At 39.3% G+C, this 288358-nt stretch overlaps 1 protein-coding gene across 1 annotated transcript; it reads right to left on the bottom strand.

The window, feature by feature from the left end:
* Window positions 1–13881: 13881 nt before the first annotated feature.
* On the bottom strand, window positions 13882–236627 carry NFIB (nuclear factor I B; the record flags this gene model as incomplete). Its single annotated transcript, NM_001267879.1, is given in 8 exon segments — window positions 13882–14066; window positions 17953–18087; window positions 43107–43225; window positions 46261–46381; window positions 52183–52251; window positions 96357–96410; window positions 230239–230545; window positions 236598–236627. Coding segments are annotated over 8 exon segments (1020 nt in total), but the record flags the coding sequence as incomplete, so codon positions are not given.
* Between the last annotated feature and the right edge of the window lie 51731 nt (window positions 236628–288358).

Raw genomic sequence — 288358 nt, forward strand, 5'->3', positions numbered from 1 at the left:
CTAGCTTCTTCAAAAAATTCCGCCTAAGGGGAAACACCTAAGATCTGGATCTTGTCCTAGCCTACAGAGCACTCAGATATTCATGTAGGTAGAATCAACATTGCCTGTGATTTCAGAATAAGAGTCTGTTTATTCACATGAAGGCACTCCATTGTTATTAACAGGGGCTTCTGTAAATGCCTCGCAATTAGCTTTGGGAACAAAAGAAAGAAGGTAAGAAAACGTTCTACTTTGCTGGACTCAGCAAATAGGCCCATGTACTAACAGTCCCTTATGATGACAACAGCTCTCAGTTGAACCAGTAAACCATTAAACTGTAAACAGAATAATCAACACAGGCAAATTTATCTTTTTGCTTTTTATTTTCCAACCTTACACGGACCCTCAAGGCAGAATCTTGAAAGGTGTATTATATGTTTTTTTAGGTTTCTTCATTTTTCCGGATAGCCCCGGAAAAAGAAAAAGAAATAGATTTTTGGTGTGTGGAGGTGCTTTTGGGGTGGGATGCTTAAAAATATTAATCCTTGAGGATTCATACTTTCCATACTTTCTTAACTCTTAGATTGATTTTTATTTTATTAATTATCTCCCAGAGAGTAGATAAAATGACTCTGAAGGAAAAGGGAATAGCCTTAGTCAACAAGCAAAATGGTCAAGATAAAACTGTGATATAGGTGGAACTTATAAATGACACATAAAAATGAAAAAGATATTCCAGGTCATCCTGGTACCTTAAAGTCACATCTAATATTACTTTCTGAAGCCTGTGCTTCTTGAATATTTAAAAACATGGTAGAATTAAGTTAAATGGGTATGCCTAGTTCAAGAGCTAAATAAACACTACTGATAATAAATTGTAAGAACTATAAAATGAAAAGTTTTTTTTATTTTTAAATGGAGGCTACTTTCACCTGTAAAATTTAAGGTTTCAGGGGAACTTGGAGATCCCATAGTTCAACCTCTTCATTTTCTCTTTCCAAGATAAGAACACAGGACAGAAGGTTTCCAGGCTTGTCCAAGCCTAGACATGTCCTGCCAAGTCAACACTAAAACCACGCCTTCTGAATCCTAATCCCTTTCTCACCCACCATACCAGTTTGCTTGTCATTGTTCTTTTCCTACCCTGTTTTTCATGTACAGCTCAAAAATATTTAAGGCTAAAATGTCTATAATTTTAACTCTTTATAATTTCCCTTTTCCCCCTGATTCTACTTAAAGGTTCTAAAGTTAAAATGATCAGAAAAGACAATTTTCCCTTTGTGAATGTGTTGATTGAAATTTAAAATTATAGTAAACATAATTTTATTTTTATGCTATCTAGAATAATTTATCTGGATATTAACATTTCATAACCAGTAAGTGAATGAATCAATGAATGATAAAGCAGACTTTGGAAGGTTTCTTTCTTTTTTTTTTTTTAAATTTAAGAACTAGCCAAAAAGCTAAACATTTGCATAGTCATTATTTTGAGTGAAACTTCCTCTAAATGTGTTTCCTTTCCAGCTAGCATATGTGAAAAGTGACCTCTTATCCATTTACATACCTACCCAGAAGTCATGTGATAGGGTTTTACGTCAAGCTGTCAATTATGATAACAGACACAATAAGAACAGCCCAAGTGTTGATAGCCTGCTTCCTGACTTTATTGAAAAGTTTGTTGATAGTCCACTTGTGGCCTTTCAATTGCTTGCCTTTAATAAAAGACTACCTTGCCAGAGGTTTTCATCTACCTAGCTTTGGCTATGCCATTTGTCAGGACAAATATTATAAAGAGATTTCAATGAATATCTTGGATAAATAAAAAAAATCTTACAGAGGCATTGTCTTAAAAAGGCCATTAGATAGAACAGAAATTTTCAGCATAACAAGAAGTCCTTTCAAATTCTAGTTTCACAGTTAGATCAAGAAAAGTATTGAAAATATTTTGATAGAAACTAGCCCAGTGATTGAAACTGAAATAAGAGCATCATACAGCCATGCAAGAGATGTAACATGCGGAAGCCAGGGCACCAAAAAAATCCATGCAACTAAGAAGTAATGCAAGGACTTGAGCTGATTAGGCCACTGACTCATTAATAAGTAGCATTATTAATAATCTCTAATAATAAGTAGCATATATAGTCAGGAGATTATAATTTTGAGATATGAAAATAAGCCCTGTATCTTATACACTAGAGCTCACTTGACTTTGTTGTTTCAGGGAGGTAAAAGTGACCTTCCATTTGCTCCATCTCAAATCTATATCAAAGGTTATTTTGTATTCTAGTAGCTGGTTCCAATAGCAATCTTTTATTTCCAAACAAGAAGCGTCTTAGCTACAAACTTTTATTTCTAACCTGCAATAAAGGTTTTTTAAATATGCTGTATTGATGTATGATAGTAAGGATTTAAACTTTTATAATGACCTCACACTCAAGTATAACAGTGACCACCAAATTAACTGATTCTTTTACATTACCAGACTTTCCAGGAGAAAAAAGACCTGCAAGATAGCAAGCTCATTATGAAGCTGATCAGATTAGAAAGCCGTGCTAATTCAAGGAAGTGGTCTCATACTCACTGTTTATACTAAATTTGTTAGACTAGATTTATACAATAATACAATAATTTCTGTATTTTCTAAGCAATACCCAACACTCTGCTATATAGTTACCATTTTCCTAGGGAGATGAAACTTGGGAAATGTAGTTTCTTCATTGCCTATCATAATGAATGTTCACAGTGTATTTAGGAAGTATAAGGCAGAAAGGAAACACTACATTTTACTAAACTTCTATGAAGTTAAGCCAGAGAAGAGGTCCCTGACACTTCTGAAAAGGTAAAAAGATATTTTTCAGCAAAGTCTAAAGAGTTCAGTTTGCCAGAGACCCATGAGTTCTTCAAGCCATGACACCATCTTCCAACAGAAAAGTCAAAGAAAAATGAAGTTCCAATTTGAAGTTCTGATTTTAAGATTTCCCCCATGCCAATAGTGAATGCATTAAATAAGTCAATCATCCCAAAGAGAGTCTGGTTCCAGACCTTGAACAACACTCAAGATTGAGTTAAGAAATAGAAGAAAATTTCAAAGTTCTGATCAGCTGGCACGAGCTAATGATTATAACTAACTTCAGGGCTGTTTTTAATTGAAAATACTCAAACGGTTTAAATAAATATTTTTGAAATATTCTTTATGACTGTGTGATTTTGTTTTTCACATTCAAATGAGATAACAAATTTATAATAGCAGTAAAATTCCTATGTCAGAAGAAACTATTTCAAGGCAGTTAGCAACCAGTATTGATCAGTAATAATCATTACAAAAAGGAGCACAGAGATGTATAATTACTAATAACAACTGCATGTTTACCAACTTAATGGTTATAAAAGCATATGTTTTTAGTATTCAGATCTGCCAAAATGAACATATTACTCTTACCAGTGGAGTACAGGGTTAATTTTTTCATTCAATTTAAGAAGTCAGTGTCCTTGTAGGTTAGAAATAACTACACTGAAAGCTCTGCTTTAGTGTCATTGTATGGAAAGATTATTTATAAGATAGTCAAAATTATTCAACAATTTTAAATTTATTGTTAACTCTAATTTATATAGGCTATATTAAAGTTCTTTTCTAAGGAAAAAATAGCACTCGACAATGCACATCAATACTTTTCATAACCTAAAAGGATAAATCTTTATAAAACAGTCGCCAATAAACTGAAGAATGTACCTGGGGACAATATTTATTCTTAAGGGGTCATGTATATTAAAAGCTAAGGGGTATGTTTAAAAGAACTCTCTCAGACTAAAACCATTGCCTTTCTAATTTTGAATTTCTCCTAGCTAATATAAAATGATTGATTACCTTTATTTCATGTACCCCTTGATTTTTCTTTTCATTCATCACTGAGTACTTTAAACCAAATGCATTTAAAACCTGCTGCTAGAAGAGTGGTCTCTTTTAAATCTTTGGAAAGTAATGAAAGGACACAGTAAATCAATCTCATTTCTGCTGTAGAAAAGAATAACCTTTACTCTACTGAAGTCATTTAAACCATTTCTGTCCCTCTGTTCCTAGACAGTAAACAAAATTTCATCTCTAGGATTCTTTTAAAATTTGAAAGGATTAAATTAAATGAAATCTTTTAACTACAGCCTTAGTTTAGTAATATACATGTACAGTAAGATATGCATATATATTCATTTTCTGCTTGTCTTAAATTGTAGCTTATTATGAATTAGTATATCACGCTCTTTCAATTCAAAAAAGTAGCACCAACTCTTTCATTATACAAAGGACAAATTATCTGTTTGTATGGTATTTAAGTTGAACACTGTATTTTTCATTATGAAACATATAATTTTTCTTCTAAAGATCAATACACATTATATATTCTATAAATATATATTGCATTTGATGAATCAAGTCATATTTATATTGTAAGATGTCTTCACTTGACATTGTCTAGTTAAATAACAAGTGGTGGCCTTTGATGAAAAAAGTTTGTAGTTCTGGATCTTATATATATATTTCAATTTATGTGCTCAGAACTCTATCTAGATTCACTAATATTCTCCTGATGCTCATAAAATTTTCTTGATTTATCCTTGGACATGTGAAAGAAGTAACTTTTATACAATCAACTGTTGTGATCATAATTACAAGAGGCTCTAATGACAGTCACAAGTGATAAATTAAAAAATTAAAGCTGCCTTAGGCGAGGACAGGAGGATGGGACGATTTCTTCTAAATACATGAAAGTGGTTATCATGTTCTAAATGTGTTTGGGGCTAAAGGTTTAAATAATAAAGGCATGATTCTATGAATTAAAAGTTAACTGAAAACTAGAGATGTGTCATAATGCAAATCCCATGATAAGAATATCTGAAAATATGTGGAATGATTTCTAAGAGAATAAGTTTCTAAATCTATAAATCCTGCATAGTTTTTTTTAAAAAACACAAGGAACATATACATTTTTCAAAGAGAACCATATTCTAGTAATTATAGCACATTTTATATTATAGCAATTTTAGAGGTGAAAAAAGGCAACATTTCAGAAAATTATGTTGAAAAGCCAATAGCTGGCAAAACCACTAATTATTATTTGGTATTTTCATAACTGTGTACAGATGTTTTTAGTTAGTTCTCACTCTTTTGTTTTGTTTTGCTTTTTTTAAACCTGGCAAAACGTCAAGTATCTTGAATAAGCTATCATTTTTATGATTTTCTCTGAACTCTGCATGTGGTGACCTTTAATATAAGCAGTCTGCCACCTTCGCCTGCAACTGGGCAGGATCTGAAAATTCCACGCGAGGCACAGATATGCATGATTAAACTAGGTGGACAGGTCTAGAACAAAAGAAGCTGACATGAGTACCTGTACAGGCTTGTTACATCTGTAAAAATTCAGATGCACATACAATGTATATTATAAATTAAGAGCAAGGTCATTAATACCAACTCTTTCTGATTCATTATAGACTATTTTTCCATATGTAATATTTTGCACACTGTTAATTTCAAACTGCTCTGCTATCAAAACTTGGGAGCAGCAAACATATGCATCATAAAATACATTTAAATTTGGAAGTGTTTAGAATTATTTCTGTCATCCTGTAACTGGAATCATGGGATATTTTTATTTGTATGGTCCATGCTTTTGACTATGGCTAATGTGTTTATAAGCTACCATTAATCCTGGCTGTATATTTTCACAGTTTGGATAAACACTTCATTTGCATTAAATTTACAGCATTAATGAGATGTGAAATTTAAAATGCTACTTGAAACATAAATGATGTACGAAAGCAGAACCAAAAAAAGTGTTTTATCACATCTGAAATCAGTAAACTATTTAACCCTATTAAAATAGGAAGGATGTGTTGCCTGAGATTTCACCTTCATAACTCATCTTCTTGAACCAAAAAAAAAAACAAAAAAAAACACAAAAAAACGAGGAGCAGAACAACTAGAAACATGAAAGTGTCAAAACCAGAAAAAGGAAACACAAACTGTGACTTGTGTTGTATTTCTACTCTAATGGCCTTTAAATAGTTGGCAATTTCCATCTTGGAAAATTATAGGCCGCTGTAAGTTCTCAACAGCCAATAAGACTGAGAAAAATATTCTAGCTGAAACACTGTTTTCATGGATGTTATGGATATATGCTACAGAGAGGGAAAAGGTCTTGAGCCAATTTGAGAAACCGTGCTTAGAGAAACAAGAAACAAAAGATAAATGAGAAAATAGTTTGGAAAATGAAATGATCAGTTTCTTTCTCAGAAGTCCCGTGAGCCCCATTCTGAGTCCAGATCTGAGAGACAGCATGGAGAAAAGCACCAATGCAAAAGCGTGGCTACACCATCACACCTGGGTGAAACTTGCCCACCTGTTGCTGATGTAGGAAGGATGGGTCTCTTGGGCTTAGTCCCACATATCGATTGGCTTGAGATGTGCCTGAGGCTGTGTAGGCTGATTAAGGAAGAACAAAAACAAAGATAAAAATTGTGAACTATCAAATGAACACCTTGTCCACGTAAAAGAAACCCAGAGAAGTGGGACTTGCAACCGAAAAAAAAAAAAAAGATGTATCTCTATTTCTCTTCTCTTTTGTGTGGGTGAATACCAAGTGATAGAAATGATAGTTGACCTCAAGTCACCTGGTTTATCCTTCTTCTCCACCAAATCTATCCAGGAACCATATCCTATCCTTTGCTGTGGTCATCTCATACAAGCTCTAGTTACAGTCTTGCAGGAGTACCAAAGACTTGCTAAGTAGTAGAGTCTTTTTCCCAGATATAACTTTTTACTAGATATTGGGTGTCTAGCAACAGAATAATCAATGATGGTCTGTGGTTCTAAATGTAAAATCAGACTGAAAGTCTGTTAGGAAAAAGTGAAAGCTTTAAATGATGGAATTTAAGCAGATGTACTTGATGATGCAGGATGAAAAATGTCTTACTGAAAAGTCTTACTAAAAAGAAAAGTTAATATTATTAACATGAAGCAGAATTTTTATTATATTTGAGAACATGTTTCTGAAAAAAAAAAAAAAAAAGTGATTTCTTTTCCAGAAGTACAAAAAGCCAATCTTTTGTGATTGATCCAGGGAGGGAGTTGACAGCCCCTTTTAAATACTTGGTCACCAGGTAGTAAGTGCATACGGTGAATACTTCTTAAATTATTATGGTCTCACCTTGCCAGTACTTTTCATTTAGGTACTTTTTGGTGCAGAGTGAATTTTCCACAGAAAATGTCTCCCTAGTCCTAAAGAGTTTTGCTTCTTTTCACAAAGAAAGGACTAATGCATCTTCCAAGCACTAAGCAACCCCATTGTTCCATGTCAGAATAAACAGGAAAACTAAATTGTCATCATTTATGTTACATTTCTAGGTCTGAAGAAAGCTAAAATATTTGGTTCAAAACCTCCAGACTGATGAGGAATCCAGACATTAACTTTTAAAAGACTTTTTAAAAACCAATAATTCTGCCATGTTCGTTTGATTCAGTGAAGCTTTTTTAAGTAAGCTTTTTAAAACAATGAAGATTTTCACAATTCACCTTTTATTTATTCCTGAATGAAGTACTCATGCAATGGCAGCCATAAACAGCCAGCGGCCCCCATTCAATCTCCAGATCTCTGGAATTCAATGCACAGCACTGAAGAGCCTCACCCTTACAGAGTGGGCACCAAGTGTGTGTTATTCTTTCTTTTCAACCATGAAAAAGAGGTTTCCTTGGCCTCTGTATTTAATTTTATTGACTTATGAATTAACTGGCCAATTTTTCATTATCAGTGGTGCCTGCGGAATTGTAGCTACAATTTTGTTTATAGGAAAGAAAAACAGCTCACTATATCACTTTTATGAAGGATGGAAAATGGACTGATGAAGCTATCTTTATATAACCAAGATACTCCTTTTGACTATTTTATGATTTTGTAAATCAAATCAGATCCCTTTTTGATCAACCTGTATGTGAGTATAAGAAACAGTTCATTAACAAACAGGCTGACAGTATTCCCATAAGTGAGCTGTGATCATTTCAGTTTGATTTTTCCTTGAATCTTATCTATTAATGACAATGTAGGAGTAGGTACCAGAAGTTTCTGGAAATTTTAGCTACTTAAAAAAAAAAAAACACCTTTGTTTTCTATTTGCTTTTATTTAAACTTCTGACTTTGTTTGCTTGAAGATGCCAAGGCATCCACTTTGAAATTTGGATGTAGTATTTTAGCCACTGTAATGTACATGGCTAACCTGTAGCACTAAAGGATCCTTAATCTTCCTTGACTGAGTCTGATCCATTTCTGTGCATTCAGGGAAGTATTCACTAGTGTAGGTCCCTCTATCAACAAACCAGTTACTAAGCATTAATGATTATTAATGGGAATTACAAGCTTATCTGGTTTTTATTAGCCTACGGGGCCTCATGAATTTTGAGAAAGAAATGCTGAATTCACTGTACACACCAAGTATTGTCCACTTTTCTTGTAAGGTTCTTGCCAAGTCTTTCAGGGGCCACACATACAAAAAAAGAGCATCTTTCCAATGGCCAATAAAGAAAGAGCCAGTGGCTCTGAATCTCTATAATTTCACACAGAATTTTCAGAACATCGGGATTTTCCTGCTCTAACAATGCAAATAGAAGCTCTGGATTTAAGAAATAAGAATAACTGAAGAGAAGCAAGCTAATTCCTCCTGACTAGAACTTTATCCATTCTACTTTATTACCAGTCTGTATACATCAACTCCAGTTTTAGAAAGCTGGCAGCTTGGATGATGAAGCCAATTAAAAAGCTTTGCAATAATTTCTTGTGTACTTCTGGGCACTCTGTACAAAGAAGCAAAGGAATCGTTTGGGTTACTGGTATGAGCTACTGCCAATTCACTGGCTAAATCTCTGACATTTCAGATGTTCTGGCCATGCTAAAAGGCATAATACCCGATGCACCATGATAGAGTAAATAATAAAAAAAAAAAAAGTTGCAGACAATGAAAGTGCAGGTGGTTGACATGTGCCTAAAACTAAGCTTTGAAATGCTTTCTGCTCTGAACATTGTGTGACTGTTTCTCCCAATGACATAAGTACCGTGATATAAACATGCAATTATCTTACAGAGGTACTCATCCAGTCTGCCTTGTGAAGGGGCTTGATTTCTATAGGAACGCTCCAATAACTAACATTTATCACATCTCTCTTTGGGTGATATAAAAACCTTGCACACTGTTATGTCATTAGGTGCATTTTCAATGTATACCTTGAACAAGCAGGCACGACTTACTATTTTTGTTATAGCTATTTACTCAAACAAATAAGCTTCTCCCTTTTCAAATACTGAGTGAAATTTGATAAGAGAGAGCGTGTGAGAGCCAGGCTACATCATGCCTGCTAGTTCCACATAAATGAGAAATCTCCATCTGGTTGAGTAGCTGGAAAAGGTGCTGGGTTTTCCACCTTGGATCAGATATCCAGAGGTGCCCTCGATGGACATTTCTCATTTCCTACAGAAATACTTACTGGTTGCTGTAGGTGAAGCTGCCTCACCTTCAGTGGATGTAGTGATGGGTTTAGTATCTGTCATGGGCAGAGTCACAGGCCGCACTGCACTGGGATGGGGAGAGGGTGCCAAGACAGGAGTGAAATGGCCAGGCACTTTCCCTACCACTTGACCACTGCTGTTAGGCTACAAAACAAAAACAGAATGCCGGGTGAAACAATCCCAAAGGCAGTCATCCCGTCCAGCACCTCCACTCAGCACACTCGACTGCGGGGGCCCCGCACGCTGTGTGTAACCACCACACAAGCCCCTCAGATCTGAGCTGAGAGGCTCCTCAATGGTTAGGAGTCCTAAGAAGCAGCAGCAGCATTTAAAAGAAAGTCTTCGGCTACAAGGCACTTGATATAGGTTTAGTCATTTCTACAACACCCTGAGAACCAGGGAGAACTGAGCCTTCCATAGAGTAGGACAGAAAACTCAAGTGGAGACTTTGATGCTGAGCCTGAGGCCAAAACAGAAGCCCTTAGTGATTTCCTGGAGGAGGAAATGGCAACCCACTTCAGTATTCTTGGCTGGAAAATTCCACTGACAGAGCAATCTGTCGGGATACAGTCCATGGGGTCTCAAGAGTCAGACATGACTTGGTGGCTACAGCACCAAGCTAGTAAGCTAGCTTGGGCTCACCACTGAGCTAGTAAGAATTAGAAGCAGTGTTTCCTTCTTTCCTGCTCTTCATGTGCTAAAATGAGTCAATTTTGGCTCTCAGAACACAATGTTTACCTGCATAATGATATCATTGAGACAACAAAGACAAGAATTTCTAGGAGACCAAACACACTGAACTTAACGATTATCATCATTTATAGTCTAGGCCCATTCTTCAGCACACAAAAATTTTAGCCCTTGCTCACACACAGGTCCACTCATACACACACATCAAGCAATTTCGATTCTAGGGTCTCCACTCAGCTTGGGATGGTGTACTTATATAAACAGGTAGAAAGATATTTAAAAACCTTTAAAATTTCAGGGTCTATATAATGATATAAAGGGCTGAACTAGGTCTGACCGTACATGTATAAATAAAAGATTTCCAATGTAAATTAAAATGTGCTGAAGTGAAGCAGAGGGCAATCAACTATACTCTGATCTTTGAATTCTTACTCTTCCATTGCCAGACCTGGAGAGTTGCATAAAACATTGATTGTTGACATTTGTGCGAGTTAACTGAGAAAATCCCTGGGCAATGATAGAAAAGATATTATTATCTGAGTTTTAACCCCAGTACAAAAATAGTGTCCATTCTAAAGGCACACTGTTTGAAAGAAATACTGGAATGTATTTTTCTAGACAGAATGCTATTCTTAATTACATTCATGTTGGAATTCTCCTCTACATAATGTACATAACAACTTGCTATGAGGGTATTCTCCACAAATATTTAGTCTTCATAATCCGTACCACTTTTAAAGGCAAAGGAAGCAATAAAGCAGAATATTTATCTAAACGCCTGCATATAAATTACAAGTCAATGATTCTTTAAAGAAAAAGATGAACAGCTGAGAACACCTAACTATCAGAACTTAGAGACATGAACTAAATCTTGGTTGGGTGCCTCAGAGGCCACATGACTTACTCTATAAAGAATGAACTTTTGAATATCCTGACTATTCCTCATGACTAAATTAAGTATTTAACTGAAGTCAGGAAAACTGACCAGATTTTCCCCTCTGTGAAAACCTAGGAAAGAATTATATATTTAGACTAATTTTATTTAAAATATTCCATTAAATAGCATGGCTGTCTCACTCTACCCAGAGCAGCAGCAGTGTAATTAATCTCCAAATTGCTGTGGGGACGACAAGGCTTCTGAGTTGCTTAACAAGCAAAATCAGGGCAGCCTTGGAGGATACTGGGAAGGAACAGTCAACAGTCAACTTGACTACAGGTCAACAAGTACTCATTTCCTGCCTGCTCCCCATTTTTAGAGCCAAAAGGATGAATATCAAGAGTCCTATTTGGAAGTGCAAATGAACTGGTTTTGAGTTGGAGTTAAACATCAAAGCAGGTATAATGTTGCTGCAAAAACAACTCCACCATTTATAATAAAGGCCTACTTTTTTCCTTTCAAACTGAAAAAGTAATTTGTTTCTAGAGCAGGTCATCAACTTCTGGTTATGTGATCATTGCTAAAAACTGCTTTGTGTATCTCCCCCTAGAAAGAAGAGTGACCTCATTTTATCGTTGGTGGTTCATTCGATGGTGAAGTCTTTCTCTATATTGTCGTCACCAAAACAGTTCGACAGTACCTACTTGAGAGCACAGAACAGAAAAGTGACAAAAATTGCCAAGAAAATGCTGCCATCGAACATGATATTACTTTTCCTACCCTGCATGCTTCATCTACTGGAACTGAACTGACATAAACCAACAAACAGATGTTTCTTTCATTTGAAAAAAATAAAAAAAGTGACAATGGAAGAATTCCCAAGCCAAAGCAGACAACTTTTCTGAAACTCAGGGTCAGAAGAATGAAAGGGTTATTTCTTTTTCAGTTTTCTACTGGTTCAAACAGATGAAGCCACATTATAAAGCTTCTCTTTTAAGGTTGTTAATAGATGAACTTTCATATTGTAGATATGAAAAGAGAGACAACTTATCTGCAGATGAACAGCATTAGGAAAGGATTATACTACTTAGTACATTGCTCCTATTATACAAAATCCTGAGAGGGATTTTTTTTTTTTAATTGAGATGAGAGTAAGATGCTTCTCAGAAGCTGGGTTTTTACCTTGAAAATATGAAGAAAAACTGAGAACAATATAGGCCGATTATCACCTAATATGCCCCCTTAACTTATAAAGAAAGTGAAATATACGTAAAACAAGCAATGAATAATTAAAGAAATGCAGAACACTAAAGGCCTGATTTTAATTTGCATAATTTTTCCCCTAACAGTGCCTAATTAAGACATCAGTTAAAAAAAAAATCCAATGGAACTCTAAGATTTTCCACACTGAATTAACGTTAAGGACTTTTAATGGATGTCTTAATTAGACTTTGTTATTCATGGAAATTCTACACAAATTAAAATCAGACCTTGTGTGCACTGTTCCCAGCTGAGTCTAGCAAAATGCTCTATGGAACTGAGACTTCTGCATCTATGCTCTGACAGCAAATTTTATTTCTAAATTGATATACCAAGGTCCTGTTTTACTTAATAATAATTATTTAAGCCATTAAAAGTGCTATACCATTTGAACATTTTCTTCTGAAACACAAATCATTTAACTTTAAATTCAAAATTCAAGAATGGTATACTTAGTATTACTAGTCAATGGAGGAACAAGTGCAAGTAATTTAATTTTAACTAACCAAAACAGTGCTGAATATGCTATTAAAAAAAATTCAGAAGGGACCATTTTGCTCCATTTTAACAATTAACACCAAAGGGATTTTTTTTTCAGATCTTTCTTTTTTAAGTCTCAATTAATATGCACATACTATTTGCTGGCATTTTAGTAAATGAAAAGCATAAATGACAGAACACTTATGAAAATCCCTCAGAGCACTAAAAATGGTGGTTGGAAGTAGACAGGAGTCTTGGAAGTAAAATAGCAAAGCCAAATACCAAACCCTAAGATTGAAATTTCATTGCAGACTTTGGATATTACGATGATTGATAGGCCAGGTTTGGTATACTGTCTACTTGATAATGAAAAATCCTCTTGCACCAAATCCCCATGATGTGACCTCTCCATAGAAGAAATCATATATTAAGGAAGTGAAGAAGGCACAGAGCTACACCATTTATACAAAGAATCCTTCAAGCCACTGCACAGTTTACCATTAAAAAAAAAAAAAGACACTTCTGGTAATGCCACTCATTATGAAACACAGTCATGTCTGAGCAAAGAATATTCAAGTAGTCATCAAACACTGAAAATGTTTACATTACCAAAGCTTATTTTAATACCTAATAGTTGGTCTATAAATACAACTGTAAGGTCTTTTGCCTGTGTTTATTTTAGCTCATACTTCGCTCCTGCCTGAAATGAGCACTTTGTGTCAAACCAGGTATTTCAGAGGTGTGAACTCCAGCTCAGGACATTTTTGTCAATGGACTTTCTGCCTTAATTTTCTCTTTATCCAATGGAAATCCTAAAACATCAAACCAAGAACATCTTCACAAATGTGCCCCTTTGGGGAAACAAACTTCCTACCTGTCATTCAGCCACCTTTCAATAAAAACTTAGTGAGTCACCGAGAAACTTTCTGAAGATGGATTTCAAAAGCTTGCTGTTCTGCCAGACACACTGTCTGAGTGAGCTTCATGGCTTGGGGTTAGACCTGTGCCATGGCCCTTAGGCTCTACTCATATGTTCTCTCTCATTTTTACCTGGCTGGTTTGCGGACTGGATGGATCGTAAGAAGGTACATAGTTCTTCAGAGTGTCCTGAGGATTCAGGTGGGGAGGATATCGGATTGTTGGATGAGAGAAGTAGCTCGATGGGGCTGGAGGAAGAATAGCTTGTGTTGGAAACGGCAACGGTGAGGGTGGAGGTGGAGTCCGGGTCGAGATGACTGTAAGAGACAGCAAGGCCAGATTAACTCGTCAGCTATTGTCCTTACAGCTCCAACCTGACCCTGCAGAATCTCAGGAAACTAAACAACCAACAGCTCCTCATTTTTTTTCTGATTTGACCAAACTCTCTTAAAATAAGCTAGTCTTTTATTTGTATTCTCCATGCCTGGACTGCTAAGTACACACAGACATAACGTCCAGTCTAGGAAATGAACGATCTCACTTTCTAGATCCATGCGTGGTTTTTAAAAAAGAAGTTTCTCTTTTATGAGAGTGGAAGTGTTAGTCGCTTAGTCGCGTCTGACTCTTTCAGACCCCACTGACTGTAGCCTGCCAGGCTCCTCTGTCCATGGAATTCTCCAGGCAAGATTCTCTTTTACAGGTTAAACTAACACTTCGTAAAACGTTTCTCTAAGCAAAGTTATCTCCCACAAGAACACATTTTTTGATTAAAAAGTCTTTGTGTCCTAAGTTGAGATCAAGTCATAGCAATAATTAGAGGTCACGAGACCCACACATTTTCTACCAAAACTTAAAACAGAAGTGTGCTTCAATTTTAAATAAATATTTTCCACTATTTAGAAAGGAAGCCAATAATTAGTAAATAATAACGTCCTGAACAGTTACCCAATAATTGTATAAATGCTTATGAATATTTGAATGGAAACCTGAGAACTCTTTTTTTTAATGAAAAAGTTCCTTTTAAAATCAAAAGAGTTCTATTTTCTTACTCTCAGAAATGCAAATTTTCATATAGGCATATTAACTTACCCATAAATCACATATTTTGTGAAGAGAAATAATGTACAAAACATATGTAATGTGGATAATGTTTAATATTACTGTAATTTTTCAACATTAGATCATAATTTATTATTCAATTTTTGAAATATAATTATTAAGTTTAAAAATGGGTAAAGAATGTAATTGCATAATCATTATCTCCTCAATGTTGAATTTGTACTTTATATAAGTACATTTGAAGAGTATCAATCAGTATATGCATAAGTAAAGATTAAAGATTCTATATATCCAAGTTATAGAACATTATATATGATAAATGTTTAGTTTTTTATAACACAATGTAATAATATGAAAAATAAATTCCTTCCATGACCTTTAAATGAAGATCATCTTGAATGACTTACCTAAACTCTGTAATCATATACAAAAAAAGTTACTTTTAAGGATATTGCTTATCTTCCCCAAAGAAAACTTTCAGAAGATACAAGAAATTTTAAATGTATATCATAGCAGAATCATAAATTCAGTTTTATGGTCACAACTTTGCTCCCTGAACAACTTTGCTCTCAGGGAACAAAGTTTTAGAAAGCACGTGAAATACTCTGAGTTGCTGCTATAGTACAGATTCCTGGGCCTAACCACAGACCTACTAGATCAAAGTGTCCCATGTAATCTTTGCACACACTGAAGTCTGAGCATCCTCCAAAGGGATGCAATTCAGAGAACAATTACATATTTCCTAAAGCAAAACTCCTTTTTGAAATACTACTTTAAGAGACATACACACTTGGAGGTATAATTTAAGAAAATGCAAACATATAAATTAAATTGCTCATCTTTTGACTTAGTGTCAAAGTGCTCTTAATTTCAGCTCAATTTAACCATGGTTTTTACTTACATCTGTACCCAAACCCTTGGAAGATATATAAATAGCTCCATTGGGTCTTCTGGGCTTTAAGATCATTTGGTATCAATAGTTTTGGAAGAGATCTCTTTTGATTTGAACTGACACATAGCAAATCAGAGCTCAAAACTCTGGGCTCCCAAGAACTTGTACTCAAATAAGCTCTAGTTGGCCTGATACAAACTAGGTAGAATGCAGAATTTCCATGAAGGTAAAAATGGCTACCTTATTAATAAAAGTCATTCTAGTCTTTTAAAGACAGAAAAGCCAACTACAAAGAAAAAACATTTCCCTTCATTATAAAAGAATCCATTCATACATACATGTACTTATATGTACTCTTTGCCTAGATATTGCAATGTCTTCCTTATTGCCTTCTTTTCTCCAGTCTTGCTCCTTCCTAATCCTGTATAGTCTCAAATGAATAATTTTAAAAAAATCATTTAAATCATGGAACTTCTCTGCTAAATCTTTCAATTGCTCCCTATTGCTTCAATAATAAAATTCTAACAACTTCACATGTTTGTATGGTCCTCAAGTGCTTTAAGTGGAGAAGGAAATGGCAACCCACTCCAGTATTCTTGCCTAGAGAATCCTGTGGATGGAGGAGCTTGGTGGGCTGTGTCCATAGGGTCGCACAGAGTTAGACATGACTGAAGCAACTTAGCATGTATGCATACATTGGAGATGGAAATGGCAATCCACTCCAGTATTCTTGCCTGGAGAATCTCAGGGACAGAGGAGCCTGGCGGGCTGCCATCTATGGGGTCATGCAGAGCCAGACATGACTGGAGCGGCTTAAGGGCAGCAGCAAGTGCTTTAAGACGCAATCTGGTCCCACTTCCTTGGCCTCATCTTTCCCCTGTGCAGGGCACATTTTGGTATTGTGTATTCCTCAATATACAGCATTTCCTTGCTGCAATGACCTGCACTTTATTGATACTCGCTGTGTGCTCTGCCTGAAATGTCCGTCTCCCTAGCTTGTTCCCTTTTGTTGGGAACCTACCTCTTCTAGGCATCTATCCTCCTCCATGTATTCAATCCTGTTTGTATTCAATGCCTAGCTGGTGTTGTGGTCTCTCTCTCTCCCCACTATACCATTACTCATTAAGGAGAGGAAATGTTGCTCCGGACAAGGGTACCACAGCTCCTAATGCATTACATACTGAACATACCATACACACGGTAAAAGACAAAGGTGCAGGGCTTGTCTGGATCTTCCAGGGTTTATTATGTAAAAACGTACTGCTGAATTTTTCCCAAATGTTAGAAATATAAATAATCAGATATCATAAGGGGTGATCTGACTTTGAAGTTCATTTTGCCCCACTCAATATTACAAATGTATGAAATAGTTACTGATTTTTTTTCACTTATCTTAGCAGTCCAATAAATAAATGTAAAAAAAATTATATACCAATTTGACTTGTATATTCTTCTCTTAATTTTATAATTGTCTTAATGATAGCATTGAAGGCTATGCATTTTTTAAGAACCGTGACAATACCTATCAATATATATTCATAGACCAAACTTAAGAATTTTATTATCAACAGTTGTTATATCCCTTGAATAAAGGTTTAAAACCTAGATTTATTTTTTGAAGAATAAGGAGTTGCCTCACTATATATTTAAAGCAATACGAGTATCACTATAAACATATTATTTTTTATATAAAAAATTTTTCTTCACCTTAAAGTCAGCCTACTCTTCTCTAGGGTTTAAGAGCAATAGGAAGAAAGTATGCAATATTGCTGATGAATTATATCTCAGTTTTAATTTTGAAAGAGCATTTGATGTGAATCATCCTTCAAAGTATAAATGTGAAATATTGGATTCTTCTTCCTATTTAAATTATGATATTAAACATAATATCAAGTGTACTAGCCCACAGGAAGGATTTATATATATAAAATAATTGTCAAAATGTCTCTTATTTTTCTGATTAACTTTGCTCCCAAACAAGTAGTTAAAATATTGATTTCTATAGAGAAAATAACATCTATGGAAATAGAATCTATACATCAATGCTGCTAGAAATATTTTAGACTCAGCAGTATACATGAAATTCTATCTTTCTCTTAGTAAAATATATAGAATTAGGACCAATATGGAAGCTACTGTTAAGATAACTATATATTTGCTTATTTTTTGTGATTATAGTCTTGATCCATCCCCAAGACTTTGGACTCTGCAAACAAGAGGGAGGTTTCTCCTCTATGCTTGAAACTCCTCACCACTGTGTGCAACTCCAGGTATTCCGGGATGGTGGTGCTGGGGGAAAGTGCTCAATCTTGGTGAGGAATCTTGTGGAGATGTAGAGCTGAACAATGGCTTTTCAGGCTTCTTCATAGTAGTCGGAGAAGACATATCTACAGAGAAAGAGAGGAAAGTCCAAGCTTTATGACATTCTCAAGCTACAAGTTTCATACCAACCTAGTAAGAGATCTCATTTGCCAGTGTCTTGTGATTTTTGTATGTCTGGCTCTTTTAATACATTCTGAGTCAAAGACCCAGCTATGTTGGAGTTTTAAAATATCTGTCAGAAACAATCTCTACTGAAGCTTCATTAAAAGTATCATCAGAATTATTTCAACTACTAAATGAATCTTGAACTTAGCATCCCATGGTACTTTGGTTCACATCTAGGTCTTTTCTAACCTCAGCATTTCATTCATAAGTGTATCAATTCAGGGGTTTGTCTTTTGATTAACTGACTATGTATGGAAGAAAATAGAAGAAAACCTGGTGCAAAAGTGAAAAATAACCTTTGAGTATGCTGGTAAGTATATCAGTAATTTAAATTTTTTTATGAAAAACTAAATTAACCCTGAATATTCACTGGAAGGACTGATGCTGAAGCTGAAGCTCCAATCCTTTGGCCACCTGATGGGAAGAACCAACTCACTGAGGGTAAGAGGAGAAGGGTGCGACAGAAGATGAGATGGTTAAATGGCATCACTGACTAAACAGACATGAGTTTGAGCAAATTCAGGTAGGTAATGAAGGACCAGGAGCCTGGCGTGCTGCAGTTCAAGAGGTTGCAAAGAGTCGAACATGGCTTAGCAACTGAAGAACGATAACATTTGTTGAGCAAAAAAGACATTCCCTAATTTGCTCATTCTGGAGATATTTAGAGTTCTTCTATTTGCTAGCTAAAGGGAGGATGTTACAAAAAATTAAAAAGCAATGGCTGCTGCAGGGATATTTACTCTTAGTGAAGAGAAAAATGATAAGAAGAAAATGTTTGCCAGTATCAAGGAGGAGGAAGCATGCTGACAGCAGAGGTACTGCAGTGTTGGATGCTACTTCTCCAGACTCACTGTACAGGGACATTGATTGCCTCAGCTTCCTCAGGTTAAGGAAGCGATGCCATGTTTAAAACATGGATGGCGGTGACATTTCCAGAAGAGGAAATGTTCAGAAGATGGGAGGCACAAAATCTGTTTAAGTAGTACATGTAGTCTCTACGTCAACAAGTACAAAGATGAGGGAGGAAGTGAACAGCTGGCAGGACCTGCACAATGAGTGGTCACAGACTTTGCATATAAACGTCTAAAAATTTACTCTAATAAGAAAACAGTACTGATGAGCAAAATAGGATCACATTTGCTGTGTAGAGCAATCTCCCTAAAAACTACAGGGAAGATGAATTAGTTGAAATAAAGACAGCCATCCTGGGTATTACTTGAGAAGATTAATTAATATAGTCATCCCATAGATATTTACTGAAGGTCTAATATAGGCTAACACTGTGCTAGTTGCTGGGGACATGATGTGACCTAGATTTGGCTTCAGCCTCTGTAAAACTTGATACCTAGAGAGGGAATATAGACAAGTTAAGAAGGAATCATAAAACAATGTAAAAAGTGCTGTGACAGAAGTATTCACGGCTTTATTCATTCATTCATCCCACAAATATTTTATACTGCCAAAATACTGAGACTTGGAAGAACAGTACAGACAGAGCTAATGTAATAATAGATACTTCAACAGAACTGACCCAGTTTAATGAATAACTAGTGTAGAAGGTCATTGTCTTGGGTGACTGTGAGGTTGTACCGTGCAGCTAGTTCGAATGGGGGATTCAGGAGGAAACCCCGGTTGGCAAGGATGTGTACCCTTTTTCTCAACATCTTAAGTAATGTTAATTCTTATAGAGTTTATAAATATAGAGTAAAATATTCCAAAAATCATATGAGCTATTAAGTTTAGATTTCCATTATCAAAAACTTTAAATATACACCAGGTAGACAGAATAGTAATTCTTCTCTGGCACTGATCACCCAGCTTCTTCGACAATTGAATTATTTCATTTTTATCCCATCTATACTTGCCCTCCTGTATTACTTTGAATCAAATCTCAGGCATCATATAATTCCACCTATAAATATTTCAGTTTGTATCTCTAAAAAAAGAGAAAATTTTATTTCAAAAAACCCTAACTTTATCACACATAAAATATATTTACAAGTTGCATTTTTAATTGGTAACTTTTTGACATGAGAAAAAAATTCATGGTGCTATTGATACAAGAAACTAGTTATCATTGTTTTACCATTTAAAAAATTACCTAAATTCTGGGAAAAGCATCTGATAAAATTAAATATATGCTTTCAGTTCACTAGCATGTAAAGAATAGATATGCTACTGTAACCATAGCAGACATCACAGTCTATGAAAAAATGACAGGAGTATTTGTAGCCTTAAGCTACAATTTGTGACTAACTGGTTGTCACTAACCTATGAGAACTTTGATGAGTCAGTGTACCATTTCCTTACACTCTCTCTCAAAAAGGAAAAACACATTTCACTAAAGAAATCACAAAATTAATAGTGTTACCAAAAAGAGAGAAATTTTTAAACTATTTTAAAAATATACAAAGGAAGTTCATTTCAGCTAAATTACCTTGAAAAATGCCAAAAATATTAGTTAATTTCACTTAAGAGCTATGTGATTTTGAAAGGCAACACCACAAATATACGTTTAGGCCTGCTGTAAGTTAATCACAAATATACAGATTATCAGAGGTAGAAAGAACTGCTTTTTCCATCCCTCACTTGATAGGTGATGTAATAAGTTTCCATTCCAAATTTTTAATTTAAAATTAACTCAGAAAAAGAAACACAAGTTTCTATTGACAGCTTACATTGTACTTCAATATAAATTTTGAATAAAATTAACCTGAGTAAATGAGTTTCTAAAGACTCCATACTACAAGCAATAAACCATATACTGTACATCATTTAAACGCAGTTAAATATGACCATAGTTTGGGAAGCAAAATATGAATGTCATTCTGGTTATGTCATTTCTGGAGAAGATCAACCAAGGCTATTGCAACTACCATAACTATTTCAGGATTTTCATTAAACCCATGTGAATTTATGTGAGCTTCTTTTCATAAAGGTCCCATAAATCAGAGCTGTTTGTACAGATAAGTTCAACAATATAGGTGATTATGTAATTTTTGAGAAATGAAGCCTTTGCAATTTCTTAGTCAAAATGATACACTTGCTTTACTGGGTAATTATTATAGATCTGTTTATTTTTCTAGTTTTCTTTAGGAATATACTGAATAATGATACCTTCATGTTCAAAACACACAGAGGAATTATAGATGCCAGCACTACAGAAATAATAAAATTCACTCGTCAAATTGTAAAAGGGACCACAAACTGCCATATTTTCTAAACAACAAAATTACCTTAAGCAAAAATAAGAATGTGAAGGCCCACTGTCTCTACCGAAACAATTTTTTTTTAGAAACAGATAAAGACTGGGGGTATTAGAAAATAGACTTAACTGCCTTTGTTTTGCCACTATGAAATCAACTGGGCTCATTAATCATCTTACATGCTAGTAAAGTATTGCTCAAAATTCTCCAAGCCAGGCTTCAGCAATATGTGAACCGTGAACTTCCAGATGTTCAAGCTGGTTTTAGAAAAGGCAGAGGAACCAGAGATCAAATTGCCAACATCCACTGGATCATCAAAAAAGCAAGAGAGTTCCAGAAAAATACCTATTTCTGCTTTACCGACTATGGCAAAGCCTTTGACTGCATGGATCACAATAAACTGTGGAAAATTCTGAAAGAGATGGGAATACCAGACCACCTGAACTGCCTCTTGAGAAATCTGTATGCAGGCCAGGAAGCAACAGTTAGAACTGGACATGGAACAACAGACTGGTTCCAAATAGGAAAAGGAGTGTGTCAAGGCTGTATATTGTCACCCTGCTTATTTAACTTATATGCAGAGTACATCATGAGAACTGCTGGACTGGAAGGAACACAAGCTGGAATCAAGATTGCCGGGAGAAATATCAATAACCTCAGATATGCAGATGACACCACCCTTATGGCAGAAAGTGAAGAACTAAAAAGCCTCTTGATGAAAGTGAAAGAGGAGAGTGAAAAAGTTGGCTTAAAGCTCAACGTTGAGAAAACTAAGATCAGGGAATCCGGTCCCATCACTTCATGGGAAATAGATAGGGAAACAGTAGAACAGTGTCAGACTTAATTTTTGGGGGGCTCCAAAATAACTGCAGATGGTGACTGCAGCCATGAAATTAAAAGACTCTTACTCCTTGGAAGGAAAGTTATGACCAACCTAGATAGCGTATTCAAAAGCAGAGACATTACTTTGCCAACAAAGGTCCATCTAGTCAAGGCTATAGTTTTTCCAGTGGTCATGTATGGATATGAGAGTTGGACTGTGAAGAAAGCTGAGCACCGAAGAATTGATGCTTTTGAACTGTGGTGTTGGAGAAGACTCTTCAGAGTCCCTTGGACTGCAAGGAGATTCAACCTGTCCTTCCTAAAGGAGACCAGTCCTGGATGTTCATTGGAAGGACTGATGCTAAAACTGAAACTCCAATACTTTGGCCACCTCATGTGAAGAGTTGACTCATTGGAAAAGACTCTGATGCTGGGAGGGATTGGGGGCAGGAGGAGCAGGGGACAACATCACCGACTCGATGGACATGAGTTTGGATGAACTCTGGGAGTTGGTGATGGACAGGGAGGCCTGGTGTGCTGCAATTCATGGGGTTGCAGAGTCAGACACGACTGAGAGACTTAACTGAACTGAACTGAGTCAATAAAAATATATTGGTGTACAGGATGTAGAATGCACTGTACTTAAGGTGACAAAAATGGGGCCCCCTCCTCTTTCACAAAGAAGAAAAAACCTCTCTGGCCTGAAGAGAGAATAAAAATAAAGGTCAATTATCTGGAAGAAGTAAAGACAGAGTCACTAGCTATTACATTTTAAGCATGAATCAAACTCAGATTATTTTAATTTTATTTTAATGTCTGCAGTCCAACAGACTTCATGCCAAACTGAAAAATGATATCATTTCTAAGTTTAGTGTTCTCATATTCTACAGAAAAAAAAAAGACTGAGGAATAGATACATAGGAAAGATGGTCCTTTCTGTGGAGAAAAACAAATGTCAAGTTTTTCACAATCTAATGTCCCTCAAGCAGGAAGAATCATACATAAAAAGATTATGTTGAAAATAAGCTGAATAATAATAAAACAATAATATATAATTATGTAATAAGTTGAATAATAATACATACATATTAATGCATACATTGAATAATACATGAAATAAAGAAGTTGAAGAGAGAGCAAGATGATGAAAAAGGTTTTTCTGGTTTTTCTTCTGGTGAGGAGGAGGCCGGAGCTGCTGGTGGCAGATGCAAGGGAAGCAAAGGACTATGAAGGCTTGAAAGCAGACAAAGAAATTTAAATGTGACCTGGAAAGCAGCAATATACAAATAAATTGATTTCAGAAGGAAAAACTTTCCAAACTCTATTTTTTTCCTCTTCCACAACATGGCCCATTTGATTTGTATTGGGTTAAACAAGAATTTCCTTTCTATACTCCTTAAATATTCCTCATTGTGGTTCAGCATAAAAAGAATAGTTGGAATCATCTTCTTCAAATGGTATCTTCTTCATTTTAAGATCTAGCATGGTACCACATTTTTACATAAATATTTCCTTATCATTCTATTAAACCTTAGCTAGTCTAATTTGTTTATGGTGTCTTGGGAGTGAAAAAGACCACAGGGGATGTATTTCTAACTCAGCGCCTTTCCTAGCATATGATGTTCCCTCAAGCTAGAAAATTAGGTCGTTCTGTCTTCTTATTCCATTTACAGAACAATATTTTATCCACTGAACCAAACTGACTTATTTTCTTTTTAAGTAATCCCTCCTAAAAAACTCTGGAGGTCTAGACTTCCTTAATGATCTTTTGATTGTTTCTTAAATGCACTGGTCATAGCAAACACCCTCTTCCAACAACACAAGAGAAGACTCTACACATGGACATCACCAGATGGTCAACACCGAAATCAGATTGATTATATTCTTTGCAGCCAGAGATGGAGAAGCTCTATACAGTCAACAAAAAGAAGACCAGGAGCTGACTGTGGCTCAGATCATGAACTCCTTATTGCCAAATTCAGACTTAAATTGAAGAAAGTAGGGAAAAGCGCTAGACCATTCAGGTATGACCTAAATCAAATCCCTTATGATTATACAGTGGAAAAGAGAAATAGATTTAAGGGCCTAGACATGATAGATAGAGTGCCTGATGAACTATGGAATGAGGTTTGTGACACTGTACAGGAGACAGGGATCAAGACCATCCCCATGGAAAAGAAATGCAAAAAAGAAAAATGGCTGTCTGGGGAGGACTTACAAATAGCTGTGAAAAGAAGAGAGGCGAAAATCAAAGAAGAAAAGGAAAGGTATAAGCATCTGAATGCAGAGTTCCAAAGAATAGACAAGAAAGCCTTCTTCAGCGATCAATACAAAGAAATAGAGGAAAAGAACAGAATGGGAAAGACTAGAGATATCTTCAAGAAAATTAGAGATACCAAGGGAACATTTCATGCAAAGATGGGCTCGATAAAGGACAGAAATGGTCTGGACCTAACAGAAGCAGAAGATATTAAGAAGAGGTGGCAAGAATACACGGAAGAACTGTACAAAAAAGATCTTCATGACCCAGATAATCATGATGATGTGATCACTAATCTAGAGCCAGACATCTTGGAAAGCGAAGTCAAGTGGGCCTTAGAAAGCATCACTACAAACAAAGCTAGTGGAGGTGATGGAATTCCAGTGGAGCTATTTCAAATTCTGAAAGATGATGCTGTGAAAGTGCTACACTCAATATGCCAGCAAATTTGGAAAACTCAGCAGTGACCACAGGACTGGAAAAGGTCAATTTTCATTCCAATTCCAAAGAAAGGCAATGTCAAAGAATGCTCAAACTACTGCACAATTGAACTCATCTCACATGCTAGTAAAGCAATGCTCAAAATTCTCCAAGCCAGGCTTCAGCGATACATGAAATGTGAACTCCCTGATGTTCAAGCTGGTTTTAGAAAAGGCAGAGGAACCAGAGATCAAATTGCCAACATCCGCTGCATTATCGAAAAAGCAAGAGAGTTCCAGAAAAACATCTATTTCTGCTTTATTGACTATGCCAAAGCCTTTGACTGCGTGGATCACAATAAACTGGAAAATTCTGAAAGAGATGGGAATACCAGACCACCTGACCTGCCTCTTGAGAAATCTGTATGCAGGCCAGGAAGCAACAGTTAGAACTGGACATGGAACAACAGACTGGTTTCAAATAGGAAAAGGAGTACGTCAAGGCTGTATATTGTCACCCTGCTTATTTAACTTCTATGCAGAGTACATCATGAGAAACGCTGGACTGGAAGAAACACAAGCTGGAATCAAGATTGCCAGGAGAAATATCAATAACCTCAGATATGCAGATGACACCACCCTTATGGCGGAAAGTGAAGAGGAACTAAAAGCCTCTTGATGAAAGTGAAAGAGGAGAGCGAAAAAGTTGGCTTAAAGCTCAGCATTCAGAAAAAGAAGATCATGGCATCTGGTCCCATCACTTCATGGGAAATAGATGGGAAACAGTGGAAAAAGTGTCAGACTTTATTTTTCTGGGCTCCAAAATCACTGCAGATGGTGACTGCAGCCATGAAATTAAAAGACTCTTACTCCTTGGAAGAAAAGTTATGACCAACCTAGATAGTATATTCAAAAGCAGAGACATTACTTTGCCGACTAAGGTCCATCTAGTCAAGGCTATTGTTTTTCCTGTGGTCACATATGGATGTGAGAATTGGACTGTGAAGAATGCTGAGCACCAAAGAATTGATGCTTTTGAACTGTGGCGTTGGAGAAGACTCTTGAGAGTCCCTTGGACTGCAAGGAGATCCAATCAGTCCATTCTGAAGGAGATCAGGCCTGGGATTTCTTTAGAAGGAACGATGCTAAAGCTGAAACTCCAGTACTTTGGCCACCTCATGCGAAGAGTTGACTCATTGGAAAAGCCTCTGATGCTGGGAGGGATTGGGGGCAGGAGGAGAAGGGGACGACCGAGGATGAGATGGCTGGATGGCATCACGGACTCGATGGATATGAGTATGGGTGAACTCCGGGAGATGGTGATGGACAGGGAGGCTGGGCGTGCTGCAATTCATGGGGTCGCAAAGAGTCGGACACAACTTGAGTGACTGAACTGAACTATATTACTTCATCATTATTTCATTATTATTTTGTTATTGTTATTATATTATTATTTTGTACTCGTTACATCCATAACATGCATCTGTATGCATCTGTGTGTGTATATATACACACACACACACACGCACACATGTACATTTTGTAAAAAGTTGACTAATGTCTTACTACGTATAGAAGATGATTTTATCAAGGGCACAAAAAACGTGGAGGATAGAAGATCATGCTACTCACAGAAAGAATTTTTTAAATCTAGAATTAAAAGAAGGAAGAAGAGGTAGAGCAGACGTTGCGTCTAGGCAGTTTATTTTAGAATCTCTTGCACATGAAAGAAGCTATCTGGTCGAGTGATAACCAGTAGTGTAGGATGAGTGAAATAAACACAGTCAGTCTTAAAATGTATCATGAGGGGACAGACACCGCCAGATGAGAAAGAACTGAATGTAAAATGAACAGAAAGAACCAAATAAGTCACTGAGCTTCTAAGAAGTGTTAAGAAAAGTGCAAGATGTTAAACAAGACCACTTGTTTCTTGTGCTGATGACACAGCTCAGCACAGAAGACAGACATCAACTATAAAAATCTATTAAACAATTGCAAGTGTGATAATATTGGGTCATAGAAAGGATTCTTCTAAATGGCAAAAAGCTAGGAGTCTGTTGCTTCTTAAAGGAGGTTCACATTGATGGTGTTCATCTTCAGTGTCCACACCCATGTTTACATTTATAATTGGACAATTAGCTATGGCTTTAGAAACCAATTGTGTAGTTAAATACATAATAAAAGGTTGCCATGTAAGGAAAGGTTCACGGAGAATACTCTAAGTTGGTTCATTTAGACTTAAGCATACCTTTAAATAAATATTTTGCAAAAGCATGTTATCACATAAATTTTACTAGCCATACTATAATATTGCTGGCACTCTGACATACATACATCCTAAACCCTGAAGTGTCATTCATTTCACAGTATCACTTCAAAGAGATAAAGGTATAAGCAAATAAAGCAGCTAGATCAACTCATTTCCCAACAAGGTATTTTCATCTACAAAGGAAGAGCGTTGCTGTGAAACACAGCGTATGTACTTGACTCGTCGGCAGCTTGCACAAATGGCGCCCCAGATGTATATCTGTTCAAGTCAGCCCAAGGCAACAATTTTGATCAATTCTAATGTGATAAAATGCTGCAGGGAAAGTGTGCAGAAACGTGTTTACGTCAGCCCTTAATTAAACTGTTGTTCACTTCCAAAGAACCTTAGGATTCACTAATGAGACATGAGTTTTGGCAATTTCTTCATCAAAGCAAAGACCCCTTCCTCAGTCTGTAGCAGCCTGTCATCCAAGTCGCTCCCGGGATAAATGTCACATGGCACTCCAATCAGTTAGCCACCTGTTAGCAGAACTTCACTGAAGTCAACTAGTGATCTAGGGCAAGCTCAAACAGCCACCTTAACACGTGCCCGTCTGGGACACCTGCTCCTTCACATACAGGAGAGCAATATGTTATCTTTCCCCATATGCTTCAGTAGATGAATGTTACAAATCTAATTTTTATCACCTACAAGAAACCGTATCATTTTCTTTTTTTTAAAAAAAATCCTATTCTTCTCTATATGACACGGTTTACAGGTTTACAACGATTTGAAGTCAATTGTGTAAGATCACACACAAATTCTTGAGTGCCTATGAAGCTGTTCTTTTCAAGCATAGTATAACACTAAATTAAAATATATTAACTGTGTCATTCCTATGATTTAGAAAAACCTATTTCATTTAATTAACAAAGAAGTAAATTGCCTCAAAATCTTTTAAAATTCCAATCCTTTTACATCTTAGTAAGTTGTCTTTCTCATTTATCTGCTACACTTGTAAACAAGTCTAAAAGAATCCTCTAGATACAAATCACCTTTTGCTAACATCTGTTATTTTCCAATATTTAATATTAAGGTATATTTTATTACTAGGTGCTTAAATAGCTATAATCATTGTTAAAAATGTCTCTATTTTACACATTATCAAGTTTCTGAGCAGATGTTACAGTATTCCTTTTTTTTCCTTTTGCAAAGGAAAGCTCAAGGTGCAATGAAACTTTGGCCCTTTGGAATAAGCATGACACAGATCAAAGAAGAAAAGTACATTTGTGGGAAAACTTAGCTTAGGGAGTCCAGCGACTGGGATTTGATAAAATTGTATTATACTGACAAGTCTTCCTAACTTAATACCTCTCATAGTTTCCCAGGTTCCTTTATTTATTTATTTTTTTACAGGTTTTAGACTTTTTAGAGTTTTAAGAAGCTTTAAAAATTTACACAAACTCTGGATATAGAATATCTCTTCAGAGATCGAACTCTTTGTTGGATGAAGGCAAAGGTGGTCAACACGTTCAACACTGAGAGTCTGTCAAACAACACAAAATGGGGTGAAATATAAATGTGAGCTAAACTGGGGAATTCCTGCTTTCCATTAAAATGGTGGGGTGAAAGCTGGGTGACAACATGAAAAAGAAATGACCCATCTGTATAAAATAATAACGCTATTTATAATACATGAGATAATAAATGAGAGGCCACTAAATCTGGTGTGTGGGACGAGTTCAGGAGCTGGAAATCTGATACTTTTACTTCAGGCCATAAATCTAGAGTCAGTCCCAAGACAAGGAAACTGCCTGGGCCCTGTGCCCAGAGGACGGGGAGAAGGTAGGAAAGATGACTCTGCCAACTAAGCTCTAAAAGAGACCAAGGTTTCTCTTTCTCCGTTTCTGCCTGGGGGTAAATCATGGGGAAGAGAGGAAAGTTTAGAGGAGAGGTTACTTATAACTGAAAAAACGTTATGTAAAACCCTGAAATTACCAAGCCCAGAGCTCTGATGTATTTATTTCTATTATTTCCCTGGGGGGAACCACACTGACCCTTACTTTCCTATTTTCCCTGCAGATAATGTAAAGATGCGGGGAAGTACCCAGAGCGGGCATGCCTGGAGGACAAGAAAGGAGAGCGAACACTTAGGCGTCTTTACTTGAAAGTTGTGTGCATTCCACTAGGTGCCCTCTACATTTCCCTGTTTCCTCCACAAAGAAATGGGATGGGGGCTCTCCTGGGTCCCAGGAAGAAAAGATGTAATTGGATGCCCAATGGCTTACATGAAAGATAAATGAGAAAAAAAGAGGTGCATGAGTAGACTCATAAGGCATTGATTCACTGTTCTTTAAATACATGTCAGAGGACTTGCTTCAAAATTGCTCATAGAGCCCTGTGCTCTGTCTAAATAGTATGGGTAGGACAGTGGAGTTAAACAAACCACTCAGGCACTGCTAGTGAGAATGTAAGTTGATAAGATCTTTCCAGACTCTGTGCCAGTATTTATCAAAAAGCCTTAGAAATGGACATAATATTTAACTCAGGAATTCTACAGTAAGAGTACAATTCATTGAGCATCTATCTATTATATTTGGTGACTTAATGCCAGGCAGTATACTAGGTACAGGGCTACAGAAGAGAGCTAGACAGGAACAAAATGATGAAACTTAAGTACAAAGATTTGTATGCAATGATTTTTACTGTATCTTTATTAATTATATAAAAAGTTGGAAACTATCTAAATATTCATGAGCAAAGTAGACCTTTAAAACTGTATAGTATAGCCAAAGAGTAACATACACTGTGGTCATTACGAAGTGGAAATTGAATGACATGGCGTGAGTGCATGCTCAGCTGCTTCAGTCATGTTTGACTTTTTGTGACCCCATGGACTGTAGCCCTCCAGGCTCCTCAGTCCATGGCATTCTCCAGGAGAGAATACTGGAGTGGGTTGCCATGCCCTCCTCCAGGGGATCTTCCCAACCCAGATTGAACCAAGGTCTCCTGAGTCTCCTGCATTGGAACTGGATTCTTTACTGCTGAGCCACTGGGGAAGCCTGAATGACATGGTAACATGCTATTATATTATAAATAAAAGACCAAAAAAAAAGAAAACAATTTACAAAACAGCATATACAAGCCCAATTTAGTGCAAAAAAATTACTTGAAATAGAATATATAGGATATCCATAAAAATATTTATATAGAAAATAGACTGGCATATGTCCAAATATTAACATGAGTTATCTATACATGATAGAATTATAGGTAATTTTTATTTTCTTGTTTATAATTGACAGTTTGGTTTTCAAATCTCCCACAAATAATTTTTCCTTTTATAATAAAACATGGTAAAATACATATTTGGAGAAAAATACTGCCTGTAGCTCCATAGAATATTTTAAATAGTTCTCAAGGATGGGTGAACAATATCAGATATTGATAGTGTGCCAAACACTACACTTTAAGAAGGAAATGCCTCATTGGTCTTAGGTATTAGATGCTGCAAAAATGCAAAATCAAATGCTTCAATATAACATTTGCAATCTAGTTGACTAAAGGCAAACTAATGAATTTGAGAATGCAAGTGAAAAGAAATATCTGAATATCTCTTTCTAAGGACTCTTCTAAATGTAAAATTTTGTGATTCTGTGGCAAATATGAAAAAGTCCTTCCCACACAATCCAAGTTAACAAAAGCTCTGAATGTTATGACAAAACCCAGGGACTTAATCTCCCTACAGCAGTTTGATGATGATGCCAGATGATTCAAAAAACAATTAACTGCCATGTTAAGTATCTCCATATATATGTATGTGTATATATATATATATATATATATATATATATATATATATATATTTGCCATACTCTAAAATGACTTTGGAAAATCAGCAAGCTACAGTAAGAGGTGATAAGATATATATCATCTTCAATTAGATTTGTCAATCTTTTCTTTTTTAAAGAAATATGTTCTTTTTCAAAGGGGAAAACAGAAAATATGGTAGTCTTCATGTTAAATATATGAAAATTCTTACTTTATAATATTTGAGTTATATAAACTTAACTACACTTGAGTATAATACTGTATCCTTAAGCAGTCTGAAAACTTTTGTGATAATTTAAGTCTCTCTATATAGTATATTCCAACCCAAGCCTGTAAGCAGCATGTTTCTACAAGTCTCTGTTTATCACAACTCTAGTAAAAAAAAAAGTCTCCAAGCTTCACCCACACCCAATGCCAAGTTAAAGCTCAAACCCCTTTGAAGCTCACAAACACCTTCCTGACACACAAAGAAAAAGTCTTGAATAATGAGGAACAATGCTAAAAGAGTGAATACTGAGTAAGTGAAAACTTCATTTTTAAAAGCACTTCTAAATACTTTTGTCCATTAAGCAATTTCATTTTAACAGACAGACAAGGATAAAGTGTCTTGAGTAATGCCAGAAAATCTAATTTTCAAGGAGGAAAAACACCAAACAATTATGCAAGATTTGGAGTATATTTTAGATGCTTATTAAATATTGGCATAGGTAAATAGCTGTTATTCACCATGCCTCTGGGGAGAACTGCTTGGCTATAGAGGCTTATTAGTGTTAAGCATCTGAGAGCCATGGACTATAAAATAAAATCAATACCGTAACCTTAACTGTAAAAGTCAGAGAGATACTGGAAGAGTTCTAATTTAACAAGATTACAGATGACTTTTTAGAGAACATTTGGGGAAAAGCCATGCATTTAGAAACATTTACGCTGTAAGACATCTCAAGGTTTAGGTTGTTACTAATGGTGTTATTATACACGCTGGTAATTGTTAGGGTTGACTTTACTGATGTGTTACTCTAGTGGATTTACAGGAAAGTCCTAGAAATGATTTGGAACTTATTTCAAATAAAATCATCAACCTGAGGTAGTAAACTAATTGCTTAGGAACAATTATGATTTGATGTGGTTTACTATAGAAGACAAAAAAAATATCATAAAAATTATAAAGTCGTCACTTTGGCAGTTCAATGTAAATACAATTGCTCTGCAAAATATTCCATTTCTCTTCAGGGAAAAGTAGTCAAAACTGTTATAAATTGTAGTGTTTAAGTTCAATCTAAATCTATATTTTTCCTTTAACAAATGTAAATGAAGAAAAAAAGAACATCCTGTCAATGAAATTACTATGATGGCAAATTTATTATCCTAATGGTTTTAGAAAGCACGTGAAATTGATCGGTAACAAAACCTCTATTTAGTAATGGACCAATTACATTTGTGAGATAATGTCAATGAAACAGAATATTGTCACAGGATAATGGTCTCCTATTGCTACATCCCTAGTCATTTAGAGAAAATAAATGTTGCCGTCTGGCTGAGTCATTTATTTTCAAAGTAGGAGACACTGATCCCATAACAAGGTTCTGTTATAATAGCTCAGTCTCTCTCAATCATCTGTTGTACCAGAATGGTGCAGGACAAGGCATGTATCTGTAAGAACTGCACATTCCTCAGGTATAAGGCAAAACATATGATGCCTCCAAGCACCTACAGAGCCAATTATCATGTTATTCAATGAGAGTATTTAAAACAAACATCTAAAAACTAATTTAGGAAATTGAAAACCTTCAGAATTTTAAAAAAGTTTCAGGTTAATGAAAGCTTAAAGACTCAAGTATTAAAGATCTATAAAATCTCTGACTTCAATTAATTTAAAATCCAGAACATTAGAACACAGTGTTACCTTAGTATCCAACTTTGCCATCACACAGATGAAAAAACTCAGTTTACTGACATTCAGTGATTTGTCTAAGGCCATACCACTGTTTACAATTTCCTGGTCAATTAAATGTAATTCTTAAATTTTGACACACCCAGCTCATTTCAAACTGAATGCATATCACACACCTCTACTAAAGACATTCTAGACTTTAGGATTATTTATTAACAACATCTTAGTATCAAAAGGAAAAGAGATGCTGAACTCAGCCCAAGGACTGTATTCATGAATCCCTGAAGTTTATTCTTCTGTCATCATGTGGGTTTGTAATGAAATTTCATTTGTGTAAGGAAAAGAAAAACTGTCATATAGGTTTGGTAACCAGTTTGCAAAACCATGAACAGAGCATGGCTGACTTCTTTGGAAGGCAGTATATATAGTAATAATGAGTATGGATTCAGTAACTAAAGAGACACGGGCTCCGTTCTACCTCTGCTATTTATGATCTGTGTTTCTATGTCAGATTTCTTAGCCACTAATGGGCTTAACAAGCTGTGGAAAAAAAAACGTTTGTTTCTAAAGAGGGTTGAAAATAAAAATATATCTAAAGCCTTAGCTCAATCCTGAAAGGGAGTAAGTGCTCAATAAATGGTAGTCACAAATGGCAAAAGGGTCTGGTTTTCCTCATTTACATGTATTTGTTGAACAGAAAAATTAAATTTATGTGGTTTCTTCAATAAATAAATGATATATAAAAGGGAATAAATATAAAAATAGTTAACAGAACAATTATAGGTTAAAGACTGGTTGAAAATACAAGTATAGTACATGGACTGTTTTGGATCTTCATTTAAACAAAAAACCTATAAGATATTCTGGGGAATTCGCACATGAGTTATACAGTACATATTAAGGAATTATTGTTGTATTTGTTAAGTTAATAATGATATGGGGGTTATATTAAAAACAAAATTCACTGTCTATTAGAAACTTAAGTATTCACAAGTAAAATGACACAAAGTCTGGGATTTACTTTAAGATACTAAAAAAAAACCTAGGAGATACTAAATGAAACAAGATGGGCAAAAAAAATATTGATGACAGTTAAAGCTGAAAAATGGTACATGGAAGTTCACTTTAAGATTCTTTCTGCTTTTTACATTCTCTATAACAAAAAGTTTTTTTAAAACTTTAAGTAGCATGCTTAAATATTCAAATCAGCTCTCCTCCACATTTATCCATTGAAAGCACTCATATATCCTTTTATTTTTTTTTCCTAGTTCAGAAACTTTATCATGGCACAAAGTGTAAGTGCAAGAGGTTTTTTAAAAAAATAAGATATAAATTTTACCATCTCAAAATTGTTTTGACAATTCTTCTAGAACCTAAAACCTCATAAATTCATCTCTACTTTTATTCTAGTTCTATAAGGTTTAACAGAACCTTCCATGAAGCTCCCTAACAAGAACTGTTCAACTGCCAAGACACTTTAAGCAACGTTCAGATTCTCCTAGTCCATTTCTCCCTACATAAGTAAGTTATATCGATTCCTTGGTGGGTGGCAGGATAACAGAAAAAAAAAAAAAAAAAAAAACTTAGCCTTTGAAAAAGAAGACTAAGGCTCTGGTCTTAATATCTAGACACTCTAAATGAGACAGCCTCTCATACTTAAATGGGGAGTGTGTGCTCAGTCACTAAGCTATGTCTGATTCTTCGTGACTCCAGTAGCCCACCAGGCTCCTCTGTCCACGGGACTTCCCAGGCAAGAATACTGGTATGGGTTACCATTTCCTTCTTCAAGGAGTCTTCCTGATCCAGGGATTGAACCCATGTCTCCTGCATTGACAGGTGGATTCTTTACCACTGAGCCACCCAGGAAGCCTGGGTTGCTTACCTGTGAAATAAGGAGTTTGAAGGTAAAGAATCATCCTGCAATGTGGGAGACTCGAGTTTGATCCATGGGTTGGGAAGATCCCCTGGAGAAGGGAAAGTCTACCCACTCCAGTATTCTGGTCTGGAAAATTCCATGGACTGTATAGGAGAAAAGGAAATTATACCCATTTGAATGAAGAGTTTCAAAGAATAGCAAGGAGAGATAAGAAAGCCTTCCTCAGTAATCAATGCAAAGAAATAGAGAAAAACAATAGAATTGGAAAGACCAAATATCTCTTCAGAAAATTAGAGATACCAAGGGAACATTTCATACAAAGATGGGCTCAATAAAGGACAGAAATGGTATGGACCTAATGGAAGCAGAAGACATTAAGAAGAGGTGGCAAGAATACAGAGAAGAACTATACAAAACAGATCTTAATGACCCAGATAACCACGACGGTGTGATCACTAACCTAGAGTCAGACATCTTGGAATGCAAAGTCAAGTGGGCCTTAGAAAGCATCACTATGAACAAAGCTAGTGGAGGGGATGGAATTCCAGTTAAGCTGTTTCAAATCCTAAAAGATGATGCTGTGAAAGTGCTGCACTCAATATGCCACCAAATTTGGAAAACTCAGCAGTGGCCAAAGGACTGGAAAAGCTCAGTTTTCATTCCAATCCCAAAGAAAGGCAATGCCAAAGAATAAGCCAACTACTGCCCAATTGTACTCATCTCACATGCTAGCAAAGAAATGCTCAAAATTCTCCAAGCCAGGCTTCAACAATACATGAACTGTGAACTTCCAGATGTTCAAGCAGGATTTACAAAAGGCAGAGGAATCAGAGATCAAATTGGCAATATCCACTGAATCATAGAAAAAGCAAGAGTGTTCCAGAAAAACATCTATTTCTGCTTTATTGAATATGCCAAAGCCTTTGACTGTGTGGATCACAAAAAACTGTGGAAAATTCTGAAAGAGATGGGAATACTGAACAATCTGGCTTGCCTCCTGAGAAATCTGTATGCAGGTCAGGAAGCAACAGTTAGAACTGGACATGGAGCAACAGACTGGTTCCAAATCGGGAAAGGAGTACGTCAAGGCTGTATATTGTCACCCTGCTTATTTAACTTATATGCAGAGCACATCATGAGAAACGCTGGGCTGGATGAAGCACAGGCTGGAATCAAGATTGCCAGGAGAAATATCAATAACCTCAGATATGCAGATGACACCACCCTTATGGCAGAAAGTGAAGAACTAAAAAGCCTCTTGATGAAAGTGAAAGAGGAGAGTGAAAGAGTTGGCTTAAAGCTCAACATTCAGAAAACGAAGATCATGGCATCCGGTCCCATCACTTCATGGCAAATAGATGGAGAAACAATGGAAAGAGTGTCAGACTTTATTATTTGGGGCTCCAAAATAACTGCAGATGGTGACTGGAGCCATAAAATTAAAAGATGCTTGCTCCTGAGAAGAAAAGTTATGACCAACCTAGATAGCGTATTCAAAAACAGAGACATTACTTTGCCAACAAAGGTCCATCTAGTCAAAGCTATGGTTTTTCCAGTAGTCACGTATGGATGTGAGAGTTGGACTAGAAAGAAAGCTGAGCAGCAAAGAATTGATGCTTTTGAACTGTGGTGCTGTAGAAGACTCTTGAGCCTCTCTTGGACTAAAGGAGATCAAACCAGCCAATCCTAAGGGAAATGAGTCCTGAATATTCATTGGAAGGACTAATGCTGAAGCTGAAACTCCAATACTTTGGCCATCTGATGTGAAGTACTGACACATTTGAAAAGACCCTGATGGTGGGAAAGATTGAAGGCAGGAGGAGAAAGGGATGACAAAAGATGAGATGGTTGGATGGCATCACTGATTCAATGGGTAAGCTCCTGGAGCTGGTGATGGACAGGGAGCCCTAGAGTGCTATAGTCCATGGGGTCTCAAAATCATGGACACAACTGAGTAACTGAACTGAACTGAACTGATACAGTCTATGGAGTCACAAAGAGTTGGACAGGATTGAGTGACTTTCACTAAGGCTTCTAATAATATGTGTTCTTATGTCTGAAAAATCAACTTCCTATTGTGTACGATATTGGTATCATAATAACCAAAGAAACTGGGTTTCCAAGCTACTTCAAAATAAACTTTAATAGGAAATCAGTGCATAATGGATTTGAAATAAAACCTTTTTCCATTTCAAGAAACTTTTTAGGGCACTCTGTGATAATGAAGCACACGGGGTCCCATGGGTTTTCCACTCCCCTAATTTAGGCTGTGTTCCCCCAATCTAGAAGCACAGCATCACACACAGCAAGTCATTTTTTTCAAACCAATTATCCATGGTGGTTTTTCTGCAAAATGCTGTATTTTCAAATTATTAAGGCTCCAGGGAACAGAAGTTGAGTATCACTTCCCATTTATAAGCAGTATTGTCTCTTCTAACATGTACACAGGTTGTGCTCCAACCAAAACACATGAAAAGAGCACACATATCTGTTATAGTAGTCAGGATAAGGATTCTGATGAAAGCCTCACCAACAATGTACTGTTTTCCTTTCTGTTTGAAAGATATTCATAATCTGATTTTTCATCTATAGCCATGTGGTTGAAGAAAATGAAAAAGACTGTGACGAAGGCATCAACAGGGTTTGCCCTCTGATAACAGGATGATATATGGAGATTCACTGTAAGTTCTGTAAGAACTGTAAGTTCTTGATTTTTGTTTTAATAATAAACTGAACCAAAAAAAAATTTTTAAATTGTGCTTAAACAACATGTATCCCTCAAGATCCTTTGTATCCTTCCAGATCACTTGTATCTTTGATTTTAATTCAAAATCTGATATTTGAACATTTCATATTTAATCCTTGTGATACAAACTCTAGGGATATAAGGAATTGTTGCTGTTCTATCTAGCCCCTAAAGCAAACTTAAACATTCAAGAGATTACTAAGCTGTTTCCTTGCATTTTTCTAGGACATCACTGAATGTTAGTAGTTATTCAACTATTTGTGAAAGCTGCTCATTCACCTACTTCTACTTAGAAAAACCTTGAGAGTTTATCATTTGTCAGACTGTAGTTTGGGCTAGGGTTGTTTTTTAAAGTTTGAATATATGATGGTTTCTCCCTATAGATTCTTAGATGGTGGGAAAAAGGGTTCTAAGGTCGCAAACTTAATAAACATATACTGCCAATATCCACTCAGAGATATTCATATTCATAGCAGACAGTAGCATGTTAAATATTCTACAAAATGATTTATGAATAAGAAAGTTTAAAGTTTTGTATAAATAAAATTTTCCAATCTTAGTTGAATGCTCTCATATCTAGCTCATCTATTAATACTCTTTGCCTGTTGGGCTGCTGTCTATGGAGTCGCACAGAGTCGGACACGACTGACGTGACTTAGCAGTAGCAGCAGCAAACTTGAATTATGAAAGGCTAGTCTCTGATTCTGGTTCTATTGGTGACTGTTATTTATTTCCTGTACTTGATTGAATGCATGATACTAAGCTGGCATTATTACTCTTTAGCCCCGAGTATTCCCTTGAGGCCGTTGGCTTAATTCATTAGATATTTAATACCATATCCTTATAGAACTCTATAAAGTGCAAATTGAAATTGAGCACAACATATAAGACTCTATTACTAAACAGAACCTTTGCAAATTCATCACAAATAAGTCTCTAGGGTTTGGAAATATATTACAACTTCAAAAAACCTAGCTAAAGAGACTTATTTGTATGACAGAACTGTAACTTTTTTAAACAGTGTTTTTCTCTAGTACCTACAATAAGCAGAACACTACTCCTAAAGACTGTTTTGAGAGTCCAGTATAAATTTTTAAACTGCTTTTAAAATTGTGATTACATAATACCAACACACCTCTAAGTAGTGCTAGTTTTTGCTAATATATCAATTTATTGATTTTTGTATAAGATTTATTTCTCATAATGCTCAAAAGTAAGATGGTCATGCAGACAGATTCTTCATAATCTGATTTACATTATTCTCTGTGAAGCACAGTTTTCATAAATAATAAAAATAAATAAATAATAAAAAAGTATTTATCTGCTTCTGCCATTCTAATAATCGCTGATTCATCTAAGCCTGAATATAAAACTCCTAAAACACTATTTAATAGACATTTAGTGATATAGTAAAAGTATTTGTAACATACAGCTGGGCTTTATAAATGGAAAATTTAACAGCTTCTCAGTCTGATAAGTATTTGAACAACTAGTAATCTTAGGTAAAATTTTTAGTTTGTTAAATTTCTGGCCTTGAAAATACTACAAGCTTGAGTCTCAAGAAAGCAACTTAAATTAGAGGAAAAACTCAGACCTATCTCTATTTTTCCTATTACATCATAAGTTACAAAGGACTAGTTTAATGATTTCAAGGGAATTATATCAACAAGGAATTTAGTCTATGAATTGGCTCAGGTGGAAGAAATTTCAGGTAGACAAGTTCTCAGATGGAATATTTTGTGAGGTTAACTATTAGAATAATAAAAGAAACTTTCAACAAGCAAATTGATAAGCTGACCCGGTTCAATTAATTTAACTATTAAAATCTAAAATGATGGAAAGCAGTATCCAAGAAACTAATTTGTCAAGAGCGGTAAAAGCAGTCACGCAGTTTAAGACTAGGAAATTCAAAACAGAAACCAAGCAAGAAAAAAGTATTCCAGAATCTAGGAAAACAATGTAATAGCAGCTGTACATCCCTTTGTTACTGCCTCAGTTTTCTTTTTTTCTTCCTTTATATATAAAAGAATACAAAGCTAAAACATGAATATTATATAATACAGACGCTAGCAAATTTAATTTCTGCACTATTTCTCAGAAGAAAATTAAGCAAATTATAAAGATTCCTACAAAATGTTTAACACTATTAAGCACTGTTCAGTTTTTAAATGTTCTATATTCTACAAAACTAAAAATTACAATGATTTTATGAAATGTAACTTTTTGCATTCTGGAAGACAAAAAATATAACTGTAATATGCTAAAACAAAAACACTTTTTGCATTAAATTTTTAAACTTACAGGAGCATTTCTCATTGCATGAATTTAGATCTTTTAAACTTTTACCTAATGTTTTAAAATGAAATTAGGATAATCATTTAGTTACACTATATCCTTTGTTTTTATCTACTTGGAATAAATCTGAAAGGTTTAGGTTCGTGGTTCAGATTATCAGGAAAGGTGGAATGACACATACTGTCCATAATTTTACTATCTTTGATTCACATAGTTCACTCGGTTTTAAGGACTATGGCAAGTGTAGATTTTAGTGCAAAATTGACATGAACAGAATAAGGCAGATGTAGGAAATAATTCACAGTAAATTTTAAACATTTCTGCCAATTGTAAACACAAGTATATTTTAAGCGACCAGTAAGTAGTCACTGAATACCAATTAGTGCAGGGGTTTTCAGACATGTACTAAAGCCATTACAATATCAAGTGGTACTCAATATGCCCTTTAGAATACTCCCTTCAAGACGACAGGCAAGTGTGACTAAAGAACTTGTGAAGATGGACAAGAACAGCCATGAGGCATTTTATTTTGAAAATCTGAAGAAAGCAATTTTCACCGAACAGAAGCACTGCATTTGGTTTAGGAAATTTATAAAGATAGTACTGTCCTGCCCTCATGTTTTCATTATAGTTGAAGTCTTCTTCCCACAGTGGCTTATTGTGCACATTACAAAACCTTCAGGGTCTCAGAATCAAAGTAACACACATTTTTTTTAAGCATGTGTGAAAACGAATCATTCTTCCTTACTCTTAATATAATATGCCTTTACAGACTTCTCCAATAATTCTAGTCATCTTGATAAAAGAAAATCACCAAGACAATACAATGATTTTACAAAGAGAAAGAATGACAGTTTCTCTTCTACTTTTCAAAAATGTTTTACAATATTATTTGAAATTGGCTTTATTCAGCAGGCTGAAAGAGGAATCAACTCTTACAGGGTGACACTCTCTATCATAAAGAACACCTACACTTCTGCACAACACATCCATTGCCACACATTCACGACGTTATTGTTATTACCATTAGAATCTTTTCCAGAACAATTTTCTGACGAGGAAAATATGGCTTTGTTTAGAAAAAGCTGACAACGTCAGTAAAACAAGCAATAAAATATAAAGGGTTGAGGGTTTAGCTTTTCTTCTTACTCCCACAAGTCTGATGAAGGCCCTGTTATTTCTGGCCTTCGCTAATGAGACTGGTGTTTCGCCTATCAGTGGTTCACGTAGCCAGCAAATATCAATTTGCCTCTGCTGAGCCCCACGTGTTGCACATGGTTCCTAGGCTCTGAATACACAGTAGCCAAAACAGATAAAGTCTCTGTCCTCACAATGCAGACAGACTCAGACAATTAATCCCATAAGCAAATATGGAACAACATACTATGAGTACAGAGAGGGAACAATACCAGGTGTCAAGAGGTTTCAGAATGAAATCCCTCAATTTAGGCTGGGACATGAAAAATGACCAAGAATTTGCCAGGTGAAGAGTCAGAAGAGGAGTGTTCCAGAGGGCATGGCTTATATGAAGGTCTTGGGTGTTACACTTTCAAATCTAAACAAAGCAGTCGGCTTAAGCACGAGAAGGAAGCAGACAGCCCCTGCTGAGACTGGAGCAGTGGTCAGAGGCCAGATTCACAGAAAGATCTGTGAATCATGTGAGGGAATCCTGATTCTCTCCGAGGAGAAGCAGGATGTAACTGAAGCAGGGGAATGATATGACGTTATGTTTTAAAAGATGGTTCTGTCTACAGAATAGATCGGGGAGGTAGGGTAGGATCTCAGAGCCCAAACTCTTCAGCTGATTTTCAAATCCTTTCTTAAAAGACCTCCCATTATTTCCACTCACACAAACAGCCGCCAGCCACAGGGCACACACACGGCCATTCGGAAACTTACTTCCCCACCTCAGTGCTTGACTCTGTTACTGTCTTCATCCACCCTGCCCCCTGCTTTACAGGTTAAAATCTCAGCATGCTAAAGGAGACCCACCCGACTCCACCCGACTCAATGTCAATTCCTCCATGAAGACTATTTCACCATTCTTTAAATCCTATGGCACTCAGTAGAAAAACATGGAGCAGCAGAAAGGGAATCCTGAATTTTGGCTTTAACTGCTAAGCTTCAGGACTATTTGGTTTCCTGAGATTACTGGACATGCAACTCCTCAACCCTCAGATATACTCACCCAAGTTATGGACTGAAAACCACTGATAATGAGCTTTTTTTTGTTTTTTTTTTACATTTTTAATTAAATGGAGAATTTTAAAGACAACTTTCAAATACACTTTGTTCTGCTCTATAAGTCATTTTTGCACACATACCAACAAAGATTGTTAGCTAATCTTTGCGTCCATGTTTAATAATCTCCCTCTAACTGTGGCAAAAAGGCATGAGTATATCTGATGAAATATATTTAACCCAGTAGACTTTAAGAAAGAAAAAGAGCAAAGTATGAATTTAGAGAGTCAATTTTGAAATTTTGAAATTTATATTTTTTCCTAGAGCTGCCCTAGAGTTAGGTTATAGTTTCATCTAGAAGAAATAACTAGATTGACTCAGACACCAAGTGTCTAATATCACACTTTTATTTATTGTTCACATTGTACCTAGTTCCAAAAGAAAGCATGGTTTCTTTTAAATGAGAACTTTCAGTAACTGGCACCTGAGAACTGCTTAAAGTTTGGCTCCACCTTAAAATTCCCCATTAAGAGGAACAAACTGATCTGACTGAATGAGAATTTATGCTCCTGCTATAATCCAACCAACTAATATGGCCAGACCATCATTAGTCACATACATACTGAGGTTTCTAAAAGATTACTCTGTCTAAAAAAAAAAAGTTCAATTTTAATAAACACATAAATATATGGGAATTTTGTAACTTCAATAACATTGGATCAGTTGCTGCTGCTACTAAGTCGCTTCAGTCATGTCCGACTCTGTGTGACCCCGTAGACAGCAGCCCACCAGGCTCCCCCGTCCCAGGGATTCTCCAGGCAAGAACACTGGAGTGGGTCGCCATTTCCTTCTCCAAAGCATGAAAGAGAAAGCTCAGTCGTGTCTGACTTTTCGAGACCCCATGGACTGTAGCCTACCAGGCTCCTCCATCCAAAGGAGTTTCCAGGCAAGAGTACTGGAGTGGGTTGCCATTGCCTTCTCCGATTTGATCAGTACATGACCTTAAAAAAAAACTGTACTGCAATCATTTCGTGAAGAAATATAATCCATATTGATTCAATTATGAAATTTTGACTAAATGAAACTTATGGAAGGAGCTGACATTTTCCTCCATTGTCCCTAGAGGCGACTCCTTATCACTCACCTTGATCTCTTTCGTGCCATGTTCGACTTCCAGCAGCTGGTGAATTCGGAGAGGGATAAAAGTCTCCTGTAGGACTTGGTTCCATATTTTCATCTATGGATATAGTTTTGGGTCTTTTGCTGTTAAAATATGACAACAGTTAATGTTAATGGGAATTCTAGGAAGATGTGTATCACCTAAAAGTTTATAATCTAAGAATATTCTTGCTGGAGAAATTTCCACAAACACAAGTAATAATATCCCAGAAATAATGGTGAGTATTCAAGACATCAACAGGAGTAGCAAGCATTTCCAGTTTTTTGTATCATTTATTATAACAGTAGAATTATATTTGTGTAATGAATAGGATGTCTCTTATATTTACCTTTTGAAATGTATTTCCAGTAGTAAAATACTATTTTTGGTAGTTAAAAAGTGAATTCTTAATGTGATATATATACTAACTTAAAAATTGTTATTAAGATTGCACCTAAATCATAATTATCAATATTAATAATGTTCATTTGTACAGTACTTGCCATTAACAATGTAATCCTCTCATATGAATTCATAGATAAGTAAGGTCCATAACCTTTCTAAACTCAATTTAATTATCTGTAAAATGGAAACAATAAAACATTGCTCAAAGGGGAATTGTAGGGAGGATTAAATGAGTTATTAAATATACAGCTCATACATTTAGTGGCGGCACTTATTAAATAGTAATTATTAGTAGTAACCCTATAATTAATAATATTAAAAATTTATAGTACTTCTCTGATTATAAACTGTTTCATATATTCTTATTTACCTTTTCCTAAAAAAAAATACAGTTGCTGATCCTTTACTCTTAAGGTCAACCATGAAAATCGTCATTGCCAAATTCAAACCCAATGGTATAATTCCAAAATAATATATTTTAATAAAGAAAACATGGTTTTATCACTATAACTAAGAAAAATGAATATTTAGAGCCACAATTAAAAAGCTATTCTATGCCACATGCAATATTGCTTAATATATGCCTTCATCTCTCCACCAATATTCTATTAAACAATTATGAATATGAAAATGGATATTGTTTCCTTAAAGTAAAAAAAAAATTCTTATTCACACTCATGCAGGTAAAAACTAAAAAAAGGAAATCTTCTGAATAAACTTGAGGTAGTGATAAAATCCCACGGACAGAGGAGCCTGGAGGCTGCAGTCCATGGGGTCACTAAAAGTCAGACACAACTGAGTGACTTCACTTTCACTTTTCACTTTCATGCATTGGAGAAGGAAACGGCAACCCACTCCAGTGTTCTTGCCTGGAGAATCCCAGGGACAGGGGAGCCTGGTGGGCTGCCGTCTATGGGGTCGCACAGAGTCGGACATGACTAAAGCGACTTAGCAGCAGCAGTGATAAAAAACCTAATATCATAGGATTTCAGAGTTGTAACTGACTTTAGAAGCCACACACATAATCCAATCCTCCATTTTATTACAAGTAGGGAGACAAATTTGAAGAAAATCAATTGTCCAGAGCATGTTAATTGTAGCAGCCTGACTTCCTAGACTGTACTCTTTCAAAATCCTGGAAACATGCGCATGTCTGGGTATACTCATAGATACATTTGTGATTAAGATTTAACTCACAACTCCCAAACTATTAAAATTATGTAGAAGATGGCAATTTCTATTAGTGTTAATTCACAGTGAGAATAAATAGTAGATACTTAGTTTCTTTCTAGGGTATCCAAAATTAGAATGTATTTTTAAACCCCTCCTTCAATCTAATTCTTTCATCTGTGAATCAACAGTAAATACAGGAAAACTTGAAATGAGGGAGAAAAGATTTTTACAAGGAAATAAAAGATAAATGTTTTTTAAAACTTTTTTATTCTAAATGACATAGTATTGTATTTAATACTGAATGATCATGAGGAAAGAGCTGGTGGACAAGATACCGATCCATCATATAAAATAAAAATATTACTATTCACATTTTAAATTTAGAAAAATCAAAGCATTTTAAACAAATTACCATATCACAGACAATTCTAATAATAAACCTAATACTTGCTATGAAATTTTCCTATAGGAAAACACAGTTTGACCATAAATGACACACAATTAAATTAGCTAATAAATGTACAAATGTGCACCACCCCATAATTAATCCAAATGCAATTAATTTTTGTTACTGAGACTAGCATAGGAAAATGGTTACCCAGATTTTTTTATTTTTTAAAGTTGATATTATAAAATACATGTTTTGCTCTGGAATTCATGTAGGATCTTTTATCTGATCATGGGTATTTTCAGTGCTCTGAAGATGAGATTGGTCTTTCTGTATTGAAGATTCGACCTCCAAAAACCCCAATAAAGCTACAATATCTGTTTATCTTGCCTTCTCTTTCACTCAGTCCTTTTCTATCATTCTACAATAAAGGAACATATCATGACATTCTAATGCACAATAACTTTCCAAGCTAATTTTCCCTCATTTAAATAGAAGATTTCCTTTTAAACTCCTGAAGGTTACAATTAGAAGGTTAAGAGAGAAAAATGAGAATGTCAGCAGAGAACTAACTAAAAGACAAAGTCACCTCACTGTAGCTCTTTCCCAACTGGCTCAGCCAAATCTCAGAGCAGGTAATACTTTCACTGGTAACTAAAAGTTAACTAAATTATTCAAAGAGCATCAACTAATTGAAGAACTTGGCAAACCTGTGGCCTAGAATAAGGCCTTTTAAAGTTAAATAAATGATACATTTTATTTTTCACTTCATTATCCCCAGTTTGGACATGCTATTAGGATAAAAGTTGGGTGGATCAATCCTAAACCAGGGCAACATCATTTTTAAGGTCACCCCAAAATAATTATATGACTTGTGAAATTACAATACTTCATAGAAGATAAAAATCATATTAATACATTTTCATAGTTCCCTTGTCCCCCCACCCCCGAAATGATTGTTTAAAATGCTCTGAACAACAATTACACTTAACTTTCAAATTTCAAAATACATTTAACCAAGAAAGATTAAAACTCTGTGAAAAATCAGCAAAAAATCTTGAACTGTTTGTTTTATTTCCCTGTGTTTACTGGCCAACGTATCTATGTGCATGTATCCCTACCTACTTATTTGCATATCAGACTGAGAAGAAAAGCAGTTCCTCTCTCAGTTACCTGCTTGGTGGAGAAGACAAAGACCTCTGAAGATTGACCCCCGAGTTCATGTCATGATAGTATGGTTGGCTTGGGATTTCTCCAATTGGAAAGTTGACTCCAGTTCCCTGGGTTATGGGCGCTGAGGAATAAGACAACAAAAAGAGCATTGGGAATGGCATTTCGTACTGTCATCTCTATTCAGGTATAATAATCTCATATTTTCCATGCCTCTGGGCGAGGATGAGAGGAATTCTCTTTCCCTTAAGACTCTAGTATCAACCATCCACTGGTTAAGACCTGCAAGCATCCTCACTATGCCAATGTTCAAGTGTGGAAACTCAAGGCACTAAAATAGTCACCACTGGTTATCCCTTCCTCTACTCGCACTGCCCAAGCTTCTTTATTCAGTCCTTACTGTTAGCCGTCACTACATCTGCCATCCCACTAGTCTATGGATGCACCACCGGGAACACACATGCTGATTATTGCTCAGGACAAAGCAAGCCCCTCTGTACTAACTCAGCTCTTAAAAATCAAATTATTGTTAAACAAATCAAATTAAAATATTTCCATAAAAATATTATTTTATAATAATATTAACATTAATATTAAAGTACATTAGATATCATATTTATAATTATTTGATATAAAAATAATTATTGTATTAGGCAAGTATATAAGTAAAATCAACAAATATGAAATAAAAGTCAAGATTTCTTTTTTCAAAATACATATTTGGTTTCATATATGAATGGGAAGTACAGTTTTACTCTATGTCTTGTTTTTAAAAAAGTTTATATGCCCAACTTCATAAGTCATTTAAAATATACTCTAGGAGTTTTATACTTTAAGGTATAAATCAAGAAGTCTTTTTAGTTTGCTGATATATTGTGAACTGAGATTTTTTATGTAAGTATTGGTTGTCATACCATGGATTACAGCTTTTTAAATTTTTAAAATTGGTTTCTAAACCTCCTGAATAAATCTTTCAGGCAGCACATTGTATTAGAATGAGAGTACTGGGAAATAGACAGACTTAATATTTTAACTCCCTCTGCCATTTACGTGCTATAAACCTCAGTTTCCTAAACTGTAAAATGAGAATTATAATAAGCTATCAAATATGACTATTTTGAGGATGAAATGAGGTAAGGAGTGATAAAAGTCTATCATGATGCCTAGTGGATAACAGATATTCAACAAGTGTGAGTTCCCTTTCCTTGCTTTCTCCCCCAAAACTCTTCCCTGGCAACCTACAGTGGTTAGCAAAGATGTAATGGTCCAAAAACCTATGAATAGCAGTAAATAGGTACAAATGAATCTATCCACTGAAGGTCTGTGCATTCAACAAGTTATTGTATCCATTACTGACAGGTGCCGAAAGGGACACAAAACTGTCTGAGATATAACATAGTTCCTGTCTGTAATAAGACACATTGGGCAACAAGTTGGGTAAACAAAACAGTCATGAAAAGCACGGAAATACAAGCATAATGCAGATTATAGTGAAACTTCCAAAAGAATGACATGATCAATAAATGCTATAGGATTTCAAGGGAAGAAGCATCCAATATAAGCTTGAATGGTCCAAGAAATCTGCAGAAAGCCACAGCTGGCCCAGGGCTCTAGAGGATGAGGTGGGTACTAAAGGGAAGTTACTCTAAATAGCAGTTGCTACAAGAGCAAGGTCATGGGCAGAGATGACATGCAAGGTGGAGATCAGCCAGGTTGGAGTCAAAGGACAATGATTAAGAATAAATTCTACTTCTTCACCTGTTTTCACCAGGCCTTCAAGATCATCAATGAGGGAAAGTCTATTCTAGCCCATGGCAACAAAACTCTAGAGCCTCTGAGATTCACACTACAACAGAGAGTCCACTTTATCTTCCCCTTTCTCCAAATTAACCTCATGTTGAGTATAAAATTCCAAAGGGACCACTGATTTTCAAGGAATTTTTCTTACGTAGAATTTTTAATAGACATCTGAAATGTGTTCACTATCAGTTGAACTGTATTTCAATATCAGGCAGGCCAAGACTAACAAAGCATCTTTTTAGAAAATGTGATTAGAAGGTACACGCTTTATGGCAGAGAAATAATCAAGGAATATACAATTGGATATAGCTCTATTAAAAATTAAGTCAAAATAAATTAATACATACAAGATTAGTCTCAGCTGTAAAGATCTGCAGTTTCTGCCTGCTGTTAGGTTGTTCATATTACATAATATGATTTAGCTTCATTTTATATAAACATGCTAGTTTTCAATGTATAACTATGCCTAATGGCTTCAGTTCTTTGGACAGTTAAAATGTAGTTGCTTGTTGTGGCTTGAGGTACACCAGAGGTTGAAAAAAATGCAAGGTAAGAAATCCCACAATAACCACATGCTTTAAAGTTTATTATTAGAACCATGTTCTACGTGACATTGGAAGGCAGAGTAGTGCTGGAAGGAGGCATTTGAGGGGCTCAGTGAAAGTAAAACAATCTGTTTGGCTTTCGACGGTAATAATGGATACAATTCAAAGAACTGAGTTACCAACAGGAAACTTACATGTTATATCTTATATCAATTAGCTGCAATTTATTAAGCTCATGCAATATTTAGACAAAGATTTGTAGTTCCTATTTAATAAACATATGGCATGACAGTCAACACAGATTGCTTGACCATAAGCATACTAGGTATAATTTATAGGAAAATGACAATTACAGATCTTTGGAAATATTATTTTTTTTTCTAAATTTTGTACCAGAAGGATTATTTCAAAATATCAAGGAAGCAACACAAATAATTTATTTACAAGTATTGTATGATCTCACTTATATGTGGAATCTAAACAAACAAAAAACAAGCTCATAGAAAAGTTTACTAGAAGTGGGTATTAGTGGGGAGGGAGAATTGGAGGAAGTCAGCAAAATGTACAAACTTCTAGTTATAAAATAAATAGATGCTGGGGATGTAATGTACAAAACAATGACTATAGCTAATGTAGCATATATATATATATATATATATATATATATATATATATATAAAGATGTTGAGAGAGTAGATCCTAAGAGTTCTCATCACAAGGAAATACCATTTTCTCTTTCTCTCTCTGACAGCTGCATGACTGCATGAGATGATAGACATTAACTAAACTTACTATGGTATTTCACAGTGTATGTCAGTCAAGTCATTATGCTATATACCTTAAAATTATATAGTGCTACATGTCAACTAAGTCTCATTAAAACTGGGGCAGGGGTGTGAGGACAAGACGGAGAGTAAAGCTTTAGTCATGGCTTAAGAAAAAACAAAAGCATTTTGTATACAGATTTACACACAAGCAATATAAAATGTAGTGTAGATTTTGACACTAAATGGGAGATTACAGAAATTAAAGTAGATTAATAATGAACATGGCCAAATTCTAAAACAGCACATGCACAAAAATTATCTAATGACAAAGTCTGTAAGAACAGCAAGTCCCGGCAGATAGGCCTATTTAAAAGCCTCAGGAAAAACTTCTATCAGATGCAAAGATCATTGTTAGCACCTCTCCCAGAGAGCAGCAAGGGGCCTTAAGGCTGCAAATCATGTTTAAGAGGCTGCCAATACCCTCTTAGAAACCAAGCTCAGAAAAACCTCAGATTCTAAGGGTTAGAGGGCAACCCTTAATCTCTCTTATTGTTCTCCTCACTCCAAAAGCTGATCCTAAATCAACTTTTAAGATGGAGATAATATCGTTCACCAGAAAGATCACTATCCTAAAATTGAACAGCTTCATTAGCTAAAGTCAACATGCACATTAGAGGGTCATACCAGAGTAAAACCCCACAGGACAGAAACCATTAACATATCGTAAACCCTCAAGTCAGAATTTGTGATGTACAGCAAAAGGGTTGTGCTGAAGTTGATGTTTACTTAGCAAACCCTATTTCATAAACAATGAAGTTCAATTGTATAAATAAGGTTATAATGTAGATATATTAAACACTTAGGAGAATAACTTCTCAAGCATTTCAGAGACACCTATTTACATATGGGATAGAAAATGTTTGCTGAATTAATTAGCTAATGAATGAATATAGATAATTAACATACTAATTACAAATCAGTAATGCTTGTTATAACAGATAACTTAAAAATCTCTAAGAGAGGAGAGTGTGATTTAAGAAAGAATGAATGATGTATGTTAAATTTACCTCACTTCTGAACTGTTACAGAAATACATTTTTTAAGTTTCAAATTCAGATTTCTCACAGTATCAATATGGGTTTTTATAAGTTTTTATATGGCTCTCCCATAGCATCTAACATAATGTTACCTCTAATGAGGAACTAATAATATTTTCTGACAGATAACACTATTATCCTTATAAGAAGGATAGAAACATAAAACTGAGAAAATTACAAATTTAAACAAATAATTTCATAAAGTCTCATAACTGTAGCAGCATAGCCTCTCTGCTAAAGAGCAACACACACACACACACACACACACACACACACACACACACACACCTTCAAATACTCCCTTTCTTACACAATGCTATTAAGTGGTAGTAAGTCACTCAGGCACGTTCCTTTACAAATTAAAAATAAACATAAAAAGTTCAAATACTGCAGTCTTAGCACAACACATATTGATCAGGAAAAACACAGAAGTCTCATGGCCTTGGTCAGTGAAATAGACCACCAAAATCCTCTTGCCTAGCAAACATGAATGCAATAGACACAGGGATACAGGATATGAAGTTCTGGTCACTTATACTACTCCTTAGTCAACAGACAAAGCCAGAAGTATTTGGGGCATAATATTTATCCACTGCAGAATTATGTCAGAAAGGATGCTACTAAAGTCTTAAATGTTTATTTACAGAACTCTCTGAAACACAGGCTAGGTGCACTAGTCACTTCAGAAATCTGAATTTGAGAAACTACAGTTCCAAAGACAAAGTCACCTATGGCATTGGAGACTACTTCACTGAATGCCATGCTGAAGTACTACCTATACTTAGCCTCAGCAACTCTTTTTTTTTTTTTCTTTTTGGATCATCATAATTCTTGTTCATGACCTCTGAATTTGACCCAAGTGAAAAACACAGCTTAAACAGGGACCAGAGTGGCCCTACATCATCTGAATAAACCATTTCAAACTGTGACACTCCCTATCAAAATGCCAGGTGAAAATACAGCTATCAAAGGTACATACATAAGCTAAATCAAAGAAGAGAGCAAGTAGAAATGAGTCACTCCCTTCAGCATAATCAATGAGATCAGAACTGCCTCTTACCTATATCTGCAGACACCATCATAATAACTAAAAGAGGTGATCAAGAAAACTTCCTCCTTGCTTAGTTAGCTGACCAGGTAAACTTACTCGAGAAAATTCTCCTCCCAGCTGCCAAGAATGGTGTCTCAGGTGAGGTGGCCAGTGAAAACAATTTGGCATTGTTTTGGATAACAATGCTTTCTATCTATATCCAACCACAATCTGCAAAGTTAATTTCTGCATCCCTCTACACTCTGCCTGTTAGCGTGTATATCCTGTACATCTCCAAGCCCCCACCAAAATGTTAGCAAAATGAAAAAGCACTTATCTACAGGAAACTTATGTGGGTTATCATAACAACACCGAGTACATTTAATTAATCACACTTCCTTTGATATAAATGACCATCTATGGTCACAGAGTGAACAGTGAATTAAATGAACACCAACAACACAGCAAGCAGAACAAACTCCAAATTATTTTTGTACTACAAAAAGTACTGATTTAAATGCAAATATTTCAGAAAGCCAGACAAATTCACTTGTGAAATCAAAAAGTTAGAGATTTTAGAAGTTCAAATTCTCCTAATACATAGTTCCCTTCATACTGTATTTCACTTTCAAAATATAAAACATTTTAAGTCATACTGTATAATTAAATAATAAGAGTTTACTTACTTCTGGATACCCTCACAAGTTCTGATACATTGAAGACTCCAGATTTTACAAAACTATCCTCAAGGTATCCTGAAAATAGACATCAAGAGGAAAGCGATCAACATAAGCAGGAAGCAAATAAATGATTTAACACTAGAATTCACTCAAGTGTTTCAAACCGAAGGTTCGACTAAAAACCAAGTATGCGTACAACAAAGACACGTTAAAAACAAAATGCTGGTGAAATGCAAACTGGGTCTTTTAAAACAGAAGTTTACAGTTTAGAAGCTAAATAATCTCTCAGAAAAAAATTGTAACTTTCCAAGTGTACATGGCAATTGGTCTGGTTTTATTTGCCTGGCTCATGCATAGGGAATGAAGGTTTAGGGGCCCTTGGTCAGTAGCACCTGGTAGACTAAAGTCCAACCATTTGAAAAAAAAAAAAAAAAGAAAGAAAGAAAAAGGAAAACCACAACCACAATTAGCACCTTGTTGGAATTACTTCAAAGATCTCTGGAAACCACTGTTCTTTAACAAATCCTTCCCTGAGTAAAGAAAAGTGAGTTGCTGTTACCAGCCCTCCCACCTTTGTTCCCTTCCTGAATCACACAAAAGCAGAACCGGCACACAGAGCAAATACTTCACACGGGCCTATTTCCGTGCACCTTTAATATACCTCACACAATTTCACTGCTTTCTCACCCTGCTGCCACTCCCTGGTACTCCATTTCAAAAACAGGATCCTTTTTCTGGCAAACAGTGGTGAGGCCAGACCTCCAGGAATGCCTCCTGACCCTTCAGGGACCTCCACCGGTCAGGAGCCAGAGTTAAGTCAAACAGGCTTTCTGGCTGGCCTAGCTCTGCCCAGGACTGGAGATGGGACTCTCACCGACTGTCCTGTCGCCAGGTTCTAGCCATCGAGAAGAAAGTTTAGGGGAAGAACACCTCAGGTAGATGGAATGTGGATACTCTCCGCTGCCCCAGGGAGAGAATAAGTGTGAAAATCCTCAGTATTCGAATGCTTCCAGGGAAAAACTCTAAATTCCAAGAAATGGCAATTTGATCCAATGCTGCAGAGCACTTTGGGGCTGACTGAGAGATTGGATTTAGTGTAGGAAAGACAGGCACAAGTGGTTTAGCAACATGGTACACTCACGTCAAAGAGCTGGGCTTTGACTCCTGACTACACTTTGCCACCATGGCATCCTGGAATAATTAATCATAGTAATTAATAGTGAACTTATAGGAATTAATAATAATAATTGTCCTGGAACATTAGACTCTTTGTGCCTCAGAGTTTTCATTCATATATTAAAGATAATATCAATAAAATTAGCTACTTTACAGAGTTATGAATAAGTGAGATAAAACTATAAATGCAGAGTAGGCACAATTAAACATTACCAATAAATTAGGACTGGCTCATGGAGGTAACAATCACGCACACACTGAAATATACACACTGAATTCCAGTCTCAAGATAACTATAAATAACCATTTAGAAACTTAACCAGAATGAGAGTCACCTCCCTACTTTTTAACCATACATAGCATGAAAAGACAGAAAATCATTTAATTAGTACATATACTTCACTGTTGGGAATAAACAGAGGAGCTGTATATGTCTGAAGGCTGTCTGAACACTGTTTTATATCCATCCATTCACCTTCTTTAGAAAAAAGAATGAAAGAATGAGAAGAAATTATGAGATCTCAGCTGGTGATAAAACTCAGGTCTCATATTAAATCATTACTTTAGAAAAGATATACATTTTTAAGAGGATAAGAACTAAATGTCCCCACTTAATGCAGCTCTATTTTAAGAAACGCCTACTTCTTGAGCAATTAATTTTCTGTCAGGCTGAATTCATTTCAGTGATTACTGAGAAACTTTCAGATAGATACCACTGTACCAAGCGCTAAAAGCCACTGAGACAGAAAAGGACATCAACTCCCGCTCTGTAGCTGGAGACAAGACAGTTTTAATTTCCTGATTGGTTATCATTATTGTTTTTGTTGTTCTAAAGTATAATAGCTTACACTGTACTTTATGTATAGTCAACATTTCACATATGACAAGTACATTAAATATAGAGACTTTACTTATCATGATGACAGCTCGAGTGCTTAACCAACCAGACAAGGTTATTCGCTCTGTAAAGGCCCACGCTCATGCCGTTCTCACATAGCTGCCTCTGATCAGAAGGCCCTCTATCCACACTCAACTCTCAGCCTTCCGTGTCCAGCTCAGCCACCACCTGCTCCATAAACTGCTTCTCCACCCTCCTCTCCCAACCCCTACGCCAGCTAAAATTGATCTCTTTTTCTATATTCACATAGCACCGGGTTTGTACTTACTTTACATCACTTTGTACATTCAAGTTTTCTAAGATAACTGTTTTCAAGTCTTGTGTTTTTTCTTCTTTGGGGCAGTAACTGGGTTTTGTTCATCTCTGTTTCTCCCCTAACAAGTAACTCAGAGCCCACATATACACTAACCAGCAAACACTTGCAGAAAAAAACTGTAAAATTCAACTTTTTGAAACATGGTCACAAATGCATACCTTAATAATTTTATAACAATGAAGATAAAGATAGCTCAAGACTGAAGGATACTTTTACTGATTCTTGTTATTCCCTGGAATTTGTTTGCTTAGGAGTTTATTTAAGTTATTGGGCAGAAAGGGAAAGTGTAATGATTACAGTCAGATTATATCTCTAACTTTGTTGTGTAACTAATGTACAGCTCTAGGCATTTAGTATAAAATAACTACCAAGGCACTAGCAGTGTTCAAACAGTTCACAAATATTTATAAATTGACAAATGAGTGAATAAATGGTAAATATTTCAATTTATTTATACAAATTATACCACGTGTACCCTGATGCTGGGAAAGATGGAGGGCAGGAGAAGAAAGGCGTGACAGATTACGAGATGGTTGGATGGCATCACTGACTCAAGGGACGTGAATGTGAGCAAACTCTGGGAGATAGGGAAGGACAGGGAAGCCCGGGGTACTGCAATCTATGGGGTCACAAAGAGGCAGATATGACTTAGTGACTGAACAATACAGGCTAACATTTCACTATATGGATATTATCTGAAGTTCATTTCCTTATTACTCCAGAGTAGTCAGGACTCTATTTGCTTCACGCTCAAGATGGAGTGATGAGTGGTCCATGAGGAACCAAATCCTAAGGTAGCAAATAGTCACCTCAAGGTAATCCTACCAGGAAGAAGAAAGTAAGACAGTCACACACAGACAGACACAATGGCTATCACATGGAAAAGGAAAGGCAATTCAGAATGTTGCAGGATGCTTCTCCACTCCCTATCCCCAATTCCCCGAGTTCCAAGGAATTTGGATCTACAAGGAAAACTGAAAGAGCTATTTTACTAAAACTGTGAAAGGCATTAGAAGTAGGTCCAAACTGCTTTGGCACCCACAAGCAAAATTGCAACATCATAGGTCCCACTGGGCTCCACTCCTGCATGGGGCATAGCAAGATAACAATGACACCATGACCTTATGTGGGGCAGGGACGGGGGTTGGTGGGAATCAGCCAACTGGAAGCCTGGGAGAGACACCCGAAGCAGACAGCTGCCCCCTTCATGCATCTCTGCATGCAACACAGCCTTTACAGTGGACAGGCATTACCCAAGATGAGGCAGCCTAAAGAAAAGAATCAGGGGGTGATACGGTACTTGGACAGCTAATTGTGCTTGCTCACAAGCATACAAGAGATAGTACTTAAGGACTCTGGGAAAATAACTGGAGAGGATCACGCAGCGAGTCATGAGCCCTGCTATACAGTATAGAAGGTAAGACTCAGCACAACGCAGGTTCTTGCTGTTAACACAACCCCATCTGTAACCTCCAGGCTGTTGGGGCCTTCTAAAAACATGGTTTGCATGTGTTATATAGACCACTGCGAATCTAGAATAGCTGACACAAAGGCCAAAGATCTTAAAGCAATTTGGAGACATTCATTTAGCAAACTCCCTTTATCTACCAAAGGAAATATGAGCATCTCTGAGACAGAGCAGCTGCTTAATGGTTACAGAGCAATATTACACAACAGCTTATGCCAGGAAGCAAAGAACAACTTAGCATTTATGTGATGCTGTATTTACACTACATGTATGCTTTTTAAAAAATAAAATTGAGTAGGAAATAAAGACCTTTGCAAACTGAAAATTCTCAAAGGCAATATCAAATTATATTATTTTACACTTTTTATTTTTCTCTAACAAAAGCAACAATAAATCACTGCTCAGAAGTTAATATAGTGTTTAACCTCCTTTACAAACAATAACAGAGTGACACAATGGCATATCTAACTGCTAATATCTCAAATTATAATCAGCACCATTTAAATGTTAAACAACATTCACACAGAAAATCCAAAGGAAGACTGATAATGGCTCATTTTTATGGTCTACTGTGTTCTATTCTTGAAATTAAAAAAAAAAAAAAACCACAGAAAGCAGTTATTAAATTCATGAAAGCTGTCTTCGAGTATTTGAAGGACTGTTAATGTAGATGGTGGATTAGACTTATTCTGCATAGTCCAGGAACTGTTTTTTGGCTCAGTAAACAGGTTTGTCACCCAATAAGAAAAGTCCTAGAAAGGAATGTGAAACCTTGCAAAGGTAATAATAACCAAGACACGCCAAGCTACGAAAATCTTAGAAAGCGTGAGTTCGTGCCAAGTTCGTAGTTAGCCTCAAGTTGTTACCATTTTACAGATGAGAAAACTTGTATCTGCAAACATAGGGGGTTTCCCAGTGGATATCAAGACCCCTCCCCCCGCTACTGCATTTACGAATTCTCATTATGGATCGGAAATTGGATAAGAGTGTCTCAAAAGCCCACTGAAACACTTAGAGTCCTCTCTTTCTTACATGGTGGTTTTCCTGTTTCCTTGCGTTGTGCATTTGGAAAAAGAAGAGGACACTGGATATCACACAGGCATGCTCCAGCTGTGGGATTCCAAGTATTCACTTCCTTCAACCGAGTGTAAAGATGCCTAAATCCTTTTGCTAATGGATGCAAAGGGCAAGAACACTAGATTATTTCATACTAACTCTTTGCTGATCTTCATAAAACTTCAGCTACAAAACCTAACAAACTGGTGATTTTCTAAGACAGGGCTCTCTTCAGTTTCCTAACCGGTCTGAACTGTCCATGGTTAAGGATGGAAACTATGATTATAAAATAGATACACTAATTATTGCAAAGGCAATGATTCTCTGCACAGAGACTGAACCTCAGCCTACAGCTAAGGACAATATTTTAGTATTAGTTTAGAATGAAGTTTGTGCTTCAATATGAAATGTAAATCCCTGATGGTTATTTACATGATCTGGCAGAGAGAACTTTTCTGACTTTAACACACTCTGATAGTACTACATTAATATATGTTTTTATGTTTGTTTAGTTTTTCCTTACAGTCCATTAAAATTTTCCTACATAACATATAAACATGTATTTTTATAAAATTGATATCAAATTTAAATAAATGCATATCCTGACTTTTTCTAATTAACATTATATCTTTCCTTTAAATTAAATAGCATGATTTTAATGCCTGTATCATATTATACTGCATGGCTGTATCATACTTTATTTGACCACTCTCCTAATGTTTGGCATTTTAGGTTATTTCCCATTTTAAAAAATATTATAAACAGCACTGCCATTAACATCCTTGTACACAAATCTTTGTCAGCAATTCTTGTGATTTTCTTAGGCTGGAGTTCCCAGAAGTGGAATTACTGGGTCAAAGGACATAAACTCTTTTAAAGCTCTTGGTAAAAACTGTCAAGCTACTTTCCATAAAGGTTTTTGCCAATTTATATTCCCTCGGGCAGATCGTGAGTGTTTCATGTCACTTCCCCATTGCCAGAATTACATATTAGACATATTAATGGGATTTGTTTTTAATTGTGGATAGTTGATAGAGAAAAGATATCATTACATTAATGCTATAATTTTCACTAATTATAATAAGGTAGGATTTTTTCAGAGACATTCTCATTTCTTTGAAGAGAACATTCAAATACATGTAAATAATAAGAGTGATAGCAGGAATATTTACTCATAATATTAATGAGAATACTTTTAGTAATAATTTGGCTATTCATTGATGATTGATTTCTTTCTCAGTATTTGACATATTCACTTGTTTCTAGTTTTCTCAGAGTTTTTTAAAGTTTTCTGATCAGAATAGTTATTATTATTAAATGCCTTTTTGGTCTTGTAGAGATTATCCTTTTTATCCCTTACAGCATTTTTTGTTGTTACATATTACAGACTTCTTATATTATCTTTGTTGGTTCATGGTACATACCTCTTTAATTTACTGTTGAACTGGTTTATTGACAGTTTCTTCCAAATTCCCTATATGTAGGTGGGATACTTTTGTAGGAATTTTTGTATTTTATTTTCTAAGTTTTTACATCAGGGTTATATGTGTGCTTCATAAAATGGACTGGATGAGTCACTATCCTTTATGAAAATAAAATACAAAAAGTTGAAAGTCTAGAAAAACTCACTAGTAAAATCATCTTCCCAGAATCTGTTTCAGCAAAGATTCTTAGACAACTATTAGTCTTTCAAGAAATTTATTCCTATTGTCTGGCCTTGAAATAGTATTATTACAAATTACTGAAGAAAATCAATTTTTGCAGGTTTTAAAATTTCTTAGCACATATACTTTATGGTTTACTAAGTGGACTATGTTTATTTTTACTGTATGGACGTTATAGTGAAATAAATATTATATATTGTTATAATATACTATAATTAATATAATTATATTAAACCACATTAAAGTATACTAATAAATTAACTCTGTCACTTACTATGTAAACTTAAGGAAAGCTAAGCAATTGTTCTATGCCCCCTATTTCTCTTCTTTAAAATACAGATGATAATCATAGTACCACTAAGTCAATATGTATTACTGTAAATCAGGCTGTATTATTATCTTCAAATAATAACAAAAGAGGTGTTTAATTCTAAGAGTAAGAAAGGGAAGGTAGAATTTTACAGTGAGGAAACAAAATGTAATAGGAGCTAATCAAGACAGCCAAAATAAGGATATAAGATGTGAAAATAAATGATTAGTATAAAGTAAAATAGGAAGAATAAAATCAAGTATATCAATCATTACAACAAGATTGAACTGAATTATCCAATAGAGAGCATTAGATTAATGAAAGCATACAAAATCTAGCTATTTTTAAGGAACATACTTAAAACAAAATGAGAATAAGAACAAAACGTTGAAAATAAAATAGTAAGCAAAGAATTTCGGCAAATTAAAAAAAAAAATCAGTGTCTATTAGCAACGGTTAAGATGCAATTTAAGGTGAATTACAATAAACAGGATAAAGAACATTATTAATGAAGTACATAATCAATGAAGACGATAAATCACATATCTCACATTCACCAAAAATATTCTGGAAAATGCATAAAATGAAAGCCAATAAAATACAAGAAACTTGATAAAAGTATAATTATAGTGAGAATTCAGAATACATTTCTCTTAGATGTGAACATGACTGCTAGATAAAGACTCACTTTCTATCATTCAAATACAACTTATACTTTGTTGGTATATCCACAGACATTTTATAAAAATTGATCATGTCCTTTACCAAAAAGAAAACGTTAACAAATTCTTAAAAGCAGAGAACTGTTTCTGGCCATCAGGCCACTCTGTCTCATCTTTGGCAAATAAAACTAAAAGCGAAAAAAAAGTGACCATATCTTCTAACCACATGAAAATTAAGAAAATTAGTAATGAATCAAACAGAAAGTCAAAAGAAAAACTGTCAACTATCTAGGAACCAATGACGAAAAAAAGACCAAAAAAAAGGAAAATTATTCGCCATAGAAAAACAACAGAACAATCCAAGAAAAATTAAAAAGGGAATTAAAGACAAAAGCTGAAATTAATAATATGGAAAAAAGAGGAATATTTAAAGCAAAAAAGGAAATATGATTCTCCAAAAGTCAAACAAAACAAAAAAATTATTTACAAGCTTCAAGTACAAGAATAGAAGGGAGACATAACCATAGAAACCAAATACATTAAAAGAATTATGAGAGATTAAAACATGAAACTTACTGACTTTGAAACTTAAATGGGCAAGTAACCAAAATTCAGCAAAGTGGAACCTGAACAAAACAAATTGCACAGTAGTTCCCAAAATTCGCTGATCATTTGAAGCCCATGGGGTTCTTGAAAAACACTTTATGCTTGGTTTCCACTCCCAGCTATTCTGATTTAACTGGTATGGATGTGTCCCAGACATGCAAATGTTCTAAAAGTTCCCTAGGTGATTTCAATGTGCAACAAAATTTGGGGACCACCATGCTAGTCTTTTTTTATTCAAAATGTGATTCCAGAACCAAATGCTTTGGCATAACCTGAGAGCTTATTAGAAATGCAGAAGCTCAGGTTCCACTGAGATGCTTAGAATCGGCAGCTTAATGAGCTCAGGTGTACTTTAAAATTTGAAAATCCTAGGACAACATAAATAAGTATTTTTAAAACCACCTTTAAAAATGGCATCAGGTACAGACGGGTGCACAGCTAGATTTGAGCTATCCTTTACTTTGCCTTCAAATCTCAATGCTATTTACATGTTCCCAGGCTGTAGAGAATGATGACAAGCTACCTTATGAAGAAGGCTCTCTCATAACTCTTCATTAGGACAGCAAAGTTTAAATAACTAAACGTGCAATGTCCCTTATCAAAACAAAGCAAGCAAACAACCAACCCAAAGTCATGCAAACATAAACGCATGTAATGCATTTATGCAAACATAAGTTGCAGTTAAATGCAACTTTGAGAATCCTAGATAAAACTGAATGCATTCAATTCATATATTTAAATTGAATATAATACTGTTATCAAAAGAATGATATGCTATATTATCATTAGAGTTTATTTCAGAAATGAGGGTAGTTCACTGTCAGGAAATTTATCCATATAATAGAGAAAAAAATTAAAAAACAAGCAAATGACAACAAAGAACAACACATGATTATGTCAATTGTGGCTGAGAATGTACTTGACTCCACGAAGAGAAGGCTTCCCTGATAACAAATCTAAGCAGAAAAAGAGATAAAAGCAAACAATAGAGACTCTTCAGCAAAAGCCAAACTAAATTATCCTGAAAGGACAAAATCAGTCTGCCATTCTTAGTTATCCAATCTCTTTAAATCTCTTCCTCTTTTCAGTCCTTAAAAATGTAGTCTGCAATAAACCAGTAACAAAAAGGCAAATATTGTATGATTTCACTTAGGTGAGGTATCTAGAGCAGAAAAACTCCTAGAAACAAAGAAGAATGGAGGAAGAGAGAAGAGAGAGTTGTTATTTAATGGGTACAGAGCTTCAGTTTGCAAGATGAAGTTCTAGAGACCAGCTGTCCAACAAAATGAATAAACGTTACACTACTGAACTTTACATCTAAAATGGTAATTTTTAGTTATATGTATTTTACAACAATTAAAAAAAGTGATCTGCAAATTGAGACCCAGATAATTGTTATTGTTATTGATATTGATATTCAGGAACTGCATTTTACATAGGAAATTATGTCTATAATCTTATTTTCAATACTTGGCTTGCATGCTAAGTTGCTTCAGTCGTGTCCAACTCTTTGCAACCCTATAGACTGTAGCCTGCCAGGCTCCTCTGTCCATTACTTAGACATAAATTTCTATTTATTATTTTTATTATTAGTCTATTGGGCTTCCCTCGTGGTTCAGATGGTAGAAAATCCACCTGCAATTCTTTAGTTACAGTAGTTACAGGATATATATAACTATCAGTATATATCTAAGGATTTTCTCTATTTTTTTTTTTTTTTTTGGTGCATCACTTTGTCAATTGCAAGAAGTTTTCAAGCAAAATTTTTACAAAGAAAATAAGGGACTATTTTTGACACAACAAATAATAAAGACTATATTTATATCCTCTTTGACTAGAAATAAAACACCTCGAACATTAAAAGAAACTCAGGTAACTGTTTTTCTCTAATCTCTACAAGATTCTCCTTTCTACTTATGAAATACAAAAACTGCAACAGCATAATATTTCGATATTATTACTATTGGCTAGGAATATCAGCCTTTTTAATCGGCATATTTAGATCATTTTTAGCTCATAAAAGTTCTCTTCATTTGTCCTTGATTCTATTTCTTTCCTAAAATTTCTGATTTCCTAACATGAAAACCTAAATTAATGTTTGATTTTCTATTCTTCCATCATAAACCTTTTTCCCAATTTTAACCTCTCTGCTCTTTTCCTTTGCTTTTGGAACAAATATCTCAAGTTTGTCCTCTGTATCAGTGATTATTTACACAACATCAGCTATCTTTTTTATTTTTCCAATCCATATTTTAACTGTATGAAACCAGTTTTAGTTTTCCTGCTAATTTTTTTTAAATTTAAATTTATTTATTTTAATTGGAGGCTAATTACTTTACAATATTGTATTGGTTTTGCCATATATCAAGATGAATCCGCCACGGGTGTACACGTGTTCCCCATCCTGAACCCCTCTCCCACCTCCCTCCCCATAGCACACCTCTGAGTCACCCCAGTGCACCAGCCCCAAGAATCCTGTATCCTGCATCGAACCTGGACTGGCGATTCATTTCTTATATAATATTATACATGTTTCAATGCCATTCTCCCAAATCATCCCACCCTTTCCCTCTCCCACAAAGTCCAAAAGCCTGTTCTATACATCAGTGTCTCTTTTGCTGTCTCACATACAGGGTATCGTTACCATCTTTCTACCATATATATGCGTTAGTATACTGTATTGGTGTTTTCCTTTCTGGCTTACTTTACTCTGTATAATCGGCTCCAGTTTCATCCACCTCATTAGAACAGATTCAAATGTATTATTTTTAATGGCTGAGTTAATACTCCATTGTGTATATGTACCACTGCTTTCTTATCCATTCATCTCCTGATGGACATCGAGGTTGCCTCCATGTCCTGGCTAATATAAACAGTGCTGTGATGAACATTGGGGTACACGTGTCTCTTTCAATTCTGGTTTCCTCGGTGTGTATGACCAGCAGTGGGATTGCTGGGTCATAAGGCAGTTCAATTTCTAGTTTTTTAAGGAATCTCCACACTGTTCTCTATAGTGACTGTACTAGTTTACATTCCCACCAACACTGCAAGAGGGTTCCCTTTTCTCCACACCCTCTCCAGCATTTATTGCTTGTAGAATTTTGGATCGCAGCCATTCTGACTGGCGTGAAATGGTACCTCATTGTGGTTTTGATTTGCATTTCTCTGATAATGAGTGATGTTGAGCATCTTTTCATGTGTTTGTTAGCCATCCGTATGTCTTCTTTGGAGAAATGTCTATTTAGTGCTTTGGCCCATTTTTTGATTGGGTCGTTTATTTTTCTGGAATTGAGCTGCAGGAGTTGTCTGTATGTTTTTGAGATTAGTTGTTTGTCAGTTGCTTCATTTGCTATTATTTTCTCCCATTCTGAAGGCTGTCTTTTCAGTTTTCTTCTAGTTTCCTTTGTTGTGCAGAAGCATTTAATTTTAATTAGGTCCCATTTGTTTATTTTTGCTTTTATTTCCAATATTCTGGGAGGTGGGTCATAGAGGATCCTGCTGTGATTTATGTCGGAGAGGGTTTTGCCTCTGTTCTCCTCTAGGAGTTTTATAGTTTCTGGTCTTATGTTTATATCTTCAATTCATTTTGAGTATATTTTTGTGTATGGTGTTAGAAAGTGTTCCAGTTTCATTCTTTTACAAGTGGTTGACCAGTTTTCCCAGCACCACTTGTTAAAGAGATTTGTCCTTAATCCATTGTATATTCTTTCCTCCTCTGTCAAAGATAAGGTGTCCATAGGTGAGTGCGCTTATCTCTGGGCTTTCTATTTTGTTCCATTGATCTATATTTCTGTCTTTGTGCCGGTACCATACTGTCTTGATGATTGTGGCTTTGTAGTAGAGCTGGAAGTCAGGCAGGTTGATTCCTCCAGTTCCATTCTTCTTTCTCAAGATTGCTTTGGCTATTCGAGGTTTTTTATATTTCCATACAAATTGTGAAATTATTTGTTCTAGCACTGTGAAAAATACCGTTGGTAACTTGATAGGGATTGCATTGAATCTATAGTTTGCTTTGGGTATTATACTCATTTTCACTATATTGATTCTTCCAATCCATGAACATGGTATATGTCTCCATCTATTAGTGTCCTCTTTGATTACTTTCATCAGTGTTTTATAGTTTTCTATATATAGGTCTTTAGTTTCTTTAGGTAGATATATTCCTAAGTATTTTATTCTTTTCATTGCAATGGTGAATGAACTCATATGATGTTCTATTCATTGAAGCTCTTCTCTCATCTGTTCATTTTACGTAAGCCCCTTTTCTAAGAAAATAAAATGTTTCTCTGAAATTTGCTTTTAGTTCTTCATTTTTAAAGACATGTTCTTCTGGATCTTAATGATAAATCCTTTCCCTTGTTCTTTAGTATTTTCTCCAAGGACATAGTTGGTTGTTTACTTTTTATTTACCGGGTACTCAAATTTAGGGTTGTGCTTCAAAAAATGCATACAGTTTTTAGACTGAGATGGAGGGCTGTAGAATTAACATAACTGGATGTGGATTCCTTTGTTATCATTTCAGTTCAATTCAGTCGCTCAGTCGTGTCCGACTCTTTGCGACCCCATGAATCGCAGCACACCAGGCCTCCCTGTCCATCACCATCTCCCGAAGTTCACTCAGATTCACGTCCATTGAGTCCGTGATGCCATCCAGCCATCTCATCCTTGGTCGTCCCTTCTCCTCCTGCCCCCAAACCCTCCCAGCATTAGAGGCTTTTCCAATGAGTCAACTCTTCGCATGAGGTGGCCAAAGTACTGGAGTTTCAGCTTTAGCATCATTCCTTCCAAAGAAATCCCAGGGTTGATCTCCTTCAGAATGAACTGGTTGGATCTCCTTGCAGTCCAAAGGACTCTCAAGAGTCTTCTCCAACACCACAGTTCAAAAGCATCAATTCTTCGGCACTCAGCCTTCTTCACAGTCCAACTCTCACATCCATACATGACCACAGGAAAAACCATAGCCTTGACTAGATGGACCTTAGTCAGCAAAGTAATGTCTCTGCTTTTGAATATGCTATCTAGGTTGGTCATAACTTTTCTCCCAAGGAGTAAGTGTCTTTTAATTTCATGGCTGCAGTCACCATCTGCAGTAATTTTGGCACCCCCCAAAATAAAGTTTGACACTGTTTCCACTGTTTCCCCATCTATTTCCCATGAAGTGATGGGACCAGATGCCATGATCTTCGTTTTCTGAATGTTGAGCTTTAAGCCAACTTTTTCGCTCTCCTCTTTCACTTTCATCAAGAGGCTTTTTAGTTCCTCTTCACTTTCTGCCATAAGGGTGGTGTCATCTGCATATCTGAGGTTATTGATATTTCTCCTGGCAATCTTGATTCCAGCCTGTGTTTCTTCCAGTCCAGCAGTTCTCATGATGTACTCTGCATATAAGTTAAATAAGCAGGGTGACAATATACAGCCTTGACATACTCCTTTTCCTATTTGGAACCAGTCTGTGGTTCCATGTCCAGTTCTAACTGTTGCTTCCTGACCTGCATACAGATTTCTCAAGAGTCAGGTTAGGTGGTCTGGTATTCCCATGTTATCATTTGTTATCATTTACTAGCTGGATAAATTTGATTATTTAATATAAATAAGGAATAATAATAATGATAATAATGATGATAATACAACAGTGGCTACCATTTTTTGTTATATGCCAGGCTCTGGCACTTTAAACTCTATTTCAGTTCAATTTTCAGGCTTTTTCTGTTTTATTAATGACTGAATAAATACTTAAATTCTCTACTCCCCACTCCCCACCTCCAATTCTCATTTGTGAAATGGGAATAATGATAGTAATGCTGAACTCACAGATTTGAAGCAACTATTAAATAATAACGTATATATGAAGTGTTTAGGGTTTAATACACAATTATTTGTAATGGCAGTAGTAGTATGAGTAACAGTAGAATTTCCAAATCTAATCAATTTCTAGTGACTGCTGGTCCTTCATCTAATGAACCTTTACCTAAAGCGACCCCATAGACAGCAGCCCACCAGGCTCCCCCGTCCCTGGGATTCTCCAGGCAAGAACACTGGAGTGGGTTGCCATTTCCTTCTCCAATGCATGAAAGTGAAAAGTGAAAGGGAAATCGCTCAGTCGTGTCTGACTCTTAGCAACCCCATGGACTGCAGCCTACCAGGCTCCTCTATCCATGGGATTTTCCAGACAAGAGTACTGGGGTGGGGTGCCACTGCCTTCTCTAGAGAACATAAAGATAATTTTAAAATCTTATAAATTTATAGAAATCAAGAAAACATTTGGTATTAGCAAAAGATAGATCAATGAAATAGAGCAGAAACACACACATAAATATGTGGCTTTGTATATTTGATAAGTATTCTCTTCATTTTTATATACATAGATATATATTTATATAATAGGTAGATATGCAATATATTATCTGTCAATTATACCTTAATAAAACATAAATAAAGTACCTCTTTAATCTATAAACAATGGGGTTGAAATTTTTAGAAAGTAATATTTCCAAAAGAATCACAAATGAATAAAGAATAGTCAATGTAGTCAGGAAAATTTTTGAAGATAATGACTCTCATTAGTCCTGCAATTTTCACAACTTCTAGAAAGCTACCTTACCTGCTTACACATTCATGATCATATAAACTCTAGGAATATTTTGATATTTATACCAAACAAAAGCATGAAATAGCAAATAGACCTTCTCTACAGTTCATTAGTTTGGGAGAAGAGAAAAACTGGATGCATCTGAGACTGGTATCCTGAATCAGTAATGATATTAGAGCACTACAATTCTCTGTCTGATGCATCCCTACCAAATTTACCATTGGACATGCTACACAAGTTAGAAGTTCAGAACATCTCTCAGTCAGTCTGTCATGTCTAGCACGTAGATTATCTTCAGGGCAGAAGAAGCTCACCATGACTGTCTCTATGAAACACTCTGCTTCTGCTGACTTAGGTCAGATTTTGGAGAATGCAACCTCAAGAACAGGTTAAAATGTACTTAACCTATTGTTGGTCTAAGCCTCTATTGCCTAAATCTTGAACACTGCTGAACACTGTCTCTGGCCAGGCACTGCCTTAGATACTGGGTTGACAAATACAAATAGTCTTCACTTGAAGGTGTTCAGAATCTACTAAGTGAAAAAGACAAGTACAATGTGATGAAGGTGTCGTTATTGTAAACTGTACTGCAGAGAGTGTCTGGAGAAGTTTCACTGGTGAAGCATCAAGGGAGTACAGGCAGAAAAACACAACAAAGACAAAGCAGAGGCACATGGTGAACGCAAAGGCTGGGTGCAAGCTCCACGTGGGCAATGGAAAGGCGAGCAGAGGACACACCATTATGGGCTGCATCAGATGCCGTGGAAAGATTAGGTTTAGCCTAGAGTGGGAACCTTTAACACAGACAGGGGAGGAGAAAGAAATAATTAGATGCTCACATTCTGGAGAACACCAGGGCTCATTACAGAATGTATCACAGGGACTAAGACCTAAGGCAAAAATACCAGTTACAGAGAGTAAGAAAATTAGTTTAAAAATCTAGGTGCTCTAGTTAAAAGGACAGAGTGTCAATATTTTCTAAAATAACACATTAAGATTCAGAACTTAAAAAATATTTTGCCTTCCTCATCTGTTCTAAGAGTAACCCCATCAATAGTCTTTCCTCGTCTCTCTGCTTCTCTTTCTACATGCTCTCTCAGAAATTCATGGATAATCCACTATTCACCAGTCAACACTAGGTAAAGCAATGGGTTATTTCCAGATGTCAACTAGGGGCATATTAAATATAAAATAGCAGAATGCTATCTGCTAATATGTCAGCAAATTTGGAAAACTCAGCAGTGGCCACAGGACTGGTAAAGGTCAATCTTCATCTCAATTTCCAAGAAGGGCAGTACTGGAGAATGTTCAAACCACCCAGACAACTGCACTCATTTCCCATGCTGGTAAGGTTATGGTCAAAATCCTGCATGCTAGGCTTCAGCATTACATGAACTGAGAACTGACAGATGTCCAAGCTGGGTTTAGAAAAGGCAGAGGAACCAGAGATCAAATTACCAACATTTGCTGGATCATAGAGAAAGCAAGGGAATTCCAGAAAAACATCTACCTTTGTTTCACTGACTATGCTAAAGCCTTTGACTATGTGGATCATAACAAACTGTGGAAAACTCTTAAAGAGATGGAAATACCAGGCCATCTTACCTGTTTCCTGAGAAACTTGTATGCAGGTCAAGAAGCAACAGTTAGAAGTTTGTACGGAACAATTGACTGCTTCAGGACTGAGAAAGGAGCATGACAAGGCTGTTTATTGTCACCCTGTTTATTTAACTTCCATGCAGAGTATATCATGAGAATCGCTGGGCTGGATGAATTACAAGCTGAAATCAAGATTGCCAGGAGAAACAGCGACAACCTCAGATATACAAATGATATTGCTCTAATGGCAGAAAGCAAAGAGGAATTAAAGAACTTCTTGATAAGGGTGAAGGAGGGGAGTGAAAAAGTCGGCTCAAAACTCAGTATTAAAAAAACTAACATCATGGCACCTGGCCCTATTACTTCATGGCAAATAGAAGGGGAAATGGTGGAAGCAGTGACAGATTTCCTCTTCTTGGACTCTAAACTCACTGTGGATGGTGACTGCAACCATGAAACCAGAAGATGTTGGCAGGAAAGCTATGACAAACTTAGATAGTGTGTTTAAAAAAAACAAAGACATCACTTTGCCGACAAAGGTCTGTATAGTCAAGCCTATGACCTTTTTAGTATTCACATACACTTGAGAGAGCTGGACCATAAAAAAGGCAGAGTGCCAAAGAATTGATGCTTTCAAACTATGGTGCTGGAGAAAACTCTTGAGAGTTCCTTTGACAGCAAGGAGATCAAACAAGTCAATCTTAAGGGAAATCAACCCTGAACACTCATTGGAAGGACTGATGCTGAAGCTGAAGCTCCAATACTTTGGCCACCTGATGCAAACAACTGACTCATTGGAAAAGACCCTGATGCTGGAAAAGACTGAAGGCTGAAGGAAAAGACAGTAACAGAGGATGCCATGTCAACGGCATCACCAATGCAATGGACATGAACTTGGGCAAACTCCAGGAGAGGGTGAGGGACAGGGAAGCCTAGCATGCTGCAGTCCTTGGGGTCGTAAAGAGCTGGACACAACTTGGCGAGTGACCAACAACGAGCAGAATACTTTATTATGTTCTAATAAAGACGATCATTTATTCCTTGCTTACTTATTTAGGAAACATTGTTCAGTTTGAAAGAATTCATTTCAGAAAATGACTGCAACCCAAAATACTAAACTTTGAAACTAAAATCTACTATACCTACAAGAGTGCCACAGAATAAACAATGGAGCCAGTACATCATGTCACTCATCACTGGCACGTGCCGGTGACCTCTGTACCTCACCTGAGTAAGGGGCTCTACTGAGACAGAACAAAGCTCAGAGAAATGCATATCTCATACCATTTGCCATGTGACTTCCTTGTGCTAGACTTCCCTGGGGCCTCTCTTCCTGGATTTCCTGAGATCCCTAACCCCCAGATTACAACACAACCCCCTACCAAAGTCTCTATCATAGCTTTGAGTTCCAGACCTTTTTTTCCTAATGGCTCATAAATACTTAAAAAAGACATGAAAATCACAGATTTACTGAGATATAATTCACATACCCTTTTAAAGTATACAATTTAGTAGTTTGCCATATCTTCAGAGTCTATCTATCTAATTACAAATCATTTTCATCACCTTAAAAGGAAACATGATACCCATTATTAGTTATGTGCCCATTTCCCTCAATACCTCTAAACTCCTGTCTTTATGGATTTGTCTATTCCAGACACGTCATATCTGTGGAACCTATGATGTATATATTTTTAAATATATATCATATCAATGCTTATTTCATGTCATTAACAAGTATATGTGATGATTTTAATGATGATAAGATCAAATCTGAAAGTCAAGTGGTTTTTCTGTGTTCTTCCTCCTAAATGCATTGGGGAAATGCATGTGCTCAGGTAAAGAGTACAGGTGAGGAAGGGGCTATATCTATTAGAATCAAGAGTTGGAAATATCTCAGTGCAGACAGGAATGTGTCCCTAATTCTACATAAAAGAAAATGAAAGAGGGCAAGGTCCCCAAAGGCCAGCACACAAGTTAAAAGACCCCAAAAGATTAATAACAGCTTTGAAAAACAAAACCTAATTTTTCCGTTAAATTTGTCAACCACTAATGATATTATGTATTGGGTTAGCCAAAAAGTTTGCTCAAGTTTTTCTGTGACACCATATGGAAAAGCCCGAACGAATTTTTTGGACAACACAATAAAAGCCAAGAGTCAAATTACCATACAAAAGTATTTGCTTAAGTTACTTGATACCTTGATACTTTTTGATAGTTACAGAAAAAGAAATGAGGTTTTAATTGATTTGCCTAATAACTTGAAAACACATTCTTCGATCTTATGAGGTAGAAACAGATTAAAATCTAGAGGGAGGTGTATGTGTATGTTGCTGCTGCTGTAAAGTCACTTCAGTCGTGTCTGACTCTGTGCGACCCCATAGATGGCAGCCCACCAGGCTCCCCCGTCCCTGGGATTCTCCAGGCAAGAACACTGGAGTGGGTTGCCATTTCCTTCTTCAATGCATGAAAGTGAAAAGTGAAAGTGAAGTCACTCAGTCGTGTCTGACTCTTCACAACCCCATGGACTGCCACCTACCAGGCTCCTCTATCCATGGGATTTTCCAGGCAAGAGTGCTGGAGTGGGTGCCATCACCTTCTCTGGTGTATGTGTATATACATACATATATATGTATATACATATATACCTATACACATACACACATACACACACTTAGTATTTTATTCTGCTTGCAATATACAGAATTGATCCCTTTTCCAAGCATGATGCTCTTATATGCAACCTGGGGTCCCCTGGGTGCCTTTGTATAGGACGATCCATGCAGCAAGCTTAGCTTCTGCAGAGTTCAGTGATTTTAACTAGCCTGGAGCAAGTCCACTCTCTCTGTGATACCAAACAATCGCAGCTTTCCAGCTGTGAGGAGGAAAATGCTTTGCATTATTAAATTGTAGCCATATGCTGTAAAAGCCAACCTTGTAAATACAGAGAGGGGAAAGAATTTAAATTGAGAGGAAACTTCAGACGCAGGCAGTCACTGTATAATAAAAGGAACCTGAGATTCCTGAGTGAAAGGTCCATCACCAAACTGCTAGGGGCAGAAGGCTGAGCCACAGCCTAACCTAGGTGAGTCACGAGGGAGACTGCTTTTCACACAGAGACTCCAGCCCTGCCTATGGGGAACCTAGACACTCAGCAAAGAAAGTGAGACTTGCTCTCCAAAATTTGACAAACTGCAACTTATTTAGGTGCAAAGCCTCTTCAAAGTTTTCTGGAAATAGGTGCAGTATAAAGTAAGCACATGCATGCAAGCTAAGTCACTTTAGTCGTGCCCAACTCTTTGCAACCCTATGCACCATAGGCACCAGGCTCCTCTGTCCATGGGATTCTCCAGGCAAGAATTCTGCAGTGGGTTGCCATGTCCTCCTCCAACAGATCTTCCCAACCCAGGAACTGAACCTGCATCTCTTATGGTCTCTTGCACTGGCAGCCATGTTCTTTACCACGAATGCCACCCAGGAAGTACATAAATTAAGTGCCTACATCAGTATATTTTCACTTGGACTCTATGTTACCTTATGATGATATTGTTTCATATACCACAAGATCAATCTATGCAATTATAAAGTGAGGAGCTGGGAAAAAAACGAAAGCTTGAATAATTAACCATAGCCCAAGAACTAGTTCTTTCTGTCACAGCTTTGTGAAAGGAAAGTAGTTTTTAGGTTTAAATTACAGTTGTGAATGTGTACCAAGTGGGTCTCCGACCTATACAAACAAAGGTAAAGCACGTGAACTTCAAAAGAGGGACGCAAAAACACAACGGAGGCACTGAGGTCCAGCAGCTGTACTAACCTCGCAATGAAGCCTCCTCCTTCACCAATGCTCCGATCCCACATCTCAGAAACTCAGCTGACATCTCTCCCCAAGTTCACCCCACTGAGGCAAGGATTACTCAGGAGTGCCCTCCATCATTTCCTTACCACCTGCCCACTGCTCTTTGTCTTGGCAGCTACAGCTGTTGAAACTGCCACCAGGGACTCAAGAGTGGTTCTCTCTGTGAATGCCAGGGGACCCAGACTGTCCTGCCAAGTCATCTCAATACAAAGATTTTTCCTTTCTTTCTCTTCATGGCACACTCACCAATACTTAGACCAAGCCTAGTCAAGGCCAAACTGTTCTCATCATTCACAAAGCAATGCACCACAATAAAGTGTATCATCCATCGGGGGTAAGGAATGAGAAGCAAGGACAAAGGTGCCAATAATGCAGTGGAATTACTACGAATTAAAGGTTCTGACCTACGGAAAAAATGAGTTAGTTTAATTTGCCAATAACTAATTGGGACCTTGGGAAAATCACTTAACTTTTCCGCACTGTTTTCATACATAGAGAATTGGACTAGCCATGGATAAGCACCAACAACCTGTTTTTTGGAGTCATGTTTCCAAGCATGTGTCAAACAAATAAATATACTGAATTATTAATGAGTCTTAAATTACTCATTTAAAAATGTTAGCAGTTTCATGGGGGTATAAACAAATATAGGTAAAACATAAAGCAACAATCATAACACAGGTAGAGAAGCCCCACTCTGCCTGGGACAATCCAAGAAGACATAGGGAATGGTGTGGACGTAAAGGATGAACAAGAATTCCTAGGGTGGATATGGCAGTCCTGGAAGAGAAAGGGCAAAACACCTGGGTGAAAGGGAAAGGAAAGGAATCTGATATACTTGCATTTACAGCATTTAAAGTCATGACCTGGAATATGAGTATATAAGGAGCAAATGGATACGTAGAGGATGAGAAAGGATCCTGAGAGAGAACTTAGGGACGAGTCTAGCCAAGGGTGTCTGTGGAGATTCCAGTGGCCCTTGTGGAGATAAAGTCTGGCAGGAAAAAAAAAGGAATTGAACTTTGGAGTTGTTACCCAAGGGACACAGGGTCCGAAAAGTCCGAAATGTCCAACAAGAAGTTGGGCACTTAAAACATTGGGAAAGAGACCTGTTCCAAAGGCATGTATCTAAGAATAATGAAAGGTGAAGGAACTTAAAAGTCACAGGGGGATTGAAAACAGAGAACTAAAGACAGAAATGTGTTAATCAGTAACTAAAAGAAAACATTATGGTTCCTGGATTACCAGGAAAAGGCCCTGTTTTCAGGAGCACAGGCAACAAAAGCAAAAACAAACAAATGAGACTGTATCAAACTAAAAGACTTCTGCACAGGAAAGGAAACCACAGTGAAAAGGCAGCCTACAGAATGAGAGAAAACCATTACAAACCATAGATCTGACAAAGGGTTAATCTCCAAAATATATAAGGAACTCCTACAGCATAACAGCAAAACAAAACAAAGACTAGGGCTTCCCTGATGGCTCAGACAGTAAAGAATCTGTCTGCAATGAAGGAGACCTGGGCTCAATCCCTGGGTAGGGAAGATCCCCAGAAGGGAACGGCTATCCACTCCAGTATTCTTAACTGAAGAATCGCATGAACAGGTATGGCAGGTATACTCCACAGGGTCGCAAAAGAGTCAGACACAACTGAACAACTAACTCATGCACAGCATAATAGCAAAACAAAGAAAAAAGACAACTAATAACCTTATTTAAAATGGGCTAAGGACTTTAATAGCCTTTTATTCAAAGAAGATATACAAATGCCCAACAGGCATACGAAAAAAGGCTCAATATCACTAACTGTTGTTAATTCCAAATCCAAATCAAAATAAGATCTCACTTCACATTCATCAGGACGGTGGCTCAGATGGTAAAGAATCTGCAGTGCAGGAGACCTGGGTTCAATCCCTGGGTTGGGAAGATCCCTTGGAGGAAGGCATGACAACCCACTCCAGTATTCTTGCCTGGAGAATCCCATGGACAGAGGAGCCTGGCGGACCACATTCCATGGGGTTGCAAAGAGTGGGACACAACTGAGCAACTAAGCACACACATTATCAAAAAATAAAAATGATAGTAAGTGCAGTGGAGAACGTGAAAAACTGGAATCCTTGCACACTGGTGAACGCAAGCGTGCATGCAAAACGGTACAGCCATTATGAAACACAATATGAGGAGTATTCCTCAAAAAATTCAAAGCAGAACTACCATATAATCTAGCAACCCCAGGTCTAGGTATGTATTGAAAGGATTGAAATCAGGATCTCAAAGAGATACCCACTCTCATGCTTATAATAGCCAAGATGTGGAAACAGCTTACATGCCCATCAACAGATGAATGGACAAAAATATATGGTATATGCATGGCTAGTCACTCAGTCATGTCCCACTCTTGAGACCCCATAGACTATAGACTGCCAGGCTCCTCTGTCCATGGGATTCTCCAGGCAAGAATACTGGAGTGGGTTGCCATTTCCCTCTTCAAGGGATCTTCCCAATCCAGGAATCAAACCCAGGTCTCCCGCATTGCAGGCAGACTCTTTACCAACTTAGCTACAAGGGAAGTCCATATGTTATATACATACAGCAAATACTGTTTAACCTTTTAAAACAACAACAACAACAAAAAAAAAAAACCCACGAAATTTTGCAGTATGCAACAACATGAATGAACCCTGAAGATGTGATGCTAAGTAAAATAAACTAGTCATAGAAAAACACCTACATGAGGAATCTACAATAGTCAGTGTCATAGAATCAGAGTGAAATGGTGGTTGCTAGGGGCTGGGGCAAAGAGGAAATAGGGAGTTACTAGTCAACAGGCAAAAAGTTTCAGTTAAGATGAACACACTCTAGAAAAGTGTTTTACAATACTGTTTCTAGAATCACTTAAAATTTCTTAAGAGGGCAGACCACATGTTCAGTGTTCTTGGTGAACTAAAGCTTTTTAAAAAATTAAACCAAGGGAAAAATTTTTCAGTAGCATATCATCAATTAAATCAAATGTTCAATAATACCAAAACAGGAATAGAATGGAAAGGAACCATATTGGATTCAGGTCATAAAAAGTGAATTTAATGAGAATCATTTCAAGTAGGGACAGAAGTCCAATTGTAGGAGAAGGTAAGTAGAAATTTTAATCTTTTATATTATGTCATGAAAAAGAAGAGCAAGATGAGTCACTTGGTTGAAAGGGGTTGTCTAAATGAGGGCCAAAAGGCCTAATTTTTTTAAAGAAATAGGTTTCCAGAAAGGAGTTAACAGAATAAGGGAGTTATACTGAGAGGACCAGGAAGAGTAAGGGATAGAGAAAATCTTCAATGGAGAGAGCTGGTAGCTTGTATGTAAAGGCAAGTAGGAAAATATTTATACAAGTGAATATAACAGACTAAGATACAAAGTGTTGCCAGTGGGAGAGTAATCTCAAAAGATACATTTGTACCCTTTCTCACCTCACTATGGAAAACTATGCAACAAAATTTCGTTCCACATTTCTTGTCATGCCAAAAGGCTTGAGGAAAAAACTGACTACCATAAAACCATACTTCTATTCTACCTTGAGACTTTAAAATATGTTTCCTTTGTCTCTTTGATATAATCTCTAATATTCTATTCTTATGCACCTTATCTTGATCTGTAACGTTATCTCATCTGAAGTCTTTAGGGGAGTACAGTGTAACAATTTAACAGATTTTTATTGGGATTCACATCAAATGATACTTCCTGCAGAAAGTCTTCTTGATAAACCTAGCTGGAGAGAAAGGAGGATGAAAAAGTCCTCCCTTTTACCTTTCACCAAGAACCTGCATGAGTGTGACTGTGCTGAGTTACAGAGAAGGGGGCTGATGTGGTCATGCTCCTCATGGCCCTTGTGACCACTGTAAAACTTGGAGCCTTGATCCAGGGGAAATTTGTAATTCCATTAATTGTTACTAATCACTTTTCACTTCAGACACACTTCAGAAAAGTGTCTGACTCTGCGACTGCATGGACTGTAGTCTGCCAGGCTCCTCTGACCATGGAATTTGCCAGACAAGAATACTTGAGGTAGCCATTCCCTTCTACAGGAGATCTTTCCAACCCAGGGATCCGACCAGGGTCTCCTGTATTGCAGTTGGATTCTTTAACATCTGAGCTACCAGGGAATACACTCCTTATAATGGCTGGAAATAGTAACTCACAACTTCAAACTCCATAACACATGAGTTGTAGCACTAAGTGATACTATCTTTTCACAACATGTGTAAAATATTGTATGTACTTATGGACAGAAACTTTTTTTCTTTTATTTATTTATTTTTACTTTACAATACTGCATTGGTTTTGCCATGCATTGACATGAATCCGCCACGGGTGTACGTGAGTTCCCAATCCTGAACCCCCCTCCCACCTCTCTACCCATATCATCTCTCTGGGTCATCCCAGTGCACCAGCCCCAAGCATCCTGTATCCTGTATCGAACATAGACTGGCGATTTGTTTCTTACATGATAGTATACATATTTCAATGCCATTCTTCCAAATCATCCCACCCTCTCCCTCTCCCACAGAGTCTGTTCTATACATCTGTGTCTCTTTTGCTGTCTTGCATACAGGGTTATCATTACCATCTTTCTAAATTCCATATATATGCATTAATATACTGTATTGGTGTTTTTCTTTCTGGCTTACTTCACTCTGTAGAATTGGCTCAGTTTCATCCACCTCATTAGAACTGATCAAATGTATTCTTTTTAATGTCTGAGTAATACTCCATTGTGTATATGTACCACTGCTTTCTTATCCATTCATCTCCTGATGGACATCAAGCTTGCTTCCATGTCCTGGCTATTATAAACAGTGCTGCGATGAACATTGGGGTACACGTGTCTCTTTCAATTCTGGTTTCCTCGGTGTGTATGCCTAGCAGTGGGATTGCTGGGTCATAAGGCAGTTCAATTTCTAGTTTTTAAGGAATCTCCACACTGTCCTCCATAGTGGCTGTACTAGTTTGCATTCCCACCAACAGTGCAAGAGGGTTCCCTTTTCTCCACACCCTCTCCAGCATTTATTGCTTGTAGACTTTTGGATCGCAGACATACTGACTGGTGTGAAATGGTACCTCATTGTGGTTTTGATTTGCATTTCTCTGATAACGAGTGATATTGAGCATCTTTTCATGTGTTTGTTAGCCATCTGTATGTCTTCTTTGGAGAAATGTCTATTTACTGCTTTGGCCCATTTTTTGATTGGGTCATTTATTTTTCTGGACTTGAGCTGCATACATTGCTTGTATATTTTTGAGATTAGTTGTTGGTCAGTTGCTTCATTTGCTATTATTTTTTTTCCCATTCTGAAGGCTGTCTTTTCACCTTGCTTATAGTTTCCTTTGTTGTGCAGAAGCTTTTAATTTTAATTAGATCCCATTTGTTTATTTTTGCTTTTATTTCCAGTATTCTGGGAGGTGGATCATAGAGGATCCTGCTGTGATTTATGTCGGAGAGGGTTTTGCCTCTGTTCTCTTCTAGGAGTTTTACAGTTTCTGGTCTTATGTTTACATCTTTAATCCATTTTGAGTTTATTTTCGTGTGTGGTGTTAGAAAGTGTTCCAGTTTCATTCTTTTACAAGTGGTTGACCAGTTTTCCCAGCACCACTTGTTAAAGAGATTGTCTTTAATCCATTCTATATTCTTGCCTCCTTTGTCAAAGATAAGGCATCCATAGGTGCGTGCGTTTATCTCTGGGCTTTCTATTTTGTTCCATTGATCTATATTTCTGTCTTTGTGCCGGTACCATACTGTCTTGATGACTGCGGCTTTGCAGTAGAGCCTGAAGTCAGGCAGGTTGATTCCTCCAGTTCCATTCTTCTTTCTCAAGATTGCTTTGGCTATTCGAGGTTTTTGTATTTCCATACAAATTGTGAAATTATTTGTTCTAGCTCTGTGAAAAATACCGCTGGTAGCTTGATAGGGATTGAACTGAATCTGTAGATTGCTTTGGGTAGTATACTCATTTTCACTATATTGATTCTTCCGATCCATGAACATGGTATATTTCTCCATCTATTAGTGTCCTCTTTGATTACTTTCACCAGTGCTTTACAGTTTTCTATATATAGGTCTTTAGTTTCTTTAGGTAGATATATACCTAAGTACTTTATTCTTTTCGTTGCAATGGTGAATGGAATTGTTTCCTTAATTTCTTTTTCTACTTTCTCATTATTAGTGCATAGGAATGCAAGCAATTTTTTGTGTTGATTTTATATCCTGCAACTTTACTATATTCATTGATTAGCTCTAGTAATTTTCTGGTGGAGTCTTTAGGGTTTTCTAGCAATCAGAATCCAACAACACAATAAAAAGATTATACACCATGACCAAGTGGGCTTTATCCCAGGGATGCAAGGATTCTTTAGTATCCACAAATCAATCAATGTAATTCACCACATTAACTAATTGAAAAATAAAAGCCATATGATTATCTCAATAGATGCAGAGAAAGCCTTTGAGAAAATTCAACATCCATTTATGATAAAACCCTCCAGAAAGCAGGAATAGAAGGAACATACCTCAACATAATAAAAGCTATATATGACAAACCCACAGCAAACATTTTCCTCAATGGTGAGAAATTGAAAGCATTTCCCCTAAAGTCAGGAACAAGATAAGGGTGACCACTTTCACCGCTACTATTCAACACAGTTCTGGAGTTTTGGCCACAGCAATCAGAGCAGAAAAAGAAATAAAAGGAATCCAAATTGGAAAAGAAGAAGTAAAACTCTCACTGTTTGCAGATGACATGATCCTCTACATAGAAAACCCTAAAGACTGGACAGAATCTTTTGAGAGAGCAAGGTTCATTATGTAAATCACTTCTGACTCTTCCACAGCATCAAGTCTAGTGCCACGTACCAAACAGACGTCCATTAAATATCTGAGGCTAAAAATCTACCTATAAACAGCTCTTTCAAGGCTGTTTATTGTTCTTGCTGTGGAATGGTGCAGGACAAATGGCTGTCTCTACTCATATAGAGCTTAATCCATCCACACCCTGTCTCCTGGAATGTAATAATTAAATCTTAAATCAGCAACCAGGTAGCACTCAAGTAGTAGTATCTGTAGCCTAACAGGGCAGATAATTGGGACAATATAAATAAATCTGATTTCATGTCCTCATAAAATATTTCTAAATTGTCTTTCTCCTCCAAAATTAATATTACAAGTAATCAGACTGGACCTATTGAAGAGGCTAGGAATGGGGCCAAGTGCTATGTGGATCAACTTTTGAGGAGTGGGTGATACAAGAGTACCCATAATGCTTGGGCTTCCCAGGTGGCACCAGAGGTAAGGAACACACCTGCCAATATAAGAGACATGGGTTCGAACAGTGGGTTGGGAAGATCCCCTGGAGGAGGGCATGGCAACCCATCCCAGTATTCTTGCCTGGAGAATCCCATGGACAGAAGACCCTGGCAGGCTACAGTCCATAGCGCTGCACAGAGTCAGACATGACTGAAGTGACTGGGCAAGCATGCACACACCCATAATGCAAACTGTCAAAATCAGTAGCTAAGGACTATGTGCCCTTCCAGACCTTCTAAAATTAATCTGCTAACAAAACACATTTCCCATCCACCCCTCCTCTGCTCTTGAGTTCTGTCCTCAGTTTGAACATTTAAGAAATATACTGAATGTGATGCCTTCAAAGAGTTAAAGGATAAAGAAGAAAAACTCCTCGGAAACAAAACCTGTTAGGAAAAAAATCCTTTGATTTTCACACTGACTCCCATGTACCTCATTCTCAAATTACTTAAAAGCTGGTTTACCTATAATGTGAGGTCTTACTATAGTTAACCAACCCTTTTACTTTCTTTCTACTTATACTTTTATGAATAGAAAGGCTGTTTATAGTCTGTTGCATATTGTCAAGAGCTGAAGTTTGGAATTATATCTATGCTACCCCACATCCGAAGTCAAGGGAGGCGGCCGAGAGAAGCTACCCCACACCCAAGGTCAGGGGAGGCGGCTGAGAGGAGCAACCCCACATCCAAGGAGTGGTGGCTGTGCAGGCGCAAGAGGGCCGAGAGGAGCTACTCCATGTTCAAGGTCAGGAGGGGCAGCCAAGAGGGGATAACCCTAGTCCAGCAGCTGTGCTTTGCTAGAACAGCCGTGAAGAGCTACCTCACATCCAAGGTAAGAGAAATCCAAGTAAAACTGTAGGCGTTGCGAGAGGGTACCAGAGGGCAGACACACTGAAACCATAATCACAGAAAACTACCCAATGTGATCACACGGACCACAGACTTGTCTAATTCAATGAAACTAAGCCATGCCCTGTGGGGCCACCCAAGATGGACGGGTCATGGTGGAGAGGTCTGACAGAATGTGGTCCACTGGAAAAGGGAATGGCAAACCACTTCAGTATTCTTGCCTTGAGAACCCCATGAACAGTATGAAAAGGCAAAATGATAGGATACTGAAAGGGGAACTCCCTAGGGCGGTAGGTGCCCAATATGCTACTGGAGATCAGTGGAGAAATAACTCCAGAAAGAATGAAGGGATGGAGCCAAAGTAAAAACAATACCCAGTTGTGGATGTGACTGGTGATAGAAAAAAGGTCCGATGCTGTAAAGAGCAATATTGCATAGGAACCAAGAATGTTAGGTCCATGAATCAAGGCAAATTGAAAGTGGTCAAGCAGGAAATGGCAAGAGTGAACATCGACATTCTACGAATCAGTGAACTAAAAGGGACTGAAATGGGTGAATTTAACTCAGATGACCATTATATCTACTACTGTGGCAAGGAATCCCTTAGAAGAAATGGAGTAGCCATCATGGTCAACAAAAGAGTCCGAAATGCAGTACTTGGATGCAATCTCAAAAACAGGAGAATGATCTCTATTCATTTCCAAGGCAAACCATTCAATATCACCGTTATCCAAGTCTATGCCCCAACCAGTAACACTGAAGAAGCTGAAGTTGAGCAGTTCTATGAAGACCTACAAGACCTTCTAGAACTAACACCTAAAAAAGATGTCCTTTTCATTATAGGGGACTGGAATGCAAAAGTAGGAAGTCAAGAAACACCTGGAGTAACAGGCAAATTCAGCCTTGGAGTACGGAATGAAGCAGGGCAAAGGCTAATAATAGAGTTGTGCCAAGAGAACGCACTGGTTATAGCAAAACCCTCTTCCAACAACACAAGAGAAGACTCTACACATGGACATTACCAGATGATCAACACCGAAATCAGACTGATTATATTTTTTACAGTAAAGATGGAGAAGCTCTACACAGTCAGCAAAAACAAGACTGGGAGCTGACTGTGGTTCAGATCATGAACCTCTTATTGTCAAATTCAGACTTAAATTGAAGAAAGTAGAGAAAACCACTAGACCATTCAGGTATGACCTAAATCAAATCCCTTATGATTATACAGTGGAAGTGAGTAATAGATTTAAGGGCCTAGATCTGATAGAGTGCCTGATGAACTATGTACAGAGCTTCGTGACATTGTACAGGAGACAGGGATCAAGACCATCCCCATGGAAAAGAAATGCAAACAAGCAAAAATGGCTGTCTGGGGAAGCCTTACAAATAGCTGTGAAAAGAAGAGAAGCAAAAAGCAAAGGAGAAAAGGAAAGATATTCCCATTTGAATGCAGAGTTCCAAAGAATAGCAAGGAGAGATAGAAAGCCTTCCTCAGTGATCAATGCAAAGAAATAGTGGAAAACAACAGAATGGGAAAGACTAGAGATCTCTTTAAGAAAATTAGAGATACCAAGGGAACATTTCATGCAAAGATGGGCTCAATAAAGGACAGAAATGGTATGGACCTAACAGAAGCAGAAGATATTAAGATGAGGTGGCAGGAATACACAGAAGAACTGTACAAAAAAGATCTCCATGATCAAGATAATCGCAATGGTGTGATCACTCACCTAGAGCCAGACATCTTGGAATGTGGAGTCAAGTGGGCCTTAGAAAGCACCACTAGGAACAAAGCTAGTGTAGGTGATGGAATTCCAGTTGACCTATTTCAAATACTGAAAGATGATACTGTGAAAGTGCTGCACTCAATATGCCAGCAAATTTGGAAAACTCAGCAGGGGCCATAGGACTGGAAAAGGTCAGTTTTCATTCTGATCCCAAAGAAAGGCAATGTCAAAGAAGGCTCAAACTACCACACAACTGCACTCATCTCACACGCTAGTAAAGTAACATTCAAAATTCTCCAAGCCAGGCTTCAGCAATACATGCATTGTGTATTCCAGATGTTCAAGCTGGTTTTAGAAAAGGTAGAGGAACCAGAGATCAAATTGCCAACATCCGCTGGATCATCAAAAAAGCAAGAGTTCTAGAAAAACATCTATTTCTCTTTATTGACTATGCCAAAGCCTTTGACTATGTGGATCACAGTACACTGTGGAAAATTCTGAAAGAGATGGGAATACCAGACCACCTGAACTGCCTCTTGAGAAACCTATATGCAGGTCAGGAAGCAACAGTTAGAACTGGACATGGAACAACAGACTGGTTCCAAATAGGAAAAGGAGTACGTCAAGGCTGCATATTGTCACCCTGCTTACATAACTTATATGCAGAGTACATCATGATAAATGCTGGGCTGGATGAAGCACAAGCTGAAATCAAGATTGCTGGGAGAAATATCAATAACCTCAGATATGCAGATGACACCACCCTTATGGCAGAAAGTGAACAGGAACTAAAAAGCCTCTTGATGAAAGTGAAAGAGGAGAGTGAAAAAGTTGGCTTAAAGCTCAACATTCAGAAAGCTAAGATCATGGCATCTGGTCCCATCACTTCATGGGAAGTAGATGGGAAACAGTGGAAACAGTGTCAGGCTTTATTTTGGGGGCTCCTAAATCACTGCAGATGGTAGTTGCAGCCATGAAATTAAAATACACTTACTCCTTGGAAGAAAAGTTATGACCAACCTAGATAGCATATTCAAAAGCAGAGACATTATTTTGCCAACAAAAGTCCATCTAGTCAAGGCTATGGTTTTTCCAATGGTCATGTACGGATGTGAGAGCTGGACTGTGAAGAAAGCTGAATGCCAAAGAATTGATGCTTTCGAACTGTGGTATTGGAGAAGACTCTTGAGAGTCCCTTGGACTGCAAGGAGGTCTAACCAGTCCATTCTAAAGGAGATCAGTCCAGGGTGTTCAATTGAAGGAATGATGCTAAAGCTGAAACTCAAATACTTTGGCCACCTCATGTGAGCGTTGACTCATTGGAAAAGACCCTGATGCTGGGAGGGATTCGGGGCAGGAGGAGAAGGGGATGACAGAGGATGAGATGGCTGGATGGCATCACTGACTCGATGGACATGAGTTTGACTAAACTCCAGGAGTTGGTGATGGACAGGGAGGCCTGGCGTGCTACAATTCATGGGGTCACAAAGAATCAGACTCAACTGAGCGACTGAACTGAACTCAACTGATTCTTCCCTAGCAAATCCCATGGATGGAAAAGCCTGGTAGGCTGCAGTCCATGGGGTCTCGAAGAGTTAGACACGACTGAGCAACTTCACTGTCACTTTTCACTTTCATGCATTGGAGAAGGAAATGGCAACCCACTCCATTATTCTTGCCTGGAGATTCGCAGGGACGGGGGAGCCTGGTGGGCTGCCGTCTATGGGTTGCACAGAGTCGGACACGACTGAAATAAGTTAGCAGCAGCAGCAGCTATGTATCATGAAATGGTGCATTTCCCATCCCCATTAAAAAACAACAACAACAACAACTTGATTCTGGTGGATACGATAAATGAGGATACAAGAATGAGTGGGTATGAACTTATAAACTAAGGAGTGAATGGACTATTGTTAAAAAGTCAGACTTGGGGCTGGTGCATGGGGATGATCCGGAGGGATGATGTAGGGTGGGAGGTAGGAGGAGGGTTCATGTTTGGGAGCTCATGTACACCCGTGGTGGATTCATGTCAATGTATGCCAAAACCAATATAGTATTGTAAAGCAAAATAAAGTAAAAATAAAAATTTAAATAAAAAAATAAATAAGTAAAATAAAATGCTTTCCATGAAGAATAAAACAAACAAATAAATAAATTTTGTATTTAAAAAAAAAGTCAGAGTAAATATTTCCCTTTCTTTGATCTTAAACATGAATGATATTCTAAAATAAAACATGCCCTAAGGTTATTTAGGATCTATGGTAAATTTCTGCCATCATATGCAAACAGCAAAGATAAATGTGGCTTTATTTCTGTAACTATTAAGAGAGTAATGTTTGTTCCAAATGCTAAATTTCGACAAAAACATTGTGAGAAGTCAAATATAGGCCCTAGGGATCCCTGTAGATGATAAGTACAATTGCAGATGCTAGTTTTCTTCATAATTATTTGGTTGGTTTCATTAGATTCATGACAACCCTTTGGCAACTTCAATCTCAGTATCAATAAAGTTGAGTAGGGGAGAGATGAACCTCAAAAATTGTTTGATTTAAAAAAAATTTTTAATGCAAAACTAGCATATTATTATAGTCAATAGTTACTACTATGGACCAAAGGAAAAATCAAACAAGAAAAAATACCTTGAGACAAATGAGACACACCAAACTTTATGGGCTGCAACAAAAGCAATTCTAAGAGGAAAGTTAGTGTGACAAAGATCTAACTCAAGAAATAAGGAAAATCTAAAATAAACAACCTAAATACATACCTCAAGGGACTAGAAAAAACAACAAATGAAGCCCAAAGTTAGTAGAAGGAGGAAAAAAAATAAAGACTAGAACAGGTATAAATGAATATAAGGTAAAATGACTATAGAAAATACCAGTGAAATTAAGAGCTAGTTCTTTAAAAGATCAACAAAACTGACAAACCTTTATCTAGACTGACCAAGGAAAAAAAGATACATGCCTTAAATAAATAAAGTCAGAAATGAAAGAAGAGATATTACAACTGATACCACACAAATACAAAGTATCATAGGAGATTACAATGAACAATTATACTCTATGGAATGAACAACTTAGAAGAAATGGATAAATTCCTAGAAACATACAACCTACCAAGAGTGAATCATGATGAAACAGAAATCCTGAACAGACCAGTTACTAGTAAGGATATTTAATCAGTAATCCAAAACCTCTCAAAAAATAAAAGTTCAGGACTAGACCACTTCAGTGAAATTTTTTTGGATATGTATTTTATTGTTTAGAAAGTTCCAACAGAGCAATTATTAAGTACCTTTGTCAGGAGATGTCTACAAGAATCTAGATTGGAAAATAAGGACAGGTAGAACTGCCCTGCTCTTCCTGCAAATCCACACTGCTGCTGCTGCTAAGTCGCCTCAGTCATGTCCGACTCTGCGCAACCCCATAGACTGCAGCCCACCAGGCTCCCCCATCCCTGGGATTCTCCAGGCAAGAGCACTGGAGTGGGCTGCCATTTCCTTCTCCAAATCCACACTACATTGGAACAAACAGCCAGCGTTGAGGTACAGGTGATGAGGTGCAAGACACAAGGTCTACCTAGCATCTGCCATGTGCGTGCAGACCTAGATGAACAGTAGAAAACTTTATAGATGTAGATTTCAAGTGCAACCCCAAATCACAAATGACTTTCTTTGGCAGTGCCCAACCAAGACACCAGAATAGAATCTGTAGAAAACCAAATCTATCATGATCAGCTATTCCCACCTGAATACAGTTAACCTACCAAGATTTCAAAAAAGAATCAATACAATCCTTCTCCAAATCTACCCAAAAATTAAAAGTATGTACAAACTCATGAGGTTAGTAATACCATGGTAACAAAAGTAGAAGATGTCATTACAACAAAAAAAAATTATACACCAATATCCCTAATGTACATAGATTAAAAAAACCCTTAACAAAATATTAGAAAAAAACTCAATATCACATTAAAATTATACACCATGATCAAGTCAGATTAATTCAGGTGATACAAGGATCATTCAATAACCACAAATCAGTCAATGTGATATACTACATCACAAAAGGAAGGATAAAAATTATTCTGTCATCTCTATAGATGCAAAAAAAGTATGACAAAATTCAACATCAATTCATGATAAAAATTATCAACAAAGTGCATACAGAGAAAATGTACCTCAACATAATAAAGGCCATATATGATAATCCTGCAGCTAATATCACACTCAGTGGAAAAGCTGAAATTTTTTTCCTCTAAGATTATGAACTAGACAAGGATCCCCACTGGCTCCAGTTTTATTCATCATAGTATGGGAAGTCCTTGCCAGAGCAATTAGAAAAAGAAGAAGAAAAAAGAAATAAAAGGCATCTAAATTGGAAAGGAAGAAGCAAAACTGGTACTATTTACAGATAGCATAAGATTTTATACTGAAAACCCTAAAACCCAATCAGAAAACTATAAGAACTAATAAATGGATTCAGTAAAGTTACAGAACATAAAACTAATACTCAAAAAATTGTTGCATTTCTATATATATTAATAATGACCAGAAAAATAAATTAAAAAATAAGAAAACAATCACATTTATAAATACATCAAAAAGAATAAAATATCTAGGAATAGATTTAACAGAAGAATTGAAAGAACTCTATACTGAAAACTAAAAACATTAATTAAACTGAAGAAGACACACATTAATGACAAGATGCTCTGTGCTCAGGGATAATAATTAATGTAGTTAAAATGTCCACAACACCCAGAGTAACATATACATTCAATGCCATCCCTAGCAAAATTTCAATGGCATTTTTCACAAAAATAGAACAAGCAGTTATAAAATTTCAGTGGAAGAAAAGAAATCCCAAATAGTCAAAGCAGTCTAGAGAACAAAGAACAAACCAAGAGGCATCTTACCCTGATTTAAAACTGTATTACAAAGCTATAGTAATTAAAAGAGTGTGGTATTGGCATAACACAGACATAAGATCACTGGAACAGAATAGAGAGCCCAGAAATAAACCTAAACATATATGATCAATTAATTTTTAACAGTATGAAAGGCAAAAAGATAGGACACTGAAAGATGAATTCCCTAGGTTGCTAGGTGCACAATATGCTACTGGAAATAATTCCAGTAAGAACGAAGAGATGGAGCCAAAGCAACAAAAACACACAATTGTAGATGTGACTGATGATGGAAGCAAAGCCCAAGGCTGTCAAGAACAATACAGCATAGGAACCTGGAACGTTATGTCCATGAATCAAGGCAAATTGGAAGCGGTCAAACAGGAGATGGCAAGAGTGAACATTGACATTCTAGGAATCAGCAAACTAAAATGGACTGGAATGGGTGAATTTAACTCAGATGACCATTATATCTACTACTGCAGGCAGGAATCCCTTAGAAGAAATGGAGTAGCCATCACAGTCAACAAAAGGAGTCCAAAACCCAGTAGTTGGATGCAATCTCAAAAACAACAGAATGATCTCTGTTCGTTTCCAAGGCAAACCATTCCATATCACAGTGATCCAAGGCATTGCCCCAACCAGTAATGCTGAAATAAGCTGAAGTTGAACAGTTCTATGAAGACTTACAAGACCTTTTAGAACTAACACCCCAAAAAGATATCCTTTTCACTATAGGGGACTGGAATGCAAAAGTAGGAAGTCAAAAAATATCTGGAGTAATAGGAAAATGTGGCCTTGGGTATTCCAATGAAGCAGGATGAAGCAGGTCAAAGGCTAATAGAGTTTTGCCAAATGAACGCACTGGTCATAGCACACACCCTCTTCCAACAACACAAGAGAAGACTCTACACATGGACATCATGAGATGATCAACACCGAAATCACACTGATTATATTCTTTACAGTAAAGATGGAGAAGCTCTACACAGTCAGTAAAAACAAGACCAGGAACTGATTGTGGCTCAGATCATGAACTCCTCACTGACAAATTCAGACTGAAATGGAAGAAAGCAGGGAAAACAACTAGACCATTCATATATGACCTAAATTAAATCCCTTATGATTATAGAGTAGAAGTAACAAATAGATTCAAGGAATTAGATCTGATAGAGTGCCTGAAGAAATGTGGACAGAGGTTCATGACATTGTACAGGAGACAAGGATCAAGACCATACCCATGGAAAAGAAACACAGAAAAGTGAAATGGCTGTCTGGGGAGGCCTTGCAAACAGCTGTGAAAAGAAGAGAGGCAAAAAGTAAAGGAGAAAAGGAAAGATATAAGCATCTGAATGCAGAGTTCCAAAGAATAGCAAGGAGAGATAAGAAAGCCTTCCTCAGCGATCAATGAAAAGAAATAGAGGGAAACAACAGAATGGGAAAGATTAGAGATCTCTTCAAGAAAATTAGAGATACCAAGGGAACATTTCACGCAAAGATGGGCTTGATAAAGGATAGAAATGGTATGGACCTAACAGAAGCAGAAGATATTAAGATGAGGTGGCAAGAATATACAGAAGATCTTCATGACCAAGATAATCACGATGGTGTGATCACTCACCTAGAGCCAGACATCCTGGAATGATGTGAAGTCAAGAAGGCCTTAGAAAGCATCACTATGAACAAAGCTAGTGGAGGAGATGGAATTCCAGTTGAGCTTTTTCAAATACTGAAAGATGATGCTGTGAAAGTGCTGCACTCAATATGCCAGCAAATTTGGAAAACTCAGCAGTGGCCACAGGACTGGAAAAGGTCAGTTTTCATTCTGATCCCAATGAAAGGCAATGCCAAAGAAGGCTCAAACTACCGCACAATTGCGCTCATCTCACACACTAGTAAAGTAATGCTCAAAATTCTCCAAGCCAGGCTTCAGCAATACATGAACCGTGTATTCCAGAACCGTGAATTTCCAGATTTTCAATCTGATTTTAGAAAAGGCAATGGAACCAGAGTTCAAATTGCCAGCATCCGACGGATCATCGAAAATGTGAGAGAGTTCCAGAAAAACATCTACTTCTGCTTTGTTGACTAGGCCAAAGCCTTTGATTGTGTGGATCACAACAAACTGTAGAAAATTCTGAAAGAGATGGGAATGCTGGACCACCTGACTTGACACCTGAGAAATCTGTATGCAGGTCAGGAAGCAACAGTTAGAACTGGACATGGAACAACAGACTGGTTCCAAATAGGAAAAGGAGTACGTCAAGGCTGTATATTGTCACCCTGCTTATTTAACTTCTATGTAGAGCACATCATGAGAAACGCTGGGCTGGATGAAGCACAAGCTGGAATCAAGATTGCTAGGAGAAATATCAATAACCTCAGATATGCAGATGACACCACCCTTATGGCAAAAAGGGAAGAAGAACTAAAAAGCCTCTTGACGAAAGTGAAAGAGAGTGAAAAATTTGGCTTGAAGCTCAACATTCAGAAAGCTAAGATCATGGCATCCGGTCCCATCAGTTCAGTTCAGTTCAGTCGCTCAGTCATGTCTGACTTCTTGCGACCCCATGAATCACAGTACACCAGGCTTCCCTGTCTATCATCTACTCCCAGAGTTTAGTCAAACTCATGTCCATTGAGTTGGTGACGCCATCCAGCCATCTCATCCTCTGTCTTCCCCTTCTCCTCCTGCTCCCAATCCCTCCCATCATCAGGGTCTTTTCCAATGAGTCAACTCTCGCATGAGATGGCCAAAGTATTGGAGTTTCAGCTTCAGCATCAGTCCTTCCAATGAACACCCAGGACTGATCTCCTTTAGAATGGACTGGTTAGGTCTCCTTGCAGTCCAAGGGACGCTCAAGAGTCTTCTCCAACACCACAGTTCAAAAGCATCAATTCTTCGGTGCTCAGCCTTCTTCACAGTCCAACTCTCACATCCATACATGACCACTGGAAAAACCATAGCCTTGACTAGATGGACCTTTGTCGGCAAAGTAATATCTCTGCTTTTGAATACGCTATCTAGGTTGGTCGTGACTTTCCTTCCAAGGAGTAAGCATCCGGTCCCATCACTTCATAGCAAATAGATGGGGAAGCAATGGAAACAGTGACAGATTTTATTTTGGGGTTTCCAAAATCACTGCAGATGGTGACTGCAGCCATGAAATTAAAAGATGTTTGCTTCTTGCAAGAAAAGTTATGACCAACCTAGACAGCATATTAAAAAGAAGAGACATTACTCTGCCACCAAACGTCCATCTAGTCAAAGGTATGGTTTCTCCAGTAGTCACATATGGATGTGAGAGTTGGACCATAAAGAAAGCTGAGCACCGAAGAATTGATGCTTTTGAACTGTGGTGTTGGAAAAGATTCTTGAGCATCTTTTGGACTAAAGGAGATCAAACCAGTCAATCCTAAAGGAAATGAGTCTTGAATATTCACTGGAAGGACTGATGCTGAAGCTCAAACTCCAATGCTTTGGCCACCTCATGCAAAGAACTGACTCATTTGAAAAGACTCTAATGCTCGGAAAGATTGAAAGTGGGAGAAGGGGATGAAAGAGGATGATATGGTTAAAGGGCATCACCAACTCAATGGATATCAGTTTGAGTAAACTCCGGGAGCTGGTGATGGATAGAGAGGCCTGGCATGCTGCAGTCCATGGAGTCACAAAGAGTCGGACACAACTGAGCTACTGAACTGAACGGAACTGAGTTTTTAACAGAGGAGCCAAGAATATACAATGGGTAAAGGACAGTCTCTTTAATAAACGGTACTGGAAAATTTGGACAGCCAGATGCTAAAGAATGAAACTATCTGATTGTACTCAAAAACTAACTCAATGGATTAAAGTTCTGAATGTAAAACCTGAAACCATGAGACTTCTAGAATAAACATAGTAAACTCCTTGATGTTGACCCTGGTAGTGATTTTAAAATCTGACACCCAAAACAACAACAACAAAAGAAGAATAAACAAATGGGATGACATCAAACTAAAAAGCTCTGCAAACAAAGGAAACCATCAACAGAATGAAAAGCAACCTACTGATGGGGAAAACTATTGATAAAGAATATATCAGATAAGGGTGTAATATCTAAAATATATAAAGAGATCATACAACTCAATAGCAAAAGAATCAAAAAAGCTGACTTAAAAATGGGCAAAAATCCTCAATAGATGTTTTCCAAAGGAGATATACACAGATACATAAAAATATGCTCTATATCATTAGTCACCAGGGAAGTGCAAAGCAAAACCACAATGAGATATCACCTTGAACTTGTTAGAAGGGCTATTATCAAAAAGAGAAGACAAGTGTTGGAGAGGATATGGAGAAAAGGGTGGGAATGTAAATTGGGGCAGCCACTAAGAAAAAAGAATGGAAGTCACTTAAAAAATTAAAAACAGAACTATGATATGATCCACTGATTCTACGTCTGAGAAAATGAAAATACAAATTAAAAAACCACACACTCCCATGTTCATTGCAGCGTTATTTACAATAGACAAGATACAAAAACAACCTAAGTGTCCATTGATGGGTAAATGAATAAAGAAATTGTGATATGTATGTGGTACACACATAGAATAGCATATTATTCAGCCACAAAAAGAACAAAATCCTGCCATTTGGGACAACATGGATGGACTTGAGGGCGTTATGATAAAATGAAATATGTTAGAGAAAGGCAACTACTGTATGATCTCTCAAATATAGAATTTATATAAACGGAAAATAATGTCTTAAACGCAAGATAAGCACATTGCTAGTTAATAGATACACTTTATTTAACTTATTCAATTATTTATTTAGTTCCATTTTTATTCCAGAAAGGATATAAAATGACAAACTATTTGACATTTACCCAATATATGATCTTAATAGTTGCCAGAGATTTTGCCAAACTACATGCAAAAGCACCTCAGAAAACAATACAAGCATCTGACAAATTTTGCAAAAAAGAAAAGCAGGATAAGTCCATATCATTCTAGGTAAGAAAGCTCTGGTTAGTGATACTTAGAATGCTTCATAAGCTCTCAGTATAGAATTTGCAAAAAGTGTCCTAGGATTCAATGTTTCCTTGTTATATTTCCAAGAGACAACTCCCCACAAACCTACACTCTTCCTGAACTCCAAAATGAGGCATCCACTTTTAGCTGACTGAGGGGCAAAATCCAACTTTGAGACTGTCTTGTTTTTCTTGGAAAGCAACTACCCCAGGACTGGGCAAGAGACTGAGACTGGGAACTCTAAAAGTTCATAGCCCAGGGAATATAGAGACACAAAATAATATAGCCCATCAAAGCTCATTTCAAAAGATTATAATCCAATCACACACCTTCTCAAAGTGAAAGTGGGGGTTTTAATCATTCAAAATAAAGTTAGGTCTGTGTCTAAGTTCCTTACTTAATGGTTTATTCTCTTTTGGTCCACAACAGTTGTTTCCTATAGTTGAGACAGGACTCTTGCAGTTCTATTGCTAAGAAGGGATTAATTTACTGTTCAAAAAGAAGCATCTAGATATACACATATAACCTTTGACCCCAAAATAAATAAGAAAAACGTGAATCATACAAAAAATGAAGTAGTCTACTGTTTCTTAACCAAAATAATACTGTCATGTCCTTGGACAAAGTCAGACTTTTGGGGCACCTTATCCCAGAAAAGATTATGGTGCCCATCTCCACTAGGTAACAAAGGATGAAGACAAAACATTAAATCACAGAATATTAATAGTATAAGGAAATAGTACTAAGACTACTTAACTTATTTGAGTATTTCTTTAGCTCCATTTTTATCCAGAAAGGATATAAGGTGACAAATTATTTGACATAAATAACATTGAATAACATATTATTTGTACTTTTAAATAATAAAAAATATTATTTTATTATTTAAAAAGAAACAGAAACAAGATAAAACATCTCTATTTTTTCTCAATAAAAAACTATTTAAATGCATTTAAAAATAGTGAGTAACAAATATTCTTCCTTCCCCAAAATGTATAGCTTTTGTTCAAATACCTGTGACTAGTCTGCTTACTAAATATGAATCTCAAGAAGGCAACACTAAACACTAGTTTTAGTTTTAAAAACTAAAAGCCTATCTGTAGACTCCATACTACAGTATAAAGAGCTTCAAGGTCATGTTTCAGAAGTTCTTCTGAATCAGCAAGGAAATGTCTCCATGTCAGATAGTCATGTCTGATGCTGGAGAAAATCCAAGCCAGAGGGATGCCCCATTTGTGGGAGATTCATGCACCTGTACTTATAGGAGGATTGGATGTGATTTCCACCTTCATGTCAACAGAGGAAAACAGATTTCAAAGAGACGTTGCCTTGAAAAGATCTTGAATTTTTGTCTCTTCCCAACTTGTTATGCAATAAACACAGAAGAAGAAGGTGGCAATGTCCAGAGGTTGCTCACTCCTAGTGGAAAACTAGCAGTGACAAGACAGTGCTCCCACTCAAGGCAATCTTTTTCAAAAGTTTACTTTCTCTTTGTTACAGCAATACAAACAGCAAAGGGATCTGACCGTTTCATTGCATATGGTAGTAAGTTGAACTTGTCCATAAAGATATGGACCCTTCTTCTTATACTAAATGTGAACTTTGGAGATTTCACACTTCAGCCAACGCCAGAAAGCAGCTGAACAGAGGCTCCTAGAGATAAATTATGCTCTAAAAATACCGAACAGGCTTATATTTATGAAAAGAGCTTATAATAATAAGTATAATTTATCCCTATTGACTGCAAAACAATAATCTTAATAAGTTATGATTTTTTCACATTTCCAATTAGAAACTTTAATATTCCTAATGGCTTGATTTATTTCAAGGTATTACAGAACAAACTCTTGCTTTTATCAAACAGAATTCCTTCATAATCTCCACTATTAGACCAAAATATAATGATACACAAAGCAAGTTAAAACGATGGAATGCTTCTGAATCATCAAAGAAAATTCTAATTTTATTCCACTTAATTTTGATATTTTATGTTTTATTATATTCTATCTCTGAAAAAACTGGTAACCAATGTACAATTTACATGTACACAGTATTCAACTAATCATAGTATGCAGTTACCTACAACACTCCAGTCTTAAGACATAGTTCTCAAAAGGTTGATTTCTAAGGAAAATTTAATAGGAAAAAAAAAATAGAGACGTTTCATCTTGATTGTTTCTGTCATATTATATGGAAACAGATACGTTAATAACTGTTACATTGAATGTAGTAAAGGAAAAATTTAAGCACAAATACTTTTCAACAAATACTGAAAAATCTAATTCTGTCATTGCATAACTATTCTGAGATTATTCATTCAGCTCAAGCACAGAACATTTTTAAGCGAGCATGATTCTTTCTGTACATGTTCAGAAATGCATTTCAAACAATAACAGCTTTATTAATTTCAAACGAAGCTGTCATTCAAATGCAAAGAACATATCCTTTGTTTAGTCTGACTTACAATACTTATCAACTCTTTTTCTAGTAAAGGTTTCCCTCCTTCCCCGTTCTTTGTAAAATGAGTAACGACGGTTTTAAAAAATGTTTGGATACAATTCACTTTTGGTTATCATGCTACACAGAGGAAATGTTAGTCAACTAAAAAGAAGAAATTTTAATAAAGTTGAAGACACTGCAAGCTGATAAGTTTTCTCAACTTTAGAAAATTTGTGACAAAGTTTAGTATATTCTAAATAATTCACCTTTGTGGTTTCATCCACACAGAAAATAAAACAATCAATTTAACTGGAAATTACATTTAGATCCTTTCAGTTTTTGAATGTTTCATTAGCAATTTGTAGTCATATTAAGTGATTTTGATGAAAGTAAAGAAAAATCAATTTAGTATACATTTTAATCTATAACTAGAGATTTTTAATCTTTGAAGGATATTCTACTTTTGTCATATAATATGATCCTGTACAATATAGAAGAAGTTAATATGTTGGTGAAAAAATTTTTCCTAAGATAAAAATAAAGAACAAAATATAGGCAAGGAAGAATCCTGCCTTCAGTCTTTCAGGAAGAAAAAGTGTATTGACTTTGCATCTTTACTTATGTATTTACTTGCTATATCTTTCTAATATCATTTTAAAGCAAGACTGTTCTGACATATTTTCTTGTAGTTTTGAGGATTTTTCAGGTATTTCAACTTCACATTAGCAAAGTATTATTATAGAAAGATCAAGCAATTAAGGACCTAAAACTGGGTCGACCTGTGGAAACTTTTATCATTACCTTTTATAAATCTGGGGTTTATTTTCAATGAAAAGACACATGAGATCCTTTTGGGACGTGGAGGGTATATGTGATTGATTTGATTTTTTTTTTTTTTTTGCTTTTGTTTTTATTACGTTATTCTTAGAGCATTCTTTTACTAAAGTCAGAGGTACAATTAAAAATCTTCTAAGATTAAAACTTTAGAAATTCTTCTTTGCACTAGTTTTTACTTCATCAGAAAAGATACTACTCTTAAATCAACATCAAAATTCTATGTCTTCAAACTTAGGAAAAACAAAATCATAAAGACAGTATGATTTCTTATAAAAGCCAGTTTTAGAGCTGAAACAACTTCTGAAAACCAAGAAAGTATTGGGCATACATTACATGAAAGGAAAAGCCTGATTTTCATTATTTCCTGACTCTGGGAATTCTATTAAGAACCTTACGGAATAAAAATTTATTTGTAAAAATCCCTCATGAAGACATAATCATCTACCACCAGACCCCACCTTTTAAAGTAATGAGATTTGATAAATTATAATAAGAGTATGAAAATTTTTAATTTTTCTTGTGCATTTTAAAAGAAAGAAAACTTTTTGGCTTTTCAAACAGCAGTGCCTTTTAGCACCTGAAGGATACACAACTAACTATAAAATACATGCATATTCATTTTCAAAGAAACACCAACAAAAAGTAAAACATTAGTGATTAGGTACATACTGATGACGCCAATGTGGAGGTATTTGCCACTGTGAAGGGTCTGAATAGAATCACATCTTGTCCCGATCATACCTGCCCTCCAGAACAAAATAGGCAGCTGACCAATTAAGGGGTGTTTATCTATACAGTGGTACCTTTGTTCTCCAACAATGTCAGATTGCAAACGTCCTGGAACACATATTTACCTGGAGGATTCTTGGCAGGATCATTGTGGCTTGGACTTCCTGATTGTCCAGAATCTGTAAAGAAATCACAGAAAATGTTTTCTTTTTAATTTGTTTTGAAAGAATTTCACAATACTCAGAAGGACTTAAAAAATTTTTTAAGGTAGAACAATGAAGTCAAGTGTTTAAATAAAGTATACTTTCCTAAGCCTTTCAGCAGCAATATTTTATTTATTAAACTACATGAAAATCTGTAGATACGTATACATATATATATTTCTTTGTCGAGAGGAAAAAAATGTAGAGATCTATAATATTCATGGGGTAAGGAAAGGCTTTTTTAAAACAAAAGGTCTGGCGACAATGCCACTGAAGGGGATTTGAAGGCTGGGCCTGTCAGGAGCAATATGAAACAAGACATATTCCCTAAAAATGCAATTTGAGTGCAGTTAAACATGCTTTTTTAAAAAACCTGAAAGTGTTTTTATCCAATGAGTAAAAATACACAGAAACTAGAGTCCATTTTTCCAGGATTTCACATGCATACATACATATCCAATCCAATAATCCCCCAACCTACTGGATCCAGGCCCAGATTTGACTGCATCCCATAATAGCGATCGATTCGCAAACACCAAGAAAAGCATAAATTACTAGGTAGAAACCAACATGGCTTTGTGGAGAGTAAATTGTTGGATCAATTTAATTTCCATCTGTGATAGACAGACTCGGCAGATAAGGAGAAAGAGATCAATGCGGAACATCTGAATTTCCTATCCCACGTTATTCCTCATCAATGATACAGAAAGGAACATAGAAGCTACAGTACTGTTAGGAAACATGCCTTCCTAACTAATCTGACACTGTTGTGTTTGGCTCACTCCTCTTTCCTCTATGTCCCCTCTGCATTTATCTGTGTCATTTGTGCCATATTATTATACACTTACTTGTAAGTTGCTTTGTAATCTTCTTTTATTGGTTCCAGCATTTAGTTTTGTCTCCCCAACTAAATTGCATGCTCCTAAGCAGAGGCAGAGATTCTGTCTACTTCTTTTGTGTCTTCCTCAATGTGCTGTTCACGGCTGTGAATGCACTGGGCTGGATGGCTCAGATTCAGCAAGCTTTCTTTGCTTGCCTAGGAAAGGCAATTTTGAACTTGATAGTGAATTTCAGCAAATGTGAAGGTGGCCACAGACAAAAGTCTCTTTCCCCAAACCTAGCCATTACACCTAAGACAGGGATCCAGTCTTATTTAAGCAGAAACATCTTATGCTGGTGTTTTTCAGCAGGGCTACTCTGCTCTTCCATTGAAGTTATTAACATACTGCAATTGCTGCTTCTACTATTAATTGCAAGGACATTCTTTTGACTTCCTTTGGTATAAAACTTGGTTATTTATTTCTGCCCTTTGCCTCATGCCTGCTAACTAGATTTAATGCTGAAATCAGAACTGTTCCCCTTCTTCCCATATCCTTGTGCCTTTTTTCTTTTTCTTCTCCCTCCTTTTTTTTTCTTTTCTTTTTTTTTTTTTTTTGGCCCTAGAACACTTTTTATAAAATCTTCGTAAATATATTTAATGATTCCCACATTATCTTCCAATTTATTTCTAATTTTTCCAAATGGAAACGAAACCAGTTAAGGACTACTCCTGCAATCTGAGTTCTGGCTAGAGTCATCTCCAGACAATCAAAAAGAATAAGATTCTCTTCAAAAGGTTTGTCTCATCTCCCATGAATTCTATTAGTTTTTCTGGTTTTAAGGCAAGACTCAGTGACTTCTAACTTAGGAGATCAATCTTTCTCTTTCTTTCTGCCCATAAAAGATGGCACAATATTGGCTACTTTTCAGGCATGGAGTATGACAGCTACATTTAAAAAAAAAAAAAAAAGATAAATTACATGATGTTGCTATAGCCTCAGCTATTTCTGCCTCGAGTTGCTCTGACAAATGTCCCTCAGAATTGATACTACGTTCCAGCTTAATTTCTCAAGTGACTCTAACATTTTGAGAAGTTTCTACTTACACGGTGAACCCACTGACCAGGGACTCCCCATGTTTTATGTTTAATAAAGCTACTTCACATTTATGGAAGTCTACTTCATAAAGTAGACTCTTCACATTTATGAAAGTCTAGGTATTCATCCCTCAAGGAGGTTAATGCCATCTTCGTGACAACACAGTGGGAGGCAGATTAAGGCTGTCCATCTGCAGGGTACAGGAGCTGTATACTCCAGGTGAGCCTCAGCAGGTTTAGTTAAACCAGTTTCAAAACAGAGCACAAAATTCTTTCCCAACATCTTGTTGCTGAAGTTTGGACCAGTAAGGAATTAAGGTCTCTTCCATTCCTAAGAAAGTATTCCATCAGAACAATGACACACCCTGTTACCATAATAGCCCTTTGGAAAACTCTATTTCTTTCTGCTGTATATTACCCTTTTCCCCCATTTGCAACAACTGCAGATAACAGCTTCTTCAACTGAAAAAAAAAAAATGAAATTTCTTAAAAAAAACCACAAACATTTGAGGGAAAGCTGAAGTAGACCCTAAATTTGAATCGTATATTTGCTTTTAACAATGCCACTTTCTAAAATAACCTGGCATTTACTGACACACAATGACAGATTTTTCCCTCATATTCCAATGTCTGTGCCTTCTCATGAAGTAAAATAGCATAAGTGGGATCCCCAAAACACAGAAGAGGCCCCCTCAAAGCAGGAGAACACTTACTTCTCCAACAGTAAATTCTAACTCTAATCTATTCTTAACTCTTATGTCACCTCATATCGGTGGTCACTTAATTCCAACTGCTGGAAAAGGAAGTAACCAGGGAGTTGCAGTTGGCAGAGAAACCAACAATGAACTGTTATTGTGGTTAACTTCAGAGAAAGAATTACTCAGACCACATCTAAAACCCTTCCAATCCACCACCTAGGTCAAATTACTCTATACCCAAAGGTTTTCTTTAACTGCTTCCAACATTTGTTCAAGTTGTGTGTGCAAATGTGTGTGTTGTGTGTGCAAATGTGTGTGTACCCACACATCACGTATTATAGTGAATCCCAGCTCTGTCGCTCAGTAGCAGTGTGATCTTATTCCTTAACTCATAGGGTCTTCATCTTTAACTATATTACTACCTAATTTACAGAATCACTGCTAAGATTTTATTATATAAGCATTAAGTACTGGTCAGACACCTCTTATACAATTAATTATGTAAAAGATATTATTAAACATAAAAAGGACACATTCAAAAAATGACTAATATTTTTTAATGGACTTTCAGGAAGAAAGGGAGAAAAGGGATATGACTAAATCTGTCCATCCCAGTGTAAGCATCTAACATTGTCTGTGTTGAATTAACTGAAGATGGGCAAGTGTGTGCCTCTTGAATTCCTCTGTAAATACGTTGGTCCCACTCTCCCCAGAAGGGAGGAAGGCACTGCTGCCATTTCGAGGCTCTCAGGGAGCTGTCGTGCTCAAAAGTCAGGAGTGAAAATTACCTTCTGGAAGACCGAAGTCTTTGAAGAAGGAGGGCAGTCAGAATGGGAACTGTGAACTGACCAGCACCATGAGTCTTGAGATACTGATGCCATGAAGAAAAAGAGAGGGAAATGGCTCTTGAAGGCAGCAGACCCAAACCAGTCCCATCATTCCTTTCACATTTTGTTTTCTCTTCCTTGATCTCAATCTATATCTTTTACACTTCTTTGTCTCTTTCTGACTTGACAGAATGTAGGACTGAAATATATTTTGTATTACATATAAAACTTATACTACTCAATCTTTGTGTCTTAAAAGTATGAATTAAACACAATGTATTTCTTCTAGCAAAAAGAACAGTTAATGAAGCCATTTCTAAATTAGTGCTTTTTAAACAATCAATTTCTCTTCCCCCAGATTAAAGATTTCAGGACTAAGAAACATTCTCATCTACACACGACACTTACTAACTTTCCTTCAATCCTTGTATCCACTCCTTTTTAAAAAGCAGCCAATCTTTCATGTTCTTCTACTATTTAAGCCTCACCTAAGAAGTAACCAAGTTTCTCTAATGACTCAATTTTGTGGCAAATCCTGGGATACTTAAGTGATCTAAATGACTTGTCCAGAGTTACATGGCAACTATTAAAACATGAGTTCTCTACGTGGGCCACCCATTAAGACACCCTGCCTCTTGAGTGGTTATGAAGCAATCTCATAATCAGGCAAAGCCAAATGACATTTCACTCAATTAAAGATTTCTGGGAACTTTACATTCTCCTAATCTCCCTCCTCCCCCATCATTTACCAATATATTCACAACCTTCTTCAGAAATTTAAAAATCCTTAAAATTCCTACACATTTTTTCTAACTGAAATTGTAAATAATTATTACTCTCACTGATGTCCATAGACTAACTGATGCTTTAGAAAGAAGCCAGCTTTAAATATATTTAGCTTGGATTCTCATTGCTAAACAAAGGAAATTCTAGTGTTCTACTGATAATCTGGTGGAAGTCCAATAAAATGTTTGTTAAATATACAAGATAAATAAATAATAACCTGTTAAACGTTTGTTACTGAGTACTAACTTTCTTGGGGTAGGCGGGCAGTGGGCAGAGGTGGAAGGGGATGAACTCAGTTATCTGATGTGCTTGGATCATCTCAACTGTGAAAGATATTTTTGAAGGTCATTCACGTAAGCATCAATTAAATGAGAATCAATAAGGTTTATGGAGTACCTTCTGTATTCCAGTTACTAATGTTTGGAACATAATGAGTTCTCCATAATATATATTAAATTTCCATTTAATTTTCATTATTGACCCTTAAAATATTGTTTCAAAAAGAAGATTATACACTCTACACATTCTAGAAGTTCAGAGGTTGCTAAGACAGAAATGCACAATTTTTTTTTAATGCACACTATGATAAAGAGCTATGTGCTGTGCTGTGCTCAGCTGCTCAGTCGTGTCTGACTCTTTGTAGCCCGCCAGGCTCGTATGTCCATGGGGATTTTCCAGGCAAGAACACTAGAGTGGGTTGCCATGTCCTCCAGGATAGGAGCTATAAGTGAGTGTATATCAAGAGGAAATAATTGGTTCTTCCTATTTGCAGCCATGAAATTAAAAGACGCTTACTCCTTGGAAGAAAAGTTATGACCAACCTGGATAGCATATTCAAAAGCAGAGACATTACTTTGGCAACTAAGGTCCGTCTAGTCAAGGCTATGGTTTTTCCAGTGGTCATGTATGGATGTGAGAATTGGATTGTGAAGAAGGCTGAGCGCTGAAGAATTGATGCATTTGAACTGTAGTGTTGGAGAAGACTCTTGAGAGTCCCTTGGACTGCAAGGAGATCCAACCAGTCCGTTCTGAAGGAGATCAATGCTGGGATTTCTTTGGAAGGAATGATGCTAAAGCTGAAACTCCAGTACTTTGGCCACCTCATGCGAAGAGTTGACTCATTGGAAAAGACTCTGATGCTGGGAGGGATTGGGTGCAGGAGGAGAAGGGGAAGACCGAGGATGAGATGGCTGGATGGCATCATTGACGCAATGGATGTGAGTCTGAGTGAACTCCAGGAATTGGTGATGGACAAGGAGGCCTGGAGTGCTGCAATTCATGGGGTCACAAAGAGTCGGACACAACTGAGCGACTGAACTGAACTGAACTGATGACGGATAGGTAAGGACATGTTATAAAATATATCAGAGGGAGGGGACCTCAGGAACAGGGTCTTGAAAAATGAACAGATCTCACATCTTCCTAATACATATTCCTCTTTACTACCAAGGTAATCTCTTTAAAACCTAAAACTGCTTAAGCTTCTTCCCTGCTAAAATTCGTACATGTATTCGCAATACATAAGAGAGAAAAACTTCAAAAACTTTAGGATGCCATTCAAGGCACTCTGATCTGGCCCCTACTGACACCTGGGTCACACATCAGCCTCTCAGTTCCACGTGTACCACACCTCCACTTGATGCCCCTGAGTCTTTGCACACGCTGTCTGTCTTTTTCCCCCTGAATTCCTCCATGTTGAGGTCATTCCTTTCAGATTCTGAACTATATGAAGGCAGGGCTACTGCCTGCTTAGCTTCATGGCCCTAATCTTTGCTATACTGTCTCACAGATGTGTTTGTCAAATGAACAGAAAACAATCTGTCTATAAACTACAGAGGTGCACAAAGAAGAAAGACTAGAATAAAAGAAAAACTAGGCCTGCTTCCTCAATGCAGAAACATCTAAAAATAAATGCTGAAAATGAAATTATTTACAAAACAGAAATAGACTCACAGACACAGAAAACAAACTTATGATTACCAAAGGGAGAAAGAGTAGAGGAGAGATAAATTAGGAGTTGGAATTAACAAATACACATTTCTATATATTAAATACAGAACCAACAAGGACCTACTATATAGCACAGAGAACTATATTCAACATATTATAATAATCTACAGTGGAAAAGAATCTCAGAAAGAATATGTATATGTATAACTGAGTCACTTTGCTGTATACCTGAAAAGTTGTAAATCAATTATACTTCAATTTAGAATAATGTCTTTAGAAATTATTCACAATAAAAAAAGAGAAGAATCAAGCAGGCAAACCTTTTGTAACAAGAAAAGGGGTGGGTCTCCCAGCCTATTGTAAGTCTTAGTTCTCCCTTTAATTTTTGAAGAAATATTTGGAAATGGAAGGGAGTAGATAAGAGGAAGTATTTTGAGACAGAAATTCATATTTGGCTTTCTCCTACAAAAAGGAGATGTTTGTGGGGGCGGTTCCAGGAAGCAAGAAGGAAGCCAAGAAGCTTTTGATGATCTTTCTATACAGGCTGTCTTTCTAACCCAAGGTGACGCTTGTTTTAGGAATTCATTTTACTCTCTGACACCATGACTTGAGTATCAACAGAAAACCACATTTGAGAGGCATTAATTTTATATATAATTATTCTGGTGCAAAGAAGCAGTTGAACAAGGTACCCTGTCAGGTCCCTTCTGGCTCTAAAATTCTGTGACTGGCTAACAATATAGCTTTTATATCAAGGGATATCAGAAGAGTAAATGAAATCCACACTGTAACCTGTTAACCTACAGATAGCCTCCTGCTAGAACTAAAATTAGTCATCATGTGATAAAGGGCCCCTTTGTCATATTCCTCTGCTTTAAGCAGGTAAAGAAACAGCCCATTGTCAACTAAAGAATACCACAAGAGTTTTCTAAAGGCTTAGAATAGTCCCCTTCTTTTTCTCCAAAACATTATTAACTACCAACATACTAAAATAGAACATTTTTATAAATTACATATATAGTATGCCAGGAAGAGCTTAAGAAAGAGAAAAGCCAGTGTAAGAAACAAACAAAAACCTGAAGGAAGGGATACAAATCCGTGCACTTTATAACAAGAAAACACAAAGTAAGACAAAAGACATCCATCTTTTACAAGGAGAGAGGAGAAAACTTTGCTTCTCCTACACACCTCCCTATCCCTGTGTAAACTGTCCTGCCTCCTTCTCAGGAGTTTACCTTCTATGAGCACTAATTTCCCTGGCATTTGTTGTTAGCTTGTGTAATCAAAATTCCAAGAACGTATTCTGCTGTATTTTTTTCAGCAGCACAGTAAAAAATCTATATAGCTTCAGTTTTCATGGAGGGCTCTTTCATCAACTGGGATGGCACAACACTAGAGTTTGGCAATATTTCCTTTTTCTGCTCTTAAATGGTTATTAGAATACCATAAAGAACCTGGGAAAACTAAGTGCTTCCTTATCTCTCATAAGCATGGAAACACTCGGCAAAACGCTCATACTCTCCCTCTGTGCTTCAGTCTGTCCATTCTCAATAGGACATTCCATGATACGGCATCAAGTTCCCTGCAAAACTCGCGTAACCAGCCATCCACGGGAAGTGGTCGTTAACTCTGTCACTTTGTTAATGGAGCCATCGACATATTTTTGCTGTCTGTATCCATTCCCCTAAACTCAGTACTGAGCAGACAGAGAAATGAAATCTCTCCCAATACTTTTGGCAGATTCAAAATAATACTTGGAATACAAGGCTTTTTACATATTTTCAATCATGCATTTTAATCTATATTATTTTCCATCTGAAGACCCATACCTTCAGATCTCATTTTGTATTGGTTAACATGGATTTTAAAATGTATCTTCAACATAGCAAAACACAGAGATTTTAAAAAGGTTGCTATTAAAAAAAAAATTGTTATGCTGAGGCTCCTTACAGATAAAGTAACTTATTTAACCAAAGAAAAATATACAACAAGAGAGTAGATAGGTACTATCCCCTCTATTTCTTATCCTACACATTCCACTAGTTCTATTATTAAACTTTCTTTTACAGAGCTACTTTCTCTTTCTGCTTAACAGGAGGATTAGAGGATCTGTTTGAGCTCACGACCAAAATTTGTTCACAAGTGATTAGCCAGGAAATATAGGGCACTGAAATTCAAGGGGGTAAAAAAAATCACCTCCCCATTTGAGAGGGTATCTATTCATGCCAGGAGACTCTTCACCAATGCAGTGGGACAACCCTGCCCAAGAAGTATGAAACCTGCCAACATGTCAGACCAGAAGTTTGCACTGCTTCATTAACTAGCACCAAACTCTCCCAAATGAAAGCAGGGATAATTGTATCTGACCTTTCTGGCCTAAGATTAAGTTCAGTGACTCTCTACTGATCCAGGGATTGAGTGAACCAAAGGTCACAACCAGGATCATCTAAACTTCTTGATTGCAAAGACTTTAGTTTATAGAATGTAAAGATACTATACTGGTCATTGTCAAGACTGCTAACTTTCTACAGTGTGTTTTCAATTAAGTAAATAAAATGCGGTAATTAAATCAAGATTGTGTAATATGTTTTTGATTTGTAATCTCATTTAAATTAATTAACTGACTCAATCCTTGTTTCGGTTTTAAACCATCCTAGTTAGGGAAAGAGTCCCTGGGAGAAATCCAGTTTTCTATCTTTAAAAACAAGGAAAAGCAATCTGGCATACTTTAAAACTGAAAAAAAAAAAAAAAAGATGCACCAGCAAAATATAAATACAGAGGCAAGGGTGTTAGTGTAGAAGAAGGAGGAGTTTTATGGCATGGTTTTGACTAAAAAAAACAGATCTCACACTAGAGAGAAATAAACCAAAACATTATTTATTCAAAACATTTCTTTTCCAATTTTATGAAGATTGCATGTTTGTTGGAAGCAAAACATTTCCAGCTGTATTTTAAGTTTCTGAGGAGAGTTGTAAGATTTATAATCTTTCATAAATGCTGCCCATATCTCATAATATTAGAAGAACACGCCACTGCGTACTTTAGAAAACAATTTGCCAATGCACTCTGCCACATGAAAACAATGAAGCCCTTTCCAAAACCCCACCAGATCCAGGAGGAAAAGATGAGATGAATGTTCTGTCTTTCCCATCTGGGAAACATTGTGGATTTCAGCTATACTATGTAATATACTTTTTTTTTCCCCTTGGAAACCACGAAACCTGCATTTTATAGCAAGGTATGTAGTGCAAAGAGAATGCTGGTGAAATATGAATCTGAAAATGAAAACCAGAATGTCATCAGACTCAAGAGCATAATTGTGGAGGCAAATTGAAAAATCAATGCAGAATTTCAACATAAACCAAATGCAACATTTGTGATCCTACTGGTCTGAAATGTTCTCTTAAAAGGAAACCAGGGCAAAAAACAAATACTCTTACCATCAGTGTCCTGAACAGCACTGGTTACTCTGCCTGGCACAGTAATTCATTATATGCTTTATTTTTTCCTGGGGTCTTTATGCGCTATTCTAAGTCCTACGCATAGCACACTCCAGGTACACATGGCCCGTCCCTGCTATATCATTTCTTGTTGTTGTTATTGTTGAGTTGCTAAGTCGTGTCTGACTCTGCGACCTCATGGACTGTAGCCCGCCAGGCTCCTCTGTCTGTAGGATTTCCCAGACAAGAATTCTGTATTGGGTGGCCATTTCTTCCTCCGGGGGATCTTCCCAACCCAGGGATCGAATCCCCCTCTCCTGCGTCTCCTGCACTGGCAGGGGGATTCTTTACTACTGAGCCACCTGGGAAGCCCTATATCATTTCTTATATTTCTCTCAAACTTAATACAGTATTGTTTATCTAGATTAAAACCAGACATAAGACTTTCTAATATTTTGCTGGCAATCTTTCTTCTCAGGGAACAGGACATGTTTTCTCACAACTGTTTGGAGAGTCAGACTCCTGGGTTCTACTCAGTAACCACCAATACCTGTGCTTTGACCCTAAGCAAACCACTTCATGCCTGAATCACTTTGCATCTTGCCCAATCACTTAAAACTGAATTTTAAAAAGGTAAGAGCTTTTAGCTTTAGTCACAGTGAAAATATGCATAAATATTTGTGCAGAAATGCATTTTTTAAAAATATACTTTAAGGTTTAATTTCCCACACTCACCCCTCCCACCCCAAAATAGCACCTAGCTAGCTGTCCTCTGTTTTCACTCTATACTTCACCTTGGAAACCCTAACAACACAGGTAAAGTTCTGTGTTAGTGTTCAGGTCTCCTGCTGGAGTATAACATTCATGGGGCCAAGATCCATATTAGCCTTACTCACTGCCTGGCATACAGTAGACGTCCAATCAATATGTGATGAAAAAAGGACCACTCTTTACAATGAACCGGACCTTGATGGCTGATAGCTCTTAAAATACTTTTCATCTTTTTCAAACTATAATTGGCAGTCATCAATCATAATTTTTACTTGTTTGGTTATTATCTACATATAGTGTATTTTTTAGTGTCTGCAAGTGAAAAGTGAAAAAAGTTAAGTCGCTCAGTCGTGTCTGACTCTTTGCGACCCCATGGACTGTAGCCTACCATGGGATTCTCCAGGCAAGAGTACTGGAGTGGGTTGCCATTTCCTTCTCCAGGAGATCTTCCTGACCCAGGTATCGAACCCTGGTCTCCTGCATTCCAGGCAGACACTTTAACCTCTGAGCCACCAGGGAAGTGCAAACTCCCCACAAATACAAGCAAATGATGCGGTCAGTGACCAAAGAGTCATATTCTTACTTCTTCCCGTGCTCATTTTACCACTGGCATATGTTCTTAAGAAGAAATGTTTCACTTCGACAGATTTCTCCATTGTTGAAGGTAAAATATATAATTTGCCCAATTATTAAAATGTTTATATTTAAATCATTACACGAGTTTAGAGAAAAGAAATTACTGGGTTTTTTTTAACATACCCTACTAGTTGTGTGTCATCAACAAGTCAGCCTTGCTTTATTATTAAATCATGGCTCTTAAGTCTATGATGATGTATTTGTAAAAAAATAAACTTATGTTTAATCAAAAGTACATAATCATTAGCAGAGAAACAGAGTAAGACAAAGAGGATATACATTCTACCAAGGTACAGCAGATTTGTCCATCAGACATTCATACTACTTTTGTTTATAAAATAACTGTATCATAATATTGGAGGAAGAAAAACCAGAAAAGTCACTTGATGAAACAGGAAGCTTGCTGATGTGGCAGATAATGGTATTAAATGTCCTAACAGTTCCTTGATAAGTAGTTCAAAGAACTTACGTCCCCTTCTTTTCAGACAAAAGTTAATTTACCAGGAATAAAACTGCTTGAATAATACCATCATGTGAACTAACATTTTTCTTAAAGGATAAAATGAGGAAACAGATGAGGAGTACTTCCTCCAAATGAAAACTGTGCATGAGAGGAAAGTAAATTTTTTTGATAAAATAAAAGCCAAAAAATACCCAATGAATATGATTTTAATTCTTTTTTTCATGACAAGGTCAGAACTATTCTAATAAGTGGAATAATATGTTTGAAAGAACTCTGAAAAGTTTATAACCCAACAGAAATATGATGTGTTATAATTTTATGGGGCAATATTACTTCAAATGATCTTTTTAAGAGGAAAGCTAAAAATGCAGGTAAATTTAACCAAGAATAATAAAAAGCCTATTACAGCAGCCTACCATGGAATCCAATATTCATTACTATGGTTACTTAGAAAATGAGAAAAAATGATGACCATGCCCACGTGCTTAATCAATTTAAAGAAGGGAATCAGGAGTGTAAGGACACAGAGCTGTTGACCATGTGCTCAAAATTCCTTCCATTTTGTCATTTTACTCAGTTTATCTTCAATGGAGATTCAAATGGACTCCTTATGATTCAAAAATCTCTAACCTAAAGAATATGGAAAAGAACAAGTTTCTGCATAATGTCCCATCCATATGTCTTAGGCCTACATGGTATCAAACCGATGTAATTTTATACATCAAATGCCTTCCAGATGCGACAAAATTTTAACACAGACCAACATCAAGTTTTCACTGCAGCCTCATCTCCCATGCTAACAAAGATTACTTTCACTGCACATAGCACAGGGCTAATGTTCAATTTTCCAAATTGATTATTACGCTGCCATTTCAAACCTGACATTGCCATCCAATCAAGAAACAAATTACAAACTCTGCCACAGACCCAAACCTCCAAGAAGCAAAAATCACAAAAGAACCAAGAAACCACATCATTATCTTCAAGTTGTAGACACTGCTTGATTCCAGGAGGAGTTGAACTTTTCCTAGTCCATTCTTAAAATCTCCAAAAGATGGAAAGGGAGAAGGTGCCTATAATTTTTTTGTGAGAGCTACTAACTGGCATCGGAACAACTGAGCCTGTCACCTGTTGTTTTGGGTTTTAAAGACTGGCTCTAATTAGAAAAGATCAAATACTTCCTGACATTTACAGTATGTTAACATTTGAAAATTAACCAACAAGATCATTCGTAGAGAATTTTCAAAAGCATCTAACAGTAACACTATGATGAAAAGATACAAGCTAAATTTTCCAGTAGGATTAAAAAAAAATTTAGTTAACTCAATGCCAGTAAGAAAACCTAGTATGATAAGGCTTTGGATAATATCCTGCAAACTTAATCCCTCTCACAAGATCAATGCTTTGAACTCACCTCAATTCTATCCCCCGACCCCACCTCCAAAATCAGAATTGCCATGTAACGGTAATGTGTCCTTGGAGACAACCCTCCCTCTGTTCCTGCAAATTACATTTCCCAGCTCTGTCAGCAACTGGCTTCAAGTTAGAGGCACTGGTGGGAGCTGGGAAATGCAGAATGGGAAGAAAGAAGGGGAGGTATCTCTTTCCTTCTGTCTGTTTTAACAAGTAACTCCAAGCAATGGCTGTCTCACTTGTTTTCTAGCTTTCACAGTGTGGGTTGCTCTCTCTGTGGCCTCCAAGGCAATACCACACCTTCCCTTTATCCCTCAAGTCTCAGTTGCAATAGTGGGTTCCTACAGATGCTAATGTCTGGGTTGCCTCTGCCATCTGGCTTTTCACCTCTTCTAACATCATTATAACTGGTCTCCCCTATCTTATTCTTTCTAGTAGACTCTGGTAGGAGCCGTATTATTCTGGATCCTGACTGTATTTTTTGACATATTCATTACTTTAAAATAGATGTCAGGTAATGGAGTCATCAGTATTGGATTAAATATAATATCATTTAGAATATTAATACATTTCAGGTATTTGTTAGGATTCTCATTTTAAAAGTGACAAAGTACCGTCACCATTCAGTACTACGTATGAAATGCTATACTCCAGTCTTTTATAATGCACGATATTAACACATAAAGATAATCAACATTAAAACAGATTAACTAATTAGACTTTCAACGCCAAGCTCTAAATCCATCTCTTCCAGGAGATCTGATATTCCCACCCACCCATCCAGGTCCCATCCAGGTATACGATCTCAGAGTTAGTCTTCCTCTTACCATCTCAGAGTTAGTCTTTCTATCTAACTTTTAACACATAACATGATAACTGGGTTTTTCCTTGTGTATGTGACTTTCCTATAAACATGACTGTTCCTTGACTACTAGATCAGTTTATGAGCCTGATTATTTTTATAGAACATTGTATATTTATTTCTGTCTCATGACACAAACAACTCTGACTTGCTTATCAACTATCTGAATAACAAACAGTATCATGTGGAGATAATGAAAAAGCTGTCTTACCTACAGACTGACATATATCAACATAAGAAATATATACTTGAATGGTGGCTCAGAAGGTAAAGAATCCACCTGCAATGCAGGAGACCCAAGTCCGATCCCTTTGTTGGGAAGATCCCCTGGAGAAAGAAATGGCAACCCACTCTAGTATTCTTGCCTGGAGAATTCCATGGGCAGAGGAGCGTGATGGGCTACAGTTCATGGGGTTGCAAAGAGTTGAACATAACTGAGCAACTAACACTTTCACTCTCACACTTAAAAAGAGAAATAATTTCAACATTACTTTCTCCCTCACTTGACATCCAGCATTTTCACATCAGTCATAAAATGAGAACATGCACAAGTATTTTCTTCAGCCAGGACTGCATAATCTACGAGGCTTTACCGGAACACTCCGCAAATAGGAGAAAACAAAGTTGGCTATGTTTGTATGCACAGGGAAGTATATGCATACTTCTCACAATATCAAAATATCAAAACTTTGCAATCATAAAGGCAAACAGTATGAATATGCTTGATATACTACATAACACCCCACTGCTGCTGCTGCTGCTGCTGCTGTTGCTAAGTTGCTTCAGTCGTGTCCGACTCTGTGCGACCCCACAGATGGCAGCCCACCAGGCTCCCCCGTCCCTGGGATTCTCCAGGCAAGAACACTGGAGTGGGTTGCCACTTCCTTCTCCAGTGCATGAACATGAAAAGTGAAAGTGAAGTCTTTCAGTCGTGTCCAACTCTTGGCGACCCCATAGACACTACCAGGCTCCTCTGCCCATGGGATTTTCCAGGCAAGAGTACTGGAGTGGGGTGCCATTGCCTTCTCCGTAACACCCCACTAGAGGGACATTATTATGGAAAACATAAAGCATTCATCCACATTAATGTTGTTGCCGACTTACAATCCATGTTGCCGACTTCTGATGAAACTATTGACAGGATGACACTGGTACCTGGGAGGTACACTCAGCTGCCAGCACTGCACTGTAATGCCATGCCCTTCTATTTCCTCTCAGTCATCTGGAACTCTCCCACTCCTCCCCACCAAAGTTTTACTTTCATGCTTCTCTTGTTTTAATGAACTCTTTTGTTTAATTAATTGGAATATACTTGCTTTACAATGTTACGTTAGTTCCTGCTGTACAGCAAAGTGAGTCAGCTATACGAATCCATATACCCCTGTTTTTTGGATTTCCTTTCCATTTAGGTCACCACAGAGCAGTGAGCAGAGTTACCTGTGCTATACAGTAGGTGCTCATTTATTTTTCCTGTTTCTTAAACATTATTGTCCTGGTTTGTGACAGCGACCACCAAACATCATATGGAGAGTTCATCAACTGAAAATCATTGTTTATTACATTTTTCTAAACCGGAGCCTGCAATCTATTTAGTCAATCATTGTCATTTGAGGTGAAATTTGTAAATTTAATTCAATAAATTTTATTGAAAAAAAGAAAATGAGTTATAGTCTGAATAGGCATAAAATGAGCATGAAATAAGCTGGATAATAAATTCTACTTTTTCATTTTCCTATCCCTTCCCTTTATTTCAAATGATAAAATTCTAGTACAATGAATAAGCCAAAAGACGACCTCCATAACATGACAGTTGACACAGTGCACAGACATTGAAAACTACAAGAATAATGTTGAGACCAGAAGCTAGAAACAGTCCTTGAAATTCTCTGGAAACATGGATGAGGGGCAGGAAGCCTAATGCCAAATATAAATGAATCTAAATGTTAAACAGTTTTTTTTAATTTATTTTTTCTTGAAGGATAACTGCTTTACAGAATTTTGCTGTTTTCTATCAAACCTCAACATGAATCAGCCATAGGTATATATATATATATATCCCCTCCCTTTTGAAATTCCCTCCCACCTCCCTCCCAATCTCACCCGTCTAGGTTGATACAGAGCCCCTGCTTGAGTTTCCTGAGCCATACGGCAAATTCCCATTGGCTATTTATTTTACATATGGTAATGTAAACTCCATGTTACTCTCTCCATACATTTCATTCTCTCCTCCCCTCTCCCATGTCCATCAGTCTTTTCTCTATGTCTGTTTCTCCACTGTTGCCCTGTAAATAAATTTTTCTTTTTTTTTTACTACATAGATCATATTTTGTAGTTACACTTTCATTGTTAAGTTGCAATCCAAAAAAAGAAAAAATTATCGCCAATTTTTCCAATATACTCTATATGCGGATTCTGTGATTTAAGAATCATCACACAGGAATCTATAACTCAGAGCCAAGATAAAACAAATGAAATTGAACTGACTACATTATGCCAAGCAGATAACTGAAATTATGACAGAGGTATTAATAATTGGCCCAGAAATAGGTGTAAAGAGGTACCCTCCTACCAATGGGCTGATAGAGCAAGAAGAACTAATCTCCACTTTCAAACAATGTATCTTAAGATCTGATTGGAAGCCAATAAACAGAAAATCTCCATCCACTTACAAATGTCACAGCAGATATAATGGAACAGAATAACACTGAAATGGTTTATAAGGAAACAATTTTTTAATACTGGAAGGGGGCTGTGTCCCCTCAATCCAGCATGTGTGTGTTCTTTCTCTCTCCCTCATGGAAAGAGTAAATCTCTTAGCGTGACATCCTCTAAGTTCCTTTATAATGTGCTACACCTGACCAGGATGGAAATCTTCAGGCTTAGCATGTCAGTTGGGAATAATACTGCAGGAACCAGAGTGCTAACTGTGGGGTCTCTCTACCCAAGACGTGAACTGAAACCACTCATTTACTTTACTGGACCATTCAACTCCCAGAAGAAGAGGACTTTTGCTACAACTAACCTAAGCAGAACTAAAACCAACTAACGAAGACAGACAGCAAGGTGGAAACCAACTTACCAAGACAAGACAGCAAAGCTCTGTTGTCTGCCTGAGAGGAGCACAGCCCCTCTCCCTCCCGTGACACCGGTAAAGAAATGAAAGAAAGAAAGGGGGCTTAAAAGAAAATGATGCCTGTCATTTTACATCTTGTTGACAAAATATCCAATTTCTTACCAAACTGTATATTTAAGGAATACTTTAATAAAGTAAAAATAGGATTTAAAAGAAGTCTAGCTAATTTTGCAAGGATGTGAAATAGAGAAATAATCTCTAAGAAAATGATAATTTCTGGACTTTGCTTGACAATATAAACTATAAAAATGAGAAGACTTTCATTGGGCTGCGGCCTCATTGGTTGAACTTTATTTTTTATTCCCCTGTTCACATGGATTCATTTTCAGCTTAACATTCATTAAGCATTAAGACACAACAAGAAGTGTAATGATGATGAGATAGTCTCAAGGCCATTATTCTTCCCATGAGATGCACAGGGAGGATCTATGATAAGGGAAAGATGACTTCATTTATGTGGGTTAGAGGGAAAAACTCGGAACTTACTCTAGAACTTTGAAAATCAAAAGAGAGCTTCAAAATATCACACATTTGTATTATGCCTAACTTCTCATTTTTCCCATTAGACGGCAAGGTCTGATAACTGGGGGATGTTTCTGAGTTTTCAGCTCCTGGTTGGGAAAAGAGATTCCTGTTCACAGGAGGAAATCCTACCACTCCTGACCCTCCCCAATACCAGTACAGGTATAGGGCTACACCAAAATATGCCACTTTAACCACTAAGCAAACAATAATAATTAAGAACATCACATTAATTGTGTCTCTTTCCCAGAGGGTGTAACCGCCAAGGCTCTTTGAAATCAGATTGAAAGATGAGTAGCAATTTGAAATTAGATTAGAAGATAAGTAGCAATTTTACAGAGAAGGCAAAGGCAATCCACTCCAGTACTCTTGCCTGGAAAACCCCATAAGATGGAGGAGCCTGGTAGGCTGCAGTTCATGGGGTCGCTAGGAGTCAGACACGACTGAGTGACTTCACTTTCACGTTTCACCTTCATGCATTGGAGAAGGAAATGGCAACCCACTCCAGTGTTCTTGACTGGAGAATCCCAGGGACGGGGGAGCCTGGTGGGCTTCCATCTATGGGGTCGCACAGAGTCAGACACGACTAAAGCGACTTAGCAGCAGCAGCAGCAGCAATTTTACTCCCAAATCTCCAATTCCCATTAAAAAATAGGGCTGAAATTCCTTAGACCCACCCTCAGAACTATAGAATCTATGAGTAAAAACTCTAAGTCAGAACACTTAGATTGGCTCTTCGTTAAGTAGTTATTTAACCATAGAAATTTTGACCATTGGCTTCTTAACTGAGTCAAAGTTTGCTATCAATCCCATGGAACTTAGGCAATTTAAGAATTTGTAAAGAGCTATAAAATGTTTAAGTGCATTATTTAATTCAGAATTACAGATGTAAGTTTTCATTAGTCTTTCACTGATGATAGAGATGAATGGTAATTTGGGCCCCGTCAACCAAGAATTTGTAGAAATCCATGTCACATAAGTTGGAACAACTAGCTATTGACAGTGAGGCTCTTTCTTACCTTGCATTTGTACTAAGTGATAAAGACAGCAACAATGCCTTACAATTTTCAAAGCACTTTCACCTACATTGTTATGCAATCTGAAAAGAGGTTTTCTTTATTCTCAATCTTTCCAATGGCCAGGAAAGAATGTAGCTTGATAACCTGCAGAGTAACAGGAAACCTGAATTCTTCTTTGCAGTTGCACTGCTGACTTTTTTTGTGACCTATAGGATGTTACTTACCCTCTCTTTGCCTCAATCACTTATTCCAAACAAGCTATAATAAAACTTTTTTATCCTAGTCCACTGGGTATTACAACAATGAATTTGATAGAATGTCTCCAAAGTACTTTGATCTCTATGGGGAAAGCTACCACAAAAATAAAGACATTGTTGTGATTATTCTAATTGGGTTATTTGCAAATGGAGCTTCTTGATGGAGCCCAGCCTTCAGATATAGAAAAGAAAATTCTGCCAGTCCTCTGGGGTGCAATTGCCTCTTGGCAATTATACCCATAACCACATTTCCTTATTACTGTTATAAAAGACTATGGTTTAAGGGGAAGCAACGGGGAAGTTTAAGAAAAAATATGCTGTTTCTTTTCAATGGAAGATGCTGATGTTGCAAATTTGGAACCCAAGACTATCGGCAAACTCTCACAGAACATGTGTTCCATATTATTGGAGATATTGTCAGTCATGTCAGAAAAGCAGAGGTGTCCCTGAGGCTGCAGCTTTTCAGCAAATTTTGGAAATAGTTTAGGGGGAAGAAAAAGGCAAAATTACAAAGGTAACCTGGGCATAACTCTAGGAATGCTACAAATAAATGACCAAAAAAAAAAAAAAAAAAAAAGGTTCAAGACTATCCTTACCAAAAGAGATAGCATATCAAAAGATACAGGAAAATTAAACAGAGCTTACTTAGTAAGGAAATGCTAAGGACAATTTTACATGAAAAGCCAAAAGAGAATACTGGGGTTCCGTTGACCATCCCTTGAATCTATAGGCAGAACACACGGTGTTCTCTTGATTAAATGACAACAGCCGTGAGAATCAGTAGGTACCTCAGTTTTAGGCACTTTAAGAGCTCCATATTCCCCCAATAGAATCTTTTCAAATTAAAGAAAACCGCTTGGAATTTTGAAATGTTAGCAACATGAACTTTCTTTCAGTGAAGGGTGTTTCTAGGCTCATCACACTGTAACTCTGCAGAACATTACAGGTGGGCTACAGGTGGTAAGATAGCCAGGGTTGTTCCATATACAACCTGTGGTGGCCCTGTGTGTCATGGGAAAAAACTTTAAAAACCTTAAAACTGAGGGTTCAAACAAGAGATATTTATTTAGATAACATTTCTTATTAGTATTTTTTAAAACTTCAGTCTTCCGAAAAGCATTTGTTTTTGTTGGTTTGCACACAACCTGAAGATTCAAATTAAGATCTCGGTCTTCCAAAAGATCAACTGAAGGAAACAGGTGGGACAATTTGCTGTTTGGTGACAATAAATGCTACCTGCCTTATCTTCATTTCATAATCAGTGACACCTTCAGTCCACAAGTTAGTGAGCATCAGAATCATTAACGATGCTTGTTAAAAATTCAAATTCCCAGACCTCACTCCCAATGGCTGTGATTCATACAGCAGTGCTGGGGCCAAGGAAGCGGCACTTTCAACAGGCCCCCCAGGTAAACACTCCTGTGCACTGTTCTCAGACTGCTTACCAGGATGTTTCCTTGCAAACTGGAAAGCAAAAGTAGCATGTGACTATATAGAGTCCTAAAAACACAAACAGAATTGCAGACCTCAAGCCAAGACCAATTTCCATTTTACTCTCTCTCTCTCCCTGCCACGAGATGCACCAGGAGACAGCTACAGCCAACAATCACATGTGTATAGTGAATCCTAAAAAGCAAACTACATCCAAATCCACATTGAACCATTCTGAACTCTATCACACTTCACAGAGCTTTAAATAGAACTCTACCAGAAACATCATACCCTGACTGGCCAAGGGATTCTTTGGGTTCTGTTGCTTTATCCAAGTGATCCAAGGTGACCCCAGGCTCCACTCTCGGCATGTTCAGTTGTACACTCTTCTCCAAGCTGAGCACCGAAACAGAAGGATTTAAAAGAAAACACAAATATTGGCATAGGTGACTTGAGGTTGCTTGACCTTTCCGAAGGAAGATTTTTGGCAGTGGTGTCTTGGCAGCTCCCTGGAAGGCAAGGCCAGGACACAAAGAGGAAGACAGGAAGCCGGGAACTGGCCATGTGTCCTTGGCAGGCAGCAGTGCAGCAGGGTGAACCACCTCGTCCCTGCCAAACCAGAAACAGTGGGGAAAGCCCAGCTAATTGGCAAGTCACAGACGGCCACAGTGTACATCCTTCACTTTAAATGCCTGATAAAATTAAATGGTATGCCAGACCCTAATCTACTTAAACAGGATCCAACTTTACTTTCGGAAACTTAATTTGCTCCTGCTTGTGCTTCCTCAAGGAAGTGGTGAAGCAGTATCTTAGGATGGTTAAAGGGCTGGAGAGATAAAACCAAGTAAAAATGTACTGGAGTTTAGTACATTTGGCTTTTTGAAAGGGCCATATATATTTGCGCTTTCAATTTTAACTAACAAGCATTCTACTTGCTCATTTATTTTTATTCAGAGGCAACTGTGAAGTTGACATTGCATGTTGAAGATGGACCTCAGCACATTTGAAGGCAACAGGTATTTTTAAAAAGGACTTAACAAAACCTGCTAAGATATCCCAGGAGACGGCAGAGCTGCACCCAGTTTGCAGCAGGCTATTGTTTTAACTTACATATAAGTTGGCACTTATTTTCTAATATAATCTGTATGTTCTAGCATAATATCACCATTTTCTGAGTCTTTTACTGCTCAGCTGGGGAGTCACACAGAGAGAACAGGTACAGAGGGGACTGTACAAATAAACCTCACTGCTGCAGTTAACAGGGTGAATTCTGGGACCTGGAGCTAGATGCGTAATCTCCCCCCAAGGGAATGTCTGAAGGCTTCGTAAGAGCAATTAAAGGGGTATGCTCAGAGGTTAGGCACCTTTCCTTTTCTGTGAAATTGTTCATAACGTCTCCAAAATCCACACAAAACTTTCAAAGTCGCTTCTACTATTTTCAGTACAAGTAGCCAGTGGTGAAGTGAGATGGGAAAAAAAAAAAAACCCAAAAACTATTTCCAACAGAACTAGGAGAGAAGAGAGATTACAAATAAACATAATCCATTGTTTTCTACCAGATATTTCTTAAGGTCTATAGAAAATTAATCTGTTAAGCAACCCAGGACCACAGTCTGACAATCTGTTTCACCGAAGTTACATGCTGAGGTGTAAAAGGCAAGGGCAAAACTTAACACTGCCTGACTACCATTTAAATTAAGCAAATAATAATCTTATACACAATACCAAGCTCTCAGAATCAATAAGTACAGATGTGTCCTAACTCTAAAATCACTGTTTCTATAAATCACAATTTGCCTTCACCTTCTCAAACTCTACCTAATTGACTTTGGACACTAAGCATCCGCAACTTCTAAAACCTCTCCTTCCCTTTTTCTCCAGGGAACTGATCCTTCCTCGTTCTAAGACTGTCTTTTGGGTGTATCTTTTCAATTGCTATGGCCGTCTCCTCATTTGTAGGGTCCTTGCACGTTGCTGATCTGTAAGACAACCAAGCAAGTGGCCTTCCATCTTGTCTTTACTGGTTCCCCCTGAACAAACTCAACAAGCTCCATGTTTACAAATATTGCCCATTTGTGAGGGATTCTAAACCTCTGTTTCTAGGCCTAACCTCTCTATTCAACTGCAAAATCCCCCCTGATGTTGCCTAGTGCAAAACTCATGCACACTCAGCAACCCCTCTTCCACACCTCAATTAACGGCTTCCATACCCACTCAGTGTTCCAAGCTGAAAACTCAGACATCTGGAAACCCCATCTCCCTAAAGCCTTACATTCAATCATTGGGCTAGACTCTATCTCTTAAGTCTACCCCGTTGTTTCCTCTGGAAACACTGCTAAAATCCCTCACTGAGCCTTCGTGTCTCATCTGACAATAGCCTCAGCCTCCTCAAACCATTAGGATTTATTATTCACAATGAAAGCAGACTCTATCCTCTGCACTGCCAGCCAGGAGTCACAACACTTCAAACTTTAAAACGTTTGAATGATTCCTTATTACCCTGAACAATCAATAATGATGCTCTTCATCATCACCTGGCCCCAACCTAGCCTCATCGCCCACTGCAATCAAAAGACAACCTTCTCTCACCCCTTTTCTCATCTATGCCCAATTTCCCAATATGTCAACTCCAGCACACTCTGGAAATTCCTAGAATATGTTGTGCAATTTCAGGCCTTTATGCTTCTGCCCACATGGTTTCTCTTTCTAAAATATCCCTTCTTCAAAGCTATGAACTCCTAATTCATTCTTCAAAGCCCTTGAATTCTATCTTTTCTTAAACTTACTTTCTCCCTGCTAAGAAGGCCACCCCCAAGGCCCACCACTCCTTGCTCTTATCTGTAATACATGACTTGAATACTGCATTACAGCTGATGGCACATATGCTGCTTCACTGCAGAAGACTGTGACCTCTTTGACTGTAACAAGATTCCCACGTACCAACCCTCGAGCTCAATCTACAATAGAGACCAAAACACCATTTGCTCCTCTCTTCATGCAGCTTATAATTTAATCCACATTGTGCTGACTTCATCAGCACTTACTGATGGATAAAAAGTTCTTTTTGAAATTGATAAATAAACAGTATCCCCAATTATTATACTTTGAAAATAAAATTGACATAATACACACATATCTTTCACTGTGACACATTTTTTTTGTTTGATTTCTGCTTTTAATGAATAAAACACCTGACAGAAGAAAAGCCATTATAAATGCCTTGTTGAGCTGTGATAAGCAGAATGCACAAAGGTGATATGATAACAAAACAGCTATGGAAGCATGACACAAAACTATAAAATAATGATACCACAGCTCTATAATTCTCTGACTTCCACCATCTCTCAGAATAGTAGAAAGGGATCTGTTGAGCTTTGGAAGCCAAACAGTCAAACACGACTTCAGATTGAACATTAGTTTATGGTCACATCCATAGATTGAATGGTGATGGAGCCAGACTGAATGAGGGATTCAAAAGGAGTCCTGAGGCGAAAACATTATAAGAATGGTTTTCTATTAAGAAAATCCATCATTAAGAGGAAAAGCTAATTTTTAAAAACCATAACCAAGGCAAAGTTTCTAAGCGGTAAAACAGGAAAATACAACTTGAAAATCTTTTGTCTTAAAAAAAAAAAAAAACTATTCATGTGTATGGCATTTATATGGTACTCTCTAATCTATTTGAGAAACATATAAGCAAATCTATGCAAAGAGATATCCTGAAATGTGATGTCATATTCCTTATGAAAAAAAAAATACCTTCCTTTTTCGCAATGTCAATTAAAACCAAATTTAGCTTTAAAACTCCATGACCTCTACCATTTTTTTAGGGTAGCTGAAAAGGATCTATTGACTGGCTTTGTGAGCTGAACAGTTGAATGCTACTTTAGATAGAAAATTATTTCTTTCACTCTATAAGAATAATTATCACGGCGATTACACAATTATTATAATTATATCTGTAAGAACTGTTATTGGGAATTTATCTCTTGAAACAGTCTCATGCCTTGCAGGGGACATTTATCTTTTTTAATGATCACCAACACAAGTGTCTTTTCTTGTAGCTATATAAGTGATTTTACCTCTTTCTATTAATATCCTCTCCCAGGCTTTAGAAGCCAAAGGAGACAGCCCCCACATTTTTCTCCTTAAAGACACTGTTTCAGTTAAGCCAGGCCTGTGGCAGTTTTTGAGACAGAAAGCTTACACTTCCCCTTCATGGCAACACAACCTTCACCATGTGCTTTCCTAAATGGATGGAAAACCCCCCAAAAAAGCCCCTCCAATCTGTGTTTCATAAACTGTACTCCAAGAGAAGTAGCAATAAAGTTTATTACAGACCTAAAGTATCTGCATAAACCCGGTTAATTGAAAAGTGGGTGGAGAAGGCTGCCAAATTAAATGTTTACATTAGCACAGCTGTATTGTAAAAACATTCTGCCCCCTGTGCTTTGTAATTATAAGATATTTCTGGACTGTGTATCTCTACAAAGTTTATCTCCACTGCCAAGAGTGTCTTGGCACGGAGCGGCGGCAGCTCTTGGCAGCCAGGAGCCCTGCGCGCGGGCAGGATCTAAAATGGCTGCCAAGCGGCCTCCTGAAATGTCGCCGGCCTGGCCCGCCTCACCAAGGGCAGAGGGCAGCCGGCGGCCGGGCAGACCCACGACGGCCTCGCAGGAAGCCAAGACGCACATTCCCACAGAAAGACGGCCTGCGATCACAACTTTTTTTTTTTTTAAGTTGCTTGAAAAACTACAAAGCAATATTGCAATGTTCCAAGTTATAAAGTGGTGACAGGGGTCTTTTCTGAATCCCACTCACCTCCACATGTTAGTGACGCCTATGCCCACAACGTTTGCTACTCATGAGAGGAACTCATGTAATTTTCTCGGGAAAAAAGTCAAGTCGGAACTCCCCACTACAGGAAAATACACAACAGGAAAGCTTGAGCAAAGACCACATTTTCCCATTTTCAATCCACGATTCTGACCGGATTTAGAGTCTGTGGCAAAGCATGTATATATGCAAAATGAAAACCAAAAAACTATTTAATTTGCTTCCTTCTCTTTCGTTAAGGAGCGATGCTTCTTTTACATCGTTAAAGTAACAAATTTGAAGGGGGAAAAAGTTTTCTATGGCAAATATCCATAGCACAAAACCTACTTAACTGTAAACATTGAGACCAAATCCATAGCGACTCCAAGTTCCAAGAGCTGACCAAAAGGAGGGAGGGCTGGAGACCGAGGGACTGCATGGAACTCCAGCCGTCCAGTTTACTCCTGGGGGGAGGAGGGAGACTGTGTGTGGGGTGTGTGTGTGTGTGTGTGTGTGTCCAGTTTACTCGTGTGTGTGTTCAGTCCTATCGGACTCTTTGTGACCCCATCCAGTTTACTCCTGGGTGTGTGTGTGTGTGTCCAGTTTACTTGTGTGTGTGTCCAGTTTACTCGTGTGTGTGTGTGTGTGTGTTCAGTCATATCGGACTCTTTGTGACCCCATCCACTTTACTCCTGGGTGTGTGTGTGTCTGTGTGTGTGTGTGTGTCTATGTGTTCAGTTTATTCATATGTGTGTGTGTGTGTTCAGTCCTATCGGACTCTTTGTGACCCCATCCAGTTTACTCCTGGTGTGTGTGTGTTTGTGTTTTCAGTCATATCTGACTTAGCAACCCCATAGACTGTAGCCTTCCAGGCTCCACTGTCCATTGGATTTTTTCAGGCAAGAATACTGGAGTGGGTTGCCATTTCCTCTTCCAAGGGATTCTGACCCAGGGATCAAACTCACATCTCCTGGGTCTCCTGCATTGGCAGGTGGATTCTTTACCACTCAGCCACCTGGGAAGCCCTACTCCTGGCAGGAATGTACACAACACTTGAATTACAAACGTACAGCTAGATCTTGCCAGATGTGTACTGTCTCTGTCTTATTTTTTCTCTCTTAGACTTAAGTCCCAGCTAAAATGCTATGTTCACAGCTGCCAAATATTGCATAATGAGGTCACTGGATTCTTCTCTTTTAGGGTGTTCCACAATTATAAACCCAGGTTGAGAGACACAGTAGGCCTGGTATACTATCCTATAATCATTATTGGCAGTGATTATGGTTCCGTAATTCTAAGCTTCAACTGAATCCAACATTGCCTCTGCCGAGAGATAATTCAGAGGTGAAAGATGAATTCCATGATGCTGACAGAGACCGGTGGCACTCATTATACTCACGGTGCTTATTCCCTAAATGCCCAGGCTTTCTAGCTTTAATTATAAGTCCACACACTCAGCAGAGCCACACCAATAATTTCTACTTTATTTTTTAAAATCCCCATCATAAAAGAAGAAATGCCAATGTCTCTTTAACAGTGTATTCTGAATACTGTTCTTTCTCCCGTACTCATCTGAAATATATATAAAGGTGCCTATGTACACATACTTCTCGAGTGGTTTTAAGGTAGAAAATTTTCTCACCATTATTATAATCCTGCACAAAAAAACATATGGGAATTTTCAGCCATTGTTCAATTAGTTATCAAGAGAGTCAGTCACACGGCTGTACAATAGCAGGCCACTCTTTAGTGACTGGTGAACCAAAGTTGGTGTGTTCAGAAAATATTCACTATTGACTTACTAATACTTTTCAAACTTGAGCTTCGTTTTTTTCACTTTCAAGTAAGTTTATGGTTTGATACCATTAACTTCTTTTTTCCCTTGAGAGTTCCCAAATTCTAAAATGACAAACTATTGGACAAACAGAGGAATTTAACAAATGTTGATCTATCACCTACTACATGTAGAGACTCTGCTATAACATACAGAAATAGGAGACTGACATGTTTTACACAAAACACTAAAAAATAGTTTCAGATTTTTTCTTATGTGAGTCATTTCAGGTACATATTGCCAAGTAGATATATTCTGTATCCCCAGCTAAAGTACAAATGTCTAAAACTCATACACTTTATGTCTCACTGAGTACACAAGACAGTGAAATACATACAAAATAGATCCCTACACTGGAAAGGAACCTAGTGAGGATAGATGCAATCAGTTACACAAAGCACCAGTGCCTCATATGTTCTATGTGTTTAAATGTTCTATACCCTCTCTTTCATCAGCAGATATCTTCTGGATAAAGAACAATAAATAATGGCAAGGCTAATAGTCAGTGGGCATTTGTTTACTCGTCCAAGAGTGTTCTCAGTACTCTAGGTGGCTTTCTTCCTTGCAATAAACACTGTGTGATAGGTATTAATATTGTTAGCCCCATTTTTCAGGTAAGAAAACTTGCCTCAGGCTATTCCACAAACAACTAAAACAGCCAGGAATTAAACTCAATCAAATCTGACTGCAGAATCCCATATAAATCTGCTAGTTTCTCAAATTAGAAGTGTCACCATCAGACTGAAAGAGAGAGGCCACATAGAGGTTACTCTTCTACAATTACAAGGTTTTTTGGGCAACCTTCCTAATTTTTGACACATAATGTCCCAATTTTCCTGGCGGAAGCCTCACTTGAATGAAGGCTGCTGACTGTAGTGAGTTTATGTTGTGGTTTGGTAATGTGCACAGGCTGGGAGAAGGATGAGACCAGAAAACCCCTTTTGCCCGTGGCAGGCCACAAATTGAGGACTAAGTCGCTGCATGCAGTTGAATGGCGAAGGGCCAGTTCAGCGTGAGCAGCTCAGTGCCGTAATAACACGTGACCACCAGACACCCTTTTCAAAGTCACTGCCCTCTTCACTCCCCACAAACCACCTAATCGCCCACCAAAGTTCTGAGACTTCACCACAGGCTCAAGTAATTCCCCCTCTAAGCCACATCTTGCAAATGACAGCCTGATTTCTCCCCGTGTGCCGTTTTTCCCTTGAATGTTACTTCAGGCTTAGCTGTACTTAACCAGGGTTTGGGGTCTGATCTATCTGTCTACTGATACAACATGGCTGCAGGGAAGAGCCAGCTTCCATTGCCACCTGAAGGAGATCCACCAACCCCACTCTCACCATATCCTCCTCCTCAGATGAATGAGATTCAAAGAAAAAGTGCAAGGGCAAAATGCTCCTTTGCTTCAGTTTAGGTGGTTAGTTTCAACACAGAGCACAGAATCATCAAACTCACAAGGTCAAGCAACACAGGATGATGTCTCCACTTGAAAATACAGCTAGCCACACCCAGGATACGAAATCTAAAATGAAAGATTATTTCCCACCCCCCAAATAGTTTTATTTCCCCCCCAAATACACTTTGAATCATCTTTCACATTTTATTCTCTTATTTGTAATCTTATTTTATTTATCCATTTTTTATTTGTAATCATTTTAATAACCTCAAGATAGATCATTTTTAGAACTCAAGGCAAAGTTCTGGCTCATCTTTAAGAGAATAAACTGCTGCTGCTGCTGCTAAGTCGCTTCAGTTGTGTCCGACTCTGTGTGACCTCATAGAGGGTAGCCCACCAGGCTCCCCCATCCCTGGGATTCTCCAAGCAAGAACCCTGGAGTGAGTTGCCATTTCCTTCTTCAATGCATGAAAGTGAAAAGTGAAAATGCTACTAGGTGTTAAATTCAATGGCTGTTTGAATTTTCATTGCAATTGGCACCCATTCTAACATCAAGGTTAAACTGTCAAAGAGAAATAAATTAAGCATATTTCTAAATTTGTTAATTCAAGAAAATTGACTTACTCTCACTTCCACTCCAGACAAAATCATAGATGAATTTATGTCTCAGAAACTTTAGTATGAATTAAGATCAGACTTATTCATACTAACTTACTCAAATCCATAAAAACAAACATGGCCTAAACTTATTCTACTGCCTTGCAAGGGTAATATACTAACATTCTCTGGGTAGTTTTACTCACCAAAGATTTTTTTAAATAACTGTTCAGAACTACTTTTTATAAAATAGTATAAAATTTCCCCATATTCCCCATATTATGGTCACTCCAATGACCATAATATAAAAATCATTTTGCCAAAAAAATTTCCTGGAAATTTTCCTCATTTGAGGTGCCTGTGATTACTTTCACAAACTGAAAAAGACTACTCAACATTCTTTGAAGGTGCACAGTATTCTATTTAGGGGAGAAAGTACATATTTCAAAACATGCAAAAATATTCATTATTTTTCAAATAGCTGCAGCATGAAATTTACCTAGACCTGATTCAGCCTATTTTTGTATTTATTTTCAATATGATATGATTTCTGCCCTCATTCCCTACTTGAAACACTCCACCTTTAGGGTGGTAGGGAGAAAATGTCAAAAGTGGAAGAAGAATGAAACTATATGAAAATAAAAATGCTTTCTGATTTAAAAATATAAGTTTTCTGATAACTTACATGTCAGAACAGACAGGAAAGAAACATTTAATGCTTACTCATAGATTTCTTTCCCACATAATCTGTACAAAATTATGTTATCTCTGCCTTTTGAAGAATTAGTAGATCATAGATGAATTTTTTTTTACATAAATAATGAGAAAATGCTGCAGATTATGCTTCAGGCTGTTTTTCACCGAGTTTTGGTTTCTTTTTTTAATAGTCATTCTTACCACTTACTTAAGAATGTCCCTTTCATCATTAAATAATTGTTCCTCTCAAATACTAAGCTGGTATTTCTTTAAACAAAAGCCATGTTATTACACTGCTGATAACTTTAGGTTTAGAAGAAAAAAAGAATCAAAATTGATCAGCAAATGCAATGACGAGTCCTGACAAAGACTCAACATTTATTAGAAGGCGATTGCTAGAGAACGTGGCCTTAATTGTGCATACGTATTTTTACTCATTAAGATGAATAACCAATAAAATCCCACACTATGGTGTCCCAGCCTTATAACACATTAATAAAGTTTCTTAAAGGTTCTGGCAGGGGGCCAGCACAGTCCATTAACTCTTTGCAAGTTGTAAAAAGAAGGAAAGTCATTTCAGTCTGTTTTGTGGTTATGAATGAAACAGCAGGCAGCCTGTATGGAAACGTCACTTTGGATATGGTACTGGTAATGGATGCTTTGCTGCTCAATCAGAATAGTGTGGGGAGAAGTTAATGCACCCCACACATCCCAAGCCCTGATGCACTGCAAAGCTAATCTAGTTAAAGGTGGAGGGAAAACAGCAGAGGACTTCAGGTTCAGAAGATCTGTTTATTCCGCTAGTACACACTGCATCTGGATAATCGTGCCCACTGTGAAACACAAAATTATAGAATACATTTGAAGTGACGAGGACTGCTTTTCCCTGATTATTCTTTTTCCTAACAAAACGTGCCTTCTGGGGCATCCACTTAGTCAAGTCTGGGCTGTAAATTAGTAAAACAACTTTAAGTTAATGTAAGAGGCAAAATTCTACCTTGTAACTCTCTGTTTGGCACACTTGAATTAAGTCATACAAATCACTGCAATGATTGGTAGCTTGTGTTTGTCTCTGACTTTGCCTAACAATTTGAATTGGAGAGCGATATTCTCCCCAAAGCTTTGCAGGGCCATCTGTTCTCATTTTTCGTGACACTACAAACATTTTCCTTTGGAAAATGGATTCAGTATTTTGCTTCCTTTTCAGAATGAAGAGTGGAAAACTTGAATGAAACTAAATATATAAAAAGGCATCCAAGTTGTACAACTAAAGTTGTAAATGTGGAGGGCATTTAAAACATTTTTCTTCTGGTTAAGATCTCTACCCTTTCATCTGCTCCAGGATCAGGAGTAAAGTTCCTAATTTTTCTTAAAAAAATGTTTTTACAAAAAATAATTTGAAGTATTTACAAGGTCGGAAAAAAAAAAAAACTAAGAAAAGATTAACAACCTTGAGTTTGAGAACATCAAAAATTTAGAATAGCTTTACAAATTGTTTTTGGCATTTCGATGGTAAAGGAAATACTAAAATATAAGCATACACAAAAATGCACACACACAGTCTTCTTAAACTCCCAACCCAAATATGAATAGCATCATTAGTCAGTTACTTCTGATTGTTAAAACCACAAATTGGCTGTAATGATCTGTCACTTCATATGAGGCCAAAATATAAAATTTCAAGCAGAAGAGGTAATACAGTAAAGTACAATAGAAAACACCTTCATTATTTTAATTTTGTTCTGTTTAAAATTTTGCTAGGAAAAAGAAGAAAGAATATTTTAAACTATCACATGTAAATGTTCTTGAATGAGTCCTAAAAACTTCCCATTTCAAATTTCATTTATTCAGAGTCACTTTTAATATGTATCAAGATAGCTGTATCTCTTGTACACTGCAGATTTTCCAGGAAGTTAGTATGTAATGTATTTCTGACTCAGTAAAACTAAAGAAATCCTAGTTAACAGGTTGAAATTGTACTGAAATCATACATCTGCATGTACATGATTATTTTGTCTCTGTTTAGACTAAAAGTAAAATACTTAATAATCATTCCCTAAAGCTTAGAATATTTATAGCATACCTATATGTCTACCATGTGAGGAATCACTCCAACCTGGGAAAAACCCAAAATAAAAACGCAATCTTTCATTTAAAAAAATACTGCACTTAACTTCATGTCCATGATACTGTATTTTTAAAATATGTATTGTCTCTGTTTAATGGCAATATTACCTGTGTTAATTTTTTCAATCTGGAATTAGAATTAATTTTAAAAACTGCATTCGAAAAACAACGTGAATTCAGGTATTAATGGATTTGGGAGATTTCTTAAAAACAATATACTTCATTCCCTAGAATACTAGCATGGAACTAAATAGAAATGTACAGAAACACAATATATGGGCTATAAAGATTTATCTACATTAGTTAATTTAAAAAATAAAATAAAATAATCTTAGTAACTTTAAAATGACATTACTATAAAAAGTAGTGCAAATGGAGAAAAGCTTTGACCACTCCACTGTCTACTTCTAAAAATATTAGGATAATCCCTTAAGGCAAGGGACCAACAAACTGTAAATCAACAGAAGACACAGAGTCCAGAGGCAGGAGCAAAACAGGGTAAAGGGAGTAGGTGGTGAGCGTGAGGTCAGAGGTTTGTTCATTTATAACAGAGATGCTAACCCCCCAGCACAGCCGTACTGATGATCTCTCTACCTCTCCTACCAGCCCAGCTTGGGGGCACCCTTCAGGTCAGGCCTCTCCTGGACCCTACAATGAAGTGTGAGTTGAACCATACGGTGGCATGTTATTCAAATAACTAACTTTTTTTTATGACAATGATATTGCCCTTAAAGGAAAGGAAGTGTGTACTTTGGAAAGATCTTCAACATCAAATAATGAACAAAAGATTAAAATATTTAAAGAACTGTCTGTCAGTTCCCATCAAAGGAATATATCCCTGGGCTTCATAGATAACTGCATTTTAGCTCGTATTAATTAACACTACCGCTGCTGCGTCGCTTCAGTCGTGTCTGACTCTGTGTGACCCCATAAACGGCAGCCCACTAGGCTCCTCTGTCCCTGGGATTCTCCAGGCAAGAAAACTGGAGTGGGTTGCCATTTCCTTACTACTGCCTAGTGTAAATGCAAATAAAGTACCACTTTATAAAGAAGCGCCTCCACCTCTAGAGGTAGGCGTGTGTGTGCGTGCGCACGCTCAATCGTGTCGGGCTTTTTGAGACCCCATGGACTGTAGCCTGCCGCAGTCCTCTGTCCATGGAATTTTCCAAGGATGCTGGAATGGGTTGCCATTTCCTACTCTAAGGGATCTTCCCTACCCAGGGATCGAACCCTCATCCCTTATGTCTCCTACATTGGCAGACGGATTATTTACCGCTAATGCCACCTAGGAAGCCCAGAGGTAGGTAGGTGGGCATTCCTAAGAAATGAACTGTTTCCATGCTGCTGCTGCTAAGTCGCTTCAGTCGTGTCCGACTCCCTGCGACCCCATAGACGACAGCCCACCAGGCTCCTCCATCCCTGGGACTCTCCACCCAAGAACACTGGAGTGGGTGTTTCCATGCTAAAGAGACATAAGTATATAACATTTCAGAGAGATCCTAGCATACATCTACAGAGAACTTCTAGAACCTGCTTAAATGAACAAATCAAAAGATTCATATTAATAACCACTATACTTCAATTTAATTGATGAAAGCAAAACTACTCCAATTCATTTTAAGGTGTGATGAGTCACATAAACCACTCATTGACTTAAATTACTCACACGCTTTTGCTGCTGTTCTGTAAGGTTATATAAATAATTATACCTTCATTTAATTTTTAAGCTGAATCACCTCTTAAAGGACAAAATTAAAAATATTAAAGTAGAGTGCACCTCACAATGTGTTGGTTAAGTGTCTCTAGAAAATAAGAATTAAGAAAAAGTCAGAAGGAAACTAACAACATAAGATGAGTCAATACAAAACATAGGATTTGAAGTTTCAAAGCAAAAATTTCCTTATTAAAACTAAGTGGGGTTCCTACTGATTAATTATGTGAATAATTTAGGAAATCACCTTAAAATATTGTAATTCTTCCAAACAAAAACACATTTCTAAAATGTCTATTCTTATAATATTGCCTACAACACTTGTTTAATAAATGTTTGCTAGATAAATGGACTTAAACTCTGCAATAAAAACAATATCACTCACATTTATAAAGCTTTACAACCTACAAAACACTTTCACATAAGCTTCCTTATCCTAACAACAGTGTTGGTAGTTATTATTAACCCCATTTCATAGATAAGGAAATTAAGGCTCAAAGAGATTGAATGTTTTACCCAAGGTCATAGACCTGATAAATTCACTGCTTAGAGAATAATTAGCTTAAGTTTAGAGAAGTCACTTCCTTCTTCCCTATTCTGTTCTGAGACACACAAACATAACATTCATTGCATGTGAAATATACAAGCAAATATTATTTATCAGTCACTGCATACTTAAATTATTTGCCTATTTCCATTTATACTTTTGTAGACACTGTTTTGAAAAGGTAATATAACATAATTATATCTTCCTTTCAAAAATTTTCTGATAATCCTCTCATTGCCTAGGAAGTTTACACAGCCTAAAGACAGAGCAGAGTCAGGAGACTCATGTCTTAATTATCAACCACCATTAAGTTCATCTTTGATAAGTTAGTTATTCACCCCAGTTCTCAGGTTCATCGTAAGTCAAATAAGGGATTTATAACAAACACTTTCTAAATTCCTTCTGTCATCCATGCTCCACAGCAGTGGTTCTCAAGCTTTAACACGCCTACAAATCATCTGAAGAGTGTGTTCTAACCCAGCTTCAGGCTTATCTTCAGAGATCTGATTATTAAATCAAATCAGAATGGGTCCCATGACTCTGCCCTGCTAAGAAGCCCATGACAGACTGGATGCTGCTGGTTTGGGAACCACACTTTATAAACTATAAATTTGTATCCTTTTTCACATTTTGATTTCCCATCTCTATTTTCTTGGCCCTACTTCTGTTTACACATTTGAAATGTATTCTATGTTACTGAATATAAAAGTCCTGCTGAGACCTGCTTATTCAGAAGTGCAGTGAGCATAGAAGGAGGCATGCACTGTAAAGACGGTCATCATCCTGGATAATTTAAACTTGAAAAGATGCTATTACTTAAAATATGTACATACATTGTGCCTATGCTTGTATGTCCATTAAGAAAATCTGGAAAGAGAAGAAATTTAGGAATGCGTGAAGGACTAAGAAAGAAACAAGGGGAAGAAGGACATTTGCTTTTCATTTTTACCTATATGTGGTATATAATGATTTTCTGTAAATGTATTACTTATTAATTTTTAAAGTAAATAGGTGTGTAAAAATAACTCATGTCAAGCTCATTAATGGGGTTCTTAGTAAAGCAAGAAAAGAAAAATAATGGCTGGCACAATCTTTATTTATAATCTCCAAAGACACCAACTAGAACATGTTTCTATAGACTCTGTAGTATATTTGTAATTGGGAAAAAAAAAAACAGGAAGTAAAACAAGCAGCTTAAAAAATTTTGTCTCCGGGGTACATTTAATGGTGGTCAATGAAAAATAGAAGTGATAGCACTGAACATCTGCAAATACTAGTTGAAGGCAATTTTATGAATAAATGATTGTTAAAAGTTAACTAACAAGGAAAGATTTGGGTATTTGAGAATTTTAAAATGTCAGAAAACAAATGTGTGAAAAGTTATACAGAAGTGAGAATTTTGCCTATTCTAAATTTATAATGCATTCAGATCCAACTGTAAAAAAAGTAAAAAGTACATCAACAAAAAGTCATAAGAAAAAGAATTAGAAACTGTTACTTTAAAAACTATCAGATAAACTTCAAGGATTACTTTCAAGAGTCAGATAAAGATGGACCATTTGTTAATGGAGATTTTCTCTGAATGATGTACTGAGATGGAGTCTAACTTCTTACCTTATATACTTCTACAATACAGCAATATTACTACAAAAGCAATTATTACTCTTGTTATCTAAGCAAAATTTAATAAAGAATTCTCAACCTGCTTGTCCACTTATTTGCATTATAACTTGGATGAATGGCCCAATATCTCAGAGCTCCTTTAATCAACTTGTAAAAGATAAAAATGTAATCTCTTCCAAGCAGGCCTGAGGTGAGAATTGAGACACTACATGTAAATTCCCAACATAGTGCCTTGTTTGCGGTGAGTGTGCAATAAATAATAGGTATTATCATTGCTCTTAGTAATGACGATAAAGCTGGTACATTTCCAATTCGATCTGACACAGCAGAATTTCAAGTTAGTCACATATAATATTCAATATAAAGAAAAACACAGATGCTCCCCTGGTGGTTCAGAAGGTAAAGAATCTGTCTGTAATGCAGGAGACCTGGGTTTGATCCCTGGGCTGGGAAGATCCCCTGGAGGAGGGCATGGCCACCCACTCCAGTTTTCTTGCCTGGAGAATCCCCAAGAATAGAGGAGCCTGGCAGTAGGAGACGCCTACAGTCCATGGCGTCACAACGAGTTGAACACGACTGAGCAACTAAGTACAGCATAGCAGCGTGTGTTTAGAAAAGATAGGGTGCCAAAGGTGAGCTGAGAAGCTAATGGTCAGTGGTCAGGAATTTTTGTTTTTTCATTTTTCTGAAATGAATTTACATAAAAAATAAAACACCTAAACCATTTTAAACTAATGGTCATCTGCAAAAAAATGTGTATATATATATATATATATAAATTAACAAGCAGGCTGGGGTGATGCCACAGGGAAGGTCTGTATTAACATGGAGGCATCTATTAGTTTATCCACTCTGCTGACCCCTCAAAAAGTCCTGTGAATATGGGGCAGACACAAAAGAACTTCAGAAAAAGGCCAGAAGCAGGATTCAGGTGGGTGCCACCAAGGTTTATCTGTATCCACTGGTAGGAATGAAGATTCTGTGTATGTGTGTGTAGAAAGTTGAGTTTAGGAAGTAAAATTCCACAAACATAAGAAAATCCCAGAAGAAAGATACTGTATGCTCCAAAGGGTTTACATTACCCTTGCTACAACAGCAAGGTCAAGGCCACATTAACAGCCACTTCAATTCCATCACACTCACGTGACACTACGAACTATGCTGTATTTGCCAAAACTGCTTTTAGAGTCATGCTAAAGAAAGGAAAATAAGTATACTTTCCAGTAAAAAATCTGCGTCCAGCAGCCCAGCAACTAAAAGTCATTTATTTCACAAGGAATACTCTGGCCTGTTTGTATAGGACATGATGCTTTACACTACAAACTAAAATAGCTATCCCCATCCATCTTCTAAAATATTGCCATAGCAGCATAAGTAAGTTATGAATAATTTTTGGAAAGTACTGTTGGGCAGAACTCAATAAAATTAAGTGGAAAATATGTGAAATGATTTAATATCTGAATTCTTAAGTATGCTATACTCAAAAGTCATATTCCATGTACTGAGCTGACCATTTTGATCAACTGCCTTATAATGCCCAAAGGAAAAATAGTATGAATAGTAATTTTCAAACCTTCTGGGCAATAACTTGGCACAGGTTACGTCTTTTACATATATTATATGCAACCCACACTAATTCCTATTCAAAGTAGACAGAATCTAAATTAGATTGCCTTACAAATTATTTCTGGAGGGTGCATGAACAACCAAAAGATTAAGATATAAATTATCTAATTATTTAATAACATTGGGAGATAGAAGAAAAATACAAACTAAGCAAACTCTAAATTTACATTATTTTGGAAGACTCATAAAATCCTGCTGTGAGTGGTCATATTGCTAATTATTTTATTTGAGATAGATAAAACAAATAGGAGGGTCATTCTGAGGGGAGAGAAAATCAGAGTAAGAAAATAAAATATTTATGGGCAATGAGGGGTACAACAATGTAAGTCATTAGATTCTGCTGTGAGTGAGTGAGTGAGTGAGTGAGTCCAAGTCGCTCAGTCCTGTCTGACTCTTTGAGACTACTTTGCCAATAAACTCTATTTTCTTTTTCTTTTTTAATTTTTGGGCCACACCACGATGTATGCAGGTTCTTAGTTCCTGGACCAGGGATCGAACCCATGCCTCATGAATGAGAAGTGTGGAGCCTTAATCACTGGATCACCCTAAACTGTACTTTCTGCAGCAGACGTAGTCTCCTCTGTAATTGCTGAGAGTTCTATTACTGTGTGGCACTAACAGCATTTTTAAGAAGAAAACAAAGATTGCTGAACCTAACAAGGGAATAAGAATAATGAGGTGTGAACGACAAGGCAGCATTTGGAAGGAATACATTTTCCCGAAGGAAAAATACCAAAGGAACAGGCCAGTTGTCCAGGAAATACAGACAAACATGATCACCATATTCAAGCCAAATATAAAATGAAATATTTTTTAAAATTTACAATTGTTTTGTTTCCATGATACATTCAAGAATTTGATTCCAAATTACAAACTCCAAACTGTGTTTCTGATTTCACTGCTTTTCTTAAACTACCATAAATGTTTTTCCTCAAGCAGCACCTGATAAAACCCAGACTCTACCCACTGGCATTTTATCCAAGCCAACAGATCTTCGAAAAGGCTCCTGAAAAAGATTTTTCATACATTAATCCGAGACTCTGAAGGTCCTGGGCAAGCACAAGTGAAGTATTATAGAACTCTGAGTTGGACTCCTGGCCACCAGAGAGACCAATGACTATCCATGTCACTCAGCTAGTCCACAGAGATCCCTTCATTTCTATATTTGATTTTGGTATTTAGTTTATTGGAGATTTTACCAAGGGCCACAAGAGGCTATTACTACTGCCCAGAGTTGGTCAAGTGTTTGGCATCGGAAGTGCATGGTCCCTTTTTCCCCATGAGTCCGAAGTAGAAAAGTATTTCTTTCAATACATTGATCTTATCACAGCTGATGATATATTTCTATTAGCCTGTAGTCTCATAAGTTCAGGCACTTTCAGCTATTGATCTACCAGCCACTGCCATCATCAAAAGACACTTATTAAGTACTTGTTTGTTTACATTGCTCTTGGAGGCACAACACCAAGTGACTGTTTTTTAAAGAAACACTTTCTATCCTCTAAGGAACCTAAAACCATTCCTCTCTTAGTCTATTACTAGCTCTAACTGGAGACCACTTACTTACCGCCTCAGTCTCCAACTACAAAAACATTTCTCAAGTGCTCAGTTCAGTTCAGTCGCTCAGTCGTGTCCCACTCTTTGTGACCCCATGAACCGCAGCACGCCAGGCCTCCCTGTCTATCACCAGCCCCCTAAGTCCACCCAAACCCACGTGCATCGAGTCGATGATGCCATCCAACCATCTCATCCTCTGTCATCCCCTTCTCCTCCTGTTTTCAATCCTTCCCAGCATCAGGGTCTTTTCCAATGAGTCAACTCTTTGCATGAGGTGGCCAAAGTATTGGAGTTTCAGCTTCAACATCAGTCCTTCAAATGAACACCCAGACTGATCTCCTTTAGGATGGACTGGTTGGATCTCCTCGCAGTCCAAGGGACTCTCAAGAGTCTTCTCCAACACCACAGTTCAAAAGTATCAATTCTTTGGCACTCAGCTTTCTTTACAGTCCAACTCTCACATTCATACATGACCACAGGAAAAACCATAGCATCTTAAGTGCTAGTTCTTCATTAAAAGGTGGCTAATGAAAGAGGAGAGTGAAAAAGTTGGCTTAAAGCTCAACATTCAGAAAATGAAGATAATGGAATCTGGTCCCATCACTTCATGGGAAATAGAAGGGGAAACAGTGGAAACAGTGGCAGACTTTATTTTGGGGGGCTCCAAAATCACTGAAGATGGTGATCGCAACCATGAAATTCAAAGATACTTACTCCTTGGAAGGAAAGTTATGACCAAACTAGATAGCATATTCTAAAGCAGAGACATTACTTTGCCAACAAAGGTCCGTTTAGGCGAGGCTATGGTTTTTCCAGTGGTCACGTATGGATGTGAGAGTTGGACTGTGAAGAAGGCTGAGCGCCGAAGAATTGATGCTATTGAACTGTGGTGTTGGAGAAAACTCTTGAGAGTCCCTTGGACTGCAAGGAGATCCAACTAGTCCATCCTAAAGGAGATCAGTCCTGGGTGTTCATTTGAAGGACTGATGCTAAAGCTGAAACTCCAATACTTTGGCCACCTCATGCAAAGAGTTGACTCATTGGAAAAGACTCTGATGCTGAGAGGGATTGGGGGCAGGAGGAGAAGGGGACGACAGAGGATGAGATGGCTGGATGGCATCACCAACTCGATGGACGTGAGTCTGAGTGAACTCCGGGAGTTGGTGATGGACAGGGAGGTCTGGCATGCTGCGATTCATGGGGTCGCAAAGAGTTGGACACGACTGAGTGACTGAACTGAACTGAACTGAATAAAACTCATGTAGATAAGCCAGTTTGGAAGAAATCTTGATTTTTAGCCTTTTTTCATCCCTAAGATGTTGCATCTGATGGAGTTTTATACAACCTATTATCTCCTCTCTGCCACATTTAAAGGCTTTTTCATTTTTTAAAATGTTTTATATTTAGGACTACCAACATTTTCAATAAGAATAGCAAATCTAAGGGGCAAATAATGATATCATTTATCACCTTGATATAAACATTACTATTTATTATCTATATATAAATTTAGATGGTTGGACAGATGGGCAGAGCTATACTGTGTCCTGAGAAATTTTAATATAGAGTCATCTTGTGGCACTCGGTTAAAGAAAAGTTTGAGTTGAAAAGACTTTTCCAAATAAGATGTAATTTAGGGTTACAATGTCAAAACTATAAACCTCAAATTAAACTTACTAACTATTTTGGTTTGCAGACTCATTTACTCAAAATCACAGACAACTCTACATTTGTTGCAAGAGAATGAACTCAAGGCGGGATCTTATTCATTCACATGTTATTCCCGTTTTATGTCTTATGGAGGAGGCATGTTTGCTGGGGTTTGTTTTGTTTTGTTTCTTTTACTAAATGGTGAGTAATGTTACAGAGATAAATGTAACTGCCTACCAACACCCCAGGGCAGAATTCAGGAAGAAAGCTTGAGTAAATCACACTACATTTGACAACATTTAAATGACAACCCACTCCAGTATTCTTGCCTGGAGAACTCCATGGACAGAGGAGCTGGTGGGCTTCAGTCCATGGAGTCACAGAGGGTGGGACACGACTGAGTGACTTTCACTCTTTGATGAGATTTAAGAAATTCAGGGTTCTTCAGATGACAAGAAAATGGCATGTTCTTGTTTATATGGTGGAATTAAAGCTATGGTGAATAAAACAACACATCAAACATTCTCCTAGAAGCCAATATTTTGACTTGCTATGTCAGCATCTACCCTGTGACTCCAAAGGCCAAGCTTCCATGCCTGGCACTGGAGCAACTTCCCCATGAGAGGATGGATCTGCACATCAGCTACTTCATCTCCAGTCCTGAGAGAGCATCAGAGCAGCCGCCCTCCTCTGTGGTAAACACTAATATCAGCATGCCATGCCTTCTTTACAGTGAGCCCAGGAATACCCGCTTCGCCCCCAGCTGGGGTCTGCTGGGCTCATAAGCCTCCTTTCCAGGTGGCGAGAAGGCAGAGTCAGGGAACAAGATCCCCTGACATCTCTCCACCCAGGATTATCAAACACATGTTCTAAACTTTTCTCATTAATTATTACTGATAATAATGACCATGTAGGTCCATTGCAAAGTCTTACACCACAAAGAGAACAGTCCTTTCTAATTAATACGTGCATCAAGGTAAATGCACCTCTCTGAAGCTGTCGTAAAGCCCTTGGTGTGGTTCTCAGGCTCAGAGAGAGATGCTCTGATTCTGTTTCATGCACTGGAGTAGTGGAACGACTTAGCATTTCCAAGTACTAAGAATCTGTGGCGGGGGGACAATTAAGAGGTAGATTATTCTGCATAAGGGGTCTTCCTTCCTACCAAACCTAGAGTTCTAGGGAAATCGGAAACCCTGCTTCCGGGAGCCTTGGTTTCTTCTTGCTGTCACTCTGGATGGTAGGCTCACGGTGTCCTGGCCGGTGGACCACAGCTGACAGGCCTCACATCTCAGTGTGCCCGTTACCCCCACACCCTCAACACTAACAAATCTCAGCCCTCCCCTTACTTCCTCCTCTTCTTCTGGCCCCTCTCCCAGCTCTTCACTCTTCCCTAAGAAACCCTCATTTCCTTTCCAGAAAACTTCCTTCATCAAAGTGTCACTTCCTTGTTTTTGCCCTATCTCATTATTAAAACTCAGGCAGGTCCAGACGATTTTCCACCACTTAGAGCTTCTGCTCTTCAACCAGTGAGACCTAGCTCTGCTCTTTCCCCCATCTCCCCAACACAAACACACACCCCATCCCTGTCTTCCTTCCTGGACCTCTCTGCCCCTCCCAGGGACAGTTTTCTGCTCTGAACTAGATTTTATCCTGCCTATAGCCTATCTAGCTTCCTCCCAAGTCTGTGAGCTTTTCTATGACCATAATTCACAGCAAGTGGCTAAACTTTGTGTTCCCAGGTCAAGTCAAATATTGACACAATCAGAAATCCTTCTGCCCTCCTGAGTCAAGCTTCTGATTGATATCCGCAACATTTCACTTGAAATCCAGAATCTTCTCCCTTGTAACCTGGCTACTATCCTATATCTCAAAGTGAAAGGCTTCTCTTGGCTTGAAAGGTTAACCCCTCCACCTAAATCCCAAAGTTTGAAATCTCCTATTCCTTGAATAATATTTCAAACCAGTGTTATACACTCAGTACTGATCATATGCTAAAGTGTGTTAGTTGCTCAGTCGTGTCCAACTCTTTGCAATCCCATAGACTGTAGCCCGCCAGGCTCCTCTGTCCATGGAGTTCTCCAGGCAGGAATACTGGAGTGGATGGCCATTTCCTTCTCTAGGGGATCTTCCCAACCCAGGGATTGAACTTGAGTCCCCTGCATTGACAGCAGATTCTTTATCATCTGAGCCAGGAGGGAAGCCCAATTATAAGCTAGGTACTATGTAAAGATGCATTATCATACCCAGGCCTCACAATAACCCGATCAGATATTAATAGATTAGACTGAAACATTTAAGATTTCAGATATTCAACTGGTTTCACCTAGAGAACTGTTATTAGGTATTTATATGTGCAAAATTATCGGCCTCATTTCACAGTAGGAAAAACTGAGGCTCAAGGAGACAAAATAATTTCCCCAATGTCACACAACTAAGACCTCAGAGCTCAGGTCTCACTACCACACTGTCTCTGGAGCATGTCTCACACCCAGCTTTGCAGACCTGGCCTTATCTGCAGATCTTTTCTTAGGCAAAGCTGATTTTTCCCTCCATTAGTTCCCTTAACAGACAGACAAAGACCCATTTCCCTCCTTGAAGTTTTCCTAACAAATCTGGAGCCAAGCTAATCCCAGTCTCCCTTGAATCCATGAGACAGTAACATGAACTCACCCACTTACGCCCTCTACCCCTCTCCTCATTCTTTACCAATGGGCTGTTTCTTCTCAAACTAAACATCACAGTTGTCAAGGACAAGAAACCCTAAAAGGGATGCCCTTTCCCCTCCCGTGCCACTATCTGCTCGCGCATAAAGTGAAGCTGTTAGCCTCAAACTGGCTTCTAGATGAAACAATGAAAATGAAAAAATTGAATTTAATTTACAAGTGAAGTGCCAGTATATAAAGTAGATCAAGGTGAACCTGATTTAGAGGGGGAGGCATAAATAGACCACCTACTTAGCATCACCCACTATCTTTTCCTCCATAAACACAAATGACTACAAGCTTGGCTTGAAACTGGAGGTAGCAAGTTGTCAAGTCTCTTTGACTGTTGGATCCCTCTTTCCAATGCTCTGAAGAAGCCCTTCTCAAGCTGAGCTGTACTAAATCAGTACAAAACAGGGCATGCACGCGTGCTCAGTGTCTAAGCCATATCCTATTCTTTTTGCGACCCCCTGGACTGTAGCTTACTGGGCTCCTTTGTCCACTCCCAAGAACACTGGGAATGCATTGCCATTTCCTTCTCCAGGGATCTTCCCAACCTAGGATCAAACCTGTATCTTCTGCACTGGCAGGCAGGTTCTTTACCACTGAGTCACCAGAGAAGCCCAAACAGGACATAAGAAGTACTAAAGCCCTTTGGATATTGCAAAGACTTCCTCCCATGTCAAATGCTTCCAGTCTCTCGTTTTTCCCAAACATTTTCTACATTCCACTATTGTTAACTTTCTAGAACACTGCTTGGAGCCCATAACTCTCTTGTTCAGACAACTGCAGTAGATCCCTATTACCTGCCGTGAAGGCAGAATTCTAAGTTGGTCCCTTAAATGTCCTGCCTCTTGGTCTACACACTCTGCGTAGTCTCAGGACTGTGAATGTGAGAGGGTTTAATTCCAAGATTAGATTATGTTACATGACACAACTGACCTTAAATTAGGGAAGTAATTCAGGTGAACCTGATCTAGTCACATGAGCTCTTTAAAAGTAGAACATTTTCTCTAGTCTGTCTCAGAAGGTAAAGTCAGAGAGACTCAAAGCAGAAGACGGCATTAATGTGCCGTTGGTGGCTTAAACATGGAGACAGCCACATGGTAAGGACAGGGGACAGACCCCTGAGAGCCCACAAAGAAATTCAGACCTCAGTCCTCCACCCATAAGCAGCTCAATTCTGCCAATCGTAAGAATGAACTTGAAAACGGATTTTTCCTCTGAACCTCCAAAGCAGACCTCACCCCAGTGGACTCCTTGACTTCAGTCTTACAATAAGCAGCATAGAGAATGCAGCCACACTGCGCTGGACTTCGGACCAACAAAAGTGCATACTAATAAACGCGTGTTGCTGTAAATCGGTGGTAATCTGTTACACAGCACAAGAATCACCTACACCTACTGAATAAAGTCACTTCATGCAGTGTTCAGGGTCCTCAGTGGCCACTCCCCGAATTCTAGCTTCAGCTCCCCTGACACAAAGTCAGACACCTCAAGACCCAGGGAGCTGAACCACTGTGCTTTTGCCCATGCTACTGCCCCAGGTCTGTCCTTCTCTTTTTCCACAGCACTTGGGAACCAGTATGCCATGCAGACCAGATCAAATGCCATTTTCCTCCTAGAACTTTTCCTAGTCTTTGGACTCAGCGTTAATCCTGAATTTCTGCTGCCCCCTCAGAATATTACCTATAGCTCTATCTTGTCAGTTACACAGCTATCCAGAGGCTCAGAGGATTATTAACTCTCAGAGGAGTTAGGCACTATGCCTGGATCATAGAGCCGCAGAGTAGGGACTTGACCACAAAACTCTTCTCTTCCTAACAGAAGCCAGGCTGCACTTTGGGTACTTTGAGCAGCAGAGTGGATCTCGGACCTAACTACTTTAACTGGGCCCTCCACTTTCTAATAAGTGATTACACTAGATGCCAGTTCAAACTTGTGATACTAATTAATTTTTATGTTGCATTACTTTTCTGAATGGCAGTCTATTTGCAATAATTCTAGAATGCATAACTCCCACCCACAGTTCCCAGAAGAAACACAGTTAGATACGAACACTGTTAAAAATTAGCGTTCCAGAATTTTCTTTTTAATTTTAGGACGTTTATTTACAAAAATATAACCACTCATTATTTAATAATTACACTGGCTTCTTTTGTACTCTGAGTACTTTCCCTGTTGTACAATTCCATGGGAGAGAGAAATCAAAAAGGAAAATTTTGAAAAATTATGTTGGACCTCACTGTTTAAAGAAAAGAAAAAAATGAAGCTGTTAAAGGTATAGGTTAGAGCCAATCTAACTTCAGTGAAATGGAAAAACAGAGAAACTTTCCTATCAGTTCTAGCTCAATTCCTCTACACCTCCACCTGATAAGGAGATGGCGGTGCCTGTGATTGATAGGGGCTTCCCTGGAGGCTAAGAGGGCAACTGAAGCAGTAGGAACCTACCGGGTCCTGCAGGCTCTAGCTGTGGCTTCCTTCCCAGGCACCTCGCATTCTATCAGCCCCTCAACTACACTCCAGTTTGCCAAGAAGCCACCAGTGAGTGTTCTGTATATCTTCTAGGATTTTGTCCTTCTAGTAAATAGGCTTCTACCTAACCCATCAACAATTTAAAAAATACTCAAAGACATAAGCTCATAATAAAATGAAACCAAAAAAGTCCCTCATTAAATTCAACCTCATCCCTTGTAAACAACTTTTTATTGAGTAGATCTTTCTGACATACTCAGAAGGCCATATTCAAAAAGCATAAAGTGGAAAACAAGCTATAAAAACTACACCACACTGAACAATTATATGCCAACAAACTGGACAGCCTAGAGAAAATGGATAATTATTAGAAACATACAGCTTACCAAGACTAAATCAGGAAGAAGGAGAAAATCTGAACAGAGCAAGGAGATTGAATCAGCAAAGAATCTCCCAGTGAAGAAAGGACTAGGACTAGATGGCTTCCTTGGTGAATTTTACCAAACATTTAAAGAAGAAGGAACAACAATTATTCTCAAACTCTTCCAAAAAACTGAAGAGTCAAGAACACTCTTAAACTTCTTTTATGAAGCCAGCATTATCTCAATACTAAAATTATCCCAATACTAAAATACTATAGGCCACTATTCCTGATGAATATAGATGCAAAAATTCTAAATAGCAAACCAAATACAGCAGCATGTTAAAAGCATCATTCACCATGTGCAAGTGAGATATATTCTTGGAATGCAAGGATGATTCAATATATGCAAATAAATCAATGTTATTCATCACATTAATAAAATGAAAGAAGCATATGATCATCTCAACCGATGCAGAAAAAGTATTTGACAAATTTCAACATCCATTTATGTCAAAAGCTCTTAATAAATTAGGTACAGCAAGAACATGTCTCAACATAAAAAAGGCCATACATGACAGTCTTGAAGCTAATATCATACTCATTGAGGAAAGATAGAAAGTTTTTCCTCCAAGATCAGGAGCAAGACAAGGAGGCCCACTCTCACCACACATATTCAACATATTAATAATACTAGAAGTCCTAGCTAAACAGGCAAGAAAAAAAAAGGTATCAAAATTGGAAAGAAAGAAGTAAAACTGTCTCTATTTGCAGATGACATGATTTTATATTAATACACAGAAAATCCTAAGTCAATAAACAAACAAAAAGCTGTTAGATCTAACCAGTGAATTCAGCAGAATTGCAAGATACAAAATTGGTAGCATTTCTATGCACTAATAATGAATTTTCTAAAAAAGAAATTAAGAAATCAATACCATTTACAATACCATCAAAAATAATAAAATACTTATGAATAAATGTAACTAAGGAGTTGAAAGATTTCTATTCCAAAAACTATAAGACACTGAGGAAATGAATCATAGTAGACATAAATACATGGAAAGGTATCTCATGTTCATGGACAGGAAAAAATAATATTGTTAAGAAGTCAATACCACCAAAATCATCTAGAGGATTAATGCAATCCTAATCAAGCTTCCAAAGGTATTTTATTTTACAGAAGTAGCAAAAACACCAGTAAAATTTATAAGGAACCACAAAAGACCCTAAATAGCAAAAGAATCCTGAGAAAGAAGATCAAAGCAGGAAGCATCACACATCCTGATTTCAAGCTATACTATAAAACTGTAGTCATCAAAACAGGAAGTTACTGGCATAAAAAAAAGACAAATAGATCAGTGGAAGAAAATCGAGAACCCAGAAATAACCCCAAGCATATGCAGTTAACTAATATTTGACAAGAAGGCCAAGAACACTCAATAGAAAAAAAAAATAGTCTTTTCAATGAGTCGTTCTAAGGGGTAGTAGGGGAGGAAAGGATTGGGAGATTGGGGTTAGCAGATACCAATATTATATACAGAATGAATAAACAGGGTCCTACTGCATAGCACAGAGAACTATATTCGATATCCTATGATAAGCTATAATGGAAAAGCATACAAAAAAGGGTGTACACATATGTATAACCAAATCATTTTCCTGTACAGCAGAAACCAACACAACATTGTAACTGTACATCAATAAAAAAATTTTTTAAAGTTAAGTGGTACTGGGATAATTAGCTCTTCACATGTAAAAAAAAGTCTCATTTTTTAAAACTATTTTATACTACCCCATATTTTATACTACTCTCCAAAATCAACTTGACTTAAAGACTTAAATGTAAGGCCTGAAACCATGAAACTCCTAGAAGAAAACATAGAAACAAAGCTCCCTGACATGGCTCTTGGTAATGATTTTTGGATGGATATGATATTTAAAACACAAACAACAAAATCAAAAATAAACAAATGGGACTATATCAAACTAAAAAGTTGCATAACAAAAGAAATCATCAACAAAGTAAAAATCACATACGTGATAAGGGGTTAATACCTAAAACATATAAAGAACTCAGGTTTTAGATTAATATACAAAACAATTCAGCAGCAAAAACAAAAAACAATTTAAAAATGGACAAAGGAACTGAATAGATATTTCTTCAAAGAAGATGCATGAAAGGCCAACAGGTATATAAAAATATACTTATCACTAGTTGTTAGGAAAATGAAAATTAAAACCACAATGAAGTATCAACTACCTCATCACTGTAAAAAAGACCATCATCAAAAAGACAAGAGATAACAAATGTTGGTGTGGAAGTGGAAAAAAGGGAATACATCCAAAGGTAACGAAAACACTAGATAGAGAAGAACAAATATTGTATGACCTCACTTGTATGTAGGAGCTAAACAAACTTACAGAAAAAGAAATCACACTTGTGGTTACCAGAGGCTAAAGGTGGAGAGTGGGAGAACTGGAGGCTGGTGGTCAAAAGATACGAACTTCCAGTTACAAGGTAAGTAAGTACCAGGGATGTGACTACAGCTAACACATATAGGGAAGTTGTTAGGAGAGGAAATCCTAAGAGTTCTTAATCACAGGGAAAATATTTCTTTTCTTTTTTCTTTATCTATATAAGAAGACAGGTGTTAGCTGAAACTATTGTGGTAATCATTTCACAATATACATCAAACCATCATGCAGTATGCCTTAAATGTATACAGCAATGTATGTCAATTATTTTTCAAAACTGGGGCTGGGGGGGAAAGCCACACTAGCATTTTCTGAGACCTCTGCTCCACGGATAGCACAGTTGTTTTCTGGTCGCCACATCATACCTCCATGCGGAGACCCTATTTCGCTAATCATGGAACACTATGACCTCACCACTAAAAATAAACAGCTAAGAACCAAGGAAAGTAACTGGAATTGAAAGAGTCCTGAACAAAAATCAGCTTTATATGACCTCAGTTTAATCATCTGCCCTGTCTTGCTCTTTTCCAGAATTACATATTTTCCATTACCATATTTTCTTTACCACTAATATAGGTATATAGTTGCTTCCCTTCAAGGATATTAAGTGGTTTTTTAATTGTATAAATTCTCCTCTGAGAGCACTTTTTATATATGACCTGTAGGGTTTGTTTATTTGAATGCATTTGATTTGGATATTAAGAATTCAAATCCTAAGGAATTCTATGAGAAAATGAATAAATATAAATTCTGTTCTCAAGAGGCCAGAGATTCTTCAGTACTGGATTCATCCTTATACTATATTCTTCCTCAAGTAAAGGGCACTTTATATGATGTATTTGAAAGCAATAAACTGAACTTGGGATGGAACAATGTGATGGATTGTGTCTGGGGGTTTTGTGGTTTAATGGCTTTGGGTTTATGAGGAAATTTTGTTTTATGAAAACAACATGAAAAGGCTGTCATTGTTTATGATATTAAAGTCTAATGTAAAAAAAAAGTAATGTTTTCCAGCTTAATAAGCAGGCATTATGCTCAGAAGCAGATCTGGCTCTATCGAATTCTCAGACTTCAGTCCCAAAGTTTCTGTAATCCTCTACGAAAAGATCCAAAAAGTATTCAGAAACACGGAACAAAATAGTTAAAGGTCCAAGACAATACATTTGTTTCTATTGAGTTTTTCTTTTACATTAGTTGTACGTAACATTTGGTCATTGTGATGAAATACATGCTATTTCCTTTTGAATATAACTAATTTTAACAAAATTGATTAAAATATGACTTAGAACATTGAGTGGGTAAATTTTTAACACTAGTTCATAAGATTCAATTATTGTAATCTTAAATTGGCTCTCATTGTTCAATAAACATCATCAAAATAATTAATTGAGAAGGTATGGACTCCACATTTTAAAGAACGGGTTTTATTTTTCTAAAATCATTTAATGATGACAATTTGGCTTTGTAACAAGAGCTGAAAACATAATTCATTGAGAGATGAATCATCCCTCTACCAGTAAGCCAATAAGAAATATTTTAAGAACATTTTTCATCAAAATCTATTCAGTAAAACCACCTTTTAAAAAAGCAATGAATATAAAATCAAAGTCTCAAAGAACAGAAAACAAAAAAAGTTGATATAACTTTTGTTAATTGAAGTATATGTTTTAAAAATTATTCCAGATAATTGCTAATCACATTTTAAAAATAAACATTAGATTAAGACAGCCAAGCACACCTTAAAAATGAACATTCAGCTAATTATATCTTTGCCATGGACTAAAAATTTAATTGGACTTTTTGGTTAATATTTTAAATGGCTTTCTAACATCATAAACTCAAGGTGTGTGTGTGCATTCCTAAAGATGCCCAAAAAACTACTACAATTTTAAAAAATTATTTATCCATTCAAAACTTTCTGCCACTTACCATTGACTAATGAATTACCATTCCTTGGTAAAATTTTATTCCTAGACTGTGACATCCCTGTGGAAAGAGCCTATGCTCTTTATTCCTGCTGCTGCTGCTGCTAAGTCACTCCAGTTATGTCTGACTCTGTGCCACCCCATAGACGGCAGCCCACCAGGCTCTCCCGTCCCTGGGATTCTCCAGGCAAGAACACTGGAGTGGGTTGCCATTTCCTTCTCCAATGCATGAAAGGGAAAAGTGAAAGTGAAGTCACTCAGTCGTGTCTGACTCTTAGTGACCCCATGGACTGCAGCCCACCAGGTTACTCCGTCCATGGGATTTTCCAGGCAAGAGTACTGGAGTAGGGTGCCATTGCCTTTTCCGGCTTTTTATTCCTAGAGGTTATTATAAAACATAGAATATCACTGGGTACTCAGAAACTGTTTATTGAATGAATGAAAAATTGATGAATTTTTTAAATCAATGAACATTGTTCTGAAATGTTTCTCTTATCTATTTATTAAAGTCTTTATTGAATTTGTTACAGTATTGCTTCTACTTTCTGTTTTTGGGTTTTGGCTGTAGGATCTTAGCTCCCTGACTAGGGATTGAACCTGCACCCCCTGCACTGGAAGGCGAAATCTTAACCACTGGACCACCAGGGAAGTCCCTGAAATGTCCCTCTTTAAACTTGAAGTGTATTATATCATGTATTATGGGGGGGGGGGGGCCGAAGCAGAGATCCTTTGGATTTTCATGAATTGGATATTCTTCCCTGAACTTAAGTAACAGGAATAGTATCATGAGAACAGTATGATAATTTAACAATGCACCATGACTTACTGGTAATCATTTCTTAGAAATAACTTTCCTCTATTGCTACATAATGGTTGATGGGAAGATCCACTGTGTGAGACATCTTAGATAAGCAGGCATTTGATAATAAGCCTCATAAAAGTTGGTTTAATTCTCAATACAAACTGTCAAGGTAGATACTATTATTACTAGCCCTATCTTAAAAATAAACCTTAAAGAGAGGCCTCAAGAGGTTAAGTAATTTGCCCAAGTTAATGCTGCTGTTGAACTGCAGAGAAGAGCCTTCTAGGTTTCCAAGCCTGTGTTCCATCCACTGAACTACAGGGTCTCTCAGTACTTGGGAATAATCCATATCTATGAATTTAATTTTACATAATTTATTTTTCCAAGTTTACTTTAATGCTGGGCTGGAGGAAGCACAAGCTGGAATCAAGATTGCTGGGAGAAACATCAATAAACTCAGATATGCAGATGACACCACCCTTATGGCAGAAAGTGAAGAGGACCTAAAAAGCCTCTTGATGAAAGTGAAAGAGGAGAGTGAAAAAGTTGGCTTAAAGCTCAACATTCAGAAAACGAAGATCATGGCATCTAGTCCCATCACTTCATGGGAAATAGATGAGGAAACAGTGGAAACAGTGTCAGACTTTATTTTTGGGGGGCTCCAAAATCACTGCAGATGGTGGCTGCAGCCATGAAATTAGAAGACGCTTACTCCTTGGAAGAAAAGTTATGATCAATCTAGACAGCATATTCAAAAGCAGAGACATTACTTTGCCAACAAAGGTCCGTTTAGCCAAGGCTAAGGTTTTTCCAGTGGTCATGTATGGATGCCAGAGTTGGACTGTGAAGAAGGCTGAGTGCCAAAGAATTGATGCTTTTGAACTGTGGTGTTGGAGAAGACTCTTGAGAGTCCCTTGGACTGCAAGGAGATCCAACCAGTCCATTCTGAAGATGATCAGCCCTGGGATTTCTTTGGAAGGAATGATGCTAAAGCTGAAACTCCAGTACTTTGGCCACCTCATGCGAAGAGTTGACTCATTGGAAAAGACTCTGATGCTGGGAGGGATTGGAGGCAGGAGGAGAAAGGGACAACAGATGATGAGATGGCTGGATGGCATCACTGACTCAATGGATGTGAATCTGAGTGCACTCCGGGAGTTGGTGATGGACAGGGAGGCCTGGCTTGCTGCATTCATGGGGTCGCAAAGAATCAGACATGACTGAGCAACTGAACTGAGCTGACACACTTTTTCAAGAAAAACTATATTCTAATTCATTCTGAATCACTCAAGTTCTCTTCTTTTAATCAGGTTTCTTATCTAACTTTTCATTTCCATGTATCTTTTAAAAATATATATAGGAACAGTAGAAGCAACTGTAAATATACTGTGTTGAAACTGACTTAAAAATAAGCATACAACAATGGAAACATATACATCAAAGACATTAGACTCTTCATATGACCCTTATTTTTACTAATAGTAATTCCCACGTCTTAATGAAATAATCTACTTGAGCCCATGTATGAAAGCCTACTTATTCTCACTACCCACTCAAATTTAGTAGTCAAATAGCAAACATTTCATTGTTTAATATTTTTGAGATATGTCAATTACATACAAATTGTAAACTGGGGTCATGCTTAGTTTTGGAAATATTCCAGTGAAAAAGATTCCTTTCTGGACAGGCTTTACCATTATGTAAGAAAGGACCTCACAGTTTGCCTCTCTCAGTCCATCTGGGGTCTCCCTTTTGACCGTGTTTCAGTTTTATTAGAGTTCATCACTAATGTGGTTTCTCTTCCACTTGAACCCAAACTCAAATCAGTTTAATGTCATGTTCCTAGTGATTCAATATGAAACAGGGGCATATCAAAAGATCTTATATTTGTGGGATCTTAGAAATTATTTTTTCCTTTCACTTTTTTAAAATCTTTTTAGGTGATATCTTTTATTACTATCTTTATTAGGTATACTGTGTACTCAGTTGCTCAGTCATATCTGACTCTTTGTGACCCCATGGACTATAGCCCTCCAGGCTCCTTTGTGCATGGGATTTCCCAGGCAAGAATACTGGAGTGGATTGCCATTTCCTCCTCCAGGGGATTTTCCTAACCCAGGGACTGAACCCGCCCCTCAGCAGGCAAATTCTTGACCACTGAGCCACCTGGCAAGCCCATTAGGTATACTGCTGCTGCTACTGCTACTGCTGCTAAGTCGCGTCAGTTGTGTCCGACTCTGTGCGACTCCATAGATAGCAGCCCACCAGGCTCCGCCGTCCCTGGGATTCTCTAGGCAAGAACACTGGAGTGGGTTGCCATTTCCTTCTCCAATGCATGAAAGTGAAAAGTGAAAGTGAAGTCGCTCAGTCGTGTCCAACTCGTAGCGACCTCATGGACTGCAGCCTACCAGGCTCCTCCACACATGGGATTTTCCAGGCAGAGTACTGGAGTGGGGTGCCATTGCCTTACAAAAAGGCTTTAGGAAGATTCGTGGGGGGAAAAAAAAAAAACACAGGAAAAGACAGAATCACTTAAACTCAATTAGAAAAGAAGCATCCTAAGTATTACAAGGAAACAGAACAGATGAGATTTAATTTCATATAATTTCTGCATTCACATGTAGATAATCCCCAACTTACTAAGGAACAGAGCTCCAAAAGCTCATAGGTGAGTCAGTGGTCTGGAACCCACACTGAAATCTCCTATCAAAAGAGTATCATACAAAGTAACTAGGTTTCCATACCAGTTGAAGCCCAATTCAACCCTGAATGCACTTCAACTGTGATACCAATAAGAAATCTGAGTCGAGGGAAGCTGGCCTGAAGACGCATGCCAAAATGGAGAACATGTTTTTATACAATAAAGTCATTCATTCATAAGACATTAATTGAGAACCAAGAAGCTACAGAGTGTCAGTTTACATGTTCTAATTCTAGAATTAAAGAGACTTACTTTTTAGATATAAACTGGAGATAAAATAATCCCTTAAAAGAAATAACATATGGAAAGTTCTTGGCACATAAAAGATTAACTAATTTTAGTCTTTCCTTTGTTTCCCAAGGGACAAAATAGAAAAGGGAGGACTTAGCTTTTTCTCTTTAAATTCCTGAAATAAACCCAAGTTTGATTTCTAAACTTTCTTCTCTTTCTGTGGGCACTCCCATCACCCAGACACCCATCCTCCCAGGTCCTATGCCCCATGCCCTTCGACCTCCCACTGTGCCAAACATTAAAAGTATCACCTCTCAACCCAACCTCATCCCCATTCCTGCAGCCAGTAATGTCCACCAGGTGCTAAAAGAAGAGCAAATGATATCAATTAAAGCAACTGCTTCCAGTAATTGACATTTATTTTTTAAGAAAAAGTCTATCAATCCCAATAAATTTCTAATTAGTGTAACGTTTCAGAGAGTAGAAGAATGATGTAAAAGAATTCAGAAAGGTGTTTGGGAACAGAGAGATAAAGGAATAAAGCCATTCCTTTATTCCTTCGGTATGAGGAAATAAAATGAAGAACCATAGAGTTCTATGGAAGTGCAGCCTCAAGTGGGCCCACATGGATTGGAATGTCCACGAAGACTTCTTTGTGGAAAGCTTCTCCCAGGATATAAGCCCAATCAGAGTAGGAATGTCATCTGTTCAAATTAACCCTGAATCTCAAGGACCTAGAATAACTTCTGGCACATCATTGGCCCTGCATTGCAGAAAATGTGTAAAAATGAAAGGACATTGGCTTAAATATAGACCTGAAGAGTGAGTCGAAACTAGCTGGGAGACATAGAGATAGCAGAAGTGATGGCCTTGGGTAGAAAGGAGCAGGGGTCTTCGGCCAGCTTAGCAAGGAGATTATCAAAATGATGAGTCAGAAGCTCTAGGGAAAAAAGTGAGAAATGAATTTGGAGAGGTGGGCAAAGGCCAGATATGTCCGAGCCTTTCAGGATGTTTAAGAATTTGACCTGTCTCATCGCAAAGCCCCAACTTGGACTGAACATTCCACAAGCAGAACAGCTCTGGCAGGGGGCACGGGGCACGGGGCAGGGGGCAGGGGAGACTCTGGGGTGGGGGGCATGGAGGAGGAGTGGCAGCAGCCTCTGTCTGTTAGGAAGATGAGTCCCGGGAGTGTACCTTCCGAGCTCCCATATCTGCATCAGGACTCACCACAGATGAATAAACACACCAGGGATACTTGAGTCCTTCGCCTGAGGTGCTTTCATGAAGGAAAATCATACTTGGAGTCATTGTTTAGAAGTTCAGACAGTTAGCTAAGCATGCTGGGATCATTCACCTAAAGAAGGACATGAAAAATGAAAACATTTTGCTCCTGAATCTGTGTGTGTGTGAGAGAGAGAGAGACAGAGAGAGAAAGAGGGAGAGAGAGGACATTCTGTCGGGGGACTGACTTTAAAAGAAAGGAGGATTACACACTTCACTGTTCAAGGGTGACAGAGAGAAAACGAGGCTGGCACCAAGCAGGAAGCCCAATCCCGTCTGAATAAAACACTGCACGTTTATGCAATCCCTGGTACCCGATCTTTTATCACAAAGTATTTTGATTGCAAAGAGAGAGAAGTGCTAAGTAAAAATTATTTACTCTGGGTCTATTATGAAAAGAAAAGATTAACTCTCTAACACTTCGTTCATTTTGAAGGTGTATTTTCTACCTTCCCAGTATGATTTATATTAATGAGAGGTTTAAAACAGGTTTTAACTTAAGAATGATTGCTGATGGTGAAGTGAGTAATTATACACCTTCTGACAGGACACGTGAATGGCTCATACAAGGGAACTGCATAACATGCCAGGCTAATCCTCCCTGCATAAAAAGGGAGAATGCTTTGCAAGCTGGCCGATTTTAAGCTCCAGTTAACAAAAACCCTTTTTGTTGGAGCCTAAAACAAGAATGGGTTAACAAAAGCAAGGAGGGAAAAAAATCTTATTTTTTTTCCCTTCTTCACAAAATATAGTATTACAGGACTTAAAGGTTTTGAAAGGCCACGATGCGGCTGGAAGACTTGAGAAAGGGGCAAGGTCTGGGCCAGCAACAACAAACTGAAAAGATCCCAAGGAAAATCAGAACCTCTTATCAGTAGGGAACATTATGATGTGATTCCAGTTCATGGCTGTTTTTTTTTTTTTTTTTTTAATGAGTTAAAGGTGTAGAGACCAGGAAGGTGCCAATGCTCCTTGCCTAGGTAGAGACGAAATCTAGGGTTCATGGATGTGAAAAAGAAAAACTGTAAGCCATGGTGGGCGAGTCAACAGTGTGTGTGCCGTTTCTGCATGGCTGCGTTTTCTCATACAAGAGCCACTTCTGGACAATAACAAGACCCCGGAAAGCATCTGCTTAGGGATTACGACCCGGCTACACTGAGAAATGTTCTGTTAACATAGAGCGACGGTGGGCTTAACTCTGTGCGTGCCTGGCCTGCCCACTGACAAACACACAATACACACAGTGGTCCTAGATGCTTTCTGAAGACGACACTCGGCTGTGGGCACCACTCACCTGCTCGAGGGAAGGAAAGGAAGAAATGAAAGCCGCCACATTTATTCCACATGATGAGCACTGAGAAATGGAAGACCAAGGTTGGCAGGTGCCAAGAAGGAAGCCCGGAGAAGCAGATCATGTCTTGGAGGATGAGGGAACAAGCCTCAGTACTGAATTATTTCTTAAGAAGGACATCACCTTAGAGAATCTCAGATTAGAAATTTAAGGAACAGAATCCTTATATTCGTCTTCTATGTCTCTTAAATGATTCAGAGAATCCTAAATTTTGACAAGTTTCTAACATGATGTGAACTATTCGTCTTACTTTAGATATTAACATGGATTCATTGGCCTGCATGGTAAATTCTGCCCCTACAGTGGGCTATGATCACAGAAGTCAGGAATGCCCTCACCTACTCGCAGGGTGCCCTGATGCAGTGCCCAGGACGGCCAGGTCTCATAGAGCAAACCAACACACCCAGCGGGACAGGTCAAGAGGACAGGCCTGCCTCTGGCTCCTTCCTTCTGCTGACACACTCTGTATTTGCTCTTGACAGGATGGAGCAGAAAGTCTTCACTTTTTAAGAAGGCCAAGGCAAAGAACAGGAAGCTGAAGCTGTGGCATTTCCTAAACTAACTGTATTACGACTGCTCTTCAAAAGATCCTTTACAGACATGTAGTTAAGCCCTAAAGATAATAAATTATGCTGCAACTGTGATATCCACACAAATGTAGTTTTAAAATACTCTCTTTCCAACTGAAAATAATAGGTAAACCTTTTCTGTTCCTTCATGGGTATCTGGAAGCTGGAATTTCTAGGTGTGGAAAAATTTCTTTGAAAGTGATCCCAAAATTTTTCATGAAAAATATCTAACAATTTATCATAAAGAGGGTTGTAAAGTTTGAGGTTCAGCATTTGGTTCTTTTGCAGTTATTCTTTAATATCTGCTTGCAAAACTACATAGATTGCAAAATAAGCCTATATTCAAGGCAGAATAAATTAAGTAGTACTGTAAACTTAAATATCTGTTTCATTCAAGTCTATCAATTTTGATCTGAAATCAAACCAGAGGACACTTCTGTCATCATTAGCACTCTTCCCAAATATGCAAAAGGAAAACTGTTCTGAATTTTATATATCATCTAACATATATGAAGCACCTATCAATTATAATTACCAAAACAAGAATCAAAAGCAATGCTTTATTATTCTATTACTTGTCAAGGAAAGATACCTCGAGAATTTCTGTGACTCTTGGAAACATAAGTTTGGAGCCTAGAGACCTCTGTCTCACTGAACTATCAAATGCAGGAGAAATTATCCCACAGAAAATGTCAGAGGATTACTCCCTAGATTGGATGGCAAAGAGATTCAAGTTATTAGCATCAAACACATTACAAAATGCCCAGGCAAGGAAAGTCCTGGGAACAAGAACCCAATACACTTAGACTTATCCTGGTGTAACAGGATAAGAAGGAATAAGATGGGGAGAAGAGGCGTGCAGGGATTTTATTAATCTAATTTCAAATTTTTATTTCTTTATTCACACATATATTTAAACTTTTCATTATCTTAAATTTTATTCAAATAAATTTAAACAAAATTTTAAACTGGCTGGTGCATGCATGAGTTTGTAGAAATATTTATCTATTTTTGTATGTCTTAAATATTTAAAAATACATTTTTAAGAAATTGAACCAAGGAAATTAGGAAAGGAATAATGAGGTGAAATCACCAGATCTAAGAATTATAGGGGAAAAAACAGCTTCAAGGACGTACACTTGGTCTTTTTGAACAGACCAAAACAACCTAATCTTTTCAAATTTAAATCCTTTACTATAATCAGGGTTCAAATGTGGCAGTCTTACTACACAGGTCTTCACAACTGATAGGTACTTAATAAAGATATGTCTGTTGATGACAATGATAATTTTACTCAAGCAGGACATTACAGAGAATGTCAGATGATTGAAAAACAATATAAAGAATAAACACTATGCCAGAAAAAAATTTCTCATGTAGTTTAAGAACCTCCAATGGAAACTTAGAAAGAAGACTGTCAGACTGATTCATTTGTGGGATTCCTAAAACCACCTTTACTAACCATTTCCAATCCTGAGCTCTCTGAGGCTTCACACATGCTGTTCCATCTTTCTGGAACACCACCACCTCCCTTCCCCTGGTTAACTTTCATTCCAGCTGCCTTCACAGATCTGGTACTTGGGTCTGTCTCATTTTTGTCCCCATGAGATTCTATGTTACAATATCCTAACTTCTCCCATATTTCCATCAAACTTGGTTGGCTATCTCCCTATCCATACCTTACAGTTACTTTGCTGCTGTTGTTCAGTTGCTCAGTCATGTCCGACTCTTTGCAACCCCACGGACTGCAGCACACCAGGCTTCCCTCCATCTCCCAGAGCTTGCTCAAATTCATGCCCACTGAGCCAGGAAAACCATCCAACCATCTCATCCTCTGTTGTCCCCTTCTCCTCCTGCCTTCAATCTTTCCCAGTATCAGGGTCTTTCTAATGAATCGGCTCTTCACATCAAGTGGCCAAAGTATTGGAGTTTCAGCTTCAGCATCAGTCCTTCCAATGAATATTCAGGGTTGATTTCCTTTAGGATTGACTGGTTTGATTGCCTTGCAGTCCAAGGGACAGTTACTTGAGGTTCATTAATTCCCATAAAGTCAAGAACAGAATCCATTCTTCTGACCTTTGCATTCCCACTATCCATACATCTACTGCGTCAGTCACTCAGTCATGTCTGACTCTTTGCCACCCCACGGACTGTAGCCCCACCAGCGCCTCTGTCCAGGAAATTCTCCGGGCACGAATATTGGAGTCGATTGCTATTCCGTTCTCAAGGGGATCTTCCCAGCCCAGGGACTGAATCCAGACCTCCTGCATTCTAGACAGATTCTTTACTGTGTGAGCCACCAGGGAAGCCCATACTTCTACTGAGTGATTGGCTAAATGAACACTATGACTATTCTAAAATCTTTCCACTTTCTTCTTCAATTTAAAACATACACAGAATAGTCCCACATATATCCATTCTCTTACATCCAGGAAGATATAGGTATGCAAATCTATGTACATATCAAATATATGCGGTTGTCAGATGAAAAAGTGACACAGAACAAATAACTTTCTTATGCAGCTTGATAATATATGTGTTGAATGTTGAAAGCAGCTGTTGACACCAGATTTTTAGGAAATAATCACTAACTTTCTACATTTTATTCCTTTGAATTCAAGCTCAGGAAACTTAAAGAAAAAGATCTGGGTGGCAGCCTGTTGGAGTAGAATGAGTCCTGTATAAATCCTAAAGGAACTGGGTTCTTCGAGACTGCTTCCTCCCTAGCCTAGGTGAGACATTTAGCTGTAAAGGCCTCAGGTTCCTTATCTATAAACGATTAGATTAGATAACAAGGACAACAACCAATATTTATAGAGCTTTCAGTTGACGACTCTGACATAGGCTTTCTTATCCTAAAAGACCCCTTTGGGTTTTCATGTGCTGTTAGCTTTACTCAAAATTTTTATTTGGTTACATACCATTTACCTAAGTAAATCCAAGAAGTAAATTTGTACAGATAATTAATTTCTTATTAAAAAAAGAAAGCACTGTTGTCCTGAAGTATCTAGAATGACTGGAAATGTAATCCTGAATAACAATTAGCTGCTAAATTGCCTTCAAAGAACCCACCACCTTTTGTTCTGCTGTTCCCAGAAGCAACACTGGGACCTGCCTATTAGTAAAGATCAGGGGCTGGCTTTACTTGTCCAGAGAGGAAAAAAAAAAAAAAAAAGAGTCACTTCTGCCAGAAAAGACCCATCAGAAAGGATGCCTCTTCCTACTAGATCACACCATTTCTCCCCAAGGCTTGAACTTGAACTGCTTAACTCTACAATACTCATGAGATTTTTAACGTGATTCCTACTGAAGTTCAGTTCAGTTCAGTCGCTCAGTCATGTCCAATTCTTTGCGACCCCATGGACTGCAGCACACCAGGCTTCCCTGTCCATCACCAACTCCCAGAGTTTACTCAAACTCATGTCCATTGAGTCAGTGATGCCATCCAACCATCTCATCCTCTGTCATCCCCTTCTCCTCCTGCCTTCAATCTTTCCCAGCATCAGGGTCTTTTCCCAGAGAAGGCAATGGCACCACACTCCAGTACTCTTGCCTGGAAACTCCTATGGACGGAAGAACCTGGTAGACTGCAGTCCATGGGGTCGCTAAGTTGGACATGACTGAGCGACTTCACTCACTTTTCACTTTCATGCATTGGAGAAGGAAATGGCAACCCACTCCAGTGTTCTTGCCTAGAGAATCCCAGGGACAGTGGAGCCTGATGGGCTGCCGTCTATGGGGTCGCAGAGAGTTGGACACGACTGAAGTGACTTAGCAGCAGCAGCAGGGTCTTTTCCAGTGAGTCAGTTCTTCACATCAGGTGCCCAAAGTACTTAAGTTTCAGCTTCAGCATCAGTCTTTCCAATGAATAGTCAGGACTGATCTCCTTCAGAATGGACTGGTTGGATCTCTTTGCAGTCCAAGGGACTCTCAACAGTCTTCTCCAACACCACAATTTCAAAAGCATTAATTCTTCAGCATTCAGCTTTCTTTATAGTCCAACTCTCACATCCATACTTGACTACTGGAAAAACTGAAAGCTCAATGCATTTATTCAAACTCACATTTAAGAGCAAATGACTAATATCATATGATTTCCTGAAAGCAGGTTTAGATAGAAGATAGGAGTCAGCTCCAGGGGTATCTGGGCTCTAGTATGAAGAGTACACTGGGTACTTTCAAATGCAAATTTAAACCATAAAAATAATACCACAGTAATCAGTCTACCTCCATCTAACATTTCTATAGCAAAGCTTCTTCACAAAGATACACATATACAGTATAGATAATGACTGAATATGGGACTGCTCACTAACAGCTAAAGTAAACTGATATACTTATGAACATAAGGTTCTCCGTACTGTTGATTATAGCTACTGCTTTTGGATTTATTTTTCAAAGTTGAATGACCACAAAATAAAAGCATCTCTTTACAACTTCTCTTTCTCCTTATGTTTGCCATCTCCCAAAGAAGACTCTTTAATTTCATCTTGAGAACTTCCTTGTCAGTAATTGTCAGTGATGGAGATAGAAATTAAAATTATTTGAATTCTACAAGCTGCTTATGCTCATAACTGTCATAAAACAATGTTATACCCCGAATGCTCTAGTCCTCTGGGAATGTGGGTGAGGGGTTCACATGAAATAATCCATTTATGTCTCTCCAGGTTTAGGCCAACGCATGGAGAGTAGTATGGGAATTGAGAAACATATCCTTTCATGCTGGACTAACCAAGGCAGGAAGTCACTATCCTCTCTTAGTAGACCAAACAATTCTCACTTCATTGCTAGAATTAAATTCCAGAGAATTTTTTGGATTCTATTTAATGAATGAGGATATATTTTTCATGTGGTGTCATTGTTTTACTACTTCCCATGTTTATTTGGACAGATTCATAGCACTGGGTAGGAAATGTATTGGTTGGCAACTTCAGTTTTGGAAGAGAAAGTAAACACATGCTGATTAGCAAACAGTAAACTCTACTGTGTTTAATTTTGGCTTCTCTTTAAAACACACACACACACACAAAACCACTATTTGGTGTTGTGTTCCAAGTAGGAGCATTTGTCCCTAAGTTCCTTCCTAACCCCTTACTGGAGGGCTTCCAGAATTACTCTCATTTTTTTTTTTCCCTTCTCCCCCAACACCAGTGGCAAACGCCAACATTATTTAAGAAAATACTTGTGCATATGGTATCCTCCTAGCACAGATTTGCCATCCAGTTGAACAGTAGGGCCACTAACCCACACAAACTAAACTGCAAAATTCTGAACTGCATAAACATAAACAATTGTTTTCAGCTCTGATACATTCAAGGTAAAAATCACACTTCAGAAAATCCCAGAAAGGTTACTGACTGAAAACTATCATGTCTGAGAACGGAAGGTGGTAAATATGACAACAAGCTAGAATTTCAAATGCTCTCTTTAGAGCCAACTTCTTTCATCGTCCTCATTCGCTTGCTCTACTATGGCCCCCAAATTATCTTTCAATTTTAAGTTTGTACTTAAGCTTATCCTTAGCTTTCTCCTCATCCATCCTTAGAGGCTTATCACAAGCATTATCACCAAAAAAGTGTCCAGGGACAGCACATACATACACAGAAAATCCTGAGCATCTTAGATATACCCCTTCCCATCTGGCACAGACCCTTTCATTATTTCAGTGCTCCATTTCATAAAAACTCTGTTTGAGCTTTCATTCTTCATGACTAAAGCTCACTTGCCATTATTCAGCTTCCCATGAAGCTTTGTGAGGTGCACAGAATGTAGTCCCTGCTCATTGAATGGGAAAGCAAGGCATCCAGAACTACAGAACTTGCCAAATGGCCCAACAGCAGAGGTGAGCACCATCTCTGGCAGGTCTGCATTGCCTGTTCCACAGACGTCACTATGAATCTGCCAGGTTCTGTACTGTGGTAGGTACTATACCTCTATCTAGTATGTTCTAGGCCCAGGCAGAAAGCTGTTAAATAATCAATGTTCCAACCCACAAGAGGTTCACAGTCTACTGGAGGTGAGAAGCAGTACACCAGGAAACAGGTGAATATAAAATATGTCAGGGAGCCAAATGGGAAACAGTCGAACAGAGGAAGGGCAAAGAGGCTTGCGGCGGGGTAGAAATGGGTGGAGTAGCGGGAGAAGGCCTTTCTGAGCCCACCTCTGGGTGACAATGGCAACCCATGCCAGTATTCTTGCCTGGAGATTTCCATGGACAGAGGAGCCTGGGGACACCAAGAGTCAGACACAACTGAGTGCCTAACTTTAACTGTCTGGATGACGGGAAGGGACAAGTCCTGCAAGGACCTGGGAAGAAAGGCTTCTCAGCAGCAAGAACAGCAAAAGCAAAGTGCCTGAGGCTCAGCTATGCTGGAGGAGTGGTGAGATGGCCGGCGCTGCGGGTGCTAACAGAGCAGGTGGAGTGTGACCTGGACAGGAGAGGGAGGCAGGGGCCAGGGTTATAGCCCTCGGAAGTCACCATGAGATGGGGAGACTGCAAACACAAATGAGACCAAGCTAGAGAGAGGGAAACCAGCGTGACGTGCTTGATGCACAAGCTTACAATGAAAAAGCCCTGCATGAAAAGGAGCGGGTGCCATCGGGGAGAGGCTACATGGGCACAAACACACAGAAGGACCCCGCTCTGAATTTTCTACACACTAGGAAAACATTTTCACACTGGCTGACCCTATCAAATATAAAGAAGTGGCTCAACAGCATCCAGTACCTAAGAGAGACCAAAAGCATTTCCTTCTGTAAAGCTCTGCAGCTGAGGGCTTACATCCGCCTGGTCCAATCAGTTCATTTCCAAACAAAGGTAGGAAATGGCTGCATCCTAGGATTTCATTGTGGGCTCATGAGTCAGTGCTTTGGAACTTGGTATCTTTGGAAGTGAGTGTCTATTCTTCACGTCTCTTGCCACAGGGGGAAAATGATATAGATAAACAGTAATACAACTTCACCCTACTGAGATACGAATCTGTGGGCTTTTCCACCCCTTCTCAAAAATAAATGAATGAATGACTGAAATTCAGTTCCCACTAATTTTTTTCTTTCCCTCTCTCTTTTGTTTCCTAATTCCCAGTCTCCCATGTGTTTCCTAAACAACATAAAGTCAACTGATGGTGAAAGTATGCTATAAGATAACTATTCAAAGGCTGTTATCTTATACTATGTAGTTTATAAGAAATTTGTATTCTATAAAAGTGCCCAATAATGTATCCCATAACATAGAGAGCTAAGAAAACTAAGAAATTTGTTGTAAAGAATAAAATGATTTCCCATAAGGTAACTCAAAAGATATGTGGAATTTTATTTTCAAAATGTTTGAACAGTAATTTAACTTTGAAAACTATTTTTATAAAACAGTCACAAAGACAATAATATACAAATTACAATTATATTTTTGTAAGGTGTTCCCTTTCTGCACGCACAGTGTACAGTGAGCAAAAGAGAACGGAGCGTGTATGTGTGTATAGATGTGTATATGTATATATAATCACACACACACACACATATTTAAATATATACACACATATACCCAGTATACACGTTTTCTGCTTTATTTTACTAACTCTATCATGCACCTGTGTGTGTGAGCAGTTGAAAGCCTATGGGCGAAGCGTGTGTATGGAACTTTGCTTTCTCGGTCAGCTTTTCCTGGTCTCTGACCATTCTGTAACTGCCTGGCACTTAGAACTACTGTTATTAAATTACTATTAAGTTTGAACTACTAACTATTACCGTTAAACTAGAACTACTAACCTAATCTGTCGGATTAGACTTTTGAGGAACTTGTGATCCACGCCTTTAATGTGTACTTTTATTTAGACCTCCCCAAGCTTGGGCTTCCCTGGTGGCTCAGAGGGTAAAGAAACTGCCTGCAGTGCCAAAGACCTGAATTCAATTCCTGGGTCAGGAAGATCCCCTGGAGAAGGAAATGGCAACCCAATCCAGTATTCTTGCCTGGAGAATCCCATGGACAGAGAAACCTGATGGGCTACAGTCCGTGTGGTCACAAAGCCTGGCGGGGTACAGAAAATGGGGTCACAAAGAGCTGGACATGACTGAACAACTAACTAACTAACTAACTAACTAACTATATATATATATTCTAGGAATATTATCCTAAATAAAAAATGCTTCAGAGATATACTTAACCTACAGGATATTTTCTTCAGGAAAAAGTATAGAAACACCTGGATTGACACAGCACTCTCATTTCCAATGAAAGTTATAGAAGAAATTATGTATTATATCTGAACTAATATTAGAATCTTATTATCATATTATTACCTATGATGGAAAAGGGAAAAAAAATAAGGTAGACAAGTTTAAATGAGAATGGGAAAGGGGTCCCTGACATAATGTAAATATACATAAATATATCAACCAAACATCAACCCAATTAATTGATAACAATATTCTTTGTGAGCAATGTGGCATAACCACAAGAAACTTACATGGTTATAGTGAGAAACTTCAGAAGCAGGGTATTTTCATTTAAGCAAAGTAAAAATTATTTTCAGAATACTGGAGAAATCTGGTGTTTTTTACCCAGGCAGAATGGATTATGAAAACAGTAAAAAGAATCTCCAGAGAGACAGAGTGAGTTTATGTGCTAAGGAGAATATTATACTTCATTTTTCCAATGTAGAAATAAACTGAGAAAAAACTGAAGGGCAAAGCAAGAATGGAAAAAAATAAAATCACCCCCAAAATGATATAAAATGTAATAATAAAACGAGGCTATAGTTATAGCTTATATTAGTTTTTGTCCTTCCATTAAAAATACCTTAAAGTGCATTCCTCTTGGCTATATTATCAATTTCTCAAATAATACACTGGTAAATTTCCAAAATCTCATTAGGCATATAAATTACATGTATAAAGGTTCTTGTATAGCCTGTGGAAACACTTTAAACTTCTTCTGTAATATTATTTCTTCAGCAAAACTGGGCCTAAACTTTGGAAAAATTCCTAGAGAGTGAAACATCCCCTTCTTCTTTCTTTCTCCCTCCCTTCCTCCCTCCCTCTCTCTCTCACTCTCCCCGCCCCTACCTCTCTCTCTGGATAGTATTACCCTACTACATACCCAGCCATATATCTTTACACTCCAATTTCCTACCTATTCCCCTATCCATACATGTATAATGCTTCCATTTTGAAGCATATGGCTGGGGAGCCAAAAGAATTTAAATTGCCTTCAAAATGTGCATCGCATTATAAATGGTGTGAAAAAAGATCTCACTATTCAGCTCTCAACTTGGAGCAGAAAGCAAAGAGGAAGCAACACAAGACTGCTTCAAACTTTATCCAAAAACTCAACAGCTTCACTTGTTTATAGAGGTACAAAAAGTATGCGACACAGTTTATAAAACAAGAACGGCGTACTGTACGCAAAAGTAAAGTTAAAAGCAAAGTATAGTAACAGCCCTATCTCGTTACAAACACTTGGCAGAGTGTCTAAAGTACCATGGTCAAAAACACGATACTGTCTGAGCTGAACTTCTGCCAGAAAGCACTCCCTAAGTCCAAGTCTCTTTAGCCATCATCACCACCTCATTTGGCAATCTCTCCCACGCCTCAGTTCATCTCCTCAAAATGACTCCACAGAAACACGGAAAGCAGACAATCTCCCTAGCTATACAGGCTGCAAGTATCACAAAGTGGTAGCCCTGGCAAGCCACGGTGTAAGAAGCAGTTCTAAGGTTAGAAAGCCAGGACCAACTGCACATCCTTAAAGCTGATTTGCATATCAAGTTGGGCAGGGCTGTCTTCATTTTTCGTAATCCAGGGCTTCTTCCCTACTCTCACAGTAATTCCAAAGGGTCTTTCTGAATCAGCAGCAGCTGAGAAAGAAGGCACATGGTAAGAATACAGTCAGGCACCAAACATAATACATTTTAGGCAAATGAGGGGCAAATGTATTCAGAAATAACCTGCCATTTAACCGCTCTAGGCAGAGCCTTTGAATAATTCCAGATCATCAAAAGACTGCACCCCTAGCTAGATATGCATGGCATACTAGGCAATACCAAGGCTGGAGAAACATCGAGACTTAGGTAGTGAGCAGATAGATAAACAGAATATGTCAATGTGGACATCTATATCTACATTTGGCACTTACAACGAAAAAAATGGCAATGTGTAAGACAAAAGCACAAACATGGCAATGAAAAGATAAGTGATGGAGAGAAGGAGCTGCATGAATTATTAATATTCTTTGGGCATGGAAGAACTGGCTTCCAAATTTTTCTTTAATTCACTTTTCTCTTAGCATATTACCTAATTCAAAAACACAGATATTCTGATCTCAAGTTTACAGCTTGCCATATTTTCTAGAAAATAAACCATAATTAACAAATCTCATAGTTGTCCACCCCCCCACTTCTCTTCAAGAAACTTTATACTTTGATATGTAGATACATAAGCTACTTCTGGATCAGGGCCCACAAACATATGTTTCCAAAGGAATAATATGTACAGGTTAATCTGGTGTGTACCAGATGTAAGAAAAAGCAAATTCAAAACCAGAAATATCAGTATGCAACAGAAAAATAAATTTCTAATTAAATCTCATTCTTCCCCTCCTTATAGGTATAGGATCTAGGAAAACTAATCACAGGTATAACTTTTTTAACTTTCATCTGAAAAAGAAAAATTCAATTTGACCATGAATCTCAGTTTCTTATATACCTACGGTTGCAAAAATAAGATGATCATTTATAAATGGGGTTCTCTGAGTGGACTTCCTACCATATGCTGATATTAACAAAAAGCATTTGAATGAAATAAGACCAGAAAACTGCAAATACAGAGTTTACAAGGTAAACTAGGCAGAAAAAAGGCTGCAAAGCCCAGGCCTCCATCAGACCTTTAACATATTAAGCTTCAATTACAAAAACTTCAGCCTTCTCAGTAAGTGCAGTAGTGAGTCTCCATTTATCAAACCATTCTGAATGCAAAGTCCACACACTACCTGCACACTGGAATAATTTATGCGTTCTTTTCTTAGATATTAGAACATGCTGCTGCTGCTAAGTCGCTTCAGTCATGTCCAACTCTGTGCAACCCCATAGACGGCAGCCCACCAGGCTCCCCCGTCTCTGGGATTCTCTAGGCAAGAATACTGGAGTGGGTTGCCATTTCCTTCTTAGAACATGCATGAGAGTATTAAAAACCAACAAAAAATTCCCCCTCTCTCTAGAAGTCTGAAGAGTCTAAAGTTAAGTTTGTATTTACTTTTTTCCTGTGCAAGCCTACAAGGATTTGGTCAGACTTACGAAAGTTATTAGGAAAACTTCTGCAGGAAGAACTAGATCAAGGATTCATATCACCCATGTCTAACCTTTTCGGGGCACCATGCTCTCTCCCCTTGTTCTATACATCAGAGATGTCACTGTAGTGAAAGCCAAGTTTTAATTTAGAATTTAATAAAAATTGATTAAGCATCATGGAACACAAACAAAGCTGCTCCATAAATCTTTCAGCCCTTTTTGTGCTAGGGAGAAAGCAAGCACTGTCTGCTGAAGCAGATGACAGATGCTGGCTTAAAGATAAGTATTATTTATACTTCTGTACCAGATTTCTTCTTACGCATATCTTATCATGTATGGGTATATGATCAACAAAGCAATTTTGTATCAGTTCAAGACATTCGAATGTACCCTGGCTCCATGGGAATGCGTTTAAAAGTTCCGGTCTAGGGTTCAATTAAACCAAGATGGAGAGAGAAGAAAGCTTTGAAAGGAAAACAAATATCAAGATGGTTGTTATTTGAATGTTCTTTCACACACAGGCTAATGAATATATATGCACTGAAAATAACTTTGTTCTGAACATATGCCTATGCATTTTAAATAAAAGATGCATGTCGGAAAGATAAGAGGGTTTACCAAATCTAACCACATCAAGATATCTCTATATTAAACTGCAGTTATTTGCACAGTATGTTGGTAAAAAGACAGCACCTTGAAAGAAATCCAATACTTATGTAAAGAGATCATAGATTTCACCAAGTCTGCGAATATTTTAGTCATCTTCAGTTTAAAAACTTCGATCTCATTCTTTCCCTCTTTATAGACACAGAAACTATGAAAACCAATCACTTGATGAAAATTCCAAGAGGTTTTCTGACTTCTAACAGGGTGGGGACAGCCATGATTGGAAGAAGTAGAAGCAAATTTATATAACTGTTTCAAAAAGCACCATATTCTGCATCACAAGGCGTTTGAAGGTGGAGAACCTGGCATGTGACTCTGAAACAAACATTAACTCAGAAAAATAAGCCACCAGGTAGATAAGAAACAGCAAGCATACCAGTCTTGACCCACACCCCATCTCAACCCCAATTCCTCATCCCTTCCAGGATCCAGAATAAGGGCAGACTTTCATTTTTTGCTTTTGGGGGTTCTTTTGTTTTGTTTGAAGGAAAATAAACTGGGCATAAATGAGTCTTCAAGTCCAGCCTGAAAACTAATCTGTGGTTAGATTCACCTAATTAAAGTTCAAAAATCAAATGAACAAATTTGTGTTCGTCCATTTCTCTATACAGTATCATGTTGTCCTTCACTTCCCTTACTGTTTTCCTTATAACAGTTCTTCCTGAGAATTCTCAATCTCATTTCTGATGGCCTGAAAGCTGGAGATATTCACTACTCAAAACATAGGAAACCACAAGTGGTGAGGCTGGGGTAAGAGTAAACTGTCTGGGTGAGCCCGGACCATAATCCTTGCTGCTCAAAGGTGTCTTGCACAAGGATGAGATGGAGCCACAGCTACAGCTGCAAACATATGCCAATGCTTTAACCTGACACCAGTAGCAAAATTAAACTGTCTGGCTTCTTAGAAATTACTGTATTGCTATCTCTTGAGAATTAGCAATGCACTAAAATAGGATACACAAATCAGTAGTTTTATGTGGTAATACTAATCTATCATATGTAATAATTTTTCTTTCCTGAATTATATATGAAAATACATCCATAAGAGTGCAGCAGTTATGAGCCAATATTTTCAGGAATTGCTACTGTGTATGTGTCTTATGTATACAACTTTACATAAAAGCACTAAACCACATAATTGCTAAAAAAATATCCAGGTTTCTCTTTCCAATTAAATGATGCCCTTTATTATATAAAAAGTCAGGCTGTAGAGAAAATGATAAATAAGGGCTATTTTTAAATGAACTTATAATAGAAAACAAAGTTAGGGACTTCTCTGGTGGTCCAGTAGCTAAGATTCTGTACTCCCAAGGCAGGAGGGCCAGGGTTCAATCCCTGGTCAGGGAATCAGATTCCACAAGAAGCAACAAAGAATTCACACATTGCATCAAAGACAGAAGAAACCCTGTGCTGCAACTAAGATCCGGCACAGCCAAATAAATAAGAAAACACAGGTAAAATAAATACCACATATATATATAACTGAATATACACCTGAAACTGATATAACATTTAAATCAACTGTACTTCAAAAAATGTGTATATATACACATATATGCAACTGGATTGATATATTTTCAATCAGCTGATTTAACATGAGAAGTTCAAAAAATGTTACTAAACAACTTACCCTCTCACCCAAGAAAGAAAGAATTATATCTCTTCTGAGTTAACGAGAATGGCTAAAGTTTTTCAGATAACTTTCATCCCCATACTATCTGCAGACTTGCTTCCACCAAAGAGTAAAATAAAATTAACTGCTTAGCATGTTTTGCAATATTTCTAAGTTTGCAAAGCATGCCCAGCTCCGGTACTTAGCTGTTTGACCTCAGATAAATTATCTGACCTATCAGTTTGGTTTTGCAAGTCTACTTAAGGATAACAGGCATAAGGTGTGAATTAAATAAGATGCAGGAAAAGCATTTAGCAAAATGCCTGGAATACAGCAAGTACTGAGGAGACGATGAGTACTATTACTTTCAATTCTTGCTGCTGTTGCTTTTCTTACTAGTAAAGGATTCATGATAAAAAATCTCTGGCCAGAGACAGATCTAGCTTGTGCCCCATTTCTCATCTCTTTAATTCTATGACACTGAGCTGTCCTGATTCTCCTCCTACTTCTGGGACTTCTCACTTCCATTCTCCTTTGTTCATCCCAAAGTTTCTTCCATTTCCTTAAAAGTCAACGTTCTGCAAAGCCACATTCTTGGCCCACTTTCTCACTGTCTGCAATATCAAACCCTTGGCTTCAAAGGTTTGAGATAACGACCAAGCTAAATTCAGACCTGTATTTTCATTTGTCTACCAGACATCACCACTTAGAATGTTCCTAAGTAACAAAAAGAAAAAACCAAACTCATTCTCTCACCTCCAAACTTTTTTCATGCTCTTTAATCCCATGGACAGAAGAGCCTCGAGGGTTACAGTCCATAAGGTCTCAAAGAGTCAGACACTTACTAAAGCGACTTAGCACACACATCTCCATTGGAACTGACATTTACCCAGATGACCAAGTTAGAAACGTCCAGAATCATCCCCAGCTCGTCTTCTGACCCTCAGTATGTCTCTGCTTCCTATTCCTAACAATGCAGCCTTTTTCATTTTCTTGCTACTCTCCTGATTTTCACAGCAGCCTTAGTGCAGCTTCGTCGTGTTCAACAAATATGATGTGGAAGACAGTCAAGCACATCTACGGTGTGCCAAGCCCTGTCCACTCTGAATGCAAAACAAAACAGATGCAAGTCCTTCTCTCAAGGTCCTTCATCTCAAGAAGTGGGAGAGATCTGTAAACACACAATGATACAGTATTATGTGTTATACAAGCCTGTTATAATAGGCCCCCATAACCTATAGGAGAAGGACACAGGACAGAGAGACTATCCTGTTTGGACAGGTCAGGAATACCTTTACTGTGGACACTGCTCCAGAACAATGTTTTGAAGGCAAATGGTAGTTTGGTGGGAAGACAAACAGTAGGAAAGGCATTCTACACAGCAAAAATAGCACATGCTAGACCTCCACCTATAGCCTCTAAATCAAGCTATATATTTTCAAAATATGCCTGGCCGAAGCTAAGGTCTAACTATGATACTTCCCCTTTTCCATAAGACCTTCCACAGCCTTCCATGGTTTCTAAAATAAAATCCAGATGAGCAGGCAGTTGAAGGACTCCAAATTCTGACTCAATTAGCTGGGAGACAGCATCCACTGGTCTCCATACACCATTCCTTGGGTTCAGCAGGTTTTGTCATACAGGACTGTGTCCCAGCCATTAGAAAGCCTCTCTGCCCTACACCCTTTGAAATCCCATTTATCCTGTGATACCAAGATTCACTTTTCTGAAGCCCCCGCCCAGCCCCCGCACCTACCAGGGACCCTGGATTTTTTTAACCCTGAGTTTTCAGACTCTTTAACACTTCTATTTCTATATATCGCACATCTGGATTTGTAGAGTGAATGCCCACATGTTTGTCATTTTCTAAAACCTGTTACTCTAACTGGGAATGTCAATGAGCAATGTGTAAATCCCTTTACCCAAAAGAAACAAATAAGTATTAGAACACAAAGTCTAGGTAGTACGGTGGTGAAAAATCCTCCTGCCAATGCAGGAGACACTGGTTCAATCCTGGGTCAGGAAGATTCCCTGGAAAAAGAAATGGCTACCCACTCTGGTGTTTTTGCCTGGGAAATTCCATAAACAGAGGAAACTGGTGGGCTACAATCCATGGGCTTACAAAAGAGTCAAACACATCTGAGCACGTGTGCATGCCCACACGTTAGGAAACACTCTAGGGACTTCTCTGGCAGTCCAGTGGTTAAGGCCTCATGCTTCTACTGCAGGAGGCCCTGCATGCCATGCGGCGCAGCCAGAAAAAAAGGAAATACCCTCTACCAAGCCCTCTTATTCAGTGCCATTAATAGACATAAAGGGTTAGAGGGAAACAGCAATGCAGAAGTGTGGTTCATACAAAACCACTAATATCTAATTTCCTACTGACTGAATGGGTCCCCCCAAAATGCATACACTGAAACCCTAAACTCCAAAGTGACTGTACACAAAGACAGGGCCTTTATGGAGGTGAAATGAAAGTCGCTCAGTCGTGTCTGACTCTTTGCGACTTCATGCACTATACAGTCCATGGAATTCTCTGGGCCAGAATACTGGAGCGGGTAGCTGTTTCCTTCTCCAGGAAATTTATGGAGGTATTTGAGGTTAAATGCGGTCACGGGGTGGGGCCCTTATATGATAGGATTAGCGTTCTCATAAGAAGAGACCCCAGGGAGCTGCTTCTCACTCTCACTGACACAGGAGGACACAGCAAGAAGGTGGCCTCCTGCAAGCCAGGCATAGTGCCATGTGGGCACTATGATTTCTGATTTCCAGCCCCATAAACGGTGAGAAAATAAATGTCTGTTGTTGAAGGCAATCTCTAGTATTTTGTTACAGCAGTAGGAGCTAAGTCACTTACCCTAGCCAAAATAACTGGAGCAGTCCAGGATTGAGTGTTGAGACCGATTTTTCAAATCTCTGATGACACTCAGTACATGTAATTTTGCAAATCAATTAATTTCCCAACACTGTAAGAGTTCTGTCACCAATTTACAGAGAACACCGAGAATGTGTGGCCTTCCATGAGTCATCCAGGGAGAGACGGTGCCCGAACCCGCAACACAATTCTAAAGTCCTGGCTTTCAAAACCTTGTCCTAGAAAAGAGTATTCTATATCCACAGGAAAATATGCCAGTCATCTAGGTATGACTGGCTCGGCTCTGTGCTGCCTTGGGCCTGAAGGGCTACCTAGCATGTCCCGGGCACCACTGCAGGGCAACAAGAAGATCAGAGATCTTATGCCTCTGAAACATGGGCTCTGAAGTAGGAAGCTGGGGGCTAATGTCTACATCCACCACTGACTACCTATTCAGTTCTGAACCAGTTACACAATTTCACTGGATGTCAGTTTCTTCATCTATTGAAGGAGGATTTTAACACTTACCTTATAGGGTTACTGTGAATATCAGAAGTAAGATACAGAAGGGCACAGCCTGCTGCCTGGCATACAGTCAAGACTTAGCAGGTACTAAGCCTGGATGTCATCTCATCAACAATTCCACTCCCACCCACATCAAAAGCAGGAATGTAAAAAGGGAAAGTTGTTCAGTCATGTCTGACTCTTTGTGACCCCATGAACTGCAGCCCACCAGGCTCCTCTGTCCACGGAATTCTCCAGGCAAGAATACTGGGGTGGGTTGCCATTTCCTTCTCCAGAGGATCTTCCCGCCCCAGGGGCTGAACCCAGGTCTCCTTCATTGGAGGCAGCTTCTTTACTGTCAGAGTCACCAGGGAAGCTCCAAAAGTAGGAATAAGGGGTGGTTTAAACTTTCTTTTTATCCATAAGTGGATTTCTGCCTCTGTTTGTTTGATCTGGGTGTTTTCTGTACATTTACTACTTCCTGGTAGTAATATCACTAATCTTCCTCTGGGAGCCATTCACCCCCCTCTCTGAGATCACAGCCCTTGGATGTCCTGCCTTCATCCACTAGCCCCAACAGCAGGCAGGTGAGTTGGGCTTTGCTGATAACAACAGGGTGCAAATTCAGTGACTGGCATGGGGATCCAACGAGAGCCAGCCCAGGAACTTTTCCTGGAACCACTGAGAAGGGACCACGTTCCTCCCCACTGAAGATGCTCAGCTGATGGAAGGTAAACCTGCAGCTCAGCCACTGTGAAAGGGAACCCTGCCCAAGAGGGAAAGTAACCAAGAGGAGAGCGGAGGAAGGCAGAGAACCTTCCTTGTTACATCATCAGAGCACCTGAATCAAGCTACGCCTGAGGATGCTGAACTTTTCAGTTATATCAGCCAATAACTCCCCTTTCTCTCTTCGGTCTGCATGACTTCAGTTCCTGACACTTGCAATTAATATACAGCCTGAATGCCAGCAAGAATTTGACACTTTTCAATGACCAAAAGGATCCCTGGAAGTAAACAGAAAGAAAGGTTAGGAAAGAGAGACAAAAGTATGGGCAGCATTTTTCAGGGACTATGCCTGAAAATGTCAACGGGTTATTACACACCTCAAAAGCATTAGCTACATTAGTGAACGAAACCACGGCAATGTCCATATTAGTGCGAAGACAGCTGGAGACACTGGTTCACTTCTTACATTTCCGTAGCAGGCTGTGGGAACAATGGGGATGCGCTAAACTAGGCTGTCAGTGGTATTTTAATGACAGGGAAAAATAAACCCACAGGGTATCTTTAATTTAGTTCATTGAACTACAGCATTAATAATAACAGATAATTTTGTTAAATTCCGTGTCAACTAAATGCTTCAAAATTAGTATTTCCAACCACATATAAACTCTGGGGAGTGGATATTATTATCCTCATTTTACTGATATGGAAATTAGGACTGAAAGAGCTTAAGTCCATTGATCAAGTTGAAATAGTAAATTGTGGAGCTGAGATTCAACCTCAGATCTGATTTCTTGATTTTCTTAAGTATTACCACGAAATGGTCTTACCCAGAAGTTTTCCTGGTATATAGGAAGATCCCCTTGCTTTACGTTTTCCTGCTGTCACCTGCCTCTTCATCAAACTACTGACTATAATTCTTCATTCCGTGCTTATTTTTATGATCATTTGATTAGAGGCATCTTTGTCGCCCATGAGACCAGGAACTCCCTGAGTGCTAGACTAGCACTGTTTTTGCTCATCACTGTGTACCGCCTGGTGAAAGCAGATGCTCCAGTAAGTAATGCTGAGAAAACAAAGGAGAGGAAGAAGGGATGGAGGGAGGGAACAGAATGGAGGGAGAAGGGAGGAGACAAGAAGAAAGCGAGAGAAACAAGGAAGGAGGGAGGGTAACCCACGACTCTTGGATCGTGCCGTCACCACTCCCAAGTCCATTCTTGGATAAAAGAAGGCCTGGCGACAGTGGTGACTCTGCCCCACACAAAGCGCTAGACAGATGCGTCCCTGAACCATGCAGGAACAGCACCAGGAATGCCAAAGTCTTGTGTGTGTTTTCACTGGCTGGTCCCCCAAACCACACCTGGTAGGAACAAAGAGACTCAGAAGTTTCACCTATTTGTAAATTCAAAACCCCTGAATCACTTGCATCTTCTCTTGGTAATTCTTAGGGTGACGAGCCAAATTAAAAACTCCTGAAAATGTTCCTTTAACCTGACCGGTTGTCACTCTCAGTGTTTAGCTGTACTGTGGGGGAATGGTTCTTTTGAAGTGATGGCCTGTGGAGCATTCCTGGGCTGGGGGAAGGGAGACAGGAAGTGCTGGGACCAGAAAAAGCTCATTAAACAATATCTGTACCTATGTTATCTTTCTGCTCCCTTCCTATAAATTCTCTTGTGGACAATAATGTCCCCAGGTTGCTGATGTCACAAATCTCTTAAACATGAGAGGCACTGTACTATTCCTCAAACATGGCTTTTTGGGAGAAAAGATCAGAGAGGCGTCGGAGTGAAAGACTTGACCCGGAAGGAAGAAAGAAGTCCAGAACGCCAGTTTTTGCCACTAAAACTCCCGCTGTGGACCAAGATATACAACACATCACTGGAACAGCACTCCCTCGGCAGCACCGCCACAAATGCCATCTGACTGTTGAAAGATGTGGTAAAGGCCGGACTTGTGGTCGCCAGCTGAGACTGTCACAGCTACTCGTGGAAAACGGAGTGCCTCTTAGGAAAAATTACCAGCACGAAGCATTTAGTCCGTAAGTTGTGTCCAACGCTGTTGCAACCCCACGGACTGCAATCCACCAGGGTCCTCTGTCCATGGGATTTCCCAGGCAAAAATTCTGGAGTGGGTCACCATTTCCTTCTCCAGGGTATCTTCCCAACACAGGGATCAAACCCATGTCTTCTACACTGGCAGGTGGATTCTTTACCACTGAGCCACCAGGGAGGCCCCAAGCAAGCTTAAACACACCAAACTCGTCACCAGGAGCACAGCATGTAGAATTATTTGATCAAACTGTTTAACGCTACCAACTGTATTTTAATTTAACAGGAATAAAAGATAAGAAGCCATCACCTTTTCCAGAGAAAGATGCGCAGATAAGCACCCTTGAGAAGTCAGGTTTATCCCCCAAAACGGGTCTCTCTGGCCTAGGACACACTGACTGCAACTAGTCCCTTTCTTCTCGAAAACTCCGAATTATCAAGTTTTATTAGAAAGACTATGTATGGATAGATCAATCATAATAAATAAATATATTAAATGTTCATAGTTTTTCAAAGGCTTCTCTTAGGTAATATCCATTCCCAAGGGATGGCTAGCATGCAAATCTGACTTTTTGCATAATTAAAAATGATAGTATTTTGTTTGAAAAATAAACCAGACTAGAAACTTCAAGGAAAACTCATCCACTTGGCATTCCTTTGGAACATACACATAAAGGGCTTTACAGTAGTCCTCCCTGCCTATGGGTATTTGGTGTGCAAGACAGGAATTCCGTGTGTGAGACCTGAATGAGGAATTGAACTTTCCCTCTAAAGTTGTACCTAACTGCATGCCATGATATATGGACAGTAGCTAAAGAGTTAATCTTTAGCAACTCTGCTCAAAAATCCTAATGGCAGACTGCCCATCATTCTTTTAGACAGAGCTTGTCAGGAAAACTAGGGCAGCTTGTCCAGCTCAGCAGTCAACTGATTACTAGTGAACTCAATGGGGCTCCCAGCCAACCCCTGAGATCGCTGCCAGCCCCTTGGGTATTCAAAGGCCAAGTTCCAATGTGGTTTACTTTGCCAGAATCACATGATGTCAGTGCTATTTTCTTCTGACCAGACTAACCAGTCATTCAGGTTCCTGCGAATGGTATCAGTGAGCTAGGCCGGCACTTTACTGCTAGAGGTCACAGAGACACGGAGGTGCTGGGCCTGTCACCAGGGCCCAGGGGCCTCTGGAGTCTCTTGTGCAAAAGCAGCTGATTCCAGTTTGTCAGCCCCAGCGACCCAGATCCTGCACTCTGTCCCATGCCCCAGAGTCCACTCCATGACCAGCAATGACTCAGGCTCCCTGCACGGGGACACTTAGAGCCTAAAACCGACAGGTGCGACTTTCATAAATAAACAGCCAGGTAGGAAAACAACAGAAAATGGGCCTTGGCTTTCACTCCTATGACATTATTTGAGGTTTCACAGGCGAGCCTCACACACTCTGTGGGATTTAGTCAGCTTTATCCACATGTGCCCACATTCCCTGCACGGTGCTGTGCTGTGCTGTGCTTAGTCGCTCAGTCGTGCCCACCTCTGTGTCCCCATGGGCGGTAGCCCGCCAGGCTCCTCTGTCCATGGGGATTCTCCAGGGAAGAATACTGGAGCGGGTTGTCATGCCCTCTTCCAGGGGAGTCCTTCCAACCTAGGGATCAAACCCAGGTCAGCTACACTGCAGGCGGATTCTGTACCACCTGAGCCATCATGCATGCTAAGCTGCTTCAGTCGTGTCCGACTCTGTGCGACCCCATGGACTGTAGCCCGCCAGGCTCCTCTGTCCATGGGATTCTCCAGGCAAGAATAGCAGAGTGGGTTGCCATTTCCTTCTCCAGAGGAGCTTCCCAATCCAGGAATCGAACTGGGGTCTCCTGCATTACAGGCAGATTCTTTACCAGCTGAGCTACCAGGAAAGCCCTCCCTGCATGTCAGTAAGACATTAATTCGTTTTTACACCTACCTGGAGGTTTTTCAGCTGTTGCAAGATTTGCAAGAGTGCTTGCATCTAAGGGGTAGCCAGTTTTAAAAACTGTGGCAACTCTTAGCTCTCAGTAAAAGAACACTTCACTCCCCAAAACACAAGGTAGAAAATTAAAAATGAGACCCACTTTTTAACCTTTCCTTTCTTCAGGAGAAAGTGTCAGGAAGGGCAACTGTAGCCTATGGACTGCACTTTCAAATTCTGGAACTTATTTCCCAATGCTTTAAGTACCTTAAATTATTTCTAATTTTCCTCTTTATGATTTCCTTCTTAGGGTAGCATGAGACCTATTTATGATGAATTCACTTTAAAAAAAACTTATTTTTAAACAGGCTAAGTCTTACAAAATATTTTAAAGGCTAAAAATATTATACATAGAATTTCTACTTTATCATAATATTTAGCTTTTTCCATCCTTTCTTTTCCCTGCTGGTAAATAAAGTCATAAAACTGTTAAGAAAAAATATGCACTAATTAAGAATTATGGCCAGTTTTAAACATTTACAATTTTAAAAGAAAACAGGAACTGGTTTGGTTTTAACAGGCAAAAGAAAAACAAAGATAATAATTCTACTAACTCTACTATAAGCATAAAAGACAATACATGTTTGATATATGAATGAATATTATTCACTGCTGGGTACATTCTTAGTTAAGTATTACCTTGGGGAAGCCTCTGAGCAAAGTGACTGAGAAGATGATTATGAGGACAAGGTATCTTAAGGTTTACTAGTGGAATTTTCCATGTTCCTTTCTGCCACAGCTTTGTTGAGGGGATGGATGGCCTTTCCTTTTCCCTGCAGCAAAAGACTGCACCCATGACAATCACCTGTATTAAATCCAGATAAACGTTTACAATCAGAAGTCAATCTGTCAAGGAAGTTGCTCGATAAGAAAAGACTGGAGAGGGAGGGAGGAAGGGAGACTGGAAGGAAAAGGAAAGTTGATTCTTAGGACAGAAAGAAGAAAAATAGACCCCACCCCCCAAAAAAATTATTTTACATCAATGCTTCATAATTTTCATTCATTCCATCCATGAAAAAGTTTAAGCAGACTGGAAACAACTTCAAAGCCAATGTGATCACCAGTTATTCAATCAAAATCAGGTGCTATAGTTAGCTTTCCCTGATGGTTACAGCTCATCTTTGACTATTCAACTTGTCTTTTGTCCTGGTCTTTTATTTCTTTCTCAGATGCATCATCATAGCATACCTCTAACATAACATCTTTAATGAATGAACAAATGTTTGAAAAAGAGAATCTTGCTAGATACAAGTTCTTTGGTGCAAAGGGACTAAGCAGTCACCACCAATTAGATTATAGCTGGATAATTTGACAGTTCTCAAGATGACTATTTCAAGGAAGGCTGGAAACGCACAAAGAGAGAACAGCCCGTTTGCGCGTCACGTGTGCTCTTCTCTGCTAGGACAATAAAACCAAAAGTCCCAGGAGGAAAAAAGAAAGAGAAATTCTGATCCTTTTAACAGTGAAGAAATAACACATAAATAAGATGTTTTAAGTCAAGTTGGTTGAAATTCTCTTTTGAGAATAAGTAATATCCTGGAGGCTGCCTCCAGATATTTTTGAGGAATTGGTACAGTAAGTACACATTGCTCAGGCCAAAGTTCAAGGCTCCCCAGGAGGGAACCACACTGCATTTTCCCCATAGGCTCCTGCTGCACCATGCATGGGTTCTTTATTCTAGCCACACTACAAAACTGCTCCTGCATTTTCCTGCCCTTTGACTTTTGTTTATGCACAAAAGGTAACTTTGGTTCACCTGATCCGAATGCCTCCCACACATTTGACAAAATCTGTGTCTTGCTGCTGCTACCAAGTCACTTCAGTCGTGTCCAACTCTGTGCGACCCTATAGACAGCAGCCCACAAGGCTCCCTCGTCCCTGGGATTCTCCAGGCAAGAACACTGGAGTGGGTTGCCATTTCCTTCTCCAATGCATGAAAGTGAAAAGTGAAAGTGAAGTCGCTCAGTCGTGTCCATGTCTTGAGATCAATTAAAAACACCACCCCTCTGGGTGCAGAGACAAGAGAATCTTCCTACACTGTTGGTGGGAAATTGGTGCATCCACTTCCTTAAGTACAGAAGATCCTTTAAACACTAAAAACAGAGCTACCATATGATCCAGCATTCCCACTCTGGAGCATATATCTGGAGAAAACCCTAATTCAAAAAGATCCATGCACCCCAATTTCATAGCAGCATTACTTACAACAGCCAAGACACAGAAGCAACTTAACCGCCCATCAACAGATGTATGAATACAGAAGATGCGGCATGTGTACACACACACACACACACACACACACACACACACACACACAGAAACAGTGGATACTACTCAGCCATAAAAAAGAACGAAATAATGCCATCTGAAGCTACATGGATGGGGCTAGAGCTTATCATAAAGTCAGAGAAAGATAAGTATCATATGGTATCACTTATTGTGGAATCTAAAAAAGTGACAGAGATGAATGCATTTACAAAAGAGAAACAGACTCGTAGACACAGACAACAAACTTATGGTTAAGAAAGGGGAAAGGGGCAAGGGAAGGATAAATTAGGAGTTTGGGACTAGCGGTACAAACTACTACAGATAAAACAGATAAACAACAAGGACCTACAATACAACACAGGGAACTAGATTCAATATCCTGTAAAACTATAATCTCTAAACACAACCTCTCCATAAGATGCTTCCTCCTCCCCAACCACCAGCTGAGCCCCTCCTCCACACCTCAGTAGCTCCACACCTATTTACCAACATGAGGGGTTCTCACATACTTGCCAATCTATCTCCTCCACCCAACATAAACCTATAAGAATGGAGACTTGACCTTCAGGGACTTGCACACTAATGACTGCTGATTGGAAGCAAACAGATGAGGTACATTGATTTTACTGGGCCCCAGTGCCTCAGTTTTCTAACAGCCACTCAAAAGCTTTTCATTCATCCAAAAGCTTAGCTGCTAAAATGCCCGTGTTCATAACAACACACAGGTATCTGAGCTAAACAAGTGAACCATCACAGTGTCTGTGATTATTAAACACAGATTAATATTATTAGATTATGAGGTAAGATTATTAATGTCTTACCAAGAATAGAATTATCTCTTCATCGGAATAAGGTTTGTTTTGCCTTTTTTTTTTTTTAATGTTTGGTTGGCATTCTGTGTACATGTGTGTGTAAATATGTATATGTGTTTTAACAGGCAGGGACTAGAGGAGTAAGTGGTAACAATGACTTTTACCCCTCTTCAGTGAACTTCAGACCAAACTATTAAGTTATAACCCTCAAAATATTAGCATATGAAAGGACCAATCTTGTTCCCAAATTAGAATGTGAAATAAACTTGGCTGAACGAGGAGGGGTCAACTCTTGGGTACTTTTTGTTCTGCAGGTGCACAAGAGTCTTACCTAATGTGGCGGCCATTCTGCCCCTAACATATACAGGGTACATCCTTAGTGCAGAACCACATGCAGACTGAATCTCAGTGATATTACATATCAGGGACTTTGAGCAACTAACTGCCTTGTTTAACTCTTCCCACTAAATGAGCATGTACTCAGTGACTGGGGGTGGGGACTGATAACCTCCATGTTAACCAAGCATGATCTAAAAGTGTAGGTCATACTAATGCCCAGGTAGGAGTGGTAAGATTTGGATCTAATATAATTAATATAGACAGAAACGTACTTCAATTTCTATAAACTATTTCAAGGGTAGGAACAGATTAACCTTCCTAACATCCTTTAAAAGGTAACAAAAATTAGGATTCACTTTTATTGATGAAGCAGCGGAGCATAGAGAAGTTATACAAGGTCATGAAAAATTAACTTTAAACAATTCAGTTCGTTGATCAGTCTTGGTGTGCTTTATAGAGCACTTAACTGACCATAAGGATGTCACACATGACAAATGAGCAAATGATGCTCTGATTGCCATTCCAAAACTTCAGACTCAACTCTACCTGTTCAAGATATCGCTAGATTCCTTTAGCCTCTGTGCCGCAGTTATGCCGATACGGAAGTGGTGAACTACACAGATTCTGAAATCAAAGCACCTCATCTAAACCCACCACTCATTAGCTGTGTGATTTTGAAAAGTTCCTTGATGTCTCTCTTATATGTAAAATGAAGCTAATAATGGTACCTGCTGCCATATGGCTGTTGTGAGAATTAAGAAGAAAACATACTCTGTAGCTTCTGTTTTACCAAAGGCAGTCATTTTGACCTACATTTTCCAGAAGCCTCAAACCAACAAAAGTACGGATCAAACTCCAAAGAGGTTGGGTTTGAAGGTAACAGAGTTCTTCTTGAATTTCTTGTCTTAACAATCTAGCTTTTCATCTTTCATCTCACACCAAAACATAGTTACCACTGTGGCCAGGAAGAAAAAAATGTATTAACCATGTACTCATTTTGCTTTGTTGCTGTTCAGTTGCTAAGTCACGTCAAACTCTTTTGCATCCCATGAACAGCGGCATGCCAGACTTCCTCATCCTTCACTATCTCCAGGAATTTGCTCAAACTCATGTCCATTGAGTCAGTGATGCCATCCAACCATCTCATCTTCTGTGGCCCCCTTCTCCTTTTCTGTGTATTTAGAAATAAATCCATTTCCTTAAAAATTTTAACTAGACAAGTCCCCCTCCTTAAGAAAGAAAATTGTCCCTTTAATCCACACTCCCAACTTCACTGCTATAAATCCAGAAGAAAATATATCAGGAGAATGGAATAGAAAAAAAAAAGAGAGAGAGAGAAGGACTCATAGAAAGATATAGAGAAAGACAGGAAGGAAGGAAGGGAATGAAATATAATATTCATATTCCTGCCTTGACTTCACAGACTTCCAAAAAGAAAGAGAATATGCCATACCATTAACACAGTTTAGAAACACTAGCCTGCTTGGCAGCCGCAGTTACAAAACTACAAGCATCAAGGTTACTTAATAGTCATGAGCTCATAAATTGGACCCAAGGTGACAAGACCAGTTGGGCAAAAGGGATCAGAGTTGGAGGATGACTTGCTCCAACACTTTATAGATTACAGAGGCTCTCTTCAGAACCTGAAGAGACAGATAGCATTCTCAGGCTAACTTTCGGACTTGCCTTCTAAACAGAACCAGGAACTAAGTCAGTCCCCACAGCTTGGTTTGACCTGGCTTTACCTCTACCCCGGTTCTAAGGAGATTCTGCCTCTTCAGAACTGAGCAGATCTGAAAGAACCCTGAGAGGAAGAGCCCAATTCCTAACAAAACCTTAGTCACTCGCAGAGATCAAGAAGTTTCGCCTAACAGCTTAGCAACAAGGGCTCTAAAGCCAGACTGCCCTGGTTCGACCTGACTGGGACCACTCCTAGTGGTTTGGCCTTCAGCAAGTCAGTTCCACACAGAGCCTCGGGTTCCTCACCTAAACATGCGTGCAGGCCTAGTTGCTCAGTCATGTCTGACTCTGCGACCCCCCGGGCTCCTCTGTCCATGGGCTTTCCCAGGCAAGAACACTGGAGTGGCTTGCCATTTCATTCTCCAGGGGATCTTCCCGACACAGGGATCAAACCCGAGTCTCCTGTGTCTCTTGCAATGCTGGCAGATTCTTTTACCCACTGAGCCACTGGGCAAGCTCCCCTCAATGGGAATCAAAGCAAGATTACTGTGAACATTAAATGAGATGATACACATGTATAACAGGCCAGTCTCAAGTCGTTGTGGATACAAGGTGCTAATTTATTCCAGCTACTGCACAGCTAAAGAACCCGCCTGCCAATACAGGAGATGTAAAAGATACAGGTTCGAGCCCTGGGTTCCCTCGGAGGAGGGCACAGCAACCCACTCCAGTATTCTTGCCTAGACAATCTCATGGAAAGAGGAACCTGGTGGGCAATGATCCATAGGGTCACAAAGAGTTGGACGTGACTAAAGGGACTTAGCACAACACAGCTGCAAAGCCTGTGAAACACTGGAGGTGGCTCTCTCATGAGCTGGATGTTAGAGTGAATGCCCCAGGCAGGGCCAGCAAAAACCAGCATCCCTGGTGCTTCACTCAGCGTGAAATGAACAAGGATTAAAATGTCAAAAATCCTTGAGTCATAAAGAGATAATTCCAGAGATGACGCCTACAGTGCACCTTCTACGGTGTCTTTGTCTGAATTTATCAATACATGTAGGCAGAATTATTGGTTGTACTGCTAAAGGAAGATAAGATTTTTTTTAAGGGACAATAGTTTTTTTAGAGCCTTATATCACTTTACAGCTCCTATGATTAGGTTTTATTTAATGCAATCCAGTAAACTGTCTGAAAAGTGTGGGCTTTTTTTTCCCCTCCATTTACATTTTTAGTGGTGGTGGCTGCTGCTGCCGTCAAGCATCCTGAGTGCTCTTTTATGGGCATGCGTGCTGAGTCACTTCAGTCATGTCCTATTCTTTGCGATCCTATGAACCATAGCTCACCAGGCTCCTCTGTCCATGGGATTCTCCAGGCAAGAATACTGGAGCGGGTTGCCATGTCCCCCTCCCTTTTACGGACATAGTAAGCTGTAAAAGAGCCGCTTTGATGACTCATGTTAGAATATAAACTCAATGGAGACAAAGGTACCGCTTATAATGACTGAGAACTTTCATTCAGATCTTCTTTTATAACTGCTGTGATCTAACAGGGCAATTGATTTCAACATACAATTTAACCAACAGGCTGGTTAACCTTGTCTGCTTATTAGTAAAGAAACAGTGCTTTTAGAATTATGCTGAATAACGTGGCCCTTCAGGTCAAAGAGCTTTGCAGGTAGGTGAGAAGAGGATGGTTTTAAGTATCTGAAGACATTCGACCTACCTGTGCTGCCCTTCCAGATCTGCTTTCCTTGCCAGGGCCCTCTTCTGCCACAGAGCAGTCAGCAGGCATAAAACTAGCCTGTACTTCCTGGGATGAACCCTGATGAGGTCTCACTACTACCAGCCTTATGAAATCTCTTTCTGCTGCAGCTACCAGCAAAATATTTTTGTGTTTGCCCCTGGATGTCTTATAGAGGAAACCATGCCAAATGAGTTTGCTGATCATTGATGTGAACCAGGAAACTACTCTGAGCAACAGTCCCACTATTCCAGCAGTTTACTTTTCTATAACGCCCTCATTTTGTAATACTCTTTTTAGACAGCTTTACACAGTGGCTTCATACATCAGGTTAGAAAGGATGTCATTCCATTTTAAAGCACATTGCATGGAAACATTATAACCATAATATATACATATGAATCTTTCTACATTCACATCACACACACACACACACACACACACTTGCTAAACTTGAAATTGAACCCCAGGACTAACAACAAACACATTATCCCTGGTTCTTTTTATGATGCCTTCTTTCTAGGATCTGCTTTCATTCAGGAGCTCCTACAAAATATCAGTGCTTCCCCAGACCATGTTCTAAAGTACATGAACTATTAATAAAAGTTCCTTTAAGGAGAGAAATTCTACAATCAAATCTGTCATTTTTCTGAGGACAAATCTGATCCACAGGCATGCAAGACCGAAGAGAATCACTTAGGTATTGTATGAACCCGGCCAACTATTCCACAGTCACATCTCGGAGCAATTTTGTTGTTCTCTCTCTATTCATTGTTACACAGAAAGCTCGTGAAGTGATAACACTGTTCCTTTGTTTAAAAAATAAAGGCTACTGAAAGAAAGGCCAATTACTTGTGATGGTGACAGAAGTTAAGAGAAAGTGAAAAGGCGTATGGAAGTGGTGCTTCTTGTCCAAATACAGACACCTGGGGAACAAACTAGTCCACGGGGCTGCCTGTAAATTTAGAAATTCATGATCATCCTTGAAATATCTCTTAGAAGTGTCAAGGGTCTACTATACATTGCTCTAAGTGTTTAGGCACCATGGAAATAAACTGGACATAACTGTAGATGTCTCCCGAACAAGATACTATCTTACATTTGATGGAGGAGAAATTTCTCACACAAGTGGCTTATGAGGCTCTAGAGAAAGGGGCCCAGGAGTCCTGTCACATATTATGATTGGAAAGGTCTTCTGACCGAATGTTATTTATGGATCCCAGGTATTTTAATCAACTGGGGTTGAATTTGAGAACTGGACTCCAATATCACCTCCAGATAGGGTCACATTTGGTTCGTGTTTAGCTTTGTAGAAGAGCTTCTGATGGCAATTTGAAGTGGGAGGCTCCAAGGAAGCACTCTCAGGGACAGGTGCGAGACTGAATCGCTGGATCCTCAAGGGACCCACAAGACACTGGGCCAGGAAAACAAGTAGGAAGAAGTCAAAGTACATAAGGGTTAAGTGAGCACCCACGGACTTCAGAGGCATGGATCTAGTTACTCCCGGACAGTGAAAGCTAAAGGCAATGGAGCCTCCAAGAGACTCTGGCCTCCCTTGGGCAGCTCAGCATCCCAGTGACTGCACCCAGGGCCCGACTGAGGACCCCACACAGTAAGGAATGTGTCCAAAGTCTTCCAAACACAAAATGCTTCCTTTTAAAAATCACGTAACTTTCCTTTTAGTTCGTGTTCTTATTTAATTTATGGAGCTTTTGTAAAACTCCCTAGTCATTCTCTAAAATATTTTTTTTTATTAATCTCGCAGAAGGATAGTCTAACTTTTCCCCAAATCTCCCTAAATCTCACAGCGCTTCAAACACTAGGGACTTTTCCCCTCTCCTCTAGAGTTTTGATTTCCCACGAAAGACAGCCATTCCGGAAAGACACTAAGGAAATCAACCTGAATATTCATTGGAAGGATTGGTGTTAAAGCCGAAGCTCCAATTATTTGGCCACCTGATGCGAAGAGCCAATCATTGGAAAAGAAGCTGATGCTGGGAAAGACTGAGGGCAAGAGAAGAGGGAGCAACAGAGGATGAGATACCGACTCAACAGACATGAGTCTGAGCAAACTGGGAGCTGGTGCAAGACAGGGAAGCCTGGTGTGCTGCAGGCCGCGGGGTCACCAAGAGTCAGGCACGACTTCGTGACCAAACAACAACCAGCATGCAGACACGTGCTGTCAAACTTTTCTGGCTACGCAGCTAAGGCAACATGTAGGTATGTGGGTAGAAAACATCTAGTACCAAGACTACTGCTGATTGCCAAGCAGAGTGACCAGCAAAATGCAGACTCTTACAAGAGAGCTCAGACCCTGCCATCGGAAGACCAATCACAGGTTGGTTAGTTTCACAGAGACCTACACTTATCGGTGGGTACATAGTATGGCCCCATGGGACCGGATCTTTCTAAACTTGCGTATAATCAGTCAGAGAGCTACTCAAACAGTAACAAGAGGGAGGCTGCATCACTGATTCCTGTTTCTCCGTCACAGTACATTTTGCCCTTTCAATGGCAAGACACGTGGGTATACTAGACTGATGGATCAAGGAGAGGAAAGATTTAAAAAAAAAAAAAAAAAGCCAAGACAGCAGGACTTAAGACTAAACAGCGAACTTGATGAAGGGGAAGAAAGAAGGAGCCACATCTCAAGCTTTTGTTTGAAAGTGACTATAGAACATTCACATCACATGTCAGCCCTTAACGAGGTGGTTCAGTTGAGTATATCACATTTGTCATTTTTCCTCTGTCTATTCAGTTCATCTCAATGAATCGTACCTACCTTCCAGGGCTCCTCCTTCTTCTCACCCTCCCCACCTCGGCCTCCTAAACAGAGGCCACCAACTTGATGGTATATTTCAACCCTGGCTTTGATGAAGAGGGTCAGCTTGGCACGCAGGTAATTTCCCTGTAGATTAAGAACATTTACTTTCTTCCTGCTGGGTCCCTCCCAGAGATACCATCAAACGTCTACCTACGTAATTAGTTTTCACAGGTGGCTGTTTTGCCTCCAGTAAAACTACTTTCTTTCCCCTTCTGCAAGTCAAAGCAGAGCGAATGCACATGAAAACATTTCAGATATGAAATAAACACTTTCATAAAGGCAGCTATGATGCAATGCACTGTTCCTGACTGACCCAAGTCATGGAATGAACTCCACACACCAGGATCAAAGTTGAAAGGAATTATTCCTGGGAGAAGAGGTAGAGGAAGATTTGGAAGGGAGAGAGGGAAAGAAATAAGGCGAGGAAGAGAAGCCATAATTTCAGCTGGTTCATAAGCCAAAGGGGTTTTCCAATGTCTTTTCTGCTTTAGCAAACTTCCTGTTCCAAGTCTGTGCTCACCTACACAGAACTGAAAGTGGGGGCTACAAAAATGTCCATACACATGAACAGCAGTGGCTGATGAGGTGGTTGGTACCTATTTGTTCTGTTTCTGTTGCACCAGGACACTTGCAACATGAAACTATGACGTTGTGAGATGTCCTTGTTTCTCTGGTCCTTTTTCTAAGAAAAAGCTCCAGTTTTAGAGGCAGCCATTTCCAAGGGGGAAAAAAATTTCAATGTCGACATAAATCCCTTGAACTAAACATCTGTTTAAACTGTTTCTAGGTCAGGGGTCTAAAACTGTGAAACACTAGGGGTGCAGACATGATTTCTTTCCCAAGGCCTCCAAGAGCTGCAGTCTGCACACCGCTTGCAATATTGTTTAAACATCTGGCCCTCTTCCCCTAAAAGGAAAGGCGTGATAGGGTAGATTGCCATGGCTTTTTGTTTTAACCTATAGCATGATTTTGTTATTTGTGCAGCCTCTAAATAAACTACCATTAAACAAGGTAGGCCGTTCCTTTAAAACATTATTTAAGTGTTTTGATGTTTCGATGGCATTCTGTATGGCATGAGGAGACTTGTTTCATAAAAGCTGCAGACTCAAGGATGAGCAAGAAGAAATGGTTGCCATCAGTTCTTCCCTGTGCAGAAAAGCTCTTCCAGGATAGATTTTTTTCCTCCCAGCACTCTCCTTCATTGCTCTGACAAAAAAAGAGCAAATACCCTGATTTTGAAGTCAAGTTCAACACTTGTATTTGACTATGGATAAAAAACTGTGTTTAAAATGTTAAAACATAAACTCATTCCAAAAAGATGGGGGTGGGGGCAGGGAGAGAGAAGAGGGACACAGCTTCCCATGTGGCCTGGCTGAAACCTCAGAAATACATACATATGAAATTCAGCACTGGTGACAATAATGGGCACTGAGGGCCATACACAGGTTGGTCACCCAGATTCCTCGTATTTACAGCTCCAGTCACCCAAAGAATCTGTGTTATGTATTCATTATGGAGAATAATTATGGATCTCAGTGGTGGAAGAGCTTAGGGAGAGCAAAAGGGAAAGTGAGTCTTAGACAAACGGAGCAGCCCATTCAGTGAAAAGTGAAAGCGAACAGTGCAAATTATGAGCTCAAATATCAGTGTCTGTACTCAAGCACTCACCCCCCAGAAACCAGTATTGCCTCTGTGTCATGTCTGCCCCTAAAACACGCAGGCGGCAAAGAGGCAACCCTAAAAAACTTCCAGTTCAAGTGCGAAAGAGTGATTTTGCTGATGCAGTACAGAACAATAGTCCATGGTTGTCAAGTATCATAAAGGGATTAGAGTTTTGTTTTGATTTATTTTAATGTACAAAGGAAGAAAGGAGACACACTTCAAAGGGTTTGCCTCTGGCCCAGACTTCCGGCCTTAGGGAAACAAATTTCCCAGCAAACATTATAGAAATATAGAAATGCCCATTTTAAATTGACCAAAAAAAAAAAAACAACAACAACAACAAATCTTTCTACTAAGACTAAATAGATGTTGTATACAAAAAGTCAAATGCTTTTTTTCCACCCTCTCTGATACTAGGAGACATGATCCATCACACACCCCAGCCTTATTCCATCTGCCCAGTCAACAGCCATTCTTATATCCAGAGAAGGTTATTTCTATACTTGTGACTTTTCAAAACTCAAAAGTGTATACCCAATAATAACGTTCTTAAGAATAAAGAAAGTAACTACAAGAGGTTAAATAATTATCAAAATAGAGAAACCAAAGGAACTGCTAACGTCTGTGTATACAGGAGCATTTAGGTGACAATAAAAGACACATTATCGGTTTCTTCAGAAAAATAAAAATGATCAGCGATGAGTTTTTTTGTGTCTCAGGATTATCCATTATAGAATAAGACAAGTATTTTCATTAATTATTCAAAGATTCTGTTACATCTTCTGCTACAACTCTATAGAGATACTCTCTCCTGACTATGCCTTATTTTCAACAGACAGTATTTCTAGGAGATGGAGAAGACAAGAATTTCAAATAGTTCTGAAAAATATGAATTTTTAAATTCCAATCAGAGGATGTGAAAGCCAGTAAGAAACTTAAAAGGAAATCTGGGCTATCCCCACACCTAAGGCAAAGCCACACCTAGAGCAACCTAAGCAGATAATCATCTAATTTTAAAATAAATCAGGCTCCATAAATTCCCTCCCTAAATTCCTGAGCCTAACACCCTTCTACTCATGAAATTCCTTTCAAGCTACAGTCTAAGCACATTCGGTCATCACCAAGTGAATAAAAAGACACATATAGTGGATATCACGAGAAACTCTGCAGGATCAGTCATAAAAATTACTGGATCAGAACTGATTTACTGCAACTAGGGTTGTCCCAGCAAAGTCCTTTGGATCAGAATTCAGAGCAAAGGTACACACTTTCCACTATGGATCCGATGTTATATCATACTTTCAACTAGGAATATCTACTAATCTATCTATCTATCTATCTATCTATCTATGTATAAACTACAAACAGTACCCAGCTTTGAGGGAGGTATTATGGACTTAAAATTTGTGTGCATGCCCCAAATTCATATATTGAAGTCCCAAACCCACCCTTGTGACCTTGATCCAATAAGATTGTGAGTGTGTGTGTGTGTTAGTCACTCAGTCCTATCTGCCTCTTTGAGACCCCTCAGACTGTAGCCTGCCAGGCTTCTCTGTCCATGGAATTGTCCAGGCAAGAATACTGGAGTGGATCGCCATTCCCTTCTCCAGAGGAACTTCCCAACCCGCAGGCAGATTCTTTACTGTTTGAGCTACAGGGAAGTCTAATAAGATCCAATAAGATTAGTCTTTATAAAAAGACACCAGAGATCTTGCTTGTTCTCTCTCGGCCATATAAGGACGCCATGAGAAGGTAGTCACCTACGAACCGTGAAAAGAGGCATCAGAAACTTCTTGGCTTCTAGAGCTATGGGAAACAATGGTTAAGCTGCCCAGTCTACAGTATTTGACGATGGCAGCCACGGTGACTGAGACAGGAGGCATATCATGAGCACCCTGATGCTGACTATGTGTCCTTCTCTTTGGACACTCATCTGTCTTCCCTGACATCTCTGAGACAGCATTCCTCTCATGTTTAGGATGACTCTTCTAGTTTATTTATTTACCCCTCAAATGTGTCTTGAGCATCAGCTATGCAGCAGGCATTCAGCTACATGCAAGATATCTCGGAGAGTTTACAGGGCAGTGGGGAGAAAAAGAACGAACCGAACAGTTCTAACAATACGTGGTAAGTCCTACTACTGACAAGTACAAAGTACTGTAAGAGCCCAAAGGACAAGCCACCATCTCAGACAAGGGGGGTCACGTATTGCAATGTCTCAGATGGGCCTTGAGGGATGAACAAGAACTAGTCAGAGGCAGGATGGAGGATAAAATATGTCATCTTAGTGGGAGGACAGTGTACACACACGCAGAGGGTGGGAGATGTGAGGGCCTCTCCCTTAGACACTCAGTGTAGACCTCCCTCAGGGGTCCATTCACAGCCCTCAGATCTTCTCTAGAAACAATCCCTCCCTTAATAGCTCCATTTACTTCCAAGCTTTCAATGACACTCAATTCTGGATTCCTAACCAGAACCCTCCTTTTCTACTCTAGCACTCTTTTTAATAGACAGTTCATTTCAGCAGGGCATATGACCAACAGTTTGACTAAAACCTGAGTATCCCTTCCTCAGATTTGCTCTTGCTCTTGGATTGCCTGTGTTTGCAAGCTGCCCTAGGCTTCTCCCCATGGTATAGCCATCTCCTCCTCCTCCCCCGCCCCTTACCCTTCATGTCCATCTATCATCACACTCCATTTCATCAATACCTCCAGAATCCGGTCATTCCTGCTGATTCTGTACTCAGTCAGATCCCAAGCATCAAATCTGAAGATTAATCTTTATTATTATTACAAATGACAAGACACTTCGCTTAACAGAAAACTGCAAAAATTCATGTATGAAAACAGAAAATCCAAAAGATAAAGACAGACAGGAAATGGAAATTGCTATCACAGACTCCAAACAGAGATGAACAGACAAACACACACGAATTTTGAGCTCTGAGCCGTCGGTCATACTGGGAAAAGACAACCGTAACACTGACTACACAAGTCTCATCATAGGATGAAAAGAGGCATGCCAACAAATTTGTTGCCTGGACTTCTCAGAGGCATAGAATAGTATCGCATTGAATGAGAGGCAATGAACAACGTAACAGGAAAATGCAGTTTTTATAAAGTAAGCAAAGTCGTCTATATACGGGTCTTTACATGTAAAATATTTCTTAAATATTTTGTTTACAGTGAAGACCACCTAAAGTTAAGTGAGGATTCTGCAAATGGAAGTCTATCCAGGAATACCGTGACGTGCTTCTTATAGAGAGCTCTCTAACAATCATGAAAGCATCACCTGTCCCTGAGACCATCTCTGAAAGTGCCAATGCCAGAAAGGGACTTTTAACCAGAGCTACATTGATAACGGAGGTCACAAACTAGTATCAAACATACTAGGATACTACTGTACTCCTCATCCTTTCCTATTCCATTTCCTCAACAAGGGTTTGCCATAAGACCTTAGCTAACAGAGACTTCCCAATAATCATCTCCAGTTTAATCTGTATACTGGTATCATCACATTCTCTCTGTTCCATCACAATCTGAAATGACCTGTTTATTAATTTGTTGGTTTGACTTGATCATTCTTTCCCAACAGAAGGCAAGCTCCCTGAGGGCAGAGCTCATATTTGTCTTGTTCATGATTATATCCACAGCCCTTAGAAATATCACTGGCTTATTGCAGGTGCTCAATAAAAATTGTTTAAATTATTGAATATGAAGTCTATATTTTCTGTTTTAAATCTTTATATGCAATATACAAAATACAGGGAGAAGACAAATATTTTACATGAAAATTTTAAAGCCTGGCCTAAAATGTCCCTTTCCCAGTTCCATTTTCTCCCTTCTCCAATACATCTTTCATTTTACTGTCAAAATTGTCATATATAAGACAATCTAATTATAACTTTCAAGAGACTTGTGAAGAGTTACCCACTGGAAACTATTCAATGTGGCAACTGAAACCACCAGCAACCCTACTCTTTCCGTCTAGCCTCTTATGAGACTCTCCATTCCTACACAAGCTAAAATCTCACCGCCCTCCTGGTTGTTCGTGACCCACAACCACCAGTGTGCCCGTACCGCTCCCAATACTTACCTCTCCTTATGCTAATTCCAACATCCAGGAGCCCCACCCCCTCACATTTCTGTCTGAGAAAACTGTACTCATCTTTCTAGCTCATCTCTAGAAGTCACAAGAGCCTTCTCTGTGACTTGTTTCATTGGTTTTGGCCCCACCATGTGCAGCTTGTGGGATCTTAGTTCCCTAACCAGGGATTGAACCTGGGCCTTCAGTAGGGAAAGTACAGAGTCCTAACCACTGCACCACCAGGGAATTACTGCAGGAGCTTTCTTTGGATTCTCATAAATTACTAACTCCCTCCTCTCCTCTCCAACAGTACTATTTATCTGTCTGTACGTCATTGTCTACCATCTGTTTCATACAATTTGGGTGGTTAGCTTTATGCTTCTATTTCCATTACTAGATCAGATTACAAACTCCCTGAGAACAAGGATCAATACTTTATTGGTCTTTATAGTTCCCTAATATTTAGCACACTAGCATATTGCTAGGCAGATATTATGTTTACTGAATTTAACAAAGGTTCCTTGAACTTCTCATTTGCATAATTAAAACAATGAAAGAGCCACTGATAATGTCTGCTCTGGATTCAGTTTTATACAGTCAAAGGCCTGGGTACAGCACCACCATTTACTAGATAAGAAACAGAATTAACATCCACTTTACCAGCTAACAGATTTCAATGTTATACAGTTGAAGGCCTGGATACAGAGAAACCCTTTACTAGATTAGAAATATTTGAAGAAGTTTCAGAATTCTTAAGTACAAGGTTCAGAATCAAAAGTGTGCTACTTCTTTGCTTTCAGTATTGCTCTCCAACCAAGATCCAGTTTGCCAAATCACAACATCATTCCCAAAAGTAGGGAATCAACAGAATGAATGAATTCAGCCATATGCATCTATCAGGCTATTGAGCAATGAAGCATACAGGCATAAAAAATGGTATTGCGACATATGTGTTCTTATTATCTGCACACAATGCAGCTATGCATTTCACATATAGACACATCTGAACCCCAATTTTACATATGAAGAAGAAAAGCATTCATGCCAACTCTCAGCACAACACACATCACATCAGTTTCACAACTGGTGGCCTTACATCACTTTATGTTCCATATGCCTGCATGTCCAAAATATTTTTCCTTGTGACAAATGATTGCAATGTAGAATCAGGTACCGTTTTTAATGAGAGAGGCTACTGGCTCTAACTGTATGCTAACAAAATCTCAGTCGTACTGAAACAGGGTATTGGGGAACAGCTTTGTTTGCCTTCTCAGGGCTCATTAATTTTTACTTTAATCATACTTCAGAAAACTAAAGAAAGGAAAGGAAGCTGAACTAAATTTTTAAAAAAGTGGTAAGCTATGTATATTAATTTTACATTACATATTTTGGAAGGGTAAATTCATTATTTATACAGGTGCTACCTGACCTCTGTCCAGGGAGTTATTCATTTTAACCTATTAATAAGCATACTATAAACAACAATGAAAGTTACGTGACCTTACACAGCTGTCTCCAGCCACTGTACTTCCATCGTTAAGGAAACTGTTAGATGACCCTGTTGTCAGAACACACTAAATCTGTCTGAATAGGGAAAACAGGACTTTTTCTCCACGGGATAAAGCAAAAATCCTGGGCAGAGCTGCTGTTCCCACTGTACAGTCACCCTTGTTATTTATCATTTATTATTTACCTATGTTTTTGGTATAAGCATTACAGGAAGCTTTTATGCTGGTTGTAACATATAATCAGTTGCTTATTGCCAAGGGAAAGACTTTTTCCCCAGAAAGACAATCTGTGCACACACTAATTTGAAAGACAGGATAGGAGCTGCAAGTGTTTTAATAGCCCATTATCAAAAATTATCCTTGGCTATAAAATCCCCAGACCACTGGCTTGAGATCAGCTCAAAGAAAAATGAGATTACAGAATTTAATCTAGTGAAGGGGAGTGAGAGATGAGTTTTAAAAAGCCTTAGATCACCAAAAAAAAAAAAAGAAAGAAAGAAAGAAAGAAAAAAAGACAACAGACAGAAACAAGATCAGCTTAGATTAAACCTGCCACATGTTTACCTCATACAAATCTAACACATTCCAAGATTGATTTTCATTTTTTAAAGTATGCTGCTGCCTCACAATATTTTAATAAAGAGTGGGGAAGGCTCAGAAAAAAAAAATTATATGGTGAGGTGACAGGAAACAAAACAGTATTTTGTCTTAAATTTGCACAACCTAATTTATAGCAATAAAGCAGAACCTATGAGTTCTGGTAAATGTCAGGGCAGTCATGTCCATTACATATGTGGGTAGGTATGAAGCAGAGTCTCCGTAGGCCCTTCAAAAATTGCACACAGCCGCCCTAATGCAAACCAGAAGTCTTAGCCCTCTGGATGAACACAAGGATTCATTCCCATGTGGATATTTACAGAGGGTCCCCTCCAACCCCACCCCATCCTCATTTATGTACATTTCAAGAGGCCAACAGGAGGCCATCACCATGGAGGTGGCTCACAAGAAGATGACTCCCACCCCAACAAAATCTGGCCCAACCCCTGCAGAGCAAGCAAGAGTCCTGTAGAACCTCCCTTTCCCCCCACCCCACAACCTCTGCTCTCTCACATCTCCTCCCCCTTCTCCTCCCCCCACCCCGCCCCACGAGCATCTGCCTTGCCCAATCTCGCCTGGGCCAGCTCCAATAACAACATCTGCTTGGCAGCTTTTCAAGCCCACGGATAGTTATCTAACTGAGGCTTTTGTGCCGTACTGTTTATTCTATGTGAAGAAATGCCTCCTTAGTTGAAAGAGTACTTTAGAAAAACTGTGCAGCTATTAGCAAGTGAAGCACAAGGCTAATAACCCCCACCTGCTCATCAAATTAATTATGACATCTGAGTCATTATAACTCAGAAAGAAAACATGACTGCAGATTTGTCACATGTAGGAATAAACATGTATTAGGACCAGGAAAAAAAACAGACCAAGAGACTCAGCTGGACAAAACACATGCTTCCACCTTGCAGAGACTGGAAATACGGATCCTATCTTCTCAAGTGAACGGATGAAAAAGGATGAGCGGTTGGCCAGACAGCCACACTAACATTAAATGGTGCAAAATGAGATAAAGTCAGGAGATACGGAACCTCAAGAAGAACACTTAAGGAGTCAATAATAATTTCTTTAAACAAAGCAAAACACAATACAAAGCCATCCCACCACGAAAACTATTCTGTTCAAAATTAATGCGACCCCCTTCACTTGGGCAATCTTAGATACACTTGCAAGAACCCAGGAGACAGAATATCTCCCCTAGGTACAGAAGGATATTTTAGCAATGCTAATAATAGTCTAGTAAGAAAATATATTCAAGATGAAAATAAAAACCTGTCATGAAGTTACTTAGCATTTCCTAGTTTTATGAATGCATAAAACCATCATTGTTAAAATTAGGCAAATTCTGTTCAGTAGTCATAAAAATATTAAAATTTAAAGTCAGACATTTAACATTATATTTCACAGCCAGTAGTGTTTTGCTAATATTTCATAGTATTGAGAGTAGCAAGTTTTCAGTGTAGTTTTTCAATAAACTTAAAATAACCAGCAATCTCTTGCTCATTCTATATATTTCTGGCATTTGCAATGATAAGATATCTTTTAAAATATCTTATCCCCAAATTCTGAACGTTTTCATTATGATTTAGAAATATATACAAGTATATTTTAACAAAAGTAAAAACTGTTTTAAATAGAGTATGAATTAATAGATGACCCATCCAATACAGCCATGACATACTCTTTGCCATTATTTTAAAAGAAATAAAATTCTGGAAAGATATTTGCATGAATCACAATAAAAAGTACTCCCATTAAATACTGGCAACCATAAATTTAAAACCTCTTTACCTTTCTGCAGTATCTTTATTACTGAAAGAACTTTTCAAATTTTTTGGAGTTCTTGTGCTGCCCATAAGAAAACACGAATAAAAGCATATTGATATTTTTACTAAATGATATTGGCTTACTATATTTTATATTCTACCTCTAGAAAAGTCATCCCATTGTAGCAAAAGCTATATAACCAGCTCTGGGCAAATAAACTTCTTTTCATTCTCTTTTATAAGCAGCAAAACCCACAGAAGAGTTCATTTTAACACAGAACATGTTAAATTGATAAATCCTTTGAGGTTTAATATAAAATGAAAGCAAATCTCAGGAAGCAATACAATTCATTTTTTTCTCTCTCTCTCTCAGTGAAACAATTCTGTATCAGAATCTAGTGCTGAGTTGATTTATGTAAATATGTTACTTAACCTCAACTTAAGATATAAATCCAGAGCAAACATAACAACGGCAATCCGGACACTCTACTCTGCCAAATCAGAAGATTTAGTCAGCCTAGACTAAAAATGAATTAAGATTATAAGAAGAGGGTCAGTCCTAAGTCAGGAAAACACGCCTGGCCACAACAGGCCAGGGAGATCACTTATTAACTAGGCAGCGATGCTATAGAACTATTTGCTACGCGTCTGGGAAAACACGTTCCCAGCTCTAAACTCCACAGCAAATCAAGGCACCCTTTTTAAATGGGTGCATTTTCTGTTTTTTTCTTCCCCCCACTGTCAATCCTGAAAAGAAGGTTGGCTCTCTGTTTATTATCTGCATAACTGGTCCACATGTTGAGCCAGAAAAGGCCAGCATCCTTAAAGGTAACGTGGGCCAGTGCCCGAAACGGAGAGATTGACTCAGGACTAGGAGGAGTTAACACCTCCTTCCTGAAAATAATCTACAAGTTGCTTTTGAACAACTGTTTCCCACAATTATTAAATTCCTTTACCATGATAGGTAACAGTTACGTATCCCAAAGAAGTATGACGGTGGACTCTAAGGCAGCAGATATCCGTCTGTCTCCTGAGACAAGCACACACAAACAATTTACAGCCATGCTGGTCAGGCAAGCTGTACAGAAGTCTGTCTGGAAGGGCCTGAAAAGTCAACACGTTATTCTGCAAAGAGTATCCTTAGCAAGTATCAGTGTTTGTTGTCAGCAGAACTTCGCAAATTCTAAAGGCATGCCACAAAGAGGGCTACAGAAACCCTAGCGGTTCCCAGATTCTGCACAGCACAGGGATTCTCGTAGCCACTTAATCTCAGCACGCATCTCCACCCCTACTTCCTTCCCAATGGTATGTGGTCTTGAAAACACAAATGTTCAGGTTTCCTGAAGCTAAGCTGCAAAGGAAAAGTCTCCTCCCAAGAGACAGAGCTGCAGGCCCTTGGTGCCCCTGAAACTGTTCACCACAGTACAACATGATGTGACGCTCACCACAGCTAGACACAGAGAAACAGTCTTTTTTTCACCTCTGATGTCATGTAACAGATAAGACCATGATTTGAGATTGTATCAGTGAGTCATGTTATCTACAAAGTATTTTAGGAAGAGTTTGTTAAGAGGGCCATAGTATCGCAAGGCTAATAACCTGAAGTGCCTAAATGGCTGGGGTTCTTCTGAAAATCATCTTGAGACACTCTACTGGAGGAAGAGTCGAAAATGACAGACGCAGAAGATTTTGCAGAAATGAGACACTTTCACTGGTAGTTCTTGATTCTACCTAATCCTTCTCTCTCATTCTTTCTCCCTTCCCTGGCTGGCATTTTCCTTCCCTGTGCATACATAGACACACACATACACACACACACACACACAGGAAGACATCCATTAATATTAAGAACAGTCTTCTGTAATGTTTTTCAGAATTTCTCAGGGGCTTAGGAGGGCTGCAGCCATGCCAAAATTACAAGCTTTCCTCTAGTCAGAAGGGATGTCTTTTCAAAGCCCAGCCCTCATTTTTCAGTCTGATGTAAGTAAATTTACCTCTGTGTGCTGAGCTGGGCAGCTTTTCTTTGTTGTTTTTGTTTTTCTAATAGCTGCTGCTCTAGCAGAGCTATTCATTTCAAAGGAAAGTTAGAAGCATTCTTCTCTCTTCCCCTTTTAGATTATTCGCAGTTACTGACTCTTCTGAAATCTTAGATTGGAACAGAAACCTAAAGCACAGCGCCGTCTGAACAGCACATCACCACCACTCCTGGGATCACATTTCTCTAGAACAAATGTTCAATATGAGGCATAAGAATTAAGTCTAAATAGACTAAAATTCACCAAAAAGAGGGAGTAAGCAGTATCTTTTTGTTAAAATAAAAAATGGACTTCCTCCATTCTGATTGAAGGATAATCATCTTCTGAAAACACTGTTTAAGCACCACACAAGAGGTGGCAGAGTTCTGTGTGGTTTTTAGTGAAATTAACTGATTTCTTGAGAAAATCAAAACAACTGAACTTAGGCAGTTAGTTAACTTTTGGAAACACTGTTTAAGCAACCAATAAAAGAGAGGTTTCTAGTAGATCTGTTTCAAGAAAAAGTCAAATTACTGTCCTAGACCACTCACATGATAAAATCCAGCGGATAACCAATGGCTAAAAGTTCTTAGCGCTAGTCCCTGCCTCAGTCTGTCCGATGGACCTCAGTTCAGCATGGTAGATGGCACTGATGGTAATTTGCGATGAGAGTTTACATGGATTGGGCCAAGACTGCCTCCCAGCATGCACTCAGGCCTGCATGTTCTCCATCTGTGCCACATATTTAAATGAGTGATCCAGACTTCATTACCTTTCTTGTGATCTCATGTCAGCTTCTTCTTTATCAGTCAACGTTCACCTCCTCTAAAGGAACACACTTGAATTGACAAGTTTGGGGGTCTTGGTAATTGTCAATCTCAAAGTCAGAGTAAGAGAATTAATAAAGGGATATAAATGCAGCTGGAATAAATAGTGAGAACAAAGTACATGGAGGCAGGGCAGCGAAACCCTGCCAGGCCAGAAAGATTCTCAAGGCTACCTCCTGAGTCAGCCCAACCACCAGCATTACCTTGAGGGATAACGAACATGTATGTAAGCGAAAACCCAATTACACATTCAAGCTTAAGACTTTAGCCTTTTAATTTCCTCATCGCAAATACATATCTGAAAGGTCATGAGTATGATACTCTCCTTCCCTAGACACTAAGAAACTGATACAACATGAAGCCTGCAGGAAGGACAACACCTTCCTGTGAAATTTTTCAAATGGTACTGCAAATAGATAAATAAAACAGTGACAACTAACTCCTTCTCCCCATCTAACTCTGTTCCCCATCTCCCCTCCCCATTTTTTTGTTTTTTACATTTGTGTGAATTCAGTCTCCTTAATCTATCTAATCCTATTATGCCTAATGAAACCAAAAGACTAAAAGTTGTTATGGTCAAACCCCTACCAGAATACCACAAACTTCCTTGAAACTAGGAAGGAAAAAAAAGGAACTCAATCATAACCAAAATGTGTTTGAACACACACATAGCTCAACCAATTACCAATTTGCACCTGTAATGTGAGAAGGTGCTTACAAAGAATTACATGGTCAGGTACTGTGGGTTTCTTTTTTTTTTTTGGTTTTTTAATTAAGCCCAAAAGTTCTAGCTTTATCATGCTTAACTCTTGAGTATGAGATTCAGAGCCTAGCACTGATTTTCTGTGGATTGGAGTCATTTAAACTGCAACAGAAAAAAACAGTTGAGGAAGGATCCCATACTTAAGCTCAGCTCTTGACTACCTGTTGGGTGAGGATTTAATGGTTCTCAGTTGTAAAATGGGGACAATATCTATCTCGTCAAACTGAGATGAATATTAAATGAGATGGTGTAAATAAAAGACAAAAGGAAATACATTAAAATACTCCACGTGCAATTACCTTCACAGCAGTATGGCTTGCAATTCAAAGGTATGGATCTGAGAAGGCTGAGAGGTGGAGGGTCCAGGGCCTAATTTGTGGACTCAGGCAGGCTTCAGAGAGATCCTACCTTTGCTACTTCCTTGCTATGTGACTTTGGGCAGCTTATTTTAAACTCTTTGAGCTCTGATTTCCTCTTCCTTAAATGAGGAATGGGCTTCCCAGGTGGCCCAGTGGTAAAGAATCTGCCTGCCAACTCAGGAGACAGGAGATGTGGGTTCTATCCCTGGGATGGGAAGGTCCTCTGGAGAAGGAAATAGCTACCCACTCCATATTCTTGCCTGGAGAATCCCAGGAACATAAGAGCCTGGAGGCTACAGTCCACAGGGTCACAAAGAGTCAAACATGACTTAGTGACTAAACAACAACAAAGAAGGAATAATAATGTCTAAGGGAAGCTTGCAGTGTTTAAATAAAATGCTACACAGAAAAGCCCTTGACTTTAAAAAATAATATTCATGCAAGGGGAAGTAGACCACACCAGAAATTTCTTATGGACCATCTGTCTTCCACATCTGTCTTGTTAATATAACTTCATGTAGTTACTTTCTAAATATCTTCAAGTATTCTGGATTAAATTCAGATTATGGGCTTTTAAAAACTGTATCCTTTCTACATCAAACAGAAACCTTGCAAAGGAACAATACTTTGGTAAAAGAATAATTTATCAATGTGAGAAATTTATTCATGGTGCTATGAAGATTTCTTTTCTTATAATGAGTTACTACTTGTGACCCATTTGTACAAAACAAAACCTCAAAATACATTTTAAAAACAAACTGGATATCTTAACCTTCTTTAAAGATAAACTGCTTTATATGTTGTGCTTTGAGGAGCATTTTTAAGTAATAAGTTTGCACTTATACTGAAAGTAAAAGAGAAAGTAACTGCCCAATAATCAGCTTTATTTTTTGCTTTCTATAATTCAGAATTTTGAAAGAAAGTCCTCAACTCCCCCCGCTCCTGAAACAAGTATAACACACACGGTTTGCTGGCAGAACTTACTTGAAGCATCTCAGCAATCTGAATATATGTGTACTTGCATGCACACACACAGACACACTCTAAAATTTTTGAATCAATAAGTCATTTGGAAGACTCTCTAGAAGTGTGCCGAGGCATGTTTTTGGTGTTTTGCCAAATTATGTGCTTCTGTTTGTGGCTTTCAAATATGGATTAGACAGACGCACAAGCATGTACTGCTTGGCAAGTAGCGGCAATGGTCTAGTCTGAATTTAGTAATTTAAGCTTTTCATTAGTCCTCTTAGGTGAAAGAAAGAATTAACAACAACTTGTTTGAGCTCTATCTTTATATCCCTTTGTCATCCATTCTTGTTCACTTGCCACAGATCAGAAGCCAAAGGAATTTCAGATGTCCTCTGCAGACAGACCCAAAGTAAGGGCTTCAAACAAGTTCAAATGTCAAGTATACTTAAACTTGAACCTGAACTTGTGTTCATTGTTATCATAAAGCTATAACTCTGCTTTTCCAAATTCCCCACTGTACTTGAACATCCAGTGTGCCTTCTTTTTTTTCTGACAAAGAAACAAAGATAGAAATTACCTAATGTGGTAAAAGATCACTTGAGATTGTTATTTCTCATGTCTTCAGATTATCATACGCAAAAGTCGACTTCTACATGACAAAGAGCTCACAAAGAAGTGTCTGTCTCTATGAGTATATCTGGGAGAAGCTCCTTGCTGCCTTGTTTATGCCATAGTCATTCTAAACTTCAGAGGTTTAGCAGTCAAGACCAGACTCCAGTGCTAAGTTCAAAAACAATTCCAAAGCAAAGTGATCCATAAATCCTGTCACAACCATCCTCATGACCAGTATGTTTCTAATTAGGACGAATAAAATGATCATTATAATTGTCTTCTGTTCTCCAGGTCACCTTAGAGAACACCAAGGGACATTCAATTGATTTGTAAATTTTGACATTTTCTTCTGTTTGTGGGTAAGAATAATCCTGATACCTAATAGAAAAGTCCACAAGAACCAAGAGGTAGAAAGGATTAAATGCTGACAGTGGTCCATTGTTAATTGAGTCCCCTGTGTGAAGCTATAGAAAGATTAGTTTATACAGCTGCTGCTATTTGTCATAACACTGCTAACAAGACACATATGTTCAATCGAAGTCTTTCTTTGGATCTCCAAACCTGGACAGTTCAATGGTCTGAAACATCCATAGAAATCAACAAACAACCGTATGGAAAAGGAAGACCAGTGTATCTCCTCCAGTCGTCTCAGACATCAGGAAAGAAAATACGTAAAGCTATGAGCAAGCACAGCCTAGAACATTCAGATGTGGAGGTTAGAGAACAAAACGTGAAAAATAAAGGTGAGCCAGGGAATGGGGCAGGACCCTGGAAGAAGCATTACTGAGGTGTAACGTTTGGACTGTACAGAGGGAATTTAGACCTTTACCCTCAGCATGATTCATAAGCGGTGACTTTCTCTGGAGAAAGTGAAAAACTAGGACTGTGAGAAAGTATCACCAGTCAGGGCCTGAGGCTAAAACCTTGTCCTGTGTCCCTTACATTTCCCAGCAGTACAAGTCTGCTCCATCTATCAACTATAGGAACACTGAGTGGAAAAAAAAAAAAAAAAAAAAGTATGGATTAACTTTAAATTTTCAGTAAGCTATCTAAGAGAGGCTAAAAATCCAAAACAGGCTCAATACAAAAAGATTACCAGTACTACATATTAAGCAAGGTGTCAAGAATAAGTCAAAGTTCATAGTCTCAGGCATTTTTCATTAGCGCGGAGAGAGAAAGTAAACAAATAGATGTCTATATATCTGCACAGATGGCTTCCCTGGTGGCACAGACAGTGAAGAATCCGCCTCCAAGGCAGGAGACAAGGGTTCAATCCCTGGATTGGGAAGAGCCCCTAGAGAAGGAAATGGCAACCCGCTCCAGTGTTCTTGCCTGGAAAGTCCCATAGACAGAGGAGCCTGGCGGACTACAGTTCATACGGTCACAGGAGTTGAGCACAACTTAGAGACGAAACCACCACCTGTTTACACACACACATACACATGAGGAGGAGCACCCAATTACAGTTCACAAAGCCCTTCCATGCATATTATCAAAATTATCCTCTGGAATTATTACTAACACCATTGTACAGATGGCGAAACTGAAGCTTTAGTATCCATAACTGGTAATGGAAACAAAAGGCTCCTAGCAGAGCCCTTAAAAGTGAAAGTGAAAGTGTTAGTCATGCATTTGTGTCTGACTTTTTGAGACCCCATGGACAGTAGCCTGCCAGGCTCTTTTATCCATGGAATTCTCCAGGCAAGAATAATGGAGGGGGTTGCCATTTCCTTCTCCAGGGGATCTTCCCCACCAAGGGATCGAACCTGGGCATCCTGCATTGCAGGCAGATTCTTTATCGTCTGAGCCACCAGGGAAGCGCCTTCTTCTATACTATGCAATAATAACAGAATATTATGTCTATGGATCTCCATGAATGAAAGAAGTCTATCAGGCCTGAAAGCTGTGCATCCTGTTTTCATTATTAATAAATATATTCTCAAAGTTATATCCCCTCTCCATTACCTTTCACACAAACATTTTACCTAAGACGGCTAAGCTTGAGAGCTTATGGAAAACCCAAATAGGGAAGCTGAGGCTGACAGTCATCAGACTGTCTCCTCAGAGATGGCAAGTGGAAGAGCTCTAAGGACACTACAAGGAAAAGGTTATGAGGCAGGAGGAATTGAAATAACATACTTCAGGAAACAAAGTACAAATCAAGCTGGATGTAAGTTGCTCATCTACAACTCAATGCACCTAAAACATTTTCCTGGATGAACATTTGCAGGCCTTACCATGTGCTGCTTCTAGTCTGAATTTGCTCCTTCTACACACTCCTTCCTCACTCCTTCTCTCCAGTTATCCTATTAGGAGGTGGCTGAAGAGCACGTCCTGAGCCTCAGCGGAAGGTTCAATTACCATAAAGCTCCCAAGCTCCCAACAATGGTCTTATAAAAATCATGCAAACTCAAGAGGTGAGAATTGGTGTTAGATTCCTCTTGCATATTCTTCATCTAAAATAATCCTCCTTCCCCCACGTCTTGTGTGCATTTGACTAAAGCACCAAAATACACTTTCAACATAAGTAGCAGGATTGCTTTACAAGCAGCTGAAGTGCCCATTCCAACCTATTAACTTGATCCAAGATGGTACTTCAAAACAACACACTCTGGAAATGACAGGTAGAATCCAGTATTTTATTTCCAAGGAAGAGAAATTAATCTTGAGCTCTGTATATCTAGTTTAGTACAAAGTCTGCTAAAGAGGTTATTCCTATCCTGGATTAGCTTCACTAAGCCAGCTTAAGATCTGATCTAAAATAATAGATTAACAAAATTGCCTATGTCCAAATCCTAATTCCACCACTTACTAGTTCTGTGACCTTGGACAGATGACTTAACCTTTTTTTCCTTGGTTTCTTCAAATATATACAAAAAAAAAAAAATACAGATAATAACAGAGCTTGCTTCACAGGGCTGATGTAAGAAATAGCTGGATACATACACGTGCATACACACATAAACACATAAACTCACAATCACAAACTCAAGAGTTTAAAAAGAATGCTGCTATTTATCCACCAGCATCAAATCTTTACTCAGGAAGATCTATCCCTACCAATTTTAACACTTCAATCTTTCCTACCCTGGCAACCTGATTTTATTGATTTTAAAACTAGATGTATTTCCTATAAGATCAATGCTCCTATGTTTAGTATTCAATTTATGAAAGTGAAAGTATTAGTCACTCACTTGCGTCCAACTCTTTGCAACCCCATGGACTGCAGCCCGCCAGGGTCCTCTGTCCATGAGATTCTCTAGGCAAGAACACTGGAGTGGGTAGCCATTCCCTTCTCCAGGAGATCTTCCAACATGCCTTTAAAAATGAGGCATCTCATTGGCTAGTCTCCTCCTATAGCAACCAGTTCACAAAGAATTTCATTCCTGCACCAGACACTGTCAGGAAACGGAGAACCTAGAAGACAGCTCAGGACGGAAACCCAGGTGAGATCTGTGGCTCCTTGGAGGATACATCTCTTTTGTGACCAACAGAACACTCTCCATGACACATAGCAAAACAAGAACAAAGTAATTCCTGAGATATAGGAGAAAGCCCAGACAGATCCAATTGGTAACAGCGGTTTCCTTGGACAGGAGCAGAAATTGGTTGGAGGAATGTTAGCTGTATTTACTCCAGCTCTGACAATGAGAAACTATTTGAGTGTCACTATACAACTGAAAGGCTTCCCTCGTGGCTTAGCAGTAAAGAATCTGTCTACCCAGGCAAGAGATGCAGGTTCGATCCCTGAGTTAGGAAGATCCCCTGCAGAAGGAAAAGACAACTCATTCCAGTACTCTTGCCTGGAAAACCCCAAGGACAGTGAAGACTGGCAGGGCACAGTCCTCGGGATCTCAAAGAGTCAAACACATCTTAGCAACTAAACAACAAAGCACAATTAAAAATAATATTTTAAAGCCTGGACATAGTGCTATCCAAAGTTCTACTCTAAAATTTGTGACATAAAACAAAGTCTTACATTTCTTAGTACACATTCTAGTAAGAGTGAGTTTCAATCAACATAAGGAAAATACAGAGACTAATCAAACAGTATCAAGCCCCTATAAGTCTTTATGGCATTCACGGAAAGTCTTTAGGATTTATTTGTAAATATTCATTTATTCGTTCTAACTTTCCCACTATGCATCTGTTTTCTCTATCCAATACCAAAATACATGCACACAAACTCCCAAAACTGTATAATGTTAGGCCAGATATCTTAAATACCTACAGGGTACTAAAAGAAAAGCAAACATTTTATTGTTCCAAAAGCATGCTGACATGCACTGAAAGTGAAATAGACAAAAAAAATTAGGGGTGCTTGAGAGTTATTTATGTTTGAATAGAACTTTCTGCTCTGTTAATTCTGAAGTTCATTTCATATCATATAAGACCCATATGAAGTGAACAAACACAAGTAAACAAATTATTTTCTATATAAGTCATCTCTAGTTCTATGATTCAATACCAAATATTCTTCAAATTTATGAAGGTTCTCTTTTAATTACTGCTTCCAAACTATGGACTCAACTCAGTACTGTTTCGAAATAAAGACTCTCCTTTGTATTTCATATCATTGAGGTCATTCAAAATATAAGATTGTTTCTTGTAGTAATTTTTCTGGAGATTTCCTAGATTGCAATATCTCACATGCAAATAAATTAGTGATCCAAAAACTGCATTGCTTCTTCTTTGCTGCAATATGTAAGGTGAGCCAAAATGGGAAATTACATATATTTTTCCAGATAAATCCTTTTAACACCATCAAATAATCATGAGAACAGCAACAAAAACAAAACAAAAAGCCCAAACAAAAATCTGCATTGCAGTTGCTAACTTGAACCATGCCAATGAACATTCAAAAGATTAATCAAAGGCTTGACAGTTGTTAACAGTTCAACATAGTTCCCACAATTATCCAATTAAACATAAAATGCAAATAGGAGAAGTCTTATGGGTTCCATAGAGCATGAATATCAGGCTGCTTCAGAAAACTATTAACTGTAATGTACTGTTTGCTGAGTCAGAAGAAAGTGAAAGGAGAACCAGTCCATTTATAGAGGAAGGCAAGCAGTAGAAAAATAGAGTGGAGAGACACATAACTCAACTACTCTTTATGTGGTCATATAAACACAACAGACAGTGGTAAAATCCAGAAAACAAAATTTAAGTAACAATTATTGTAAAACCAAAAGAATGCAAAGCAATGACTTTACCCTATAATTCCTACTGGCTGCACTATACCCACAGCATACTTCAACCACACTTCTCTAGCTTGCTGCTAAGTTAGAAACATGGATGTAATTATAGTTGTTGGCTTTTGACTCTGTCTATAAACCATGCAGAGATAAACTGCTATTAGTGAACATACCAACTCCATATAATTGTGTTTTGACATTATAGGTAAAAACAGTGAGAAGAAAAACTAACCACAGCAATTATAAACAGCATGTTCAAGGGCACGGCAGGTCACTTATGACCTTCACTAAATTGCTGTAATCCCTAAGCTGCATTTTCACACATTCAGATGCACACACGCACACACACACACACAGGTGCATGTTCCACACCTGTCTTTCTTAAGGAAACAAATTAAGTGAACACAAAAACTACTAAATCATGTGTTCATAAATACCCAAAGGAGTACAAAATACGCACTGCATGGGTCAAATATCTGTGCTTTTTATAAATCGGTATTATATTTTAAGAAGCCAAATTAAATTTTAGAAGAAACATTTTGTGGTAAGTGTTCCCTCTAAAAATATTCTATTTTGCAGCTCTGTCTACTCAGAGGAAAAGAAGGATTGAGGCAATTTGATCCAGTATCAAAACTTCTGCTACTGTATAAGCAGGGTTTAGGTTGCCTTTTTTGGAGAGTAATTTTGTAAATGCTAAATCTATCTACTCATGCTGATAACATTTTTGTAACAATGATCCAACTATTTACCTCATTTCATTGGCTACAAGCAGAACTATTACATCCATTTCTTTTGTTTTTATAATTGTCAGTCTTCCCTCCCCCAGCAAAGGGTATATAAACATCCAATTGTTGTTGTTTAGTCATTCCTGTCGTGTCTGATTCTTTGTGACCCCATGGGCTGTAGCCCACCATGCTCCTCTGTCCATGGGATTTCCCAGGCAAGAATACTGAAGTGGGCTGCCATTTCCCTCTCCAGGAGATCTTCTCAACCCAGCTATCAAACCTGTGTCTCTTGCATTGGAGGTGGATTCTTTCCCACTGAACCACCTGGGAATCCTGAACATTCAATCAATATGTAAGGGTGGTACTCTGGAATAAAACACAGAATTGTTTTCAGTGACCTTCACCCTAAAGCATAATATGGTTTACCATCAGCAACAACATAAATGCAAAAATCACAATAACATTACACTGATGGCCCATTGCAGAGGTCCTGTTTATAAGTGAGGTAATCTATTTTCTGAGATTATTCATAGAATTGGCAATATAGAAACATAATCTTTAGAAGGTGTTGATGCCATGAAAATCATCTCATCTACTTGCATATTTCTTAAAAAGTGTACAGGGATTTGTTTGTTTTTATTTTTTTACAAATGCTAATTTGGTCTCCTTAATAAGCTGAACTGCAAGAGTACATTTTTTTCCCACAGATCAGGAACAAGCTCCTGAAGGTGGGCTTACTTGCCCCAAACCACAGAACAAACGAGGAGCCAGGCAGCCAAATGAACAGGGCTCCCAAGTCCAAATACCCAGGTTCAAAGCCCTGTGCTTTCTCTTACCCACTACTGTACAAATTCGGGTCATGGCTGAATCTCTGCCCACCTGATTATTTTTACTTCTACCAGGAAGAAGATGATGCTAAGAGTGATGGCTTCCACATCAGGTACTAGTGAGGATTAATTGAGATACAGTAAGCAGAGTCCTTAAACACACTGCCGGGAATATAGTAAGAGCTTAATAAATATAGATGCTGTGACTTTGTTATGGTTACTGCCATCTTAGAGCTGGCTAAGACAACTTGGACAGGGTTAAAAGATTAAATAAATAACCACATAAATATCAAACCCAGAGATTAAAGTCTGGCACACATTCTAAAAGGAAACTAACTGACGTAACTAAACATCCCTGTAATTCTTGACTGGGGTTGGGGGGTGGGCACGGGCAGGTCTTGGGGAATGACTGCACTGGCTGTCCTTAAATATTTCCTAACAAAATACTCATTGATATGTGTCATCCCACCATTCACTAGATAGAGGTTTAATGAATTTAGATTAAAGTGAGAAAAAAACCATACAAATTAAAACTGGGGTAAAATGGCAACAGTGCGTTAGTGTCTGTATCCACTTTATCTTGAAGATCAAAGTTCCTCTGCCTTAACTGCCACATTCCAGCCCAGACAGAATAGTTTCTGTGTAACTAACTGGCAAGTCTAGCATCTTGACTGAGAGTTCACAGTTAAGGGCTTCAACATAATGTCTTGGAGCACAATGAACTCCTCATTCAGGGCAAGAGTGATCCTGATGGTGTTGAGGGCTGCACGAACTCGAGTGGATTCAGCCTGGGCCTTCCCTGGTCTTTACATAAAGCATCTCTGAAAGGAAACCAAAGGAACGGAAAGAGGAAAGAACCCACACTCATGTTTTGGGACGAATATATAAAGCCAACATTTTTTAACGCTTTCTGCCAACATCCAGGAACACTGGAAAGTTTCCTGTCACTTGCTGCTCACTGAGGGACAGAACAGCAGTGTCTGGGGGAACAAACCAGTGTACATCCAGGCAGCTAAAAAAGAAATATTTACACTGGACAGAAAAAATAAATGTAATTATTTCTTACTCTAGATGGGAAGAACCACACTGAGATTTGGTGACAGTTCTTTAACTAATAGGCATATATGATTGTAAAATGCAAATAACATCCCCTGAAAGTGAAGAATTAAAAAAATAAAAATAATTATTCTGCCTGGAGATGGTTGAAGGACAAGCTTTGTAAATGGCGAAGTAGGAGTAGTGAAGTTGGAATATGAGATGGGAAGGAGGCAGTCATGGGTTCAAATCTTAGCTCTGTCGCTGACTTCCTGTTTGACTGGAGAGTTAATCGATGCATTCAACCCCAACTTCTTCATCTATTAAAGGATGCACCTACTTCTTTGAATAACTATAATGATTACAGTAAATAATTAATAATATGAATTCATGAATAATTCATTCAATACTTTGGCCACCTGATGCAGACAGACAACTCACGGGAAAAGACCCTGATGCTAGAAAAGATTAAAGGCAAATGGAGAAGAGGGCAGCAGAAAATGAGATGGCTGGGTGGCATCACCGATTGGACATAAACTTCGGTGAACTCCGGGAAATGGTGAGGGACAGGGAGGCGTGACGTGCTGCAGTCCATAGGGTCACAAAGAGTCAGACACAACTTAGCAACTGAACAACAAGTAATTCGTGGGACACACAGGACATTCTCAACACCCTGCAATTATTTTTGATATTGCTGCTATCAATACCAATTATTACTACCATAATAAAGCAGCAATAATAAGATGGATCCCTGTCTTTTCTGAAAAGAAAGAAGAGCCATGTCTGCATCTTCTCATCACATTATCCTTCTAAGTCTCACTCTCTTATCAAAAAAGGAAATCAATCTACTAAACCGAAAGGTCAATGAAACATAGAGGATTCGGGGATGAAGCAGTGTTGCTCTGTGAACTCTAGGATAATTTATAAATCTTATGATCCCTGACCTAAATAATCCACAAAGCAGGTACTTAAAATTCAAAAATAGTTTGTTTAGAAAAACTGAACAAAGAAATTATTATGGAAACCAAAATACCTGTCCTTCATTCAAGTGCTTGTTTCCTTCCAAAAGCTCTCATTGCAGAATGATGCCAGAGTACATTTACTGAAAAGTAAGCAGATGTCAGTAAACCTGAGAAAAATGTCCCAGCTCTTCTAACAAATAAGAAGGACAGAAGAAGAAAAACTGTTCTGAGACTTGCCAGGAAAACCATTAATTTAGCATGGTGTGAGTGAAACAGGCAAGGTTTTTTTATCATAAACCAATCATAAAGGCCATGATGCCTATTCTTGAAGAGCTGGATTACCATGTATGGCTCTTGACTCGCTTAATCCTCTCTTTAAGGCTGTTTTATCTTCCCTATGGATCCTTTGTGGTCTACACAATAAACACATCCAATTTCAGGGTCTCATATGAAAGCACACGAGAACAAGGGAAAGCAACAAAATGAGAAAGACTGCATCATTTAGGAGAAAAGATTAGCTTGGCAATCACTACAACTTTTACTTTCCGTATCAGAATTACTCAAAATTGAAATAAACAACTTACAAGTCAAAGGTAAAACAAATGATGACGTCAATCCTTTTAAAAATGTGTGTGTGACTAAGTCAAAATAAGCTTATCTTTTTCACTTCAATTATCCCTCACTTGGTAACATTTTGTCCCTTCTGCCCTGCTGTGGATGGAGTAACTTCATCATCTAGAAGTAGGATTAAGAAGGAACTCCATGGAATTCTCTAGGCTAGAATGCTGGAGTGGTAGCCATTCCCTTCTCCAGGGGATCTTCCCAGCCGAGGGACTGAACCCAGGTCTCTCACGTTGCAGGCGGATTCTTTATCGTCTGAGCCACCAGGGAAGACCTAGAGACAAACTATGTGGGTTCCAATTTGAGTTCAGTCACTAGACTAGGCCACGGAGTTCTCATGTGTGGAAGGACAGTAACGTATCGACCTCACGTGGTTAAGGAGGAAGCAACAAGTCACATGGATAAAACTCTCCAAAGGATGCTTCATCACACAGTAAGTGCTCACAAAATGTTAGCTGAACAACTACGTACCAAAAAGCATAGTGGAACTTTGCCACAGCCGAGAAAATCCTAATCTTTTCTGCTAAACTATGCAGTCATTCTCATTTGTCATTTCCTCTTATCCTAGTGTGCTTTCGTATGAGACCCTCTACTCACTAGGCAAGGCCTTTTCAAGTCATTAATTCATGTAGCCCTACTCAGAGCTTTTAAGATTATTATTATCCCCACTTTACACAGAAGAAATGGAGCATCAGGAATTTTAAAACTGGCTGACAGTCATACAGGTAAAAATGATCAAAACAAGAGTTTTAGACTCAGTATTCCTGATTCTAAATCCATGACACTGTTTTCATGGCTCCTTCCAGCAAGTTCCCACCCCCCCGTGCTTCTAGTCACTTGCCCTAGTCATCCATCAGACTGACACATTAGCTTCAAAATCTACAACAGATCTGCTGACATCCAAGGAACTCTGTTGAGTGTCCCTCCAATGCTACACGTCTATTCTGTTTCTTCTATTAATTACCATCATCAGCTCAGAGCCCAGCAAGTACTCACTCTTCCCCAGGCCTCACTACGGTTCCTGATTCTCTCACCTCTGAATGGTATGGTGCTAATGCCACTCAGAGTCCAGTGCGACGGCTCCAGTTAGGAGCAAGGCCAGAGTTCAGAAAGGCATCCTGACATGTTTCCAGTTTCCTGCAAGAAAAGCTACCCACGACTAGATGTCCCAGAACATGCTCATATTACCATGAGTGTGCGCGCTTAGTCACTGAAGTTGTGTCCAAATCTTTGTGACCCAATGGATTATAACCCGCCAGGCTCTTCTGTCCATGGGATTTCCCAGGCAAGAATACTGGAGCGGGTTGCCACGCCCTTCTCCAGGGGATCTTTCCAACCCACGGATCAAACCCGAGTCCCCTGCACTGCAGGCACTGGCTCCCACTGAGCCACCTGGAAATTACCATGTGCACCCGTCAAAACTATTATTTGTCATATGGATGAAAAATTGTTCTTTGAAATTATCTGTTCTCACCATCTCACTTTTTTCTCAGAAATTGTCACAAGCTTTCCTAAGTCATTTCCTTCAGATGATACTCACTAACATTACTCTTTCCACAAAGTGTTTATCAAGAAGCTAATAGTAACATTTCTCAGTTAAGAAAAAATAGTTATAAATACTGGATAATTCCTCTTAAATTGTCGTTCCCTACTAAAAAGTTAGCACAATGTCCATTTTCTCTATATTGAAATCCCAGTGTTCGGCACAGTGCCTGATTCACAAGCCGGTACTCAGTGAATATTTGCTGAATGACTAAGCAACTTGTTTGTAGATAGGCTGGCTTTAAAATGCCATCGTAAAATGAAAAATTGAGACATTTCCTAATTTCACTGTATCTGCATATCATAATCAACATTCAGCTTGAGAATCAACACAGTGTAAACATATGTGTGTGTGTGTATATATATATGTATGTATGTATATATATGTTGATGAATAGGGGAAGAGAAGCATGAAAAAAGAGAAAACTTGATCACTGCCCTTTAAGAACTTATATTCACATCTTATTTGTCTGAGGAAGTATAGAGGAACAGAGATTTCACACACTGGATTCAATTCTTTCTTCGGGTGTTAAGGCTGCTAACCTTTAATGCTTGAAAGCTAATCTAAAGAAGTTACCTATGTCATAGCTAAGGCCAAAGGATTACCAAGGTTTTCATTTATATTTTTTCTTTTATTTCTATATGCAAACATTAGGTATAGAATAGGTATCATTTACAGAAAGCAAAATATATTAGAAAAATTCAATATGTAAAGCTGGGGCTTATTTTATTGTTGGGTGTGTCACTGTACAGGTCCATTGCTCTTATTGAAAAAAGAAAGTATAAATTTGCTTCAAATCAGAAATTCAGCCTGACATCTCATCACACTGAAACAATTCTTTTTTTCTACTGAACTGGAGAGCCTCACTTGATTTTAAAAATAATAATAGTGATATAAACTGGACACGAAACTAAATTCAGCTATCTTTAGAGTATATTTTAAATAAAATATTTCTGCAGCATGTCCTCTGGTTTCCAGATTTTTTAACTGCCTACAGAATTATCATCTCAGTTTTAAAATGTTTAAAACAAATTATTAGATATATGACACTTAACAAATATGTATTCACATTTTCCATTCAGAATTATAAACAATAAGAAATACTAAACTAAATTTAAAAGATATTAAAACATTTTTAAATCATGTATACAGGATTACACTGAATTCTAAGAGCTAGGCTGCATATAAGAATAATGTTGTTTAGAATTACTAGAATATTATTACCTACCCTAAAAAAGAGATTAATCAATTCAAGCCATTTAATATTGAGTATGTTGGCATCTGGGTTACAGCTTACTATTAGACTTTTCCTTTATTAACAAATTATTAAAAACACCAAATCTGTTACCACAATAATAAAATATATAATTCTCATACAATATTGCCAAATAGAAATCATTTACATAAGAGGTAGATGCTTGGTTACCTGTCTCGATTTGTTTTGTTTTTATGATATGACCCCTGAGAAAACTCTGCTTGAGATCCACCTCCTCTCTGTGACCTTTCCAGGGCAGTCCCACAGGGTGTCCGCTCAGAGAGCTCAGTAAATCCAACTACATATAGTAGCTGGTAAGACTTTAGTTGGCTGTATACCTATTCCACTGTCTTTTTCTTTCTCACTGTAAGTGACCATTATCTTCTCTTTTCTAGTTATAAATTACTTGGGAAAGGTCACCCATATTTTCACCATTCTTTCCTAACTCCTTAAAATGCTGAAATGCTTAGTACAGAGTTCCCACTCAATAAATGCATTTCTCAACCACTTTTCACCTGTATACCAGGTGTTTTATATTTTTTTAAAAGATACATTTTAATAAATCCATACATGCCCACTTATTTGACTGTATGATATATGCAGAATCATATAAATCACATACCAAATAAAAAGAATTAATGTTCCATATATATGCCTATATACACACTTGGGCTTCCCTGGTGGCTCAGCGGTAAAGAATCTGCCTGCAATGCAGGTGACCTGGGTTTGATCCCTGGATTGGGAAGATCCCCTGGAGGAGGGCATGGCAACCCAAGTAGTCTTGCCTGGAGAATCCCCATGGACAGAGAGCCCAGTGGGATGCATTCCATGGGGTCGCAAAGAGTCGGACATGACTGAGCGACTAAGCGGAGCACACAGCATGCATACACACAGGCACTCTCTTCAGGAAAACCGAATAATGACTGATCAAATGAATAGTAACGGGGTAACGATTATTACCCAGTGACTACTGAGGAAAAGTTGCCAACACCAAAATTTTTTAGACACTTAAATTATATCATTAGTGAAATGGGTTTTAAAATATGTAATGCATTTTTAATGAGTAAGACACAACAGTCAAAATTATTCTTCAGAAAATAATCTTACCTAAAAGACTAAGAATCTCTCATCTAAACTTTTTGTGGGACTATAAATTCAGTGCTATCAGAGACAAAAAGGAGAAAAAGTATTTACCATTCAAGCCCATGAAAGATTTGGGATTTTAAAGTCTTGGTTTCCTGCACAAAATCCCAATGCCTCAGGTAGTCTTGGCTAGGCAACAGTTACAGATATGTTGTTTTTTTTTTTCTGATTATGTTTATGTCTAAGTCTTTCTTATACCCCAGGAAAACGCCTTATGAAAAATGGATAGTGTAAAGTATACTGGATTCTAAGCAGCAATTGCTCCTGGGAAAGGCTATTATCTTTCAGTCACCTACAGATACTGAAATGAGCATGGTGATTCGTAGGTGGTTCTGTATCATTCATTTCTTTATACATCAATTTTGAGACATTACGTAGCAACTAAAATAGTTTAATTTTTGCTTTCTTAATATGTTTCTTCCTTCTTTTAGTAGAATGCTGCTAAGTCGCTTCAGTCGTGTCCGACTCTGTGCGACCCCATGGACGGCAGCCCACCAGGCTCCCCCATCCCTGGGATTCTCCAGGCAAGAACACTGGAGTGGGTTGCCATTTCCTTCTCCAATGCATGAAAGTGAACAGTGAAAGTGAAGTCGCTCAGTTGTGTCTGACTCTTTGCGACTCCACGGACTACAGCCCTCCAGGCTCCTCTGTCCATGGGATTTTCCAGGCAAGAGTACTGGAGTGGGGTGCCATTGCCTTCTCCGTCTTTTGGTAGAATACTATCCCTAATTTAATGCCCTGTCCCACAAAAGAGAGATCAAGTCTTTCAGATTCCTTAGAATAGGTGGTAAGCATTCATTCATCGACCAAATAAGTACTTAGTACATACTATGAGCAGGCACCATACTGGTTGCTGACTACAAGACATAGCAATAACTGCAAACATCTTATTGAGAGCCTACAATGTGATTGGCATGGTGTCAAGCATCTCACAAGCATTTTCTTATTTCACCCTTGCCACCCACTGCAGAGCTCAAAAACCTGAATCTCAGGAAACATACCTAATTTGCCCAACCATATAATGAATAATAGCAAAACAAACATTTAAAGCCACAGCGCGATTCTAAAATATGTTCTATTGCTAATACAGACACTACACTTCATATGGTTTTATTCTAATCACTCCTGAAACTGAAAGCACAAATAAGGTACAGGTAATACTTCTTATACAGTCACCAGTCACTAGTGGAAACAGAACACAAGTCTCGGGAAAAATCAGATCTCTCCAGTTTCAGCAACTTCCCTTAAATTATAACTGCAACAGTTCTCTGATTTGCCCCTAATATTTGTACACTGTTTTAAGTAGTTTATTTTCATTCATTCCACAAATACTTATTATCAGTTTTATAATGTGCTCCCATGCCATTTCCAATGATTTTGACGTGAACTTACATAACATCCACCTTTTATTCATCTGTTTTTCTGTCTACAATCGTGCCTTTAAGACATGCTTTCAAGCCTTCCTCATAAACTTTCAAACTAAAAGCTACTAAAAGTAGCTGACATGAAACCTTTTATAACACTGCTAATATCTCTTCTCTAAAAGTTATCATCTGCTATATTCAGAGGTGACTTGATATACATAAGCATATTACAGGACACTCATATAACACAATTGACAGATAAATCTTTCATGTCATAAAAGAATTCTCACCATAGCAAAAGGATTCACTGAATCCCCTTGTGAATTTATTTTGGTTTCTAAAATTAAACTAAGAAAAAATGCTTAGAAACATCTCTTAAATAAAAGAAGGCATATGGATGTTTGCTTTAAACTGGAGAAAAGCAATTTTTTTAAACTAGGACGAGAGACATATACCACACAAAGGAAAATGGAGACGTGGTAATTATCAAGCTAATCTGAAAATTGTAGACATCCAGGAAGCAGAACTTAAACCAGTTCCTCATAACCAGCTCTCAAGTTTTCTTCCAATACCTGACTTTCAAAAAAAATTTCTTCTTACAACCAGGCTCAAACATGACCTTTAATGGTTACTGGAAATCTGGCAGCACATTTTTAATGGATCCTTTCTGTTTTCTAACTACAATCAAACCCATATTAGTTGACCATAACTTAAACAATTTTTCTTCACCCACTGAAAAGATAAATACAGTAATTCTCATGAAAACCCCAGCTACAGAGTGACTTCAATAGAATCTATCCTATGAAAAGCTATAAAAGAAAACAGCCAAACTCTTGAAACAATTGATTTAAATAAATTAAAAATGATAACATATGTCTTTCAATCACAAATTTTCTCTTTGTACCTAAAAAAAAAAAAATTGCTAAGTTCACAAAATAACACTTTTCTTTATTTATCCTTATTTATGCTCTTATAACAGTAAAACTAACACAAGCAGCCGAAGTGGCTTTGAGTCTCTCTCAGATTCAGTACCCGCAGCTGTAAAGTGAGACGGTCCCTAGGGATCCTTCCAGCTCTAAAAATCTATGAGTTAAAGACCGCTTTCTTTAAAAAGCAAGCTTTTTATCTAGCTTGAACCAAATGATTTGACTATTGGACTTTGAATTGAGCAACATGAAAGTGTTACTCAAGAGTCAAGTTATACATTTTCTATTTCTCTTTAATAAATAAAGTGTATTAAAATCCTAGGTTTAACAAGAGTGTGCTAAACTTCATTAAATATTGCTTAATGTGAAGGGGATCTTCCCCTGCCAGGGTAACCAGAAGTCAAATTCCTCAGATTCCGGTGCTAAGAGGGACAGTGAAAACCTTCTGGCCAACTCTCTCACTTGATGGACAGAGAAACCAAGTCAAGAAGAGGTGCCAGATCCCCCAGGTACTTGCAGGAAGGAGGGCTACCCATTTTCCTTTCTTTGGCTTCAGTGTCTGCTTCAATCACTAAGCAGTACAGAGTGAAACTCTACATCAGTACACAAAGGAACAGAAGAAGGCAATTGCATTACCAGGTCACTAAATGATTTAGAGCCTAACTTTTTTTTTTTTTAATGCAAAGACCGTATGTTCAGAAACCTACAGTTCAAAGTACATTAAGTAAAACCAAGTCCATATGCAGATATGTCTTCTCCCATACGCATCTTAAGAACACAGCAAAGAAAAGAAATAATGTATCATCAGCCCCTAGGAAAAAAAAAATCTGAAATTAAAAGAAAGAATGGAGTAAATCTAAATTGTATATTTTGATTCCTTCTAAAAGGATTAAATAACAGAATTCTAAATGGTTTGTTTGCACTTTCCATGCAATATGTAGATTAACCATGAAATTCTGTTTGGGACACTTTGACATCTGTTTTCAGTGCATTACAATGAAATCTGGGGACTTGATACATACATTTGCTGTAATAAAACTGTCACTAATCAGTGTTTTCCAAAATATTGCCCATAACTATTACTATTCAGTAGTCTCATTTGCATGATCTAATATTGTTGCTACATCATGTTTTTCCCTGACAATGTGTTAGCTGGTCCCAGGCACATGGTCTGAAATGGCTACAAACCACTCAATAATTCCAGCGCTTCCATAGTACTCTGTACACACGCCTGCAATCTGCCCCAGAATTGAACTAATACTGCATCCTTCAAGAAATCTTTTCCCAGTAACTGCAATACCCAAGGCTGAATTCACATCCCTAGGTGTGAAAGACTCCATAACAAAAAGAGAACCCACATCGAGGAGGAAATTATACCTCCTGAGACCTCCACAACAGAAGATGTGAACACAATCCTAATTCATAAGTCCTTTAACCAATCCGTAATAATGCCGTTTGAATACTGAGTACAGAGTCTGTCCTTGACTTAAACCATTTCTATGAAACACAGAACAAGATTGGACCAGACTTTAAAATCGAGTCTGCTTCACTTTCTCCAGAGTTAATAAATAGCTGTATCAATGCAAAGACCAAGCAAGAAACACCAACTCACAAAGAGTTAACATATCTCCTGGATATTAGGTTGAACAAATGCTTCCATTTCATGTTGTACATATCTGATGTGTCATGTACAAAGCTTGGAACTCACAGGGAAAGTGATTCTGAGAGCCCAAAAAAGGTCTTCACCAAAAAAAAAAAAAAAAAAAAAAAACCAAAAAATTAATCTATGCTAACTTGAAATGAATTCCATATTTTATCAGTACTTAGAATCATATTCATCTTCCTTCACAGTTCAATATAATTTCATTTTGCCCTCCTATGAACTCATTTTAAAGTCAAAATATATTTCTCTATACACATGTTTTATATTATACAAATGTTGGATACAAAAAGCAGATTAATTGTAGGCCCTAATACTGTGTTGTTAGTACTAAGAAGTCATTCCAAATGTTCTAAAAGGGATTAATGTAGTCTAACAAGTCTATTTAATTATTGTAAGACCAGTGATCCTCATATTACTATAAGCAGCTTTTCCTTTACTTGGACACTGCAAATAGAACAGACACTGTTACATGATAACTATACGTCTAACCAAAAATACTAATGCTTTACCGTCAGGAAATTTAAAGAAACATGTTAGCATCTCCATGAGGCTAAAAAAAGGCAACCAATATTTAAGAATCATATATGTATTCCCATTTCAGGTCCATATTAACTTTAAATCCTAAGTGCAAACAAAGCTTTTCAAAGTAGAAAGACAAAATACCAAATCCTTCTGCCATCAACAGCAATCCAGTTTACATATGTCAAAAAATTGGAGTTGTACATTTGTCATGTACTAAAATACACGCTTCTTGATTTTGAACAGAAGTGCAACTGAATACCAGGTAAGTTCTCAAAAAGAAGAGGCAGGACACAGATTATTAAAAATGATGTGCCAGGATCTAAGCCAGCTGATAATCAATGTTTTTATTCTACTTTCTGCATACCCCAGTTACTGTTTAACAGACGAACAAACAGAGAGGGAACTTCTCCTATTAACTCCTGGTCAGAACTCCTCAGTATTATTATAAAATGCTTCACAGAAAAATATGAATCAGTTTTTGCACTGCGTCAGTGTGACATGTGATTTAAGGTATTTCCCTGGTAGCTCAGACTACGGGTAAGGGCAAACTGTCCACTTTCCAAACCTGCTGTACAAAGTGACTGAGGAAAGCAATCCACAGTCCATGGAAAAGAAGCACCATGACTGGTTCCCAAGAAAAATCTGGCCCATCAAAGAGATTTCAGGACCACCCAGATCCAACCAACCAGAACCACAATACTCAAAGGCTAATCCCAAATCTGAGAAGAAGAGAATGTTTCAACCACTTCCCACATGGCTTTCAGATGTTCTCAGAAAAAGCGACATCATTTTAAGTAAGAAATATTACCTTTTTTTCCCCTTAAGATTATTTAATTAATGTTCTTAACACCCTAAAAAGGATGAGTGAGAAAGACTGACTTAAGGAGGAAGATTTTCAGTGGCAAGAAAGTCAAAACAATTCATGTAACTAATGAAGCATTGTGAATTTTGACCCAAGTGGATATCATTTCTAAATAAGACAGTCTCAGTCCAAAAAACCAGCAGCTTCTTCCTCAAGAACAACCCAGTCCATATCATCACCACTTCTGTCCCACCAATTGTAAAACATAAGTGGAGTTCTCCCAGCTGGTGCCCATTTCATTATATATATATATATACACACACACACACAAAAGTCTTACGTTTTCACTGGAGTGCAATGAATTATCAATACAAGAACTTCCTAGGATACCCTTCATCTGACACAAAGTTATTTACTCCAAGAGCTACTAATAAAATAACTCCTTCCTTTCAATGATTCCTAGATTGATCAAGAAATTAACTGTCTGGTAAGTCTGACATAAAAGATTGCTAAAACTATACACTAATTCTGCTGCTGCTGCTGCTAAGTCGCTTCAGTCGTGTCCAACTCTGTGTGACCCCATAGACGGCAGCCCACCAGGCTCCCCCGTCCCTGGGATTCTCCAGGCAAGAACACTGGAGTGGGTTGCCATTTCCTTCTCCAATGCATGAAAGGGAAAAGTGAAAGGGAAGTTGCTCAGTCGTGTCCAACTCTTTGCGACCCCATGGACTGCAGCCCACCAGGCTCCTCCGTCCATGGATTTTCCAGGCAAGAGTACTGGAGTGGGGTGCCATCGCCTTTTCTGACACAGTAATTCTAATTTAAACTAATCTAAAACCCACACACAACTAGTTAATCTCATGCACCTACTAACAAATATCTATCCACACCACTGTACTCAGGACTTTCATTTTCTCCTTGGAATGTCTTATCACCTGAGATACACCCAAACTAACTGACAAGCCCATGCAGCGACGCCTAACCCATTCTCTTCACTGCTGGGTATTTTCTCTAGGTGTCTACCTTATGCCATGTTGCTTTATATAGAGCAATCATTACTCTTACTAACATTATAGCTTTTACTTATGTGAATTACTTCATGTAACCCTAAAACAGTCCTGTGAAGTAGGCATCCTAACCCCATTTTACAAAACAGAAAACCAAGGTACATGGAGCTTGAGTGACTTAGCCAAGGTCACTAAAGCTGATGAAGAGTAGAATCAAAACCAGAATGAAATGTCTGATTAATGCACTTATTTTCCTGTGCTTTATGAAAACTAAAAGCCAGGAAGAAGGGAGATATGCTCAACTCTGAAGGAATCCAAATTCTAAAGCTAACCGAATATTTTAAATGGTATGTTATTTACCCTTCAACCTATGAATGAACCATCCTTCTTGAAGTAATTCCTGCAAGATCTGAGCTGTCCTTTTTTTTTCCTCTGCATTCACTTCAACTCTGCGAGACACAAACACACACACACACACACACACACACACACACACATCAATTACCCAAGATCCAGGAACTTCCTCTCTTTAGCTCAGCAGCTGAGATCTGTTATAAATCATTTCAGTGGAGGAACTGAGGCAGATTTCTGGAAGAAATCGCAGACATTTTTTAAACCCTTGGGGGCTGGTCCGCTGTTCTTGTACCACAGTCCCACTGCATATGACCGATTAGCCCACTAACCACATCCCAACTCAATTCTATTTTGGCTCTACTGATGAGACACCACTGAATGAGCAGAAAGGTCTGAGAGGTGCTTTCAAGTCTAGATTAGATTTTATGGGACAGGAGAGAGAAACTGAGGCTCTTGACTAAAACCAGATTTTTTCATTCACCCTCCTTCCTTGGGTCTGAGGATGCTGGATTATCAACACAATGCTGAAAAGCATTTAAATTCCTTGATTCTGTGAACATTCCTGGGGGAAAAAAAAATCATTTAAAATAGCAAGACTCAAGAAAAAGAAAAACCTTCTCACCTGCCATTTCAGATATTTTAAAAATGGGAATAGAAAAATCACACGCCTTTTCCCAAGGTTCTAGTGCCTGGGCCACACTGTCTCCCATCTGCCAGTGTCTCCACACACATGGATAAACAGTATGGGACACACGAGTAAGGAAATGCACATTCTAACTTAAACTTCCTCTCTTCCTCTAATAATTTAAAAATAAGATGTAACAGCTTGGATTTTAAATATTTAATCTGGCAAATATAGGAAAAAAAATCATGAACTACAATGTCATATTTGGCAAAGAAAAATTTGGTAGGATAAAAATATCTGTGTTTTAACATTTTAGAAGGCATTTCCAATATTTTAAAAATAAAATTATTTCACTGCTTCGGAAGAGAACAGAGGTAAAATTCTCTATTTTTGCATAGGAGGGTTTCATAAAGACGGGGAAAAAAATTTAATATTCGTTGAAATAAACATTGAATTTCACATGCTGGCAAATGTCCCCAAAGAAAGAAAAACTTCAAATTTACTAATGGTTCACTAATGTTTTGAAATATAGCCATCTAAGTCATAAGAATAGGTCTCCCCTAAAACTATAAGATGGACTATATAAAGTTAAAACATGACTCTCAGTTCTTAAAAATTTGTTCTAATCCTACATGTTTAGCATACAGCTTTTTCCAATGCCAGACAAGTTTAAGAGGTGAAGTTTCAAAGTCAGTCATTTTAGGACCTACACTAACCCAAAGCATGACTAAGTTTACCAGTTTTACCCTATATAGTGACAATAAAGTATTTTTATTGTAACAGCTGAAAATGTTGAAAAGTAATTATTAAGGAAACCATAAATATAAAAAGCTGAAAAGCCAACCTCGGAAGAGAGGGGGTAGGTAAATGGTGATATGAATAATCATAAAACACGAAAACTGAACATCTAAGCAGAAGGAATTCAAATTTCTCTAAATGCCCAAAGATCCCCCACTTCCTGGAGCAATGAGGGCTGCAAATTTGTTCCCATCGCTCTCAGCAGACAAAAGAAAGTCACTTCTACAGCTAGACCATGTCAAACAGAAGACGTGGCTGCTGCGGAGGGACGCCTGGAATCCACTGGGGTGTAAAGTCAGGGCTGGGGCTTTTTGTCAGCTATTACCATAAAAGAATAAGAGGAAACAGTGACATTACTACACAATAGAAAGGTCAAACAGCTTGCAGCCATTTCATGACCCAGACAAGTCAAGGTCAAAGGATTCAGGTAGCAACTTAGCCAGGGCATAAGTTACAGCACAAATGAATTGTTTTAACACATCAGCTTTGGTCAATTAAACCTAACAAGGCAAGTTGCATCACGTAGCAGGGTTCCTGACACCAAGGCCAGAAGCTGAGACCGACCTCATAAAACAAGGCTTTTAACATAGCATAGCAAATTTAAGGTAATCCATCCAGAAACTGCAGATGTCAGAATAATAAAATACAAGTTGTCCTAAGCAGGAACATTTTTCACACTTTAGAATTCACTAATAGAGGGGCATAGACTTCATATTGACATACTCGTGTTATTAACATGGACATAAATGTAATCCCCTACTCACATGAATTACAGAATATACCCTATTTCAAATAACCATCCTAACATCTGTGCCCATGATCAGATTTTTGTCCTAAGCTCTACCATTCCCTGTTAACAACAGTAACTTTCTCCATGTACTTTTTTACAATATGAGTTTTGAAAAACTGAAGCTTAAAATAAAAAGTCTTCAGCTTCATGCTGCATCAGTATAGTAGTGTCACAACATGAACTGATGGTTATTAAATGCTTTTGTGCAGTTTTGTTGGAGACACAGGTATTATATAATTCAACTCAATACTATTTACTGAATTTTCTACTTTGAGACATGGAGTTGAAGCTAACCTGAATTTTAAAAATTCCAATATATTTAAGGAATTTTTTCTCAAAGGCAATTCTTATTTTCCTTTTTTGTGCTTGTTTAAACAAATCCCATTTTCAACTGATTTGTTCTTCATCCATAACTTACTACATGCTCTGAACTGCCTTAAAATGGGATTCTGAAAATAAACAACCTCCAGGCAACTCTCAGCTAGTAAAATTACTTCATCCATCACCCCATATTTTCAATTATATAGTCTTTATTCAGAGTTCTTTAATTCATCTGTGATTCATCAATGCTATCCTGTTTAAACTATCATCATAAACAGTGAGAATATGTGTATCTAACTGTTTTATTATATACAATATATTTATGTGCAAGAATAATTTGCATTCCACTCTTAGAACATTGCTTGATATAAATTTCTGAAGATTTTTTTTTCTTGTATGTGTGGCCTTCAATTCAGCCTCAAGGTCTTTTCACCTCATTGGTTAACTGGTGGTCATTTATTCCAATTTTCTGAATAATATAACAACCAAAATGCCCAAGCATTCAAGTCCCATTAGCCTCACATCCTGTAACATCCAGTCTAACACAAACTAATCCCACAGACTCCTTCCTCCAAGACACGCACTTAGCGTTCGCAAGTTCTCTGCAGGGCAGTGATTTATTCTCTATGCTAAATCCCAACAACAGAATTCAGTGAAATTAACCACATCACATCATTAGAGTTCAAGGACCCAAGAATGTATTTTAAAATGAGATGACACACCACATTGCCGGAGAAAAAGTGAGCTTGAAGAGGAAGCTCCCCTCTGGCTCTGCTTGGCGTAGAGGAGTGCTACCGAACGCGCGTTTCCCATCACATAACCACTAGTTCTCTGAGATTTCTAAAATTATTCCTCTGACACAAGGATGGAAGGAAGAAAGGCTGGAAAACTTTGCATTGAACACAACATCAACTGATCATTTTCTCTGTCACAGCAAACAGACTAACAGACTCCTCGAGTGTCACAAGTCAAACTTTCCTCAACTTCAAACTAGAAAATCCACTCTTTCATCAGCTGAAGAGACGCTTCCACCCAAAGTCAGTTTCAGACCCAGGGATCACCCTTGCCTTTGCCTATCTTTTTCAGGTATGTAGGAATTCCCTATTTTAAGGAGCATCTCATAGGCTATTTCCACTCTCTAAAAACCTTAACCTTCCAACAAAGCAGTAATGAGCCCTCAGATTATAAAGTCGGTTAGCATGTAAGCCACTGAGATGACAGAAAACTTATCTCAACTTTTAACAGCTCCAGATAATTCTGGCTCAGCTTCTCATTGAGTCCCTCCCTCTTCAGGGGCTGAAATTCCAACTGGTCGGCAGGGATGGCAAGAGTCAGAGTGTCATAAAAACAGTTTCTTAAGCCCATTGGTCTAGTTTTTCAGTTCAATCGAGCAGAATGAAAGTTTATGAGGAGACAGACATTACCAGGTAGATATCTTGGATTGTTGTTCCAAATTATAGTGCCAAACTTAAGAGGAAAAAGTTAATGGTGGATTAAAACTTTAATTTCCTTTTGGCAGTTCCCTCGTAAATTCCAAATTTAGGGAAGAATGAGAAAGTAAATAAAAAACCCTATGAAATCTATAGTACACCTATGGGTGGACAGACCTCTCAGACACCACTTATAAAACAGAAACTTTCAAGAACTGAAGCCTGAAGCCAAGGTTTCCTTCAGTGGCTCCTGCCCAGCTGGGCCCATAGGCACTCATTCTTTATCTGTTAGGGAGCACCCTCTGGAAGACCTAACCATCATCTCCTGTTATTGCACTGTTTCAAATAACCAGTATTCCTGAAAAATGAACACCATTTTGGTTCCTTTGCATATGGAGTTATTTTCCCACCCAAGAAGCAGAGTGCACTAAATCTAAAAATCTAAACACATAATCTAGTTGAATATTTTTTTTTATTACAAGATATGCAGTGCTGTGTATATGGTGAGAAGGAATAAGGTGGGGAGAGACACCTAAAGCTGTCGACAGGGTATTTTATTGATCTTTGCTGCCTCCAGAAACTGGATGGTCATCTACTTTTTAAATACCTGAAAATCATAATTTATACAACAAATATCATACCTCTCTCTCCCTCCCTCCATTTCTTTCTCTATTTCTCTCTCTCTCCCCTTTCCCTTTGAAAAGTGAGATCATATGAACAGCAATGCAAGAGCTTAGTTTGCCACATCAGAACACAGATGCCAAGCTTTCCCAGCTGGCAACTGGGGCCTCAGAGTTTAACTCTTGAACTGTCCAGCAAAACTGTCTTAGGGTGGGAACATCATGGCCAAGAGGGCGAACTTCTGGCCTCTCGGATTGTGTTTTCTCCTTATCAGCGAGAAAATTGCTAAGTATCTTATCTTACAATATGTGTTCCCACAAAGGTCTCATTAAGCCTAGGAGCAAGACATGCCAGTAAGAGCCCTTCTTTATCTGGCGAATTGTGCGAGAGCCAGAATGCAAACAAACGTGCACAGAGTTCATGAGTTCAGTCAAGGACAGGATTCTAGATGCGAAAACTTAACAGGGTTCCCCTAAATCAAACATGCATACAAACGTCATGCTTTCTGAGCATTTCACAATGTAAGCACACCGAATCATCCTGGAGAGCAGCCTCATGTTAACAAATTATGAAAGCTTCATTTTCCCTGTAGTGGGAAATATCTGCAAATGAAGCAAAATTTATTAAAATGGTAAAATATGCTGTCAACTTGCAAGCAATTATCTACTTAAGCTTTTCATTTAAAAAATAACAATTGTTACCCCAAAGAATTCTAAAAGTCAGTAACTGAGGGAGGAAGACAATTGTTAGCATTAGCTTCCTCTCTAATAATATGTGACAACCCGGAAGGATTCTATTTCAAACACAATAATAATGATTACAACTCCCCCTGTAAACAAGTCACATTTTTTCACAACTTCAAAATGTACGTTGATTATCATATCATTTACCAATAAAACAACAGAAGTTGCCATCCACAATTTTAAGGATTCCACCAAGCTAAAACAGAAACTCTTCTCTCATGAGAGCCATAAGGTTCCGGGCACCTCTCTAGCACTCCAAAACATGTTTAACAGGAGTGCAAAGTACAGTTCAAAAATTAGTCAGGCTGAGTTGCAACTCGAATCTGGCAAATTCATGACAACAGTTACTCTCTCTTGAGATCTCGAAACTTCTTTCTTCAAAGCTCTTCCCTCAGAGAAAGCCCAGCCCACCTTGCCCACCCCTCCCTGCCTTTTTCCCCTTCAGACAGGACACAGACTGGCTACTCAAGGCTTCCACAGGCCAGACTTCCTTCTGTGCAGCCTGCTAATCCTTCTGATTAATTAATGAGATAAATATGGTTAACTGGAAACCAATGTTCAGGCAAACTATCCGGGAAACTTCAACCAAAATTATTTTGGCCTTTTTGTTGGTCTTCCTGGTGTCATGTTTCCTCACGAAGGTTCTCTCATTTCTTATTTTTTTTTTTTTTTTAGCATTTACACTGTTACACATTACTACTTACTACACATAACTAGAAAAAAAAAACAAATGTCCTCTCAATGGCTTACGATAAAATTTGGAAGTGTAGAAACTGAAGGAACTAGAAATTGCCTAAGAAATAAGCAGTGATGTGACTGCCACAGTCAGTCCTAGCAAGTGCATTCCATGTCACTGCAGCCAGCTAGCCCTCCACACCCTTCCCAGAGCACACAGGGCATCCTACAGTACACTTCTGTCCCGAGAAGGTGTCCTGTGCAAGGCCTGCCTGGTTTTTGGTTTTTTTTTTTTGGTTGTTGTTTTTTTTGCTTTGCTTTCAAGAAGGCAATAACAAAGACAATATGGGGAATAGGTAGCACCTGCCCAAGAATCACTGGACATCTTTAATATCTTGGGAAAAACAGAGGACACGTTAGAGCTTTTTTTCTTTCATCGGTCATCATCTTAAAAAGAAAAAAAGGAAACCGAAAAAAATAAAAATAAAAGGAAGGGTTTTCTATCAGCTAAGGTTTGCTGCAGCAAACAAGCAAGCAGCTTTCATTCAGGGATTGTCAAAAACTTTCCAGTGTGCCCACTGCAATGCGGATGCCAACCAACGAATCAAAGGCATTCAGCAACTAGACAAAGAGGGTCTGATGCCAACCTCGGTGCCACTGGCAACCGTTATTGGCATCCAGCACAGTGTCTGCCTTTTTTTTCCCCCTCGCCTGGCACTTCACAAACAAAATGGCGGTTCTTGTAGCAACGAAACAGCCGAAGCGCAGCCCTCTGAATCAATACCGTCAAATGATTTTATGGATTTAAATGCAGGGACTCCCACATGATGTGTGTATTTTAGGTAAAGTGGGGGTAGCATCATTTAATAAATGACTATATTGAATATGACTCTTTCCTAAACATAGAGCAATAGAAAAATGGACTAAATTGCGGTCAACCAGACTCTAGGCACAGGAGAGGCTGAATAACAAAGAGATTTCGCTTTAAAGGAAATCCTGCCTTGCGGCCATGGGATGCAAAAGTCTAATGAACTATATATCAGAAATGATTTCAAAATGCATACATTCTCCCCAAAACTGTATCAGATGCAGATGTAGCACTATAGCTTGTGTCAAAGCTCTAGTAACTCTTTCCACATTTCAAAAAAAAAGATGAGGCTGAAGCTGCTGGGCATGAAAAAAAAATAAATAAAAGTGTGGGTTGAACCAAAAGAGAAAGAGGGAAAAAGCATAGGAAGTTGGTCAACAATGAACTTTATTATTTGCTGGTCTTTATTTCATTCTCCAGAAGATATGCAGTTTGTGATCTTGTGTAAATAACCAAGAGGACTATTGACATTTCTAGATCTGGAAATTGTCAATATATTGTAACATCACTCCACACTGCAATGCGGATGCCAACTAACAAATCACAGGCATCCTGAGCTAAACAAAGAGGGTCCGATGCCAATCCTGGTGCCAGTGGCAACCATCTTTGGCATTCTCTCTGTTCTTTCTCATGTTTTCCTCCCAGTCGTTTAGAAGTGGGGAAAGAAAGAAAAAAGGGGGGAAAGGTAATTCTGTTGCTCATTCTTTGCAAACATTACATTTTTCCTTTCTGAATTTTCTCTTGTGTTTTTCTTTATACTTCTTTACCTGATTAATAAAATAGACTTAAGTGGGTTTCCATGCACTTAGAGGAGAAGTAAAAAGTCACGATGGGAGATATGCAGCTCTCTGATTGACTACAGATTAGTTTTTTAAAATGCCCTCTTCAACCAACCGCACCACAAAAATATGTAATTAATCTACATTTGACCAAAGGAAAAAATTTTTAAAAGGGAAAACACAGAAGCATCTTGATGTGACTTTTTCAAAGAATGCGCCATCAGATATTATAAAGATATGATGTATTCACAAGTAACAGAAGATATAAATTAGGTGCGCAGTGTAAGATAATGAAAGGTTTTCAAAATGAGACTCAAAACAACAACAAAATGAATTTTTTATCTGAAAATGTGGTCTCCAAGAGTTACTTAAAACTTTATGACTATCACGACCGATGGTTTAATGCAGAAGGCATTTATGCATTTTTTCTTTCTTCAATCTATCTTCCCAGATCCAAAGGATATGTTCTTTATTGTCAGTTCATCAACTAAGACAGTTGGCCGCCTGCCCCAGGAGTGAGTGTACATGTGTGCACACCTCAAGGAACAGCCTTCAAGCAAGTTAAAATGCAAGCAGCAGTGAGGTGCCTGCAAATCTTCTCTCCCTGCACTAAAAAGTTACATAACCCACTTTCTAAAACTTTACTTCCAGCCTTGACTTTCATGACAGAGTTACAACACATTTACAGTCAATCCAACACATATATACGGCCCACCTTATAATGTCACCTCTTAGACAGCTGTCAATCAAATTAAGTGTCATGTGCTAATGAGTTTTTATTTTAGGACACACAGGGAAAAAACACTTTTTTCCCCAAACCATCATTACTTCAACTTTACCTTTTAAACATATAGAAATAGTATATGCAGTCTTTTATTTAAAAAAAGAATATTTCCAAATATATGATCTCAAGCACCATTATTTAAAATCAAACTAGAAATGTTTAGCTAACTTTTAAGCATATCTCTAAAACTATACCAAGGAAATGTAAAGAAAAAAAACCACATAATAATACCTAGATTTCTGAGTCAAAAGTAACTCTGATATTTTATATTTTGGGATGATGAAGTTCATACAATTGACTATATCCCACACTTACATAACAAACATCAGATAACCATCTGCCACCTGGCTATCTGCAGGCCACTTTCCCTACCACCTGGCCAAGTTAAGAAATGTACCACCAACTATGGTAGATTAAACTACAGTCCACTTTCAGTAGATTTTTTTTTAATGTTTTACTATGGACTGTTGCTAATACAAGCACATCAATAAATATCGATAAATTTATTTGAAGTAAAGAAATTCTCACCTCCTTAAAGAAAATGTATTAAGAAAAATAAAAATAATAAACATATTTCATGAACCCAGAAAACACTCAGCAAAAAATATCACCTATTTTTAAATTATTCAGGCAACATTCACCCCACTCTCTTTATCAAGGATTTTTTAAAATAGGTATGGTATGCGGTTTCTACATTCTTTTTGAGATTTATTTTAAACCAGCGTAACCAGTCTACTTTCTGTTTTTGTTCTCTAAGGAGAGCTGCGACTTCTCTCCTTGGTAAGTTTCACGAATTTACATTCAAGTAAACGGACAGTATTAAGTGTTCCCAAATCACTCTGGGAGAATATTAGAACATAAATTATTTAAACAAGACCTATAATCCGTTTAATCTACAGCGAATATTACACAATCAAAAGTAGGTGTTGACAGAAATATTTAAATTAAATAAATCTAAGTCTGCATAAGATATACTTTCTGATACTGGCTATCTTAAGCATTCTGTAATAGGAAATGTTCATTCTATTTTTCAGTGCAGTAGCACTAGATTCGTGAACAAAGTTCATCTACCTCGTTAGGAAGCTAATACAAAGACTGTTAAAGAACAGTTTGACTATTCATAAATCAAGTTACATTTTCAAACTGGCAAAAGATGACTAGATGTAAAGAATGTAGCCGAGGACAAAGAGCAAAGTGTAATCAACTATAGTCTTCAGATTATTCTGTGTCTTTGAAAAGGTGTATTATTTCAAAGACATCTGAAAACGCATCTCTTTGTGGTCTTTAAATATCCACGCCTATCCAGGTAGGAAAGCTCCATGTGTATTTCCATGGCTTGCACACGGCAGTGGACAAGCGAGTGGAGGAACAGGGGCATGCCACTCTCCCCAGATCAGGTGAACAAGAGACCTAGGGGCCTCCAGGACCATCTAACCCAAGCCAGGTGCTCTGTGCGTGGGGTCTGCGGGCAATGTGTGCCGGGCTAGAAGAAAGAACAATCTGCTCCTACCTTGCTCCTGCACGTAGTATGCCAAAAACAAATCAAGCTCCTTAACTGATACTGTGATATGATGTGGCTGGACACAAAGTGCTGGGTTTGTGCAATGTGGGGATTTCATGAGCCGCTCTCCATCGGTACTTTCCAAGGGGATGCCTTTGAACAGGATCACCATGACTAGATCCAGACGCCAGACTTTGTCTGCCTGTCGCAGGCAGTCGATTCTCCTAATCTTACCCTTCTGGTCAGGATTGGATAAGACACAGCACGGGTGCTTCTTGCCAGTCACGGTGAGCACAAAGTCCTCTCGGTACTCCTGGCGGATATCTTTGCGCAGTTTGGCCAGGAGCCTGGATGCCCACTTCTGTTTGATTTCAGGCTTTTCGCTGAGAAGCTCATCTTTGACTGCTCTTTCTTCATCTTTTGACATTCGCTTCTCGTGCTTTTTAAAGTACTTGCGTTTCCGAGCCTGCAGGTTGAACCAAGTATAGGCGATTGCACGGACGTGTGGAAGTAGTGCCTCGATGAATGGGTGAAATTCATCCTGTGGAAGATGAGGGGGAAAAACAAGACATACACGGTCAGTTTAGTTTGGTAAAGGCTCCAAACCATCAGACCACAACCCATTCCCAATTCAGTACCAGAAGTTACATATAAAAATAACATTCTTTTCTTATTTAAAATTATCAAAATAGCAGGACCAGAAGAAAATAAAGTATGCCAAGCTGCCCCTTTTCCACCAAGACTCACAGGTTGATTCTCCCTCCTAAAAAAAAAAAAAAAAAAAGGAATAAAGATTCATGTTTGTATTTCCACTCTGGCCCCATCCCCCTCATTCCCACCATGCATCCTATATTCTTTAAAACGTAAGCAACCAAGGTGCTTGGCACCTAATTCAATATTTAAATATTTACTTGACCAACTAACACTAAGCAGTACCATTTTACAAAGAACACAGTGAGTTTTTTTTTTTTAATCGGAGCAGAGCTGTTCAGAAGGCAGGAGCGATGGCACAGTTCATTTCTCTTCTCTGTGGCACAGAAACACAAAGCATATAGATGCTCAGTGTAATGCCACACAGTTCCCGCTTTTGGAGCATGCTCTCAGCAAGAGGCTGCTGGTGGCACAAAGAGCATGCGCCATTAAACTTGATCCATTTTCTTATCAAACGTCCAACATTCCAACACTGAAACAGCACCATTCCAGGAGTGGTAACTAGAGAAACTGGTATACGGTGAGGGAAAGTGGGCAAAGGACACAGCTTGTCGTATCAGTGTCCTGAACAGAAGGTTTCCATACTTGGAGCAGCATATTCCCTCCCTCCACCAGCAACACTAGCCCCCAACACACACATACACACACACACACACAAAAATACACGCATGCACGCTCTTACTCTCTCACAGATCCACAGACACACTCTTGCATTTTTAAATAAAAGTTTCTAAAGTTTAAAACAGAATTGACTCAGATGTTCTTCCAGCAGCTCTTCCTATAGAATCTGAAGCCCCACTGAGTCAGTTAATTTGTTTAACCGATCACATGAGTATGGCAATTATTCTAAAACCCTTAAAAATCAATCTGAGGTGAACAATGAAAAATGGCAACTTGGCACCAACTTTACATTCTTTGTGTCTCTGCATGCGGTGGCAGGGTGACACCAGGAGTGCACTGCAGGTCACTCCCTGCTTTTGTGGAATCAATACAATTCATTTGCTACACTTCTGAATTCTCGGACAGGGCTGTGGGTGCACATATGCATGGGCTTGTGAATCTGCACGTGGAGAGATCCCGTCTAGTGAATTAAGTGGTTCACCTTAGGCTCCTGCGTCTTTCCTGCCTGTTTCATCCAAGCCTTTTGTAAGGCAGACAGGCAGCTAGGAGTGGCAGATAATCTGCACCTACAGTTATTTCAAGCTACTTCCCAAAGCAGTCAGTGTTTCATTACTTCCTGCCATAGGTAGAACCTGTCTCCTAAGCTCCGGCCTATTACTGTTCCGAGAAAGAGCTTAACATCCAGGGCGTGCACACTGTAAGTGGGCAGTGAGGCCAGATCTGAAACAAATGAGAACTTCCACCACGGCCACTTTTCTCGTGACTGTATCGTCACCTCAACCGCAAAATAACTTTCTCTAATGACTTATATCCCAAGTTAGAATTGACAGCCTAGTACTGGTCACCCTGAACTATATGGAATAAATTCTATCTAATCAGCAGTCTGATGAATTCCATCAGGTAAAAATGATGAAAGTATCATGAATGACTCTAACAAAGAAGATGCCCCCAAACTCCCATAGAGTTACGAATTCATTTTCAAGATCATATTCAGTTTCAATGTTAAAGATTGCGGCATGTTCGCAGTCTATAGTTCGGATCCAGAAGAGTTATACATCCCATCCGATCAATAATGCAATTTTCAAGTGTTTTAACATATTGCCGTGAAATGTTCCGAGAGCAGGATCAGCCTAAATCAAAATTTTATAACAATACAGAATGTGGATGATTACATCACAGCATGAGGCATAACCAAATGCCATAGAGGAAATCATTAAACCGATCAGTAGTTTCCAGCAGAGACTTGAACAATTCAGTTACTATGCGAGCACATTAAACTAGGCCATGGAAAGAGTTAAACCACAATCTGTTCTTTGTGTGGGAAGGCAGCCCTGCTCACAGCAACCACAGCCCATGATAAGACCTCCCTATCTCCATACACTTTCTGATGCCATGCTTTCAGCGTTCACTGTAACTACAAAAACTTTGTTTATCTCCCTTAGAAATATATGCAAGAGGAAACCCTGCTCGAGGAAATGTGGACTCATGCTTTGGGAACTCACTTCCTATAATCTAACTTCTCCTATGATTTATTGATATGATTTAAAAACCCACATATATACTCACAAACTAAAACCTTGAAATCATAAAGAGTACATGCGATGGGAAGAGCTTTGTCTCACTCACTTTACCCTTGCAGTATTATTTTATTTATTTTATTTTAAAATGCAGTATTATTTTAACAGATATTAAGCAACGTGGTAACTCTCAAGTACTTTTATCCTTAAGTACTATGTTCAGTAACATTTCATTTTCTTATAAAGACTTCAAATATAACTTTGATTACATTTGTTTGAGTTTCTAATCGTCTATCATGTAATAGATTTCAAAATCTTAACAACTTATTTTAAACAATCAAAATGCAACACCGAGGGCTTAAATTTAGAATTTCTTAGCAAACGCACATAAAACACTGCTTTTTTAAGGTTGCCTTTAGCTTGTTGCCAATGCTGCCAAGTAATGTTTTAAAACATAGTTTTTTTCTTTTGATAAATAGAAGCAGCAAACTTTCTGAGTCCACAGTTGCCTTACAAATATCTTTCAGGGCTTTACTATTATGCGAATTCCTTTCAAGTAAAACGCTTACTTCTGACACGAAGATATCCTCAAAAAATGGTAAGTAGAGTTTTTCAATAAGTCACATGTATTTTTGTATTAACATGACTAAAGTACCATCTCCCAAGTATGATTGTTTTCTAACGCTGAGTTGTAATATATCTGTAGTGATTCTGCATGGCATCTATATGAAGCATAGTAACTTGTCTTCATCAAAAAAATGATTAAGGTATTCAAATGTCCTAATTAATAGGTTATCACAATAACACTATAAACAACTATGAAAATTGTTTTTTTAAGAAAGCAAAGCATTTAAATAAGCTAATATCTAATGTCTCTATGCTAAGGTAATAGGCCACCTTGCTCTTGCAGAATTTTTATTAAAACACATTGGCATTCAGTAATTCTTTCTCTTTTCACACTTCCTTTTTTAAACTAAACTGATAAAATAAACAACCTAGTTACAAATTTCAAATATAAAAGTAAATAGTCATAATTCCACTGGAAATATTTATTTTTCTTCACAAAACAGTGGTCTCCATGAAAGGGATGGAAAATTAGACCAATATAGAGGTAGAAGAGTAAATACTAGATGTTCTTGGAGCACTGCTATTTAACAATAAACCATTTTTATAAATGTACCTTCAGAACCTGAAAAATAGTGAAATAAAAAAAATTCAATACAATCATTCCAAGTGAAAGTTACATTATTAAGGGTTTACATTATTTTTAGCAAAAGCAAATACAAAATCCTATATGATGCTTAATTTTCTTTTTACATCTGATTCATACTGATGTAAAAATACAGATTTATATCCATATACTGATAATTTTGAATAACACTTTGATAAATATCAACCATAGCCTCTTTTGAAACTTCTTTCTAAAGCCTAGATATCTTATAGCAACAACGAAAGCACTTTGCAAAGTTTTCAATCAATTAAGAATGTTTCTCTATTTTGTATTTACATAATCCTAAAAAATGTTTTGCTACAGCTATTTTTATTAAGTTCCTGTAATACAAAACTAAACTACTGGTCTGATATCAAAATAGCATTGTCAATACTACTTCTGCAACACCTTACACTATCTATAAAGTCACACAGATATTAAAGGGAGAATTTTAAAGCTAAAATTTTTCTTCTAATCTAGGCCTTAAATCCCCAAAACAGTTTCAATATGTCAACCTAGATTTACATTATTAAAACAGTAGAGAATATCAGTCATCATGAATTAGTGTTGGTAAGTATGTATCCCTGAATACTAATAGGACAGTCGAATGACTACACTGTACATGCTCCTAATATTCCATATGTCACGATGCTACAATATTATTTTTAACTTACACAAATTTAGATAAAGCTAGTGACTTTTCGATTCATATCTAGAGGAAACCAAACATGCAATGTAATCGCTAGCAATGTTTCTGAAAAGTCGATGCTGGCAATATGAACCAATACAGAAAAACAATCATTCACAGGTGAGAGCAAGTAGTGCAGCACTTTGCATGTGAAAAGCTTACCTCAATTTGTTTTATTTGAACTATGCTTCAATAATGTAAAAATAATATCAAATGGATGTGGTTTACCAGAAAGAGGAAAAAATCCTGCTGATGGGTAATATGAAAGGTAACTTTTGCAACTGAAGGCAATTCGTTATACCTGAAACAGTTTCATCACCATATTTACTGGCCATTATTCACAGCCTTAAAAATACAAATAGGTCAGCAACTCATCTTTTCCAGTTTTGTTAAATTAAAGTGCATGTTTATTTGCTGAAAATAGCCATATCTAAGTTAATCACACTCAGATGCCAAACAAAATATAAACAATAAAAAATGTGTCAGCCAAAAAGCTACAGGACTGTATCCAATCACTGAATAAGCCTTATCATTGTTTTCATCTTCATTCACAATTTATGAATGCCTCAGTCCTTTTGAATCACAATGGCTTCTAATTGTCATACAATTGAAATCTTAATCATTTGTCCATTACAAAAACGCATCATCATGATACTGGATTTTTTAAAACTTGTAACACACCTAAAACTAGGGGACACTTCTTGAACTATTTATAGTTTTTAAGCCAATGTCAAAGAAAATGGTTATCAATTACTAATCGTGGCATAGCCTCCTAAAAGCTGCAGTCAACTCTCCCACACCTTTAGAGGTTTAAAATACTGCTTCAAATAACAACTCTAGGCTAAGATATTTAGTTAGTTCGTCAGTTGCTTAGTTAGCCGGGCAGCGATGAAAGCCGCCCCCAGGTAAGTCTGTTCCGTCTCTCCACTTTTCCATTTGACCGATCGGTTTAAAATTATGTAAATTGTGTTCCTGTAAAAGTATAAAGCCAATATTTTATTTCATAACACTGTACCTGAAATCTTAGGACAATTTTCAAAGTGAATTTTTGAAAATGACCTTACTTTTCCAGCATTACTTTCTAACCTACGCCCCAATATCGTCAAATGAACAGGTCTCCACAAAATGAACATGTTTTAAAAGTCCTTTAACTTTCATCCCGACCAACTAACTAGAGTCCACGTCTAGATCGCCTTTGTGGCATGATCACTGGTAAACCTCAAAGTGCGGATTGCGATGGACTAGAGTTTCAGATCCCCAAATTAAGCAAAGGAATAGTCCCCGGACCACAACCTTCGACTTGCTTCGTCTCCCGCCCACTGCCTACAGCGGAGTCCAGAGGCGCCCACAAGGACTCCTACTGGAGTCCCTTCGCCCAAGTTCACTGCTTGTTTATTAAGGCTCAGTTCCCCCCCCCCCCGCCCCCCAAAGCTTCTCTAAAGCCGGAGTCCACCTCAGCGCGCAAGCAACCAAAACAGGCAGCAGACACCCTGGGCAGGGGCGCAGCAAGCACTCCAGGGGCTGCAGGCGGGCTAGCTCTCGCGGGCCCGGGCCCTGCCCATCCCTGGCGGCCTCGCCCGGCCCAGCCGCTCTGGCAGCACGCGGGCACCCGCTCTCCGTGCCCAGTGTGCCGGGCTGGGCGCGCATGGTGATTGTGAGCTAGGGGCCGCTCGCCGGCTGTGGTGCCGCCCTGCAAACCCCGCCGCAACTCCGGACCACTTCTGCTGCTGGGTTACCGGGGTGTGCGGAGGTTAACTAAAACCATTAGTTGTCCGCGGACGAGAGCAACAAAACAAAGGCATTTCGGGCTAAAGAGAAAGCTCGAGAGAGCAACTGAGACATGTACCTGAGTGAGACAGATGGGAGAATACATCATGACTTCGCCTTAAAACGCACTTTCCCGGAGATGCCCAAGAAAATCTTCGAGAAGCAAGAATTTCATCTATTCATTTTACAGTCATCTGAGCCCCGCGATGCGATCAATCAGGACAGGGCTCTGCGCTGGATCACCGCAACTTCACAACAAACCCAGTCCTCCTTAAATAGCCAAAGATTCAAGTTCACTCGGCGTGCTAGATTTCCCGGGGTGAAATCCAATCTACACTTTTAACCCTCCTGCAGTCCGAGCGCGCTGGCCGTGCTCGCCGAGGCCGCCGCCGCCGCCGCCGGTGCTGGCTGCTTTTCGCCTGGGTTTGGGGTTTGTTTTCTGTTTTGCAGTTGTTGTTGTTGTTGTTGTTGTTGGGGGGTAGGGGGTGCGCGAAGGTTCGGTGTGGGTCGGATTGGGGTGGTGGTTGGTGGTGAAATGCTTTTTTAAAAAAGGCGGGGAGGGGGGCGCAGGAGAGAGGGCGGGAGGGAGAGCGAGGAGAATGTGTCACCGCGCTGGGAAAGTTCAAGGTTACAGCCCCAAGCACTGCGGCAGGATCCCGGAGTGGCGATCGCAGGCGAAACTTTGCCGCGAGCCGACCATGTGTGTGCGCGAGGGGGGAGCGTGAGCGAGTGCGCGCGGGTGGCGGGGCGCGCGCGGGAGAGGGCCGGGGTGGGGGCGGGGTGGGTGGGGGAGCCGGCAGAGGCCGGGGTGAGGGAGGGGGCGCGAGCGCAGGTCTCCCGGGCGGAAGAGGTTCGCGGCGCGCGGTCCCCGGCTGCAGCGGCCGCCGCCCGCGCCGACTCCTCCACGCCCGGCTGCCCGCCCGCCGCCCGCCTCGCCCCGCGTCTGACCCGGCCGAGCGAGGAGGCTGCTGCTGCTGCTGCCGCGGCTGCCCAGAGCCCGGGGGTATCGGAACGCGCTCCTGAAAAATCCCAAACGATAAATCCCGCTCTCCCGCTCGGCTCCAAACTCCTCTCTTTCTGCTCTGGGCTCTTTTTTTTCCCCTCCCTCTCTCGCTTTCTTTCGTTGCAAAACTTGGAAGTTGAAAAATTCACCGGTTCCACCCTCTGGACCCCGCTCGAGCTCTCTCCAAATCAGACTTAAGGATTGTTTTATTATTTAATTACACAATCATCGCTTTACTCCTCCTCCTGCAAACGCGCATTCCTTTTGCACCAGCCTCTCCACACCCCCCGCCCCCCACCTTCCTCCTCCTCCTCTTGCTTCTCTCCCTCTCTCTCTCTCTCACTCATTTGTTAAAGCTCTCATACCACTGCAATAGAACCACAACTTTTTTTTAAATTTTAAATAAATGGTCATTCCGCCCTTTGGGCAAGTCCCGCGCCCTTCCCCCAACACGTACACACCCCGAAAACCCGCCCTGGAAAAAGGTATTCCGGTGTTCGCTGCGGACTCTTTAAGCCGCGGGAACCTCCGAGTTAAGAGAAGCCCTGAGCCGAACTGGGCCCGAGAAAGGAACGAATGGAAAATTCCCTCACACCCAGGCCGCCCCGGGGCCCAGACTGGGGCGCCGACTCTCGCACCCGGGGCAGGCGCGGTCCGCCGATTCCGCCGGCTGAAAGGAGGAGGGGGAGACGGAGGGGGGATGGCTGAACGAACTTGGACTTAAATAGTTGGGGCACGCCGGCGCGGGTGGGAACGGGGCCCATCCTGGGTCTCTCAAGCACGGGCCCGCATCCCGGGGCAGCTCCGCACAAGTGGCGCGCCTCGCCGCGGTTTGCCGCCCTCCCTTGGGGGTGCCCGGTGCACGTGGCCTCGCTCGGAGCCGGAGGATCGGGCCGCGCCGCCGCCTCCTGCGCCCTCCTCCTTCTAGTCCTCCTCCTCCCGCGACTCGTCTGGCTCACTCCCAATCCCCACCCCTCCCCGGGGCCCGGGGCGCCGGCGGAAAGCGGCTCCCGCGCCGCCGGGGTGCAGGCAGGGCGGGGCCGCAGCGCGCCTGGGGCTGCGGGGCGGGCGGGCGCGCGCGCGAGCGGGGTGCGTGTGTCTCTAGAGCCCTGCAGAGGCCGCCGCGCCCGCCTCGCTCCCGCGCGAGGCCCCGCCCTCACCCCGCCGCGAGCCGCGGGCCCCGAGTGAATGAACTTGATTTCGGAGATGTGGAGGCCGGCGCTTTGCCTCGCACTCTTTCTGCGCGCGCGCACACACACACATACACACACACACAAACACACACACACACACTCCGCCCCCCAAATTCCGGTTTTCGGCCAGGGGTGGGTGGGGAAGAGGTGGAAGCAAAGGCTGTGCAGACAATGGAGAGAGGAAAAGTGAGTGCCAGGGGCTACGCGTCTACCTAGCTCGGGGGCCCCGGAGGGCACTCGAAGGCCCCAGCCCGGGGGCGGGGCCGCCCCCACTTCCAGCTGTGCTCTGGAGCCGTTTGGAGGTTCTCCTGATTCCCCTTTCCTCTCTCGCTTGCTTCCTCTCGATTTTTTCCCCTCAACTTTCTCCTATCTCTTTCCGCTCTTCCCACCCCTTCCTTACGCGCCCCCCCCCCCACCACCACCACCAGCGGACTTGAAGGAGCTAGTGACTTTTTCCTTCACCGAGTGGGAGTTATCCACATCAAGCATTTCACAACGACACATCAAGAAAAGTAGGCAGGTTCAAGTCAACCATGAAATGGTCACTTTTTAACCCCGTCCTGTCCTCATTAGGGAAATGCTCAAACACAGTCCGTTTTCAAAGAGCGCTCTTAATGAGGCGAGCCTGCCAAGTCCACCAGCTGCAGCCCCCGTAAAGCAAGAGCCTAAAGAAGAAAGGCGGTGGGGAAGGAGGGGGAGTAGAGGAGGCCAGGGTTGGAGGGGGGAGCTTTGGTTCTGGGAAGACAGGTAAAGTCGGGGAAATTTAGAAAACCCCCCGGAGTTAACCCTTTAGGGCACACCCCACTGGGAGCGGAATCCTCTAGTCCGGGTTCTGACAACGTTAATTTCCTTTGTGTGGGTCATTTCTTCCTTTTGAAAAGCCAGAATAAAGTTGACAGTCTTTATAGATAAAAGAAATGAAGTGACAGTACGGGTTAATCCGAATAAATACTAATTTCTCTCAGAAATGTTTAAGCAATCTCATCCTAGATTTTAAAAAAGAAGAAAGCCCAAAACATCACTTTGTGTTGCACATTCTGCTGCAGCCCTTTTCTCACCCTCTTACAAGGTCTGAAGGGTGGGGGGTGGGTGCGTGGAAGCGCTACTGATAATACCAGCTTTAACTACTGGAGTTTCCCTTTGAACAAATATTCCATTTAACCGGGGTTAATTTACCATAAAAGACATTCCCGTTGGCACGAATACTCTCCTGTCCTTGAACACACCTCTTTGAATGCCTGGACTCTTACAGAAGCCATTATTTCGGGGTCTCTTTAAAAATCAAGCTCGCATCTCTCTTTCTCTCCCTCCCTCCCTTCTTCCCTCCCTCCTCACCACACCACCCCCAGTGAAATCTTGGCACCCTGCAAGTGCTCCGTTTCAGCCAGAGATCCCAGAACCAGCCGCTGTCCCCTGGCAGAAGAGGCCCAGTGCTGAGCCCTGGGCAAGTGTCTGCAGACATCGCCACCCCTCCTCCCTTACTAGTTTCCCTTACCAACAGAAACCCTTTCCTTTTGCCACCCAAACTAGGTCGCCTCCAAAAGTTTCTCACGAGCTTAGAAAAGAAGAATGAAAGACAACTCTTAACACAGAAGAGCCCACAAAAGCTACAGCAGCACCAGGGGTGATGAAGCAGCAACAGACCCAGGTAAGACCGCCGAGACCTAAAGATGTCTGGGGCCTCCCAGGCCTATCACTTAGAGGTTCAAACCTCTCCCTGTCTGTAGGGCACTTACGGATGAGCATGGAGGATACTTGGTGGTGGGGGTTTTGATTTGTTTCCAAGAAAAAGGAAAATAAGAAAGGAAGGGGAAACTCAAAGGGAGGAAAAAATGAGCAACAGAGACATGGGGTACTCAGTGGATTTGGCTTTGACTGTCTTCTTAGGCCTTGGAACCATGGGTGATATGGCTGACATCCCCCCAACCTCACCCCACCCAGAACTCTGCTTCTTGTGCAGCCAATACCAGGAACACTGCAAGTGTTCTCAAGATGAACTCTTAAGATAGCCTTTTGTAAAGAGGGACTGGGGTGGGGGAAGGGGGTAGACCGTGACTTCTCTCAGCAGGACACTTCACTGTCTGTGGTTTCAGAAATGCCAATCTTTCAAACACCAGGTAGGAAAAAAAAAAAAGGAGGAAGTGAGAAGGTACATATGGTATTTTAGCCATTTTCCCTTTTACCCAGCATTTCTGTGCCATGGCATTAAGGGTGGTTTGAAAGTATCTCTGAAAAGCTTCTGATGCTATCAAAGTGGGCGAAACACTTTTGAGACTGGTACTTACCTCTCCTAAACTTCTCTCTCTCACACTCACTGAAAGAGTTAAACTAATTTCATTCACCCCAAAATCTGGCTGGAAGAAAGAAGTGAAAACCTTCTGTAGCAACAGGAAAATCTGATATTTCAGAATCCCTAAAGACCTCCTCCCTAGATCACCTATTCCCTGCCATCTTATAGAGGAGGAAAGTTTTTGTTTTTTGTTTTTTTTCTGACAGTTTAATTTCAAGAAGTGCTGGAGTGTCTGTTCTTCAGGTGACTGGATTTTTCAAAACTCAGTTGTATATTTGAAAAAGTAAGCAGTATTACCCAATTGGAGCCTTTCACTGACCTCCAGAGAGGAGCATAACATCTCAAGGGTCTTCCAATATTGATTTCCTTTTAGTCTTCTCCTTTCTAAAGAAATTCAGTGACAGGGTGTAAATCTCGAGTAGTTTAGGGAAAAGTTCTTGGAGCTTAACAAAGCTGTCATTTTCAATACACTCGATGACTCTTTTTTTTTTTTTTTTTTTAGCTCTTGCATGTGACTAGAGGGGTGGCTCAACAATTCCACACACCCTGGCTGCATGGCCAATATCAATATTTTAAAACTAAATACAAAAGAGACAGATGACCTCCTGACCCCAGGAAACAGGCCTGCAAGACTGCAAGTATCCACTACACCATGCCCAGGGACCTTTTCTTCTTCCAAATGAACCACAAAAATCATACATGTGTAGCCTGGAAAACACGATTTTATATCCACAAGCAAGAACATCAAAAATCCACTCAACAACACATGTATAAACAACCAACAAGTACTGAAATTGCCTGCACTTGATGGGAATTGCAAAATCATGCCCAGCTCTATCAGCCCTTAAAGTACTACTGTCAAATTAGGGTAGCAATTTTTCCCTACTACAAAATCCACAACGGGTTAGCTTCCCCACCCCCCATTGCCAGCGCTTTGCCTTTCACTGAAATGAATAAATAACTGTGGATTTTTTTTTTCCCCATCCTCGGGGAGCTGTTCGGTGTCCCCTGAGGACAAAACTAAATGAGAAAAATGACGCTGTTAATAATGTCACTGCTGAAATGCCTGTACTCGACTGTTTAGAAAAAAAAATACCGTCCTGCTAAGTGTGCCTACATTTCGGGCACATTTTCAAACCACCACTGAATCTGTATGTAGACTGGCCAGCATTAAGTTTAGCTGGTTTTCACTTCTGTACAGAAATGAGGCTAGTTCATCAACGGAGATTCCCAGCTTCTAAAGACATTGCTTTCTGGGATTACAAAGTCAGCAGTTGCCCTGTAATTTTTGTATGATTTTAAACTTTGAAAATCACAGTAATAATTGTCTTGGTTCAGTAACAATACTTCAAAACTTACAGGCACCTTCACACACAGACTTCTTTGCTGAGCCTGTGAGAGTTGTAGCTATTGTCCTTTTTCAAAATCGCTAACACTTAAAACTATACCATCATTTTATTTCTACATGTAAGTTGGTTTTTGTTTCTTATCTACATGCGCCTTTGTGACATGAAAAAAAAAATTGGCTTTAATGAGCTGTTGAGAAAGCTTTTATGCAACATGGCTAAGTTGTCTTTATATTGTTCATGAAGAAAGGTAGAAAGTACACTGCAAACCAACGTAAACTTTCTGCATCCCTTTCTGTAAATCTGTTCTTGAAAACTGCGTTTCTGTTTCAAAACCAAAACAATCATAATAATAAGACTGTTCATTTTAACTTTCAAAATAAAATTTAGCCAACAATTGCATAATTACAATGATAGAAAACAAACTGCTGGGCCTATACAAAATACATATTAATATTTTAAGTAAACTTTGTCTCTGAGATACATCTGAAAATATTTTACAACACACAGTAAGTTAATAACTTCCAAAGCAATAATATTGTCAAATTGTGTGATGTCACAAGCTCCAAAAGCAAAGTTACAGATGTTCATGACATCACATTCACTCATAATTATGTTGCTGCTGTCTGACCATCTTAAACGGATGACTCTGTCTACCAAAGAATAAAAAGAATTTATTTTGGACATCAAACAATGAAACTGTCACCATTTATTGTATGAAACACTCAGCTAATCAATTTCCTATTAAAACAGCTTTCAACAATACTCAGCTTTAAAATTCATCAGGGCCAGTAAAAACCTCTTCCCAGTGCACAAGAATGCAGTCCCAACCACGTACAATAATTACCCTTCTAATACTTTTATTGCCCAAGCGCTTTTTCCTGTGCTCCCCATCAGTGAGGCAGGAATCTGCAGTATATTGTATCAGTGAATTGGAGTGCTTGACCTTTGCCCACATATGATTTAATAGGGACTTTTCAGCACTGGTGCTTTCTCCATCTCTCATACCATTAAATGAAAACATCAAACCTCAAATGTAAAACTGGAAACCACAACGTTTTGTGTTTCACAACTCTTTGCAGTTTTTACTTAGATTGCTTAAAGGTCAGCTTCTTTGCCTCACCGTGCTCTGCCCCATAGAGTAAATGTACTCAAAAGTCACACTCATTCTGATTTTGATTAAATCTTGAACTCCCCAGATACACACATGCACCCTGCTTATTTACATGTGCATTCTTTCCTAACCACATAAGCATGCGTGTATGACTTTCTGGATTTATTCCATTTTAGGGCTGATTTAAATGTCTGTTCAAGTATGGGTTCACAAGTTAACTTTTTCCCACCCGATGGAAAGTTAAAATTACAAAGGATGGTGTTATAGGATCCTGTCAAAGAAAGTTAGAGTTAATCTTGTGTATTTTGGCGCCTTTTCCCTGCCAGCTACTGTACTTGGTTGGGGGGGCAGGGGGGAGTTGGGGGTTGGAGATCTTGTCTGTCCTGTCTCAAGTTCAATGGCAGTTCTTCTAACCAGAGGAGAAGATGGCCATGTTCACAGCACTAATAATAATTCCAATCACGCCACTTCGGCATCTTGTGTCAAAGTCGAAACGGGCTTCCCCGCCCCCTCTTCAACCTGAAAGCTGCCAAGTCCTCACACACTCTGCATTCAACCACAACTTAATGGATGGGATATCGTGCATTAAAATATGTCCCAGACATACTGGCAAAGAGAAGACAAGGGAAGAGGGAGACAGACAGACACATACACGCGCACGCACACACACTTTGTTAGGCAGGGGAGAAAAAATACTAGAGTGAAAACAGCAGGGCAGGAAAAAAAAACAGGAGCGGGAAGAAATACATCATAATCTTTTTCTTTTTCTTTAAGTAGAGGGAAGAGTGGGAGAGGGCTAACAATTCTATCCTGCCACTTCAGGAACAAGGGAGTGGGGGTAACTACACTTTGGAATGAAGAATGATTTTAAAAACGCCAATACACCAATCAGAGCTAAATAAATACACTTTTAAGTGAGAATATGTAACAAATCTGTGCAGGGAAGAAAAAACTGCTCCGAAAAGAATGGACTACAAGGCACAACTAAAGTATCATTTGTACAGTAATTTTTTCCATCATGGGGAAGGGGGTTAGGGAGATGAAGCAGAAAAAATGCTACATTTCAGTTTTGGACTTACAATGTTATCCACGGATTCCTATCATAAAAGTGTGGCATGTACACTAAGGTTGACAAAGTTGTGGTTTTTTTAAACATTAGGTCTGAAAACCCAACATATGGCTCAACCTGTAAAGCAGAAATGACATTTAGGTTCTCTTTACAATGTACAAAGGGGAAAAAAATCTGTCTGGGAATAGAAGGGGATGCAAGAGACAAGCAAATAAAATTCTTCATTTCAAAGCTACATACCACTGCTTATTGCAATAAATAAGAGATGTTGAGTTTATAACAGAACCCTGGCCCGCTGACTTCACGTATCTCAGGTACAGATTTGTGGATTTTTCTCCAGTTGTTTTAGTGTCGCTTTTGTATTTTTTTTAAGAGCGCAACCCAGGAGTAGGCTCTTACTTTTGTTTTTAATGATAATTTCTGCAATGCCACAATTCCTGGCCCGAAGAAGAAAAGGCGGTAAAAGTCAAGTCTAAAAACAGGCAACCCCTCAGCCTGTCTGGATTTCCAGTTTGCTTCCTCTCACTTGGAGAAGACGTGAGCTTGACTTGAAAGCCGTCCAGAGTGCCGGGTCTGTATTTGTGTGCGTGTGTACGTGCGTGCGCGTGTGTGCTTGGTGGGTTTTATTGTTGTTTTAGCAGGGCTGCTCCGGGGTGAGGGCTGCCTCCCCGCCCGGGCTCGGAGCGCGCTAAGGCTGATGCACCCGGCACGGCCGGGAGGTTGCGCGCTCTCCTCTTCCCCGCCCTGGAATCCTCAGGGCCGGCGGCGGCGCTACCCCGGAACCGCCGGCCATCCGCGCACCCTTTCCGCGCCCGGCCCGGCCCGCGCTCTGCGGCCGCCGCCTCCCCGGCTTTCTCTTTCTCCGAACCAGCAGCCCGGCCCCGCCCCACCCAGGCCGGCTCAGCGCGCGGGAAGCGTGGCTCTTCGCTTCCGCCTGGCGGCGGGAAGGAAACCGAAAGGAGGAGCCGGGGGCGGGGGCGCGGTGATGCATATTCATTAGGGCGCCCGCGGCAGCGGAGGCGGGAGCGGGCCCGAGTGGGTGTGGCGGGCTGCGCTGCGCGGGGGCCTCTCACGAGTGGCGGCTCAGCTCTTTGTGCCGCCGGGCGGGGCCGGAGCGCGGCGAGGGCGGGCGAGGAGGGCGGTGCCGCCAGTCTGCGGGGCCGCCAGGCTCCGCGTGCCTTTGTGCTCCCGCGCTCTGGGGCCTCCCCGCGGGCGTGCGCGAGAGCCGAGCCCGGCCGAGCGGCCGCGGGAGACGCGTCACCAAATAATAATGAGACGGGATTGGTGCTCTTCCCTACTTGACGCCGGGTTGCTGGGTCCGGTTTGCCAGGCCACGTTTGTTTCGTTGTAAAAGGAATTCTGAAATGTTCCTCGCTGCGTAGCCTTATCATTAAAGCAAAACAACCAGAACTCTACTATTTTATAGGCATGCAGGTAAATATCAACAATTCAGGGGTAGGTTGAAGAAATAATTTGGAGAAAGAAATGGCTGCCCACTCCAGTATTCTGGCCTAGAGAATTCCATGGACTGTAGTTCATGGGGTCGCAGAGTCGGACACGACTGAGCGACTTTCACACTGTTCACTGAAGAAATAACCCCAGAGAAATATGCAACCCAAAAGTAAACACTCTAGGTGAGATGTGCTGGCGGGTTCATGTTCATAAAGCTGTTTGAATGAGTGTTTTTTAAACTTTATGTAATTTTTGCTTAATTTTCAAGTAATCCAGTTATTTTGCATTTTAAGCACCTGTAATGTTGTATAACAATGCTTAACGGTTAAATCAAGTTCTATAATTCTGATCTAAAACTGAAGTATTGAAAGTAAAAACATAACACTCGCCCTAAATTTACTTAATACTAACCCACCTGTGTTGAGAAGGATTTTATTACAGAGATCCTGAGTAATTATGTAAGCACAACAGACAGCAATAGCTTCAAATATCCTCTAAAAACCCTACTCAATTATGTGATTACTAGTGGGACCGGAATAGCTCCCAATGAATTGTTCTTATCTTTCTACTAAATGTGAGCACGTCAGTGTTTTAATCCCAATTATATTTATCCTCAAAGTCCAAGACAACTTAAACAATATTGTTCAGGTTCTTTGTTCCTACAATACACATTATAAAACAGAGACATTTTGGCCTCATTATCCAAAAAAAGTTTTTCTTTTTTTCCTCCCTGTTCCAGCACGGTCATACACACATATATACATGCATATATTACATACATATAGTATGTACATGTTACATATATCTTTGTGAATAGTGTACATGTTTAATTTCAGTAAGTACAAAACTAAACCAGATTGACCCAGGTGAACTTTGGAAAATGCCAAACTTTAAAGTGGGTTATTACCATTTCCCCGTTTTCCTTCAGAAAAAAAGCAACACAGTATATCTATACAGCTTTGGGAGAGAGATGAGGGAAACACACGTGTATGTAACTCCCCATTTAGCTATAACTTCCCAAGGAAAATTAATTATTAACATCTATCTTGTTCCAAGTTAGCTAATTTTAACCACTCGAGTAGTATAGCTAAAATTCAGCCTACCCAGGCACAAGCAGATCTGTTTCCATCCTAGGATTTCCTAATAGTAGTTTCATGGTTCATAAAATCACATTTAGCAATAAGGAATCAAATATAAAATATTAAATTTCAGTGCAGCTCAATTAAAATATATTATTTAGGGTGGTGGAAGGAGTGTTTAAATGAGCAGTGCTATCAAATTATAAGACTTTTATATGTGCCTGAGAAAGCTTCTCTATTGTAATTATTTGAAGTCCATACCAGAATTACCAAAATTTCCCCACGTCTATTTCATGCAAAGAAGAAAAGATGTTACAGAGAGAATCCAGTTTTCTTTAGGAAATATCGCAAGACACAAAATGGGAAAAGGAACAGGAAAGGGGAAAGGGAAGGATTTCCTCTGCTCCTGGTGATGACTTGAATGAAGCTAGATTTAGTGTCACCCATCAGAGAATTTCTTCCTAAGCATATTATTTAGTAATAGAATGTATCATTGCATGTCATGTTCAGGATTATAGATTTTCTCTTTCTATTTGCATGTCATTTGTTTCTTTTGACATGTGAAACTCACGAGAGTACTTACTCCTATACCAATCACTCTTCCGTCTGTCAAATATGTACATATATTATAATTAAATGATATCTAAGATTTATAAACTAAGGAGATTAAATGTCCTGTAGAAATTGGTCTCACTAATTTGTAGTCACTTCAGCAGGTTGCTCCTCCTAAATCTTTCAATGGCCTAATGATTGTGGTCTTCTAATCTTCAACACTGATTGATCTTCCAGTTTTTACACTTTCTGATATAAATAAATATGTAGAAATTGGAGCGTTTGAATATAGATACTTCTTAAATTAAAACTACCTTGCTTAGAAGTCTTTCCTAATATACTTAAGGTCCAATGTCTTTTTATATTTAACTTTTTATAAGTTATAATTAATTATTCATTAAAAAATCAGGAGTATCTAACATTACTTAGGTGTTTTAACCTTCTGACACATCTAACTGAAGTGATTCCAGTAGAAAAGCTTTTTGTTTTTTCCCTTCCTTTCGTTAGAGGCATGGTTCATTCCTTAGAACTTAATAGAAGAGTCTCCACTACACTGAAACTTTAGATTTTCTATTTTTTCCTAAAGCCAATTAACTGGTAAAGCAATTTCTGTATTTTTTTCGAATTAAGAATTTTTTTAGTCTACAAGCAACATCTGCGTGTGTTTATCTGAGAATAATCACTATATAATTATTTCTAAAAGGCATGCATTATTATAATGCTTTATGTCATAATTGAAGTAATTCCTCTACCCCATCTAAACCAGTAATTTTCAGTCATTACTCCAAAGGTGTTTATTTTATCTTACTTACCTATTTCTAAAAAATGTAGGAAGTGTGTTTTTATTTCTATTATTTTTACTATTAAAGGGTACACACTAATTTATTAGATTACTATATTTAGTCTATTATACTAGCAAATGTGCAAATTTAATGTATATAATATAGTGGAATATTTACAGTTCAATACTAAATAAAACATAATACCATCTTTTAAAAGAATTGAATGATTACATTTTAGAATTAACAATGCAAAAGGTATAAACCTGTGTAAACATTCATATTTCATATTACCCCCAGAAAATAGTTTCAATTACTTCTTAATTATTTTAAACATAGTAGAGAGGCTTAAATTAGGACATTTATAAAGTGCCAACTTCTGGCATTTTTTTGGGTTCCATAGCTGAGAGCTACCCCATGCAACTTTGAAAAGTAGAAAAGAATGGATATCTAATATATTATTGTATAAGAAGGATCCCCAAGTATAAATAACCACCTCTGGTGACACTTTTTATTTTTCAGTAATTATAACAATCTTTAGCTATTGACTGGGAAAATAAACAGTGTCTTTGCCACAGACATAGTTGCTCATCATATGGAGATATATCTGTGGCAAAGACTTCAAGAGATTATCAGATAAGGGCTTGCAATGGAGTCAAAACACCACACTGCCCAGGACAGGCACACCAGGTCACTTTCTAACTACTGAGAGTATGGGTACAAAAATAAATATACACATGCGGTGTTTCTTCTTTCACTAGCTGCATGCTGCACCTGTGCACACATATATCTGATGACATCTGCTAACATAATAAATCTCAAGTGGTTTGTGGTGTCATCAAAAATCTGAGATGGTGGTGTGGCTCACAGCCTCACCAACCCCAGGCTCTGGTCTTGTTAAATTTCACAGGCTAAATAGAGGCAGACTCAGACTCATTCTGTACATGAACCAGAGGTTTTCAAGAGTGGGTTAAGGTGGTTTACCAAAAGGGGGAAAGAAAAAAAACAGCCTCTAGTTATGACTCAATGTGTGAAAAAGCGGCTCTCTGATTCAATGGGGATAAATCAAGGCTATCTTCCAGCTTCAAAAAAATCATTTTTATCTCAGTTGTTATGAATTCTCAATTTCAAGGTTAAATTCTCAACCTCTCTTAGCCGACTTATGGTTTTAAGACTTACTTTAAAAAAATGAGCAATTAAATCTTCACAACTTGCTTACTCACACTTTTATGCAACTTTAGAATTTCAACCATCAAAATGTCCATGAAAAGAAAACAATAAATTTGAATGAATTTGGGCTTCAGCAATGATTACATTAAGCAAAGAAAAAGCAAATGTTTTCTCAAAAAATTTTTAGGATATTTTGTGCCATATGTAAGGTTTCTGAAACAACAGAATCCCTAAGGTATTTTTTTAAACCATTTTCAAAAAACAGAAGCATCTGGCAATCCAGAAATCAGTGAGGCAACAGGACGCAAGAAAGCGCTAGACAGTATACTGGTCCTTCTCTACAATGCTGGCAGAGGACCATCCTGCTTTTTGCTCAGTGGACCATTTTCAGTGAGAAAGTGAAAGTCAAGTCCCCTGCATCCACATCCTGGGGCTGATTGTCCTCAGTGTCAAAAGACACTTCTTGATGTATCTAGAACGTGGTGGGATTATTTTCACTTTCCCACTACTAAAGAAGATCAATAACCACATTTTTGTGGATTTATTCCCCAGCTAAGAAAGTCTAGATGCAGGCCAGGGAGTAGAGGAAAAATTCCATCTTTCTATAGACATGCATCGCATATTTAGTATGGGGTTGGATACTACCCTGCAAAGATGGATAGATTTTTGAGAATTTCTGCATTTGTGATAAAAAGACCTTCTATTCCTTTGTGCTAATATTCTCCTCTAAATTTGTTTATAACAAAGTAACTTTCCCCCAGGGCATCTTGAAAGCCTTCAAATAAACACATTAAATAACAACCTTTGGTTTTCTGCTCACTTTATGGGTAGTTGATGTGGATTTATAGAATGAAAACAGTGTTGATAGAAAGCAAAGGAAAATGTAATTAGGGACAATAAATTACCCTTTCCATCCTACCACCCAGTAAAAGCACAAAAAAAAAAAAAAAAACCCACACACAAAAAAACCTTGTATATTATATTCAGAAGCCAAACTAATAATTCTGTGAAACTTTTGATACCACTCTAATTCATGATGTGGGAAGTATTTTTATAAATAACCAGGTTGGGGGGAGGGGAGGAAGAATAGTACTAATTAGGTGGGAAATCTCAGGCACATGGAGTTTGCCTACATGTAACTGAACACTGTCTGCTTTTATTGGTTAAGAATGTTGACAAGCAAATACAGAGATCAGGACAGAAATATAAGTTTTAAGAACATAATTTAACATCAGTCACTCTCCCTTTTTCTCCTTTGTCTGGTACCATTCTTACCCACTCAATATTTATTTTATTATGTTTTTCTTTTTTGTTGTACAAGCAAGGAAAGAGCAGAGATATTTTAGCAAATACAAATGACATCCCCCTACAGTCTCATCACCTATAAATTTGTTTCATTTGTACGTATTCCAATCTAGTGTTTGCTTTGCTTCCATGCACATACTCTATGTGCATGGTTATAATATTAAGGTGGATAGAATTTTGTCTTTTAACTTTTCCACTTATCTCTATCATTGACATTAGTGAAACACAAAACTTAAAATATTAAAACTAGAAGACACTTTTGGGGCTTCCAGGTGAGAGACAAAAATGAAACCAGCAACATCCTGCATATTGCCCTCTCATATTTTTAATGCTGGATGTCACTGTCAATATTTTAAAGTTGGGATGTCTTACTTGAAAATCCAAATATCCTCCTGCCCTTGAAAAAGTGGGAAGGAGAAGAGACAGTCTGGGGAGGAATGTTGCACACAGGTTGGAGCAAAGCAGCCACTGCTGTCCCGCCACTCCCATCCCTGTTAGATGGCACATGGTCCCCACAGCCCCCACCACTCCCTGCCCCCTTATGCTAGTTACCAACGCGCCTCTTCCTCCCCCTCTTCTACAACCTTTGATCTCGGACAAATGCTCTTCCTACAGTTGAAAACTGGAAAAGGAGTTTCAGAGAGGTAAAAGTGACTTGCTCAGGGTTACAAAGCTAATGAGTAGCATTGCTCACATTGTAAAAGAGACCTCCTGACTCTAAAAGAAGTATCCTGTGTATTCACACTCATTCCCAAGCATGTGGGGAAGTGGGATTCTGGGTGCCACTCCGAAAACCTCACCAGAACTTCCTTGACCACAACCTCCTTTACAGACTGAAATGTCCCAGGTCAGCCACCTGCCACCTGTTCGCTCCAAGTCACAATTAACATTTGATGTGCACAAGCCAGACATCTGCATCTCCATAAGTCCTGGCCCTGCTCATAGGGACTCCTGTTCTTTCTCTTATTAAAAACAAAATATCAGAATGCAAGCACAGGAAGCTGATCACTTACAGAGGTAACATTCAATCTGCTGTTAATACTGTTAATAAAAGTGTTACCTAATGAAAAAGTAAAAAACTTTATGATATTCTTATCAGACCTATCTCATAGAGGTGTGATGAAGTACCAATACCCTAGCAAACCACCACTTCCTAGAAAATATAAAACTCCTGTATCTGTACAGAGACTATTTTTAGACTGTTAACCAGGACGCATGGTTCAACCAAGAACCTGTGTGTGTGTGTGTGTGTGTGTGTGTGTGTGTGTGAGTTTAAGATTTTGGAAAGTTTTATAAACGTTTTAGAAAATGAATCATTGCTAGCTGTGGTTTAATAAATGGGCTTTATGAAAAATAATAAAAATGTAGACCATTGAAGAATGCCCAGTGTCTATTTCTGTGTGGACAGTTCTTAGGAATTTGCCTAGAAAGAGGGACTTGAAAGACGAACTGCAGTGTCCTCACTGCCTTTAAGTGTCCCATGCAGTTTGCACTTGCTGGTAGTGCTTTGACCTCCAGACAGAACACCTACTCTCTAGGCTTTGCTGCCAATGGGAGAAGGACCTAAGAACATGCAGACAACGTCATGGAGTCACATGCAAATAGTAAATAATTGAGAAGCTCATCTATTATGTACTTATTGAATCTACAGTTACTTTCTGGCAGACACGAAAGTGATCTGTATTCAATCAGGCTCTAGGCTCATTCACAGAAATGGTCTTTTTTGAAAATTTTTATTTTATATTGAAGTATAGTTTTTTAATAGTATTGTGTTAGCTTCAGGTATACAGCAAAGTGATTCCGGTATACATATATACCTATTCTTTTTCAGATTCTTTTCCCATATAGGTTACTACAGAGTACTGAGTAGAGTTCCTTATGCTCTACAATAGTTCCTTCCTGGTTATTTTTTATGGTAGTGTGTATATGTTAATCCTAACCTTTTAATTTATACCAGAGGGGAAAGATGGGGGAGGGAGGGATAAATCAGCAGCAGTGTTCACGGCTCTTATTCTGGCCAAAGCAGCCTCTTAGTTGAACATCAATAAGGAGGCCAGACTCTCTGGGCCCATTTTCCCTTTCCCTGAGGACCAGATAGGCGCTATTCTTCTGTATTATTTTAAATAAGTATCTGCAAACTGAATCCTCTCCTTTGCTGTGACCAACCGCAGCACCTCAATTAAGGGAGGTCTCCCCTAGGGCGATAGTTTTTCCCGTTAGGTTAAAATGAAAGTCATGACAAGTGATAATAATTACCACTTACTGAAGCCTAACTATGGCTGTGCTCTCTGCTCTGAATGTCATATATATTATTTCAGCCCTTTTAAAGATGTGGAACCTGAGGCAAGGAGAGATTAAGTCACCAGTGGAAGGTCAGGGTGTTCCTAATCTCAGGGCTTCTAATTCCAAAGCCTGTGGCTATAGCAGACCAGTACTTGCAGCAAGAACAAGGGCTAGACTGTAGCCACCTAGGTGAGTGTGGCAGCATCACAGGAGTTTGCCTTGGGATGTTTTACAAGTATTCCTTAATACATTTTTATCACTCTTCTTTTGAAATTGCCTTTAGAACCCCAGGCACATTCTTCTTAAAATACTATCAATGGGATAGATCTTCCTCCTTTGAACGTGGATTTGAGTTTTGGATATGACCATGATTCATTCAATACCCTGTAGTGACTAAAGAACTTATCAAGCTGGGTAAACCAGTTTGGGTTGAAAATAAAGCGAGATGGAATGTAACAAGATGATTTTCATTCTCCAGCATGTTCTGAAAGTAATGGGATAGAGGCTTTACACTTGGACTTAGAGGCACCAAGGTTTGGGGTTCAAATCCTGACTTAGTCACCTAAAAGCTATGTGATTCTGGGCAAGGTATGTAATAATTCTTAGCCAAAGTTTCCTCACCTTCAAAAAATATGTAAGAAAATAATTCCCACCTCAGGATTACTGTTTGAGAAAAGAATATCTAAAAATAATCTGCGTCAGAATATGTAGGAAGGTGTCTGAAATTTAGTCCTCTCTCAGTAAGTATTTTCTGAATCTATCAGATTATTATTTGTCTCTGTCCTTGTTCTTCCAATGTGGTGAGAGATAATAAAGAAAAGTTAACAGAGTTTGTGATAATGACGGGACTTCAGAGGCCCTCTGAGAGCCTCTGGGCCTGGTATATAGCATTTATTTGCAATTACACTTGAAGAATCAAGAGTGATGCTTCTAGCTCTCTGATGCTAAGGGAGATGGATTGAAAGGAGGCTATAATGTGAGTTGAAGTTTCTGGGAGGCAGTTTCTATCTCAACTTTACTCCTAGGCGATCTCTAGAAAGGTACAAAACGTAACAACCTATTAATCAAATGCTCTTTCCGACACAAAGTGCCCTTTCCAGCTCAAGGTGGAACAAGCGGAACTGCTCTTGTGCTCAGGAACAGTTTCCAAACAACTGACTTAGTGGCAGGCATAGAATGCTGCTACCCAAATGGGAAGCACTGAGAATACCCCAGAACCCATCCATATCCTTAGTGTCACTTGGCAACTGAATGAGATGATGTAACTTTGAGGCAACAAAAGAGCACCTGCTATTTCCAGAAGACAGGGTGTGAATAAACCAAACAGTCTGCTAGCATAGAGGAAAGAGACTTGGAACGGGGAAAGGAGCAAACGGAGAGTTTGTGTGGTGGTATTCCAAATTCATATACCTGCTAGGCTTCCCTGTGAGGTCAAAGGGGTGGTCTGAGAATTCTGGAAACCTGGAAGGAAGATGTTTACTGAAAGAAGGAAAGAGAAGTGTACAAAGCTTTTTACTACATACAGTCAGGGGTATCTAGCAAGGAGTGGCAGAGAAGGCAATGGCACCCCACTCCAGTACTCTTGCCTGGCAAATCCCATGGATGGAGGAGCCTGGTGGGCTGCAGTCCATGGGGTCGCTAAGGGTCGGACACGACTGAGCGACTTCACTTTCACTTTTCACTTTCATGCATTGGAGAAGGAAATGGCAACCCACTCCAGTGTTCTTGCCTGGAGAATCCCAGGGACGGTGGAACCTGGTGAGCTGCTGTCTATGGGGTCACATAGAGTCAGACACGACTGAAGTGACTTAGCAGCAGCACAAAGGGGTGGAGACAGGAGCAGCCTCTGAGGGCTGTAGAGCTCTGGCAGCTGATCTAGAATCACCGCAGGTTCTCCTTTGCAGCATCCTGCAAGTCTGAATACCTAGGGCCATGTTTTTCATTTCAAGATGACACGTTCATTTTCACACTGTAACCCTTAATTAGCCACTTAACTCATTTAATGTTGTGGTGCTGTTTTGTCACCAAGTCATGTCCAACCCTTTGTGACCCCATGGACTGTAGCCTACCAGGCTCCTCTGTCCATGGGATTTCCCAGGCAAGAACACTGGAGTGGGGTGCTATTTCCTTCTCCAGGGGATCTTCCCAACCGAGGAACTGAACCTGCATCACCTGCATTGCAGGTGGATTCTTTACTGTCTGAGCCACTGCTGCTGCTGCTGCTGCTAAGTCGCTTCAGTCGTGTCCGACTCTGTGCCACCCCATAGGCAGAAGCCCACTAGGCTCCCCCGTCCCTGGGATTCTCCAAGCAAGAACACTGGAGTGGGTTGCCATTTCCTTCTCCAATACATGAAAGTGAAAAGTGAAAGTGAAGTCGCTCAGTCATGTCTGACTCTGTGCGACCCCATGGACTGCAGCCCACCAGGCTCCTCCATCCATGGGATTTTCCAGGCAAGAGTACTGGAGTGGGTTGCCATTGCCTTCTCTGGTCTGAGCCACTAGGGAATCCTTAATCTTCTTACCCATCCTATAAGAACAGGTACAATACTGTTTCCATTTTACAGATGAAAAAATTAAGGTACAGAGAAACAAACTTACCTAACCAAGGTCAATAGCTTCCAAGTTTCAAAGGTAGGTTACGCACTTAGGCAGTCTGTGCCAGGCCCTTGGCTCTTCACCACCAATTTCATGCAAACGTTTTCCTCTCCCCTGCACACCCTTCCCCACAATACCGTGACTTTTTGCCCAACTTTAAAATCTCTCCTCTTTACCTGTAGGGCTCATTCTATGTCCCACAACTCCCTAACAGGCAGCCATAGTGTGGGTACAACTTAGCACAACTACAGAGTAACACTAAAGGCCCAAGAAGACTTAGTCACTAAGGAGAAAAGACTCTTTAGCATCTTTGCCTTCATTCTTTGGATCTCTAAAGGGGGAGACCTAAGTGACTACCTCCCTCTCTCTTCTCAGCTTTTAAAAAATAAACAATCATCCAATCATTCAGTGGAATATTATACACCAAGGAAAAGAACACACTTCTCTACAACAGGCATGTAGAAAAGTGCACATCATAAGTGTATATTAATAGTTAGGTGGATAACCCATACCACCACTATTCATTTTAAGAAATAGAAAATTACTGGCAATTAAAAAAAACACATCCCATTCTCTGCCAATTACTACTCCCACCATCTTTCCCGAAGACAGCACTATTCTCATCTCTAACAATACAAAGTTGTATTCTCTGTTTTTGAACTTTATATAAAAAGGAAGCATATGATATTTACTCTTTTATGTTTGAACAATTTTGTTCAACATTTCATATGAGAGCTCTTCCCGCTGTTGCAAAAAACAAAGTTGTTTTGTTTTTCCACATTGCAGTATGGAATTCTATTGTATGCACACAACACCATTTATCTGTTGTACACTTGACCACCACCAGCTTTTTTCCAGTTTGGAGCCAATACAAATAAAAGGAATAGAAGCATTCTATATGCTTTCTGGTATGTGTGTGTATATATATATATATATATGCATTCTCTTAGGTGTACACCTAGGAGAATTTCTGGATTATGAAGTAGCCTATGAAAATTTTTAGTAGATAATGACAAAAAATTTCTAACATGATTGTATTAATTTACACTCCTACTAGGTATAAGAGAGATTTGGTTGTTTCATATTTTCACCAACACTTTGTATCGGTTCCTTTTTATTTCTGGAGAATAGAAATACCTGAATATGGTTTAAAAAAAATTTTTTTTAACTTTTAAAATTATTTATTGATTTGTGGCTGTGCTGGGTCTTCACTGCCGTGAGGGCTTTCTCTAGTTACAGTGAGTGGGGCCACCCTCCAGCCGTGGTGCACGGGCTGCCCATTGTGCTGGCTTCTGCTGCGGAGCACGGGCTGTAGCTGCTCAGGCTTTGGTAGCTGCAGCACGTGGGCTCAGCGGTTGCGCCTCACCAGCTCTAGAGTACAGGCTCAGTAGTTGTGGCATTACCCTGTGGCATGTGGAATCTTCCCTAACCAGGAATCAAACCTGTGTCCCCTGCATTGGCAGCTGGATTCTTCACCGCCAGAAGTCCCTCTCAATGTGGTTTTAATTTGTACTTGGCAGTTGATTAATGAGATTAAGCTGCTTTTTACCTGCTTACTGACCATTTGGATAGTCTCTTTTGTGAAATGTCTGTTCAAATATTTCATCCATTTTTAGCTGGGCTCTCCTTTTTTCTTTTCTAATTTGGAGTTCTTTACACATTCTGGACATGAGACCTCTGTCAGTTTTGTCTGTTGCAAATTATCTTTCCACTTACAATTTTGCTCATTTAACAATATCTTTGTGAGTTTTAAGATATATATATATAAAGGATTAATGTCCATATAATAAACTGAAACATATTTGAAGGGTACAATTTAATGAGTTTTAACATGGGTGTAAATTCCTGAAATTACACCACATACAAGATAGGAATAATTTTATTCACCTCCAAAAGGTTTTCTATGCCTCATGATAATTCCTCTCTCTTGCTTCCCATGTCTTGAAAGGATTGATCTGCTTCTGTCATTATAACTCGGTTTGTATGGTCTAGATTTTTATGCAAATAAAATCACTCAGCTTGTGCTCTTTCTCACCTGACTTCTTTCATTCAGTGTACTTTGACATTTACTCATATTGTTACGTGTATCAACAATTCATCTCTTTTTACTGAGCGGTGTGCTCTTGTGTGTTATACCACAACTTATCCATTACCTGCTGATGCGCAATTAGAATGCTTCCAGTTTGGGGGTATTACAAGCAGTGCTACGATGTACGTTTGTATACTAGTCTTTGTATGGACATAGACTTCTATTTCTCTCAGGTAAATACCTAGAAAAGAAATTTGAGGGCATGTGGTAGGTATCTCTTTAAAGGGTCAACTTTTTAAGGAACTGTCGAACTGTCACCCATAGTGGCTGTACCATTTACAATTCCATCAGCAATGTGTGAGAGTTCCAGTTTTCTCCTTGTCCTTACCAGTTTAGTATGATCAACTGTTTTCTCCTCAACCGTTCTAACAGGTATGTAGTGTGTTCCATTGTCATTTGAACATTTGTTTCTCTAATGGCAAATCGTGTTGAACATCTTTCCACGTGGGCATTCAGTTCAGTTCAGTTCAGTTGCTCAGTCGTGTCCGACTCTTTGCGACCCCATGAATCGCAGCATGCCAGGCCTCCCTGTCCATCACCAACTCCCGGAGTTCACTCAGACTCACGTCCATCAAGTCAGTGATGCCATCCAGCCATCTCATCCTCTGTTGTCCTCTTCTCCTCCTGCCCCCAATCCCTCCCAGCATCAAAGTCTTTTCCAATGAGTCAACTCTTCGCATGAGGTGGCCAAAGTACTGGAGTTTCAGCTTTAGCATCATTCCTTCCAAAGCAATCCCAGGACCGATCTCCTTCAGAATGGACTGGTTAGATCTCCTTGCAGTCCAAGGGACTCTCAAGAGTCTTCTCCAACACCGCAGTTCAAAAGCTTCAATTCTTCGGTGCTCAGCCTTCTTCACAGTCCAACTCTCACATCCATACATGACCACTGGAAAAAACCATAGCCTTGACTAGACGGACCTTAGTCGGCAAAGTAATGTCTCTGCTTTTGAATATGCTATCTATTCTTAAATCTTCTTTCGTAAAGTGTTTGTTCAAAATCTTCTGCCCATTTAAAAAACTGAGCTGTTTATTATTGCTGAGTGACTAAAGTTTCTTTCTGTATATTATGGACACAAGTCCTTTATCAGATATTTGATTCACAATATTTTCTCCCAGACTGTCGCTTTTCTTTTCAGTCTCTTAACTGTGTTCTTTGAAGAGTAGAATGTTAAAATTGTGAGGAGGTCAAAATGATGGATCCTGCTTTTGGTTTCATATCTCAGATATTTTGCTGAATCCAAAATCACAAAGATTTTTCTCTTTGTTTCTTTTGGAATTTGTGGTTTTATGCTTTACAAGGAGGTCCACTTTGAGGTAAATTTTGTATATTGTGTAAGGTATGGGTTGAAGTTCATTTTTTCCCGTATGGATACAGAGTTGTGTCATACCATTTATTGAAAAGACTATTTTGATCTCCACTGAATTGCCTTTATACTTTTGTTGAAAGTCAATTGTCCATATATGTAAGGGTCTATTTTCTCGACTTCCTATTCTATTTCGCTGGTCCATTTTTCTCTCTGGAGGCCAATAACACACTGTCTTAATCACTATAGCATTATAATAACACTTGAAAGCAAGTAGTGTTAGTTCTCTAAATTTGTTCTCTGTAATATTATCTTTGGATGAACTCTTCTGTTGGTCTTTTGATGTACTCTCCTAGTGTTTTATTTGTTTGTTAACAAGTTTTCTCTAAGAAACCTTGAATACACTCAGACAGACATTCTTCTTACTTAGAGCTGGAAATAACACGCATGCATTTTAATTCTTTCAGTCCTTTGGGCTTCAATGTCATCTTAATTCAAAGATCTTTGATAAAAATGCATGAACCCCAAAGCGTGTGCTGTTGTTGTAGTATTAAACCAAACCGTCATCTGCTATGATGGCAACTGACAGCCAGCTGAGAACCTGAACTGTTTTGGAAACAAACTGTATAGACTGACCTCTTGGGGGCAGGAAAGCCCAGGTGAAAGGTTAGTGGGAAGGTTGCCTCGGTTCATAGTAATTCCTACAAGTTATCAGTCATTGGATGAGCTTTTTGCATATAGCATCTTATTTTATCTAAGATCTTTGTAATTTCCCATCTAGGAATACACTCTGGAACAGGATCAGAAAGCCTTTTTTGTAAAGAACCAAATGTTTTAGGTGGGGTCAATTTCCCAGTCTTGGGTCAAGGTATTTGCATAATACCACACACTTAGAAGGGCTTCCCTGGTGGCTTAGATGGTAAAGAATCTGCCTGTAACTCAGGAGACCCCGGTTCAATCTCTGGGTCAGGAATATCCACTGGAGAAAGGGAGTGGCAACCCATTCCAGTATTCTTGCCTAGAGAATTCCATGAACAGGGGAGCCTGGTGGGCTACAGTCCATGGGGTTGCAAAGAGTCAGATATGACTGAATAACTAAATCTTCCTTCTTACATACTTAGAAAAGTTCTGTGCTTGGTTGCAAACTCTGCTGTCCCCATGTTGAAACTACTGAAAGCTTTCTTCCTTAGGTGAGCTTCTGAATTTTCATTTTAAATGAAATATTCTGCAGTCAATCCAAATTGTAGGCTTTGCAGGTCGTACAAGTCTCTGATGCACCTACTTGCCTCTGTCCACATTAGAGGAAAGTGGCCATAGATGACATGTAATAAGTGAGCCCAACTGTGCTTCAATTAAACTGTATTTATGAACACTGAATTGGAATGAAGTGTTTATTTTTATATATCATGAGACGTTTTTCTTCTCTTATTCCTCTCATTCATTTGAAACCATGAAATCTTTTCTTAGCTCACAGACCATAGAAAATAAGAAGTGGGTTCTCCTCGGCCTGCGGACAGTAGGTTTCTGGCCCCTCCTTGGGGAAAGTCCTGCACGTGTGCAGTAGGTGATGTGGACAAGAAGTTCACATTAGAACAGTTCGTGAATGCTGCAAACCAGAAACAAACCAAAAGTCCCCATAAAGACAGAATGGTTAAATACACCGCTGTGGATTTATATACAACATATGATTGAAAGAAAAGAAGCAAGTCATAAAAGAGTACATGCAGTGTGATTTTATTTATATAAAGTTCAAAATAGGCCCGCATAAACACTAAAACTAAAGTACAAAAACAAAAGCAAAGCAACGATCATAGGAAAAATAGGACCATGATTCCCTCTCAGGAGGGGGAGATGACAGGGAGGCGGAGACTTCTGAGGTTCAGGCAACACTATCTTACTTGACTTGGGTCATGCTTACATTGTTGTTTATATTTATTCTTCGAACTATACCTTCTATGCAGCTGCTCTGAAATGTACATCTCATCGTTTTTAAAAGTTCGGTTCCTGGCGCTAACCCTAAATTGGCATTTGGACCCCCATTCCATAGTGAGGGAGGTGGGAGGCCTGGGGTGGGGAGCAGCCGCATGCCCAGGCCACATGTTTCCAACTTCCTGAAGCTCCTCTGATATCATTTTGAAGACCTTTGGCATCCATCTGGCCCTGGGCTTCCACATTTGCCAAGAAGAGTCTTGGCTTTTATAGCATTCAAATGTTTTTCTTTTCAGTTTGCTTTCGTCTCAGACACTAATGCTCTCTGCCAAATTCCCTCAAGGTCAAATCTACATTATTATGGGTTCCATTGTCTTGAAGCCTTTCTTGTTTGCAAATTCCATTTTTCCTAATTTCAAAATATAATTATAAATAATTCAATCAGATTGAATTGGGCAGTGGATGTGTGTGCTGGCTACTTTCCCTTTATCCCCCTGCTCTTCAGTGTTTATTCTCTTCTTAATATTTCTACCTTCTGGCTTTCTATGTGTGCCTGTATGTTGTCACTAACTGGACAGGGCGAAATTAAAAAAAAGAAAACATGTATTCAAGGTTGGAAAGGACATGAATTTAGGAGTAAACCAACTGGAGTGTGAACCTCACTCAACCTAGCAGCTGTGTGTTCAAAGCCAGTGACTCAGCCTCTCTGAGTCTTTTCTTTCATTAACAGAAGTGACTACGAGAGAAAATCATTGTGAGAATGAGATGTGTGACGGTTAAACAGAAAGTCTGTGAAATGTACCCAGCTCTACCCCTTCTGCAGGACTTGTGGACGTGTGTGGGCAATACATTTCGGGTTTCTTTCTCTCTCCCTCCTTTCTATTCTCCTCCCTCCCTTCCATCATTTCCTTTTGCATGATTTTTCTGCCTACCTCATTAACCTCATTAATCCAGCAATTCTCTAATGAAAGAAAAAGATGGTAGAAATGTTAGGGTCAGGAAAAATTAAAGGTGGAAGATTTTTCTCCGAAGCCTGGGGAAAGAGCACGGGACACACTTTGATGATCCATTTCTGTCCTTTTCCCTTTCGCCTCCTAGGTCTATTCACACCTAGAAGTCCATGAGCCATAGCAAGACTGCAGCCAGAATCTTTAGAGAGCTTAAGATAGTGCAGCATGATTTGAGGGATTAAAAACCGTGTTAACAAATCACTTAGAACCTTACCTGGCATACTCTTAGCACTCAATAAATGTTGAATATTATTCTTGTTATTATTTTCCTGATGATTATTATTCCTGTTCAAGACAAGCACCCCAGTACAGGCAAGCAAAGTCATAAGGCCATTAGCTGCCTTGTTTGCCAAATGCCTACCCCAGTTACAAATATAGCAATAGTTGTTTTTTTTTTTTTCAGCATTTCCCAGCCTCCTGTGTCATTTCCCCTGCTAAAGGTTTCATTCTGCCTTTTCCAGAACAAACATCATTATAATCACTTCTTGTTCACATCTCTGATATCCCCATGGCTCTTGTTGCTCTCACTGGTAGTAGCAACACCTCTGAATTTACCACCATCTGCAAATATCATTAGCTATTGTTTATTCCCTCTCCCACACTATTAATGAAGATGTTAATTAAGACCAGAACTAACACTGACCCCAGTAGCAATCCACAAGACATTTATCCAACTGGATAAACTTCTGTTAGTCATTACCCACTGCTCCTAGACATTACCACCACTCCATTCCCTTCATCTGCTAATTTGTAAGAGAGCAGGGGAGAGAATTAAGGGAGCCCAGTATTACTTAAAAATTAACACTCTGATACTTAGGGTTTGTAAAGAGATTTGGTGGAACATCAGAAGGGCAGTTGTCAGCATTATGTATGAGTGAAAGGAGCCAGCTTCCAAAAGAATTTGGTAACTGCCTGGCTCAGCTTATGGGTGTCAGAGAATTTAGCAACACGCTGTAAGGCTGGAGGACACCAGCACAAATATTAGACTGCGTTTCAGCTGCTTTCTTTTACAGATGATCAGACTGAGACCCAAAGAGGCAAAGAGACTTGTCTAAGGTCATTTCCCTAGCTCATGCTAGAACCTGAATTGGAACTGGGAGTTTTAACTTCCTGTCTCATGATCTTTGCAGGAGCCAAGTTGATCATGCTTCCCAGAGGTTCTGTTCAGACACCTATGTTGTTAGCATTTGCCCACTAAATCCTAGATGCACAGAGCAGTGTCCATCAACTTCATCTCTTTGTCCCCAGCAAACCATCTCCTTTAGTAGGAGTTCTCTGCACACTTATTAAAGGAATGAGTATTATTCACCATGATGCACTGTGCTCTCAACCTATAAATTAGTAGTTCTCAACCTTGGCTAAACATTACAATCACCCAAGGGAGCTTTTAAAAAATGCCGATGCCCACACCACACCCCTTGAGATTTGAATTTAATTGGATTGAGGAGAGACCAGGCACTGGTAATTTTTTACATCTCCCTAGGTGATTCTAATGCAGCCAGGGTTGCAAGCCACTTCCCAGGATAAAGTATTTTTCCAAAGACTCCAAAATGGAGAAGTTTCTTGTTCTATAGAATGGCATCAGAACAGAACCATGGTAACTTAGCAATCAGGAGCAAACCTTTCTTTTAAACAGGAAACTGACCTGCTCTTCAAACCTTTTCCATGTGAAGAATGCAAATTACATTGCCAACTCAGAATCATGTAGTTTGGAATCTATTAATTTGATGCTGGTATTTACACGGGGCAATTTTTCCAAACTTAGCTTTAACCATGGGCATTAGTACCAACTTACAGCTCTCAGGTAGCCCCAAAGGGACTGACTCCTTTACTACAAAAGCTGGCCCACTAGAAGCAAAGTCAAGCAAAGGACAGAGGACTTACCAGTGTTTAGGGGTTTATTTAGACATCAATACTCATTGTACCCTCTGCAGTAACAAATGCCTTGCTGCCATTGGTATGGCAATGAGGCCTTAGTAGAAGAAGAATGTAGGTCAAAAACAAAATAATGAGACCTAATCTCAGGCTTCTTCCTGGACAGGAGCACAAGAAGAGTAGAAGACAAGGCTTTGGAAGGTCTCAGAGGCTGCTAGCCTCCTAGCGTCACACTTCATGGTCTTTTCCATTTTCAGGGGGCATCCCTAAATGACCAAGTGCCCAACAACACTCTTACCTGTCAAAGAGGGAAATTCAGAGTGCCCATGTATGGTGGCACAGGTTGTCCACTGCCCAGGGGAACCTGGTGTATGGGGGTGGAAATCTGAAGTGAGAAAAGGTGTTTTCAGGAAGGACAGAGGGTTCTATTTGCAGTTCGCAGAAAGGCCCCACCTGGAAACAGGGGTGCCTGAAGAGGGAGAGAGACAAAGACACAACCATATCCTGGTTATAGGTAGCAGAGGCCTGGTGATGAAGGCAGAGAAGAAGAGATGAGAAATGATGGAAAGTGTTGGGGAGAGGTTACAAGGAGCTCTCCACCCTCACAGAATACGCTCCAATATCAGTGCCCTCCATGGTTGGGAAGGTGGAGATAAAACAGGAAAATGTACAGGAAGCCAGAGAAACATGGAAATAGAGTATCTGTAGAAAAGACAATAAGATACACAGAGAAAGGAAGTCCAAGGTGGGAACGTTTTTCACATATTCACTCTCTCACTAGTTGAAGTTAGGGCCCCTGCCACGCATGGCTCATGGGCTTGCCTGCTGTTGTCACAAGCTGGTTCAGCTTTGGGGAAAGAGAAAGGAAGAGAAGGCGTCCTGGCAACAGTCCCTGATGGAGGGTCAGGACAGGCGCCTTAACCAGTGAATGCTTCCAGATGCACTGAAGTGTCCTCCCAAAACACTGCCCAAGAAACAGCTTAACCAGAGAGTGACTCCTCTAGAGGGGGAAAAAAAATCAGTCATGTTGACAAGGTCAAAATACCAAGAAAACAGCCTTCCCAAGTGAGCAATTCTGGGTCAGGATCACAGTTCATTAGAACATACTCTTTTCTGCTTCTCCCTTCTTAGACCTCTTGGTTAGGGTGTGATTTTTAATATATGCACCCACACAGAGGCTCTCAGGGTACACAGTATCTAATAAAACATGTAAAAGATTGGATTTGGGGAAAGGATTCTCTCCCTGCTAACTGTTGAAAAGAAAGACTCTAAGGGAGGTGCTGCAGTAGTAGCCAAATACTGCCATCCAAGGACAAATTAGTCCAGGTGGTATTTGGGCATGGAAGGAGTAAGTTATGGTGTGGTCTGCCCTGTTCCAATACTGGGACTCAGCGAGAGCTCAAATTTCCCTCAGGGTCTGGAAACTGAGGCAATTTGGACGGTTTCCCCTTTGGTTGCACCGTAGAAGGCTCAGGGAGAAAGCCAGTGGAGTGAGAAAGAAGGAAGCAAGGAAGGGAGGAAAGGGAGGAGGGAGGGAGGAAGGAACACAGTTAGGGAGGACTCACTTATTGAGCACAGACTGCTTGCCAGACATTGCTTTTGGCTTTTTGATTCATGCAATTCTGCAGACACTATAGAACACCACTGTGAGGTTGGTATAGTTGCCCAGCTGATGAGTGGCCAGGTTATATTCAAGTCAGGTTTAATTTCCAGTTTCCTCTCTTTTCCATGGACTAAATCTACATACATATACACCTGTGTATATGCTTGTGCATATGTGTTTTATCACATCAGTGTTTCATAATACTGCCCTTGTCACCAAGCAACCAAACAATGCGGATAACTTTCCTGTTACATTTCTGTTTTTTATCATGTCCTCAAGCTAATCGGTTTTCCTCTCTTCAGAGTGGCCTCCAATGTTGTCGGCACCAGACTTTGCCTGTATATTATTGAGGAAAGGGGGAGAAGAGGAAGGGTTGATGCCAAGGGAGATCATTCGTCCTGATTCTGTTGCCTGCTGGGCAGGATTTGTTTTCTTTTTTTGTGGGAGGGGTGAGTGCCACTCTTTTGCTGCCCTGCACCACCAACTGGGAATTCTCAGATCTCCTTTAGATAAACAGCTCAGCCCTCTTCAATCCACAACCTTCTAATAGTTGGAATCTTCCCTTTGCCTTGGACAAGCTTGGAGAAGCCTTGGAGAAGCTTCTTTTCAAGCAGTCATCCCATACTTCTCTTAAAGAGGCACCTCCGAAACAGGCATCAAAGACCTTGCCCCTTTTGCCAACAACCTCTGTGTTGTTTTCCTGAGAGGAAGGGGAGAGGGGCTGGGTTGGGGGCTACATAGTCATGAGGCTGTATCTCCCTCCCCAGCTGAGGAGAGCTGACCAGGTTCTCCCCCACTCCCATCCCATGTCTCCCTGGAGCTCACACAGATGCTTCAGGAGGAGATACTATCACAAAAGGGTTTATTAGGGAGAGAAAAGTGTGAAAAGGATGGAGCTGTTGGCAGGGACGCCTGCTCCATGGTTCAGCCTCTGCTGTCTGCAGGCTCCATTGATTGATCCTTCCTTTTTTCTCCACTCCCTACCTTCCAACGGTTTATATTCACTTTACAAAGAAAAGCCATCGCCAGGCAAAGATGTTTATAGCATTGTATTAAAGTTTGGTGGAGAGGAGGGGAAAGGAAGGAAAAGGCTGGATTGGGGGGTGTGGGGGGGAAGACCGTGAGAGAAAGCAAAGGCAGGCATGCATGAGAGGCCGGAGCAGCAGCTGAGAAGAGCAAAAAGGACTGCCGGGGACAGGCAGACAAAGTGTGCCTGGGGCCTTATAGAAAAAGCGCAAAGACCTGAACAGGAGAAGCAGTTAAACACCCAAGTGCAAATGGACTTTGGGATTCTCCTGGCAGAAAGGGCTGCCAACAAAATACAAAACAAGCCACCTTGACGACCCAGAGAAACAAGTTCTGAGAAGGCCGTTAGGAGATGCCCAGAAAAGGGCCAGCAAGTAAATATATAAAGGGCAGAGTATGCTAATATGCTGTGAGCCTTTAAACTGGGGGCGGGGGTGTGAAAGAGGGGGACAGGGAGAGAGAATATGAAGGTCTGAGACAGAGCAACATCAAGTGAAAACAAAAGCAGCACAGAGACAGACCGGGACAAAACACACACACACACACACACACACACACACAGCCAGACCCCAAGAGAAGGACACACAGAGAGAGTCACACACAGAGAAAGACAGGAAAGGGCTGAGGAAGGGGGGTGACGAGTGGGAGTGGGGTGAGAGAGAAAGTCTCCAGCCAAATGCAGGAGACTTGGCAGTGGGACAGCAGCGGGCGGGCCAGGCAGTAACTGCACTTGCTGTGTCTCGTCTATTGTTGTCTCCGAGGGGGGGATAGGGGGAGTTGTTTGTTTGTTTTGTTGTTTGGCCTCTTTGTCTCTTTTGTTCCAAGTATTGAGTTTGCTTCTTTCCCAGACACTGGGCTGATGGAAGAGCTTTATGGATTTTTCTTAAAGAGACAGGATTAGCTAGTGTCCTAGTATTAGCAATTTCTCACTCCTAACCAGTTCCTGCCTAAGTGACTGTTTTATTAATTTTTTAAAGGATTATATTAAGAATGGAGAGTTGGTGTGTATGCTGCTTTTTGTGGTAGTAAGAATGAACGGGTCCGTTTCACCCTCCCCACTAAAGCTCTTCCTATGGGGCTGCCAATACTGCAGGAGGGGAGAAAGAAAAGACAAAAAGGAGAAGAAAATCCTACAAACAACAGTAATAGGGACCATACAGAAATAATTCTAAACACATTGGTAAATGTTCTACTTTAAAAAAACAACAGCAACTAAGCCTCAAGATTTGAAATATAAACCTGAAGTTGTAAATAATCAGGAGAGGGGCTTTGAAGAAGAAGGATGGCTCTTCATCCCTCCGGTGACACTGCCAAGGCACTGCCCCACCTCTTGGAGTTACACCCAGCTTTTCCCAGGCTCCATCCCAGGAGATAAACGGCACAGCCATCAGGCTCTGGGTCACTCCCTACACCCTCCTCGGCCTTCCTGAAAGGAAGTGACCATCCACATGCTGGGGCAGCTAGGTGTCACAACGCTGAGCAGAGAGTTGCTTTCTATTCACTTGAGGAGAGACAGGGGAAAGGGGTGTCCCTCCAGCCTTTCACTTCTTTGTTTCCAGAGAGACTTCTAGTTTCCTGTTCCAGTAATGGAACTAGGTTTTGGTCTGCAGCAGACAGCTTCTGAAGGAAATGAAATTTTAAAACACTCCCAAATTCATCTAAGTTGGGTTTTCAATACCTCTGTAGTCCTCAGCCAGCCCTTTTCTTAATCTTACTTTCCTTCTCTCCTCTCCTGCCTTAAAATCTCCCAGTGAAATCTCGGGTGCCAGAGATGAAAAATAAATAAATACAGCCCTAGGACTATGGAAGGGTAGGTGGGGGTGGGGATGGCAAAGGGAAGTGGGGGTTCCTTTATGCACTGATCCTTTATACTCAAAGTAAACCGCAGTGGAGTCTCCTGCCCCCAAGCCAAGTGCGGCTGGGCACCGCTGGCTCTGGGGGGGTTAGGGTGCCTCTCCTCCGCCCTTCCCTTGAGAAGTTTGGGGCTTAAAAGACTGACAGCTTTGTCAACTGCTCAGACTCGGGGGTGGCAGGATAAGAAGTTAAGAATCAGGGCAGCTTACACCCACAACTTTATCCACTGCCTTCCTCCTCTACCTTAATTTTTCTTCTCTCGCCTCCCTCTTCATCCCCACTCACCACGCCTTTTAAAAAGCCGCCACAGGCATCTCACCCGCAGATGAAGCGGTTTTACTGTTACTGCTGGGTTGCCATTTGAACGGGCCGGGAAACCTCCCGCCTTCCCAGGCCACACTCCGCTGGGTTTTCTCCCACATAAGCTTGGTGGCAACGTGGGCCGGAGGAGGCAGAGACCAGCCCGGGGGTGGGTGCGGGGAGCAGGGGGTTTCGGGGGGGCGAAGGGGCGAGGAGGTGGGACATCGGTCCCAGGCAGCCGCCGAGTCCTAGCGGGGCCTGTGTGAGGAGCGCCCGGAAGGAGCCCCAAACGAGTGGGGCATGCAGGGCAGGTGTTCCCCAGCGCAGGGAGGTCAAAGGGAGGAGGTGGGGAGGGGCCAGGTCTCAGCTGCTCCCTCCGGTAGCCATTTGTGGGCACCTTTGTTTTGGGTAGATTTTCATGTCCGTGGTCACACGGGGTAACAGGCAGCCTAACCTTGAGTGCCTGGCAAACTCGAGTCTGATGCTGGGGACGCTAAGGCGGCCGGGCTGAACCCATTAGCCCCTAGGGATGCGCGCGGGGCAGGCGTCGTCTGCAAACGGCACCAGGAACCCAGCACGTGGAAGGATCGAGGCAAAGTGCTGGCCCCAACCCTCGGGTTGGGTGGGGGGGAGGGGGGTTAGTCCGATCCCCAGCCCAATCCACTGGGATTCAGAAATGATCCCAGGACCAAGAGTCTGCCCCGCGCGGTGTGCAGAGGATTACGTTTCTCTGCCCCGCACCCGGCCGGGCGGTGCACCCGGGGATCCAGTTTCCTTCGGAATGTTCCCGTTGACTTGGTTTGAAAGTTGAAGCCCCAGGGTAGTAAGGCTGGCTGCAAAAATCTCCAACCACATTAATCCTAGACAAAATAAAAACACAATAGGCCGCAAACCAACCAACTTGGGGCATTTGTGTGGGGGTCTCCTGGTGGGGCGCGCATCGCTGCGGAACCTGGAGGGAGGCAACCTTTCTACCTCGAATTTTCCTTGTGTAGGAAGACCTCAGGAAGGTGTTAGAATAGGGTCTCCCCTCTACTGCCTACTCTGTCTCCTAAACTGGTATAAAAACATCCCTGGAACCAACTGCAGCCGTAGCTCTGGCGGGGATAGGGGGCGGGGTGGGGTGCGGTGGCGGCCCAGGAGGCTTGCCTTGAGGCTGAACTCCGCCACGAATTTGCCCCCTCGCCAGGATGGAGGGTCTCTCAGGGAGGCGAAACCCAGCTGGAGAAATCGCGGCCTGGGAGCCCCTGGCCCCACTTGCAAGACAACCCGCCCGGCGCGAAGGATGTGTCCCCCGAACCCCGCGCAGGGAAACTGGAAGGCAGGCAGCCTCTTGAGCTCCAACAGAGTGTAATCTCAAAGAAGAAAAAAAAATCTTTAAAATGAAAAGGGGGGATAAAAAACTAAATTTGAACAAAACTAAATTACAAGCCCACAGGTCCCTGCGCCGCAAACGAGGTGGGGGAGGAGGGGGCGGAACGGCCGAGGCTCTGAGAGTGGGGGATGCGGCGCGAAATCCGTCCCCTGCAGAGTCGGTGCCTTCGGGGGCTCCACTGCCGCACGCTCCGACTTGCAAGGTTTGGACTCACACGGGAGGCCGAAGGTGGGAGGGAGAGGCGAGAAAGAGAGGTGGAGGGCGGGTGTGTGTGGGGGGGGTCTTTTTCTCCTCTCGCCCGCTGCAGCCGAGGCGAACTGGAGGTGGTGAAGCTGTAGAAAACTTTGGAAAGTTTGGGTAGCGTGGTTAGCGGTGGAGGCGCAGGGCAAGCAAGCCGTACTGGGGAAGGCATGCGGGAGCCGGCTGGGTGTTATTGGGACGCCAGGTCCTCAGGCGGTTAAAGATCCAAGTCTCCCGGGTCAGGTTCGCTTATGGCCCCAGAGGCTTCTAGGGGCCCGTACCCCGGGAAAGTTTGAGAACGTTTCTCTAGGAGACTGACCAGGCAGAGCCGGAGTTCCGCGATTTGCGTCGTGCGGAAAGCATTACCCCATGACAGCGCAGAGCTCGTCTGCCAAAGCGGGATTAGATCCGCTGGCTCTAGGGCCGGGTCCCCCACCTTCCCTCACCCGGCGAGGGCCTTGCGCGCGCCTAGGATCTTTGGGGTGATACGCGCGGTTTCCAGTCGCGCGCCGGGTCTCCATGTACCACGTGCGTCCACGGACTCCGGCGGGCACCTTTGGGAGAGTGCCCCCGAAGGGAGGGGGCCACGCAGCCAGGATCGTGCTGCTGGGACGACATTCCAGCTGGTGCACATCCTTGCTGGAGGCAGGACACTGTGGCCCAACCCAACTTCTCCCCGCGCCCTGGGAAGGAAGTGTGGTGCGCTCGCTCGTTGGAGCGCGAGGCTGCCGCCGCCCATTCCACATACTGCCTGGCATCCTGCTTTTCCTCACTGCACACCAGGGAAAGGCATAATTCAATTATATCATCCAAGTGCAACACAGCCTTTTCCTCTTTTGCCCTGGAGCCTACGACGTTTCGAAGGCGAATCTCCCAATTCTGAAATAAATACCTATCGCTCCAAAGCCGAGCTGGGTTCTCTAGTAACTACTGAGGGGGGAAAAGAATTCAAATCGGATATGAGTTTACAGCCTGAAGCGGCTTATTTAGGCTCATTGAGTGCCATTCCAAATGGCACAGCTCGCGCTATTTCGAGAGAAGTTGGAGATTGGAGAGAAAATGGGGTTATTTAAAGTGACTCCCAGAAAGCAACTTTTCTTCTCCTTGCTCCATTGGTGACCGCGTCCGTGCTCCAGTTTAATGCAGCCCGTGCGACCCAACCTTTGATATTTAAGCCTTGCCAGCTCCGGGTGAAACTACCTGTTGGGAGATTCCGCAGCCTAGACATTCGGCCCTCACTTCCCCGGAGCAATCCTGGCAGCGATGGGATGGCTCTGGGGTTGGCACGAGAAGGGAGAGGAGCGGAGAGCCGGGAGCAGCGGACAAAGTCAGCTGCGCCTGGCAGTGCCCAGTGAGCTGCGCCCGCTCCTGCTCGCTCTTGGAAAACTGTTAATAGTACGCTGAGCGGGGCCCCTGGCTTCAACGATGGGCCCAAACTCAGCTCGATTCTCTAAATTAGGAAACCACGAAGCGGTGCCGTTTGTACTGGCACCTCGGTGCAAGTCTAACTTTAAAAAACAAAAAGCCTCCAGGCGGCTTCCTCGGCGCCCACCCCCACCCGGCACTCGCATACCCCGCACTTTCTCCGGCACCAAAATTCCCTTTACTACTTCTGGAAATTCGGAAAACTCCTCAGACGCTTGGACGCGCTGCAACCCAGAGGCTGCTTAAAGCTCTTGCAGGAGTTGCTTGAGGGAAATCACTCTGTTCTTACGAGCAAACAGAATCTCTGTATTTTAAAACAAACTGGATGAGGGAGTGGAGCTAGGAAGGACAATTTGAGCAGTCTTTGCAGCCTGTTGGAGGAAATTTCGGAAGTTGCCGACAGGGGCTTGTCTCTCACAGGAACCTGTGGCAAGGACAGTTCGGGCTGGGCCCTGGGTCTAGAAGTCTCGCTTGGGAAGCACACAGCCAGGGTCTAGCTCACGCGGTTTCATAGCATTCTTTCCGGCAAACTCTCCGGCAGATCCCGCCCTGACATTAAATTGGGGTGGACGTTTAAACGCAGGCTGGGCTAAACCGGAAAAATTTCCCCCAGACGCGGAAGGCATGCCGGGTTGTATCTCCGATGCGGGTTTCTGCTTTTTGATAACGAACCCCACTCTGTTTCGGGAGCAGTGGAATTGGGAGAGGCCTTACGGAGGGGCCGATTTGGCGGTTGGAGGGGGCGGAAAGTCTGTGAAGCTAGGGGTACAGTGGAGCTTTATTTCTCGGCGCACGCGCTTCCATCCCATGGTTACAAAGCACCCGGCTGAAAACGAAATGGGGAGAAATATTAGGCAACTGCAGGGAAGAAGGGGGGTAATCCTCGTCTTGTTTAGGATGCTCGTTTTGACAACAGAGACTGAGGGGCTGTGTAGAAGAAAGAGAATTTATTCGTGAGAATTAATTGCACGGGGATGAGTATTGAGACTTCGAACCTAAAAGACAGCTCAGAACCTTTCCCGCGCCACAGTCTCTTTTTATGATCCTGGCAATATTAGACTGTTTGGCCCTTAAGTCGCACACCTAGTCCCAGACCTTAGTGGCATTTCCCATACCCATGTGCCTCCTTCCTGTGGACTCATCTCGGTATCCTTGCCCAGGACCTAAGGGAGTCTGGAACAACTCTTGCAAAGCTTGCTCTTCGCAGGGCGCACACACATGGGTGGGCTTTCCCCACGCGGCTGTCTCCTCTGCCCCAGAGACCCCTCAGGGGCCTGGGAAACCCGAAGTATTTTCCAGCGCTCAAACTCGGCACTCCTGTTCTATTTCAGTTCAGTCCCAGGGGCACGGACCCAAGGATAATAAACAATGCTGCTTATTAGAGATACAAACGGGCACAGAAAAGAACCACACAGAAAAGCAAGCGCAGAAAGCATTTTAACAAGTGGCCAGACATTCAGAACTGCCATTGAAATTGACTTGTAATGTACAACGGAAGGTATTTCTCTGAAAGACACTGAAGTTCGAGGAATATAGGTTTGTCAAAGCGTGATGATTGATGGAGCAGTTTGTATTTACTTAGTTTTTCTCTGGAAATCAGGCAGAGCTGCTGCTACCTGCGGATGCCTCTCTACAGGAGACTCCTTCCTCCACCCTCTCCCCCCATCCCTACCCGTCTCTTAGATCGCTAGCCTCATAAAAAAAAAGGGAGGGGTCTTTCAGGTGTCCCCATACTTTGGTACCGTTATTTCAGATCCCACAAGAACAGAAAGCACTGCCTTCTCTTTAGGCAGTGACAACACGGGCTTCGGGAGGAGATATCATTGTAACAGTCATGGTCAGATAATTCAGAGATACGAAAAAAAAATCCACTTTTCTCCTTTTTAAAAAAATAGAAATGTAGATATTTTTTGAGTCTGACCTCCAGAGTGGGGACGGGGGGTGGGGGGGGGGGCTGAAGATTCCTCCTGGGGAGCGGGTGAAACCAATTTCTACCCTGCAGTGGCCTTGGGAAAGGGCCTCCCATATGCTCTGAACACCCCCCTTACAATGTCAGAAAAATATTCCTGCCTCCAATATTGGCAAGAGGCTGCTGTGACAGGCGGTGCTGCTTTAAATAGGAAGAAGACCACAGGGTGAAAGGAGTCTCAACCTTCCTACCCATCAGACTACCTGCCATCCTCTCCCCAAAGGCCCAGCGCTGGCAAAGGAGACTATAAGGAAAAATTTGATTTTGAGCAGGGTGGGAAGTGAATCCACGCGTGTTCCAGAAACAAGCCTCCATTGGATTCTCAGGAGCTGGGTTGCCCCAGAAAAGGTCTCCCCAATCAAGCTGCTGAAGTGTTATTGTCTGAGCATCTCTGCCTTCTATGAGCCAGTCTCCCCACTTTTGTTGTGCTGGTGATAGTGGTGGTGGTTCAGGTAATGTTGGAAGAAACCTCAGAGGTGTTTTTGTCCAATTCTCCTGGGCAGCTCTCCTTATGGTTGTGTTAAGGGGAGGGTCTAGTCTCTCCAAGGCCAGCCCTGTGCCCACATAAAACTCTCAGCCTAGGAGACTGGACTGGGGCTGACCCTGGCTGGGCCTTGAATTTCATCCCCTCTGCCAACCAATGACAACTCTTTCATCAGGAAATCATCATGGTGCCAACTGCACCCAGAGAAGAGCCTAAACTATCTTTTCCCACCTTCCCCACCCTCTTAAGTTGATGGCCTTCCCAGTGTTGATGTATTTTTGTTTCCTAATTTAATTCCTGTATTATTTTAAAACTTGTTCAGCTGTGTCTGGCCCTTTCCGCCTACCCTAGTTGACAACTTTTAGGAAGGGTCTCTGATGAACTCAAGATTAAGAGACCTCCTTTGCAAAGCGTGTAGCTGAGTTTTAAAAGGTGCCTTGGTCACTTTGGAGGGGGAGTTGAGCCCTGCTCTGTCCTCCCCATAGTTTTTCAAATCAACTGGCCTGCACCTCATAATTTTACAGATGAGGAAACAAAGGCTCAGAGAAGGTAGTTGACTTCCTCAGAGGACACAGTGAGCTGAGAGCGGAGTCTGCACTATACTCCAAGATTCTTGATTTTGCATTCCGTTTGCTCAGTTTTGAGGGTCTTGTGATTGCTAAAGTAAACTACTGTTCAGGAAGCATCAACTCCGTGCCAGACCACGTGCACACCAGACACTTTACGTAAGTCATCACTACAGCAGTTCTGAAGAGCATCATTAGCCCCAATAAAAATTTTAAAATCAAATTATGAAAGTAATAATATGCATAAATCAAAATACAAAGGGGCATAAAATGAAAGTAAAAGCCTCCCACTCTGCTCTTCCCCCCTGTCCAGAATACCACTGACCTTTTTCGTCCTTTAGTGACTCTCTTCCCTATCGGATAGACCTTACCATTACTTTATGAAGAAGGAGAAGCCAGCTCACATTAGGTGGACTGGCTGGGGCTATCTGTCCCCAGGCTCAGCACTTCCACCCTTCTGTATTAGCTAAGGTGAGTGGGGAGAAAATGGAAGTGAAGAAAGCCAGAGATAAAAAGAAGGGTCACGTTAGAGTTAATATCACCCCTTCCTTTCCTCTCTTCCTGCCCCATCTAGGCACTTACTCACGCCAGTTTTTCAGGAGACCAAACCATGGGTCTCTCAGTGCAGATATCCTGCGGCTCATCTGTGACAGCAGTTGGGCCCACAGCTCTCCTCAGACCCCGGTCACCTGAGTACTGCCCCCAAAGTGCTGCCCCTGCCCTGTGCTAGCTCCAAGGCTGGAGCAGATGTCTTGGGCTTGAGACTTTGCTGCCTGTCTCTGAGAGTTGCTCTGAGGCTAAAATGAGAGGCAGGGAAAACACTGTAAACTTGACATCTTTCCATGTAAATAGAGCAGCTGCCTTTCAAAGGCCTGGATAGGAACCCTGTGCCCTACTCCTGCGGAACAGTGGATTTTTAGGGATCTAAGGGTTTGCATTTTGTCTGTGTTCTGTCTGTTTGTAGGGGCAGGGCTACAAGTGTGTTTTAAAGTAGAAACGGCTGTTTCTTTATCCCTGAAAGATGACAACTCTGAGTCTTTGGTATCTGGGTGGATTTCTTTCTACTGGAGAATAGATACAGCCAAGCTGTCGAGGGTAGGAAGAGGCAGTTGCCTTGCTTGGGGTGCACAGTGGAGTGGTAAGAGGTGTGGCTGAAAGGATGCTTCAGCTGGTCCCCGAGGGTAGGTGTCTACCTGCAAAAGCTGACCTGAGATTGTTCAGGGGCAGGAGGGGTGGTGAAGCTGAACACTGCCGGGTTGTTGGGTGGGGGGGTCATTTCATTTTGTTTGTTATTATTTCTTGAGAGGAAGGGGAGGGCTATTAGAAAATGAATGTAATAATTCTTCCAGAAAGCTAGTCTTGTCTTTGAGGCTCCTTCATTCTGGAAGAATCTTTAGAAACATCCTCAACTGAGGGGCCTCCAAGTGACAGCAGATGATAAGCTAGGGCCTGGGTCTCCTAAGCTTTGCAGAGGAAGAGCAGCTGGGGTTGGACTGGTGCCTCTGAAAAGCCCTTTTAGAAACTTGACCAGAGTCCAGTAACATGCCCAGATCTGAGATGAGATGGAGGGAGACTGTGAGCATCAGGGAAGAAGAAACGGTTTTAAAATGAATGAAGCGGCCCGGGGAGTGGGTTGGTTCCAGAGAGAAACCATGAAAGGAGTGAAAGTCAGATTTTCGGGGAGGCCCAGCCAGCTGCATAGCCTGCTTTCAATGCCTGTGTCAGGACAAAGGATGCTGCGCCCCCTGGTGGCAGACTGGCGGTCGGCGCCCGCGCGCTGCGGAGGAGACCGGCGACCAGACCCAAGGACCAGCTGGAAAAGTCGGCGGGTCAGATGCCTTTTCTTCTGTTTGCAAAGGGAGTTGAAGTTGAAATAGCCTTTGCTTTCTCAACTCTGCAGTCTAAATAGAGACGTTGGTGTAAAGTGAGCGGGTTTTGTAATTCTGGCATGCAATTTAGGCCGGCAGGACAATGCCTGTTTAGAAGTAACCTAGTGGGGTGGGAACTGCCCTGGCTGGGAGAAAAGATCCGCATTTAAGCGCAGAGCTAGTCTGAGTCTTTAACATTTTAAGAATCTCCCATTTTCAGTTTTAACACAAAAGGGGCTACAGTAAGATGTTTTAAAATACTTTTGCTGGGATTTATGAGATAATCATTACTCTTTTGCCAGAGCCTTGCACATTACTATTATTATTATTATTTTCTATTTATGTGCAGGTGCAAATGTTAGGTTTCAGCATCCTGAGTTCCCTGATTCTGAGCAAAGATTTGTGTGGCTCCTTTCCTTTAAAAATGCAAAACAACCCTCCCTTCATCGCAGAAGCCATCCTCTCCACCTTTTGTGGAGCCTCCTGCAAAAAGCCGCAGAGTGAGTGCAGGTCTTTAGTCTCTGTTCTGTTTCTTTTAAAAATAAAGTATGAAAGTGTTGTGCTGGAAATTATGCTGCTAAGTGTTACATGTGGTAGGTGTGAATGTATGTTTCAATAGTTCCAGGCACAAGACCAAAAACTTCCCCAGAATTAGCAGAATTTTCAGCTATAATCTGGCTAACATTTCAGCAAATAGGTACAAAGGCCTGTTTGGGAGTGTGCTGCCTCCAAGGAGCTGTAGAGTTGGGTTTCCACTGACATGTTGAGCCGTCCCTTGTATGGTCAGGTGATGTTCAGTGGGATCAGCCCCAGGAAGAGGTTTGTGGTGGCTGTGAGTTTCCTCTCCTAAAACCTGCAGATCAAGTCTCTGAGTAGTCAGTTGTACCCCCAGGGCAATTCTTTTTGCTCTGCACTTGAAGTCTTATCATGGCAGAATGGGTACATTTTTTGTTTTTGTGTTTAAGAAACTGATTATAGTGCTTTCAAGGATCACTTGAGTAGCGACCTTAGTAGGCAGAGCTTCAGGGAGTATGTAGTCAGGGTTGATAGTGTAATTAGCCCATATGCTTCCCGGGAGGAGCAAGGCTGCCTCTCTGAGAGGAAATGGGATGAAAACAGAGCCCACACAACACGGTGGATGGTGGCTGCTGAGCACAGGGCTGGTGCTTTGACCTGGAGCACTGTGCCTTCAGTTCCCTAAAGTGCAAGTGTGAAAATGAAAGTGTTAGTCACTCAGTTGTGTCCGACTCTTTGCAACCCTGTGGACTGTAGCCCCCAGGCTCCTCTGTCCAGGGGATTCTCCAGAATACTGGAGAGGGCAGGTATTCCCTCTTCCAGAGATCTTCTCAATCCAGGGATCGAACCTGGATCTCCTGCATTGTAGGTGGAGTCTTTACCATCTGAGCCACCAAGGAAGCCGGAACAACTGTATACTGCACTGAATGAACTGTGTTGGGTTCCCTCCACAATTTTATATGTTGAAGCTCTAACTCCCAGTACCTCAGAATCTGACTGTATTTGGAGATAGAACCTTTAAAAATATTATTCAATTAAAAGGTCAGTAGGGTGGACTCCCATCCAAGGTGACTGGTGTCTGTATAAGCAGAGGAGATTAGGACGCAGGCAAGTACAGAGGGAAGACCCTGTGAAGATATAGGGAGGGGGAACCTCAAGATTGAGGCCTTAGAAGAGCCATCCTGCTGACACCTTGATCTCAGCTGCATAGCCCTGAGAATTGTGAGAAGATAAACTGTCATTGAAGTCACTCAGTCTGTGAACTTTGTCACGGTAGCCCTAGCGAAGTAATGCAAGCGGCTTCTCAGCACCAGCCAATTTTGTGTTTCATTTGGGGAAGAAAACCTAGCTCACCAAATTTTTCTAGTTTTTGAGAGAGGTTAAAAGTCTTTTGCTCCTTAAATGTTGGCAGCAGGGCTGATGGCTTCACAGATAGGCAATCTGTGTAGTCCCATGAGACTGGTACTCAGAAGGGCCTCGGTGCTTGGTGTCACGTGAAATTATTCAACGTTGAACAAGGGGTTTGCATTTTCACATTGCACCAGACCCCCCAAACTATGGAACCAATCCAAACATGAAGTTTAAATAAAATTTAAACATGGTTAATTAAGAGTGTAGGGGCTGAAACAAAATATGTCTGAGGCTGCATGCAGCATGGGACACAAGTTTAAACTTTTTGTTGCTAAATAGATTATGACTTCCCATTCCCCCAGTGTCCTCGTGAAGGAATTTGTGAAGCCCAGAGGTTTCTGCGGGTGGGAAGAACAGTGCGCATAGATACTCCCCAGGTGTGATTCCCTGAGATTCTAAATACATGAGCTAGTGTAACTCTATCAACATCAATAACAACCACACAACTTTTTTCTTTTTCAGGGCTGGGTGATCAGAACCTCAAAATAAGAATATGTTGAGAAGAGGTCCAACAGGAGGAATTAATGTTTGGTTTAGGGTGGAGAGCTGGGCTGGCTCTGTGTATGCCTGATGCTGGAAGCTCTCCGAGAGCCTTGCTCCCAGGCACCTAGTTGGGCTCTGGGAAACAAACGGAGTATATGCCCCGCTGTGACCCCCATGACTCTGAAGGGCAGTGCGGCTCCCTGGGCCGGCAACATGGAGGCAGGACAGTGACAGGAGAGGGCGGGCTGGACCACAGCTTTCTGCCCACAGCTGGGGAGCAGGACTCTTTCTCCTTTGGGCTGAGCCAGTCTCAAGATTCTTGAGAGGTTTCCAGCTGGGTTAGGAGGGCTGAGCTGCGAGAGGGAATCTGGGCTGCCTATTTCAAGGTGGGCCTAAGCCCTCGACTGTAAGTGAATGAGGTTCCTGAGGGTCGTGGTGCCCGCCATGCCCGTTGAGTCTCATTCGGAAGGGAAAATTTTGCCCCTGGGGAAATGAATGTCAGTCATCAGGGAGCAAAGTCCCGGCATATTATGGAGAGATCCTGTTTTTAAGGCTCTGCACTGATTTATAGAAACTCACTGAAAATATTATAGTGGAATGTTCAGTCAGGAGGTCTGCTTCTCCAGTTCTATTTCTGCCCAGGACTGGCTAACTGGAGAGTGTAAATTTTAAAAGAAATAATTTCATATGCACATTTATGCAAACTCCCTCAGGGGAATGAGTGAAAGACTGTTTGAGACACTCTGAATTTTTTGGAAGAAAGCTGCTGTATAAATTAATATGGAGTGTTTTTTTTTTTTTTTTTCTCTTCATCCCAGGTCTGCAAGACAGAACTGGAAAGAACTCCTCCCATCTCTCATGGGAGAAAATGAAGCGCTCTACTGGCCTCTATCAGAGAAGCTAAAAATTTCCCTCTTTTCTGCAAGTGTCCCAAACCCCATGACTCTTATTTCCAGGTCAGAGACTAAGATTTTATTTTTATTATTCGTTATACTTGGCTTATGGAGAGTGCCCAAATGGCACTGTGATGGACTAATGATTATGAGCCTGCTGTGGGCAAGGCCAGGCCTTGCGTGTGAGAGGAAATTCTATCAAACCTACTCGGTGATTTGCCCAAAGTCACCTCCTACATTCTTCTGACAAACAGCGCCCTCCTCCATCCTGGAGTTGGCGAGCAGAGTCCTCCTCTGGACTGAACCAGTCCCAGGATTCTTAAGGGGTTGAGGTAGTGACCCAAAATCTAAGAGAACTGGAATTCGGTATGTGGCATTTCCGATTTCATTCCTAAATGGTAGTTCCCTTCAGCATGTGGAATATAAGAAACCTCACTAAAAATTTTTAACTTAAAAGGCCACTGGGTTAAGACAGATGAAAATTATGTCCACATGAAAACTTGTCCACAAATGTTCACAGCAGCGTTATTCATAATAGCCAAAAAGGAGAAACAGTTCAGACAGCCACCAACTAAATGAATGGCCTAAACAACTTGTGGTTTATCCTTACAATGGAATACCATTTGGCAATAAGAAGAAATGAAATATTGACACATATTAAAATATGGATGAGCCTTTAAAACATTATGTTAATTGAAAAAGCCAGTCACAAAGGAACAATTATTATATGATTCTATTCGTATGAAATTCTTAGACTAGGCAAATCTAGAGAGAAGAAGATAACTAGCGGTCACCGAGGGGAATAGGTCAGAGTGCAGGCATTGGAAGATGATAGTTGAGTAGCTCAGAGTTTCTGGTGGGGGAGTGATGGAAATGTTCTACAGTTAATTGTGGTGAAGGTTGAACAACTCTGAGAATATGCCAAAAAACAGTGAATTTCTCACTTTAAATGGGTAAATTGCATGATGTATAAATTGTATCTCAATAAAGGTTTAAAAAAATTTTTTTAAGATACTCTAAAAAAGACCATTGGTTATGTCTTTTTCTGAAGTTTATTGCCTTGGGATAGATATGAAAGTGTTAGTTGCTCAGTCTTGTCTGACTATTTGCCACCCCATGGACTGTAGCCCACCAGGCTTCTCTGTCCATGGGATTCTCCAGACAAGAATATTGGAGTGGGTAGAAAATCCAGGGGATCTTCCCAACCCATGGATTGAACCCAGGTCTCCTGCATTGCAGGTGGATTCTTTACCATCTGAGCCAGCAGGGAAGCCTTGGGATAGATACGTCTAGGCTTAAAAACAGATTGTATGAACCAAGAAAAGAGAATGTGAAAACTGATTTTTATCTCAGGTAGAGAGACTGATTTGAAGAACTACACGTAGCCACAATACCTGTAAGTTTCAAACTGCTAAATTTTTTTCCTAAGCCTGAAATCATTAATATCTCTGTAAACAATGATGGGAAGTGGCTTTGTCTTTTTTGTCTTCTCCGTATTATTTTCTCTTTCTTAATAGCACCCCAGCGTTCTCTTAAGGAACCACCAACCTCATTTGCAGTCTGGGTGGTTTGCATGTTGCTGACCCTATGTTTTAGGCTTTACGACTCCAACCTGATCAGGTAGCAGATTCTACCCAGTGGTATTGGTGCTGAATCACATCAGCTCTTCTGAACCCACCGGTAAATTTTCAGGAATTTTGTGAGCCAGTTGTTAAACATCATCACCATTGAAAATTAAAGTATACGAATATATAATTAATAAATTATATTTAAAACAAAGTGAATAGGTCCTCAAAACTCACTACTTTCTAATCATTTGAATTCATTACTCTATTATCTATGCTCTTAAGGCTTTTTACATCTATTGAATCTGGATGGTGGAAGTCCTACAGAGTACTCTGCTACTGTGCATCTTTTCCCAACTCCAAGTTCAGTGACTTCCAGTTGACAGCTTGAAAGTGGACGTGGTGGCAATATTTATACCACAGAGGTAGGCAAATACTGTATATAAGGGTTTTTCCTTTTTGTCAAGGAGATTGTTAAACATTTACCAGCTAGAGTGGGTTGAATGGTGTCCCGGCAACAGTTATGTCTACATCTTAGTCCCAGGAAGTTGTGAATATGATCTTATTTGGAGTAGGACTCTGCAGGTGAAATTAAGGTTTTTGACATGAGATCATCCTAGATGATCCCACAAGGCACTAAATATAATCACATGTGTTCTTACTTGGAGGGAGATGAACACAAAAGCACAGAGGAGATACACAGATCTGAGGAGGAGGCAAAATGGTCATTGAAGCAGAGATCTGGGTAAAGCTGCTACAAGCCAAGGAAGCCTGGAGCTACCAGAAGCTGGAAGAGATAAGAAACAGAATCTCTACTAGAATCTCTGAAGGGAGAACAGACCTGGTGACATCTTGATTTTGGATTGCTGCTGCTGCTGCTAAGTCGCTTCAGTCGTGTCCGACTCTGTGCGACCCCATAGACGGCAGGCTCCCCCATCCCTGGGATTCTCCAGGCAAGAACACTGAAGTGGGTTGCCATTTCCTTCTCCAATGCATGAAAATGAAAAGTGAAAGTGAAGTCGCCCAGTTGTGTCCGGCTCTTTGAGACCCCATGGACTGCAGCCCACCAGGCTCCTCTATCCATGGGATTTGCCAGGCAAGAGTACTGGAGTGGGTTGCCATTGCCTTCTCTGTGATTTTGGATTAAGTAAGTGAAGTCCCTCAGTCATGTCCGACTCTTTCCTTCTCCAGGGGGTCTTCCTGACCCAGGGATCAAACCCAGGTCTCCTGCATTGGAGGCAGACGCTTTAACCTCTAATTACTGACCTCCAAAAATGAGAAAGTAAACTCCTCTTTTTTAAGCCACCCAGTTTGTGGTCATTTCTTTTGGCTGCCACAGGAAGCTAAGGTACCATCAAACCACTGCAGCACTATTATATGGTTCAGTGATGGGCATGTAACCCATGCTAAGACAATGGGAGGTCAGCTCCTATTGTAAAAGAAATATACTCCTACTAAAGGTTGCTAAGTGGTTCAGTCTTTGCCAGAATACTTGCCAAAGAAGGAGAACAGCATAGAAAGTGGTAAAATCGGGATGCAGAGACAGAAAGAAGAGAGTCAGAATCCAGACAGTGTTATTTGAGAAGCTGAATCTATTCTACTATTGAATTTTTAAAATTCTATGAACAAATTAATTTCTTTTCTTTCTAAACCAAGTTCTTAACCAGTTGTTGTTCAGTTACTCAGTTGTGTCTGATTCTTTGTGACCCCATGGACTGCAGCATTCCAGGCTTCCCTGTTCCTCACTATCTCCCAGAGTTTGCTCAAACTCATGTCCATTGAGTCAATGATGCCATTCAACCATCTCATCCTCTGTTGCCCCCTTCTCTTCCTGCCCTCAATCTTTCCCAGCATCAGGATCTTTTCTAATGAGTTGGCTTGACCAATATAGACATGTTAATTTTCAGAGCACAGATAGGATTGTAAATACATAAAATTGCTGTCATTTCATTATTATTTAAATCAAACATAACTATATGTCAAACAGTGAACAATCTGAGATCTATCTGAACAAAGCATGCTTATTTGTTCCACTGATAATTAGTGAGCCAAACATGTCTCAAACATTCTACTCAGGACAGATATCCATCTATGTAAGAGCTAACAATTTATTTGCCTGTAAGGAGTTCAGTGTAACCCACATTAATGAGATTACCAGCAGGATTAACTTTTCATTTTGTAGTCCATATTTTTCCAGACAGTGCTAAATTCATGTAATTTCATTATTCTTCCTAAAGAGAATTTGTTTAATGCACAGCTAAAATACTTTAACTTGTCTATGAGATTACATTTAAGTACATTCACAGATCATAAAAAAATCTTTTGGAGTTTTTAGGTTGGGAAAATACAGTTATTTCCAAACGATGTTGTACCTTTTGTAATTTGTACATTTTAGCAATTTTCACTTTGTATCATCCTTAGTAATTTTTTAATGTGGGCAAGCACATTTCTGAAAGGAGCGTGCCACAGAAAATCCTAGGGACAGATATACAGTACTGAACTATTTTTAAAGTAAAATCTTTTTATCTTCAGCTTTTCTATCACTAAACCATTTTTCCAGTTCAAGAGGTTTAAAATTAATTTCCCCCCATAATCCTATCTCTTACCTCTACTTTCAAATACCTTTGTCTTTTGATGAGCGCATTTTGGATGAATTCCCAGTCAACTTTTAAAATTTAATTAAACTCAGCTAAGTTTAACTCAGCTTTAACAGATAGTATTTTAATAGCTGATTAACTGGGAGCCCATCTTTAGGAATTCTAAGAGAAAAAAGGTTGGTGAATGTTGCATGTTGATAAAAGTTCTAATACTGATGTCACTAGCATCAATAAACAAATGCCTGCTTGTGTTGATTTAAAAAGACAATAAACTTTCAAATGCAAGTATCCAACTAATACATTATTCTGAGTATTTTATATTTGCTAGTAGCATTACTTATCAAAAAGAGACTTTGAGTATTTTCAAGTCAAAAAACCCACAACCACAACCACATAGGGAATAAGAGATTATACTGAGGACATATACATTAATCAGTCAATAACAATTCAAGCCCACTCTTCTAGGATAATTCTCCTTCTGTACAAAAATGTAGCCACTAATGGGGAGAGATGGATTGGGATTTGGGAGTTAGTGGACACAAACTGCTATTTATAGAATGGATAAACACGATCCTATTGTATACTCAGGGAACTATATTCAATACTCTGTGATAAACCGTAATGGACAAGAATATGAAAAGAATGTGTGGGTATATGCGTGTCATCTGAATCACCTTGCTGAACAGCAGAAATTAACACAATGTTGTGAATCAACTATACTTCTACAAAATACATTAAAAAAAATAGCTACCAAAATTTTGGAGGTGATTAGGTTCATTATCAGCTTAGAATTACAAGGAACCATGGGGAAATTAAAACTGTAGCTTTCAGACTCCCCATTTTTATAGCCTCCTGGAAGCCTAAAATAAAAATGGGGAACACATCAAGCTGAGCAAAAACAGAAGTAAACAGTCTCAAAATAAGTGTTTAGAAAGCTGCTAAATAATTAAATATTACTCATTCTTGATAACCCTGGCTATGGAGAATTCAAACAAGTTTGCTCTTTTCCTAAAGCTAAAAAGAAACTCACCACCGAAGTTGAAATACAAGGAACCAGAAAAAATCAGTGATTTGTTCCCTGATGGCAACTTTATGCCAGAGATACGAGAGTTTCTTTACACGGAATTGTTTTCTTCCTGTGGAAAACATCGATAGGAATCTAGGTGAATGGATATAATTAAGTGGTTGTGTGGCTCTAAAATGCTTTCCTCCCGCCCGCCCCCCCACCCCACCCCTGCCGCCCCCATCAAATGCCTCAGCGTTTTCCCAGGAACCAGAAGAGAGGAACAGCCTTCAGAAGAGTTAGGCCCTCGAGATATTTCCAAACTGCCTGGAGGAAGGCTTGGACCAGCTACAATAGGGAATCATCCTGCCTTGGACACGAGTCTAAATTGATGACCTAATAGGACTTTTCCAGCTCTGACTGCCACAATTTTATGAGTATCAAGAACTGGGTATCTGCCATAGTCAACAAACAGAGCTTCTCCAGAGCTTCTCCATCCCCAGAAACGCAAATATACCAAAAACCTGGGAGCACAGTCTCCCAGGGCTCAGGTGCCACCTCTAGGCTTTCACCAGGTATGAAATGGAAATACTTCTCCGGTAGGATAATTCTTAAAGAAAAGGAAGTATGTATCACTCTTCACGTTACCTTAGTTTAAAAACTCTAAGCCAGAGCAGACCCAACTGCTGAGAAACGGGTGAAGAATAGCTTAGGGGTCCCTCTTTCTCAGGTGGTGGTGATTCAGTCGCTAAGTTGTGTCCAGTTCCTGCACTGTAGCCCACCAGGCTCCTCTGGCCATGGAATTTTCCAGGCAGGGATACTGGAATGGATTGTCATTTCCTCCTCTAGGGGATCTTCCTGATCCAGGGTCTTGAACCTGGGTCACCTGCACTGGGGGGTGGATTCTTTACTAACTGAGCCACCAGGGAACCCCTCTTTCTCAGCCCGCCCCCGCCCTGCTCCAAAACCCTGTACTTAACTTTGTATTTGTAATTTTGCATTCTTTTTTGTTGAGTCCCCTTAATCAATAAGCTGTAGACCCTTCCCCTGTCCTTACAAATAGCATCAAATCTTCACTTGATATGAGTGTGAAAATTAAACACAAAGTCCTCTTCATCTTCTATGGCTATTCTTTACCTCTGGCAAGTCACTATTGACCCTGAGGCCTCTTGGTTTGAGCCTCTGGTCCTCACTTGTCCTCTCAGCCACAGTAGTGGTTCAAAATCCGACTACCATTTAAGCTTATTCTCTTTAACTCCTTCGTGAAATAACCCTCCACTGTGGGCTAATTATTGCAATGGCTTACAGACTCTAAAGGCCAGAAGATTTTCCATGCATGGTCCTCCTTTTGGTTAAGCTGCATCACTGTTCCAACATCAGCTAAGTTTTGTTTTCTGTTCAAGTTGAAGGATGTGGACTAGGCTTCCACACTTTCTCAACAGGCTCTCTTGGCTCAAGAGACCAAGCCACAGAAACATTTACTTTTTTTTCTGATTACAAAAGTAACAGCATGTATATAATATACATCCATAAATAACTTGAAACATTGTAATATATAGCACAGAAAGTGAAAATCTTTCCTAATCCCACACAGCTGAGAAAACCAGTTAACATTTTTTTCAAGGCATATATTAACATTTTATTTATTATTTTACAAAACTGGGATTATATTCTCAACTTTGAAGCATGCTATTTTCCACCTAGCAATATGTCTTAGACATATTTCCCTGCCAGTCTGCAAAGAGTGATCTTCCTTTTAATCTTCTTTTTAATGGCTCCATGGTATTGTATTGTGCGGCTGAACCAAACTTTCCTTAACCAATTGCCTGTTAATGCACATTTGGGCCCTTTCCAGTTTTCCCTGTAACACAGATTCTTGCAAACATCATTTTACACTTACATCTTTGAGCAGTTGTAGGAGTGTTTCTCTATGATGAATTCCCAGAGGGTGAATTATTATCAGGTCAAAGGGTATGAGCACTTCATTTTTAATAGCTATTGCCAAATTGCCCTCCAATAATTTTATACCAATTTACACCCCAAACTACACTGTAAGGAGGAGCCTGCCCCCCCTCCCTTAGCAACACTAAAATCGGGCAATTTAGGGATGTCTGATGTGAGTTAGGAGTTAAGAGATTCAGCCTGCGGAGTTTTCTCCCTTTGTGAACCGCTAACAAAGACATCAAAAGTCTCCCCCTTTCCTTGATGAGCCCTCTGCTCTCAGTGAGCCAATACCCAGACAGACATCTAGCTAAGATGAGAAGCAAAAATTCTAACACCTGATCCTTGTGCCTAGCTGGATTAGAGATGATTCACAGTGAATATATAAGGAAATGTGTTAGTTCTATAATACTTAATAACTTAATCATGAAAGAAATATAAAGAGCGGTCTTGACTTGGGCAGAACTGTTTTAATGTAAACAGCACATTTAATCTTATAGTATCAGAATACTTACCTCTGCACAATTCCTGGAATTCACTCCAATGTTTAGTGGAGCAAAGTCATTTGAAGAATCTATTCTTTAAAGGTATGTGTTAAGTGACTCTGAGTCAGCCCATTTAAGAAGAGCTCCATTTGCCAACATCCAATCTAAAGGAGCTCATTTTGAGGATTACTATGGTTTATGTGTCCAGAATTAAGACCACTGGGCACTAGACTGGGAGGAAACGTCAGGATTTATCCAGTCAACAGATTTTGAAACTCTAGCTCTACAAAGCCTTGATGTTGCTTCCGGGAGACACAAGTTGACAGAGGAGTAAGGTGGAAGGTCTTAAAGGTTCGTGGTATTCTAACCCTAATTCCACAGGAGCCCCACTTTGATCTGCTTCATATGGTTGGTTATACAGCATGTTATCTGGAGCAAGCCAATCCCTTCCTTTCCTCATCTATAAAATAGACATGAGAGTAGAGAATGTTGAGAGTAGTGAATTTCAAATAAAATAATACTATGAATGTGGTCCTGTATGGATGCGAAAGTTGGGCTGTGAAGGAGGCTGAGCGCCGAAGAATTGATGCTTTTGAACTGTGGTGTTGGAGAAGACTCTTGAGAGTCCCTTGGACTGCAAGGAGATCCAACCAGTCCATTCTGAAGGAGATCAACCCTGGGATTTCTTTGGAAGGAATGATGCTAAAGCTGAAACTCCAGTACTTTGGCCACCTCATGCGAAGAGTTGACTCATTGGAAAAGACTTTGATGCTGGGAGGGATTGGGGGCAGGAGGAGAAG

Source organism: Ovis aries, chromosome 2 (genome assembly GCF_016772045.2).
Source record: "Ovis aries strain OAR_USU_Benz2616 breed Rambouillet chromosome 2, ARS-UI_Ramb_v3.0, whole genome shotgun sequence".
NCBI lineage: Eukaryota > Metazoa > Chordata > Mammalia > Artiodactyla > Bovidae > Ovis > Ovis aries.